The sequence below is a fragment of the Barbus barbus genome (assembly GCF_936440315.1).
Source record: "Barbus barbus genome assembly, chromosome: 29".
Classification (NCBI taxonomy): Eukaryota; Metazoa; Chordata; class Actinopteri; order Cypriniformes; family Cyprinidae; genus Barbus; species Barbus barbus.
Window position 1 is genome coordinate 5,259,557 of NC_136757.1, and position 216,485 is coordinate 5,476,041.

General features: G+C 37.7%; 8 protein-coding genes across 36 annotated transcripts; 4 read left to right on the top strand and 4 right to left on the bottom strand.

Annotated features, from left to right (window-relative positions):
- Positions 1-8,417: 8,417 nt before the first annotated feature.
- On the top strand, positions 8,418-31,161 carry LOC306848888 (ras and EF-hand domain-containing protein-like; the record flags this gene model as incomplete). Its single annotated transcript, XM_079383673.1, has 17 exons — positions 8,418-8,743; positions 10,767-10,913; positions 13,088-13,178; positions 16,201-16,296; positions 17,536-17,613; positions 17,701-17,816; positions 18,509-18,577; positions 20,824-20,905; positions 21,113-21,183; positions 22,041-22,320; positions 22,625-22,759; positions 22,877-23,024; positions 23,126-23,207; positions 25,510-25,624; positions 29,600-29,719; positions 29,984-30,060; positions 31,056-31,161. The coding sequence occupies 17 exons, from the start codon at positions 8,418-8,420 to the stop codon at positions 31,159-31,161; spliced, it is 2,139 nt and encodes a 712-aa protein (XP_079239799.1).
- A 14,115-nt stretch (positions 31,162-45,276) lies between these two features.
- On the bottom strand, positions 45,277-98,349 carry LOC306849031 (FERM domain-containing protein 3-like; the record flags this gene model as incomplete). The annotated part of the gene is made up of 14 exons (XM_079383882.1): positions 45,277-45,929; positions 54,861-54,985; positions 55,810-55,878; positions 55,964-56,038; positions 58,196-58,284; positions 67,392-67,455; positions 69,959-70,047; positions 70,260-70,347; positions 71,356-71,479; positions 71,797-71,894; positions 76,471-76,549; positions 78,613-78,655; positions 79,530-79,634; positions 98,245-98,349. The coding sequence occupies 14 exons, from the start codon at positions 98,347-98,349 to the stop codon at positions 45,277-45,279; spliced, it is 1,806 nt and encodes a 601-aa protein (XP_079240008.1).
- Positions 98,350-100,018: 1,669 nt separating this feature from the next.
- Positions 100,019-114,816, bottom strand: LOC306849271 (G kinase-anchoring protein 1-like). Of its 2 annotated transcripts, XM_079384192.1 has the most exons (12): positions 114,399-114,816; positions 113,393-113,627; positions 111,236-111,397; positions 111,064-111,141; positions 106,178-106,310; positions 106,073-106,101; positions 104,992-105,135; positions 104,761-104,847; positions 104,289-104,352; positions 104,135-104,205; positions 103,943-104,020; positions 100,019-100,344 (listed from the first exon to the last, which is right to left on the bottom strand). In XM_079384192.1, the coding sequence occupies exons 2-12, from the start codon at positions 113,618-113,620 to the stop codon at positions 100,303-100,305; spliced, it is 1,116 nt and encodes a 371-aa protein (XP_079240318.1). In that variant the 5' UTR covers positions 113,621-113,627; positions 114,399-114,816; the 3' UTR covers positions 100,019-100,302. The 2 variants fall into 2 exon arrangements, with proteins under 2 accessions (XP_079240318.1, XP_079240319.1); XM_079384193.1 differs by lacking the exon at positions 111,064-111,141 and having other exon boundaries at positions 100,025-100,344; positions 114,399-114,715.
- A 1,093-nt stretch (positions 114,817-115,909) lies between these two features.
- LOC306849599 (queuosine 5'-phosphate N-glycosylase/hydrolase-like) lies at positions 115,910-129,030 on the bottom strand. Its single transcript, XM_079384758.1, has 5 exons — positions 128,782-129,030; positions 127,689-128,031; positions 124,106-124,362; positions 119,101-119,296; positions 115,910-117,372 (listed from the first exon to the last, which is right to left on the bottom strand). Exons 2-5 carry the CDS (start codon positions 128,023-128,025, stop codon positions 117,143-117,145), a joined length of 1,020 nt encoding a protein of 339 aa, XP_079240884.1. The 5' UTR covers positions 128,026-128,031; positions 128,782-129,030; the 3' UTR covers positions 115,910-117,142.
- A 395-nt stretch (positions 129,031-129,425) lies between these two features.
- Positions 129,426-139,573, bottom strand: LOC306849468 (heterogeneous nuclear ribonucleoprotein K-like). Of its 25 annotated transcripts, none has more exons than XM_079384510.1 (17): positions 139,386-139,533; positions 138,579-138,643; positions 137,707-137,804; positions 137,582-137,638; positions 136,937-136,980; positions 136,074-136,146; positions 134,298-134,354; positions 133,184-133,297; positions 132,975-133,103; positions 132,570-132,889; positions 132,390-132,443; positions 132,211-132,253; positions 131,632-131,644; positions 131,140-131,175; positions 130,947-131,008; positions 130,702-130,871; positions 129,426-130,354 (listed from the first exon to the last, which is right to left on the bottom strand). In XM_079384510.1, exons 2-17 carry the CDS (start codon positions 138,634-138,636, stop codon positions 130,324-130,326), a joined length of 1,359 nt encoding a protein of 452 aa, XP_079240636.1. In that variant the 5' UTR covers positions 138,637-138,643; positions 139,386-139,533; the 3' UTR covers positions 129,426-130,323. The 25 variants fall into 25 exon arrangements, 3 of the variants coding, with proteins under 3 accessions (XP_079240636.1, XP_079240635.1, XP_079240637.1); XM_079384509.1 differs by having other exon boundaries at positions 138,579-138,669; positions 139,386-139,519; XR_013782318.1 differs by lacking the exon at positions 131,632-131,644 and having other exon boundaries at positions 132,200-132,253; positions 138,579-138,669; positions 139,510-139,573.
- A 132-nt stretch (positions 139,574-139,705) lies between these two features.
- Positions 139,706-142,297, top strand: LOC306849531 (recQ-mediated genome instability protein 1-like). Of its 2 annotated transcripts, none has more exons than XM_079384634.1 (2): positions 139,706-139,754; positions 140,278-142,297. In XM_079384634.1, the coding sequence occupies exon 2, from the start codon at positions 140,309-140,311 to the stop codon at positions 142,019-142,021; it is 1,713 nt and encodes a 570-aa protein (XP_079240760.1). In that variant the 5' UTR covers positions 139,706-139,754; positions 140,278-140,308; the 3' UTR covers positions 142,022-142,297. The 2 variants fall into 2 exon arrangements, with proteins under 2 accessions (XP_079240760.1, XP_079240759.1); XM_079384633.1 differs by having other exon boundaries at positions 139,716-139,893; positions 140,278-142,290.
- A 10,768-nt stretch (positions 142,298-153,065) lies between these two features.
- On the top strand, positions 153,066-180,087 carry LOC306849600 (BDNF/NT-3 growth factors receptor-like). 3 transcript variants are annotated; one of them, XM_079384760.1, is made up of 11 exons: positions 153,066-153,866; positions 154,994-155,068; positions 155,154-155,225; positions 155,346-155,414; positions 155,805-155,947; positions 162,365-162,501; positions 163,744-163,879; positions 164,352-164,651; positions 165,169-165,249; positions 166,634-166,733; positions 178,390-180,087. In XM_079384760.1, exons 1-9 carry the CDS (start codon positions 153,655-153,657, stop codon positions 165,171-165,173), a joined length of 1,149 nt encoding a protein of 382 aa, XP_079240886.1. In that variant the 5' UTR covers positions 153,066-153,654; the 3' UTR covers positions 165,174-165,249; positions 166,634-166,733; positions 178,390-180,087. The 3 variants fall into 3 exon arrangements, with proteins under 3 accessions (XP_079240886.1, XP_079240885.1, XP_079240887.1); XM_079384761.1 differs by having other exon boundaries at positions 153,502-153,866; positions 163,747-163,879; XM_079384759.1 differs by lacking the exons at positions 165,169-165,249; positions 166,634-166,733; positions 178,390-180,087 and adding an exon at positions 164,757-164,913 and having other exon boundaries at positions 153,493-153,866.
- On the top strand, positions 165,314-208,321 carry LOC306848891 (BDNF/NT-3 growth factors receptor-like; the record flags this gene model as incomplete). Its single annotated transcript, XM_079383677.1, has 10 exons — positions 165,314-165,328; positions 166,634-166,733; positions 190,596-190,781; positions 199,191-199,318; positions 199,387-199,486; positions 199,680-199,810; positions 199,902-200,074; positions 200,408-200,648; positions 203,783-203,941; positions 205,785-208,321. 10 exons carry the CDS (start codon positions 165,314-165,316, stop codon positions 205,968-205,970), a joined length of 1,419 nt encoding a protein of 472 aa, XP_079239803.1. The 3' UTR covers positions 205,971-208,321.
- Between the last annotated feature and the right edge of the window lie 8,164 nt (positions 208,322-216,485).

Genomic DNA, 216,485 nt, shown 5'->3' on the forward strand with positions numbered 1-216,485 from the left:
GAGACTAGAGCACTGTCTACGAGACATCTCTATGCACTTAAATGGTCGGTCTTTGCCACCTGGTATGCAATCCGTGGTGAAGACCCAATTTCCTGTGACATATCGGCGATATCGTCATTCCTCCAAGAGTTGTTGGATAAGGGTTGTTCCCTCTCTCCACTCAAGGTCTATGTAGCAGCTACAGCAGCTTCTCATGCTCATATAGCCAGCCAGTCGGTGGGCAGGAACAACTTGGTTGGTTCGCTTTCTAAAGGGGTCTAGGAGGCTAAATCCACCTCGCCCCCTTACTGTCCCTACGTGGAATCTGCCCACGGTCTTGAGGGCTCTAAAGAGCCCCCCTTTGAGCCGCTACAATCGACCGACCTCTTGTTGCTGAAGACTGCCCTCTTGCTAGCCTTAGCATCGGTCAAGCGAGTAGGAGACTTGCAGGTGCTCTCAGTGAACCCAACCTTCCTTGGGTTTGGGCCCAGTGACTCCCAAGGTTTTCCTCAAGCCAAGACATGGGTATATACCTAAAGTGCTCTCCACTCCGTTCAGAGCACAGGTTATAACTCTATCGGCGCTTCCTCCCTCAGAGGTAGACCAGGAGTTTAAATTTTTTGTTCCATCAGGGCTCAGAAAATTTACATTGAGCAGTCTGCCATGTTCAGGCAGTCGGAACAACTCTTTTTATGCTTCGGTGGCCGTGCCCAGTTCCCAGCTGTAGAGGCCGGGGCGAGGGCCGAGGCCATGGCCACGAAGACTACTATGCCATGGCCTCCTGGACTGCCCATTTCGCTATGGCCTCCTGAGTCCCCTGTTCCACCCCCTCCTCCCCCTCCCTGGTGGTATTGTTAAGGCACGAGGGGAGTAATGTCACGTTTATGGTCTGTTTTGGTTTTGTTTTCCCTGTGTTCCTGTTTCCTTATTTGGTTGTTCCTGTTCTTGTTTTGTTAATTGATTATTACTTGTTTAGTTTCATTGATTAATTCCCGGCACCTGTGTTTGTTAATTATCCCTGGCATTTAAGTTCCTGTTTGTTTGGTCTTCCTTTGTCAGGTCTACTCGTTACGTTCCCTGTGTTTTTTTGTTTTATTTATGTTCAAGCCTTCATGTTGGATTATCCCTGTGTTTCGTCATTAAAGACTGTTTAGTTATTTCATGCCTCCTGCGTTCTCCCTGCTTCCTACGTTACGTGACATATACGATCAGAAGCCCACACACTGCCGGTAGGAACAGATCATATTTCATCCATAAATACCCAGAGACATCCGTTTGAGTGTTTGTCAGTGGACAGTGAGCTCTCCTTGTCGCCACACACCAGTGAACCGAAACTGTCAACTGGCTGTTGGAAATCAGTTTTCAGCCTTTTCTACTGCTGTGTCTCTTTTTTTTCTTTTCTTTTCTATTTTCTTTCTTTTTAATATAATCACTAGCTTAGTTTTTATTATGATTACATATTCAACACTGATATTTAGCTGGATATTTTGGTTTCAATGCACTTTATGCATTTTCAATGAGAAATTTATGATAGAAAATACACCTTTCTATATACAAATGTCTGTTTGCATGGGATTTCAATCAGTGATTTTCAGTGAATAATTTCAGTCCACAGAAAGTGTTCATTGATCCATACTGAAGTGGAAGCTACGTACATCACATCATCTTGACACCACCTAAAGAGCTTGTCCTTCAAATAGCTCATCACAAACAAGAGGAAATCTTCTGAGAGAAACCACAGAAAGAAACCTGCCGATCACTCTTAAAAATAAAGGTCCTTTATTGAAATTAATAGTTTCATGTAGAGCCTTTAACATCCATGGAATCTTACCATTCCACAAAAGGTTCTTGATAGAAAAGGTTTTAAAATTGTTCTTAAACTATGATAAACGTTCACTGAAATGTTCTTTGAGGGTTCTTCTATGGCATCATGGAGAAACCCCCTTCTGATTTTAAGAGTGTGGAACCTTTCCATTGCACAAAAGGGTCTTTAAGGTATTCTAAAATGTTCTAGAAAAAAAGGATCTTTTAAGAACTGACAACTGATTCTTTGGGGAACCAAAACAGGTTCTTCTATGGCATCACTGTGGAAAAACCCTTTTTTGAGCCTTCATTTTTTTAGAAGTTCAGTAGCAGAGAACAGAATAAAGAGGCACCAGTTTGTGTGAATGCAGTCAGAGCAGATTGCACAATGGACATTACTCAAAAATAATCATGTGAAAATGCATCTGGAGTTCGCCATAAAGCATAACAGTGACCCATTTAGGAAAATATTTTGTGGTTAGATAAGACAAAGTGGTTTTCATCCAAAATTGAATGCAATAAGTGTGATGAAAATCGAAAAGTGCCCACTACATCTAGTTTTTATCAACTGTGGACAGTGGTCATGGCTAAATGAACCCATTTGAGAACGACTGAGAATCTTTTGCAGTTTCAACATTTTGATCACCCAGCAGCATCTAAAGGGGTGGTGTGTTGCAGTGGTTAACCCTCAAGGCTGAAGACTGGAAGATTTCTGGATCGATGCCCCCAAGAAGGGAGCTATAAGTCAACAGCACTCTGCCCTTGAGCAGGGCACTCAGCCCCGGGTTACTCTAGAGGGCTCGTCCTTGTAATAAAGCGCATGGTGTCATACTGTGATGTCACATGACACTGCAGAAACAACAGCAGCCCTAGTTGAGTGTCAATGAATTCTGTTAAAGAAGTATATTTAGATTTTATATTTACAGTAAAAACATTCATAATGTTACAAAAAAAAATTTTTTTATGCAGTTATTTTAAACTTTCTGGAAAAAAAGATAATCATTTCCACACACAAAAAAAATAAAAAATAAAAATATATATTTCTTGAGCAGCAAATCAGCCTATTAGATTGATTTCTGAAGGATCATGTGACACTGAAGACTGGATTAATGATGCTGAAAATACAGCTTTACATCACATGAATAAATTACATTGTAAAATACAGCAAACAGTTATTTTAAATTTAAATAATATTGCACAACATTACTGATTTACTGTATTTTTTATCTGTTTTATTGTATTTTTATCTGGTTTTTATGCATTTTTAATAAATGCAGCATTGGTGAAGATATGGTGAACATGTACATTCACATTTAAAGTAAAGTAATCTTGATGCTGAAAAGCATTTTTAATTAATATGATAATATTATAATGTCCATTTTACATTTTATACTAACAAAACAATCAGTAATGTATTAGATTTTTTGGTAACACTTAAGTATAGGGACTAATTCTCACTATTAACTAGTTACATATTAACACATTAACAAATCGACTGTTTATTAGTATATATAAAGCACATATTCCGCATGACCATATTCTACATCCCTAATCCTACCAATACCTAAATGTAACGACTACTTTACTAACTATAAATAAGTTGCAAATTGGGAGTTTATTGAGGCAAAATCATAGTTAATGGTTTATTAATAGCGAGAACTAGACCTTAAAATAAAGTGTAACCAATTTTTTAAATAACTGTTAAGAATATTTTGTAACAAAACATCATGTGACAGTAATTAATTTTAGGTTTCAGTGCTTTAAAAAATACAATTATATAACAGACACCAACATTTACGTTTAAAATGTTTAGTAATTCAGTAAACTTAGATTGCTTGAAATGCTATATTACTTGTAATCGAATGCTATATTACTTGTATTACTCATCCGAACACTCGCATGTTGCTTGTATTTTAAAGTAAGACTCTGTTGCAACGTTGCAAACTAGATTTAGTACTGAAAGGAGGACAGTACATTCCAGCAGAGCCAATCCAGCCAATTACTTTGAAATTAGTCTTCGGACGTTTGACAGGGGATATTTGCTTTTCCTATAAGTCATCTTCACACTCAATAATGTTTAGATCGGGATCTAAGAAGGCTTTTGTGCTCTGACCGACACTTGGTATGGTATAGGAGATGGTGACGCTTGTCAGCAGTCAGGAAGCAGTTTGCTGTCATTCTTTGTGTCACAACGTCCAGGCTAGATGCCAAAATGTCATTCAACTGAAGGAACATGTCATGCGCAAGTCATTGCAGCAAAAAAATGAACGAGACAAGCTACAACATTTATCTAGAGAATTAAGCACAACCTAAATGCTTTGCGATGCCTTGAAAGCTTGTTATAAGTAACGTCCCACACCAAAATAATTTTTTTAAGTTCTGAAACAGACAAGTATTATTTCACATACTCACTCTATATAATAAAACTGGAGTAAAGATTCTGAAAATTCAGCTTTGCATCACAGAAATAAAATACATTTTAATATATTCAAACAGAAAATAGTTATTTTAGATTGTAATAATATTTCACACTATTACTTTTTTTACAGTATTTTTTTATCAAATATATTTCATATGTAATCTCTTACATATTGGTCTATTTTTGCTTTGCACATAACACAAATGGAGCAGATAAATGGCTTCAGGGAAACTATAATATGAATTGTAATAATATTTCTGTTTTTACTGCATTTTTATCAAATATGTGCATTATTCAATGCAAGAATGCACGCTCATCTGTTTTACTTTGCACATAAAACAAACAAAGCAGATAAACTGAATCAAGGAAACTCTGGAAGGTTACATTCCAAAATTTGGAGTGGAAAAGCCTCTGATTTCAGTAAAACAAGCATAAGATAACACATTCCCTGCTGCTGTGACACTCCAGGTTGGTCTTACCTTCCAGGGAGAGGCTGGATTTCCTCAGCTGCACTCATGGAGGCCAAAGGTGTTCCAGGGCAAAAGCAGCAGCGGCCAAACTCCAGCAGGAGAGGCGAGAGGATGTGTCTGTCCTCAGACTGAGGCAGAAAGAGCGCTGGAGCTCGGAGAGATCCGGCGCGGAGCAAGCCAGCGTCTGACACACATACAGACACACGCTGATGGAGAAATGTGCGTTCACACTCACACACACATCCACACAGGAGTAAGGACAGTTCGGACAGACAATTGCAGAGGTTTGGTGTGCATTGGATTGGACTCACTCATTCAGCCTGCACACACACACACACACACACACACACTCAATTGTTTTTCCCATGCATTGTGGAGAGTGGCTCATTCCAGAACGCTGCCAGTCCAAGCATGGCAAGAGACACACTGAGGCTTGTTGTCTACCTAACAGCACACTCTCGCTCTCTATTCTCCCTCCCCCTCTGTATCTTTCATCATTTACTATATCATACACGTCTCTCCACCTTCTATTTTCTGTCGTTCTGCTTTTATATGTCTCTCCATTTCCTGATTCTCTGATTCACTCTCTTTATTTGGGATGACTGATACTTTCCTTGTACTTGTCACAATTTTCCTTTTTCTACTTTGCCTTTGTTTTCACGATTTACATCTAAAACATAAATACTGAATACCATGTTAATCATGAGTATGAGGTATAAAATCTGGAACATATTCCATATATAAAATGAAGTAAATTATTCCAAAACAAAGTCCATTACATTTCTTTCTTTCTTTCTTTAAAAGTATCTCATGCTCACCAAGGGTGCAATTATTTTAAAAACAATAATATTGTGAAATAGTAAGTGTTTTCTGTTTAAATTTATTTTGCTGTAATTCCAATTCATTTTTAACCATTTTAATAATCAATAAATCAATAAATATTCAATTTAATTAACTTAATTGGCATTTTAACATTATTGTCATTACAACTAAGTACATTTAAATCCCCAAATTCTCATTAATGACAATTATCATGTTTGGGCACAATGATTTTTGCAATTAAAATTACCATAAATACTAACAATATATACTTCAATTTCAGTATTGTTTTATTTACATTAATTCCAATGAGAATGTTTGCACTACTGCATGCTATTATTTAAATACTTATTTGTATTTATTGTCTGCAACATAATGCAGACATGTTCCTGACAGTTTTTGTGAGATTCATTCTCCTCACTGGGATGTACAGTAATAAAATAAACATGATGCCCTGGCTTCAAGTTCAGTGATGCATCCCAGAAATGCTCTTAGGTATTGATCAATTATTGTATAATGCTATGAATCTTAAAAGCACGTTACATGCATTAAAACTTGCAAAGCTGAACAGAACCAGACATGTTTCACAGTGACATGCTCTATTTTTAACCCTCACTGATGCTGTGTTCAGTATTCATTTCAGCAAGAATGATGCATGAAATAAGACCGCTGACTCTTCTTTTTTTTTTTTTTTTAACTATCCATTTTTCTACATCAAACCAGTGTCGGATCTGAGCTGTCCAATTTATGCTACAGCAGTGGGACGTCAAAGCATTCACATGAAGCACAAGGTTCTTCTTATATACAGCTAGAGAATTCCTGTATGTTTGTGCATGACCAGGAAGTTCCTTTAAAGAGGTTTATGTGCATTTTGTTTTGGTTTCAATGCAAAGATGCACAAGAAGTAACAGGTTAAGTCTTCGTTATTAAATGGTTTCTAATGAACAGTTGAGATGTTTGCAGATGCCAATCACAGATGGTGTGTTGTTTCAGTAGTTTTCTCCAGCTGTGCTTATCACTTACTTTTCTGTCTGTGCTGCATGTTTATGACATGGTGCTCACTATGAGAGTCATTGTGAGTTTGCTCAAGGGCAGTTTGTTTCAATGATCTGTGAACAGAGCACAATATTCAACTAATTTCATAGCATTTTTAATAGACTCATATTGTTATTTTGACATAGTTTTGTCAAATTATACCCACATGTGCTTGCTTAATTTTCATATGTGGCTAAGTTTGACAGGCATGGAAACTGATGAGGGTTGTTTGTCTTAAATGTTTTGTCTCCATCTAGTGTTTCAGGCATTAAAATACAGCATGGCATAATAGGTTTTTACATTATCTTGCGCCTGCATAAAGAGTCCACTGCTTTTGTTCTGTGAACATTGTGAAAATTATGGTTATTGCAACAGAATTTAAAAATCTTTCTGAGCAGCTGCACATGATGTTTCTGTGGTGTAATCATCTTGGAATCCTCGTTTTGAGGCAAAAACATCAATACAAAGATAATAATAGCAAAAACAAGAGTGAAGAATAATATCCCAGATCTTATTATGTTCTAAACACCATTGTGACTGCAGAATATACCCAGCGGTCCTCTCTTCCAGATGGTCCTCCATGGTTGAGTGTTTGTCTCGTGTTTTCCAAATCACTGAAGCGGTTTTAGACAGATAGTGTTGGAGACTCAACAGCTCATGGTGGTCTGATGGATTTGGTTGGGGACATCTGCGGGAAAACATGCTGGGTAAAAAGACATATGTAAACATAAAATGCTTTTTTTTTTTTTTTGCAAATGACATGAGAGATATATTAAACAAACCATTGTCTAACAAAGAATAAAAAATAGCTTTTAAATGCATAATGTGTCCCACAATTTGACAACTTTTTTTTCATATCATGTAAATAAATAAATGCATTTTTTATTTTAAATAAATACATTTTAAGTAAATATTTGTAAAACATTTTTCAAGCTTAAAAATTCACAGATACTGTTATAAAAAAATATCTAATATTTAATTTTTGTGTAAAATAATGTGCGCAAGTTTATTAACAACTGCAAACCACGTGGTCCCAAACTACACAGAGCTGGGTAGTAACTGATTACATGTAGGCTAATCTGGATTATGTAATCATATTCCAAAAATCATTAACTCGTAATTAGAGTATATTACATTTTCTAATGCACACAATCAGATTACAGTTACTTTTTTATTGATTACATATTCACACAATGGCAGTAAATCATAATTTATTGCATCTCCCTGATTCTTCTTTTAAATTGTCCTTTCTAAAAACCCTACTGTGTGTGTCATATCATTTAGCTTTGACTATATTCACAATATACAATGATCATATGTAAATGCATCTGGATTTGGGTGAGAAAAACACCTCTCAAGCAATCAGACCAAGTATGAACCAAATAATTATTCAAGGTACTAAACACTGGTGATGTAGCTATGTCTTCATCATATCCAGTGATCTTCAAAACGTGGTTCTTACATTAAGACCAGTTTAGGAAACCCTGATCTAATGTAATTTAGGATGTTGATATCAAAAAATGGAATACATTTTATTTTTGCTTTTTTATATCAATATGGTAAGTTTAATGGTTCATTTAAACAAGTAGGCTAATCTAAAAAGTAATTAGAATGCTTTACCTAAAATGAGTAACTACAGTTTTCTTGTACTGTACACACTATATTATATTCTCAGATATTTTTGAAGTATTTGTAAACAGCTCGTGACGCGCCGCTGCAAACTAAACGCATCAAACGAGCTTGTTTACTTTGCGCAGTTTGTGCAAGGGGCGTTTATTTCGCTCACTCAATTCTTAGAGCCAGTGAGTGCACAAGCATGATACCACAAGGTCAACACCGTTTGAAAAGTCGCTCTCTTGATGTTTGCTAAGTAATAAGTCTGTGGAGCAGTCATGGGTTCGGAGGCGCAGAAGGACAGACTCCGCGAGCTCTTCCACGCCTGTGATGTGGATCACTCCGGACGCATCGAGAAATGGGAGTTCGTCAGAATATGCTCCGAGCTGCGCGTGCGATCCTCCGAGATAGACGCGCTCTTCGCCAGACTTGACACCGACAAAGACGGCACGATCAATCTGGAGGAGTTCATGGACGGCTTTCAGGAGTCGCACTTGTTGAAGGACGAGGAGGAGATGAGCAGCGAACACGCCGGGGAAAGTTTCTCTGCCGCCTGGGAGGATTTTACATCCCGCCTGGGAGATCAGCTCAAATTCATCCCCAGGTAAAACACCTGGCTGTCGCTGCAGTGGCTCTCAACTTAAATCCTGATGGACCGCGTGAAGAAATTTGTAGTGTTCCCATTAAAAAAATCATTTAAATGTGTCTTTAACATTCCCAATGGGAATTTTTAATAGGATTCCAACACTGTTTGGATTTTTTTTTTTTTACAGGCTATGGCTTTTCATAATACTCCTGACTATTACCCCATAGGACATTTCTAGGGGGTTAAAAATCATCATTGTTTTTGAAGTTTTTAAAAAGCGGTAATTCTTAGTAATGGCATGGAATTTCTGTTGTAATTTGGAATCAATCTTAAAATGTTGAGATGGAAAATTTCTTAAAGAAAGGACATTTTCTTCTAACATGACACAAACAAACACACACACACAATTGTAATATATATAATTATTAGTAATACAATTATACTTTATATATTCGTTCCTAATGGGAATTCTTTAATAGGATTCCAATATAATTATTTATTTATTTTTTTACGATTAAATATTACATATTTTTTATGATTACATATTTTCATAACATTCCTGACTATTATCCCATTGGGACATTTAAAGGTCTTTTTTTAGGATTTAAAAACTCTCCATTGCCTTGGGCTGTTATTATGAAAGCAGTCATTTTTACTAATTACGTTTATGATCTAACAAAAGGAATGAATAATACAATTTTTTGTGGGATTTCCATTGAAATTTGGAATCAATCTTAAAATATTATAATGGAATATTTCTTAAAGCAAGTTTTAAAGCAAGCAATTTTTTCATATAACATGAAACAAACACTCAAACAAATATTTTAACACACAAAGTCCTAATTATTATATTAGGAGTATTCATTCAATTCCAGTTGACTTATTTATCTAAGCTTGATTGTGTTGAAAAATATTATTCATTAGTAATAAAATCACACACACACACACATACATGTAGTAAAATACTGTTTGTTAGTAATAAAATTATACTATATATTCAAACAATTATTTATATTTATATATTTATTATTAATATATTTTATTAGTATTTGGATTATTAAGAACAATTTCCTTAACAACCTTCTGTGTAATAAAAATAAGTTTTTTTATGGTTTATTTAAAAAGTGTATGATCAGGGAAGAATCTGTTCTGTGTTTGACAAATATTAGACTGAACTAAACTTATTGAACTATCTTCATATTGTAGGTTGAAAAGTCAGTATATCTGAGAAGTCACAATAAAAGAGTTTCACATTTCAAAACGAAAGACTGCAGTATACAGTTACAGTATACCAATAACTAAATATATCTGACCTAGTTTGTTTATCAGCCTGTGCAAATATCCTATCAGGTACACCACCACCCATTTACCATAATCTACAAGTATCCAGAAACACAGCGTTTCAGAGATACCTTAAATTGTTTCCCAAAATGCTAAATTGTTGAAAGAATCTTTGTTTCATTCTAATGAACTTTTTTGAGAATATTTATTTGTTTCATATATATATATATGATGAGCGTTGATCTTCTTGATCATCATGTAATCATTACATCTTACCAAGGGTTTTAATTTACCAACTTGTAATAGTTCAGGTCATGAGATGTTTATCTTTTGTTTGGTTGATTAACGGTCCTCATTCGAATGAAGTTTGAAGTATCTCATGACAGGTCAGTGGAGTTGATTCTAGCTAGAGGCTTGACATGAGACACATCACCGTCGCGCCACGCTAAAGTCGACAGGACATTGATTAGTCGTGGGCTATCAATACCTCTCTTATTTCCCTCATCTGCCATAGCATTTGATGACACAAGTGCTACTTCATGAAGGAGAACAGCAAAGTCATGAGGCTCAAACACATGCAGTTATTCACAACCTGGAACCATTTTTTTTCAGGTCATGTTAGTGATGTAATAAACCTCATTGGATTGAATAATGGCTGAAAAACACATGATTGTCCTTAAAATGAACCCTGTTTTATTTAACTAATCAGCATTAATGGATGTGTTTAAATGGCTCAATGCTGTTGTTTTTATGTGTGCAGGGTTGACCAGATATCAACTGTGTACCAGAACATCAGTTTGACGGAGCCCAGAATCGTCCCTCAGTATGAAAGAGTTCTTCTCAGTTTCATCAAAGAGATCCGAATACTGAACACTGAAATGGAACATCTGGCACTTGCTGTAAAGAGGTACGCAAACTCCTGTATATATACTTATACATACTCGTGTGGCCACCTAGTTTTCTTCACCGTACTTTCCATACAGGAGTTTAGAAACTGGGTGGAGTTCAAATCTTCAGAGTTTCTTCAGAAATTCCTTGCAGCATCTTTGTATCAATAACTATTTTTTGGTCCTTGAGTTGCTATATGGTAGGAACCGATTACATGTAATCTGGATTATGTGATCAGATTCCAAAAATTAAATACTTATAATTAGACTACAGCTACTTTTTTAGTGCTGTCAAACGATTAATCGCGATTAATCGCATCCGAATTAAAAAACAATTGTTCACATAATATATGTGTGTGTACTGTGTATATTTGTTATGTATATATAAATATACACACATGCATGTATATTTAAGAAAAATAAGTCATTTTTATATTTTAAATATATTTATATATAATATAAAATATATGAAGATAAACATAGACATGTACATACATGTCAATATTTTTTAAATATATACTGTATGTGTGTGTATTTATATATACACAATAAATCTCATGAGATGCTCGCATCTCAGCGTGTCTAACAGACATTTCTTGCTGGATGATGGACCATCACCTTCAACTCAACCTAGCTAAGACAGAACTGCTTGTGGTTTCAGCTAACCCATCGCTTCATCACAATCTCACCTTCCAGTTAGGCTCATCTACCATAACTCCTTCAAAAACAGCCAGAAACCTTGGAGTTGTGATTGATGATAAGCTCAATTTCTCAGACCACATTGCTAAAACTGCCCGGTCCTGCAGATTTGCATTGTACAATATTAAGAAGATCAGGCCTTTTCTCTTGGAACATGCAACACATTTCCTTGTTCTGTCCAGACTTGACTATTGCAATGCTCTCTTTGCAGGTCTTCCAGCCAATTCTATTAAACCTCTACAATTAATCCAAAATGCCGTTGCAAGATTAATCTTTAATGAGCCGAAAAGAACGCACGTCACGCCTCTGTTCATCAATTTGCACTGGCTACCAATAGCTGCTCGCATTAAATTCAAGGCATTAATGTTTGCCTACAGAACCACCACTGTCTCTGCACCCCTTTACCTAAATTCATTAATTCAGACTTATGCCCTCTAGAAGCTTGCGTTCTTCAAGTGAACGACGCATTATTGTACCATCCCAAAGACACACAAAAACACTTTCACAGACTTTTTCATTAACTGTTCCCATCTGGTGGAATGACCTGCCCAACTCAATCCGAGCAGCCGAATCCTTACCCATCTTCAAGAAACGGCTAAAAACTCATCTGTTCCATCTTTACTTGACCCTCTAACTCTAGCACTCTCTATTATAATTTTATTTTATCTATGTCTTTTTATAAAAAAATTAAAAATTAATAATAATAATAATTATCTGTACTGCGTTAGGCTAACTGAGACTTGTAATAGCACTTGCACGTTGTCGCTCTTTTGTTTGGATGTGATTAATCGCGATTAATCATTTGACAGCACTACTTATTTATTGATTACAAAAATGATCTTTTTCTTCATATTTTATATAAACATGATGCAAGATTGTCCAGTTCAAATCAATGTGATAATAGATCAAAAGTAATATAAAGTCAAAAAAAACTTTAAATCAAAAACTGATTATATTACCAAAAATTTGTGTAATGTAATAGATTATGTTACTAACTACATCATTCATTATTTAGTAATAGACTACAATTTGTAAGTAATCTACTGTATTTGGTTGTGTGAAGATTTATAGTTTCTTCAGCTTGGTGTGTTCATTTCTGGGTCTTTAAGGGTCAGTGCATAGATTGTAATCTATATATCATTATTTGACCTTCAACACACACATACACACACACACACACACACACACACACACATGCTGCCGAGTTTTGGGAGTGACTATCATGCAGGAGGGGCACCGAGAAACCACCATGATTCTCTCATTTAATCATATTGATCCAAACCTGCATGACTTTCTTTCTTCTGTGGAACTTTATTTTTTTTTTGGTCCATACAATGGAAGCCAATAGTAACCAAAACTCTTTGGTTCTTAAAAAAAAATCATAATTTGTTTTGTTCAGCAGAAGAAAGCAAGTTTGGTTGGATTCGTTCATTAAGAGAATTGTGTATTGCTGCATATGTGATGGCCAGTGTGTGTTCTGCTGGTGTTTGTTCAGAGCTCAGGATCAGACGGCGATACAGCTGAGTGAGATGGAGGAAGAGATGGATCACCGCATCCACACCGCAGAGAGAAACACACGTCTACAGGTCAAGAGAAAACATAAGCATAATATTATTTATTATTAAGCATCATTTATTTATTTGCAAATTAACTGATGAGCTAAAGAAAAAAGCATAATTCAAGATATATATATAGATTTTTATATAGATACTTGAAAACATGACCATTTCTATGTCGCAGTATCTCCACCCACAGTGAAATCTCATTTCATTTTCAGTTAGGGCAGAATATGTACCCAAATGTCCCACCCATGACCCATCATTAAGATAAACTGTAAATACTTCATACCTCTTAAACGTTTGTCTTGATATTCTGTCATGTACTGAGCATCTGGATAATCTCATAAAATACATTTAAATGCAATATGCAAAATGTTTATTTTATAGAACAGGTGCGGTATCTTTGTGCTGTTTACCATATTGAGAAATCACATTGTTCGTCACGTTTAATACTACTGTTTAATGCTACATTTATAACAAAAAATTACTTAATATTATTCTGACAATTAATTGAGTAATCCAGTTAGATGCAGTATAGTCTCGCGTAATCAGACCTCGGTCCGTGGACATGACGTCTGAGGCTGAGATGCAGTACGCTTAATCTTTAAAAACAATAAATGGCACCTTTCTTAGTATGATTTGTATTACTTGTTTATCTGGAAGAGACTGTGCTGATATGAAATACCAAACAATTCAATGTTTTTTTGTTTTTTTTACAGGCATCCCTTAATTCATATACAGTTGAAACCAGATATTTACATACACTTCAGAAAAAAACACAAAAACTTTTTTTTCTTTACTGTCAAACATTAAATCAGAGTAAACTTTTTCTGTTTTAGATCAATAAATATTAACATATTTTCTGCATTTGTTAAATGTCAGAATCGAGCGAGGGATAATTTTTATGTATTTTTTTTATCACTTTCATCAAAGTCAGAAGTATACATACACTAAGTTTATTGTGTCTTTAAACAAAAAGAAAACTCCAGATGATTCCAGTCTGAGCTTAAGAAGCTTCTGATAGGTTAATTGATTAAATTTGAGTTAATTGGTGGCACACCTGTGGATGCATATAAAGGCACACCTCAAACACAGAGCCTCTTTCTTTGACATCATGGGAAAATCAAGAGAAATCAACCAAGACATCAGGAAAAGAATTGTGGACCTCCACAAGTGTGGCTCATCCTTAGGTGCAATTTCCAGATGCCTGAAGGTCCCACGTTCATCCGTTCAGACAATAATATGCACATGGGAATGTACAACCATCATACCGCTCAGGAAGGAGATGGATTCTGAGTCTCAGAGAGGAACGTTTTTTGGTGCGAAATGTGCGAATCAGCCCCAGGACAACAGCAAAAGACCTTGTGAAGATGCTGGCTGAAACTGGTAAGACAGTGTCCTTATCCACAGTAAAACGAGTCCTGTACCACCATGAGCTGAAAGGTTACTCTGGGAGGAGAAAGCCATTACTTCAAAACCACCATAAAAAAGCTAGACTACAGTTTGCAACTGCACATGGGGACAAAAATCTTAATTTCTGGAGACATGTCCTGTGGTCTGACGAAACAAAAATTGAACTGTTCGGCCATAATGATAAACGGTATATTTGGAGGAAAAAGGGCGAAGCTTTGAAGCCTCAGAACACCATCCCAACTGTGAAGTATGGGGGTGGTAGTATAATATTGTGGGGCTGCTTTGCTGCAGAAGGGACTAGTGCACTTCACAAAATAGATGGCATCATGAGAAAAGAAAATTTTGTGGATATATTGAAGCAACATCTGAAGACATCAGCCAGGAAGTTAAAGCTTGGGCGCAAATGGGTCTTCCAAATGGACAATGACCCCAAGCATACCTCCAAATTAGTTACAAAATGGCTTAAGGACAACAAAGTCAAGGTATTGGAGTGGCCATCACAAAGCCCTGATCTCAATCCCATAGAAAATTTGTGGGCGGCACTGAAAAGGCGAGTGCGAGCAAGAAGGCCTACAAACCTAACCCAGTTACACCAGTTCTGTCAAGAGGAGTGGGCCAAAATTCCAGCAAACTATTGTAGAAAGCTTGTGGAAGGATACCCAAAACGTTTGGCCCAAGTGAAACAGTTTCGGGGCAATTCTACCAAATACTAAGGAAGTGTATGTATACTTCTGACTTTGATGAAAGTGATAAAAAAAATATATATAAAATTCTCCCTCGCTCGATTCTGACATTTAACAAATGCAAAAAATATGTTAATATTTATTGATATAAAACAGAAAAAGTTTACTCTGATTTAATGTTTGACAGTAAAGAAAAAAAAGTTTTTGTGTTTTTTTCTGAAGTGTATGTAAATATCTGGTTTCAACTGTATATATATATACTGTTTTATTTTCCATTGTCACAGTAATCAAGGATGAAAAATGTAATAGATTATATATTACTTCAGTGCTGATATTTATATTGTTTCTATGGATACAGCTCTCTGTTTATTGTGAGTTAGGAGTTGATATAGGCAGCTCTAAATGAATTAGCACAGGTGTTTTGAATAGCCAGATCATGTGAGTGTCTTGGATCACATTCAAGGCTTAACTTATCCATGACATCACAGTGCAGACAATCTTCGACAGTCCTGCATTTGTTCTTGTTTCTTATCTGAGACCTGTGTTCCGACCACGTTATGTAATGTGACATGAACTGACTGTTTGTTTAACAGCACCTGTTCAAGTCCCTGTGAAAAGTAAAAAGCATTCGTATCCATTCCTGAACCTTTTGTCACCTTAATTGTCTTGATCTAATGTTTTAGAAAGTATCTCTGTTTTAAACTTAAGTACAGAGCTTTTTAGGTGTATTATTTTAATATTTTATATATAAAAAAAGCTACATTATTTTGACTTCTTTGCAACTATGCAGTCATCATTTAAGCTTATGATAACATATTTTGGAATTTTTACATTATCTTTTTTTTTCCAGTTTTCACTCATGATGTTACAATTTTAGTCCTTTTTTTTTTTTTTTATAAAATGCAAAGATTTATCATTTTTAACTCCAGCGTATGGATTCTATTCTTTTATAGGAGTCTAAAAAAGCCGAGGCGACTCTGAGCAACATGAAACACCAGTACGAGTCTCAGATATGTGAACTACAACAGAAGATACAGACTCTACAGATGGTGACTGACTCCTACTGATCCATAATAACAATGGGCTTGTATAGATTGATTCAGTATTATTAAGCAGCTTTTTCGCTTGCCCAGGAGCAAATTACCCTCCTCCATCCCCAGCTCCTCCTTTCGCCACAGTCAGGACTTGGCTTTCTGATATTCCTTGTTGAGTCAGACTCCGTTTATCTTGAATAATGTTGTTACACTTAAGTACATTAATGATATCTGCTTTGTTCTGTTCTGTTTACCCTATAGGGGGGTTATTATCATTGCTCTCCCTGCTCATTCATGACAGGCTGCATGGAAGGGCAGGGAGTTTTTGCCCAGATCAGAACCATACCGCCAAACCAAACTGTATGCTAAGTGTCAATCATTTTGACGATAGTGATCCTGACAGAAGTGGTTTAAATAGATGGGCTTTAAAACAAACAATTAATATTCAGTAATGTTTTCGCTTTGACTGCACTCACGGTGTTGTATGAGAACAAAACTTTAACTGACTGGAGCTGAATAACAACACTATTGTCTGCTGTAGAGCTGCATTCAAAGCAATCATTTACACAGTTACTGAACTGAATTCATTCAACACTGAACTAAATGGAGCTGAATAATGACACTATTGTTGACTATAGTGCTCATTTATAGTTGAATTGAGTTTGTTTCATACTTGATGAGCTATGCAACACCGACACTGTTATTGAACTTAACTGAATCAACGCTGAGCTGACTTAAGCTAAATAATAATGCTATTATCTACTGTAAAGCTGCATTCAAAGCTGTTTCATAACTGATGAACGTTTGCATCATTGACACAGTTACTGAACTGAATTCAATCAACACTGAACTAAATCAAGCTGAATAATGATGCTATTGTGATCTGGAGAGCTGCTTAAAAACCGAATTGAATTGAAAACTGATGAGCTCTGCAACATCAACTCTGTAATTGAACTTTAAACTGACTTAAGCTAAATAATAATGCTATTGTCTTCTATAGAGCTGCTTATTTCTGAGCTGAACTTGTTTAATAATTGGTGAACACTGACACTGTTATTAACCTGAATTACCTATTATTGAATTAATATTGAACTGACTTGAACTGAAAAATTTAATTGAAAAGCTAAAATCGAATTTGTTTCATAATTGATGAATTATTTTCCTGCTTTGAAACTATTTGTATTGATTGAATAGTTATCTTTTTAAATAATATGTTGGACTTGTTTTTATTTATTTAATTTATTTTTTTTTTAGATCGAAAACCAAAATAGGAGTATCAGCCTCAAAGAGGAAACCTCAACACTAAAACGGCAGAACAACGAGCTATTACTGGTATGGATCCTATTTGAATCTGAATAGATCATTAAAAATCGTGAATGATGTTATGTAATGTGTTTTTGTCTTACGTTCTTCTTTCAGCAAAACCAGAAGTTGAAACAGGAGCTTTTGGAGTCCCAAACTAATATTGCGTTCTTGCAGAGTGAGCTGGACTCTCTCAAGAGTGATCTCACAGACCAGAGCATCAACTTTGAACGGTACGTGTGTATATGTGTCACAGTTATTGATGAATATGTGATAAACCCTTTGGATTCAGATCTTCAGACCAGGAATTTTTAAGAAGCCCATCAAGTATGTACTCTGAAGTAACTCAGACTGTCTCTTCTGACTCAGTCTGAAACTCCCAGATGGATGTGTAATGTCAATACCGTGTCAATAATGAAAGAAAGCAGACTCTCGGTCCCCTGCGTGATGGCTTTGAGCAGCTGTAAACCAGTTTTGTGAGTGTTTGCAGTACTGACATCATCAGAGCAGGATATCCTGGTGTCAGACGTCACACTGCAGAGGAATGTCTGGACCTTGTCACCTAGTAACTACAAAACAGAGCGCAGTTTACTTGTAGTATAATGAGTGTTACGATGTAAAAACGTTGTCAGGAAACCCAAATATTTAATGACTGACTACATTAGGTGAAACCAACAAAAGCTATGTTTAACAGACAGATCTGAACAGTATAAACCTGTTTAAGAAATCAGCTGAAATTGGTAGCATTTTAGTCTAAGGACAAAATCCTGACTGTTAACTTGTTGCTTATTAGCATGCATATTACTAGCAGATTGGCTGTTTATTAGCACATATTAATGCCTTATTCTACACGATCATATTTTAGATCCCTTAATCCTCTATGTTCAGGTTAATCCTAAATATGCTGATCTGTGTGTTTGTACAGAGATGAGGCTCTTATGAAGTGTTTCTCTGAGGAGAGAGGTAACCTGGAGAGACAGATCGAGGTGCTTCAGTGAGTTGAACACACACAGCAAATGAAACTACTGTTAACTTAGGAACTCTTCTTGCTAACACCAGATATGCCTTCAAAAATGTTTTTATTTAATGCTGTTTCTAAGCCATTTTGAGATAGATTCACTTGCTGGTTCTTTGAGAAATCAGAAAAATACTAATCAAAACATCAGCAACTAGATGCACTTTCATTACAAGGAATTTTGAGACTTATTGAAGTAAATTAATTCAATATTTTCACGTCATACAATCAGTTCCTATTAATTATTCATTTATTTCTTTATTTTTATTGTATCTCCATTCAAATTTATGGTAACACTTTAGTTTAAGGTGTCCTTGTTATACATGTTACGTGTACTTACTATAATAATAACAATAAATCATGCATAATTACATGCAAGTAACCCTAAGCTAAGTACATGTAGTTAATTAATATTAGCCTGTACTTAAATGTATAATTACACTGTAACAAAGACACCTTAAAATAAAGTGTAAGCAAATTTATTTACACATTCATGACTTAAAGGGATAGTTCATCCAAAAATGAAAATTACCTCATGATTTACTCACCCTCAAACCATCTGAGGTGTATACGACTCTCTTCTTTCATGAATACAATCAGTTATACTAAAAAAAAAAGTCCTGGCTCTTCCAAGCTTTATAATGGCAGTGAATGGGTGTTGAGATTTTGAAGTCCAAAAAAGTTCATCCATCCATCCATCATAAGTGCTCCACACGGGTGGTTAATAAAGATCTTCTGAAGCGTTTGTGTTAAGAAAAATATCTATATTTAAAACTTTATAAACCATAATCTCTTGCTTCTGCTAACTATCGTATGCGTGTAGACGTGAGAGTGAAGTGAAGAACGCGGAAGCACACAGGAGAGAGCAAAACAAAACACCAGTCACAAATGAGAAGTAGAAAACGAGGATTTAAAGAAAAGTGTCAGGGGATATCTATATAAGCCAAGACGAAACTGGTTTTCCTTGGCTGTAAACAAAACTTGGTTCTTGCGAGACTAGCATTTTCTTACACTACATCTTACACCAATCTCTCGTGAACGCGTAAGCTATAGATTACGGTTTATAAAGTTTTACATATGGATATTTCTCTTATGCAAATGTACTGCTTCATTTCAAAAAGCCTTTATTAACAGTGTGGAGCACTTTTTATGATGGATAGATGCACTTTTTTTGGGCTTCAAAGTCTCGACCACCATTCATTGGCATTAAAATTTCAGAAGAACAACAACATTTTGTAATATAGCTCCGATTGTATTCGTCTGAAAGAAGAAAGTCAAATACACCTAGGATGGCTTGAGGGTGAGTAAATCATGGGATAATTTTCCCCGTTGGACTATTAAGGACTCTAGATTTGCTAAATTCCTTGCTCTGTGTTCCTCGGTGAAGTGTGGCACATGAGGTGACAAGTGTGACTTTACAGGAGAGCTAAAACAAATTTGACCATATCTGACTTTGTGTACTGATTTTAATTGTTTATAATAAAAATGTGTACACTCATGGATGACAGTACTTTTGCCAGTAGAAAGAGCTCATTAAGAGCTTTCATTTCATATCTCCGTTTCACCAAAAATGTCACTTCTCACCCCTCGTTATGAAGTATAAAGGAGAGAAAGAGAGAGACAGAGAAAATAACAATTATAATTAAAAAAAATAAAGATTTTGAAGTGTTTTTAAATTATTAAATACATTGAATATTTGATCATTAATGTTTGATCATGTAGCCTATATATGCTGAACACCATTAACCTACTCATGAAACTAGTAATTTCAAAGAGTGATAATGGTATAAAATTGTGTGGTTTTCTAGAGATTAACACAAAGTTAACAGCTGCTTTGTGCTCCTCTTGTGCTAAGTGTTAATATACTGTTCTTGCACAGATGCTTATTACCTACCAGACTAATGATAGTTTCACTGCTTCTGTATCTGTAAGCTCTTTCAAATAGTAATGTAGCCAAAGCCAATGCAGCAATTAATCACAGATTCACATAAGTGTGAAAAACCTAGTTAACACAGTCCATTTTAAGAGACGCACAGAGTATCCATCCATCCATCTGTCCAGTTTGTAGGAGTCTTGACTTTTGCTGACTGTACAAGAGTAAAATGCATTCTTTGTAGATGTCCAGCATGTTTAATTTTTAATTTTATTGAATTTTTATTGAATGTTTGCTTTATAGTTGTCAGATTTTGTTGCAAAATCAAATTTCTGCTGTTCTTCTTGTCCAGGGCAGCAAACAGAAAGCTCCATGACAGTAATGACAGTCTGCGTGCGGCGCTGGAGAGCAGTCAGAGCAAGAGTAAGACTCAGGTAAGAGCCTCTTGTGTCCAGAGCCTTTCTTTACTGTAGATGCTGTTGTAAAATGCATTAAGCTGTTTGAGAGCAATGTTTGCTGATCAGGCTTATACTTTGATGGATGTGTGTATTAGGTGTAAGAGGTGTGGATTAGGGTTCTAGTTTACTGTATTTACATTTCTGCATATCCATTTGGACAGATGTGATCTTTTTGTCTTACAGCGTGTTAGTGGGGTCTCACCTGGAGTTTACATGAGCACCAGGAAGAATGTCTGTTCCTCTTATTTTGATCGGTAAGATATAGAGTTGAGTTCTAAATGTACTGATATTGATCACACTTTCTAAACTCTTAACATTAGTAATTAAACCGCTGAATTAATTCAGACCAAATATGTAGAGTTCATTTAAAATCTTTACTTGTGCTTTATTGCGGTCTGTTTTTTTACTGATGCACCAATATCAAAATGCTGGCTAATAAAACAAGCTATAAATAGTTTTAAATAAATGGCAAATATTACAATTCTGTACTATTTTGTAAAAAAAAAAGTTAAAATAAAATTAATATTCATTCTGAGATGTACATATAGAAGTATTATTAAATTATTAGTGTCTATAAATAATTTGTTATTGTTTTTGCTATTATTAATTTATTTAATTTGTTTTCAGTTAACTTTAGTCGTTTTGTTGTGTGTTTGTGTCATTACTATTGTATTTAATATGTTTAGTGTTTTTTAGTACTAAACATAGTGGAACAAGTAAACGAAAATGAGAAATCAGGGTTATAAATAAAAAATAAATCTCACACAACGTGTGATAATCAATAAGGTATAACCAATATATTGTATTTAATGCTGAAGTTTGAAATATATAAAATCAGCTGATAGAATATTTGCCATTCTAAATTGAGTGATGAGGTCATTGTAATATCTACATACTGAATTATGATTGGTTTCTTCTTTCTTACATCTAAGTAACCATATAACATCCTTTACATGGCAAAGAGAGTTGTCACATTGATTCTGACAGAAAACCGACTCTGATGCAGCTTTTCAATTACATAGAACTAAATTCTAAAATGAATGCACAACTATTTCCTTCAGGAAATGCAAATCTAGTAACTGTGATGTTGCCACACTGAATACGTCCGCAGGTGCTGTAACACGTGTGTGGACGAGGACTTTGATCAGTTTGGTCTGATGGAGGGTCTGCACAGGCCAAGCTGTGATTCTCTGGCTCTGGCCCTGTGCGACCCCATGCGCAGACGCAGCTGTGAGGAAGACAGTCTCCCCGACAGCTGCGTGGATAGCGGCATGTCTACCCTGCGCTCAAATAACGGCTACGATTACGAGCATGAGAGAACGTCCTCTCCGAGTCCTGTGCAAGCAGAGGACAGCAACACCACTGTGTCTGGAGACACTTCGGATACAGAGGTATGATACATCAGTAAATCAGACCGATCAAACACTACAGACAATCTCACTTTTCTTCAGAATGGTTTTCATTTCATTTATAACATTGCACACCCTTGTCGTAAAGATGTACATTTTAGTATACTTTAAAAAGACTTATTATTAAAATAATGTACTTTAAAAGAATATACTTTTAAAGTACAACAAATATGCAAATATGAACAGATAGTGAATAATTCAAAGGCATCTCTCCGTATGCTGTCATTTCAGTATCATTGAGAATGGCTCGGACTCCTGGTTTAAAATAAGCTGTGTGTGCTCACAGGTTTTGGAAGTGCGAGAAGAGGCTGTGATTGGGTCAGACAGCGAATCCGTTCTGAGCTGGACTCCATCACAACCTGCTCAGAAAAGCGATGTTACTGCATCAGGGAAGAAATGCCTCTCTGCCATCTTCACAGAGGTACTGGATTCACCTGCCAGAAGTATCATAAAAGCTTAAATTTAACCCACGGCATTCTAAATCCTGAACTCAAACAAATCTCAGTTCTAAAGCCCAAATGTGTGTGTATGTGTGCAGAAAGAGGAGGATGTGTTGGCAGTGACTCAGCCTCCATCGGAGAAAGCTTACAGGATTGTGCTGGCGGGAGACGCTGCAGTGGGAAAGTCTAGCTTCCTCCTTCGCCTCTGTAAGAATGAGTTCAAAGGCAACACTAGCACCACACTGGGTAAGACTTGTCTAACTCTTTACCACACTTGAATAGAATCTCTAACTCTCACAACATTTGTGAAATCGTTTGTGTCACCAATCGTTTGTGTCTCCTTGCAGGGGTGGATTTCCAGATGAAAACCTTGGTGGTGGACGGTGTTCCAACAGTGCTGCAGTTATGGGACACAGCTGGACAGGAGAGGTAAGATCCCAGCGGCCAAATTCAAGATGAAACACACAACCAAAACATATTTATACTCCATGGTATGAACTCTATAGACAAGCAGACATCAAAGAACAAGTGTCAATGAAACTGACCGTGTTGCTGCCTTGCGGTGACTGCGTCTGGGCCAAAACGCTGTGCTTGAACACAGCAAAAATTACAGCAAACGACCAACTAGCACCTAAATTCTGTGCCCGCATGAAAGGAAAAAACTATCCAGACCAGGTGGAAGAAGTCTGTATTCATTGTTCAAAAAGGGAAAGCGAAACTAACAGTTATCTCTTTTTTTGGACCATCCTCTGTAAACCCTAAATATGATTGTGTGTGAAAATCTCAGTAGATCAGCAGTTTCTGAAATACTCAGACCAGTCTGTCTGGTACCAACAGTCATTCCACGTTCAAAGCCATTTAAAGGGCACTTATTTTTACAAGATGAAATATAAGTCTCTGGTGTCCCCATCATGTATCTGTGAAGCTTCAGCTCAAAATACCTATCAGATCATTTATTATATCATTTGAAAATGCCTATTTTGAGTGGAAGCAGAAACACGCTGTTTTCTTGCATGTCTTTTTAAATGCAAATGAGCTGATGCTCCCCACCCCCTTTTCCAGAATAGGGATGTGCCTTTACAGCTTGTACCTCAGATACACTAAAAAACATAAAGCCATATTAGTCAAAGGCTATAGAACAGGGGTGGCTAACTCCAGTCCTGGAGAGCCGCAGCCCTGCAGAGTCCTGCCCTAATAAAAACTCACCTGCCTGTAGCTTCCTTGTAACCCTTCAGACCTTGATTAGCTTGTTCAGGTGTGTTTGATTAGGGTGTAAGCAAAACTCTACAGGGCTGCGGCTCTCCAGGACCGACGTTCGCCACCCCTGCTATAGAAATACCAAAGATGTGTCACTCATATAGTTTTGAATGGGGAAAAATGCAACACTCTATGACTTCTCTATGGAACGAAGCCCCGCCTTCTGAGCAAAAGAGCTAATCGCTAATCAGTAAAGTCAGCGCGTCACTGCAGCTGCCGTTAGAACTCCTGGTTGCTATAGAAACAGTCAGCGTTCTGAGACATGCGCCTAGGACTGTGCATGCACACTGGCTGGTCTAGCCTGAGAAATAAGCTTTTTAAAATGCTATTTAAGCAAAATAAACAACATTTATGATACAGTTGTTGTCAGATTTCATTCGTGATTTCAAATATGAAATGTAATCGTAAGCTTGGCGACCAGTTTTGGATGTTTCCCCATTCAAAGAGATAGGAGCTGCACTTGCATGCCCAAGAGGCGTTTCAAAGATGGCCGCCGAGTGACATGACTTGTCCTAAAGGGACTTTGTATCAGTTTAAACTTCTGATATAGGGTTTTCTGAGCACACATCTGCACAGAACAAGTGTGAGTATTAAACTAAGCTCTCATGTCTTATTGCGCTTAAACTGTCAAAAACACACAAGTTACAAAAACACAGTCGGTTATGCCTGTGAAGGTAAACAGCTGGGAAAGAAATTGCATGTTTATATTAGATCTGTGCATTAAGTGACAGCAGCATAATACACAGTACCTATGCTGCTGTCTAAGCTGTTAATATGAGCCAAACAATAATATAAAAACAGAAAATCACTCTTGAATGAATAATTTCTGTAGCTCTAATAAGAAGATATTTCTTATTTGAATGCTGCTTTTAAATGCTCTAGCATGAAGATGGTGGATTGCGTGCGGCTCACTCAGGTCGGGGTCTCTGCTAATACAGCAGTGTCCATCAACAGTCGTGGGAGGGGCTTGAAAAACGTGACTTCACATTTTACAGATTCTGCGAACGGCTCTTTCTGAGACACTCCTTATGATTTATGGGGATTAAAAGAAAGGAACGGGTGGATTTTTATAATTATAGGGTGTTTATGTTCAAACAACATGTTAAAGTGGATTTTGCATAATAGGTGCCCTTTAAATCTTCTTTTTTCCCCATTATATGATGCTCTATTTGACCGATTGTCTTGAAGCATGGCTGCATGCCAAAATCCACTGGGTTTCTGCTATGATTGGCTGATTAGATATTTGCCTTTACAAGCAGTTGAACAGGTGTATCTAATAAAGTGGTTGATGAGAGTGTGTAATGATCACAAACCCCTTGAAGTTCCATCATGAACCTCTAGGGTTGCATGTGCAAGCTGAGCGTATGATTTATTGAATTCACATCACATGTACTTTATGAATACCCTAGTGTGTGTATAAAAACAAAAGTGTACTTTGGTCTAAAGGTTGATTGCTCAGGGGTCTCTTTTATAGGTTTCGGAGCATTGCTAAGTCTTACTTCAGGAGGGCTAATGGGGTTCTCCTACTCTATGACGTCACGTGTGAGAAGAGCTTTCTAAATGTGCGAGAATGGGTCGATATCATTGAGGTATTTCCTACACAAAAACAGACATAATTCAGTTATGTAGACATGACCATTATCTAATCTCTCTAGAAATTAAATGGGCCATTTGTACCTGGTGCTACTATACCCTTAAAACCGTTGCTCAGCTGGACAGGCCTAGTTGCTGAACAGTCTTAATATAATGTGTTCAAGTGATTTCTGATTAAAGTGTTTAGTTTTTTTAGCTTTGTTTCCATAAATGATCTAGGTGAAGTGGAGAGGAATCTTGTAAACATGTCTACATAGATTTATTTTGATGTGAGAAGCAGTCTCCCACATTGCGTTTTCTTCTGAATACTGATTTGTTAATATTTGTGCAGCTGCACAAACCTATGGCAATTCAGCCTGTCAAACGGGCAGAGCCGACTGCCTGTAAAAGTCAAAGCTGAGTACCATTTCATCAGAACTCCTTCAGCAAGAAAATCCTCTCCTCGCTAGACTCTGAAGAAGAAAATAAGCCTTCCTGATTGCTGCAGAAGGGCCCCAATAGAGAAATGGGGTGACCCCGACTGTATAGCAAGCCAGCTGATGCCAGACCTGGGCTGCGTTTCCCAAAAGCCTAAGTTGATCGTAGCTCCATTGGTTTCAATGGGTCTACGATGTAATTAAGCTTATGATGCATTTGGGAAACGAAGCCCTGGTCTGAACACCAAGCTGTATGTGTCCTCACAAGTGACGATGAGGACCTTGGTGTGAAGTGGTCAGCTCCGGATGAGCCCATTGCCGACTTACCAGCTAGCTCCCGTCAGAGACCTGTCCTATTATTTCCTGGAAGTTCACAATTAACTTTATATCTCTGCTGCCCTCTCTTCCGTTATGACGCTGAACAGAAGGGGTATGAAACGCCTCTCCCCTCAAAGAGGCATCTTTGCATTCCACAGCCCCGGGATGGATGGGTGGCCTTCCTCGACTCATCAGTATTCCTCACAGGTAGCAAACCTTGCGCCACTTCCTGTCATATCAGTCTAGCTCGGCTGCTACTTCAAATCGCCAGAGGGTCTCATTAACTCAGCAACCTGCCAAGCCAACATCAGTGACTGCTCACGTTTGACCTAAAGCGGAGCCTGAGTTCAGACAGCGCTTCTGTTGCATCAATCGTTACCACTTTCCATGAGCACCAGGATCCCCATCTGAAGACCGTTTCACACTGAGCACGATGCAAAAAAGCGAACGGTGTTTTCACAATGAGCATGAACTAATTGATCGCCTTCTGCTAGTTCACGCCTGCATGCTAGGTGGCGCCGACCAACAATGCATTAGAAGGGAAGTGGTGTGTGGCCAAGTATGGTGACCCATACTCAGAATTTGTGCTCTGCATTTAACCCACCCAAGTGTACACACAGTAGTCAAGTCAAGTTACCTTTATTTATATAGCGCTTTTAACAATACAGATTGTGTCAAAGCACTTAACAGTATCAAATAGTAGTAACACACACCTGGAGCAGTGGGCAGCCAATGCTGCGGCGCCCGGGGAGCACTTGGGGTTTCGGTGCCTTGTCTCACCTCAGTCATGGTATTGACGGTGGAGAGAGTGTTGCTTATTCACTCATTGACATGCACTCTTTGTGTGTTTAATAATGCCACAATGCTTATTGTCATAAACATCCTTTATTATTCTAAAAATACCATGAGCTGCATACAAAACACAAAGAAAATATATTGTCACTCATATGTCTATTTGCTTAGATATTTAATGTGTAGAAAAATGTTTCACTAAATTTTTTTTAATACGGAAGATCTAGAAAGTGAATGCACTCTGACTCAGATAACACTCGTGCACATGGAAGAAAATGGACAATCCAGATCACATAATTCAGTGGATAATAAATAGTAATTGTATTAAGAACATAGGAGAATAAATCTGCTCTCAGATCCCAAAGATAACAAGAATTTGACATCCACTCTCTTCTCTTTTGGAATACTCTTCTTCTTTACACTGGTTTTCGAAACAGCGCCACCACTCTTGCCTTTTTGTGCAACAGCAGCTGCTCCAGGCACATTAAGCTAAAATCTAATTGGACGGCCCATTTCATCACAGAGCAACAGGGAAAAAAATCGACACACAGGACAAAAAAAAAATCCTTGCTTGGAAAAAAAATATTGTGCCTAGTGTGAATAGCCCCATAGGGATCTATTGTTTTGATTCAAGAGGGTCATCCCACAAACATTTGCGATGAATTTTCACGTTCAGTGTGAAAAGCCCTTTAGATAACGTTGGACCCTGAGTCACAGCCGAAGCACTCCTGATGCATAAGGGTTAAAGATGGGAAGGTTGTGTCCCGCAGCGGCAAGAACTCCTTCCAAGAAAGCTTGTATATGCCTCCCAACCACCTGTACAGATCTGGTGTTGGAGGTGTTGTGTTATTGCCAATGCTATAGGTTCACCACATTAGATGTGCTCACACCCACAAAATCCATTGCTGTTAAATCCATTGCTATTTCCTTGTTCCAAGCTGCTCTTCAGTAGTCAACTCGGCCCAAATGCGGGCTTTGCTCTCACCAGAACACACGCTGAGAATTCAGTGGCTAGTGGTGTCTTTCAAAGTAGAGGCTTTCCTTCCCTTCAAAGCTTTCCAGAGGATCCTAGGCCTCATGGCAGCCGCATCCTCTGTGCTATCATTGGTGGCGTGGTGCCACACGTGACCGGGCAGGCTCACGACAGGTTGTCCACGGAGGTAACCGGACTCGGTTTGGAAAGCGCCAATAACAACGGACAATGGAAAAGGACAGGTAAGAGGCGGGCAGCCTAGTAATAGTGCGAGTGTGGGCGGCTTGCAGAATAAAAACAGCTGACCTGGTAAATTGACAAGCACGCCGGAGGCTGATCCAGAGATGTGTCTTTCTGTAGACGGTTAAGTGAAGTCAAAACCAATGAGCTGCGAGTAAAATTCAGAGGTCGCGAGAAGCGAATTTAAACTGAGGAAAGGTAGCGCGTGCAGGGGCTTTATGCGCTCGGTTAAGGGGCGGCCCCTTACCTGCCATTGGGCACACGCTCCTGTCTGTCAAGCCAGACTTGGTGCAATTGGATGCTTCTGCAGAGGTCAGACGCAGATGCCCTTCCCATAGGTGGATCTCGAACACAAGATGATGACAGAGAACAAATCAGGCTTCAGTATTCGGAGGAAAACTGTTTCCCCCAAGAGTCCATGTAGTGCTCATTCCCATTATGTCAGGGAACCAAGGTTACTATAGTAACCAGAGAGTTTTACATGATATGTAAATCATATCATATTAAAGGTGCTGTATGTAATTTTTTGACTGTACAAAAGCATAAAACACCATAATATGCTCGCAGATATTTTGAACCATGCTAAGTTTACATACTTTTATTCTAACTTGAAATGTGTGTTTCGTGTCAGAATGTTTTTGTTTTGGCCGGTGTGACCTCACCCACTGCTAATTTACCCAATTGTACAACATTTTTTGTAGCCATGGAAGCAAGCAAATGAGCTGGATCAGAGATCGCTGATTCTACCTGACCTAAATGCCTTGGTGTCCATCTAAAAAAATAAACTCACCAATTTACAGTGTAATTCATTGGTCTCAAACTCACTTCCTGGAGGCCACAGCTCTGCACAGTTTAGCTCCAACCCTAATCAAACACACCTGATCCAGCTAATCAAGGTATTCAAGATTACTAGAAACTTCCAATTTGGAGCTGGTTGAAGCTAAACTCTGCAGAGCTGTGGCCCTCCAGGAATTGAGTTTGAGACCACTGTTGTAATTGTTAATGCTTGATCCTGTTGATTGTCTTCAATCTGGCAACCCGCGTGAGCGGGGAAGAGAATCAACTCCTTCTAATATTTTGAATTTGGACTGCAATACTCATTTCAACAACTAGCTCTCAATATTACATACTGCATATTTATAGAAACACTACAATGGGAAAAGATGGTGATATGTAGGATTTAGCTGTTTTAGTTTGAATTAGATACTGATTGAGATTCTTTTCTGGTGCAGGATGTGTCCCAGGATGACATTCCCATCATGCTTGTGGGGAACAAGACAGATCTGAGGAAGGAAGCACTAATGCATGGAGTCACCTGTATTCCAACCAGCTATGGAGAAAAACTGGCCATGGTTAGTGACTAAACATTATTCACTGTTGTTTATTGTTGCTTTCTGTTTGTTTGGTTGGTTTTTAGCTTCAAAAAGGCCATAGAACACCATGAACGCACCATAACAAATTTTTGCCTGTAGTATTTAATTTGAATGGATCCCTCAATTATCCAAAACATTGCCACCTGCACATGAAAGAATATGAGCTCATACAGTCTCGGTTAGTTAGAGAGTGAGTTTTTTTGTCAGTATAAGGGCTAAACTGTGGCTGCTGTCTGTGTTCAGACATACAGTGCCTTATTCTGTGAGACGAGTGCAAAGGATGGATCCAACATTATTGAGGCTGTTCTTCATTTAGCACGGTAAGCTCTGCTCCCGATTCAAAAAGAAAACACATTCTGTTTTAAATCTGGTATGCATGTTAGTCAACATCTGATTTGCAAAAATAATACCCACATATTTCACAATGTGATCAAAACACCAAGTATTAAATAAATAAATGTGATCCACTCTGTGAAATCCAGGCCAAAGTCTCAAGAATGTTCTTTACCTTATGAAGGATGATTCACAAAAAGCTGGGTTTTCACAGAGAGGGTCACAAATAAATATTTTCCCCAAAAATGTTTAAATTAAATTTAATTTTTTAAAATGTGATTTTTTCGGGTTTTTTTCATGTAAGTAATTTAATTTTACTGAATTAAAAACAATGTGTAAAGCAATTCATGCAATGTATGTAAATGCAATTCATATAATAAAATACAAGCTAAATATCAAAATATTACTTTGCACTGACTGCATACAGTATTGTTTGTAATATTATGATCAAGCACAAGAGGGCAGCAGTTTTATTGAGTTTCATAATGCCTTGATGAAGCCTTGTGACGTGAATAAAAGCATGTTCCTCTGACTTATTATGGTATGTTATGCAGCAAGTTTCAGTCTTCGGTTCACATGAGAAAACTTGGCATTTACCTTGGGCTGTTCAATTAAAATAATGATTATTTAACACAATTGCTCACAGTCTTTGGAAAAATCATGAATTTATTTAAATGTTTTAATATAAACTTTTAAATGTAAACTTTAAATATGAATTAAATATATTAAACTTAAAAAAAATAATAATGTATATAACAAAATTACAAATTAGACCAATGAGCTGAATAAATAATGTGTATATATATATATATATATATTATGGAATTGAAAATGAAATTTGATTTAATTACCCAGCCCTACTGTTACCAAATTCCCAGCATTATACTTGCATATTAGCCTAATATTACATTTGAAGGTCAATACTTTGTGAATACTGGTGAAGGTGTCACATGTTGAATGTTTTGTCTGTCCTGCACTTCAGAGAGGTGACGAAACACGCTGATGAGTACAAGGAGCCCGTATCAGTGGCCAAACTGTCTGGAAATCACAGCAAAAAGATGTCCAACCCTAACTGCTGCATGGGCTGATGCATGTTGATGTCACATGACAACGCAAGGCTTCTGCACACAGCCAATCAAATATTTACCCATTCATTTATTTAGATGGGAAATACCATTTAGCTATATGAGTTGTTCATTTGACTGTGCTAAGCATTGTCCTCAGGACTGTCTCTGATTTAGTTTTTTTAAATGATGAGTCACTTGTTGAAGCAGATCACTGTGTCATGCGTTGCCTTTATTAGCCCTCAATTTCACAGCTACTGTATTACAGCCAATTATTAGTAGCATATGGAGTGAACAGACACTCAGGCTTACAGAGTTCTGTATGCTGCATTTCGCCTTTATTTATTACATGAAATCTTCCTTTAGCTTAGTGAAAATGAATAGTAGTTCTGTAATGTGTTACAGGATCATTGAAAAGTGTGTGTGTGTGTGTGGTATGTGAAAGTTGCTTGAAAAGCTCTAAGTGGAACTTTAAGCATCTTTGAAAGAAACAAATGACGGAATTTATATATATATATAAAAAAAAAAAAAGCACCAAATATATATTTTTGCTCAGTGCTGAAAACGTGACCTCTGATATAGTACATTTTAAAACAGATTGACAAGCTTTTGTGGATATTATCATAGCCTTATGCATTTCACAAAAGCACCGTTGGCTTTTAATGCTCACCACATATGTAATGTTATATCCTGTAATAAACAGTGCACACTTTTTACAATACAAATATTTTCTTGCAGGAAAACGTGTTAAATCACAATTATATGAATGACATGTCAGTAACATTTGAAACCTAATGCCTTGTTTGGATTTCTTTTTTCATGTTTTCATTTCAAGCTCATTTCACTGTTATCTATCAGAAATGTGTTTCATTTAAGAATGTTGGTTGAAATTTCAAATCTTAAGCAAAAATAAAGATTGAAATGTTTTCACTCCAGTTTTATTGTGGCAGTACTAACATATAAAACAATTCTTCTTTTTATAACATAAACAATCAAAAATCACTTTACAAATTTAATAAGGCGATTCCCAGTGAATCTGGGAACTGATTTTTTTTTCTTCATACTCCCAGAGTTGTATTTTGAAATAAAATGACAGACTGTTTTAAACTGAAACATTTATAATGCTGTTAAACATGCAAACGAAACACAATTCACATACGCAGTGAAATCACCAAATACTCAAAAAGATCTCAAACCTCTAAAGAAAGAAACAAACAAACAAAAAACATGTACAAGCATTTTCCAGATGTTCAGTTAATTTGCATATTTTCTTTTTTTTATTATATAATTACAAGTTTTTAAAGGGCAATAGGTGGTTTTAATGTTTAACCATATTATGTAAGAAACATCTGGGGATTTTTTGACACAAAACGCTAATTAAGATAAGTAAATAACAAGAATTGGTGAATGTTGCGTTCCCTATCTGTCGGTCACTACGAGTTATGTCGTGACGACATTAGGGGATTTACTTGAGAGCCCCGACTGCCTCTGATAAGAGAAAACGCCAATGAAATTTGGCTAGTGGATTTTGCATACCTGAGCCACTCCCCGTGCATACGGGTATAAAAGGGCGACAGGTGCATCCACTCATCAGATTTTTGCTTCGGAGCCGAGTGGATGAGAAATCTTCAAAACAGATCAGATCTCCACAAAGCCGTCTGCCTCGAAGTTTGTTCCTGGGTGGCGTTACGGTGCAGACAGCGGTGTCCCTGCAGCAGCAATTCCCCTGGGCACTTCACCTGAAAGAGCAAATTTCTAAAACACTGGGCGGTTCGCGTCTTTTTAAAGATGCCGTTCCGTCCGTGTTCTCTTGGTTGCGGTCGCTTCCTGTCCTCGGATGACGGTCACGAGCGTTGTCTTCAGTGTCTGGGCATCCAGCACGCTGAAGATGCGTTTGTGGATGAGTCATGCGCCTGTTGTGGGCGTATGAACATGGCAACGCTGCGTTCTCGCCTTTCCTTTCTGAAAGGATTGGCACCCTCTGCCGCCACCCGTCCCGGTCTCTCTGGCTCGAGCAGAGGACCGCCGGCTGGCGCTCTGGGAGATCTGAGGGTGACGGTAAGAGCTTCTCTGCCGGGCACGTCCCCGCGGACCTCTTACTCCTCCCGCAGCGCTTGTTCCGTCCGGTTCCCGAGTGATTTCGCTGGTTCGCCTCACGGGGCCGCCAGCATTTCATTCGGTGCGCCGCCCGAGGATCAGATGTCGATCGCGGCATCGGGGGATGGGCTTTCGTCCTCTGAGGATGAACGATCGGCGGGGCTGCCCCCCTCGGGTGTTGTCGCCACTGCCGATCCGGACCCAGAGCTGACGGCCATGCTTGCCCGGGCAGCCGTGAGTATCGGGCTGGAGGTCAACAGACCGCCCAGTCCCGAGCCCTCGCGGCTGGATGATTGGTTCATCGGCGCAAAACGCGACCAGCGGCCGCACTTTGCCCCGGTGCCTTTCTTCCCGGAGGTGCATGAGGAGCTGACGAAGTCGTGGACGGCCCCTTTCTCGGCCAGAAGCCGCTCGTCTCCCTCCTCCGTCCTCACTACCCTCGATGGCGGGGCGGCCAGGGGGTACGTGGATATTCCCCAGGTGGAGAGAGCGGTTGCGGTGCACCTGTGCCCGCAAAACGCCGCCACCTGGAGGAATCGTCCGCGTCTCCCGTCCAAAGCCTGTAAGCTGACGGCCGCACTCGCCGCCAAGGCCTACAGCGCTGCGGGCCAGGCCGCCTCTGCCCTGCATGCCATGGCCATCCTGCAAGTTCACCAGGCCAAGGCACTAAAACAAATGCACGAGGGTAGTCCCGACCCGGGGTTGATGCAGGAGCTGCGCACGGCGACTGACTTCGCTCTCCGGGCGACGAAAGTCACGGCGCGGTCCCTCGGGAAGGCGATGTCCACGTTAGTGGTCCAAGAGCGCCATCTCTGGCTCAATCTGGCCGAGATGAAGGACGTCGACAAAGTACGCTTTCTCGACGACTCCATCTCCCAGACGGGGCTATTTGGCGACACTGTCGAGGGTTTTGCCCAGCAATTCTCGGCAGTACAAAAGCAGACGGAGGCAATTCAGCACATCCTCCCTAAACGGCGGGATGCTCCAGCTGCCACCGCTGGCCCAAGGGCCAGGCCCCAGTCTGCTGGTCGCCGTGGGCGCCCTCCTGCGTCCTCCAGAGCTGCTCCGCCCCGTGCTGAATCGTCACCTAGGCCGGTGCGTCGAGCCTCTCGCAGGAGTGCGGCGCCCCCTGCGCCTCAGCCGGCCGCCAAGTCCTCCAGGAAGACGACAAAGCGGCCCTGACGCGCACAACCCGGAGATGGAGGAATTTGCTCTTTCCCAGGAGACGACGAGGCTAGCGTCGCTCCTTCCCCCGGAGGAGGGCCGGGTGGAGAATCCTGTGTTTTCTTTTCTTTCTGTTCCGCCACTGGCTCAAGGGCCAGTGGTACCCACATTGTCAAAGAAAGAGCAATTTCCCTTCCCTCCGGGTTCCCAGGTCTGCGGGCTGACAGTGTGCGACGCAATGCCTCCTCACTCTCACCCGAGACCCATATTGCCAGTGGCCAAGAGAGTGCGGTCTGGGGACGCGATGCCTCCCCGCGCACCTCTAGCCAGTCCCCCCGGGGACTTAGGGAGTTTTGTGGGGATGAGTCAGAACGCACTGCCTTCTGTTCCATCCAACCTTACTCCCCCTCGCTGCACCACTGCGGGCACGTCGATTGGGCCTTTGGTGCCGCTTGCACGGTATCTGGGGGCGTGGCTTGCGCTACCCAGCCCGTCTCGCTGGCTCATTCGCACAGTTCGACTCGGCTATGCGATTCAGTTCGCCAGGCGGCCGCCCAGGTTCAGCGGCATCCTCGAGACTTCGGTGGCAGTCCGAGATGCACCTGTCCTGCGCGAGGAGATTGCTGTCCTTCTGGCAAAGGGTGCAATCGAGCCGGTCCCTCCAGCCGAGATGAGGCAGGGGTTTTTACAGCCCCTACTTCATCGTGCCCAAGAAAGGCGGTGGCCTTCGGCCAATCCTGGACCTGCGAGTCTTGAATCGGGCCCTACACAAGCTCCCGTTCAAGATGTTGACGCAGATGAGTTCACTCCGTGGATTGGTTTGCAGCGATCGACCTGAAGGACGCTTACTCTCATGTCTCGATTCGCCCTCGACACAGGCCGTTCCTACGGTTTGCGTTCGAGGGGCGGGCATGGCAGTACAGGGTCCTCCCCTTCGGGCTCTCCCTGTCTCCCCGTGCCTTCACGAAGGTGGCGGAGGGCGCCCTTGCCCCGTTACGGGAAGTGGGCGTCAGGATCCTCAACTATCTCGATGATTGGCTCATCCTGGCCCGATCGCGAGAACAGTTGGGTGGTCACAGGGACCTGGTGCTCCGGCACCTCAGCCAGTTGGGGCTTCGGGTCAACTGGGAAAAGAGCAAGCTCTCCCCTGTGCAGAGAATCTCTTTTCTCGGTGTGGAGTTAGACTCTGTGAGTATGATGGCACGTCTCTCGGACGAGCGTGCCCAATCAGTGCTGAACTGCCTGAGTTCCTTCAGAGGCAGGACAGTGGTTCCGCTGAAACAGTTTCAGCAGCTCCTGGGGCATATGGCATCCGTAGCCGCAGTCACGCCGCTCGGGTTGCTTCATATGAGACCACTTCAGCACTGGTTACACTCACGGGTCCCGAGATGGGCATGGCGCCGCGGGACACGTCGTGTCACCATCACGCTATCGTGTCGCCGCTCTTTCAGCCCCTGGTCGGACCTTGCCTTCCTACGGGCCGGGGTGCCCTTAGGACAAGTGTCCCGGCATGTTGTTGTCACAACAGATGCCTCCAGCATGGGCTGGGGCGCTATATGCAACGGGCAGGCAGCCTCGGGGCTCTGGATGGGGCCTCGACTGCTTTGGCACTTCAACTGCCTAGAGCTGTTGGCAGTGCATCTGGCCTTAAAGCAGTTCCGGCCACTGCTCCTAGGCCAGCACGTGTTGGTCCGCACGGACAACACTGCGGCTGTTTCGTACATCAACCGGCAGGGAGGTCTACGATCACGCCGCATGTCACAGCTCGCCCGCCATCTCCTCCTCTGGAGTCAGTCACAGCTCAAATCGCTGCGCGCCGTCCACATTCCGGGGGAGCTCAATCGTGCAGCCGACGCGCTCTCACGACAGCTCACTTCCCCGGAGAATGGCGACTCCATCCCGAGACGATCCGGCTGATTTGGAGTCGATTCGGGGAAGCTCAGGTAGACCTGTTTGCTTCCCGCAAGTCCTCCCACTGCCAGCTGTATTCCCCCTGGCCGAGGCCCCCCCCCGGCACGGACGCACTGGCACACAGCTGGCCTCGGGCTCTGCGCAAGTATGCGTTTCCCCCAGTGAGCCTGATCGCACAGACACTGTGCAAGGTCAGGGAGGACGAGGAGCAGGTCTTGTTGGTTGCGCCATATTGGCCCACCCGGACCTGATTTCCGGAACTCACCCTCCTCGCGACAGCCCCTCCCTGGCGCATCCCTCTGAGGAAGGACCTTCTTTCTCAGGGGCTCAGCACCATACGGCACCCGCGTCCGGCTCTGTGGAACCGCCATGTGCGGCTCCTGGATGGGACGCGGCAGACTTGAGTGGCCTGCCACAGGCTGAAGTGGAGTCTGTTCGCGGACTGGTGTTCTTCTCGGCGGGAGGACCCCCGAAGATGCACGATTGGAGTGGTGCTTTCTTTCCTGCAAGAGAGGTTGGAGCGCGGGCTGTCGCCCTCCACCTTGAAAGTGTACGTGGCTGCTATTGCGGCCCATCACGATGCAGTGGACGGCCGGTCCCTGGGGAAGCACGATCTCATCGTGAGGTTCCTGAGGGGTGCCAGAAGGTTAAATCCTCCTAGGCCACCCCTGATGCCCTCCTGGGATCTCTCTATTGTCCTGGCTGGACTTCAGAGAGGTCCCTTTGAGCCGCTGGACTCAGTCGAGCTGAAATTCCTGTCGGCCAAGACAGCGCTCCTGACCGCGCTCACTTCCATCAAGAGGGTCGGGGACCTTCAAGCATTTTCGGTAAGCGAAGAGTGCCTTGTGTTTGGGCCGGCCTACTCTCACGTTGTCCTGAGACCCCGGCCTGGATACGTGCCTAAGGTTCCCACCACGCCTTTCCGCGATCAGGTGGTGAACCTGCAAGCACTGCCCTCGGAGGAGGCAGACCCAGCCTTGGCGTTGCTGTGTCCCGTAAGAGCGCTGCGCATATACGTGGACCGCACCCGGAGCTTCAGAAGCTCTGAGCAGCTCTTTGTCTGCCACGGAGGTCAGCAGAAAGGGAAGGCTGTCTCCAAGCAGAGGTTGGCCCACTGGATAGTGGATGCCATCGCCTTGACGTACCAATCCCAAGGCGAGCCGTGCCCCCTCGGGGTGAGGGCTCACTCCACACGGAGTGTTGCCTCCTCCTATGCGCTGGCGCACGGCGCCTCTTTGGCAGACATCTGTAGAGCTGCGGGCTGGGCGACACCGAACACCTTCGCGAGATTTTACAGTCTCCGCGTTGAGCCAGTCTCTTCCCGTGTGTTGGGTAACAGGTAAGTGGCGGGAAGAGTTGGCCGGTGTCACGCTTGCTGCGCCATTCCCCCTTACCCGGGGATACGAGCGCCTATTCTCTCCTCCAGTTAGTTCCCCGGACGGCGAACCCTGGCGGAGTTCCTCCAGCACCCCCGGCAGTCAGGCTGGGCGGAGCAGTCTGACGCCAGGCCCAGTACCGGTGTTAGCTTGCCCGGGTCTCCGGTCAGCCCCTGTACTCGGCTAGGTGCCCGTGTGGCCTGATTCCCTTCGGGTGATCCCACATGTGTATTCATCCACGGTACGGTTTCCCTCACGGTAAACCCGTGTCTTCCCTTTGACAGAGCTCTGTCAGACCCTGCTGGCAGCCTTCCTCCCTTCTCCTAGGTAGGATCTGCCCCAGGGTCCAGGCGTATGTAGCACTGCCCCAGGCTTGGGCCAGTCCCTACCAGTGTCTCCACACGTTACCTCCCTTCGGGCAGGGTGTGGCCTCCGTAGCGCCCTTCTCCGGAAGGCTCGCTTCCCCGTCGTTACTGCCGGGCTGTAGCAACAAACAGGAAAGACTTGAAGCAGTCTTTCATAGAAGGTCGAAATCCCTTCCGATTTCTGGGGAAAGGAACAGCGGCTTGGCTATCTCCAGCAGCAATGTACTCAGTGGTCCCTGCGGGCACCAAGGTTAGCGAATTTGCGCTGGGGCGACGGGAAGGTTGCGACCTTCGCATCGCATTTGTCTGTCACGCGCTAGCTTGTCAACATCTGCATGCCACAAGGTCGTGACGGGGTTCAGGTTGTGGCGCTTTCCATAGACCCCTAATGTCGTCACGACATAACTCGTAGTGACCGACAGATAGGGAACGTCTCGGTTACGTACGTAACCCTCGTTCCCTGATGGAGGGAACGGAGACGTTATGTCCCCATGCCACAATCTTGAACCATCGCTGGTTGCCAGGGACACGTTCTCGGCTCCTCAGCGGAAAACCTGATGAGTGGATGCACCTGTCGCCCTTTTATACCCGTATGCACGGGGAGTGGCTCAGGTATGCAAAATCCACTAGCCAAATTTCATTGGCGTTTTCTCTTATCAGAGGCAGTCGGGGCTCTCAAGTAAATCCCCTAATGTCGTCACGACATAACGTCTCCGTTCCCTCCATCAGGGAACGAGGGTTACGTACGTAACCGAGACGTTTTTTTTCTTCCCTCAATAGACAATTGGTTTTAATCACAGCGTATACAATTAGGTCAACTCTAAACCGTTATCCTTTTCCAGGTCATATTTCATCATGAACACACAATATAAAAAAAACAAAAAAAGCAATATATTTTACAATAATTTATATATATTTTTTTTTTTGCATTGTGACATTATTGTCATGCTAATTCCGAAATCCTCATTACTGTAATGCATCCGGATGTCTTAATTTGCGCTTGTTTGTAATTCTCATTATTCTCAATGATGATCCTCGTTATATTGACGTTACTGTAACGAGAGCAATCAAAAACATTCTGTCCGCAAACAATGTTTTTGTTTTTGATCAGAAACACTGCATAATATTTATTTTTTTCTTTTCACAATGTTAAATTAGTCTCATTTTCTTAATACTAATAATGCAAATTAATATTTAGCAAAATATATATATTTTTTTGGGGGGTGCATTATAACCCTGATATGGCGTTCTTTAAAGGCTTTGTAAGAATTCACCAGAAACGTTAATAACTAATGAACATTTGAAAACATGACAATGTGTTGCTCAGTCAACAAATGCTGGGATAAAAACAAGACAAAACAAAAAAACACTTAAAATAAGTCTTTTGAAGTTCCATTTCTATCAGTGTTCAGTTTTGTATGTGTGCAGGCAAATAAGATCACAGTTCTACCAAACATATAACAAAGGAATCGGTTAAATTAGTCTTGGTGTCCCATCATGCAACAGAATAGCAAGGCTACAAAAACAATAAACACAAATTCCAGTGCATGACATTTCTGAAAGCTATATGAAATATGTTCACCCTCTGACCAATTAAAATGAGTTTGGACATCTATATTTTGCCACACTACGATATATGATAAGAGATGTTCAGGTTAATGGGCAAATTCAATCAACCCGAAGCTCAGGCTTCCTCTAGCAGATCGATTGAATGTGGCCACTGCTTCTCTGCTTTCATTGGTCATGATAACACACATTAAAGCACAAAGCATGACTATCTATTATTTACATTTTCCACATATGTGAGGATTTTATTATAATGAGAACCACGACATTGACAGCAGCATCAGAACAAAGCATCAATGTTGTATTTCTATTATTGGCTGCTTCATAAATTTATCAATAAATATGACTCAACCCTGAGCTGAAAGTCCAGAGAAACCTGAACGCAACACAATAGAATAAAGCCTTCATGTCCCTTTCATAGTCCTATATGATCATATACTGTACAAGTAAGACTTAGATGAGCTAGCTGAATACACGAGGTCAGACACTTGAGAGATGACGTTTCCTTTTCACAGTATTTACAGATGTTTTACATGCAGATGTGAGGAACTCAAAGAGAACTAGTCTGTGTTTTAATGTACACATCTACTTTCAGTTTATGTGGATGTTTTCACTACCGGAGAAAAGTTTGGTCACACTTTTTTAATGTTAATCATAAATTAATTAGTCATTAAAACTATGAAAGAACGCAAATGGAAGTGTAGGAATTACGTAGTGACCAAATAGCATGGCATTAAATAAAAACAAATCAAATTTAAATCAAATTTACATTTTCTGTTACTATTGGCTACGACTTGAAATTTTACAGAGCATTTATCCAATTAGACAGTAGATCAAAATTGTTTAAAATTAATCAAATATTACATCCCACTTTAAGTGTTTCTAACTATTACATGCTTCAAATAAGTAATAAATTAATTAATGAATTACAAATGTACTTATTGTGTTAATGTTGTTTAGCAAAAAAACATTGTAATTATAGATATAATTACAGAACATAATTAAATATGTAATTACATGCCGGTATTTTTTAAAATTAAAGTGCAATGTAAAAACATGTATGTATTTATGATAATTACATTTACATACAAATTAACATTAACAATTTATGACAAATCATAACATAAATTCAGTTAACTGTGTCCAAGGTTTTGACTGGTAGTGTATACAGTATAATCTTAAAAAAAAAAAAAATTTATTCATGATATATCAGAAAAAAGTTCTATTAATTTACATTGATGAATACTGATGTGAATGCAGTATGGTTCTGATTTGATGATGCACACGTTGTAATGGTGAATAAATATGAGCCTTTATGAATATCGACCACACGAGCCACAAACAACATACAATAGCAATCAAATATTTACTTTGTGGTATCGTAGCTATATAAATGCCTGTATGCTAATATGCATATTTGTTTTGTTTTATTTTTTTATCAGAAAATAAAGATCCTTCAGTATTTGACATTCGTTCCTGAGAGCGCCACCTGCAGTTAGACAGTAAATGTCAGTGATCTGGGTTTATGTTGAACTGGATTCAAACTACAACTCTGTTGAGCGTGATGCATTGACAAAAATGTGCCATTAGCCCTTTTGCTATCACCTCAGCAACAGATGTGACGTCACATCAGATTTGCATCACAAGTAGCCATGTTAATTTGATTAGTTAATGTGCAGCGTTGTGAGCCGGCCAGTCCGGAAGACATCAGTCTCATCCTGGACCTCTGAAGGAAACGCAAATGTAATCAGGTCATGTACTAGCTTTGATTTAATTAAATACATAAAAAGAGTAAATGGAGCAAGTCTTCACAGATTCTTCAGGTTTGGCATTATGCAAAATGCCAGTGTTGTAAATGCAGTATGGAAGTGCAAGGCCCTGCATGGGCATATAACTAAAAGAAAAAACAAAAAAAAACTTGATATCCAAAGAGAAGTTAAGTAGGGACAAAAACACATTTCATGTTTCAATCAAAAAATCAAACATGTTCTGCATAAATAACTGAAACCCTACACTGATTATTGAGTCAAAACTATGGAAGCTTTTTTCCTTCCACGGAATTAAAATAATAAATAAATAAAGGTATTTTTTTTCTCAGAATTTTTAATTTTCATTTTACTAATTTATTGTATCTTTTCCTCAAATTTGTGAGTTTATATCTAACCATTCAGACTCTTTTCCTCAAATTTGTCCGTTTATATCTCACCATTCAGACTCTTTTCCTCAAATTTGTCAGTTTATATCTTACCATTCAGACTCTTTTCCTCAAATTTGTCAGTTTATATCTCACCATTCAGACTCTTTTCCTCAAATTTGCAAGTTTATATCTCACCATTCAGACTCTTTTCCTCAAATTTGTGAGTTTATATCTCACCATTCAGACTCTTTTCCTCAAATTTGTCAGTTTATATCTCACCATTCAGACTCTTTTCCTCAAATTTGCGAGTTTATATCTCACCATTCAGACTCTTTTCCTCAAATTTGTCCGTTTATATCTCACCATTCAGACACTTTTCCTCAAATTTGTCAGTTTATATCTCACCATTCAGACTCTTTTCCTCAAATTTGCAAGTTTATATCTCACCATTCAGACTCTTTTCCTCAAATTTGTGAGTTTATATCTCACCATTCAGACTCTTTTCCTCAAATTTGTCAGTTTATATCTCACCATTCAGACTCTTTTCCTCAAATTTGCAAGTTTATATCTCACCATTCAGACTCTTTTCCTCAAATTTGTGAGTTTATATCTCACCATTCAGACTCTTTTCCTCAAATTTGCGAGTTTATATCTCACCATTCAGACTCTTTTCCTCAAATTTGCAAGTTCATATCTCACCATTCAGACTCTTTTCCTCAAATTTGTGATTTATATCTCACCATTCAGACTCTTTTCCTCAAATTTGCGAGTTTATATCTCACCATTCAGACTCTTTTCCTCAAATTTGTGATTTATATCTCATCATTCAGACTCTTTTCCTCAAATTTGTGATTTATATCTCACCATTCAGACTCTTTTCCTCAAATTTGCGAGTTTATATCTCACCATTCAGACTCTTTTCCTCAAATTTGCGAGTTTATATCTCACCATTCAGACTCTTTTCCTCAAATTTGCGAGTTTATATCTCACCATTCAGACTCTTTTCCTCAAATCTGCGAGTTAATATCTCACCATTCAGACTCTTTTTCTCAAATTTGTGAGTTTATATCTCAACATTCAGACTCTTTTCCTCAAATTTGTGAGTTTATATCTAACCATTCAGACTCGTTTCCTCAAATTTGCGAGTTTATATTTCACAATTTAGCCTCTTTTCCTCTAATTTGTGAGGTTATATCTAACAATTTAGCCTCTTTTCTTCAAATTTGCGAGTTTATATTTCACAATTTAGACACTTTTCCTTAAATTGGCGAGTATGTATCTTGTAATTAAGAAATTTGTTCTCAAATTTGTATCTCGCAATTCTGAAGGCAGAATTATGAGATATGAACTCAGAATTCTGAGGGAAAAAAAAGGCAGAAAAGGTAAATAGTTGCAATTACCCTTTTATTTATTTTATTCTGTGGCGGAAATAAGCTTCCATACAAAACAGCCTGCATTACCAATAAATAATAATAATAAAAAAATAATAATACAAAAATGTCAAAAATAAAAGGCAGTTGTGCAAATGAAATGTAGTTTCATTTTTTGGGGCCAGATGGACATGGTTTATAAATTAAATTTTATTAGCTGCACTTTCATTGTTTGAATACGTTCAATTGTTTGACTTCCACAAAATGATATTAACACAACATAAGTTTTTTTTTTTAATATGTGAAATATTTGGATTTGTGGCGGTTTCATGAATCTTTTTTATGTATTTTGTGTTCATGTATGTTGTGTGATTGCAGTGAACAGTTAAGAGCCTCTCAAATGTACTAGCAACCTGCTATTACATCTCATGAAATCTGAAAAAGAAAAAAAAATGTTTTATACTTTGTGCTATTCTATATAAAAACACAGCACAGCATTTTAAGGTAAATTGTTGGTGATAATAAAAAATATTTCACTTCTATACCACCTACTTTTTAGTTTAAATCAGTTTAAATAACATAACTTAAGCTTTTTTTTTGCTGAAAAATATAAGTAACTGTAAGCGTCACATAAAAATTTATAAAATTTTAAAAACAGATATTAAGTTTTAGCATGTATAGCTTGCCCTCTCTCTTATATCTGTGTGTGTTGCTCTGCAAGAGGCAGAGATTTATTCCAATACAGTGTTATGAGGTCAGAATCTGCTCGTCTTAATAGCTGTGATTTAATTTTTAAGAAAATAAGTCTTGATTTAGGGAAGCGGGTCTGAGCTCATTACCTGTCTGTGCCTCTTCTACATTTGACGTGCATAATTTGTGTTGTTATGGAGGTTGACTGAGTCAAAGAAATCAAATCATTTGAAATGAACTCTTCTTCATATGTGTTTATACAGGATTTCACACTCAAACCAGCATCAGGGTCCACAATTAACTTTGACAAGCATCAAATGTAAATGAAAATTGGCTTTGGTATATAAGTAAACTGTTTTACAGGCCAGTTAACCTAACTCGTTTAAACAGTGACCCTCACTGATTATAAGTGAATCAAATCAAAGAGATACTGTACAAATAGTCTACAAAAGAAAAATCTTCTAACAACTTTAACGTCAGTCAAAAATTTAACTATGACACATTAAGCTTGGAGGCCATGTGGCATAACATTTCTGCTGTTTAGCCAGCGAAACAAGAGAAACAAAGTCATAGAGTCCATTTAAAAGAGTATTACTGTTAGAGTAAAAGAGTTTACATTAACAGTAATACTGTTAAATGTTATTACAGTTTAAAGAAGCTATTTCCTTTGGATATGTTTTAAAATTGTATTTATTCCTGTGATCAAAGCTGAATTTTAATAATAACATTTATTATTATCATTATTATTATTGTTGTTGTTGAAAACTGTTGTGCTGCTTTTTATTTTTATTGTTTTTAAAAACCAATCTATTTTTAGGATTCTTTGATGTATAGATGTACAGTGTTTAAATCTTCTGTAATATAATAAATATCCTTACTGTTACTTTTCTTCAATTTAATGCACCCTTACTGAATAAAAGTATTGATTTCTTTCCAAAAAACATAGGACTGTTTATATAAAGAAATGGGGGCTTATTAATAGTCATAGGAACACCAAAACGAAAACAAAAAAACTTGTAAAATAAATAAAAATAAAATAATTTATGTCCAGAAAATTCACTCACTATTTAAATGTAGGACAAAAAGTTAATTTTGGACCCTGACTGACACTCTTTTTTAAGTTTATGACAACAGGCAGATGAAATGAATGAAGATATTGAAAAAGCATCCATCATCATTGTTGAAATGTATGGTATTCCAATGCATTTCTACCAAAGCTGTGCTTGTCATACAGCTTTAATGAATCATTTAAAGGCCCTTGCTGCTGTCTGCTGTCTAACGCTATGGCTAAAACAATAGACAACTACAGCGCAACCGCTAGAAAACTGCCTCCATTACTGCTACGAGAATGTATCGGCGTGATCCGCAAAAGATGTGAATGAATAAACCATGTGATGTAGGAGAGCAAACCTGTCCTGTTCATTATATTCCCGCCCCCAGTTCCCTGTATTTCCCGCCGAGCCTCAGTCTCCCCAGAGCTGCTCCGTCATGAGTTCCAGTTTGCAGAGGAACCAGCGGCGCAGGGGGCAGTAGTACTCGTAATGGAACTGCTCAAACTCGGGCGTCTGTCGGATGTCATGCAGGAACGAGATGTCCAGGTCCGACTCCAGCAGCACAAGCAGCAGGGGCAGCAGAATCATGAGGAGACCCGTGGCCATTACCACCAGACGGGCGGCACTGCGCAGACACGCCTGCACCTGCTGTCGTCCACTCGACGGGCTGCACAGCGACTGACCCAACACCTCTCTGGCCACTTCCCTCTCCCTCTCGGCCTGGAGCTCCAGCTGCATCTCTGGGTCGGCATGCAGCTCCTTCAGCAGGCGCGCGGGACTCTGGAACAGCAAGTCTAGGCCGCCCTGGCTCTCCTCCACCGGCGTGGGCACCATGCTGGCACACGGGCTGTACGCTGTGTCAGATATGGTGAGAGCCGCGCACGCTTCATCTTCATGGTCTACGTGTATCTTTCTCCTTTCCTCATCCGCTCTCGTCCTGTTGGCCGCCTCGTCTTCGCGTCTGTCTTGAACGTGGTTTTCCCTCTCATCCATCTCCGCCTCCTCAGGAGTGACCGATGGTTTCAGTGGGGACAGATGAACCGAGTCTTTCAAAGCCGAGAGCCCTGCGGAGTGAACAACTGGTTGTGTTAATCACTGAAAGTTCACCCTTAAAAGGACAGTTCACCCAAAAATGAAAATGTTGTCATCATTTTATGAAGAATGTGGGTGACCAAACAGTTGCTGGTCCACACTAACTTCCAAAGAATGGAAACAAATACTATGGAAGTCAATGGGGACCATTAAGTGTTTGGTCACCCTAATTCTTTAAAATACCTTCTGAGTAAATGATGACAGAATTTTCTTATTTTTTTGGGGGGGGGTGAACTGTCTCTTTAAAATGAATTTTTCATGGATATTTTAACATTTCCTGAAGAACATATGGGTCATTATTGGGAAACACTGTTGACTTGAATGTATACATAGTATTTGATAGATTTGTCATTATTTTATGTGTTGAAAGCAACATTTTAAAAGAGCTTTTAAAATAAAAAAAAATAAAAACAAATCCCAAATCTATATACAGTATATAAAAAACAATAGCATTGCACGTCCCCATTTATCACCATTAGAATGAATAGATTTTTAAAATGTGAATTTACATTTTATTTTTGCAGCTCCTTTTTCACACACACACACACACACACACACACACACACACACACACACAGACAGACACACACACACACAAACACAATACTATAATAATACTAATACAAATAATTCTAACTAGAACTAATTCTAAGAATACTAATAATTGGTAACACTACTGATTAGTAATATTAATACTTAGAAGGATATTAATAATAATACCAAGAATACTAATGCTTATTAATATTCATACTAATACTACTAATAATAATGATTTAGTAATACTGATACTAAGAATACTAATGATTAATAAGAATATTAATAATAATATTAATAAGGACATTTTGTGCACTAAAAACCAGTCAAATTAAATCCCAAAACATTTGGAATATAACAGGTTTGGCACAAAACATATTAGTAGTTTTTATTACTATTTTGAATTAGGTTTTACTCTTTATACTGTTTTTTTTTTTAGGTTTTAATTTTAATTTGTGTCATTTAATTGTATGCTTTTGTCATTTGTATTAATCTTTGTTTATTAAAAATTTATATATATAGTTTTGTTCAGTTTTTTTAATTTGTGTTTAATTTTTATTTGTGTTAGTAATGCAACTAGATGAAATAAAATAATTCATTTTCAGTTCATTTTAGTAACTTTTATTTCAAGTTATGAAATGTTTAGCGAGAGAGAGAGAGAGGGAGAATACAATAACACACTTTAAAGAAATGATCTAAATATTTCACATCTATTGCTCTTCTCGTGTATATGTTGTATGTGTGTTTATCCAGCAGTTGAGAGGCACGGCTGTAGCCTGTTATATGGACAAGTCCGGTGAAATTTTATACCCTGACATTTTATACTACCCGTCAGATTTTCCTACCGGGGTTCACTGCGCATGCGCACATCAATATTTCATCCTTTTTCTCACGCTGAACAACAATATTTAATGCATCTGCATTACTGTAAGGGTAGGTTTAGGGTTGTGGTAAGTGTAGACGTCAATAAAACACACAAAAAATTATTTATTGTTGTTTTCCGGTAGCTGTATCCCACTGCGAATATAACACATAATTACTGTATTTGCATTACTGTAAGGGTAGGTTTAGGGTTGTGGTAGGTGTAGACATTAATAAATCATAATTTAACAGGTAGCATTTGTCGTTGTCGAATTGTACTATCTACTGTTTTAATGGGAGGTAGGAAAATCTGTCAGGGTAGCACAAATCGACAGAACACCGGTCTAAATATAGACCCAGCTGCCTGACTAGTGTGGATTAAGACAAGTCTCCTGGCTAAGTTGTCCGTGACGTCGATGCTTCTCCATGCAACTATTCTCTAACACACACAGAGCTCTGCAATGTCCTCTGACCTAACCATCCTCTCATTTCACCATGACATTTAACATACTGTCGAAAAATAACGCACATCTCTTCAGAAAACAACTGGATTGTTAGATGAAAAGCATTCATTAATTGATCCCTCATTGACAGGATGTACCAGATTTCAAGGCATCAGCACTGACAGCCGCTTAACAGTTCCGAAATATAATATCAGTCAAATTAATTGGATAATCATGAGTTATCAATTGAACAGCTTACACAGAAACACACTCAAGTCAGTAGATGCAGGCATATGGGCAAAGAGAAAATGTCACCATAGTGACACATAAAGAGCCATTTAACCCAGGAGGAGGAAACAGTCGTCACTAGCAACAGACCATCATGGCTACCATGGCAACAGTTAGATGCAACAATAACTAAATCTGAGGGAGATTCTCTTGAAAGACATAAAAGAAAAGAGAAAAATGTCACTTGACACAAAAGTTGACATGCCCTCCCCTCCTATTGTGTTTCAAAGTATAAAGAACTAGATTTATTTATTTTATAAATTGCATTTATTTTTCTGTCCAAACTGTTGCAATAAAATTAGAACCACACAATTCCCTAGAATATGCTTATCCAATACTTTTGGCAATATAGTGTATATATATATATAAATAAATAAATAAATGAGTCATTATTTCATGTCACATTCACTCAATTTTACTAAGTTTAGTTGCTGAAAATAGCATTTTAGTTGATAAGAATGTGCAAAAAGAAACCAAATATTAAGCCATTTATAAATTACTATGTATTATCATTTAACAAAAATATAAATCTGTCCTTGTTGTGAAAACCTGAGCTCCTGAAATAATAATATAATGACTACACTATTTTACTACAATGTTGTGGTTTAGTAATTAATTGTGTTTCAGTATTATGGAAAGAACATACTGTAACTGGCTAACTGTTTCATTCTTCAAAATATATTATTTTTTGCTCAACAGAAGAGAGAAATTCATACGGGTTTGGAATGACATGAGGGTGAGTAAATGATGACAGAATTATCATTTTTGAAAATTAATTCTCTTAAGAAGTTTAGTGTTTAATTTGGTCAGTTATTTCATTGTTAACCTACCCCCATTGGAGTCAAGTGTTTTCTGCAGCCTTATAAGAATAGTTCAACCAAAAATGATCTGCCTGTCATCATTTACTCATCCTCATGTCATTCCAAAGCTGTATGATTTACTTTTTTCTGCAGAACATAAAAAAAAAAAGATATTTTGAAAAATGTTGGTACAAAAATATAAAATTTGTCCATTTTCAAAACAACAATTTTTTCCCAACTTTGGAGCCATATGAGTAAGTAAAGGATGACAAAATGTTCATTTTGGCATGAGTTTTCAGATTGAGGTCAAATTTCTATTCAATGAAGAAATGAAGTAGAAATGATCTCGCATCTAGTCCATCTGTACAATCACCGTTATCAGATGCTAGTTTTGTTAAATCATGATTTCAGCAGGATTCGGGAAGCTTCCGTACCGGTTCCTGAGATGCGGTCTCCGTGGCTGAGCAGCCGCACGTAGACGTCTCTCGCTGTGTAGTTGGCCATGCGGAGCTGCAGGTTGTGACGTGTGGTGATCTTCACCTGACAGCGCATGGCGTCTCCTCGCTCCTCCAAACATTCATCCAGAACCTCATCTACATCCTCCTCCCGCAGACCTTCCTCACAACCCACCACATGCTCTCCCTGCTCTCCGAGAACCTCCATATCAACACCTCCCCCTCAATCCACCTCAAACTCACGGCTCCTGCTGGCTTTAATGAACAGTCAAACACTGTCCCTGACTCTTCTGGATGGGTTAAGGCTCATAGGATGGGGTCCTGCCGGCCCCTTTACTTCACCAGATAGCGGATATGTGAACAAAGTCGGGGCATTAGGGGCCGGATCAGCCAAAAATGCAGGATGAGCTATTTATACAGCATCGATCATAGCACAAGGCTTTGCTAATCACAGCGGCTGATTATGGTGAAAAGATCCAGTCCGGAGTACAGTACAGCCAGCAGACATCACACGTATCTGGAACAACCTCTGACTCCTTTTATTATTTCATTAATACCTCATGACCAGATATTAAAGGGATAACAGAGCAGAATAATGTTCCCCTCCACCGAAACTCACAAATCTCATTTTGTGTTCAGTTAAAGGAATATTCTGGGTTTAGTACAAGTTAAACTCAATTGGTAGTATTTTAAGCATAATGTGGATTACCACAAACATTTTCAACTTGTCCCTTCTTTTCTTTAAAAAACAGGTAAAACTGAGTTCATAATGAGGCACTTCCATGTGAAAAAGAAGTGCAGTTTGTTACAGAAATAATGTAAGAACTCAGTTTAATGATTTTGGACACTTACTTGCACATTATTTGCAATTAAATGAAAATGTATTATAGTTTATTAAATGCTAGTAGCTGAACTCAACAGTGCTTTTTTGATACACTTAAGTCAGACTTAAGTGCATCTTTATATGTAATTTCATAATTACTTCTATAATCTTTGAAACTATTTAAAGTGTAATGCTGAATGTACTGTCAAGCCTTTATTTTAAACTAAAATATACTTTAATGTCATTGCTATTGGAACTTGTATATAATTTATTTACATATGCAATTAGATATTTGTAATGAGGTTGCAATTTAGTATATTTTAAATACAGTCATGGCCAAAAATAAATTTTTTAGTTTCATCTGACCATAGAAGCCAGTCCCATTTGAAGTTCCAGTTGTGTCTGATAACTGAATATGCTGGAGTTTGTTTTAGAATTTTTCTTGAAACCCTACCAAACAACATGTGGTGATGTAGGGGCTGTTTGACAATTATTTTTAAAGGTTTTCTGACCCCGAGACTCAACTATTTTCTGCAATTCTCCAGCTGTGGTCCTTGGAAAGTCTTTGTCCACCCAAACTCTCCTCCTCACCGTGCATTAGGACGATATAGACACACGTCCACTTCCAGGTGGTTTCATAACATTTTATGTTGATTGGAAATTCTTAATTATTGCTCTGATGGTGGAAATGGGAATTTTCACTGCTCTAGCTCTTTTCTTAAAGCCACTTCACTAATTTGTGAAGCTCAATTATCTTTTGCTGCACATCAGACATATATTCTTAGTTTTGTCTCATTGTGATGGATGATTAAGGGAATTTGGGCTTTGTTTTCCCTCCTATTTATATTTCTGTGAAAAAGGAAGCCATGGCTGGATAATTTCATGTTCATAATCACCCTGGAGTGCTCAAAATTGTGAATATGAATGGGAATATACTTCAGAGATATTTTACTCTTAAGAATTTCTAGGGGTGCCAATAATTGTGTCCAACGTGTATTTGAGAAAAACATTTATTTCATAAAGATGTTTCCCCCCATTTTAAATTCTTATTATCCAATGAAAGGTTAGTTTTTGTGATTTTTTTAAATAAAAGATCAAAAGGATTAACAATACAGATTAATTTTCACAGCCTTCTATGACTATATTAACCAAGGGTGCTGAAATTTTTGGCCATGACTGTATATTAACTTTAATTGTAATATTTCAATAACACACTACAGTTAAAGTTATAATTAAGTACTTTACATGTACTTTACTATGTCACTCAACAAATATAAAAAGTATACATAAAGTGCAACAGTAGTTTATTAAAACAACACTTTAAAATGTACTTCTAAAGAAAAAGTTTAAATTTGACTAATTCAAAGCGCATATTTTTAAGCGTACTTAATTGTGTTAAGAAACAGTCATGAAAGTGTCTCTCTTCAAATACACAAATACAACATTATATTATCTGCAAGTAAGGTTTTTATTTTTATTTTACTTGTAATATTTGAAGCACACCACAAGCGCATATTCAATCCTATTATGCACACTCCTTTTTCGCCATTGGCTCTCACAAGTAAATGGAAAGTTTGTATGGCTACAAATGAGACTTGAGAACTCATAATGTCTTAAATTTTGTCTGCTCCTCACACAAAGCTTATTGCATGGATTTATATAATTTATGCATTTATACAATTATGTTGTTTCTTTTCTGTTTGGGAGCATAAAATCACCATCCACTTTCATGGTATGGAAAACAGTAGCTTGCACATTCTGCTAAACTTCTCTTTTAGCGTTTTACAGAAGAAATAAATTAATATCAGTATGGAAACTAAATGAACTGTTGTGGTGCGAAACAACAACAACATGGTGTGAGACTCAAAGTCAAGTTAAATATTTCTCATGCAAATCAGATCAGCATTAACGCTGTCTAATCTAACAAATCAACTCCCTACAGCAGTTAAAGGCATGTCTGGAAAGATCAGAACGAGAAGAAGTGATCTAATAGACTGTGTTATTTGGAATGCCACTCTAATATCTAAGAGGTGAGCCAACAAATGGTTCATTTGAATCAAAAGCCATGTTGATGTCACATGCTAGAGTAGTAAATTACCACTCTAAAAAGCCAGAAGCTTCTTTAGCATTATGCTGAAAGATTCATTGCACCAAAGAGAAGCCAGGTTTTCAAGTATGACACTGTCTCCAGGGTGGAAACCGAAACAGAGTTTTACAAATTATACCAAAACAATGAAATAGAAAAATAAATCAAATATACAAGTAGGTATATCGATTTAAACTGCATTTCTCTCGAATTTAAGTTTAAAATTAGTCAAATAAACTAGTTGATCAATGATCAATAGTGCACTGTAAAAATGGTAACACTTTGTTTTAAGGACCAATTCTCACTATTAACTAGTTGCATATTAGCATGCCTATTAACTGTACTTATAAAGCACATAGTAATACCTTATTCTGCATGACCATATTTTACATTACTTAATCTCTACCTCATACCTAAACTTAACAACTACCTTACTAACTATTAGCAAATTAGGAGTTTGTTAATATTTATTAGTGAATATGTGTTCCCTAAACCTGATAATGGTTAACAGCAAGTTTCCTTAACATATAAGGGAAAAAAAAAAATAATAATTAATCGAATGAGACATTTAATGTAATTTAGTAAAATACACAAATTTCTAAAGTTTGGAAATGAACAATAACAAGACATCTTATAATTCCCAGAATTCCCTGTGTGACACTTAAAATGATTATTCCTTGAAATAACTGTTTCTTCTTAATATTTATTGCTTTACTGTCATTTGTGTTACCTTAATTGTTTTGTATTTGCTTGAATGACACTGTGCACATTCTATGTATTAGTATTGCGGAAAAGCTTGTGATAAACTTTTATTCTTCATGTGAGTTTATATTTACCAACTGTTTTTAAGGTGGCTGTCAGTAAAAAGTTAAAAACTGACTGTAGTACTTCAGTAGGTTGGAAGAGTACTATTAGATCAGTTAATCAAATATGCATTTTTACAGTAAATATAAGTCCAGTCTGCCAAATTGAAAATGTTGCTACTTTATTTTTATGGTAAAGGTTATTTTTTCCCAACTTTTATAGTGTAGTAGTGATGTCTGTTTTAGCAAGCACATTGTTTTCAAACAGGATGAACAGGGAACGTCTGAGAAGTGCCAGTGTGACATTCAGTCCTAAAAAGCTTGTCCTGTCCTCTGGTAACTGGATCTGTGAAGGGCTTAGCATTGATGAACCAGCCTCAGATCTCCTCACACGGACACTACGGCTTCATTACATGACTAGACCCCTTCATGAAACGCTCTAGTTCACTCCACCTGAATTATTCTGGTTTAAACAGCTAATTGATTCAGTTTACAGACTTCAATAAACCAGCATCTTCAGTCCTCATAATCATGTGTATCATGTGTCATTGCTTTAATGCACACCTCCGACAGCTCAAGCCTGGGCAGGTCTCGTATTAATCACTGCTAACATGACGTCTGCAGGGAGATTCACAAGTATTTTTAAAGCTCTGATTGGAGTCTCCACAGATACCAGCATCTCATCGGCTCAATCCTAACAGATCCCCGGAGAACTGAGGGTGTTATACCTGGTGACACTGTCTGTTTTAAAGGTGCACTAGGTCATTTTTTCATTCAAAATATACAAAGGTGATACTTACTGGGATCACATTAGAACGAATGTATTTAGTTACTGATGCCGTGGTTGAAATATACTAATCACAGGCATGTTTGTCACCCAGGATCAATTTATTCTGTGACCAAAAGTATCTGATAATAGAGGACTTATTTATTTAAAAAAGTGAGGGAAAGGAAGACTTATAAAATTATATATTTTTTAAAGTCAGTAAAAGGAGGTGCTCAGCCTTCAGATGTTGTTTTTTCCACCTCTGATTTAGCTTTTTTTTTTCTAGAAATAAATATTAAGTAAATAAATAAATAAATAACTTTCTGTGATAACTTAAATAATATACACTGCCGGATATATCAGACCAGACAACCTTTTCCAATCTTCTATTGTCCAGTTTTGATGAGCCTCTGCGAACTGTAGCCTGACTTCTAGCTTCAACAGGACATTTTTGCCCACAGAATTGCCTTCAATAAATATATTCTCTTTTTCAGACAATTCTCTGTAAACCCTAGAGACGGTTGTGCATGTAAATCCCAGTGGATCAGCAGTTTTTGAAATACTCAGACCAGCCCATCTGGCACAAACAATCATGCCACGTTCAAAGTCACATAAATCTCCTTTCTTTCCCATTCTGATGCTTGGTTTGAACTTCAGCAGATAATCCTGACCATGTCTACATGCCTAAATGCATTGAGTTGCTGCTGTGATTGAGCTGATTACACATTTGCCTTAATGAGCAGTTGAACAGGTGTACCTAATAAAGTGGCCAGGGAGTGCATAACAAAATGTATGACCCAAAAAAAATAATAAAAAAAATAAAACTAAATTTATCTGGTGAAAATGTTGGTCATGAGGCATTTCACCTTCTTGTAGAATAAAAACAGTTTGCTAGAATAATAATGTGACTAGTGTCTCATGTGAATGGATCATGATCATATTTGTTAGCATTTTTACAAGTACTTTTCATTTGTTTAGGGGTTAAAGATCTTTACAGTGGAGAAAGGTGCACTGTTCAGGTGTGTATGTATGCCGGCGTGTTACCGTTGTCTGCGGAGGAGTCTCTGTTTTCCCTGCTGGAGCTCAGTGCTGGTAGAAGAGGCTCCATGTTCATTATCAGCTGTTTATGACTGAGCGAAGTAAAGCTCCTGCTTTGACCAAACTGAGACCTGAAACAACCATAGAAAAAGACAAAAATGTTAAAACATGAACTTCTGAAGTGAAAGTGAAATCATTAAAAAAAAGAGTAGTGTTTAACAAAAAGAATTTGATTGATGTAGATTTATGATGTAGACTAATATCATGGTCACAATATAAGACTTTAAGGTCCAATTCTAAATATTAACTCAACAAACACATAATTTGCTGCTTATTAATAGTTAGCAAGGTAGTTGTTACGTTTTGGTAAGTGGTCAGATTAAGGGATCTAAAATATAGTCATGCAGAATAATTAATATATGCTTTATAAGTACTAATAAACAGCCAATATGCTAGTAATAAGCATAGTGAGAATTGGAACTTAAAACAAAGTGTTACCGCAACTTTTTATTGTCTTATGTTTATTTAAACAAGTTTTTTTTTTGCATGCAATCTTTCAGCCTTGATGAAGGCCTGTGTGCTGAAAAATGCTGGCAAAATAAAAAGTATTATTATGCTTGTCAGCTCCACTTTCTGATTATTTTGACTTCTCCATTCCGTAAGTGTTGCTGGTATCACTTTAAAATGCATTTATTATTTACCTTTGTCACTGCATACATACATAAGCATAAAAAACAGAGTCAAAAATAGCTTGTTTAATTGCAAGGGTGGGAAACAGCCACAAAAAAAATTTCCCCCGCAAGAAACGTTAACTAAGCTAATAAGTGGACAAAAAAAAAAAAGCTAAATGTATATTGTGGCCTTTTTAAACCAGCCTGATTTCCATGACCTGAAGTGAGTGAAGTGTGGACTAGACACAGTAGGATATACAATACGTATATAAATGGAGGCTGACCTGTATACAACCGGAGGTTCTCGCTGAATCTTTGAACTGGCTTCAATCACTTCTTTAGCCACCCGACCACTGAAATCAAACCAGAAGCAATAATATTAAATACCAGCATGTCTGACTTTCAGTTTACTTCCACCAGATCACTGCACAATCTCACCTGTAGCGAAATCTGCTTCCCTTGAAAAATATATTGCTGCTGGACACAGTCTTTATCTGACTGGACTTTGCACATCTAAATCAGAAAAAAAGCAGTTAACCAAACAGTAACCAACGGTTTGCATCAACTACGTTCATATTCAAACTTGTTGCAATTGCATTTTTTAATTCTGCTGCCAAAAAAAAAATGCAATGTTGTCATTTCTGTTTAATCCATTTTACTATATTTAAATCAGTTCTGCAGCTTTTCTCCTACAGTGTGGCCTGAGCAATAAAAGCAGCTTGTGATTGACTGACTGATGTGTGTGTGTTAATATGAAGAGATGTGTGTTTGACAGAGGCAGGCCTGCTGTCTGGCTGGCATTTAGGCTCTTAATTAAAGGGATTTCAACAGTAACGTGACACCACTCACACGGAGTAACTAGAGACAGAGAAAGACATCGAGGCACTTATATCAGGATCATTCTCAGCAAACCGTGCCATCTGTGTGCTGCGTTTGTCCCCATGACCTCATACTGATATAATTACCAGGATCCACAACTTAATCACATTATTAGAAAGATGTAAAGATGTAACTGTTAGTGTGGAATGCAAAATCGATTTAAAAAATATATGCTTAAAGCTTTCATTGATATAATATATATCAATGGTATAATAAGAAATTTAACTGAAATTTGACTTTAACAATACTATAAGAATACTCTGTAATACTTTACAATAAGATGTCATTTGTTAACATTAGTTAATGTATTAACTAACATTAACAAACAATGAACAATGCATTTATTACACCATTTATAAATTTGTGTTATTGTTAGTTAATGAAAATACAGTTGTTCATTGTTCATTCATGTTAGTTCACAGTGCATTAAATAATGTTAACAAACACAACTTGTGATTTTAATAATGCATTAGTAAATGCTGAAACTAACATGTACTATGATTAATAAATGCTGTAGAAGTAATGTTTACTAATGTTGTTAACTATTGTTAACTAATGTAAAGTGTTACCGAATACTCTGTTATGTTGATATCGCCAGATTTTTTGTTTTGTGTGACATCATAACACATTTAAACAAAGGTATGTTTGAATTGCATTCTATATTTTATTGTTTTAGAACTTATAATGGCCTCATTGGTGCAGTAGTCCATCAAATTACAGTTTTAATGGAAAATATGTCTGTAAATAATGTTGTTTGGTGTACTATATTTGCTGTTATTAGATATTTTTGCACTGATCGTAAACTCCAAAAACTTTTGTATTTAACAAGGATTCAAAAAAGTAATGGGTTATTAAGGGGTTATTTGAATTTATTTAGTTTTTTTATTATTATTATTAGAATTAGTCTATTCTTGTCACAAGTCAGGCCTCTGTGGCTCTCTCCGATCACCACCATAGGGCACCCTCATCCGAGTACTAACACTCCCCGTACCTAGGACTAATCACGCCAGGTGTTTCTCATCAACCCCACTATTTAAGCCACACTTTCACTCTCCTCCAACACAAAGTCTTGTTTAGCCCCGTCTGACATTTCCGAGTGTTTACCTTGTCTTTTATTCTGTGTATGACCTTGACCCTTGAGATTCTCTGCCGCCTGCCCCTTTTTCTTTGTTTGTTCTGTTTCTGACCTGATCCTAGCCTGGTAATACACTTTTGATTCTGGTTCTCTGTGATATCCTAGAGGCTGTTGATCGACCACTGCCTGCTGTTGATACTGATTTTAATAAACACTGCAAATGGATCCGACCGTTTCTGACTCCTCATTACACTTCTGTTCACAAAGGCTGTATTTCTTTGACTATAAAATCTGTGATATTTTGATATATTATTTAAAATTATTGTTTTAAATTTGAATATATATTTTAAATGTAATGTATTCCTGTGATGTAAAGCTGAATTTTCAGCATCATTACTCCAGTTTTCAGTGTCACATGATCCTTCAGAATTAATTCTAATATGCTGATTCGCTGCTCAAGAAACATTTCTAGTTAATATTATTATGAAAATATTTGTGATATTTTTGTCGAAACCATGATTTTTCGGGATTCTTTTTTGAATAGAAAGTTCAAACACACAGCATTTCATTTCTAAAAAATCATACTGACCCCAAACCTTTGAAAGGTATACTGCATAAAAAGACCAAAAAATGCTACTTAGATAGAAATATATTTACATTATGAAGGAGAGAGAGAGAGAGAGAGAGAGAGAGATGGATGAAAGGACGACTCTCACTTGTAAAAAGCCTGGTTTTCCACGGCACATTTCCACAGGTGCTTGCAGGCTGCTGGTGTGGAGGTGTGGAACGTCAGAACCAGTTTCTTCTGCAGAGAGATGAAAAGAAAGAATGAATAATTGAAGTGTGGAACAGCAAAGGTAGATACAATCAACTTAAGTGAATGGGGAGGCCAAAGCGAGTAAGGACATAAAAAATCTATAAATTACACAGAGATGGAATCTGAGCACAATGTCATAAATAATGAGAGCTGAACAAAATGCTGACCCAAATCTGTGTGCATGTTAGTGAGAGTGATGTGTGTGTGGGCAGCAGGGCGGCTTTACCTGGATCAGAGCAGGGAATATGAGAGTACGGATCAATATAATGTCATAACGGCACAGTCAACTGATATGACTAGGAACTATAGTCTCATTCCGGCGTAATAAGCTAGGTAACAGCTAGGTAACTAGTTATGATATGGGTGGTGATGGCGCAGTGGATAAGACACATGCCGTTGGTGTGAGAGACCCGGGTTCGAATCCACTGTGAGACACCAATGTGTCCCTGAGCAAGACACTTAACCCCCTAGTTGCTCCAGAGGCGTGCGACCTCTGACATATATATAGCAATTGTAAGTCGCTTTGGATAAAAGCGTCAGCTAAATGAATAAATGTAAATGTAATGATATAGCTGGGGACTACTTTCAGGCGCTGCGTCATATCATAGCGCCTGCAGCACCCATGGTACGGCAGCAAAGTTCCTAGATTATTAGGCCGGAATGAGAGTATAGTTCCTAGCCATATCAGCCTAGAAAATCGCAGCTTTTCATTTTCCATCAGTCATAATGCACAATGTGACTATAGAAGAGTCAAGCTTTAAATAGGAAAATTATCGGAACTCTTTGTTCATTTTTGTGCGCGATGCTAATGGTCTAATCCGATTCAATGATCTATGATAAGCTAAACTAAAAGTGATAATGCCAGACCCGGAGATTAGCTGAATGGATTTAAAAACGGTAAGACTGTTCTGTATAACTCTTGGGGAGTTGTAAAATGAGCCTATTTCCAAAAAAAGTGGAGTGTTCCTTTAAGTATTAAAACAAGTCCAGCGACACTAATTTAAACTTGATCTGGCAACATGGTGGAGCGGAGTGGAGGCTGCACTTGCGCCAAGCTTGTTGTCCTGTATTTCGCAGCTGCTGCGAGTCAGCCACATGAATTTATTCAGCGACGTGATTTTAAAAATTTTTTCAAATGTTTTCAAATTTTTTTTTTGAACATGAACCATTTACGGAGGTCTGGACCTGGGCCTGGGTATGGGCCTGGATGTGTAAAGTGAATGAGTGTAAACTAGCCTATATGAATGAAATGAGCGCAAATCAATAGCTGCATTGGGGTCTGCACGTCTCTCAGAAATCAGAGCTTTCTCTGGAGTTATATCAACTAACTCGACAAAAATATCCTAAAAACGGTCCTAACTTCAAACCTTTTCGAAATCCAACTGTAAAATCACACTACATTAGCTCTTTTCGTGAATGGCATTACATTTAATTATACAAGACGAAGAAAAGCGATGTTTGATTACGGCTTTTGGAGGGTCCAAATGATTTGTTGCACTCTGTTGATAAAATACTCGTAAATGATCACAGACTCATGATCTCTAAGTTACTTCAAGTTCAAGCGAGCTTTATTGTCGTTCTGCTATGAGTACTGAACACTTTCTTCCCATTTAAATTTTTTTTTCTTCAGCTGCTTTTTTTTTCTACTAGTGCTCTTATTTAAGATTGTGGATGCTTGTCTCTTGACAAATTTGTGCACAGAGTTTCACTGGAAAACAAGAAGAATAAAGTTATTTTTCTTTTTTGATCAACATTTTCTGTAGTTTTAAATAGAAGATATTTACAAAGTCATAATTATAATAAAAAAGAATACTTTGTTTAGTTATACAAGGCATATTTGTTAAATGAAAACTACGAATCAAACAGATTTGCATTTAAAATGGTATTTTTGAAGTTTACGAAGTTCCGGTTTAAGCCACGCCCACTTCCGGATGCATCCGAATACAGATACAAATGATTTTGAGATTGCCACAGATACAAGTACGGACACAAATAATGGCTCCGCTGCACACCCCTAGATGTGACTATATTCACACACTCTCTTAAAATCTGTCAGTGTGGCAGTACATTTTCAAAATGGTAATATCTACCATTTAGGTACTAATATGTACATTTAAATCGGTAATATGCAACTTTAAGGTAATAATAAGCAGCCTTTAGGGGAAAATGAGGTACAGAAGTGCACCTTTTGAAAAGTCACAGCTTTTACTTTTTTCTGAGATATAGCACAGTTTAATCTAAAATAGTTGCTGCATAATATACACATTTTTTCAAAAGGGTTTCTTCATTTGCAAGCAGTTTTATGTTCCAGGGCTGATTTTTATTCAAACACATGCATTTCAGAATTTTTAATAGGGACCTTAGAAGCTTTTTTACACTTTAAAATCCATCACAAATGAATTATTATATATTTACATTTTCCATAATCTAATCGAGTGAAATAACTGATTTAAGGTATTTAACTTCCTAAATATGCTGTTATTGATAAAATGCATTATTTTTATTTCTTAACCAGGATATAGTCCTGACCTTTGATGACATAATATAAACTAAGGTGCAGTGATATATAGTAATGCTTGGGTTGCAAAGATATTATTAGACATTATTACATTTTACCATTTTCTATTGCATTATATTATAAAATGTAATTTTTTTCTACGATGCAAAGCTGAATAACTCCAACATTACTCCAGCATGCAGTATCACATGATCCTTCAGATATCCTAACAATATGCTGATTTGCTGCTCAAGAAAGATTTATTATTATTGCTTAATGTTTTTATTGGAAACAATTATCCTCTTTTTCAGGATTCTTTGATGATCAGAAAAAAACAATGTAAAGATCTTTACTGTCACTCTTGATTAATTTAATGCATCCTTGCTGAATAAAAGTATGAATTTCTTTCTAACAATAGTGCACGCAGAATCAAATGAAGAAGTGTTTCCACATTATAAACGTTTGTATATCATGTAGTTTATCACCACTTAGGAGGACATGAACTGGTTTATAATGAGTCACATGTTGGATTAATAACCATGCACGAGAGGACAAAAGCTACGTTAGCGCTGTAATGAAAATGTATAGTGGGTATTGGTTTTCTGCTGGGTCGATATGCGTCGGATTCCCGTTGACGCGTCTGAGATTACAGTGGCATGAATGTGCTAAACTGCCAACCGAACTATGTGACAGCCTGAGCCCAGCAAATATACGTGTTGGATCAAACATCCTGGGCTGAAGTGGAGGTGAATATGTACGTGTTAGGCCGATGTGACAGAGATATATATGAGGCCTGATAAAGTGCTGTGAAAAACACAAGTGTCATGAGAATAAGTTCCATTAACCCCACGCATCATGTAATCTGAGACCAGGATGGATAGTACTAAACAGAACAGTGAATCCAGAAAGAAATCAATACAAACCACTTCCAGGCCGTTTAGCATAAAATTGCTGCCCCTGCAATATACTGCTGAATGCTCACACTGAGATTACAGTCACATCATTAAAACAACGCTAAATGTCAGAGCGCTCACCCAACCGGTCCACTAATCATCTAGGTTTAGGACGGGTATCCCGCACTAAACTAACTGGGATTACGAACTGTAGTACACAGAGTGACGTCAGGTAGTCTGTACACTATAAAAAATGCTGGTTTCAGCCTGTGGGGTCATTTTATTGGGTTGTTTTTTTCTATACCTAAACTGCTGGGTCATTTTTAATGCTGGGTAATTTTTTTCCCTACCCAACTGCTGGGTTGAGCCTTTCTCCGACGAATAACCCAGCTGTTGAGTTACAGTCAGTGCGCAGGCTTTTTGAGTAGGTCTGTATAAATTTTATTCAAATTTAAAACACGTCCCAACATGTCCCGAATTCGGGTTGTAATTTGATGTTAAAATATGTTCTTTAATCTCAGTACTGTTTGTTTATGGGCAGGTTTGGAGTCAGTATCGGCATCTTTCAGCTACGAGTGAAACGCGAGGCTGCAGTCTAAAGTTTGCAGTTCCCCCACGAACAGCAGCCCTTCACCGTCTTAGATTTCAGCGACACACCGACACGCCAATCAGCACTATTTCGGTAAAAAGTGATTACAGAGAATGCTTAAATACACTTAAATTAAAATGCTACTTTTAAATATTATTTTTTGTTTATTTCTAAAATGCTTGTTAAACGAGTTTAAATGTTTGTAATATTGTAAAATATGCTGTATTCACCCAAATAAATAAAATTTGTCTTGTATTTTGTCCATGGGTGTTCTTGCTTAATTATAAATGTTCATCTTTTGATTATTGCTGTTGTTTCTAGTATTCTGGGTGTGAATTTAATTTCCAGCCCATTTTAAGACAGCACTATAATAATATTTAAACAATAGTTCATTTAAATGAAACAACCCAGCATGGTGGGTAAAAACATTTAACCCAACCCAGCATGTGTTCTGTCCAATATTTAACCAGCGCTGGGTTGCCAAATAACACAAGTTGAGTTGTTTTTAACCCAGCATTTTTTAAGAGGTGTGTAACACAACCCTAAAAACATAACCCTGTTAACCGTTTCTTGGTAGTAACTGATTACATGTAATCTGGATTACGTAACCTCAGATTCCAAAAATGTAGAACACTAATTGGATTATATTACATTTTAAAATGCTCACATTCAAATAACGGTTACTTTTTGGGGGGGTTTCATGATTACATATTATTCACACAATGGCTCTAAATTATTCATAATTACAGTTTTTTCTTTTTTTTTCAAAATGCAAAGCCAATGACATTTCCCTAAACAATAAACACTATTCCCCTGCTTTGACACATGAGTCAGATTTGGTGAACTGTTACTGCAAATCTACACACAAATCCGTACATTTCTCAGTGCTTACACCATGTGGTCAATTAGAAAGCACTAGCATTCAATATTGTTCACTCAAGTCAGCAAAGTTTGAGCTCAATTAGCACACAAATACCCAAGTGGAAACACTAGGAGTCAAAATTTTTCACACACCAATCAGAACCTTCGATGAATAGATTAAAGTGCCAAAGTCAGTTTACAGTTCTTCTCAGCGGCTTTGGTGAATTTCTCAGATCAGAAATTAAATTCTCAAAACTACTAGTTCAACCTCCACATCATCTAGTCACTTGTGCACATCATAAAAATGTTTCTCATTATTTTACTGTAAACAACATAAACATACATTCATGCAGTTGATCATGTGCATTTGTCTGCGGTTTCCTACATCATCATCAGAAAACAAGTTGACAAAAAGATTGAATCCAATATTTGGTGATAATCTAGCATGACAGATTTATAAGCAGTTGTTTGGAGTCCAGTCATTTTTGACCGGCAACACAACGAGTGTGACCGGAGTCCGAACACAACCAGAGGGTTAAACTAATTGGCACAAGCTGATTGGTTCATGTTGCTTACGCAGTTGCTTACTACTTTACATTTAAATGGCTGGTTATTATATTCACTGAGCTTTTTTCCACCCTCCCCAGCTCCACCTGTATAGATCTGCTACGGGTTATTTTATATGCTATTTGTGTGGCAGCAGTATGTCTTAAATACTCACACCACTGTATCATTGAATGCATTGGCAGCAGCAAGTTCCTGTACTTGCTTCACAGCAGCAGCAGCAATAATCTACAACTACAGCAATAACCAACAGCAGCAGCACTGTAGCAGATCTATTCTGCCAAGACCAAATGCATTCACACGGTCACATCCATTCCATGCTAAAATCTTTTAAGAGTTGTCATGATAGAATTCTAAGTTACTTCACCAAACTCTGGAGATTTAAATTAGTATGAGAGTGCAAATTCTGCTGTTGATCTACTGGCAATGTGCAAATTAAATAACACAGACACAGCTGGATCATTTCCATAGTGACCAACACAATCTACCAAGAGCAGCACAAATTAGCGCAGAGACGATGATAATCAGGTGAGTGTAATCTACTAACACAGGTGCAAAATGGGTTAAGACATGCTTTTTGGGGGCATTAAATAATGTCACTAAATTGACTAACACAAACCTTAGTAAATCGCATTGCATGATTCATTTAAATACTCTCCTCCCAGAAAACTTGTGTGAAACTCCTACAAATGCATTTGCAAGAAGTTCAGCTGCAAAAATGAGTGTCTGTGCCTTTTAATTGCTAATGTTTGGCTGTAAATCCTGACAGTAGTTCAGTAAAAGAGGGTTTGTGTTGGCACAAGCTGTTAGTAAGTCAGGCCCTATATAGTTTAACATCACATTTTATGCAATTTTACTATATAATACTGTCAAATTGGTGTTTTCATGTAAAATGTATCAATTTCCCTGTTGATTTTCCAATGGTGTTCCATGTTCCAAGTTGGTGATACATCATATACGATAATATTTTAAATAAATAATTCGGGGTTTTTTTGTTATCAGTAATGCAATCAGACCTGTTTATTGCACTATTTTATTCTCGTGAGTATATGGCGTTTTATCTTTGTGTGCGTGAGTGACCCATCGTCTATTACATTATTAACATTAAATCACTTAATTAAATATAAAATGTTAAAAGTTGAACACTTTTATAAGAAACACTGGATTTAGTTGTGAGCATCATAGTGATAATGAAATCAGAGATAGCAGCAGAGATAGCAATTATATAATTTTTTTTAATTATTATTTTTTTTATGTAGATGTCGACATTTAAGGAATTTTGTTGATAAATGAGGTGGGACGAATTCTTTATAAAAATTAACAATAATGACTTAACTATGAAAATATTTTGCAATTATTAAATAAAATACATTTTAATAAATAAAAGAAATGCCTCATTATTGACACACTGGCATTTTTATTGTATTTAATTTTCTTAAATATATTTTATTGCTATTTGAAATGTACAAATTATGTAAATTATAAACGGTAAAACACAATGTAAATAGTGCTGGATGAGTTATGTAAGAAGTCTCAAAGGTCTATTCAAATGCCTGACTCTAAGTATATGAATAATATTTCATAAATCATTCTGAGATTCTGAGATTTGAGTAGGAGAACAGGTCAGCCGTTGCTCAACCTTCGGGGATAGTGAACAGTCTGCACTCCAACACTTCTGGGCAGAATAGTGTTTATCACAGACAGACGTGCGCACGTGTGTGTGAAACACAGTCACATGTCCGGTATAAGTAAACGCACACACATCCTTTACGAGTGTGTGTGAACATGCAGAGAAAGACAGACTTCAGTGAGAACAGCACACAATGATTCTCCCTGTTCACACATACAGTATCAAACCAGAGACTCTCAGGCTTGCATGGGTGGCAACCCAGACAGGCGATGATATAGTGGTATACAGAAATAACCAATCACACAAACAAACAAACAAACATCTAGACATCCAACAACACTTTAGTTCCATACCCATCATATAATATGCATAAATTCACAAGCAACCTAAGAAATATTTCATAGCTTTAAACAAGTGGTTCTCAACCTTTTTGACTTGATTTACTGTATAAGGATTAAGTGTACATAAAGTATAATATTTATATATATATATATATATATATATATATATATATATATATATATAGTATATAATCCAATTTAAATCAAAATGAATAATTTTTAATTAGAATATCCAGTAAAATACTGGATGTTTTTCATAATTGTGCAGTTCTAACAGACAGCGTTGCTCATGAAATTCTCATGAATACTCTATGTTGGGCACTACAACTAAAGACTGATTAAATTCAGGACAGATATGTGGGTGGGAAGTGTACTAAGGCTATAAAGTCATAATTCATGAGTTCATCAATGGCCATGATGTACATGTTTACTCACCAGCAATGGAAAAGTGCACACAGAGAAAAGAAGACAGAAGCACATGTAAAACTAGATTTAAAGCATGACACACAAACAGAATGACAGGCACAGGATGCTGAATAAAGACCTTTTCACACCATGAACCATAACTACAGCAATAACTATATTAGTGCCCACACCAATGCAGCCTTAAATGCTTGAGCTTTTCAAAGTCAGGTGGATTGTCACTGTCAGTAATTTTATCATTCAACAGTTTAGGAAAAAAAATATTCTGACAGTGATTCCAACGATATCGTTCCTTGTTATCATTACAGTTGTCATGTGGACATCTCTATTCCTACACAATTAGAACAATTATTAAAACTTTGAACTTGTAGTTATCATTACAGTTATTGTCCTTAGTGTGAACAGGACTTAAATCTGTACTGGCAAAACAAAGCCACTTTAATATCTGCATTAAAACGGTGAGGTTTAAGAGGCAGTTGATGTAGGGTGACCATATGTGGCTTTCTAAATGGCCTAAACTGTCTGGGTTTGGGCTTTGTTTTTCTGTTGTTTTTATACTTACTGAGGATAATGACTGAAAAGTAGTTTGACCAATAGTGTGCAGTAGGGCTATCACGATTCCTCGATTCAATTCAAGTACTTGATTTAAAAAAAAATCCTTGATTGCATTTTGCCCATGTTGAGTAACCGGCAAAATACGGAAGTGGTGCATTCCATGGACGAAAATCCACTAAACATATTATTAAACCGTTTTCCAAGGGTGCATGATATATTAAACCCATTTAAAAATCATAAGGCATAATATCTATGTGATTCAATTAAAAAATATATATGCGATGCAGGTTTAATATCTGAAGAGTTTATTTGCAAAAACAGATCGTTTTTTAAATTGTTCAGAAATCATGTTTTTCAAACTGTTTATCGCAACTTCAGAATAAAAGCTCAAACCCTGAGTTTACATATCCACACTAACAAAGCCAAAACCAGGACATTTAATTTTTAGAAATCCCCGCTAGGACACATGTGGAGAAAAAGAGGATGTCACCCTGTTTAGAAGAATAGGGGCATGGGAATGTTAAAAAATATATAGGACAATGCCAGTGAGTTTACCAAAGCTCTCAAATGAATGTAAGATAACATAAAATTGAGTTTATAATGTCCTCATGATGTAATGTACAGCATAATGATAATCTGAATGGTTTTAGGTCAGGTTTCATTGGTATTACATGGTGGGTAAATCCATTATGAACCATATGACTAAAATGAATGAGAGTTTTAAAAAGATAATGTATCTTACCTCTCTTTGCACTCCAATGACATAAAACGTTTTCCCTTCAAACTTAAATTTGCTGACGTCTGCCCTGCAAGAGTAAGGGATACAAATAAAACGTTACAAGTGAGGTGTTCAATGTAAAAGGTTCATGTCAACATGAACGCTATGAGAGGGAAACTCTTCAAAAGCATTCATCTTCTTGTTGACTGTGAGCTGGTGTTAACAGCCGTACAAAACCTCATATGTTATAGATCAGAAGCACCCACAGACCGCTCACCCATCCGCTGATCAACTGGCCTTACATAATGTCTGTGAGTCACGGCGCACAGGCTTTCAACTGTCTGTCGGGAAGCAGTTTTATTTACAAGCTCTCAAGCTGATTTTGAGGAAGAGTAGATCCTAGTTGCAACTCAGTTTGCAAGGTTATTGCATCAGATCTTTAAAAGATATTCAAGACTTTCATTGGAGACGCTTAATGGCAAAACAAAACTATTTTTTTTTTCAGCTTATGAACAATTAAAAACACTAGCAGCCAATCAGAATCAACCCGAATTTAAAAGAGCTCTAGCATTTAAAACAGCAGATGACAAAACTGCACAATGCACTTATTACAAATAGAACACGTGTGGACACTAATATGGACACTTTTTATAATTCTTGCTGTGAACAGGCTACTCCTACACCAAAAATGGCAACTATCAGAATAACTAAACACCAATGGAGAGATAACTTCTTTTTATTATTATTGTTGCTTATAACGCTCAAGCTAATTTAAAGTTGGGTGGATTCTGATAGGCTGTCGATATTTTTATATCATTCATCACCTGGAAATAATCATTCTGAAAGTGTCGTTTTCTGTATTTTTATAATTATTATTACTCACAAAATTTAAATTCTGTCATTAATTACTCACCCTCATGTCGTTCCAAACCCATAAGACAAGGGTCACCAGACTCGGTCCTGGAGGGCCGGTGTCCTGCAGAGTTTTGCTCCAACCCTAATTAAACACACCTGAAGCAGCTAATCAGGGTCTTACTAGGGCTGTATCTGAAATCGCCCCCTATACCCTCATTCACTATTCCCTACATTAGTCCACTCATACAGTTCACTTGAAGGAGTAAATGAAAACGAGTGAGTGAATTCGGACACTGAGTGCACCGGAAGTACTGCCGCTTTGCTTGCTGTTTAATAATCATTTGAAACGGGCAGCTCCAGTAGAAAGATTGAAGGATTTATCTTGAACTCTGTCACGGAAATTATGTATAAACCCTAGTTAAACAATTTAATAGTCAATTTACAATGAAATTGTACCTGTGTTGTATTACGCCGTGGACGAGCTCTTTTAAAATGAATGAATGGATGATTCAGCTGCGGCGAGACGCGGCAACTCATTCGGCGCGTGACTCTCACAGTGCATTCTGGGGATTCTCTAGCCGTTGAGTGTACATCGGTTGTACACTCGTTTTTGCGGTGCATTGTGGGATTGAATAAGTGCACTCGAACATTCACTTTGGTTTCGGACACCACTAAAAATGGCCGTCCCCTAAAATAGTGCCCTATTTGAGGGTATAGGGGGCGATTTCGGATACACCCTAGGTATACCTGAAATTTCCAGGCAGGTGTGTTGAGACAAGTTGGAGCTAAACTCTGCAAGACACCAAGCCCTCCAGGATCAAGTTTGGTGACACCTGACGTAAAAACAAATTAAGATATTTTTTATGATATCCAGGAGCTTTCTGATCCTGCGTAGAGACAGCAGCGCAACTGACACGTTCAAGGCCCAGAAAGGTAGTAAGGACATCACTAAAATAGTCCATGTGACATCGGTGTTTCAACCGTGATATTATGAAGTGACGAGAATACTTTTGTGCTCAAAGAAAACAAAAATGTCTTAATTCAACAATTTCTTCTCTTCCACATCAGTCTTTGACGCACATTTTCTTTTTTGTTTTCTTTGCCCAAACGTATTCTAGTAGCTTCATAAAATTACGGTTGAACCACTGATGTCACATGGACTGTTTCCCGATGTCCTTACCATGTTTCTGGGTCTGGGAACATTTCAGTTGTGTTGCTGTCTATGCAGGGTAAGGAAGCTCTCGGATTTCATCAAAAATATCTTAATTTGTGTTCTGAAGATGAATGAAGGTCTTATGTGCTTGGAACGACATGCGGTGAGTAATTAATGACAGAATTTTCATTTTTGGGTTAACTAACACTTTGTGTTTTTATTTTTCCCTAAAGTGGACACTAGACTTATGGTGAGGTCACTTTTACTGTTGCTCACCAAACTATTGCGTACAAAATCCAGTTATTTCAATAGGAATCCACAAAACCAACAAAATTTTGTACGAGGTGAAAATATTTCCCTATGGTGATTTCACAGCATGTTCAAAGATTTTATGGATTCGTTGCATTGACCAACATAAAGCTGATTGGTTTAAAAGTGACTTTTGTTTGAGCTGTGCTTGCTACACTGTTGACAACAGACCGTCAGCTTTTTTGTCTGTGAAAACTACACTGAGTAAGGTAAGGTAGTGGTGGCAAGTGAATCTGAGAAAAGTGAAAATATATAAAAGCGATAAGATGGTTACCATTTTAAAAGGTGGATCCGCTTATTTCCCTGGAAAACCACAAACCCTCTTGCAGTGAATCCCAGGAAGGCTGTGGATCCTGTGAAATCCTGAAATGAATTCGATTAAGCTTCAGATTCATGATGTTTCAGCTACAACCAAAAGTAGTTTTTGCGTTCCACTGCACTGCTTTTTATTATTTAAATTTTTTTTCATGTAAATTTGCTAGATAGACGTCTTTGATCATTGCATAGCTTCTTACTTTTTTTTCAGCAAATTAAGTTCAACTACTTTGACAGATATGTTTTGGTCGAGTCAGTACCTTGCAGGGATGTGGGTCGACTCCATATGTGTCCAGTGTGTGAGCCCTCTGAAGAAGATTTAACTCGGCGAGAGCAGGACACTGCCCCCTACAGAAACAAACAACACAATCTTACAATAAGATCTACAACTAGGTCACACAAAATCTTTCATACTATATACTCTAAATTATTAAGGTTACACATACAATACTGTTTTAAATAATAAAAACAATAATAATATTCAGCAAATATGTGTTCAACTGATCAAAAGTGACCGTTAAGACTTAAATTGTTGATTATAAGAAATGTTTCTTGAGCAGCAAATCAGCATATTAGAATGATTTCTGAAGGATCATGTAACACTGAAGCCTAAGTAATGATGCTGGAAATTCAACTTTGAGATTTTTACTGTATTTTTGATCAAATAAATGCAGCCTTGGTGAGCATAAGAGAACTCTTTCAAAAACATTAAAAAATCTTACCAATCCCAAACTTTTGAATGGTAGTCTACAATTAAATTCCAACCCAGGCTCATTGGAAATACCTGCCTCTAAATACATTTCTGGAACACCGTTATTACGTGCCTTACTACACGTTTCAAGGCAGTATCAAAGTGAAACATCCAGTGATTGGCACTAAAATGTGGGTTCAATATGTGACCCTGGCTTTTTTTTTTGTTATGTTGATATAGGCATGTATTGCTGTGCTTTTGTTACGTTGCTTCAGGTACGTATTGCGGTGGCTCATAATTCAAATCAAACCCAACCCTTAACAAATGCAAAACTGGTCAAAAAAGATTTGTTGATGCAACCGTGCCATTTGAACTTCCTTATATGCAAGTTTGAACTGTTTTGTGGAATATTCCTCAAGTAACTGTTTGAAAATTATAGGCTTTATTAATCAAAACTGTGGACCTGCCATTCATAGGCTAAATTTGTCTGAGTTTTACTGCCTCTAGTGTTTATTTTAACTGGAAACTGCAGCGATTCGAATGTACATTTTTTTTTTCAGTTTTGCAGAAATGTATTTAGAGGCACGTAATTCCATTGAGCCTATGTTGTTAAATGTAGCTCTCCAGTGGACTTGTGGCTTAAATTCTGTGTTTTTCTCTCTCACCTCAGCTCATTCTGGTGGATCTCCATGATCTTGCGCTCTAGTTTGAGGGACTGTTTGGGGAAGAGCTTGAAGTCACTGATGTAGTCTGCAGGATGTTCCTCAGGATCGTAGTCCCCAAGCTCAGCTAAAACAAGACAAACAAAAACTCATCAATGACCAGATGAAAAGTTGAAGAGACCATGTATCTGCAACAAGAGACTTTCATCTGTTCCTGATCTAAATAAGGTTCATATCCATCAGAAACTCTCTTTGCTGGTCACTTTATGGGCAGGGAAACATGTAAAGAGGATTGAAATATGACTGCTCATAAGTTAAAAAGCTTCCAGAAGAAAATGTCTCAGGAACACCATGTTACTGCCGCTGAAAGAGTCGGATGTCAAATAGTACTCAAGCTTTGGTTACATCATAAAATGTAATGAAAAGATGAGATTGTATTCTCACCCTGTACTATACAGGCTCCAAGATACGCAGCATCAGCGAAGGGACACAACAGCCTACCGTGGTACACGTCTCTCTTCAGCTGCAGGTACAGAAGATACCTGACAATAGAAACATTTCCAAAGAGTGTTAGTGTTATTTTGACATGAAACATTCACCATGGATTCTCTTTCTTTGGCTACATTCACAGTACAAGCCAAAGTGTCAAATTTCAATTTTTTTTATTTATTAATTTTTTTAATCCAATTAACCTCAGATTTTGGGTTCAGGCTGTTCACATGACCCTTTAAATATGGCCCACATCAGAGACTCTGAATAAGCTCTGAATAAGCTAAATATGCATAAAACACCCTATCCCAACGTGTTTATAATATCATTTTATCTTCAACAAATCTCATAATACATTTTAAAATAATATCACCACATTTTGATTATTCCTAAAAGTAAGCATTATTATTTTAACTTTTAACTTTTCACACACACAGTTTAGTTTACCTTTTTTTCAGTTACCCTTAATCATGCACAATTATGAATGAATTATGAATTATGAATGTTGAATTACACTTAAATTCGCTTGAATTTCAAAAATTTGAAAAAAAAAAACCTTTTAATTTGACAAAAGTGCACTTTTTAAAAGTGTACTTAAATGTGTTAAGAAACATTAAACTGTCTCTATTTAAGTACAACTACAGTAAGTGGCATTATATTTAATTTATATTATCATGTGCCCACTGGCAAACCAGACCCTGCTTGAGTACACTAACTTTACTAGGACCTGAGCACTCAGCACTACTGTTGCCTTTCAGAAATCTTACTTTTGTAAGGCCCAAAACAACATGATACATGAGACAATGACATTTCAGACAGAATACAAACATGTACTTCAAAAAAAAAAAAAAAAAATCCCTATGAGAATCTTTATTACATTTTTTACAAAGTACAGAAAAAGAGCATTCAGTTGTGTTCTAGGTATATGGAGGAGCTCAATATTATTATTTTTTAAATGATGGCCATTTTTGAAATTGTACACTGACCCTACATTATTAATAATTTTCATCCAAGCTCGTGCATAAGGACATGACTAGTTCAAATTCACAACCGATTTCTCTTCCATTGCCTCGTGAAACAGAAGTACACTTTAGTATACTTTTAAAAAGAGTAAACGATAACTGTTAATTAAAATGCATTATATTTTACATTTTATACATGTTTATATGTTATTTTATCATTGAAATATTCAAGTGCACTTACCAAACATAAGCATTCATGGCATACTAAAACATTTATATATAATTACAAATATCTATATTCTTAATTACACATTTGTTATGATGCAGTTTAATACATTTAAAATATATGAACTCTAGATGTCATATTGAATATCACACAACAGTTAGAATTATAACTGTTCTTACAAACGATTATTAAAACAGAATTTAAAAATGTACTTTTAGATGTAATGACATATTAAATGTTAAAAGTACAGTTTAAAATGTTTTAAAGTACATCTTAAGTACACCAGTGCACATTTAATACTATTAAGTACACTTCTTTTTCATAAGAGTAATGTGACATACTTCCAAGTGAAACAGGATATTCAAGGGAAATATATATTAGGATGGTGTGCGGGACATTTTAAGTCATTTCAGAGGTGAAGCAAGTTATTACATTTGATAAAAAAAATTATAAAAACGTGCAATTTGTGAGTAACGTGCACTCACAAATTGTTCACAATAAGATTAATTGAATTATTTGATTTCATGCTGACTTATGGGGTTTGCACAACAGGATTGTAATGCATTGGTCAAACACTTTTTGTGCACTTTTGCGCATTTCTGTTTTCTCCATTCTCGCTCTTTCTAACCCACTGCACTCAAATGTATTCAAATATTAAATATTAAACAGAGAAAGAGCGGTAGGGAAGAACTAGAGTTGTTTTCTATGTCAAACTGAGCTTTAACAGAAAAAACTCTTGAATGTTCACTTTAATGCATCTCTTGTCCATCTCAATCCCTTCCTTCCTGTTTCACATGATGTTCCCATTTAACTCAAATAACCTGTGCTTCCTGATACACTCTCACACACATACGCCTTTGCACTCTTTCAAGCTTCTGTCTGGCCACAGGAACATCCTGGTTTTCCAGCGCACAGAGAAAGACAAATACATTTATCTTCACAGTTCAGATGGTGCACATGCACTGAGCATCATGTTGTGAGAGCAGCACTAATGAGTTAGTCACACTAACAATCTGTGAGCGTGTGTTTGTGTGTCTATGCAGATGTCTGTGCTTGTATGTGTGTGTTTGAGATGGAATCAAAGCTAGTTTTTGGACCGTTGCTTTCTTAAAATGTTAGAGGAATATGTGACACACATTGACACTGGCAGTCTATTCAGAATATTTCACTTCCTTTTGAGAAAAAAAATAATCCTATTAACATAAAACTGAGGAGTAAACATGTTTCATATTCATTTTTGGAAAAATAAGAATGTCCAAAATGATGAAAAGACACATATTTAAAAAATCAAATTAAAAACAGAAGTCAATGACTAATTCAAAACTTCTTGAAATTTTCGTAATCATGTTGGAATGGTAGTATTTTGAAGTATTATAAAACAATATTATGAATTCAAACTAACCTTGTCATTGTCAAATTAACTGATATGTTTGTGTGGTTTACAGTTTGGCCTCTATGTTATATATTTAATGATTTTAAAACTTAAATAATACAGTATATTAAAACATAATTATAATAAGGTTTATTTTTTTGGCATTTTTGCTTTTATTAAATTAATTGAGGAGGACAGGATCCAGAAGGACCACAAGGCTACTGGCTCTAATATAATATTTTTTAAATAATTAAAAAAAAATGATGCCAAATATGTGAAACCTATATAAGATCTTTTTTTCATGGTTATCTTCGTTACAAAATGGTCATCTAGACATTTTCCCCACAAAATATTAAATAGATATCTCTCATATGTTGCACTGGAAATTTCGATTCATTCTAATAAATCGGTTCGTCCCAAATGCTGCTGTTTCTCATGTCATTTTGAAAAGTTTGAGTCATTGTAATAAATCAATTCATCCTAAACAGACCTTCTCATGTGAAGCTTTGGAAAGCCTGATTTATTTTGGCGAATTGATTTGTTCTGACAGATTCAGCAGTTCGAGTCCCTAAAACATGTCTTTTTGTTTCATCTTGAACTCAGTTACAAAAATCAGGGAGTGGTTTTTTGTTTTTTTACATAAATGTATCCTCTCAAATTGAATGCGGTATCCCTAATAGAGCCCTGCACGGGCCTCAAATTTAGGCTCTAGCCCAGCCCTGGCCAGAGACGCTTAGGCCCTAGCCCGGCTCGTGTCCGACAGCTTATCAGAATTACCAGACCGAGCCCAACCAGAGTCCGTCTTTTTATCGCCCTACTCCCAAAACAGCTTATACTACTGTTTCAGCCATTAAAATAGTTCATGGCAAAGTGATTATATTTCATTTCATTGTTTTATTAAGTTAATAAAAAAAAGTTTGGAGCCAGCGTGTTCACTTGCATTTTGTTCATTGGAAACAACTTAAAATACGCCATCATTTTTGCTCATAAAGGTAAGAGTAATACATCATTCAGAACTGTAAAGGGGCTACTATTATTTGTGTGCACTCACAATATCAACAAAACATTGTGCTTTTATAAAATACAGAAAATAAACAGGAGCGCTTCACAAAAATGAACCGAAACTCAATGAATACTTGCCCCACAGACATGACAAATAGATATATAGAAAGCTTTAAATTACTACTTAACGAAATACAACAAATCGAAAACAAAAACTCTTTCATTATAATCCTAATCTGTAAATATGCACTTCTCTCTAAAGGTGAGATTAATGAGGAGATGGCGAGTCAGGATCGTCAACTTCATCCTTGCGTCACAGACTCAGAAAACACTAGTTTAATAATAAATAATTCAAATATCTCCTTACTATTTCCCTCCGACACATTCATGGTAATTACTTTTGCTGAGGCTTTGCAGCAAGCTATAGTCTGCACGCTTGCACGCGAAACTCTTCTAGCTAAAAAAAAGTGTACAAAAGTCAGGGCCCACCAGGCCCGGGCTGAAATGCAGGGCTCTAATCCCTAACTGGGATTGTTCATTCAAAAACCCACATTGGTATATATACAGAATAATGATCCAGCTATTTCACAAAGATCCACCCACCTTCTGGCCTCGTCACTGAATAGAGTGAGACGAATACAATACGATTTTGTAAAATGTGCTTAATTATTCTGAAATAATGGCATAATGTAAAAAAGGTACAAAAAAAGTTTATCTTTTATTTTGCACAAAATATATATTTTTTTCATTCCTTTCTTCAGGGTTTTGGAGTGAAGTATGACCCGGCCATGTTCTTGACAGCTTTCATGAGATTCACTATAATGAGATCACACTGCTTTGACATGAAAGCAGCCGCAGATCAGCCGTTCTGGCTTCAGCTGCAAGGTAAACATGCTCTTTCCAAATGAAGCAGGAACAATCTGCCCAGGAGGCATTTTTAAAATCTCTTCCAGAGGATCCTCCGTCTCGTATACTTGACTTGAGAGATTCTGAGCTGTTTATGCTGTGACTGGCCCAGGTTGTTTTAATGTTATTCTAATGCTATTTGAACATTAGATCACTGTTACCTTGTCAGCTCTTCCTTGATCTTGATTGGCTCCTGAGGGTAGAACTTCACCCTGAAGCACATAGTGTACGGCTGCTGATCTGAAAACAATCAGACGAGGGCAGAGAGAGACTCACTTGAGGGTAAGCCAGTAAATGTGAGAGAGATTATGCAGAGAACTGTAACCGAGGGCATGAGGGGAGTTAAAATGATTATATTAATCCATGAGATGAGGGAAACCCCTCTGGTGAAGAATGAAATGAAGTCTTCAAAGATAAACGTAATGAGTCTGAGAAGTTTAGAGCTCGGAGGGAAAGATTGATTTCATTTACGTCACCATGTCACTTCAGAGAATGTCTGCTTAGAAGAGTCATTTCACACTTTGTCTGCGATCTTTCTCTGTCACTTTCTGATTGTGAGTGACGTTTAACCTGTGTAAGTTTGGTGACGTTAGCAATATTTCTGTGACATTTCATAGGCTATACATATATTGACTATTGTAAATAGCATTGAATGAAGCACAACTCACACATAAGTCACTTATAAATCAGGCAGCTTTATGTTGCTCAAACTGTACATATATGTCACACTAATACTCATAACACCCCGTTTTGGATAAAAATAGGAATGATAATGTTTCTCTCTAAAGTAATTTGAAGCAAACATGGGGATCCATACATTTTTCTCCAGTACAGAGAAGTGTACAGGAGTTTATTTTTCTCTCAGTGGATACATACGATTTCCTGACAAAAAAAAAAAAAGAAAAAAAAAACTGTCACAGATTTTTAATCATAATAATTTTGTTATGATTTAAATTTTCTTCTCATTGTTTTCACTATGTTCGGGCCGCAATAGAAACATTAAGGAAAAACTTAAAGCAGTAATATACCGCATATTAAGTAGGAGATTCGTCTCTGAGAGAATATGCGCCGTTAATGCGTGCATCGTCAGATGCATAAAACGTTGTCAGTTTTTACTTTCACTTTCATGGTGAAAGACATTCTTTGAGAGTGCATAAGTCTTGCACAAAGTTTGCACGTTGCTTGTATGATATCCACTGGCTCGCCTTCACAGCTTAAAACAGAAATATTTCCACTGTTGTGACATACCCCCGCTACCCCCTTTCCAACAACCCCCCACCCTCACCACCTGATCGGGAGGGGGGTCTCCGACTTGCGGTTTGTGGAGGGCCCTGCGGATTTGAGCTACACCCCTGCTTACATCCTGCCAGGTACATTAGTATGCTACAATTCACACATCGAACCTTCCTACCACACACGATTTTAGTTTTGACCTCATCACAAATCGTCCCTCCCATTTTTATCTTGATTTTATTTGTTGACAAAAACATCAATATTGTCATTATAATTTTTCTTTATTTAGCTTAGTTCTTCACCAAAATTAACTGTTGAAATTACTGAATTTTGCCCGCAAAAATTTGCCTGAACAACCCCGTATCAGATCAACAGGTGGAGCTGGGGAAGGTGAAGGGTTTCTGATGCTCCATGTAGCGTTTCATGACAGAACTTTGTATTTTTGCTTCTAGATATGACTCTCGTCTTTACCGTAAGACTATGTTATTAGCTGTGGTGTAGTGGTTAGATCATGATCTTCTAAAATTTTGAGCTGTGGTGCAACATTTCCAGTTCTAATAGCATATTCTCTACCATATCTGTGAGCTTCATAGAGGAAAAGTCAAAAAACAGCAAATTAAAACAGCGATACTATGTTCACAATGTCTACTGATACCGCTGAATCTGCCACACTGGGGGCAAAAAGTCGTGGAAGTCGTGGGGAAGTCGTGGTCTAATGGTTAGAGAATTGGACTCGTAATCGAAAGGTTGCGGGTTCGAGTCCCCGGCCGGCAGGGATTGTAGGTGGGGGGAGTGAATGTGCAGCGCTCTCTCACCCTCAATACCACGAGTCAAATACCTTGAGCAAGGCACCGAACCCCCAACTGCTCCCCGGGCGCCGCAGCATAAATGGCTGCCCACTGCTCCGGGTGTGTGTTCACGGTGTGTGTGCGTGTGTGCATTTGTTCACTACTCACTGCTGTGTGTGTGCACTTGGATGGGTTAAACGCAGAGCACCAATTTCGAGTATGGGTCACCATACTTGACAATACGTCACGACTTACGACTTAAAAACCAAATAAATAACTTACATTTCATCTGTTTCACGACTGGTTTGCTCGGATCCAACCAATGCTGTAAAACAACAACAAGAGACAGAAAAATTGACTGCTGTGCACTGACAGCAAAAGATGGTGACAAATCAACATTTTTATGGTAAGCACTTTGGACAATCATCCTGCTCAGGAAATTATCGTAAACAACATTCCCACTCACTTTTTTCTTTAACAGACATTAATATTACAACATAAATGACTAAATAATTCACTGCAGTGCTGCTGGGAGGTTTTCTGCTCGGCAGAAGAAACATTGCCATACATACAGTAGGGTAAAACCCCTTGGTCGGTTGTCATGGTAACTTTGTTCTGAATTTAAAGCCAGTATGATACGTAAGGATGAAATATCTACCCTGGTAACAGTGTAGAAACAAGTATATTTAAGATTTGTGAGATTTTGTGCTGTAGTTTACATTAAAGTTCAAAAGTTTGGGTTCTATTTCAAATAAATTTTGTACTTTGAATTTTCTATTCATCAACAAAATCCTAAAATCACAGTTTCTACAAGCAGAACAACTGTTTTTAACATTGATAATAATCAGAAATGTTTCCTAAGCAGCAAATCAGCATATTAAAATTATTTATCTCAATTGTCATGAGACCCTGAAGACTGGAGTAATGATGCTGAAAATTCAGTTTTGAATAAAGCACAGGAATAAATGACATTTCTAAAATATATTCAAACAGAAAACAGTATTTTAAATTTCAACAATATTTCACAATATTACAGTTTTTACTGTGTACCCCTCACCTTTACACAGTGTAATGCAATGCTATTCATTTTAAGTAAGGTTTAAATGATTAAACAGTGTATCTGTTGAAGTTACCTAAACTTATAGGTCAGTATTTGCTTACTGAATATTGAAGCCAAAGAGTTGTGAATGTGTAGTTACCCTTTGTTTCTCTGGGTCCACATATCTGATGCCAAAGTAATCCTTCTCCAGCAGGCTGTAGTGATTACACACATGATCCAAGAGAAACTGTCCTTTAGTGTCTCTCTGGAGAGGAAAGAAAAAACAAATGAACAGAAATCAAAGCCATAATCAAATCTGAATCTATTTCAGACAGGTCGTTACATCAGAGATTTGGGATCAAATTAAATAGTGAGCCAGTTCTTATGAACATATCATCATATTCACTGTTGTCTGTATAATTTCATCAATTTACAACAATAATAAAATACAATAACATAAGGGACAATATATGACAAAAGTCAATATCTGTTTAGTTTTTCTCGATTGCTAACACACTATAACTGATTCATTTGGCCCAATTTTCCAAACCATTCATACAGTTCTCAAAACAAAGGCACGTTTCTCAAAACTTTTAACACATTTCACCTGCTTTCACACACGTTACAATTTGATCAGTGTTTTTTGAAAAATCATTTTGCACAGGTTTAACCATGTTCTCATTCAGAAAACACAAACCCACAAACTCAAGCATCAAAAAATGCAAACAGTGCATAGCAGCAGTACTTCAGATGAGACAACTTTCATTATTCTGTATACAGTAAATAATGTAGTACATGTTGTACACCCTGCAGTTGAATTGATTTGTAGCCAAGTAGTCCTTACATTTACTGTATTTGTACATAACTGTGAGATGACTGTCTAGGTGAGGCAGATAAGTATTTTTTTCAGAAGACTAAGAAACTGCTATAATACTGTAAATAAGGATACTGCCAATACTGTAATGCAATTTGGCAGAGGGTGCTGAATGATTTTATTCATTATTTATTTATTTCTGTAAAGTAACTGACAGTATATACTCTTTACAGTAGTGTAATGAAAGTAAACTTTTATTAAAGTTTATTGTTGAATTTTACTGTATCTGCACCCCTCCATTTATGTTGTATACTGTAACAGACATTGACTATCAAAGGGATTCCTATTTCCCAAACAGTTTTGGTAACAGTGTTTTGAATTGATCTCACTGGTGTTTTCTAGGCAGTGGAGCAGTCTGTGTATTTGGCAGGTTTGTGCATCATCTGAGGCTAAAGTTTGATTTTGACTGAAGATAATATGTGACCCTGGACCACAAAACCAGTCATCGAAATTTAGATTTCTACATCATCTGAAAGCTGAATAAATAAGCTTTCCATAGATGTATGGTTTGTTAGGATAGGGCAATATATGGCCGAGATAAATCTGGAATCTGAGGGAGCAAAAAAATCTAGAAAATCACCTTTAAAATTGTCTAAATGAAGTTATTAGCTATGCCTATTACTGATCAAAAATTAAGTTTTGATATATTTACAGTAGGGAATTCACTAAATATCTTCATGGAACATGATCTTTACTTAATGTCCTAATGATTTTTGGCATAAAACAATTGATAATTTTGACTCATACAATGTATTTTTGGCTATTGCTACAAATATACCCCAGCGACTTAAGACTGGTTTTGTGGTCCAGGGTCACATATGTTTTTGATTAGAATATTTGGTTTTGAACTGGAAGTTTGAGGTTTGTGCAAGTTGGTGTATAGTTTTGATGCTGCACATTGGCATTCAGTGAGTGATGATGGCTTTATGGTCTGATACAGGACAGTGTCTCTGCTCCACTGAGCAGCTCTGATGACCATCAGTGTTTTGACCTTGCTGTTACATGTGACGCAGGGTGCTATAGCACACTCCTGATGTGTGAAACACATCTCACTGAGAGCAAGGTCTCAATACCACTACAGAGAGGCTGGGCTGGATGTCCTGCTCTTACAGTATATGAAGAAAAATATCAACATCATCTTTCTTAAAGCTGTAGTTAATGAATACAGAACAAGTTTGTATTTTCTTTCTATCTGCACATGTGGAATGAAGATCAAGCTCTACGGTGGACAGAATTAAGAAGAGATTTCTCATCTCATTGCTTATCTCTACTCTTACAATGATAGAAAAAAAACTTGATTTTTGAATAGAAATAACTACATTATACAACTGCATTAGTTATTAGTTTGTTGCTACAATTCTAGGGTGTTATGTATAACAATCTAAACACCTTAGCAATCACATAGCACCACTCAAAACACCAGAACACATAGCAGCAACCAATTACAACACCCTAGAAACCACAAACAACACCCTACAATAGTGACCTGTGATTGTTGTTGTGTTGCTATATGATTGTTGAGGTGCGATAGTTTGTTGCGCTACTATTGCAAGGTGTTGTTTGTGGTTTCTAGGGTGTTGCTTTATGATTGTTAAGGTATTCTGAGCTGTAACTATTGTTTTTTTTACAGTGTTATTAATAGTAAATAGGGTGTTCCTATGCGATTGCTAAGGTGTACTGAGTGATTGTTGATTTGTTGCTACTATTGTAGGGTGTTGTTTGAGGTTTCTAGGGTGTTGCTATGTGGCTGCTAAGGTGTCCTGAATGATTGTTGGTGTGTTGCCACTATTGTAGGGTGTTGTTTGAGGTTTCTAGGGTGTTGCTATGTGGCTGCTAAGGTGTCCTGAGTGATTGTTGGTGTGTTGCCACTATTGTAGGGTGTTGTTTGAGGTTTCTAGGGTGTTGTTATGTGGCTGCTAAGTTGTCCTGAGTGATTGTTGGTGTGTTGCCACTATTGTAGGGTGCTGTTTGTGGTTTCTAGGGTGTCGCTATGTGGCTGCTAAGGTGTCTTGAGTGATTGTTGGTGTGTTGCCACTATTGTAGGGTGCTGTTTTTGGTTTCTAGGGTGTCGCTATGTGGCTGCTAAGATGTCCTGAGTGATTGTTGGTGTGTTGCCACTATTGTAGGTTGTTGTTTGATGTTTCTAGGGTGTTGCTATGTGGCTGCTAAGGTGTCCTGAGTGATTGGTGGTGTGTTGCCACTATTTTAGGGTGTTGTTTGAGGTTTCTAGGGTGTTGCTATGTGGCTGCTAAGGTGTCCTGAGTGATTGTTGGTGTGTTGCCACTATTGTAGGGTGCTGTTTGTGGTTTCTAGGGTGTCGCTATATGGCTGCTAAGGTGTCCTGAGTGACTGTTGGTGTGTTGCCACTATTTTAGGGTGTTGTTTGAGGTTTCTAGGGTGTTTCTAAGTGGCTGCTAAGGTGTCCTGAGTGATTGTTGGTGTGTTGCCACTATTGTAGGGTGTTGTTTGAGGTTTCTAGGGTGTTGCTATGTGGCTGCTAAGGTGTCCTGAGTGATTGTTGGTGTGTTGCCACTATTGTAGGGTGTTGTTTGAGGTTTCTAGGGTGTTGCTATGTGGCTGCTAAGGTGTCCCTGAGTGATTGTTGGTGTGTTGCCACTATTGTAGGGTGTTGTTTGAGGTTTCTAGGGTGTTGCTATGTGGCTGCTAAGGTGTCCCTGAGTGATTGTTGGTGTGTTGCCACTATTGTAGGATGTTGTTTGAGATTTCTAGGGTGTTGCTATGTGGCTGCTAAGGTGTCCCTGAGTGATTGTTGGTGTGTTGCCACTATTGTAGGGTGTTGTTTGAGGTTTCTAGGGTGTTGTTATGTGGCTGCTAAGTTGTCCTGAGTGATTGTTGGTGTGTTGCCACTATTGTAGGGTGCTGTTTGTGGTTTCAAGGGTGTCGCTATGTGGCTGCTAAGGTGTCCTGAGTGATTGTTGGTGTGTTGCCACTATTGTAGGGTGCTGTTTGTGGTGTCTAGGGTGTCGCTATGTGGCTTGTAAGCTGTCCTGGGTGATTGTTGGTGTGTTGCCACTATTGTAGGGTGCTTTTTGAGGTTTCTAGGGTGTCGCTATGTGGCTGCTAAGGTGTCCTGAGTGATTGTTGGTGTGGTGCCACTATTGTAGGGTGCTGTTTGTGGTTTCTAGTGTGTCGCTATGTGGCTGCTAAGGTGTCCTGAGTGATTGTTGGTGTGTTGCCACTATTGTAGGGTGCTGTTTGTGGTTTATAGGGTGTCGCTATGTGGCTGCTAAGGTATCCTGAATGATTGTTGGTGTGTTGCCACTATTGTAGGGTGCTGTTTGTGGTTTCTAGGGTGTCGCTATGCGGCTGCTAAGGTGTCCTGAGTGATTGTTGGTGTGATGCCACTATTGTAGGGTGCTGTTTGTGGTTTCTAGGGTGTCGCTATGTGGATGCTAAGGTGTCCTGAGTGATTGTTGGTGTGTTGCCACTATTGTAGGGTGTTATTTGAGGTATCTAGGGTGTTGCTATGTGGCTGCTAATGTGTTCTGTGTGATTGTTGGTGTGTTGCCACTATTGTAGGGTGCTGTTTGTGGTTTCTAGGGTGTCGCTCTGTGGCTGCTAAGGTGTCCTGAGTGATTGTTGGTGTGTTGCCACTATTGTAGGGTGCTTTTTGTGGTTTCTAGGGTGTCGCTCTGTGGCTGCTAAGGTGTTCTTTGTGATTGTTGGTGTGTTGCCACTATTGTAGGGTGTTGTTTGTGGTTTCTAGGGTGTTGCTATGTGGGTGCTAAGGTGTCCTGAGTGATTATTGGTGTGTTGCCACTACTGTAGGGAGTTATTTGTGGTTTCTAGCATGTTGCTATATGATTGTAATGGTGTTTAGATTGATTGTTGGGGTGTTGCTACAATAGTAAGGTATTCTAAGCTGTTGATTTGTTGCTACTATTTTACGGTGTTGTTTACAGATTCTAGGGTGTTCCTACGTAATTGCTAAGGTGTACTGGGTGATTGTTGGTGTGTTGCCACTATTGTAGAGTGGTGTTTGTGGTTTCTAGGGTGTTGCTATGCGGTTGCTAAGGTTTTCTGAGTGATTGTTGGTGTGTTGCAATTAATGTAGGGTGTTGTTTCAGGTATCGAGGGTATTGCTATGCTATTGCTAAGGTGTTCTGTGTGATTGTTGGTGTGTTGCCACTATTGTAGGGTGTTGTTTGTGGTTTCTAGGGTGTTGCTATGTGGGTGCTAAGGTGTCCTGAGTGATTATTGGTGTGTTGCCACTACTGTAAGGAGTTATTTGTGGTTTCTAGGGTGTTGCTATGTGGTTACTAAGGTGTTCTGAGTGATTGTTGGTGTGTTGCCATTAATGTAGGGTGTTGTTTGAGGTATCGAGGGTTCTGTGTCATTGTTGGTGTGTTGCCACTATCGAGGGTGTATTTGTAGTTTCTAGGGTGTAGCTATGAGGTTGCTAAGGTGTTCTGAGTGATTGTTGGTGTGTTTTCACTTTTGCAATACAGAGCTGATGTTGATAGTGTCACGCATTTAGTGGAGTAATAACTTCTGCTTATAAATGTCAGGTTTTTTTGTCAGGTTTTAGTGTAATTAGTGTCAGATTATTGCTGTAAATAATGAACATTTTTAGGGAAGACTATGTCACTGTAGGTGCTCTCAAAATGTCAAACGAATATAAATTATGCTTCTTACCACAGGTTGACCAATTTTTAGTTTGAACTATGCTTTTGGGAAACACTGAATTCTTAAACTATGTTTAAAAATGTTAAATGTTATGGTGTGCTTAAATGCTAATCCTATATACCATATGAGCACTAGTAATAGTGATGCTTGCTTTAACAAACAGCTCTAATGAACGAGCATGCATGCATGATAGAGAGAGAGGCAGGATGTGGAGAGATAATTAATTATTAAGGAGTCTAACACGATGGCGTGGAAGACAAGTTGAAACACAAAGCAACCACACTGCATTGCTGCTCTTTCTTTAACTCTCCACCTTCCAAAATGCCTCTGTCAGCAGCTGAACAGTCTGAACAAACAGAGTTTAGGACCGTGAAAGCTTTGCCCTAGATAAAATGTTCAGTAATTAATACCCATGCCATATCAATTATGAGTGTGTCTCCCTTAGAACTAAACGTCTAATGTTTGCTAATCCAGAGGTCGCAAGGATCTGCTCATATCATTAAGCAGAGGACATGGAACATGAACAAAACAGGGAAGAGTGTAAATTAATAAATCAAAGTAACCAAAAGAAAATAGAAGATAATGGAAAAACCAGATGTCAGCATTTTGCAGCATGCATACTTGTCTTATTTGAGCACCTGACCGTGTGTGAAAGACAAACCCTCTGTCGATTCCCATTAACCCCTCATTTTCTCAGAATGGTTTAGTCTGTCCTTGGCCCAAATACATAGGAAGGATTAGTCAATGTTAAAGGCTTGAGGGTGTGGTGACGCATATACATATACTGTATATATAGGCAATCTTACAGGACCTGCCTAATTCAGGATTCACTAAATTTCTGCATTGCAACATGAATCTCTACAGATTTTAAATAAACATAATAAGTAAGGATGCTGTTCAAAAGTCCACACATGGAATAAAGTCTCATACTGTCACATTTTTTTTAATTAAAAGGTTTGTCTGCCAACTTATCTATTAAATTAGTGTGATTGACTTGAAAGAAGAAAAAGAAAAGAAAAAAACAAAACAATGGAAAGTAATGCAATTAAATGGATAGCTCATCCAAAAATGAAAATTCTGTCTTCGCTTAGTTTTATACTCTTATGAGTATGATCACAAAATAACACAGAAGAGTATGTTTTGAGGAATGTTCCTGTTGTTTTTATCAATGGGGTCCAAAAGATTCTAGCTCCAAAAATAAAAAGGACATAAAAAAAGCATAAAATTAATCCATGTGGTTTAATCCAAGTCTTGGGTCACACTGGCGAATCACATAGTGCATTTATTTAAGGTCCATTGTCTATTGTCAATAGTGAAGTACGAAGTACAGCTCACATAGAAGTCACTTTCAAAGCAAGCAGCTTTCTGTTGGTCAATAAAGTGAATGTCACTAGACCAATGCATTGCAAGATGTGCTCAGGAAATCTTTCACACTCAAGCCGAATTCCTGATCACATTCCTATTGAAATGTCTGGATTTCACCCAGATCTATTGCAGAAAATTTAAATTTCTAAAGCAGTTTGTATAGGATAGATTGTAAACAGTTTTGGCTTGTTGTCCACTATAGAGGGGCTCAGAAACAATATTCTGTTTGAGCTCCAATTTACCCCCTGGTCTACTACACAAGGAAGAGAAATGTCAAAAGAACTGACAATGGGAAAAGGTAGGAGGCTGCTTTTATATCCTGCATTGTAAAAAATTGAATATTACTTAATATTGTTACCATAAAAATTATGGTAACAATATTACACTTAATATTTATGAGTAGTTTTTAAGGCTTGTTTTTTTAATGGAATCTACCTGAATAAATCATGTAAAATCTCCTAAATCAATTAATAGATGACACAATAAATTTAATATATTAAGTATAATTTTTGATATCCTTTATACCTTTTGTTCTTTAATATTTTGAATTGTTTTTAGCTTTATTTTTATTTTTTTTTTCATTTAAATGTTAAGTTTTGAAATTTTGTTGTATGCATTTGTCATTTTTATTTAATTTCTTTATTTTTAAAATGTGTATAGGTAGTATTTATAAAGTTTTAGCTTTTAGTTTTGGATCTGTTTTTAGTTTTTTTAATACTACAATTGATTGCTTCTGTTGTCCTCATTTGTAAGTCGCTTTGGATAAAAGCGTCTGCTAAATGACTAAATATTAATAATATAATTAGTGAAATGTGCTCATTTATTTTAAGTTGATTCTCAAAAGTCTGTGATTTTGAGTGAGGCTTGTTTGTATTTGACTTTGAGTTATTTTGTGCATTTAAAAAACTGTATCCAGCCAAACAGCTCAAATAGGAAAATACTTGAGAAATACTGGAAAGTACTGCTCTAGCACGAGCAAAGCTGCTGTTCACTGAACAAGGCTTAATACCTTATAGGAGTAGTATCCATCACCATAAGCTCTACTCTTCTGCACAATGGTAACTATTGCACTGCTCAATGCAAACTTCAATGTAACAGAAACTCTTTCAAATGTCAAACATAAAATAGCAATTCATTTCAAAATTTACTCTCCATATCCAGCCATATGCAAAGCATGCTGGGAACTAACAATCACCTCTAAAATAAAATTTCAAAATTGAGCTAATTCTCTTCAAATAAATAGGTTGACTTCTTTTTTTACTTTAATCAGTTCCTCAATTTAAGCCTCAAAACTGCTTAAGTTTCCTTAAAAAAAAAAAAATATAGGAAAATACATATCTTGGTTTTATTAGTAAAAAGTCCTCAATATTTTCTATTCAACACTGAATCACAACTTCTTTAATGAAATATATTCACTATTTTTAATTATCACCTTAATTTTATTAATGAAAATTACAAGACCCATGATTAATTTTTTACAGTGTGGTATAAATTAGAAGATTAGATGGACATACTCCCTAAATCAAATCAAATCAATCACCAAATATGTATACAGAGGCCAAACATCAAACCTCATTGGTTTTTGCATGTCACATGACTTAACGTCATGATGTCATGGCACAAGCACCAAGTAATGCTACCATCTTGACTTTTTTAGAGCTTGAAGCTTTTGGACCCCGTTAACTTTTATGGCATGGACAGAAACGGCTGAAAAGTTTGTTAAATATATATATATATTTTAATGAACTTAATTTAATCATGCCCACTAACCTGTCAATTCTTTAATAAGGAATTTTCAAGCTTGAACTACCACCATGAACTACTTCTAAGTAGACTTATTGTCTTTTTAAATATTAGGTGCTCATTGCGCGAGATGCTGAAAAACAATATTTTTGTACTTTTGTGATGCCAATGTTACAGACATTTCACACTGCAGATTCTGAATCCATTTAACAGTCTCTTGTATTGTTGTGGATCTGACCCTGATGACCTGTGCAACATTTATGGTTATAACGGGAGCAATCTTGAAACCATAGAAGCATTTCTCTGTTCGCCCTCTAATCCCTGAGCACAGGAAAGTGGATTATGCTGACAACAGGTCTGAAGTGAAACTGACCTGGTGCGGTAAGATGATGCCTTTGTCTAAGTCTTTCTTGTGTTACTGTCTATATCTCATGCTCAGTTCACAACTAAAAATCTAAACCTATTCTAAATCTCACATCTTCATTTCATCATCAGCTGCTACACCTGTCTTGTGTTTTGATGGGCAAAGTGGACTAATGTATTTGATGAATTGTTTCTTCTATTCATGATTTATAACTAGATGTACTGTGCAACATAACACTCCATGTGCACTGATTTACATTACATTCAATTGTCATTTTTGATTATGCATGTAGACCTGCAGTCTGAATATGTCATTGGCTGTATGAATAATTTGAGAGGTGACATTTGCCCCATTTCACTTGCAATGTATAAAGCAATTCCTGCATCAGAAAAGAGCATGCAAATAAGCACAGCATGTGACTGTTTCAAAAATGTTATGATGTCACATCTTCACAGTGTCATTAAGGATGATAAAAATTAAAAACGTCAAGTTGAATACAGAAACTAATTTGTAAAAGAACATTTAGGAGGAAGTGAGTGACTCAATATTTCTAACTGATCCGCTGAGATGACGGGATCATTCAAGACAAAGTCACGTCATGCTGGAAAAATAGCCAAAGGATGTTCTATTTGAACTAACTTCAATGATTAAATTGAGAAATGTAATTGATTATTGATTAAACCTTGTATTTAAGAGTGAATGATCATTAATACTGCTTGTGAAGACAACGGGGTGCTGAAAATAGCAAATGTGGTACTTTTGTTCTCAAAATGAATGAATCTGTAGCATCATAAAACATTTAATCATTTTACACTGACAGCTTGAGTGAATTTTCACGTTGTTTTCTGGGTTCCCTCATGAAAAAGAAATACACTTTAGCATACTTTTAAAAAGAGGACTTATTATGGAAATAATATACTTTAAAAAATATATACTTTATATTTTCCAACACACAATTAAATGTTAATGTATCGTTTAAATTTATATTAAATGCAATTAGTTACACTTTTTCACCCACATCTGTATATTTAACTTCAAAAATACTTTTATTGTCTATGAAATATGGTTAAAGTACTGATCTGCACCGGAACAATCAAACAATCTTTAAAGTACTGATTTGACAATCATTTAAGGTAAACTAATATGCATACATTTAAATCTACATATAGGCTATAAATTTAAATATATTTACTTTAATTGTAATATTGAATAACACTACAAAGCGACCTACAATAATGGAGGAAATAATGAATAATATGCAGTAATGAGTGCATATTATAAGAATCAAAGTATGTGATACAACAATATAATACTATACACATTAAGGCTACGAGTGCAAGAGTACAAGAATTCAAGAGCGTTCTGTTTGAACAGAAAAATTTATATTTGATATTATGTGTTTATATGTATGTATATATATATATATATATATATATATAAACACACAATATCCATACACAATATTAAATGTATGTATATATATATATACACCAAAGCACTTGTGAAATAAACTATATTAAAGTTTGAAATGCAGAGCATCAGTTGAATGGGCTGTTCTATGGAGTGTAATATGCTTTCATTCCAGCAGAAGTGCTGTGAGTGACAGATACGAGTGTGTATCAGTGTGTGTTTGTGTGTTTAACGGGTCATATATCCCCAATGGCCAAACATGCTGTTGTCTCTTAAAATATCTATCATCACACACCACACATTGTCATGGCACTGCCTCAGGCTACTGATGTACAAACAGAGCAGGAGGACACTTCAACACACACACACACATTGATTTTTAGTTACTATAGACTAAACCTACGTCTACTCCTAAAAAAACGTTTGACAATTTTTTAGAATTAAAAAAAAAAAAAAAAAATATATATATATATATATATATATATATATATATATATATATATATATATATATACACATACATAATTAATCACTTTTTTCAATATCCACAAAATTACATATTTCCCTAAAGAAATGTGTTTGAGCAAAAGAACAAGAACAGCTTTACGGCGCACTGAAAAAATATAAAATAAAACATTGTTGCGCTCTAGACACAGACGTGCATGCCGTATCTGAAGCACAGAGCCTAGTACTTATTCACTGCATCATCACTGACACAACATTCACCACCAGAGCAATGACGTCATTCATTTACACCCCTCCTCTCTCTCTCTCTCTCCTCCTGCTTTATGATCTCTTTTTTCTTTCTTCAGTCATTCTTGCAAAAAAACTCATCAAAGGACATGGAGAAGGAGGATAAGAATAGCATGAGCACTATTTATAGTCTCCACCACAACACCACCTTCTCTCCTTCTTGCTCTCCGGACATTTATTGATGAAAAGAGGGAATGAGTGAGGATGAGAGATACATTTCTGCAGATGGGGAGATTTGCATTTGGTCTAATACAAAAATAGCAATGTTTAATCAGTGATGACACCGCAAGAACAGAATTGTCAGTGTCTAAAGCTACAACACGCATCTTAATAACCCTTAGAAAAAATTCTGCGATGTACAGGGATGGTACCAGATGGTAAAGCCATGGTACTTTGATATACAGGTGCATCTCAGAAAATTAGAATATGGTGAAAAAGTTCACCAAGTTCACCAAACTTATTTCAAAATGTGAAACTTTCATATATTTTATATTCATTACATGTAAAGTAAAACACTTCAAAAGTTTTTTGTTTTAATTTTGATGATTAGAGCTTACAGCTCATGAAAGTCAAAAATCAGTATCTCAAAATAATAGAATATTTACATTTGAATTTCAATAAATGACCATCCCTACAGTATAAATTCTGCTTATCTATTGTTCTTTGAAACCACAATAATGGGGAAGATTGCTGACTTGGCAATGGTCCAGAAGACGAACACTGACGCCCTCCATAAAGAGGGTAAGTCACAGAGGGTCATTACTGAAAGGAGTGGCTGTTCACAGAGTGCTGTATCAAAGCATATTAAATGCAAAGTTGACTGGAAGGAAGAAATTGGGTAGGAAAAGGTGCACAAGCAACAGGGATGACCGCAAGCTTGAGAATACTGTCAAGCAAAGCTGATTCAAACACTTGGGAGAGTTTCACAAGGAGTGGACTGAAGCTGGAGTCAGTGCATCAAGAGTCACCACGCTCAGACGTCTTCAGGAAAAGGGCTACCAAGCCACTTCTGAACCAGAGACAACGTCAGAAGCGTCTTACCTGGGCTGTGGAGAAAAAGAACTGGACTGTTGCTCAGTGGTCCAAAGTCCTCTTTTCAGATGAAAGTAAATTTTGCTTTTCATTTGGAAATCAATGTCTGGAGTCTGGAGGAAGAGTGGAGAGGCACAGAATCCAAGCTGCTTGAAGTCCAGTGTGAAGTTTCCACAGTCAGTGATGATTTGGGCTGCCATGTCATCTGCTGGTGTTGGTCCATTGTGTTTTATCAAGTCCAGAGTCAATGCAGCCGTCTACCAGGAGATTTTAGAGCACTTTATGCTTCCATCTGCTGACAAGCTTTATGGAGATGCTGATTTCATTTTCCAGCAGGACTTTAGCTCCTGTCCACACTGCCAAAACCACTTCCAAGTGCTTTGCTGACCATGATGTTACAGTGCTTGATTGGCCAGCCAACATGCCTGACCTGAACCCCATATGGAATCTATGAGATATTTTCAAGAGAAAGATGAGAAACAGTCGATCCAACAATCCAGACGAGCTGAAGTCTCAATAGTACCTCAGCAGAGCCACAGGCTGATCGCTTCCCACACATCACTGATGCTAGAGTTTGTGCTAAAGGAGCCCTGACCAAGTATTGAGTGCATAAATGAACATACTTTAAAGAACTTGAACTTTCTTGAACGTTTTAATTGATCTTAGGAAATATTCTAATTTTCTGAGATGCACCTATATACAATGAATACTGAATGATTACTATTTTCATACTCCAAAAATCATTCAAAGGGCACCATGATATTTACATAAGACATGGTAACACAATGGTACTTTCTTCTTAGTGAATATATTTGGTCTGCTTTTCTTTTACAGTTTTAATGTAATTAACTAAATGATTAAATATGTACATTTTAAATTTTATTTATATTTCAAGAAATCCTTTCTTTAAACTTTTCTAATGAAGGCCCAAGTACCCAAAATACGCCAGTCGAAGTAAAGTTTAAGTTCTCCAATCAACAAGTGTTTCTGGTTCATACATATATACATGTGTTATCAATAAATGATAATGATAAACTTGTTTTTACAGTACCATATACCACATTACCAACGGATTACCAAGGCATTTACATAGTATATAGTAATTTAAAGAACTGGCTATCAAATTCTGAAGTTCCAGACATTCAATGATATCAAAAATGTTGATTTTATAGTTTATGTCCCTAAAGGCACTGGAAATGTTCTGCGTGGCTTGATTTTGTCAGGTTTAGTGCGCGTGAGGATTGTAAAGGCAGAAGCAGAGCGCAGCATCAGTAGCATATGAGTGATGCAGCAGCTACACTGAAGAGCATGATCTGCCTTAATAATGCATCAGCGATCTGTCCTTCAGACACTGAGAAGACTCACTGAGCACTGACCCATACAAAACACACACACACACACATCTCATTTACTACTTAGACTCTGAAAATGCTCGTTTCGTTATCACTGACTCGTTACATTGGCTAGAACTTGACATGGTTTCATTCTGTCCAAAACAGGCAAACAGAAGCAACTGTTTTTTGATTAAGACCAGTGCATTTCTCATGACTGACAACTAAAACTCTACGGTCTAAATCTTTATAATGATTTCATGGATGTTTCAATTACAGACATATATTTTTGTAAAATAAAAAAAAAGAGTTTTGCATTTTCTAAATTACAAATATTGTAAATATTTTTGTAAATGTAAAAATGTGTGCTGTTTTCCTTTGCAAAACTCATTGTGGTTCTAGGGGGTTGTGAGTGGTTGCTAGGGTTTTCTGTGTGGTCGATAAGGTGTACATTAACATGTTTTACTAGGTGTTTTGAGTTCTGTAGTGATGTCTATATCACTATAAAAATAGTGATTTTTGGCCTAGCAAACACAAAAAAAGACATTGTAAGGGTTGCTATAATATAAGGACTTTTAATCATCAAAAATTCCTAATTTTTCAACACACAAATGTTTTTGTAGTTCTGAATGCACTGACGATGCCAAAGGCTACATACAAAAGTTATTTATGTAATCATTTTAATTATGTTCTTGTCATGCTCATTTTCAGGTTATATAATTTTTGGCTCCAAAATTATATTTTGGAATAACATGACAGTCACACAATGCTGCTAAATTGTATTTTTTCTGTTCTCTAAGGGAGATTATTAAAGAGATAATAAAGAGATAAAATAAGAAAGGGAAAATTATATATTTAAAATGTTGCTTTTGCATTCACTCTCAAACATTGCACTCCCCAGAGAAACTTTGTTTGCAAAAAGTTTATTTTTTATCTTTTTTTACCATCATTACCATATCTCTTTAGATTGTATTTCATTCGAATACACACAATCTTGTATGTTAAGTTTAAAGTCAAGCCAAGTTATTAAAGTCAAGGTATGTGGTCATGCACCATGTTTTGCTCTGTCTCTTATGACTCATTTAAGCCATATGAAAACAGAAAGAGTTCTGTTAGATAGCACACGTACGTCTGCAAGATGTCTGTTAAAGATCTCTTGATCTGGAAAGCATCTGCTGTCTACAAACGTCTGGCAGACGTCTTTCAGATGTCAGTTTTACCTACTTTCTAAATCATAAACATCTTAAAGACATCTAATAGACGTCTATTTGACATCTAAAAGGAAACGTCCTATAGACGTATTGCAGATGATCAAACACCCAAAAAAATACGTCTTGCAGATGTAAATGCAGACATCAAATAGACGTCTCGGAGATGGACGTGTGCTATCAGGGTTGTTCGCCACATGATCACAGCCCTGCTAATATTCAGACCAGCGGCATCATTACGAGTATGACATTGCTTTTATACAAATGCTTAATAAACAAGAAGTTAATATTGAGATACTTTCATTTTACTTCATCTGTTTTTGCCAACAAAAACAGTTTCATTCCTGAATGAATCAGTGTAATGAAATTATTAGTTGAGCGACTAATTCAATGACTCATTCATAAAGAGAGTGTGTTGATATTGTGTAACAAGCAGTACTGGGTAGTAACGGATTACATGTAATCTGGATTATGTAATCAGATTCCAAAAATTAAATACCTGTAATTAGATTATATTACATTTTAAAATACTCATAATCAGACTACAGCTACTTTTTTATTGATTACATGATTACATAGTATTCACACAATAGCAATAAATTACTCATAATTTATTGATTCTCCCTAATTCTTCTTTTTCATTAAACTCACAAACCCCCTGTAGTTCCTTCACAAACCTTGGCATAATGTAATGTTTCATGTACTTCATGTTGTTAATAATAATGAATGGAATATATTTTCTTTCTCTTTGTATTTTTAGATCAATATGGTACCGGATTATCGTATGTAAATCAATGTGATGAACATGTAAAGTCAAAAGTAATCTAAAAGTAATCTGATTATATTACATAAAATCTGTAATGTCATGGATTACGTTACAATTTTTGTCATGTAATTTGGAATCAGTAACGAACTACAATTAGCGCGTAATCTACCCAGAAGTGGTTAAAAGTCATTTAAACATTCCCTCTAATGCACAGACTGACACTCTTTCATAGCAACTACTTTATGCTTTGGTGAACTGATGCCTAATTTGTGCACTATTATTTTTATACATTTTCATACGATCTGCACAGGTGGAAAAAAAGCGCACTTCCATAATTTACTTAAAATGCTCTATTTTCACACACTAATTTTGTACTTGATATACAAAAAAAGTCTTTTTTATATCTTAAAACTCTGTATTAAAAATGCATTTAGTGTACTATGAAAGATGGGTTCGAGTGTACTACAAGTGGTAACTAAATAATGTTTTTTTTAATACAGAGATAGTATGTTAAAAGCACATTTTAGTTCATACTCATGGTGTCTCAAAATAGCATAGTTGAGTATACTTAGATGTTCTTAAGATTATCTTAAGAAGTACTAAAGAATAATCACATTGCATGAATTCATACAAAATGCCACCTTGTATTATAATTAAGGTTTCTGATGAGATTGGGTTGGACTGACAGTCTATCCGGAACGAGCAAACACAGTGAAAAGTCAAAGGTCTGTATATCAGCACTCTTTAGTCCAATCAAACTCAAGGACCAGAACTAACTGCTGACCTACACCACACACGACACAGCAAACACAAACTCCTCCTGTAGCTGATGAAAAAGTAAGAACTGAGTGCTTCTAACATGTAAAAGTGCACCGACGGAGGTGCAGCCTCTGTCAATGAGGATGGTCATGAAATATGCAGGAGAAAGCCATCCCAGAACAAGAAGCCATTAGAGCCTCGTGGCTTTCTGAAATATTCATAAGACCAAACAGAATGCTCCTTCTTTTAGCTCAAAAGTTTATAAACTCCACACCGGAGAAAGAGACACAATGTATAAAAAAAAACCGGGATGCACATCAATCTTCCCGTCATTGCTTCACCTCTTCCACTTTGTTCCCTAAGAAAAGATACTTCAGAAAAGTACTCAAGAGATATTTTAAAAGTTAGTAGAAAGTATTTTAGCTGCTTTTACTGATCCAAAAGTAGCTTGAACCCGAGGTAGAACCATAATAAGAGGACAATTTCCTGACTTCTCCATCATAGTGTAGTTTTCTGAAAATGAAAGGCAGGAAATTGATGTTGCTTCCATTAGACAGTACCTATATTAGTGCCAGCTAGACTACACATCCACATCATCATCAGTTATCATCAAACACTTAAGCCTGCATCAGAGCTGAATGATAGTAACTACATTACTGCTACCTCCTGGCCTTTATAGATTCAATTATATTTTTATTAGCAAAACGCAGTGGATTGGATGTTTCTATTGTTTCCAAGAATGTCCTGAAAGGAAGTGCATTGTCAAGAGTCTTTCCCAGAAATGGGTTCGCTCATTTATCTGGACTGGGAACATGGAGAGCATGATGGGAAGAAATTCATTGGCTGCGTCTCAAAAACTAGTGAGCCGCCTGCTCAGACAGGATTTTTGGAGGCCATCGGTACATTGAGACGTTATGCAGTGCTTCCATTGGTTTACCAAAGGCAGTGCCAAAAGCTTACTGACTAAATGAGTATGTGATTATAACTGCATTATATTCAAGTCTCAAGTGCTAACTAACATCATGGGTCGTTTTTTTCCATGCCATAGTTGCCTTTGTTTTGCATGTGTGCTTGTATTCAAAGTGCACTTGTAGTGTACTTCAAAATTTAAAAGTAGGCTATATTAAAAGAAGAAGCTACTTGCAGAAAATATTAATGAAACAAAAGACCACTTAAGTGCACTTAAAGAGTGTACACTTTCATGTTTCTTAACAGTGCAATACGTAATAATGTCAAATTAAGATGTTGCTTCAAAGTACATTTCAAATCATTATGTTTTAATATTTTGTGTTGCACTTTACAGAAGTACACTTATTCTGATATTGACTAACATACTAAATGTAAAGTACTTGATCCTAATTTTAACTAGTGTTATTTGATATTTTAAGTTCATATATTTAAAATGCACTAAACTGCAACTTCAGCATTACAAATATATTTAAATACATGACATACAAGTTTCAACAAAGACAACATTAAAGAATATTTTAGTTTATAAATGCAGAAGCACACTTTAGCCATATTTCAAAGACAATAAAACTAATTACTAAATTACAAATAACGATGTGCTAAAGTCCTACTTAAGTGAGTAATAAAAACTGTCTTCAACTAATTGTATTTAACATTATATTTATATAAAACATTTATATAATTTTAAATGCAACTGTCCAAAAACAGTTAAGAATATCACTTAAGTATAATTCCTTTAAATCGTACCTACACTGTAAAAAAAAAAAAAAAGGAAGTTTGAGCCAACTTAAAATTTGAAGGCAACCAGCTTCAGCAGACTTTTCTCAACTTGTTGTTTTAAGTTTATACAACAAAAAGTTGAGAATCTCCTACAAAAATAAGTTGAGAGAACTCTAAAATCTGCTGAAGCTGGTTGCCTTAAAATTTTAAGTTGGCTCAACTTTTTTTTTTTCTTTTACAGTGTATTATTCCCATAATTAGGAGTGCAATTAAGCTACTTCTTTTTCACAAGGGTTAAAACTGCTTTGAAACACTGTTGCTAAAAGTGACTTGACTTCACAAATCAAAGACTTTCTCAGCAATCTTTCATCACTTGGAAAAGAAAGATAAATCAGCGGCTTTACACTTAAAAATAAAGGTGCTTAAAAGGTTCTTCACAGAGAGGCCATAGAAGAACCATTTTCTTACATTGTTAATCTGGAGAACCTTCTTTAGCCACAAAGAAGCAGAAAGGTTCTTCAGATGTTAAAGGTTCTTTATGGAACCATTTAGACAACAAGATTCATCCATGGCATCGTGAAGCACCTTTATTTTTAAGAGTGTACTGCTTTGCATCATGCTCTCCTCTCCCAATTAAATTACACAACGTTAAAACAGCCACCAGTTCCATTTTGCGCAGTTCTGTTATTTATAAATCAAACGCATTTTGTGTATGAATCTTTCTTGTGTACAAAGAAAGTCAAGGGCGTAACTGTTTAACAGGCAATCCAGTGATCCAAACCCTGATAAAAGCGTCACCATCACTCCCTACACGTCTTGCATCTAAACAAACCTCAGAGGCCAGTCTGCCCGTTTAACACGATGCATTAATAAAAAGCGTTATGTCAATGAATCGCAATACAGAAGCGCATCGCATCACAGAGCGCGCGCTTACCTGGATGCTGCACGCGATCTCGGAGTCGTCGAGCAGGCGAACCGTGCACCGGACCTCCTGCGCGAGGGAGGAGATGCTCGGACTCCGGAACCGAAGCATTTTCATGGCTCTGGGCTCCGCATCGCAAAGCAACAAAGCGCCTTTGGTTCGGGAGAGGAGCACGGGGTGTCGGTTGCGCGTCGCGTATGTTGCCAGCGGAGAGGAGGAAAGAGAGATGTCGCGTTATATGACCGGGAGAACGATCCCCGTTTTCGCCTCCCTCCCTCCCTCGTGAGCTCCCTCCCTCCCTCCATCAGTTCAATCCCATCAGCTTCACCTGGAACGAGCGTCTACACACAATGTGTTCATCACAACGCGACTCACAGCCTTAAGTCAATACAGCAAAACCATCATACATTTTAAATGGGATCGAGCTTTTAAAGTATTTATTTGTGTTTGTTTTTCACTGTGGTTAATACAATAATGTAACTGGGAAAAGTTTTGTTGTAAAATGAGAATGGTTAGTTATGAATGTTGCTGCGTATTAAATAGACGATCAGAAAACCTGAAATTGTGTGATTTTTAGACCTAAAATAACAAGTACCAAAATTAAGAGATCTGAAAAAATGTCATGGAAATTTCTATAATAAATATTTTTCTTAAAAAAAAAAACATATTTGAAAGTTAAAAAAAAAAAAGCTTAATCCTGAACATTTCTGATTATTAGACAATGCCAGCGTCCGAATTTGTATTTGTAATGTTTTAAATGAATAATTCAATTAATCATTCATAAAGATTCATTAAGACTTGTCGCCACCTACTGGTGCAGAGATGCAACCTGCAGACAAACGCCTAACACCGATGCAGATTAACAACCTGTCTGAGAATACACTCGAGTAAATTGTGAGAAATACTAATGAACATGAACGTGATATTCTTAAGAAGTCCTTTTGTAGGCTAACGTGTGTAATGCATCCAAACGTCTTGTATATTGGACATCAAATTTTCACCCTGAAAAATAAAATAAATCTACATTTTTTAATTTATATGTTAAAATATGCATAGCATTATATGTACACATATAAATATATTTCTGATGTTGAATGAAATATATATTTTTTATATATATATAAAGTTATAAAAACAGTGCTATTATAGTAAAATGATAAAAAAAGTTACAAAAATATAAATAGGATCCCGTTCATACGGATTCTTTCAGAATCTGGCTTTGTGATTTCTCATTTTTATGGTTAACATTGTTGCAACTGCCAATTTTTCCTTTAGCAGAAGAGTTTTACTTATGCATACATGTATATTTAACCTCAATAAAGATAAGTAAAGTAAAGTCGTGACGTATTGTCAAGTATGGTGACCCATACTCGAAATTGGTGCTCTGCCTTTAACCCATCCAAGTGCACACACAGCAGTGAGTAGTGAACAAATCCACACACACACACACACCGTGAACACACACCCGGAGCAGATATTTAAAACATTAACAAATGATTTACAAAAATACATTGTACCTTCGGTGTGCCTTTAAACGACCAAAAGTGTATTTTAATCCCTATGAGACATGAAGTGTAAAATGTAATTAGATCAGATGTAAAGTGACAAAACGGCATAACCTCTAAATTTAATCAGTGCTTTTGTCCTCAATACATCCTGCTCCAAGTATTATGGATTTATTGAGCGAAGTAAATGGACTAAACACTGTCAATACATTCATTACCTAAAAACATAATACTTCGTAAAAATGAAATAACAGTTGGTTTCAAGCAAAAAACAACCAACACACTTTGAAAAAGTAGATTAGCATCTTTATTGAAAAGCATTTAGGATGGTATGCCTTTGATTCATAGTGCAGAGAACAGAAGTGGATTTATTCCACAGAGTAGAAGCAGAATTCTGTTCACTGTGATCAGGCAAACAGAACTATGCAGTAATAAGCAGGTGTGTGTGTGTGACGGTGGTAGGTTGGTTAAGAGAGTGTGTGGTGTTTCGAACAGATATTAAAGACATTAGCAGCTTGACAAAGGAACTGAAACATTCAAGCTGTCTGTCCTCTACCATGCATCTTCATACGTCCCCGTCTGATGCTTTTTTACCCTTCCGGTTCCCCTGAAAAAAAAAAAAAAAGCAAATACAAAACAATGAATTAAGATAGTGATGCCATGCTTGTTTTTCACTGCAGGATTTATTAAACTGGACCAACGTTAAGCTCTTTAAAACATATTTATCTGTAGAAACATTGCTGTATAAATCTGTTTAAAATTAGAAATGTCTACTTGCTAGATGATTACGTTAATATTTTGAAATTATTGTAATGCAAAGAAAAAAAGATTATTATTGCATTTATTTATACAACAGTTCTTTGAATATGATCGGCTGATAGGAGTCCGACATTCAAGCGATACCGTAACTAGGGGTGTGCTCAAAATATCGATTCTTAGATACATACCGATATAATAAAAAAAGATACAGTATCGATATTCTAGCCCTTAGTATCGATACTCCGCCCAGCCATTAGGGGGCGCAGCGGCGCCCGCGAGTTTCAAAAAACTCATGGAAAATGTTAAAGCAAGATGTAGCATTTAAGTGATTTCATAGTGAAATATGTTATGGCAGTACATGGTGTCACAAAAAAGAATTATAAGAAGATTTAATAAGAAGTTAAGAATAATAAGAAGAAGATTTTGTGCTTGTGTGAGCTCAGACTGTACCCTTGGAAAGTTAAATGTTGACTTGTGGTAATTTCCAGATTAATACAATTTGTGTACAATTAATCAGAGCACTTAAAGTTGCAAAATATTTAAGCAAAATGCACTTTGTTATAATGCACTTTTGTCTTCAATAAATTGAAGAAAAATGCAGAGTTCTGTTTGTTGAGTAAATGTGTTCAGCATTAACTAATTGGCTCTGGCCCATGTATTTTTATTGAATCGTATCGAATCGTGTCACATTGTATCAAATCGTATCGAGACAGCTCTGTATCGAGGTACGTATCGAATCGTGACCTGTGTATCGAGGTATGTATCGTATCGCCAGGTTCTCCAAGGTATACAGCCCTAACCGTAACTACAACGGTTTCACCGATTGTAACTGTATCACTCCGCTTGCCGTATTTCTCACAGCGAGTGTCATGGCGGACGATCAAATTCACTATAACTTTAAAAACAATACTGTTTTGTGTCACGGAATAGGTGAGAATGTACTTGGATAGACTTCAAATAGACGTTATCTTTAATAACAAACTGCTTATTTGAAAATTTGCTTTGACGTTTTTGGAGACGTGAGCTCCAGGGCATCAGCGGCTGTTCAGCGCTCATAAACCCGCGGAGAGAGCGCCTCACCTTGGCCAGATCTTCTGGAATTTACCGCAGGCTCTGATTTCTCTATAGCGGTTAAACTTGAGATACAATTCTTTTGGGGTACATCTAACAGGCAGTCTTTGGTCTCATTAATCTAGTATTTGTTCCAGAGCAAATAGTTTTGGCTGAGGGCAAAATCTCATCACGTTATATTTTATGTAACTTCAATGCTGTATATCAGAGCGCTGTCTTTGTACTTTTGACTGAACTGCCTAGTCATTTTTATGATGGCTGTTGTTTATTAAATAATATTATTCAATAAATATTATTTTACATAGTAGTATTTAATAGTATTGGGAAAGAGTGTGTGTTTGTGATGGTGATTTTAGTTACATTGTTCCGCCATTAGATGGCGACTAGAGACGAGTCAGCAGTAAAGTTTTTACGAGTCAGCAGTAAAGACTTTCATATTGAAAGAGAGTTAGGGTCGGCCAAGTACTCCAGAGTGCAATCTGGTCGATTGGGGCATGGCGACACATTGGGGCGGGGCGACACGTGTCGCTCCGCCCACCCCCAATTCCATTGGTTTATAACACTGCAAATCTTATTGGTGTAGACCTGAGCATGCGCGTTCCTTTGTGTACGATTTTGTAATTGATTTGGCCATATTACAGAAATATTATGTGCTAATTCTAGAATCCTATTTTAATTATTATAACCATGGTAATTTTAGTCAGATGAAGTCATTGTTTACAACTCTTGATGACAGCACCTCCTGGTTCTTCAGGCTGAATAGCGCTTCATTCATATTTCCTTGAGGATCGGCAGTCTGCGGATCAGCACTAAGTTGGGATTTTATATGCAAATGATGATAATTTACTGTATTTTAGAAATGGACAAACACGAACATAAGCGGCTGATTTTACATTTTAAAGCACAACTGTTTTTTGTTGTTGTTTAAAGAAATGAGTTATAGCCTACGTTGCTCAATGCGTCACAAACTTGTAGGTTATAAAGTGCTAATAAAATATTTTCATAGCAAGCTCAATGTTTCCTTGTTTATATCTTAATAAAATATTTGAGCCTATATTGATTCTCCTACCATTTTTTAAAGGTTCCTATCTTATAGTAAATAAGTGTCCATGACTTCAGATATTAAAAATCCAATTATTTCTGTATCCACACCCTCATTGTGTGCCTGTTCTAATCTGTGTACGGGATGAATTTATCTTTTATTTTCTTTCAATGTTTTATTCCCGTTATCCACACATAAAACCCCCAGTTCACGCTGATGGACTATTTGGTTTTATTGTCTTATTTGTCACCGCAGTTGTTCTTTAAAATAAAACCATTTGCGGCTTTGTCCTATGTCTTACTGAACTACAGTAAATTATCAACATAAGTTTTTGCTTATCCACCGATCCTAAAATAAAGAATATAGGCTACATATAAATATACATTATACAAAACAGCTAAATCTCAAACAGTGGATCATTTTTATCAACATCACCCAGCTAAAACTGCTCAATGTTTAAGTAGGTTATGTCTGCTTCTGTGAAAAGTGCAATAATATCTGACTTCATTTAACGTGCAACCCACCTGTTGAGATTGAGGACCGTTCATTACACAGAAACATAATTAATATTTCTCATAGGTGAGGCTATTTATAGCACAGGTAGGACTATATCATGGCCACGAATTAAGAATTTGTACCCCAGACTTAATTCGTGAGCCGCTCATATTACACAGCTCTGTTCTGCCCGAAGTACTCGGAGATGCCGCCACTAAGCGTTTGATAGAAAGTCTAACTAATTCGCCATAAGTAAAAAAACAAACAAAACAAAAAACACATTTGCTAATTGATTCTAACTAAAAAAAAAAGCAGAAAAAAGGCAGTGGAATAGGAAAAACATGCAAGAAGATGGGAATGAACTTCTTTTAACTCGAGCGCAGTGTTTTTAGACTGCCGTTTCATGCATGAGACACTGAGATGCGAGCGCAACAGTCAAACACGTCCATGTTCACATAGAAAAAACAATGGAAAAGCAGCGCAAGCGAATAAAAAAACCTGTGAAGAACTACTACTGTATGTCAGATATTTCATGTTTGCATCATAGTGACAGGCTGAAAGCTGCTGATCATTGTTTTTACAGAACATTTATAGTTAATAATAGTCTCCTGGTGTTATATCTTCAGTCATTCTGAATTCCCTTGACTGAACAAGTTACTTGAATCATGTTGTAGTTACATTTTCAAGTTGACTAGTTAAAAATCATTAAAAAAAAAACAACAGAGAATTGGACAAACAATTTAAATTTTTTGCCATATTGCCCAGCCCTAACTAACCCCCAGACAATTTAAATATAAATGTCACTGTGATAGTCCTAGCAGGTTTGGGTGTATCATACCTGATGTTTTGGTTGCTCTGACTGTAAGCCCTTCACTTTTGACCTCTCTTGCTCCAGAGCTGTGTGTAATTGAGTCACCTGGAAAGGGGAAACACATGTTGGTACAACGCACAAAATATCACAGCAGCACAACACTATGATTAAGGCCAAAGCTACTGTATTGAGCGAATGAGTGGCTGTGCAGACACACACCTGTGAGGACAGCTCTTCTTTAATGTTCTGGAGCTCGTCCACCTGCAGCAGAATTTCAGCTTTGTCCTTCACTGAATAGGAATAAAGTTGAATAAATAACAAGAATGAATGCGAGACTGCAGTATGTCAGGCTTACGTGATATTCTGCACTCACTCTCTCCTTGTTGAAGCATTTTAAGCAGCTGAGAGTTTCTGGCCTTCACTTCCTTATATCTTTGCTGAAAAAAAGACAACAATTAGTAAAAATGCTCTTAAATCACACCAAAGTCTGAACTCTTAATGCACAGCGAGTTGTTAATTAAGTCAAAAACACATTCCAGCAGAACATCAAAACCATCAGAAGTTATTTATCACCTTAATAATCCAAAATGAGTCAAAATGTATTTCCTTATGACAAACATTGACAAAATCAAAAACACAATTATTGGACACTTTTCATGAATAGTTCATCACTGCAGTCGTAAATGTAAACAGTTGTTTTTCAGTTAATTGTGCAGCACTGTGACAGTTAAAGGAAAAATATGCATTTATAAAAATTTATTAAAAGAAATCTGATTTCTATTGCATATGCAAATGTTCTTTAGAACTCTCATAAGAATCGATCTCTCCTCATCACATCATCTTACCTCCCATTGTGAAATGGTCTTATTCAACTTCAGAATTTCCTGGTCTTTCTTTTCCACTTCATATTTTAACTGCTCAGTTCTGACATCCTGGGAGTTTTAAGAAAGACAACAAGATCAACAGTTGTGAGCGGCATTCTACATTGCGGTACAACAGACTTGTACAAATTCTGCACCTTATGTATTTTTTTCTTGTATCTGGCTCAAGAAGATTGAATGAGTGAGTTTTCTGACCTGCTCCTGCTCTGAGGAGGTGTTGACCTCGTGGCCGGCGCTGTTGCTGTACTGCTCTCTGCGCTTGTCATGCTGGACGATCCGGCTCACATCGTCCTCCAGCTGGTTGAAAAACTTCTCGTCATGCAACGCTCCATTCACAGGCTTCGAAAGAAAAAAAAAAACAGGAAGATGAAACTGCAAATCGAACGGTTCACTGCACACTTTATAATTACAGTAAAAGGACAAAGAAAGAAGTTTTTTTTTGTCTGCAAGTCTGCAAGATTCTGCTAAGTGCTCATGGAAGATTAATCAAAATAGTTAAAGTTGCAATAAAAAACATTACATAAAAAAACTTGATTAGTACAATAATAACAGTAACAATAATTAGAAATGTTGCCTAAAATAAGTTTAAATTGGCAAACCTAAAACTATGAATTAAAAAAACATGACAAAAGCACAAATTAAATTTAAAATATGCAAATAAAGCCTAATTCAAAATGTTAATAAACACTAAAACAGCATATAAAGAATACTAAAATAACACATATTTATACTATGTAAGAAAAACATTTGATTTCACAAGACATGTTTCCATTTAAGATATATAAATCACAAATAAATTACTATAAATCATTAAATAATGTATTATATTATAAAAACTTTATATAACGATCATAAATCATTTATAACATCATTGTGGCAAAGATAAAGAAAGTTAATTAATAATTAAAATATTATCAGGAGAACATTTATTTTGTATTAAATTGGCAGTATCTTTTATAACATTATATATATTATAATAATAAAAGATGTATAAACTTTTAAATGTGTATTCTTTTTAATAAAGAGTTAAATAAGAGTTTTAAAAAAAGTTCACATGTAAGACTAGTTTTTAGAATATGAGACCTTCACATTTGTTCATTCTGTTAAAGCATTAAACATATTATCTTAAGCGAACACATTGACAGCCCTGAAACTACATGTTGTAAAAATTATTATTATTATTATTTATTTTTTTCTGAGGTACGCCCTTGTGGCCCTCTGGGTGTTTCAGATCCTCAAAGTAGCCTGCCCTTGTATGTTCATATTAATCCCTCACCTCTCTGTCAGGCTTCTTGTTCAGCTGATCTGTAATAGAGACGGTCAGTTAGAACGGCACAGTAACAGTGATTTGTTTCTCATGATAAGAAAGCAGCGTTCTCACCCACGCCACCCTCCTGCTGGAAGTCTTTAAGAGACACAGTCACTCGTTTGTCCTTCCCCTGCTGATTCTTCTTCCTGTCCTTCTTTCCTCCTGCTTTTGCTTTTGGTGACCCCGTCTCTGGTCTTTCAGCATCCTTGAGAGATTATAACATTAAACATTTAAGAATACTGCCTAGTTGAAAGATACGGAAAAAAATTAAAATGCAAAGCAAGCACTGAAATAGTTGATATAGTATTTACACAATCAAGTGTAATCATTGTATTGCATTATATAATACATATTACATCTTGACTTCTAACATCTCACTGTAACCACAAGCGGGAGTAGTTACATTTGTCACTACATTTTAAAGAGCTAGAAATGAACCTCCACAAGTATGAACATGAGGCACATTGATGTTTTGGCAGTGTGGAGATATGAACAGCAGGCAGAAGCTAACACCTATAATTTAAATTTCATTCTGTTCCTCAAACTATTGTATGGCCTTAAGAAGAATTTTATAGTAATATAGTAATTTATGTAATGCATTAATGTGTAATGTATTACAACGAATTTACATAATTTTAGCATGTCCACCCCAGTTGCATTTCTGAGTTACTATTACCCAGTGCATTTAAACTATGCTATGTACACTACCATTCAAAAGTTTGAGGTCAGTGAGATTTATATTTTAAAAGATGTCTTTTATGCTCCTCAAGGTTGCACTGACAAATGCAAACATACAGTAAAAACATAAGTATTGTGAAATATTCTAACAATTTAAAATATATATATATATTTTTATTTTTAATATTTAAAATGCACTTTATTCCTGTGATGCAAACCTAATTTTCTTTGTCCTCAGTGCCACACGATCCTTCAGAAATCATTCTAATATGCTGATTTGCTGCTCAAGTAACATTTTCTTCTTATCATCACAGTTGTTCTGCTTAATATTTTTGTGGAAACCTTGATACTTTTTTCTTCAGGATTCTTAGATGAACAGAAAGTAAAAAAAAAAAACGTCCTTTAAAATAATAAAGACATTCATAGTGTTACAAAAAATGTCACTTTTGTTAAATGTTATGTGTCCTGTGGAATAGACCGATATATCGGTCGATATTTGGCATTTTTCAAATATCGGCATGAGCCGATAAGTTTTTCCTTTTTGGCCGATGCGTTCCAGGCCAGACTTTTTTGACGGCACTGAGAACGGCAGCGCCTGAGCACATAGTGCTCACATTCTCCCCCTTGATCTGTCTAATACGGATAGAAGTCTGTCTAATAATCAGATAAAACAGTTAAACAAAGGAATTAAAACGTATACAAAATGGGTAGCACTTTAACTTACAGTCCTGTTCCTCATGTACATACTATGTGTTTATTGTAGTAATTACAATAACTAGGTAATAACTAGGTACTAACCCTGAACCTACCCCTAAACCTAACCCTACCCCATGTACTAACCTTATATTGTAAGTACATGTAATACACATACTGTAATACAAAGTGAAACACAAAAATGTATTATAATGATTGCTTTTATTTTGTTAGTAATAGAAAGGCAAATATTATAATACTTTCTTGTTTGCCGTCAGCATTCAGGAAATACGCATTTATATAATTTAAACAAATCTTTGAATCACTAATGAACATTTCATTTCACAAGCCTTAGTCGAATCCAGCTGTGAGATCTTATAAAGTGTGCATTTGTATTCGGTTTGATCGCGTGTTCTCTGCGTGACGGTCGGTCCGTGTGAATTGAATGCGGAAAGGAGGAGAGTTCAGCTTTACTGGAGACGCGCGGCCGATAAACTTTAAACTCGTGATTTTAAATTATGCTGCCCTTTATGCATTTGCCCACTGCCATATTCATGTCATTTTCTCTGTGTGCTGTATGTAAAATTAAATGAGTGTTATCTTGGCTTTATTTGAAAAAATATGATTCCCAAATGCACACAAACTTCCCAGAATACTGGGTGCCCTGTTGGTTACAGTGTTTACTTACTTTTAAATTATATTTTTATAAAATATTTATTTATTTGTGAAAAATACATTGTCATCTAAAGTATGAGTATTTTCTTTTACACACTAATTTTTTAATCCATTTTCAAATCATTTAAAATTTCTTAAATATTAATTAAAATAAATAAAATTATATCGGCCACCCTGCTTTCCAAGATATCGGCAGTCAAAAAAAAACCCAAGTAAAAAAAAAAAACAATATTGGTCGACCACTAAATAGATTACAAAATTTAAAAAAAACTACTTTTATAGGTAGTGTTCCATACTACATGTATAGTTTCTACCATTTTCAACTTTAAATAGCCATTGAAGTCATTTTTTCAAAGTTTATTTAAACAAAAAACCTTTCATCAACAGGTTCACATATACACACTCCACTAACATGCTTAATATTAGGAAGACCTGCACAGCCCCATGTATAATCATGTGGTAGATGGTAAACAAATCATTATATCAGGAAAATTAGGATATAATTTCAGAATGAGGTAACTAGAATCTAAACAAAGCTCTTAATAGCAACCTGTGTGTGTGCAGCATAAAGAAAGCAAATATACTAGACATTTGTGATGCACTTCATGTTATTTCTACATCTCTTCAACTAGTTTCACATTAGTGTTTTCATTCGATCTATATTACATAATTTATACTTATTACTTTATTTAAAATAGCTTTCTGTTGGAGTTTAATCTATACTGTGTTCTGTATCATTATCACAGTTTAGAGAGAAGGAGTTGGTCTCCACTTCAAGCTCAAAGGATACTGTTGTGAAGCAGGTATTTTCCACTGCCGTTCCTAGTTATAATAACACTTGGTGAATTAAGATGATATTCAATTATACCATTACTTTGTTTCTTTCTCTTCCCCTGCCTGCCTCTTCATCAGAGTTACACGACAAAGTATTGATTGCTTTGAATATCACATCAGTCATTTTTGTCATTTTATCTTGTATGGATGGAATGGAATTCATACATAATTGAATACACCTCTTCCATGATTTAATTTTCTACTGAATTGTATATTGATTTTTTTTATTTTTTGGGTGGAGATTAAATCATGAAAGTAAAAAATGTAATGGTAATATAACTGTACTGATATATGATATGAATAAAATATAAAAATAAAAAACATTAAATAATATTTTTTAAACTTCCTTTATAACTTAAACAGTGTGGTGATATTTTGTCATATTGCTTTAAATAAATAAATAAATAAATAAATAAATATATATATATATATATATATATATATATATATATATATATATATATATACACACACACACACACATACAGGCGTACCTTGGGGTTTCAGTCAGGGCCTTCAGTAAGCAACTGTAAACTACATGTACACATCTTACACATCTGTTACAGCTAACGCAGACATATGCATATAATGCACATATTATGCCGCACACACGCTCTCAACAACAATGACGGCTGATCAACGATTTCAACAGTAGGCTAGATTAGGGTGGGTTAAATACAGAGTAAATTTCCAATACACGGGTCACTGTGTACATTCACGTCATTCTAAAATGACGACGCGCCCAAAGAAGAAAACTGTACAAACGCTGTACATCCACACACCACACCACAGTATTATCAACGCACCACGTACATGAACCAAGGTCAGAGCCATTATCCACAAATGGAGAAACAGTGATGAACCTTCCCAGGATTGGCCGGCCTACCAAAATTACTCCAAGAGTGCAATGACGACTCATCCAGGAGGCCATAAAAGAACCCAGAACAACATCTAAAAGAACTGCAGGCCTCACTTTCCTCAATTAAGGTCAGTGTTCATGACTCAACGATAAGAAAGAGACTGGGCAAAAACGGCATCCATGGGAGAGTTCCAACGCAAAAGCCACTGCTGACCAAAAAGAACAAAAGCTCATCTCACATTTGCCAAAAAATATCTTGATTATCCCCAAGACTTTTGGGTAAATATTCTGTGGACTGATGAGACAAAAGTTGAATTTTTGGAAGGTGTGTTTCCCGTTACATCTGGCGTAAAACCAACACAGCATTTCGTAAAGTGAACATCATACCAACAGTCAAACATGGTGGTGGTAGTGTGATGGTCTGGGGCTGCTTTGCAGCTTCAGGACATGGATGACTTGCCATAATTGATGGAACCATGAATTCTGTACTCTATCAGAACGTCCGGCCATCAGTTTGTGACCTCAAGCTCAAGCGCACTTGGGTTATGCAGCAGGACAATGATCCCAAACACACCAGCAAGTCCACCTCTGAATGGCTCAAGAAAAACAAAATTAAGGTTTTGGAGTGGCCAAATCAAAGTCCAGACTTAAATCCGATTGAGATGATGTGGCGTGACCTTAAACAGTCCTTAAATGCTCGAAAACCCTCCAATGTGGCTCAATTAAAACAATTCTGCTAAGAAGAGTGGGCCAAAATTCATCCCCAGTGATGTGAAAGACTCATTGCCAGTTTTCGCAAACACTTGATTACAGTTGTTGCTGCCAAGGGTGGCACAACCAGTTATTAGATTTAGGGGGCAATTACTTTTTCACGTAATTTTAAAAAACAGAAAGGGAGCAAAAACCTTTTCACGGCACTGTGTACACACACACACACACACACACACATACACACATATATAGGCTCCTGGACTGGTAGAAAATTTTACCTTTTTATGAGAAGATAAGGATAGTTCACAAAAAAATAACAAACCTGATCGGTATGAATTAATAAATAATTAGTTTTTTTTCTTTTCTTTCTTTTTTAGTAAATGAAAACCTTCTACATAAAAAAAATATTTAAAACATTTGAAAATGCGATTAAGATGGGTTATTACTTTTAACTTGATGGTTAGACCTTTTTGGAGTCCTTAAATTTAATCTTCTCTTAGCATGGTACCTTTTTATGTTCCTCAAATTCCAGTTTACTGAGTATCAAGGCCTTCTCCAGATCCGCCTCATACAAGTCACTGGTCAGCTGGGACAAACACAAGCATGAAGATGTTTGCATAAAGCCAGAGAGAAATGGGCCTTGTGAAAGTCAAATTCTGAGGTTTAGCGAGAAGGTTTACCTGTTCATCTCTCTGTTTCCACTCCTGCCAGCTCTCCCGGGGCTTGGAGCCGTGCTGGACCGCTGCCGGGTTGATCAGATCATTGGCTAAATTCTGCAGCGTGAGTGTGGAGGGAGGTGCTGTTGACTTCTGAGGAATCTTCTTAAAAGCAAGACTTCTGAGCTGCAGTGTGTAACGACAAACACTCTTTGTTAGTCATTTAGCTGATGCTTTACCCAAAACAGCTTCAACCCAAAACAGAACTACTACAACACACCACCCTCTGGGCCTGTAAGGATGTTATAAACATCAACTCTGATTCATCATCATTGCTAGTTCCAGAAACAAACATTGGGCCCAACTGCTTAGAAAAACAGGTGGGTCAATATCACCATAGAGTGCCTTTCAACCCTCACAATACTCAAAAACTTTGGTTTTAATTTCCCATTTGCTTTATGTCATATCATAAATAGTAGACACTCAAGTACTATAGAAGCATATTAGCTAAGCTCCCACACATTGTTTTTAGATAATTATGGGCCATTATTCAAAGCATAAACCATAAGATTTGTCCACCCTGTCATGGACATATAAAATACGTTTTCATTGCAAATTAGGATGCAAATTATATTAATCATAAATACATAAAAGATTTTATGTAAACCATGTGTTTTTAAAGAAACATACAATTCACACATGTATGTTTTTCTTATTTCGAGAAAACTGTGATATTTGGATGCAGTTTTTTGTTTGCATGTTATTGCCCCCACACCTAGCTATTGAACACACTGGATTATATAGTTATAATTGAATTATTATTGTAAAATATCAAGATGACAGGGTGGACCAGCACATGATGGTGTGGACACATAATGCAGAACACACAATTTGGTATATTTTAACTTACATATTTTGAAAATACTGTATTCTAATCACTTCTGGCATATTTTATGCCGCCATGTTAAGCTTGGGAAAAGCAAGTAAGCAAACTCATATGAAGAAAATTTGTCAACTGAAAAGTCACTAATTTATTAACCCAAGCGGTTGAAATTCCCTCCACTGAAGAGACAAAAATCTGTTGTCCTGGTGTCACTAAATGGGATGGCCTTTTCTTAAACGGCCGGATTTCCCAACACGACAGGGTGGACAACTATTCAAGGGACATGGAAAAACTCTTCTTTTTTTATTAAATAAAAATATTGTGTTTATTACCAAATGATCAATACATTCAAATTGAATTTAACAAAAGCTGCGCAGACTCCGGCTCCAAATAACATAATTTTTGCAAGATGACAGCGGCCATACTGAGAATACTTTGGCTTCACTTTTCTATAAATGGAAGGAAGTGGAGACACGTCGTCCATCTCTTTTACGGTCTATGGTTCAAACGGCTAATTCGTTCAGAAACTAAGTGACTACCTTTATAAATGGCTCACTGAATCATTGACTCACTCAACGTGGATTCATTCAGTAAAGAAACACCGCTGTGTGTTGATCACAACAGTTCTCCTAGGGCGTAATTATTGACAATGTCTCTAAAATGTAATTATTTGCACCTTTACCTTATCTTAATTTTTAAGTAAAAATGTATGTAACTTTTTTTTCATTATTTCCACCAGCCAATGATGATTCTGAAAGAAAACAAGCTGTGTTTCTTATAGTAACACATGCAACTTTCACGCGCATCTGACAGAACCATGCGCTTGTATTTCAGCCAGCGGTGCTGTTAAAGTTATCGTTATTTTAGCAAATAGTTTGCTTCATAAATTCAGTTCAATTTAAACTTTATCACTAGACTGAATCTGCATCGGTGTTCTTGCTCTGTCCAAACAGTAAATGCAAATGTCTTTGAAAGAGCGCTGTATATGTTAATATGACCCATTTCAAGGGCTGACAAAATTACATTTTAAAATCAGTCAGAGCTATTGAAATGCATCTTAATATTTACAAGTAAATCTCCATGTTATGCGTAGGCTACTTTCTATCCGAGCCCTCCTACATCTAGTTTTGACATCCATCGGGGGGGGGATCAAGCCTTCTTTAGGGGGTCAGACCTCCGCCCCAAACCCCCTGTAATTCACACCCTGGATATAGATAGATAGATAGATAGATAGATAGATAGATAGATAGATAGATAGATAGATAGATAGATAGATAGATAGATAGATAGATTTTCACCTCATTGGCTTCACTTTGCTGCTGTTCCTTCTTTCGTCTTCTCTTCTCTTTCTTTTTGTCGTTATTTTGGTTGGTCTTCCCAATGGGAGATTTCCCCGAGCGGGGCTTCCCTGGTCCACGACCCACCTTCGATTTCCCCGCATCCGAATCGGACTCTGAATCCGAGTCGATCTGCAGCAGAGCGAAGCGGGACGCCGTGGTGGGTACTGAGATCACTACTGATGCCATCCTGAACCTGCCAACCACACGATCAACAAACACATCACACATGCAATACAGTATCAGTCATTCCCAGAGAGCACACACACGTCTGCTAAAGATCTCTTGATCTGGAAAGCATCTTTCCAGATGCTGTAAATGCAGACATCAAATAGACGTCTCTGTAATGTGCGTGTGCTATTAGGGTTCCCTGATGTCTGCATTTACATCTGCAACATGTATTTTTCAGGGTGTTTGCTCATCTGTAATGTGTCTATAGGACGTTTCCCATTCGATGTCAAATAGACGGCTATTAGATGTCAGTCAGATGTTTGTAGACAGCAGATGCTTTCCAGATCAAGCGATCTTTAACAGACATACGTGTGCTATCTGGGTTACAGTGATTCGTAGCATTCACAAATCAGTGCTAGGAAAACAAAACAGTCATATCTAATTAGCAGTATAAAGAACTGACAGAAACAAATACACCCAGCATTGAAAAATCACTAACTAATCTGTTTGCTGTAGAAGCCCTTCACAACATAAAAACGTGTAGTAATTAACCGATTGGTGGACGTATCGCTAGCTGATGTATTTGTCGTTATATATTTTAGGCTCTTTGTTTTTAACACAAACTGCAGTTTTAATTATCGCATCATTTGATACCCAAAATGTCGCTAGCTAAGACTTTTATTAGCTCGCTAGTGGTGAACACAAGTAACAAACGCATTTTTCCCGAACAGGTTTTATGCTAACATGTTAAACGTTGAGCCCAGGCACCGTTAAAACGAACTAAACAAACTTTCACCTGTTTAGCACTGTCGGTATCCTCGGCTTCGTGTGAGTATAAACTGGAAAGGCGAGAGTATGGCGGCCTGAACGGACACAAAAGCTCCGGAAGTGTTATTATTGGGGGGATGTCGTCAGATTATAATCGTCATATACAGACTCACTCCAGGTGGCGCTCTGAGGCTCAACCAAAGTATAAGACGTTTGTATCCTAAAACTTAATTCTATAATACATTTGCAGTACCTGGCGCAGAAATCTATATAGACCTATTAAAGAAATGTTTTATCCAGTAATCACAAATAACTGTGATTAGTCTAATCAACGATGAGAAAAGCAATTGATACCACGTGACAACATCAACGTATAATTCAGCAGCGGTCTGGGGAAAAAAAAATACGCCTGAATAATTGCAATTAAGAAACATTATTGTGCATCCGAATTAAATGTAAAAAAAAAATTAAAACACCAGAAGACAAATTCAACTAACCAATTAGAAACGCCGTTTAAGACCAAGCCCCGCCCACTTCGGTGGAGTTCCATGCCTTGCGTCATTCTATTATAGGCCTGTCTGTAAATGGTCAAACGCGTTTTAAAAAGACGTACGAGCTCTATTGTCTCATCAGTATATTGTTCACAATTTTCAATCACCCTAGTTTTAAAGCCCAGTTTAAACCATCAAACCTTAAATGCTGCCTTTGTAACGTTTTCAGTCTTTCTATGTCCTTAAAGAGTTTTGCACTATATTTTCTTCCATCCTCTCAGAGAAAGACACTCCCTCGTTATAATTAAATTATATATAGATAAATTGGTATTAAGATGGCTCTTAAAATATATTTTTTTCTGTTCTTTTATATATTCTTTCTGTATTTCGCAAGGTTCCTTGCAGGTTCTCATCAGGTCAGGCTGTGCAACAACCTAACCTTGAAGAAAAAAGATGAAAACTCTGCTCTAATCATCTTTTCTCTCCAGAGATGGGCATATAACTATGTTTTCATGAGAGAGGGGGCCTCAGTCAATCCACATTAAAGGTACACCTACTTATATATATATATGGGTGGCACTTTTGAATCTTATACTGTATATATAATGTGTGTGTGTGTGTGTGTGTGTGTGTATATATATATATATTGTTTCTTTCTTTCTCCATACTGTGGAAGTCCATGGCTTGTGTTCAGCAGAAGAAAGAAACTCATACAGGTTTGGAACGACATGCGGGTGAGTAAGTTATGACAGGATTGCCATTTTTTGGGTGAGCTATAAGAGAGGTTTTTACAGTCTTAGTGAAAGGTGAGGTAGTAGAAGACAGAAACAGAATGGGAGAGAGTAACTAGACATTCACTGAAGTGTGTTTAGTGGAATTTCTTACCATTATGAGTGCATAAATGAGCAAATGATACTTTTTTCGAAACATAGCACAATAATGTTCATGATGTAAGCATGTCTGCCACCCTCATGTGGTTGTGAGAGAAAACACAACCACTCACCAGCCTCCTCAGGTCAATGAAATAATCATCTTATGGCCAAAGAGCAACGCTTCATTGAACTTCATATAAAAAAGTTTATTGAAAAAGAAGAGAGAGAATAAGGAATAGGGATATCTGTAATATGATTACATGCCTCTAATGATAGTTAGATTTTGAATTATTTGGACAAACACAACAAAGCACACGTATACACTTCAATTCAGCAGGTTTTTATAGCCTTTGACAGACGTAATCAATTGAAATTTACACAGATTCACTCCATTCAGTGTAGAAACTTCTCAAAGGTGATCTGGAGAAACCTGACCTTTTAATATCTATGTTAATGTGATTATTTCAGTTTTTTTTTTCCTTCTTAATAAATTTGTTTTTAATAAAGTTATCAGAAATCAATTTAAATCAAATAAATGCATAAAAAAGTCAAATTACACAAATTTCTTGTTTTAGTAGGTTTGTAAGTTGGTATCGAAACTGTCTTAAATTCTGAGGCCAGTTGTTCAAAAAGTTTAATCTGGATCAGATTTGGAAATCTCATGTTTTGCTATGCAGGATCAGGTAACCCATCTTCCTTTTGTGCCAGTTTTTCCATTATAGAAAAATTGGATTGGATCACCCTCAGATTTCCAGATCTGGATTACTCGAAACAGACAAAACAAATTAGATGGGGAATAAACTGCCAATGTTTTGCATTCTAGTTTTGCATTGCATTTACTCAAATAACGTAATGTATGTCAATGCACATAATCAAACCAAGTGGCATATGCAAACAAATGAACAGACTCTTGCAATTACTTTAAACCAACTAGTTAATGTGTAAAGTTCTAGACATCACAATCAAATGTGGTTAAGCATTGGGCCCACTGTGTGCATGAAAATGAATGTCTTTATGATTTCTTACTGGAAAGAAAGAAATAATTTGTAATACTCATCTTGTCTGTGTTCGATACAATCGATTCTTTCAAACCACAGATTCATTCAAGGAGGCGGCATCATGACTGTGTGCTCAGAGATGCGCAACACGTGATTCTTCTGTGGCGTTGTTCGGAAATATTTTCTTTGGCAGAGAAAAAAAATAGGGAAAGTAACTAACAAAGTTGTATTTAAAATGTATGTTACTCAATACTAACGTCCTGTTTATGAAACTTGTAGTACGTGGCTGTTTCACCTCTATTTTCTCATGTTAACAAAAGAATTTATACCAGATGTACGTCACCTCATTTTCATAACTTTATTTAAAACTATAAACCGCATGATACAAAAAAACTTGGAAAGCTGATGCTGTCAATAGTAGATGCAGCGTGTGAGATGTATTGGAATATGTGCCATTTCTTTATGGTGTTTTTTAGCATATGGCCACAGGTAAAAGTCAATTAGAGCAGAGTTGATGTGGCAGCTCTTCCCGTCTCTCTCCTCCACGAGCTTCCACAGATGCTGTCGGATTCTCTCCACACACCAGATGGAGCAACCCCTGATCTCCACCTCTCTCCTCTCGCCTGAGCTCAACAGTTCACCTGTCAAACAAATAACAATCACTACAACAATACTGATGAGATTACCCGTCTATTACTTAAGGATTAATATAGCAAAACCTGTCAAGAAATGTCCATATTCCACCCAACAATCGAAAGAAAATAAATTTTACATAGTATATTATTATTACATAAGAATATTAAAGTATATTTTGTTTAAAGAACATGAAACCTATTTTATTGGTAGTATTTTTATGAGCATAAAGTACATTTTCCAAATTTTCATTACTATAATGTAATATATACACTCACTGGCCACTTTATTAGGTACACCTTGCTAGTACCGGGTTGGACCCCCTTTTGCCTTCAGAACTGCCCTAATTCTTCATGGCATAGATTCAACAAGGTGTTGGAAACATTCCTCAGAGATTTTGGTCCATATTGACATGATAGCATCACGCAGTTGCTGCAGATTTGTCGGCTGCACATCCATGATGCGAATCTCCCGTTCCACCAAATCCCAAAGGTGCTCTATTGGATTGAGATCTGGTGACTGTGGAGGCCATTTGAGTAAAGTGAACTCATTGTCATGTTCAAGAAACCAGTCTGAGATGATTTGAGCTTTGTGACATGGTGCATTATCCTGCTGGAAGTAGCCATCAGAAGATGAGTACACTGTAGTTAAAAAGGGATGGACATGGTCAGCAACAATACTCAGGGAGGTTGTGATGTTTAAACGATGCTCAATTGATACTAAGGGCCCCAAAGTGTGCCAAGAAAATATCCCCCACACCATTACACCACCACCACCAGCCTGAACCGTTGAGAGAAAGCAGGATGGATCCATGCTTTCATGAACGTCGCAGCAGAAATCGAGACTCATCAGACCAGGCAACGTTTTTCTTCAAGATCTTTTATTGTCCAATTTTGGTGAGCCTGTGCAAACTTTAGCCTCTGTTTCCTGTTCTTAGCTGACAGGAGCAGCACCCGGTGTGGTCTTCTGCTGCTGTAGCCCATCTGCTTCAGGGTTTGACGTGTTGTGCGTTCAGAGATGGTATTCTGCATACCTTGGTTGTAACAAGTAGTTATTTGAGTTACTGTTGCGTTTCAATCATCTCTAACCAGTCTGCCCATTCTCCTCTGACCTCTGACATCAACAAGGCATTTTCGTCCACATAACTGCCGCTCACTGGATATTTTCTCTTTTTCGGACCATTCTCTGTAAACCCTAGAGATGGTTGTGCGTGAAAATCCCAGTAGATCAGCAGTTTTTTAAATACTCAGACCAGCCCGTCTGGCACCAACAACCATTCCACGTTCAAAGTCACTTAAATCCCCTTTCTTCCCCATTTTGATGCTCGGTTTGAACTTCAGCAAGTCGTCGTCACCACATCTAGATGCCTAAATGCATTGAGTTGCTGCCATGTGATTGGCTGATTAGCAATTTGTGTTACCAAGCAATTTAACACGTGTACCTAATAAAGTAGCCGGTGAGTGTATATAGAGCTCAAATGCAAAAGCCTCCAAGAGCCGTTTGAAATTTTCTTCTAAAATGAGCAGTTTTATCAGGCTCCTATGTGTAGGTTCAGTAATTTCACTTTAATGGCAATAAATACGATCTTTTCATTGCCATTAAAGTGAAATAATTGAACATAAACCTAGGAGCCTGAGAAAAATGCTCATTTTAGAAGAAAATTTAAAGCGGCACTTAGAATGCTTTATTAGTGCATTTTTTTGTTACATCAATTTTATCAAAAAGGCGCAACAAACCGTTTTTCAATGTCTCCATAAGGGCATCAGAGTAGCGTAAAGCTCCAAGGTACACGAGGCCTTGTGGCACCCTGTAGTCAGCGAACATGGTCAGGTGGTCCAGGTTAGGGATGTTGCCCTCCCCTCGTGCCTCCATGATGCCCCAGAAGTCTGCCACAAGGATCTGAGCTCTCTTATAAAATGAGATCCTCTTACCCTACAACATCAACAAAATGTGAGGTTATCATGAGGTGATATCATTTTTGAAAAAGAAGTATGGTTTAGCATATGTTTGAAAAGGTGATTTGTTACATAAAGAATAAATCGCACTTGAATGAAGGAGCCAAATTAAAGTTTTTATGGTTTCTTATTGTTTATGTAAAGGTGAAGACAACTTCCTTCACTTTATATGCTATAGACATGTAAAACATCCACGTCAATTCACGAACTAGTGAACTGAACCAGTTCATTGACACAAACTGTCTGAAAGAACCAGTTCATGGCAAAGAATCAGATTTACCTGTTTGCATGAGGCTCTGGATTACAGGTAATAATGTAAATAATATTCAGTTTCTTGCACAGACTGATCGTTTCGCTTCATAAGACCTCAATATATCACCAGGAGCCATGGGTATTAGTTTTGTGTTCCTTTATATGCTTTATTTTATTCTCAAAGATGGGCAGCTGCTGACTTGCATTTTACGAACCAGCAAAAACCACGATTTCAGCTAAAAACTGTTCTACTGAAGAAAAAATTACCTGCATCTTGGATGGCCTGAGACTGCGAGTAAATAAATTAACAGAAAATTAAAAAATTGGGGTGAACTAACCCTATAAGTAGGACTTAAGCATGTAAATTGCTTACTAAAAATACATTGTAGTTTAAATTTATAATAAATATATTTAAAAGTGCTTTTTTGACTGACTTATGTACTATATCTTTATATGTCATTTCATAATTATATTGTCTTTGAAATATAGTTAAAGTTTAATGCTGGATTTACTGACAAGCATTTATAGTAATGATGTTTCAATTTAGTACATTTAGGCCACGTACAGACTGCAAGTTTCAGGAGTGAAAACCGCATAGTCCAAATCACTGAAGTCATATATATATATATATGTGTGTGTGTGTGTGTGTGCGTGTGTGTGAGTGTGTGCGTGTATGCTCAAAGTTTTATATACTGTATATATACTTATTTTAACGCCTCATGAAAAAGGTATTCAACTATGGTTAGGTCAGAAATACAGGGTTAAGTTCCGTTAACTTACTGTCTGTGTAACATTTCTGTATGGCTTTGTAATGTTTTGTCAGAATTAGATCATTTCGTTCTTTTTTTTCAAGTAAATGTCTGCGACATGCCAAATCCAACCATTTTCGTGCTCTTTTTTCCTCGGGTAACGTTAGCTGCATTAGCTATCCTTAACGGTAAACCACGATATTACTGGTATGTAATATTATTCCTAAATGGTAATTAACATCATTCTTAAATATTGTTACTTAAATGTAATGTTGTCTTAGCTACAGTATGTAAAGTTAGACTTAATCTCTCATGGTGGTCCTTTTACTCTTCCTCTATTTTAGTGAATGCTTGTGTTGCTTTAATTGAGGTTTATCCAGGTTAACCGTAAGTTAGGGAGGCCATGTAAAGTGTTCTTTAAATGTTACTGTTATAAATAATAATTTGTATTTGAGATTGATGAATAATAGGCAGATCACAGGATTTCCAGGCTGGAATACTGTATGGTCTTGCTAGCTTTTAACCCAGTTTTTCATCCTTATTTTACAGAATCTGTTTTGCCTCCCAAAAAAATAGAGAAATGGTGGATTCGCAGCAATGGGTCTACAAGCATCCCAGAAATCTTGAAGGAGTTCCCCAGGCTTCTAGAAAAACAGCAGCAGCACCTCTGCCAGAACGTCACTAACATCCTAATAAATTACATTATGTTTGTCTCAGGTCGCACTTCAGCCATGCCATTGTCACATGGTCTGCCTGTATCATTTGTTTCTGATCCAATCTATTTAAATCCAATCCAATCCGATCCAAGCTATTTAAAGGAATGAAGACATTTTCACAGGAGAAGTGTTTCAATGTGTCGTTTTGATTGTGAGATCAGCTTCACAGTTTGCACTGTATTATTCTTATGGTTTAGATGCTAAAAGGGAGAGTGCTTTCAAAGTCCTGCCCACTCTGCTTCCCCAATCAATATTCAAGAGCGGAGGAAAGGTCTTCAGACCCACAACCACAGAATCCGGGAAGTCATTCATTCACAAACAAAAATCTCATTGGATTATTACAATTAATGGCAAAATGAATGTTTGGAAATATAAACTGATATTTCCTACTGACACATTTCAGCAAAAGATCGAAATACTGACTTAAAACCATTTTTTTTAACTAGCTAAAGTACTAGTGGCCTAAAACTTTTGCACAGTACTGTATATATATATATATATATTAGGGCTGGGTATAGTGACCAATTCTGCGATTCGATTCGATTCGATTCTTATTTTTATGGTTTCGATTCGATTCGATTCGATATCGATTAGCTATCAATATTTCATTTAAAATGTTAGTTTTGCAGACATGGGATCCATATTTTGATATAAATGCTGGTAACTGAAACTCTCCTACTTAAGTTTATTACTGAAATACACATCTACATTAATAATAGGGTGCACACAGTTGTTTTTTTTAGTGGAGCAATTCGAAAGATGGTGACACCTTCAGGACGAGAGGTGAATATTCATATCCTCTTACGTGAAGCACGCGCATTAAGAATCGATTCGGGGATTTCCCGAATCGATATCGTTGCGTTAAACTGAAGATCGATTAAAATCGGAGAATCAATATTTTTTACCCAGCCCTAATATATATATGCGTGAGGTATTTGAGGGCAACAGTTTTCTCTGGCCACTTGTAACATTTTAATTTTTTGTCACATGTATTGTCTGTTGTAGGTCTCTTTGTTTGGCTTAGTTTTAACGGCACAATGTTTGGACTGATTCTCATGTGGCAATAATCAATTTCATAGTTTTATGATGCTGTAGTGTTGACAAAGAATAGGAATCTACAGTACCAAGTTTACAAAGTTTTGTGAGAAACTTATCTACAAAAATTTGTGTCTGTAGGGGTTGGATGTAATGTGTAACAGTAGCACCCATTCAAAAATAGTTTTAAAAAGAAATATGAAAACTCATTAAATTGATATTTACAGTTGCATTTTTTGTGTTGTCTAATTTTATTACAGAAAAAAAAATGTTTAAATTCCTTTGTGATTGTTATTTATTATTATTGGTAATATTGGTAAATATAAAGGTAGCAAGGCAATGAGACGGTAAATAACCCAATATTTAGGTAATGTTTAACCCAGCAACACAGTTAACCTGACCCACTTGTTGGGTCAAATATACAACCCAGCATTCTGGGTCAAATGGTTAAACCCAGCACTTGGGTCAAAACAACCCATGTCTGTCCCATAGTTACCCAGCGGCTGGGTTAAGGTTGTGTTATTTTTTAACCCAGCATTTTTAGAGTGTAAGATCCCACTTTTCCTGCAAATCACTCTCCAAAGCCATCCCTCCTTCAAAACACATGGCAAACCAGAGGCTAAGCAACTACACGAAGAGAGACGGATGGATGCCATGCTGTCAGATTACCTCACGTCATTCACCGGTGACAAAACGTTACAAAGCGAATAATATTACAATAATTACACAGCCTTCCATTCTTGCTCGTTCTGCAATAGCGTAATGAACGCTCTGATGACGTATCATGTCATATCATGTCTGGACAACCTATCGTAGCCCTCTGACAGAGCGAGGAATATGACTTGACGAGCATTTTATGGTCCTGTGCCTTCCACAGACGATATAGATACACATAAATACATGCAGACCACCTAACTTATTGATTGCTATCGAGATGTATGGACTTTAAACCAGCACAACTAAAAGTGTCTATATCAACTGCCCTCCCTTTAAAGGGGTCATATGATGCTTTTTTAAAGATCATTATTTTGTGTATTTAGTGTAACAGAATATGTTGACATGCTTTAATGTTCAAAAAACACATTATTTTTCAAATACTGAACATTATTGTAGTTCCTCTATGCCTCAAACGCTTCGTTTTCTACAAAGCCCCTCCTTCCGACAAGCGCAGTCTGCTCTGATTGGTCAGCTGGCACAGTGCATTGTGATTGGCCGAACACCACAAGCACTTGTCGGAAATATAACGTCATAATCGCGAGCTTCAGCTTTCAAAAAATAAGTAAAGACAGTTAATAATGTCCTTAGTTTTATCATCAGTTCAATCCCAAGAGGGGAACAGAGTCGCGTGACAGACACAGTAAAGAAGCTCGTATGTGTTTGCACACAAGCCACGATTAATATAGCTGACATGCTGTGATGTGACCCTGTGTCTCTCTCTCTCCCACACACACACACACTACGTGCAAAACTCCGCAGTCAATAGCAAATACTTAAACTAATAATAAAACATAATTACAGTAGCTGATTCAGAAGCGCCAGATTGTCATAGCAAAGTCAGAATTACCTCCTCTCCTAGGTTCACAAAACGGTTGTCCATAAAATGCGTTGTTGTTCTGTCGTAAGTAATCTTAATGATTCCTAAATGCATCTACTTTCGGAAGGCCAAATAAAGTGCTTTTGCTTTTGCATAGAAACACAGTTTCTCCCTGACATAGCTGCATCAACACTGCTGCGGCTACTGAAACCACAGCTTCTTTCTTTGCGTGAACATTTGGGCGGCATTATGCAAATATTTCCACATCGTGACGTAGACATGTGGGGGGCGTGTTTGAATGAGCCGTTTTAGGGGGGCGTGGCAGAGTCTTAACTTTTATAAAGAATATAGCTTTGGTTTTGAGACTTCAGTCTTTGCAACTTCAAGGATCTTATCTATGCATAAACAGCTTGTAACACTAAAAAGAGAAAGGAAAACTTGAAATCACATCATATGGCCCCTTTAAAGGCTAAACTGAAATCTTATGTGAATATTTTTACCTCGTACATGGCTTCGTCTCTGTATGATGGTATATTCTCCACAATATACTTCACCATCTTCTCTGCATCATTCTCACAGCGACTCATGAATATCCGGAAGGATCCGCCATGCTCCATGAGCACTCGGCCGGCCTCTGTCAGGGCCTGGTGACGCTCTTTCAGCATCGGCATGGGAGTATCGCTGTCTGAGCGCAGGACTTTCGCCAGCTCGGCCACACTGATCTGAGAGAAGTAAGTGGGGTTGGTAATGGGCACTCCTAAATGAAGACATCACACACATATCATAACATTAAACATAAACAAATTTCTGGCAAGAAACTAGAGATGCACCGATTGCAATTTTCTTGGCCGATTCCGATTTCCGATTTTTTTGGGAAGTGTGACCTGCCGATACCGATTTTTGTCGATTCCGATTTTCTTTCTAAGAACTATAATTGACAGCATATACAAACAAAAATCTATGCAAATTTCAATTTACATAATAAAATAAATTATTAAACATTACAATTCCCCCAATCTGGACTAAGTTGCAGATTTTCTCTCACTTAAACAACTCTCAAAATAAAGTGCTCTGTGACTGGAAAGAGGAAGAAATAGCTTAAACTTAAACTTAAAACTTAAAATGAGTTGCTGTAAGTAACAAAACAGATGTCATTTCTCACTATGTTTATAAATGGTCATTTTCCCCCCCTAACCTTATTAAATATACAGTGAGTGATATAATTTATTTATAGTTATTTTCAAAGCTTCAATGTACTGTCAAGAAACCTTTATTATTTTTTATTTAATTCTAATAAATAAGTTCTTGTTTAGGGCTGGGCGGTATATCGAGTTTGTACAATATATTGATATATTCTTTATAAGCGATACGATATAAGGCAATACCGTTTATATCGATATACAGTAGTTTGAAATGAGCGCATCTGAAAATATAGCTGAGGACACAGACTGAGCTGCTGCGGAGAAAGTGCATAATACAATTTGTTCTAAACATGTGACAAACTTTATATGAAGGGCTTTAAAAAAACTGGTAAAATATAGAAGATTATAGTTTAGTTTCAGTTTAAAACTCTGACAGAAAGGCTGCGTGTGCTGCTGACAGAGACTCGCGCTGTTTAATGTGTTTGAGATGTGCTGTTTTCCAAAATGCATAACTTACATTTCACAGGTATATTCTCCATCTGAAAATGTTAGAAAGCCATGGAAATATTTCCATTTTGCTGTCAGAAGTGCATGAGCTTTTGCTTTGCTCTTCTCCACTAAACTTCACAAACTTCATTTAGAACGAGCGCAGCATGCGCACCAAACAGACAGAGCGCAATGTAATAGGAGCGCAATAATTCTTACTAAAATATACATTTTGCTGAAATATTTGTAGTTAATAAGCAAATGTGACATATGTAGAATTTTAAACCTACAAGTAAGTGTATTGTATGATAGCACTAACTGTAAAGTGAATAATGGGGTAATCAAAACAGCCTTTTTACTCAATTAGTCTGTGCTTTTTTTATTACTTTCATTTTTAATTTAGTAATTTTAACTTCTGCTTTAAAAGCATTATTTTTGATTTTAGATTGCAATGTTGCAATGTTAGAATGTAATGTGATTTTAACCCTTTTTTAACATAACATATGCCTATGGTTACATTCACTTTATTTGTTTATTTGTTTAATCCAAATACAAAAGCGTATAAATACCGAGATATATACCGTATACCGCAAATCAGCCAAAAAATATAGAGATATGAATTTTTGCTCATATCGCCCAGCCCTAATCTTGTTAAAAACTAACCAAAATTAAAAATATTTTGATTATAATTTCTGCACAGGAGAGACTTGATGTTGTTTCCAGACAAAAGGAAATATATCGGTATCGGCCAAAATTAGTTGAAAAATATCGGCATATCGGATATCGGCAAAAAACAAATATCGTGCATCCCTAATAAAAATCATTTAGTTCAGTTAGAGAACAGACACTACAATTAAAAACTGGACGCGGCTGCTCAATACAGCATGCTGAACGACAGTCGCATCATATATTAGATTTCATTCACGTGAGGAGAGCGAGTTGAGCTGACTGACAAGAAGAGTGGGGTGAGACAGACGAGACAATAGCGGAAGATTTAGTTTCAAAACGGCAATATTTTGGATTTTGAGAAGCCTGTTGACTTTTGTTGTTTATCTAAGATGATTTTGGAAGTTTTTTTAAACATTTGTTTCTTATTTAATTGGTTCCACAGTGTTTGCTGATTTTCAGTTTTGCATACCAAGGCTATTTAAACTTGTGTAAGTTATTTGTTATTTTATATTAGGCATAGCCTATAGAATAGTGTATTTTGATTTGTCTTGTTAATAAAAGTTCTATGATTTATATATAGGCTAAGTTGAGTTTGCAGTTCTATTGAATTGATGCCGAATTGCTGCTAGTTTGAAAGTGAAAGTAAAATGCGCACAGCGCTTTTAAGCTATGTAGAAGTGAAGTAAAGTGAGGAAAAGAGGGAAAACTCAAACAAACTAACAATGAACAAGTAGTGATGTTACATTCAACTCGGAAGCTCCAAAGCTTGTATAAAAAAAACAACACTTTCACATTGAAGCACTGTATCGGAGCTTGATTCGTTTTGAGAAAAGCACGTGATCTATGACGTCCAAAGCTTCATTCGCCAGAAAATCACGTGACTGCTTCAGTATCTGGTTCAAACGGAGCGAACCTCAGTGCCGTTTCCTTTAAATTATGTTACATTTTAATGTGTTAGCATTGTTTTTTTTATCTAAATTTATATATTGAGCTCAAAAATGGACTTTGGCCATGAAATAACAGTCTAAGGACGGTTAAAATAAACAGATAATAAATTTATGAATTTATGTTTTATTTTACTTATTTAAGTGCCAGTACACACCGACACAAATGAATGACTTTGACAATGGCCATTATTTATATAAAATATAATTAAACAAAGAATCAGTTGTAGAACCAGATGTGAAACCAGCATCTGTAATGGAACATAACACTTGGGAAGTTTAGTCAATATTATGACCACTAGCTGGCCACAGCATAAACCGTTTTGAGAAGCTTCGAGTAATGAACCTTTTTCCGATACAGTTGTGTTGAAAGCTACGCTTGGTTCAGAAAGCTTCACTTCGCCATCACTACGAACAAGTACTTTATGCCGAATTGCCGCTAATTTGAAAGTGAAAGTGAAATGCGCACCGCATTTTTACAAGCTATTTAAATGCGAAGGAATAAGAGAAAAAGAAAAAAAGGTACTACCGGTGGTGTTACACGTCGATTAGCCGGTGGGGAAATTTTCTCACCATCACAACCCTATTATTCATATGTGTTATATGTGCAGCAGCAGTATTTCTTACATGCTCACAGCAGCATGGATGTATTGGCAGTAGCAAGTCTCAGTACTTGCTCTGCCACCGCAGCAGCGTAGCAGATCTATTCCACTAAGACTAAACACATTAACATTGTCATGTACATTACCATGCCAATCCCTCCGAGAGTTGGCATGACAGAAATAATGTTCTGATCAAATGAAAAGGACAGCGATGCAAGTCAGAGACAGAAATCCAATCACCTTCATCCATAGCTCTGGTCACAGCCGCACAGAGAGACATGTACCCTCGATAGGTGCTTCCTCTACACACGACCTCACACTGCTCTTCCTCCCTCTCAGGCCAGAAGGAGAAGTTCATGGTGTCGGTCACAAACACCCAGTTGATAGCTTCGTCTGAGTCTGGCGGAGGCGCCAGATGATTCATCTTCTTCCAGCCGCTGGCTGTGAACTCCTCGCTCTCACGGAGATCATAGATCATCTGCGCCACACGTTTGACTCCATCTTCATCCACGAACACATCTCGACTGCGCTCGGCCACGAACTGACCGGACTCTCGAGGGGACAGTGGCTTCTCCATCGGTTTCTGGTTGAGAAGAGATAATGTTGAGAACTGAACACTAACATACTGCACAGTAATGCATACTATTAAAACAACTAGAATGCAATGACAGTCAAAGTATGGTTTTACTAGTTCACTGGTCACAGTGGAAAAAGGTCAAGTTGAGTGCATTGCATTGTGGTGCCACGCATGCTGCATACCTACTATTTAGTATGCAAAAGCACTAGGCATACTACACCAAGTACAGTAAGTGAAAATACTAGTGTGTCCAAATTCATTATTCATTAAAAGTATACGAATGATCTAATACTTCTGGCGAAATTCTGAAGAGTGCATTTAGTGCACACTTTACTATCCCATAAGGCCATGGGAGAGCATTTGTGAATGACAACTGGTAGGTCACGTGACAATAACAACATGGCAAATTTACTGTAGTAAGGCTGGATTATAGTCATACAAAATAAAACCTAATAAAACTTTATTTTTTTACAGTCAAAAATGAAGTACTTATTCAAAAAAGTGCCATGTTGTATGTGATGCAGCCTTCAGATTAGTTCAGAAAAGTTGCATACTGTGCACAGTATACTACAAAAATGAACTAACAGTGTACTATTTCACTTTTTTATTTTAATAAGTCTTTATCGAAGAAATTATTCATTAAAAATGTTATAGATATTTTATTCATTATTTAATGACAATTTTCTAACAATTGTGATATTGTTTCTCGAAACGTGCATTTTATCATGTGAGAGGTTAAACTATAACGTTACTTACTGGAAAGTGTCCAAAAATCGCCACTCAGTTGAAAGGCCTTGTAAATGTAATCAGTCTTGCTTTAATTTAGTCAATGCTCAAATCGGCAGAAGTGAGGTCAACTGTAGATATTACAGGCTTTTCTCCTCGGACGTAAAGCACATATTAAACCTAATAACAAGTTTCCGTGTTGCGCAAGCTACTTTCTGCCGATTGTTTTGTTGCAATCTGTTAAGACTCCTCTCTAGTCGTGCGAGACATGCGCAGTCTGGCCCTTCTGGCTTCAAGCTGACTAAAGATGCGCATAAAATGCGCAAGTATTCGGTTTATAGAAAAGTTGCAAAACTTTAAACCTAATCAAATTTAAATATCATTAAAACTAATGAATGAATGAATTCAATTTGTATTTTGCATATAGAAAATCAATCCTGTTTAGGGACATAAACACATTATTTTCACAATTATTAAGCACATCCCACCATAGCCAGTAGTTTAGAGCAATGCAAAGTCTCAGACAAAAGCACAAAAACATCCTAGTTAAATACATTTGTGAAGTAGGCCTATACTGTTGCTATACGTTTGTGATTATTAATTAGTTTGTCCAGCCATGATGATTTTCATCATATAATACTAACACTATTTAAAAATCATACCACGCTGGAAAAAAATGGCAATTCTTTTATTTCAGACAAATGACAAACTCTACAAATGTGCCTGGTAGGAGAACTTGAGACAATTCGAGTAAAAAAATAAAACAAAGAATAGGAGCGTGAGAATTATTGTCCTGCTCTGACACAAATATAGTCTAAAACTTCAAATCCACTTTTTTCTTCTCTTCTTTAATAAAAAAAAAAAAACTGACTGTGGGCCTTCTTTTTGGATGTCAGACCTACAAAAAATTCCAGAGGTAGAGCAAATTTTTTAAACACCAGATTTTAAAAAACCCAGCAACGGACAGGAGAAAAGACATACAAAAAAAGTACTGCAAGCCTTCAGTACCTGGTGAAAATATTATCTGCATTTCTGAGGATAAAACATTACACGCATGGAACAGAAAGAGGAAAGGATATATTCATGTCCATAGTAATCATTTTCCATAGTATCATTGGATATTTACATTTCATTCTCTATCTAATGCCATTTTAGAACGCTCAGAAAAACAAGGTGTAAAAAAAAAAAAAAAAATTATAATTGTTGTGTAACTGTGTACATTCTGGATCAAGAGTTTGGAATAATGGAAAACTTCAGAACTCTCAAAATATTCACTCCAAAAGGGAAAACAACAACAATATCCTGTTGAACAGCAGTTATCTGCTCATCCAAGATCTCTGTGAACTGAGAGTTGGCCCATATAAAATTGATATTTATAAAAACAATGCAAAAAAAAAAAAAAAACAATCCCACCAAATCCACAATCAAGGACAACCAAAGGGCTCGGGTTCGTACGATTCTATGATTCATTCCTATGCAGGTGACAGACAGGGACACGTCATGTGTCAGGCCATCACGTGGTGACCGGACTTGAGCTGCAGCTGGATGGAGATCCTGAGAAAGGTGGGCTGGTTAGTTCTGGCGTCCCAAGAGGTGCAGAGCACTGGAGAACAAAACACGTGAGAGAAACGATCAGTCAGCAACAATACTGTAGCTCACTGGGATTACAGTACTAACATTTCAGTAGTCTCTACCAATACCAGTAAAGATCTATAGCTCAATTTCACTACCACAGCAAAAACTATTGCAATTATTTATTTAGCTGGTAACACTTCATTTTAAGGACCAATTTTTATTGTTAACTAGTTGCTTATTAGCATGCATATTACTAGCATATTGGCTGTTTATTTGTACTTATAAAGCACATACTAATTGACTTTGTACTCAAGTCCCGGTGCGTTTGACAACACTGAGCTGTGAGCTGCTGAAGTCGTTGAATGTGTCACACACCTGTTCTGTAACAGGTACTGAGCGTTCTGGATCTGGTCTTGGGTTCCGGTGATGGTGATAATGCGGTCCTCAGAACCCTGCAGGGGCTCGTCAATTTTGATTGATGCTCCGGACTCATGACGAATCTGCTTGATCCTCTGACCGCCTTTACCAATGATGGATCCCGCCAGCTGAGAATCACAGCAGAGGGAGGTAAACACGTGTTTCATGTGTAAAGCGCATCGCATGATGAGTGATTTACTCACATCTTTAGGAATCGTCACTTGTGTGGTGATCACAGGACTTTCACTGTAACTACTCCTTCCACCTGAGCATAAAGAGAGGGGGAAATCATCATAATGGGAGATTTACAAGTTACAGTAATTTACAATTACTGGAGAATTAAATAAAAATGTAAAAAGTCAGCTGGCCTTCTTTATAATAGGAGCGAATACTTACCAGACTGATAAGAGGAATCCCAAGATGAAGTGTTGTCTGATTTAAGAAAAACAAAAAGAAACTGTAAATAACCTTGTGTACAGATGAAGACGACTTGTGTAAACTGGGCCACTCTTTTCAGTTTCAAAAAGCATCAATTTAGTTTCATATTCACTAAATATTTAAATAAGAAACATCTGTAAAATCTGCAAAATACTTATTTTTGGACAAACTTTCTTTTTCATCAGTTATTTTTTTTTTTTTTTTTAAGATTAATCGCCCTTAAACAGCATGTAAAGAAAATAAATAAATTGGTTGCTTCACATGTTGTTCTAACGATCAGTCTAGGTGTGTAGTGCTCAGCCAGAGCAAGTGTGTGAGTAGCTGATAAAGTTTCTCAAAGGCCTTGATGAGGCTGAACATGGCTTAAAAGGTGAAAAAAAAACTATAAAAAAAAAAAAAAAAAAAAAAAAAAAAGTCATTTTTTTTGCATGCATTTAAAGACAAACTTACCGTATCCTTCATTCTGCAAAATAAGAGAGAAGAGAATAGAGATGTGAGAATCAAAAACCACAAATACAAATGTTTACACACAGAAACAAAAAGATGGGATAAAAATACAATTATTATTATTTTTTTCTGTGGTAGAAATGGGCTTCTGTATAAAATAGCTTGTCAAATAATAATAAAAAAAAATAAATAAAAAAAAAATAAAATATATATATATATATATAAATTTTTTTTTTTTTTTTAAGAGAGTACTTAATTTTGGCCATTGAGAATTAATTAGATCTTTGTTGTTTAACTGTTGTGATTGTTCATGTGACTGCTGGTCAGCTGTTTGCTGGAGCATTGAAACTCATCTATCCATTGGACAGCATAATTGCCCATGTACACACACCATCAAAGAGATGTAATAGCAAAATTTGGGCATGTTAATGTTTCTGAATAAATATTACAAGTTTTTTTTTGTAATGATGTGCACATAAATCATACATAATGAACATTCCAACATTAACAGATCTAGTTTTGTGAGACATGTCTTGAAACTGAACTAAACATAATAAAATCACAAAAAGACTGAATACTGACCATGCTGCTTCCATAACGATCATTGCGCCCTCGTCTTTCCCCACTGGAGAGAAAAAATGCAAAGCAACAATAAGCTAATATCACATCCTACTATAATAAATACTGTTCCACAACATAAAGCCAACATGACTGATAACAAGGGAAAATTTAAACAATGCAGATCCAGATAAAGAACTTACTGCCGTCGTTCATCCATGTGGCCACGCTGGGAGCTGTAGGAGTACTGATCATCACTGTCACAATAAAGAGACATACAGCGTCCATAAACTGTCAGTCAACACAAATCAATACTTAATGATAAACCAAAATTAAAATTCTCGGCCAAAACCAAATATAGATGACATAAGTATATGTCTCACCCTCTCCTGTGTGGGGGTCCCATGGGCACGTTTCGTGGAGGACGACTCCCTCCTCTTCCCCCTCTCTGGGAAGGAGGGGGGCCCCTGCGTGGGCTCATGTCATCATAGTCTCTCCTGTTTTGCATGTGGTGGCCGCCACGGCCTCCGCTGGGGGGCATCCGATCAAAGCCACCGCCACTACCGCTGCCACGCCCCCTTGAGGAGAAGCCGCCCATAGGCCGACGGCCCCGATCTTCATACATCATACTGAAGCCGCCGTAGTCATACGTCTCATCGTAAAAGTTAGGGTCGTACTGCTGAGCTCGACCTTTAATGGGTGCCTGGAGAGACAGAGAGAGTTCATGAGAAACATGTCTAATGACACCTGGACAAACAGCACCGTCAAACTGTCTGAATCTGACTGACATCCACAATGAGCTCCAGCATGGTCTTAATGCACTCCACCACCCGCTCCGCTTTGCCCCCCACGAGCACCACGCGGTCAGTGGACTGAGGACAGCACTCCTGAAAGAGCTTGATGGTGGTCTGGGTGCTCTGGAAGAGAGAAAAAGTTGAGATCAGCACAGGAAATTCATAATTTGTAGGAAATACAAATTCTCTTCTCAATGTCTTACTTCACGAAGTTCCTTGATCTTGGCACCCTTCACCCCAATGATGCTCCCAGCTAGACTCTGATGGATGAGCAGCCTCAGTTCACAGTCAAAGTCCACACCATTATGATGTTGATACTGTCCAATCAATCAGAGAGGAGAATCAAATATGTAATTCAAATCCCATGTAACATACACACATACAGTTTATATATATTGGGGATGCACCGATATGAGAATTTTGCCTGATACCGATAATTCTTTATATTTGGAAAGCCGATAAACGATAAGATAACTTTTTGAGAGCCTGATTACAAAAGGTCTCATCATTAAAAGCCACATCCTATCAGGGCTCTACGCTTACTTTTCTCCATCCAGCAGCATGGTCAAAAATGTAAGAGCACCTTCAAATCAATAATCAAAAATCCTGATCAAAAATTAACCTTCCCATTACGAGGTGATATTTGACTCCTTAAAAGTGATTTACAGGGAATTTAGCTTTTACCTTTGTAATGGCATTTTTCTCACTTTATTAAAAGTATGTCATCTTTTATTTAAAATTAAAAAATACACTCACCTAAAGGATTATTAGGAACACCTGTTCAATTTCTCATTAATGCAATTATCTAATCAACAAATCACATGGCAGTTGCTTCAATGCATTTAGGGGTGTGGTCCTGGTCAAGACAATCTCCTGAACTCCATACTGAATGTCAGAATGGGAAAGAAAGGTGATTTAAGCAATTTTGAGCGTGGCATGGTTGTTGGTGCCAGACGGGCCTGTCTGAGTATTTCACAATCTGCTCAGTTACTGGGATTTTCACGCACAACCATTTCTAGGGTTTACAAAGAATGGTGTGAAAAGGGAAAAACATCCAGTATGCGGCAGTCCTGTGGGCGAAAATGCCTTGTTGATGCTAGAGGTCAGAGGAGAATGGGCCGACTGATTCAAGCTGATAGAAGAGCAACTTTGACTGAAATAACCACTCGTTACAACCGAGGTATGCAGCAAAGCATTTGTGAAGCCACAACACGCACAACCTTGAGGCGGATGGGCTACAACAGCAGAAGACCCCACCGGGTACCACTCATCTCCACTACAAATAGGAAAAAGAGGCTACAATTTGCACGAGCTCACCAAAATTGGACGATTGAAGACTGGAAAAATGTTGCCTGGTCTGATGAGTCTCGATTTCTGTTGAGACATTCAGATGGTAGAGTCAGAATTTGGCGTAAACAGAATGAGAACATGGATCCATCATGCCTTGTTAACACTGTGCAGGCTGGTGGTGGTGGTGTAATGGTGTGGGGGATGCTTTCTTGGCACACTTTAGGCCCCTTAGTGCCAATTGGGCATCGTTTAAATGCCACGGCCTACCTGAGCATTGTTTCTGACCATGTCCATCCCTTTATGACCACCATGTACCCATCCTCTGATGGCTACTTCCAGCAGGATAATGCACCATGTCACAAAGCTCGAATCATTTCAAATTGGTTTCTTGAACATGACAATGAGTTCACTGTACTAAAATGGCCCCCACAGTCACCAGATCTCAACCCAATAGAGCATCTTTGGGATGTGGTGGAACGGGAGCTTCGTGCCCTGGATGTGCATCCCACAAATCTCCATCAACTGCAAGATGCTATCCTATCAATATGGGCCAACATTTCTAAAGAATGCTTTCAGCACCTTGTTGAATCAATGCCACGTAGAATTAAGGCAGTTCTGAAGGCGAAAGGGGGTCAAACACAGTATTAGTATGGTGTTCCTAATAATCCTTTAGGTGAGTGTATATTTATAAGCTTTTTATAATTTATAATTAAAACAACAGAATAAAAACAAGTAGAATAAGAAGTAGAATACGATATCAATAAAATGAAAACAGTATTTAAGGAATAAATTTGCACTACAGAGGTGGCACAGAAGAACACACAAGTGGCTTGTAGGTGTATTTGCAGATGTTTAATGAGGCTCAGAATGCAATTAAATTCATGTTGAGGTTAATGTTTTAAATATACAATTTTGAACGTAGAAATATTAAATGATTTAAATAACAGAAAAGATATGTTAATTAAACTAAAACTGCCAGTAGGTGGCGGTATGTTACTGATTTGATCACTGAATCATTCATTTAATTGATTCGTTCGAATGGCTGATTCGTTCAGGAATGAAGTACGTGACTGTCTTTATGAATGGGTAATTGAATCATTGGTAATTGAATCATTGACATTGAAATAATTTTACGCTCCCGTTACCAAATTTCGTCATAAAAAAAACTACTAATAAATAAAATAATGCATAAATAATGCAAACAAGTCATATTACATCATTAAATGTGTTCATAATTAAAATGCATGCGTCATGGATCTGATAAAATCGTTTCATTATTGTCCGTACAGAGGCTATTCCATTTTATTGATCATCAATAAAACGGAATAGCCTCTGTATGGCCAATAATGAAATTATTTTCATTACTATATTGCTGATAAATAATAAGAGAAAAATAAAAGTGGTGATTATTATTAATAATGCATCAATGATTTTGAAAAAGTAAATTAAAACCACTGTTTTAAGTAGCAGCATTGCTGTTGGAGCTGAAGAGCTGAAAGAACACCGGTAAACTGAAGCACTTGTTAGAGCGGGTTAATTAGGGTATATGACAATCAGATATTTATGTAAACAAACATAATTTTACAACTTATTTATGCACAAAAAGTTGGAAATGCACAAGTAATCTTGAACTAAGTTATGCGCTAGTGAGAGGCTCTTCCCGTAACAATGCGCTGAAACATGGCAAATAAACCCCAAAAAATTCACTTTTTATTACGGTAGTGTTCACTTTATAGGATTTTTATAAGTTACATTTTAGTTGACTCATTTGAATTGCAGGAAAAAACAAAAAAACCAACTCACCTCTTCCAGAGTAGGTATGACCTTCAGCAATATCTCAGCTATTGTGGGAATATCAGCACTGATGCTTAGAATTCTGTCAAAATAATGAGTCGCATTCCACGAGAAGAGAGAAAAGAACCGATATTAGCAATACATAGAGCCTGAAGAGTACCATCATTGCTTTTTGTTAGTGCATTTAACAATTAGGAGAGGACACAGACCCCAAAGAGTCATGGAGTCATGCACTCCTTTGTCAAAGGGGAGTGGAAAACAAAGAAAAACAAACTGAAGCTCCTTCCCGTTGCTGAAATGTCAAGATACAGGGAAGGTCAGATATGCAGTGTGACAGCGAGGAGTTTAAAAATGATAGAGGGGTGACAAAGTGCAAAGAGAGACGGAGACAATGGCAGAGATGAACATGAATGAAGCAGGAGCTCCAGGAGATCCAGCAGAGAAGAGGCAGAAAGAGCAGAGACAGATGAACAGAGTGGAGTAAAGTTCAAAAGTCAAACACAACAGTGAAATACAACGGACAAAAGGGAGAAATGTAATTTACACCGCCCCTTCACCCTCAATAAATTCAGCCTTGTATTAGCAAGAAACTTTTCAAATGAGAACTGTGGAGAAAGTACATTTCCCAAAGGTACAAAAAAAGCTACTTCAGAGAAGTTTCTGTTGTTGGAGAGGGAAACAGGGTGGGAAAGGGCTTCCTTACATGACAGAAAAGGCATTTGAACATAGCAAAACAGTTAATATTGATATCATATTCATGTTTCATGGCAGTAAGGGAGTAGTTTGTACATTAAGGATGTTAAAACAGTTCTGATATTGGCAATAACAGAGCTGATATGACTTGGAGGTTGGAGTATCTGAGTGGCACGTACCGCTCGGGCCCACTGCTGTCTGGGACTGACACAGTGGCATTGTACTGCAGGGGGCGGGGCCAAGCACCCAGAGCAATCAAGCACACAGATGTCAATCAAGTAAGCCGCCCAATAGGAAGGGCGCGATTATGGGTGTGGCCAACCAGGGAGTCAGGAGGTCAGACGGCAACACAGGTGGGCGGTACGAGTCGATCCGGAATATGGGAATTGGCCAAAAATGAACAGAAAAATAAAAACAAAAAAAACAAGGAAAAGGGGAGAGGGAGTGGAAAAGGAATACATTTTTTAATTGGAAACACTTTCAGTGTGACTTTCAATTCTCATAATGTTGGAGGAGAATGGAGAACAGGAGAGGAACAGAGATTATGAGAATATGTACTAGGCCAGTATCAAAGATTCATATACTCTTCAATTAACTAAAGAGTACAGTAGAATGTGGGGTATTTATGATACAAAGCACTGCTTTTGTAACACAAACTGCCTTGGTTCCACAAAATCTTTTTTTTTTTCTTGGACTTCCTTTAAAGTGGCTTTAATACATATTCTAAAATATAACCCAGTTCTACAGACATGCGAGCTCCACCTACCATAGTTTATGTGCATGGAAAGAGTGAGAATGTGCAAACTAAACAGAAGAGTACTCACATCTGTGCGCAGAGCTTTAATATTCTTCCCACCCTTTCCAATCACCGCTCCGGCATTCTGGAGAAAAGAGTCGATCAGAACTGAGGGACATCAAGAGAAACTAAATGGGAAAATCAGTGACTCACTTTGCTCTGTAGCAGAATTCGAAGCTCCACCATGTCGTCAGAATTTCGGAATCGCTTATGAGGCCTGTCCTCATCCATGTCATCAGCGGAACGCTTACCTGAAATCCATTTTACATGGAAAAGTTGCAATGAAATAGAAGTAGAAGATCTTTATTTTGTAGTGTGTTATATTTTGATAAAAAATGACGAGGTCAAAAAAAAAAAAAAAAAATGAAAATCTATAATTTGTATTTAGAAATCAGGGAAATTTTTCATGTCATGGCAGCTTCAACTCTATAAAGCCTGCTGTATCGTATTTAAATTATCAACACGATCAGAACTTTGCTGAAAAAACTGTTGCTCATAATCTACTCCACACCATCTTCGTCTGATTGATAGTTAACATATTTTAGGAAGTAAAAGGCCTTTTAGTATAATTGCAAAAATTTCAGGTGTGGTTTTTTTGCTGTGAAATATTTGGATGTTTTTTTTTTTTTTAAGTAAAACTAACTTTTTTATTGTTTCACAATGAACATTTACTGGTCTGAAGCAGCAAAGGTTTACTTGATTTCCCACACATAAAAAATATATATATATTTTATGAGCCATAAAAGCCTGATGTATCAAAGACGACACTCAACAAAAACAAAGTTCTCATTTTGTCTAAATGTTTAATAAACTGTCATAATTCAAAAACATTCAATTTTACAGCTGTTATTTCATACGTCAGGCCTTACAGGGTTAAACAAGATACTGCATGAGAAAAGTAGGATGGGATTTTATCCAGTGGGAAGATATGGATGATAAAATGTTTGGACGATTTTTTTTTTAACATTAGTTCCATTTTTATTTTGCCTTTTAAAAAAAAACTAAAAATAATCACTGGATCTTACCATTACTGTCTTTGTTGCTGAAAGTTTCCTCTTCCTGTGGGTCATTTTCTGGATCCATTTTCTATCTACAAGCAGAGATGAACAGCCCTCTCTGTCCAAACGGATATTATATGAAAATATTACATGACCTGATAGGATGCTAGTCCTAAGCTTGTGTATAAACATCTTAATGATCTTATCAAAATGAACAGTGCTCTTTGTCTGCTGAGCATGATTGGTGCAAAACACAGGAGGAGGAAGAATTAAACAATTATATAATGAGTTATACAAAAGCAGAACTAAAACTAAATGTCCTGGTAACTGTTCTCCAACAATGTACTGCAATGCAACTATTTACTGCCTGGTAAAGTGTTGGAAAACAAACCTACACTTGGGTTGTGTCTCAACCCCTAATAGGCTGCCTGCCTAGACAGCACTGTGTGCACCACAAGAACGTTCAAACTCGCCTGTGATGCACAAACTATTCGCCAAATGATTTCTAACGATGATGTTGTCTAGATTTGAAGCTCTCCGTTTGATTAATATAAAATGAATTAGTTAGTCGCCATCTTTGGCTAATTAACAAGTTTCAGGAAGCTAACGAGCTAGCTAACTACCATAAAAGTATCTTCTATCATCAAGAATATTTCGTATTTATTACGCCTCGTGGTAAAAATAAATATAGTAAAATAAGTAGAAAAGAAACACACACTTCTTATAGCAACTGACGTTGGATGATTACGGTTGCTAGTTTCCTTTAGCTAGAGATGAAGCTAGCTAGCGCAAGAAAGCATAATGCAAATTGCGGCCGTGTGCACGGAAACGTACCTTAATAATTAAAGATTGTGAAACAGTTTGACACAACAACGTACTGGATACTTGCGTAAAAACAATGATAAAGTGATTTTTGTATCAGGAAACGTATCTGCCGACCTGTTCCTGTCGTACTCACCCTTCGCAACAACAATGACGCACTAAATCTTTCTAACCCCGCTGTAGCGCGGACCAATGAAAGCGCCTCCCTCCACAAAAAGTCGCGCTCTGATTGGTCCAAACTGCAGCATAACCGAAACTCCAGAAGTGTCACGGACAATCATTGGTCAAAAGAAACGTCAATCTTTTAAGAACGCTTTGTATGATTGGCTAGCACGACTGCTTGGTATGTTTTCGCAAAGCGCAGTCTCTTTTTGACATGAGGTAAATGTGATGGTTTTTGGAGGTTACTCAATTAAGTATTAAAAAAAGTAAAGTAGTCGCAGTTAAGGAGTCACAAGAAGACCTGTAGTGTAGGTTATGGCGAAGTGGACACCATGCAGCCTCCATGTGTGATTTTCTAGTAAGGTGTCTGCTTTATCTGTTCATAACAAAGACTGTACATTGCAGTGTTGTGTGTAATGCATTCCTAAGTAATTAATTACTGTACTTAATGCTAAACAGTATTGTGTAATGTAATACAGTATAAGAAGTTACAAATTGAATGCTATGCTTTTTTGAAAAAGTGTAAAAAGGATCTATTTGTTATCTATATATCTATATATGACAAATTCTCTCATATATATGTGTGTGTGTGTGTGTGTAAAATTTCAAATGCATAGTTACAAACGACAAACTTAATTGGATAGCCTTAGATTTAAAATGTTTAAAAAATTGCATTAGTTTAAAAGTCTTTACTAAATTCTTAAGTCATTAATCCACATTTGCCTCTTTCTGTGTTTAACAGTTGAAGCTCTAGTGCTCGGGACAGTGAGAGGATGTCAGCGGGTGAAGTCCAGGCTACCCAGGCATGGCTGCGTTCTCAGTGGCACATCCAGGTCCCTCATGCCTGGCTGGACGCTTGTGTGAACTGGATAAAGGAGGAAGCGGAAAGCGAACCCATGCCTCAGTCGCTGCTGAATCAGCGCGTCCTGGAGCAATGGCTGCTGACTGACCTGCGAGATCTGTCCCACCCGGTGCTCCCCGAAAGACTATCCGAGGCACAGAAAACAGAACTAAACAGCTGTTACTGTCTTCAGATGGACTCCCTACTAGATGTCAGCCAACCTGCCTACACTCAACTGCAGCGTATTCGGGGCACCGACTGCTCCAATGATCAAGTCTCGGCGGTTACGCCGGAAACGCAGCGGCCGTGGGAGGCCAAGCCCACACGTATGTTGATGTTGCAGCTCACGGATGGAGTCCAGAGTCTGGAGGGTATGGAATACCGGCCCATCCCGGCCTTAAGCACCGACCTGCCACCCGGGACCAAGCTACAGCTAGTCTGTCCTATTGTCGTCCGTCTCGGGGTGTTGCTCTTGAAAGCAGAGAACGTGAAGGTGTTGGGTGGGGAAGTGGAACAGCTTTCGGAGATTTACTCTCAGCGCAGGGTGCTTTGCGGGACACTCGGTTTGCCTGAGGAGAACCATCCACAAGGTGAGGAACCAGATGACCAGGAGCTCCTGGCCAGCGTAGAGGCTCCAGTAGATCATCAGGTAGCTGACAGCGGCTACAACAGCATAGCTTCAGAAGCTTCTTTCAGACCACCTCAGTCGCAACCCCGTCCTCAAGCGGTACCCATTTCCAGAGAAGACGACTGGGATATAGATGAAATTCCAGATGATGACTTCAGAAGTATTCCAGACAATTTTGACGATGTTCCACAAAATGTGGTGGACGATGTTCCTGAGGACTTCGATGATATCCCGTTAGAAGAGCTGGACAGTGTGATGTGCCCAATAGATTCAGAATGCAAACCTGATGCAATCCAGACCAAAATTGAAGAACCAAGCCTTTTAAGTTTTCGCTCCAGAACTACTCTTAACAGCAGAAACTTAAATGAAGTTCCTGATGCATCTGTTGCCAGTTCCTCTACAAACGCAGTTGAGGAACCTGAAGCATACTTTCCCAACCAACTCAAAACTGAAGAACCAAGACAGACTTTTCGCTCTAAAACTCTGCTTGGCACCACCAACCAAAGCAGAATCTTCAATGAAGTTCCTCATACATCTATTACAAGTCCCTCTACAAACACATCTGGATCTTCTGGTTGCGAACGAGAGGCACCTACTCCACCGTACCTCTGCATGCTACAGGCTGACCACTGGCCGCCCGCCAAAGTTCAGATTTTACGACTACAAGCTTTCATTGTTACACTCAAAGGAAATTTGCGCAGCAGTAGTGGCGTGTGGGAACTCGGGGCCACCATATCAGACGGAACCGGGTACTTGGATGTGGATCTGTCCGATGCCATGCTCACCAAACTCATCGGCTACACGGCACTGGAGGCTCGAGTGCTGCGGAAAGACCTGGCAAGACGCGGTGAGGTGGACAGCGGGATTCTGCATTGTCAAAGAGAGCTGGTGGATATGTGCTGTATGATGAGCGTGCAGGTGGATCAGACGGGCAGAGGAGTTGTGTTGTGTGTCAGTCCGCTCTCTGACAATGAATGCTCTGAGATACAGAAAAGAGTGAAAGAGAGCAGGAAGTAAGCCGTATTTATTCCCTGGACTCTCTTTTAACCTAGTCTGACAGTGTTTGTGTTGATTCAGTCCGTGGTTTCTTTGATATTTTAGTAGAGTAACTCGTTTTGGTTCTCTCAGTCTGAAGAAAACGGCTTATAATGCACTTCACTCATATCCGTTATATTTCAGAATCCACTGTGTTCTATTTTGTAAATAGTTTTGTTTTGTTTGATTTTTGTTGTTTTTATATATTGAATGTCTTTGAATGTGATGTAATAAATTTAGAAAGATCATTTAAACATCATTTGATTTTTTATTTTGCCTTAGAACAAAAGTTTTAGTTACTGAAGAAAATGTGGATGACTGCTATGTGGTTTCTATGTGTTCTGAGAAGTTGTAACAATTTTTCTCAGAAAAATAATACTTTTCCCCAGTACGCCATATGATTTGAGGTAGTACTTTAGCAAGAATAGTTGTGAGATGGTTCAGTTGGAAATCTTTACAACTCGTTTAATTAGATTATTGCAAAAAAGTTTTCAAATTTTTAAATGTAAAACATCTTGTATAATTTGTATATTGGATACTTTTTTTTTTTTTAATACTGTATGTATGTGTGTATGTATATATATATATACTAAAATTGTTGGTAAAATTTGAGGGGTGTAGAGAGAGAGAGAGAGAGAGAGAGAGAGAGAGATACAGTGTCTCACAAAAGTGAGTACACCCCTCAAATTTTACCAACAATTTTAGTATATCTTCTCAAGGGACAATACTGCACAAATGAAACTTGGATATATTTTAGAGTACTCAATGTGCAGCTTGTATAGAAGTACAAATTTACTGTCCTCTAAATATTACTCAACATATAGCCATTATTGTCCAAATAACTGGCAACAAATATGAGTACACCCTAAGTGAACATGTCAAAACTGTGTCCAAAGTATCAATATTTTGTAGGAGCACCATTGTTATCTAGCACTGGGCATGAAATTCACCAGAGCTGCACAGGCTGTTGCTGACATCCTCTTCCACTCCTCCATACTGGCATCACGGAGCTGCTGGATGTTAGACACATGGTGCTTCTCCACCTTCCGCTTGAGGATGCCCCCCATGTGCTCAATAGGGTTCAGGTCTGGAGACATACTTGGCCACTCCATCACCTTCAGCTTCATCAGCAAGGCAGGTGTCATCTTGTTTGGGGTCGTTATTATGTTGGAAAAGGGTATCATGTTCTGCTTCAGAATGTCATAGTACATGTTGGAATCCACGTTTCCCTCAATGAACCGCAGCTCGCCAGTACCAGCAGCACTCATGCAGCCCCAGACCATGATGCTACCGCCACCATGCTTGAATGTAGGCAAGACACAATTTTCTTGGTACTCCTCACCAGGGCGTCACCACACATGCTGGACACCATCTGAGCCAAACAAGTTTACCTTAGTGTCATCAGACCACAGGACATGGTTCCAGCAATTCATGCTCTTGGACAGGTTGTCTCCGGCAAACTGTTTGCAGGCTTTTTTGTAAGCCAGCTTCAGAAGAGGATTCCCTCTGGGACGACAGCCATGCAAACCAACTTGTTGCAGTGTGCGGTGTATGGTCTAAGCACTGACAAGCTGACCTTCTGCTTCTGCAACCTCTAAAGCAATGCTGGCAGCACTCATGCGTCTGTTTTTTGAAGCCAGCTTCTGCACCTGACGCACAGCACGAGGACTCAACTTCTTTGTTCAACACTTGTGAGGCCTGTTCCGAGTGGAACCCATCTTGGAAAACCTCTGTATGACACTGGCCACTGTACTGTAACTCAGTTTCATGGTGTTACCGAACTAATTATAACCTAGACCATTTTTGTGGAGAGCAACAATTCTAATTCTCAAATCCTCGAAGGGCTCTTTGCCATGAGGTGCCATGTTGAACATCCAGTGGTCAGTATGAGAGAATTGTACTCAAAGCACCAAATTGTAACTGCTCTAATACAAGATACACACATTTGTATGGTCCTGTCAAGCAGACAAAAACATGAACATGATGAACAGGACATGTGGCTTTGCATGGTCAAACAATGTACAGCTGTTATCACTAAGGGTGTACTCAATTTTGTTGCCAGCTTTTTTTCACTATAATGCCTGTATGTTGAGTTATTTTCAGAGGACAGTAAATCTATACTGCTATACAAGTTGCACATTGACTACTCTACAATACATCAAAGTTTCATTTCTATAGTACTGTCCCTTGAGAAGATATACTAAAATGGTTGCTGAAATGTGAGGGGTGTACTCACTTTTGTGAGATACTATATATATATATATATATATATTCCCCGATATCTTGAATTTTAGTGTATAACTGCATTTATGGAGTTGTTGCCCTGCATCGTATTTGTCTATGGGCAACTATATGAAATGTACAGGTCTGTATATATATATATATATATATATATATATATATATACAGGTGCTGGTCATAAAATTAGAATATCATGAAAAAGTTGATTTATTTCAGTAATACCATTCAAAAAGTGAAACTTGTATATTAGATTAATTCATTACACACAGACTGATATATTTCAAATGTTTATTTCCTTTCATTTTGACGATTATAACTGACAACTAATGAAAGTCCCAAATTCAGTATCTCAGAAAATTAGAATATCAATTAAGACCAATGCAAAAAAAAATTATTTTTAGAAATGTTGGCCAACTGAAAGGTATGAACATGAAAAGTATGAGCATGTACAGCACTCAATATTTAGTTGGGGCTCCTTTGGCCTGGATTACTGCAGCAATGCGGCGTGGCATGGAGTCGATCAGTCTGTGGCACTGCTCAGGTGTTATGAGAGCCCATGTTGCTCTGATAGTGGCCTTCAGCTCTTCTGAATTGTTGGGTCTGGTGTATTGCATCTTCCTCTTCACAACACCCCATAGGTTTTCTATGGGGTTAAGGTCAGGCGAGTTTGCTGGCCAATCAAGAACAGGGAGACCATGGTCCTTAAACCAGGTACTGGTAGCTTTGGCAGTGTGTGCAGGTGCCAAGTCCTGTTGGAAAATGAAATCTGCATCTCCATAAAGTTGGTCAGCAGCAGGAAGCATGAAGTGCTCTAAAACTTCCTGGTAGACGGCTGCGTTGACCTTGGACCTCAGAAAACACAATGGACCAACACCAGCAGATGACATGGCACCCCAAACCATCAATGACTGTGGAAACCTTACGCTGGACCTCAAGCAACGTGGATTATGTGCCTCTCCTCTCTTCCTCCAGACTCTGGGACCTTGATTTCCAAAGGAAATGCAAAATTTACTTTCATCAGAGAACATAACTTTGGACCACTCAGCAGCAGTCCAGTCAAGACGCTTCTGACGCGGTCTCTTGTTCAAGAGTGGCTTGACACAAGGAATGCGACAGCTGAAACCCATGTCTTGCATACGTCTGTGCGTGGTGGTTCTTGAAGCACTGACTCCAGCTGCAGTCCACTCTTTGTGAATCTCCCCCACATTTTTGAATGGGTTTGTTTCACAATCCTCTCCAGGGTGCGGTTATCCCTATTACTTGTACACTTTTTTCAACCACATCTTGTCCTTCCCTTCGCCTCTCTATTAATGTGCTTGGACACAGAGCTCTGTGAACAGCCAGCCTCTTTAGCAATGACCTTTTGTGTCTTGCCCTCCTTGTGCAAGGAGTCAATGGTCGTCTTTTGGACAACTGTCAAGTCAGCAGTCTTCCCACGATTGTGTAACCTACAGAACTAGACTGAAAGACCATTTAAAGGCTTTTGCAGGTGTTTTGAGTTAATTAGTTGATTAGAGTGTGGCACCAGGGGTCTTCAATATTGAACATTTTCACAATATTCTAATTTTCTGAGATACTGAATTTGGGACTTTCATTAGTTGTCAGTTATAATCATCAAAATTAAAGGAAATAAACATTTGAAATATATCAGTCTGTGTGTAATGAATGAATCTAATATACAAGTTTCACTTTTTGAATGGTATTACTGAAATAAATAAACTTTTTCATGATATTCTAATTTTATGACCAGCACCTGTATATATATATATATATATATATATATATGTGTGTATATATATATATATATATATATATATACATACAGTATATACACTCACTGGCCACTTTATTAGGTACACGTGTTAAATTGCTTGGTAACACAAATTGCTAATCAGCCAATTACATGGCAGCAACTCAATGCACATCTAGATGTGGTGAAGACGACTTGCTGAAGTTCAAACCGAGCATCAGAATGGGGAAGAAAGAGGATTTAAGTGACTTTGAACGTGGAATGGTTGTTGGTGCCAGACGGGCTGGTCTGAGTATTTAAAAAAACTCCTGATCTACTGGGATTTTAACGCACAACCATCTCTAGGGTTTACAGAGAATGGTCCGAAAAAGAGAAAATATACATTGAGTGGTAGTTGTGTGGACGAAAATGCCTTGTTGATGTCAGAGGTCAGAGGAGAATGGGCAGACTGGTTAGAGATGATTGAAACGCAACAGTAACTCAAATAACTACTTGTTACAACCAAGGTATGCAGAATACCCTCTCTGAACACACAACACGTCGAACCCTGAAGCAGATGGGCTACAGCAGCAGAAGACCACACCGGGTGCCGCTCCTGTCAGCTAAGAACAGGAAACAGAGGCTACAATTCGCACAGGCTCATCAAAATTGGACAATAGAAGATTGGAAAAACGTTGCCTGGTCTGATGAGTCTCGATTTCTGCTGCGACGTTCAGATGGTAGGGTCAGAATTTGGCGTAAAGAACATGAAAGCATGGATCCATCCTGCCTTGTCTCAACTGTTCAGGCAGGTGGTGGTGGTGTAATGGTGTGGGGGATATTTTCTTGGCACACTTTGGGCCCCTTAGTACCACTTGAGCATCGTTTAAACGCCACAGGCTCCCTGAGTATTATTGCTGACCATGTCCATCCCTTTATGACTACAGTCTACCCATCTTCTGATGGCTACTTCCAGCAGGATAATGCACTGTGTCATAAAGCTCAAATCATCTCAGACTGGTTTCTTGAACATGAGAAGGAGTTCACTTTACTCAAAATGGCCTCCACAGTCACCAGATCTCAATCCAACAGAGCACCTTTGGGATTTGGTGGAACAGGAGATTCGCATCATGGATGTGCAGCCGACAAATCTGCAGCAACTGCGTGATGCTATCATGTCAATATGGACCAAAATCTCTGAGGAATGTTTCCAACACCTTGTTGAATCTATGCCACGAAGAATTAAAGCAGTTCTAGGTACCCGGTACTAGCAAGGTGAGTGTGTACAGGTACATCATAAAATTAGAATACCGTGAAAAACTGCATTTTTTTGTAACTTCTTTCAAAAAGTTAAACTTTCATATATATTTTACATTCATAACATGTAAGACATTTCAAAAGTTTTTTTTGTTTTAATTTTGATGATTAGAGCTTGACATGAAAGTCAAAATCCAGTATCTCAATATATTAGAATATTTATATTTGAGTTTCATTAAACGACCATCTCTACAGTATAAATTCAGGGTATCTCTTGTTCTTTGAAACCATAATAATGGGGAAGACTGCTGACTTGGCAATGGTCCAGAAGACAATCATTGACACCCTCCACAAAGCGGGTAAGTCACAGAAGGTCATTACTGAAAGGGGTGGCTGTCCACAGAGTGCTGAATCAAAGCATATTAAATGCTAAGTTGACTGGAAGGAAGAAATTGGGTAGGAAAAGGTGCACAAGCAACAGGGATGACCGCAAGCTTGAGAATACTGTCAAGCAAAGCTGATTCAAACACTTGGGAGAGATTCACAAGGAGTGGACTGAAGCTGGAGTCAGTGCATCAAGAGTCTCCACGCTCAGACGTCTTCAGGAAAAGGACTACCAAACCACTTCTGAAACAGAAACAACGTCAGAAGCATCTTACCTGGGCTGTGGAGAAAATAACTGGACTGTTGCTCAGTGGTCCAAAGTCCTCTTTTCAGATAAAAGTAAATTTTGCATTTTATTTGGAAATCAATGTCTGGAGTCTGGAAGAAGACTGGAGAGGCACAGAATCCAAGCTGCTTGAAGTCCAGTGTGAAGTTTCCACAGTCAGTGATGATTTGGGGTGCCGTGACGTCTGCTGGTGTTGGTCCACTGTGTTTTATCAAGTCCAGAGTCAATGCAGCCGCCTACCAGGAGTTTTTGGAGCACTTTATGCTTCCATCTGCTGACAAGCTTTATGGAGATGCTGATTTGCTTTTCCAGCGCTTTAGCTCCTGCCCACACTGCCAAAACTACTTCCAAGTGCTTTGCTGACCATGATATCACTGTGCTCGATTGACCAGCCAACATGCCTGACCTGAACCCCATATAGAATCTATGGGATATTTTTAAGAGAAATATGAGAAACAGTCGATTCAACAATACAGACGAGCTGAAGTCTCAATAGTACCTCAGCAGAGCCACAGGCTTCCATGCCACACCTCACTGATGCTGCATGGAGTTTGTGCTAAAGGAGCCCCGACAAAGTATTGAGTGCATAAATTAAAATACTTTAAAGAACTTGAACTTTTCTGCTTTGCAAATCCTTTTTTTGATTGATCTTAGGATATATTCTAATATTTTGAGATACTGGATTTTGACTTTCATGAGCTGTAAGCTCTAATCATCAAAATTAAAACAAAAAAACTTTTGAAATGTCTTACTTTACATGTAATGAATCTAAAATATATATGAAAGATAATTGTTTTGAAATGTTACAAAAAAATGCAGTTTTTCACAATATTCTACTTTTTTTTAGATATACCTGTATACATATACATATACACATACACACAGTGGTGGCCAAAATGATTAGAACACTATTATTTTCACCATTTGCAGAAAACCATTTTCCCATTTTCACCATTTGCAAAAAAAAAAAAAAAAAGGTTTTAACTGTGGCAACATCTCCAAGATACTTCAAGAAACCTACCTGCAAAGCTATAGTACTGTTAAAAGTTCTAGGCACTTTTGTAAAAATGCTGTAAAATGAGGATGCTGTCAAAAATAATGTCATAGATTGTATTTATCAATTAACTTCTATTAACTAAATTAAATCAACATTTGGTGTGACCATCCTTTGCGTTTAAAGCTTTTGCCCTCGGTGCACTTGCACGTAGTTTGCAGGTAGGTTTCTTGAAGCATCTTGGAGATGTTGGCACTGTTCTTATGAATTTAGTCTGTCTCAGTTTGTTCTGTTTCTTCATGTCAGTCCAGACAGACTGGATGATGATCAGATCAAAATCAGAATCACGTTTATTGCCAAGTACTGTATGTGTATGAGGAATTTGTCTTGGTAAAATTGGTGCTTGACAAGACAACAGAAGATCAAGAACAAATAATAAAAACAATGAGGTAACGATTTTAAAGTAAGGCAAGTAAAAGCTATGCAATAAAGAAAATATAAAGATAATTTAGGGAGATAAAATAAAATTTAAATATAAAAATACAAAATAAACATTTTAATCATTAAACATTAAAAAACATTAACTCTACATTTGTGCAGAATATGTGAAGTGGGGAAGTACATTTCTGAACATTGTGCAAGATGTGCAGTGAGGGTCCAGTGCAACTGTTTACAGTCTGAGGTGTGGTTTTTATTTTTTATTTTTAATGTATTGTGTAATGTCCATGGGCGTGAGTAAGAAACCCTGATGGGTCCTGGTTATTGTTGATAAGGGCAGTTGCGGATGGAAAGAAACCGTTTTTGTGGCGTGAGGTCCTGGTCCTGATGGACCGCAGCCTTCTGCCAGATGGGAGTACTTCAAAAAGTTTGTGTCCAGGGTGAGAAGTGTCAGCCACACTCTTAACTGCCCGCTTCAGGGTCCTGGAAGGTTGCATCTGATTACCAGCAGAGCAAATAACACGTTTCAGTCGGCCTTTGACCTTAGCAGTGGCAGCAGCATGGTAATGGAGGTAGTGAGAATTGACTCAAGGATGGAAGTGTATAAGTGAACCATCATTGTCTTTGGCAAGATAAACTTCTTCATCTGCCTCAGGAAGTACATCCTCTGCTGTGCTTTTTTAATTAGAGAGCTGATGTTGAGCTCCCACTTGAGGTCTTGGGTGATGATGATGCCCAGGAAGCGGACAGAGTCCACAGTTTCCACTGGGGAATTACATAAGATAATGGGGGCATGTGGGGCTGGGTTCTTCCTGAAGTCAATCACCATCTCCACAGTTTTTACAGCGTTGAGCTCCAGGTTGTGCTGATTGCACCAGGTCACCAGATGGTCAATCTCCCACCTATAGGCAGACTCATCCCCATCAGAGATGAGCCCAATGAGGGTGGTGTCATCTGCAGATTTCAGTTTGACAGACTGGAGGTGCAGCTGTTGGTGTATAGAGAGAAGAGAAGAGGAGAGGAGAAAGAACACAGCCTTGATGGGAGCCAGTACTGATGGTTCGGGGGTCAGAAACATGTTTTCCCATTCTCACATACTGCTTACTGTTAGACAGGAAGTCTATGATCCACCTACAGGTGGAATCAGGCACATTCAGCTGGGAGAGCTTGTCCTGTAGCAGAGCCGGTATGATTGTATTGAACGCAGAGCCGAAGTCCACAAACAGGATCCTGGCGTAGGTTCCTGAGGAGTCCAGGTGCTGGAGGATGAAGTGGAGAGCCATGTTAACTGCGCCATCTACAGACCTGTTGGCTCTGTAGGCAAACTGCAGATCAGATCTCTGTGTGGAGCACTGGCTGTTGTCAGACAAAATTATCATTGGATTATTACAATTGATGGCAAAATGAATGTTTGTAAATGTAAACTGATATTTCCTACTACAGCAAAAGAGAGTTAACTGACTTAAAACCATTTTTGTTGGTGAAAGTACTAATGGCCTAAGACTTTTGCACAGTACTGCATATGTCTGTCTGTCTGTCTGTATGTATGTATGTATGATACAATTCCTGTAACACAACTTTTGCAATAAAAGTAGAATCATCTGCTGACATGACATTGAAATTTCTACTACCTACATGGAAATCTTTCCCTGCACGTTATAATTGTCATCATCTGTGTGCACATTCACATTAGCATTTTCTCTTTGCATGGAAAATTTGACACACATGGTCCACATTTCTTCAAAGATATTCAACAAAGCCTTTTGGTGGGTAAGCATTTTCTTACTCCTTTTATTGAATAGATCATTATCTCTGTCTGCCCTGCTAAAAGAAAAAAGAAAAAAGAATGAATGTGAAAAACAGCCTAAATTGTTGACTGGTCTTAGCTGGTCTTCCATCAGCAGGTTTAGGAGGCTGGTCTTAGAGTGGTTTTGATCAGCAGGATGATCATAAAAGCAGTGCCTGTTGAAATTATTTATTTGTTTTCTTCAAATTAATGTTTCCAGGGACATGCTAGCACCAGGCGAATGATCAAGATTCCATGTTGACTGAACTGAAGGTATAATGTATGCATTAAACATATTTAAACCAATCAGGGTATAAAATGTGTCAGTTTATTACTTAAATGTAGCCCTATAATTTAGCAAATTACACATTTTTGTTACTGGGCCTGGTAGTATCTATTATTTGAATCGTTAATTGTGTAAAAGAGGACTTGTATAATTATGTAGATTGTTGACTTTTTTTCTTTTTCTTTTTTTTTTTTTAGTAGATAAAAGCATTTGATGAGAAAATATTCTGGTCAGGCTTTGTGCAGTATTACTGTCATTCATGTCTACAGCACAAATGCCATATGTGGCGAAATATAATACTAAAGGCTGTGTTTGCAAATCATCATCCTAAATATAAGAAACAATAACAGTTTTGGTTACTTAGGCATGCAGCAACACATAAACAGAAGTCTTAAAACAAATACCAACGGGCACCAATAGATGGCAGCAGTGGAATGTAATTTCTGTGTAAAATGCAAGAACATGCCAAACAGACCCTTTAATGAACTAGCTAATTCTTATATATATCTTCCTGCTGTTTGCATAAAGGTATAAAAGGGGAAAGAGTCACTTTGAGACCAGAATGCAAAATGTTGACTAGGCAGGGCTTTTATTATGAAGTCTTGTTTTTTGTAATCGCATTCAAGCATATAGTAGACTTGGCCTTAATCATATAGATTCTACAGCTTTATCTTTATGGTTTATGGTCCTGGTCTAAAAATACATGAGTGTCATTAACTGAGTGCGCAGTCAATTGCCCATTCATGAGACAATTTTTATTTTTATTTTTTCACCACTGATTTATATTTCCGCATCGTGCGTCAGTCCTGACGTCATCAGAACGATTCGTGAGCCCGGTAGCGGGTTGAGAAAGCTGCTATGTAGTGACTCGTTTATTGACTCGAATTGGTTCAATAAAAGGAGTCGCTCGCTCACTCACCCTAGGGGGCGACAAATGAGTGACCTTTTGTGTTAGAAGTGAGACTGATGATACACAGGGCAACTTTGGAAATGTTGCCGTCATCGGGCAACCAGGTGAGACACAGGGCCCACGACCAAAATAAATATGCAGATAGAAATTTGTTACCCATTCTCAATGGGAAAGTGCAAGCAATTCAAAAAAGTTGCCCGGCAAAACCTCAAAAGTTTGCCTGTGTATCATCAGGTTAAAAGTCTTCATTCGAGTTATTAGAAATGACTGACCAAAAGAAATCAACTAGCCCTGATTTTCCGCTCACTGACAGTTAAAGTGATCATAAAGTGACCCAAAAATGAAAAATGTCATGACTTAGGCTTCTAGCCATCTTGTTGCTCCAAACCCAAAAGCTTTTCTTCTGTAGAACATAAAAATACATATTTTTTCAATAAATATCAATTCTGCTTTAAAGAGCTCAATCATTTAAAATGGCAGACAACAGATCTGCAGCTTGCTCTTATAATAAACATAATTTTATTGTGCATTGGTGTGGGACGATTTATAGTTTTAGTTATCTTTTAGTTATTGTTCTTTTTGTGAAGAGGCCTTTAATGGCTGACAAAGCCCAAAATTGTGGGCAATTCATGACATGTTCACGTGACTGACGATCACTGTGTTTTTATTAAAAAAAACTGCGATCTGCAAGAGACAGAGAACTATGAGTCAGTGCACAGAAGACACGAGAACAAAAGACGATTCATCCACGAACGAAACACAGCTAGTGCTGTGAGTAAACTACATCTGTCCAGCGCTTTGCTGATTAGTGACTGGCATTACTATGATCTAGAAACACGCCTGTAAGAAGATCAAAGGACAACCATGATTCACACTGATAACGAAACCACAACATGCGAATTATCCATAATTCATAGGCTTCGCCTTAAGGTCTCAAGTCTTGATGGGTGTAAGGATGCTGCTACACGTTGTCAATAATCAATGAAGGGTTTGAATGATCTCCTGTCCTCGTCTCCTCCCCTCAGACTCGCTGCGCATCACCCTGCGATCGCGCTCCCTCACTCCAGCACTCGCGCTTCCCAAGAGCGCGTCTTATCTGAGCTCAGCCGACGCGTCATTTAACGCCAACATCTCGGTCATTCATCCTAGGCAGAGCGAGGCAAACGCAGGCGAGAGGAGGAGAGGAATACGCACACTTCACGTAGACAGAAACGCGAGACAAGGTCGACGCGGGCGCGTGTGTTTTGCGCTCTCTCCGCGCGTTGGATTGCAGGGGTCTTAAATCTGGAGGCGAGGACCCAGGGATGAGCCTGCTGTCGGGGGGCTTCGGCATGGCGGGCTGGGGCTTCGGTTGGGCTCTGCTGCTGTTTCTGCTCGCGCTCTGGAGGCCCGGTGCCGCTTGTCCGGAGCTCTGCACGTGCACCGGCGCGCGGATCTCGTGCGTGGATGCGGAGCGCAGCATTATGGCTTTTCCCATGCTACAATCCGAGGCAGAGATGGAGAACATCACAGACATGTAAGTTATGAAGAAGAGGTCACAGAACATGATGCATGTTGTGTCATTCAATTAACTGCTGTGTGCGCAATTGCTTGATTTCTATGATGTATCCGGTTATTGTACTTGAAGTTGGATATTGTTACAAAGTCATTTGTGACCCTGGAGCACAAAACCAGTCTTAAGTAGCTGGGGTATATTTGTAGCAATAGCCAACAATACACTGTATAGGTAAAATCATTAGGATATTAAATAAAGACCATGAAGATATTTTGTAAATTTCCCACCGTATATAGGCAATATCAAAATGTAATGTGTTATTAGTAATATGCATTGCTGAGAAATTCATTTGGACAACTTTAAAGGCGATTTTTTAAATATTTTGATTTGTTGCACCCTCAGATTCCAGATTTTCAAATAGTATCTCGGCCAAATATTGTTCATCCCAACAAATCATACATCAATAGAAAGCTTATTTATTCAGCTATAAATAAAAAAACTAACCATTATGACTAGTTTTGTGGTCCAGGGTCACATTATAAGTACACTTTATTGTTACTCAATTATAACTGTTGCAGTGCTGCTTCTCTTAAGTTGACTGTTTTACACAAAAGCTGTGAATCAGTCTGTCATTTTGATTTACTTTAATTAGGTATTTGAAATTAGTTTAAATCACACTAGCGCTTAAGTGCATTTGTTTAGGGGGCAGTCGTGGTCTAATGGATAGAGAGTTGGACTTGTAACCCGAACGCACGTCACACCTCTATTCATCAATTTGCACTGGCTACCAATAGCTGCTCGCATAAAATTCAAGTAATTAATGTTTGCCTACAAAACCACCTCTGGCTCTGCACCCCTTTACCTAAATGCAGTACTTCAGACCTATGTGCCCTCTAGAAGCTTGCATTCTGCAAGTGAACTACGCATTATTATGCATCCCAAAATCACTTCCCTTTCCTTAAATTAGGCCAGGAGAACATAAATATTGTTATACTTCTATCTTTAAAGAATTACTTAATTCTTCAACTGCTTATAGTTAACGAACTAAGAATGAACGATACTTACTACAGCATTTATTAATCTTAGTTGATGTTAGTTTCAGCATTTACTAATGCATTGTTAACATTAGTTCTTGTTGCTGTTGACAGATACATTGCAAATCAAAGCAGCTTCAATTCCATTAATGAAAAAGATCTCGAGTCGTATCACAACCTCCGAAACTTGTGAGTATAAAATGTGGAACAGCTTTTACGTTCTTTATGTCGTGAGATGGACATTTCTGACATCCGTGTTTGTGTTGTCCTGCAGAACTGTAACAAACACGAGGCTGGCATATATTTCAAGGCAGGCTTTTCAGAGCAACCCGAAACTACAATATCTGTGAGTGCTTTGGTTTTGGGGAAGCTGGATTAATATTAAGTGTATTATTAAAAGTTAAATCAAATTTAGTATGTTTTATTACATGCTTTAGTCAGCGCTGATCGTTGTGTTCTTTTACAGGAATCTCAAAGAGAATAATCTGTCCAATCTATCCTGGAGGACGTTTCGTCATTTAAACATTTCATACCTGTGAGTCTCTTTTATTGAAGATATATTACAGGTTATTTTTGGTCTGCTTTGTTTTTGCTAATAGAAAAACAATGAATGCAGCAAATGATGTGTTCGCACAATATATTATTAAACAGTTATTTGACATAAAAGCTATTCAAAAGTAGCATTTATTCAAAAAAATATTTGATTTTGCAAGGTTGTTGGTAAATTTGGGAATTGTTGCAATCAATAGTACTGGTTGCCAGTCATTGTCGATGTTCTCAAAAATATCGTCCGATAAACCGGAATATATTCATGTACACTGTAATGATATATACTGATGATAATGTAGTCCTATCAGATTACATGTAGTTATTTGTGTTCTTGGTGAGTGTTTTTTGCATGTTTCACTGTCTTTGTGTGTTGCAGGTTGCTGGCTGGCAATCCTTTGCAGTGCATATGTGAAAACGTGTGGCTGAAGCAATGGAGAGGAGAGGAGGCCGAGGACCTGCTGTGTGTGGAGGAGGGAGGAATGAGGATAGCGCTGTCTGCGCTCACACTGCCTAACTGTGGTAAGAATTAGAAGAAACAAATAGAGGACAGAGGCACATTACATTCTGGTGCTGCAGCCCTGCATATAGTTCTAAGGGATCCTGAAGTTTAGTTTTAACAAGACCCCTGATCATTTCAGATCATTTAATCGTGTTTACAAATTTACAGATTGTTTTGTGAACCTGTTACAAAGTAGATATTGTAACCAACATTATTGGAACCAGCATTAACCCATAGCTTGTAAACAAGTGCAGCACAGTGTTGTATCCTATTTCCCTGTGAAGTGCATTGAAATTTTTAAATGATTGCAGCAAATGCTGTGTTTAATTCGAAAAGGTGAGAAAGGGTCAAAAATAGTCAGGAAAAATTCAATTGTGTCTGTTTTGATGAAAAACAAACAAATAATCACACTTGAAATAGACCTGAAGGAAAGAGTTAAATAATAAAATAATAATAATAATACACATATTTATGCATCTTTGAGGGTTTCTTGTGTGTTTATCAGTGTTATTTTAATATTCATTTTATTGGCCACACTTTATTTTCACGCTATTGACAAACCAATAACTACAACATTTGTCTCAATAAACTCCTAATTTGCTGCTTATTAATAGTTAGTAAGGTAGTTGTTAAGTTTAGGTATTGGGTAGGGTTGGGGATGTAGAATATGGCCATGCAGAATGTGCTTTATTACTAATAAACAGCCAGTATGTTAATAATAGGCATGCTAATAAGCAACTAGTGAGAACCGGTCCCTATACTCAAGTGTTACCATTTTATTTATATAATGTTATATTATTTATTGGTAGTTATTTAGTTTTTGTATGTGCTTTGTCATTTGTTTTTTATTTTTTTAAGTTAAAATATGTATTAATTTATTGTATTTTTGATTTTAAGTTTTTTTATTTAAGAGCATTTTATTTTAGTTAGATGCCAATGCAACATTTCTAATTCTATTTATAAATTTGTCATTAATATGTAAATATTTTTTCAGCTTTATTTCAGTTAATGAAAACATTTTTAATATTAGTTTCATTTAATAAGTTTTGTTTTATTTAATAATACCAACACTGTTCTTCATTGCAAGCTATACAATGAATTTAATCTGTCTAGTTGCCAACTAGATGAAGCAACTGACTAGAAAGACTTACTAGAACAATGTACTATGGCCTGAATAACTAAGAATCAGCATATTTTAAAGGAAGCTTGTTATGATTTTACTGAGCAGTGGTTATCTAATATTTATGACTGAAGTTTAGGTTTGTTTGTTTGGTAAGATGTGATTTGTCCAGGCTGTAGTTTTATGACTGCGGCTTGAGACGCGCATAATTATTGATCCAAAGATCAGCCTCCAGCCAGGCCTATTTTAAGCAATACCACAGCAGAAGGCCCTCGAGGGAGGAAGAGAGGACAAAGAGAGCGAGGGAGGAAAAGGGAAAAATAGAGACAGACGGGGGGGATCCCCAGAATGCAAAAACACTGAGACATTTAGCACTGAGCGTCTGCTGGCCTGTGGCCAAACGCTGTCTTTCTTTGGCATTTTTTTTTTTTTTTTTTAGTGCAATGAAAGAAAATGAGCTGCTCCAGTGAATCGTTTCAATTTACCATTTTTGGAACATCTAGACAGATGAGAGATTTTTTGCCAGTGCGGTTTAAACTAGAAAAAAGATGACAGAATTTTAGTTTTTTGGTGAACTATCCCTTTAAAGACTTTATTTCCTTATTGGAACAGATTTGGAGAAATGTAGCATTACATCACTTGCTCAGCAATGGATGCTCTGCAGTGAATGGGTGCCGTCAGAATGAGAGTCCAAGCAGCTGATAAAAACATCACAAGTAATCCACACCACTCCAGTCCATCAATTAACATCTTGAGAAGCCAAAAGTTGTGTTTGTAGGGAAAAAATCCATCATTACGGGGTTTTAACTTAAAACTGTTGCCTACAGCTAATAGACAAGTCCTTAATCCATAATACTCCAGTCTCCAGTTAAAAAGTCGTCTCGTCTGAATCTAGAGAGGAAAAACAGGTTAAGCTCTGTTTTCAAGTAAAAACAACCCAAAATAGTTTTAAACAAATATGTGGGTGGATTTTGATGTGAGAGGACAACAGGAGATGGACCTTTTGACCGGAGGAAGCATTATTATGGATTTACGGATTTTGACCAGAAGCAAAAGTTAAAACATCTTAACGATGGATTGGTTTCTTTCAAACAAGCAGTTTTTCACTTCACAATGTTAACTGACGGACTTGAGTCGTGTTAATTACTTGTGGATTATTGTGATGTTTTTATCAGCTGTTTGGACTCTCAATCTGACGGCACCCATTCCTTGGTGAACAAGTGATGGAATGCTACATTTCTCCAAATCTGTTCCAATAAAGAAACAAACTCATCTACATCTTGGATGGCCTGGAAGTAAAGGTTCAAAGTTGTAAATAAAACAAGGATTATTGGAATATAGTTTACAAAAAAAAAAATTTCAGTCTTTATCACATTTAATTCAATTACTTGCAGCTTCTTTGTGAAATTTTCTTATTTCTGAGTGAAAATTGTTTCACAAATAATACTTTTTAGGGTATATTTTCAGCAGATTTTCGCTTCTGGGTGAACTATTCCTATAGGATAAAGAGTTTCTGAGTGGAAACGCTTCATCTGGTCTGAACAGGCTGAAGGTCTGTGCTGTGTGTGGTGGATGTTAAAAAATCACTATAAAGATTAAGAGCAAGAAACCATACATGATTGTTATGAAATTATCAAAATTGCGTGACCTGCAGTTTCCTGCAGAAGCAAGCGATGCCATGGGACACGGTGATAAGGATGTCAATTGCTGCAGCCTGAGAGCAGCTAGAGCTAGAGATCTGATTTGGCTGTCTGTTCATGACAGAGCCGGTCAGAGCTGTCTGCACTCTTTGGCTTTGAATTTAGCGGGAGCGCCCGCAGGCGAGAACGGCATTCCTCTGATGCAGACGGAGAAGCACAGAAGTGATCTGACTTCTGAGCTAAAATATGAAACATGTTGTACACTTCATTGTCACTCTAAATATTAAATAAAATTAGAACACAATTTAAGATCTTTTACTTCAGTAATATAATATAATATAATACAGCTTGATTGTGAATATACATCACAAAAAGGATTTTTTTAACAGTTTGTAAAATGATTTGCAAAAAATTATAAAAGGTATTCATGCTCTAATTAATTTATTTTCATTAGATTTCTTTAAAAGTGATTACATTTCTGAACTAAAAGATCAAGTGTCAGTGTCACTTTAAATGTACACTCTAAAAAAATGGTGCTATATAGCACTAAAAGTGGTTCTTTGGCTCGTAATCATAGGGGAACCACTTTTGGTGCTGTAAAGCACCTGCTACGCCCCTTTAAAGGTTCTTTACGAGCCAAAGAACCACTGTTGGTTGTCACATGTCGGTTTCCATTTAGTTCCGTTTTGTCCTTATTTGGTATTTCCTGTCCTTGTTTAGTTAATTATCATTCGTATCACCCGTGATTATTAATCATCTCGTTTGCTCCTTTGTTTCCTGTCCTTTATAAGTCTTCAGTTTTTGTATCGTCTTTGTTTTGGATTAATGTTTATTAAAGTGTGTTGATGCTACTTCGTTCTCCTGACCCTTTATTTTAGTTGACTACAACCACTGATACCGTAACATTGGTGCTGTTTAGCTCCAACAGAAATACAATGCATTATGGCACCTCTTATGGTTCTGCATAGCACCATTTGACAAAGGTGCTGCCTTTAAAGATATGGTGCTCTATAGCACCAAAAGAACCACTTTTAGTGCTATATAGCACCATTTTTTTTAGAGTGTACCCTGAAAAGAAATAAAATTAGAGATTTCTATATATAATATAATGATATATAATACAGATAGATTCTGAATGTATATAGATCACAAAAATGATGTAAAATGTGTGTGTGTGTGGGGGGGGGGAGGCAATTAAAAAATAATTAATTTACTTTTTTACATTTATTTAAAGCGATTCAGTTTCTGAGCTAAAATATCATATATTTCAGCGTCACTTTAAAATACTCTGAAAATGGCTGATAATAAGAATACTTGTCTTATGTCATTCAAAACAATATAATTGTCCGAGAGTTTCAGTCACCACAGTCACTGCAGTCATCAGCACCCACGTTTACAAGATCACAATCACCTGCGGTCTGATTCCCCGCACCTGCTGCAGCTAATCAAGCTCCACTATATCTAGCACACTCTCCACACTCCTTCCTCGTCCGTTCTACAGTTTACATACCTCTGCGTCTCCTAGCCTGTGTCGTGACAGAAGACCGGACCCAGGACCGTATGCGCGTCATGGAGCTCCGGCTGCCCGCGGCTGTTGACACGCTGGAGGAATTGGTCAATACCCTCCAAGCCTCCCTCCTGCCGGCTCCAGCTCTGGCACCTGCCTCTGTAAGTCCCATGGCCATCCCTGCTTCCTACGCAGGTGAGGCAGCTGGGTGTGAGCGCGTATAACCTCGTGCGTATCCGGGCGGGCGATGAGTAGAAGGCGGCATTCATCACACCCTCAGGCCATTACGAATACCGGGTCATGCTGTACGGCCTTTCCAACTCACCGTCCGTCTTCCAGTGCTTCATGAACGAGGTGTTCCGGGAGTTTCTCCATCAGTTCGTGATTGTCTACATTGACGACATCCCCGGAACTTGGCCGAACATCGCCACCACGTAACCAGGTCCTTCAGCAGCTCAGAGTTCACCATCTATATCTGAAGTTGAAGAAATGTGAGTTCCATCGCTCCACAGTGCAGTTCCTCAGATACAACATCAGCCCCGACGGAATCCAGATGGACCAGGGGAAGGTTAATGCCATTCAGGATTGGCCTCTTCCACAGTCAGTGAAGGAACTGCAGCGATTCCTAGGATTTGCCAACTTCTATAGACGGTTCATCCACCTGTTCAGTCGGCTCACAGCGCCCCTTACCTCCATTCTGCGTGGCAAGCCAAAGCCAAAGTCCTGGAGCCCCGAGGCCCACGAAGCCTTCCAGCATCTCAAGGAAGCTTTCAGCACGACCCCCATCCTTCGTCACCCTGATCCTCAGGTCCCCTTTGTCGTCAAGGTGGATGCCTCGACCACGGACGTCAGGGCCGTGCTGTCTCAGTACCATGGTGAGTCTCCCCGCCTCCATCCTTGCGCTTTTTTCTCCCGGAAACTGACCCCTGCGGAGCAAAACTACGACATCAGAAACCGGGAACTGTTGGCCATCAAGTTAGCTCTGGAGGAGTGGCGTCACTGGCTGGAGGGAGCTTCATCTCCATTCACCATCGACCACAAGAATCTTCAGTATCTCAGAGATGCAAAACGCCTCAACCCCCGTCAAGCCCACTGGGCTCTGTTCTTCACACGTTTCCCTTTTACCATCACCTACTGTCCCGAAAGCCAAAACCCCAAGGCCGATGCACTCTCCCAATTACATGCTCCCGATCAGCCCTCAGAATCTGAATCCATTCTCCCGATCAGCCCTCATTGTCAGCCCCATCCAATGGGAACTCACGGAACACATTCGTGACGCCACCCGCACCGAGCCAGCTCTGCAGGGAGGCCCAGAAGGGAGGACCTACGTTCCATCTTCCCAGCGAGTAACCCTTCTGGGCTCAGTTCACGAAGTACCAGGCTCTGGACAGCCAGCGAACCCTCTTGCTTCTACAAGCTCGGTACTGGTGGCCCAGTATGGCCGAGGATGTCATCAGGTACGTCCGCAGCTGCTCAGTCTGTGCCATGTCTAAGTCCCCCCGCCATCGTCCAGCTGGCAAGCTGGTTCCCCTGCCTGTTCCCCAAAGACCCTGGTCACACATCGGAGTAGACTTTGTCACCGACCTTCCAAATTCTGAGGGGCACACATGTGTGCTTGTAGTAGTGGACCGTTTCTCCAAAGCCTGCAACTAATCAAGCTCCATTATATCTGCACACTCTCCACACTCCTTCCTCGTCCGGTCTACCGTTTACATACCTCTGAGTCTCCAAGCCTGTGTCGTGACAATTTACTGCAATACAATACAGATAGATCAGATCTGTTTGTTCCGGCAGTCCGATCAATATCTGGTGTATGTATATGTATGGTGTATATTTATATGTTTGCTGTAGTAATGATGTAATCAACAGCGTGAAGTCAAGGAATACAACAACCCATCAAACACAGATGCAGATATGCATAATAATGTGCCGTTTATGTCATTCCATGCACATTATGTCCTGAATGGAAAACAAAATCTACTTCTGAAAATTCTGATTTTAATTTATTTGAATTGATTTCAAACCACATATGCATTGAGGACCTTTAGATATATTTTTTAAATAAAACCAACGAAACAATGGTACTGATTAAGAATGAGAGATTTTTTCAACAGTAATTCTTGATTGTTAATTAGTGTATGAACTGGTTTGTGGTGTGTTTTCTTTCTAGTTCTCCCCTCTGTGACTCTGAAACCCACTAAAGTGACCATGCAGAAAGGGTTGAATGTGACGCTGATGTGCAACACCTCAGGAACGCCCACACCTACTCTGAACTGGACCACCTGCACATTAAATTCAACGCACGAGGTAATTCTAACCCTCATCTCAAATTCACGAAGTTTCACATTTACGATTCAGTTGTAATTTGAAGTGGCTCTTGCAGCTTCTTTGCATTATGTTTCTCCTTTTTTCAATTCTGAGACAAAACAAAAATGAATTGGGAGATATAAAAAAAGTTGCTTTTACTTAAAAAAATAAAGATATAAAAAAAATTATAATTGCGAGACATCAATTAAAGTGACATCAAAGATATCAAAACGTCAGAATTGTGAAAAAAGGGAAGTTCTGAGTTTAAATCTATCAATTATGCCTTTTTTTAATCCAAATTGGGAGCTTATATTGCACAATTCAGAATTTTTTCTTGCGATTCTGAATTTATATCTCAAAATTCTGACTTATTTTCTCACAATTCTGAGGAATAAGGGCAGAATTGTGAGATATAAACACAAATGTTGCAACTATCTTTTTTCATTTTTTTTATTTCATGGCAGATTTAGATTTAAATGGCAAGAAATAAGAAAAAATAGAAAAAAGAAATAAGAATAAGAAAAAAGTTTGTATTGTGAGATAAAATGTCAGAAACAAGCTTCCATACAGACCGTGGGTAGCCATACAATTTATTTTCACTACAACAAATGAATATAGCAGAAATAAGTTTGCGATGTCTTGCCAGATTTTAAAAGATTTGTTTTGCGAGGTATTTTCAGAGCTTTCTGAGTGTATTATTCTGGAACTAGCTTTTTTCAGCCCTTACACATTTTGATGACATCATGAAAGTTAAGCATTATTAATGCCTTTCTAATTATTTGACATTTGCTTTAGAGTTTTACTGAGAAGATTGCTTGTAATTATTTTATCTCGTATAATATGTGAAATATGGAATTTTTGTTGATTTTAACAGATTTTAAGGCTTTGATTTATGGAACAGGGCACAAAAACCTTAAAGTTAATATAAACAGTCATTTGCAAACCATTTTCTTAATGTGGCGTAACAGGATATTCACAAAAACAACAATGCACAATGCATAGTTGTTGGTTAACATTATCCAAATGGCTGTCCGCCTAAGTGACGCCAACGGAAAAAGAAAGTCATTTCAGAGGAGTAGCAAGTGATTGCATTTTGATTAAAGACAAGTATTTTTTCTTTGGAATAACATGCAATAATGAATTGTGCACAATAAGGCTATAATAATTGTGTAAATAGGGAGGAGTTTAATTGCATGAAGCTTTAAATAGAAATGATACTGACATTGCTGTAACTCACACCAGCAGCACGAGCGCTCAGGTCAGATGTCAGAGCTCAGACTCGTGAATGTCTCTTACCTCGACAACGGATGCAAAATCACCTGCAGGTCGGAGAACATGGTGGGAGAGGCTGAGGCCTCTGTGGATCTGGATATACTGTGTAAGTTAAAAAGAGAATTATTGCATAAGACTGGCATAACTATTTATACTGGAAGTCACAGTTATGTATTTTATTTTATTTTTTTATACGCACTACCTAAGTTTTAATGTTTTTGAAAGAAGTCTCTTATGTTCACCAAGGCTGCATTTATTTGATTAAAAATACAGTAAAAACAGTAATATCATGAAATATTATTGCAATTTAAAATCTTTTTGGGGCATTTTTGCAGCTTAGTTTTTTTTTTAAAAGTTCTGAGCAGACTTTATTTTTATTTAATTTATTATTTTATTATTCATTTATTTATTGATTTACTCAATTCATTAGCAACAAGAATTTGATTCTTTAATCAGCTAATAATGCATTTCAAGTAGTTGAATACTTCTTATTGAAATGCATTATTGTTTTATTATTGTTAATGCTTGTATGTCATTTCTGCTGTGTGTTTATCTGTGCCATTTATTTGGGATGCCAGTTCCACCTGTAATCAGCAAGCTGATGGATGCAGTCTCAGACCACCACTGGTGTATTCCCTTCAGCATGTCGGGCAACCCAGAGCCTAAACTGAGCTGGTTATTAAACGACAAACCTGTGGAGGAGGGCCCCTTTATCCACACCATGATCCACGATTACTCCGAGGGCGAGTACCATGGGTGCTTACACCTGGACAGTCCCACACACATCAACAATGGAAAATACACGCTGCTGGCCAGCAATACATATGGAGAGGTCCGCAAGACAGTATTTGCGCATTTCATGCTCGAGCCTTGGAACGGTAAGCTGAAATTTGCATGCAACCAAATCAAAACAATTACAGTAAATGTGACTGTAACAGTGTCTGAAAAGTTGCTTTCTTTTCCATGTTTATCCATCAAATCAGTTACTGATCCGCTGTATTATGGTGAGTCTCTTTTAAGACTTCATAATCAAATGATAGAATAATGTCAATAATTATCATAGTCATAGTTCGCCCAAAAATTTGATTTTGACATTTATTTGTCATTTTAAACCCATAAGACCTATTTCTTGTTCCACGCAAAAAAAAAAAAAAAAAAAGTTTTATGGGTTTTGATCTAGTTACATATGTATTGTTGACAAAATGTTCATTTTTGGGTGAGCCTTCCATGGTTAGTCATTTATTAAGTAATACATGTATTATTATAATGTTATTAAGTCTTTATTACAATTAAAAGTCATTAAAAAGTTTCTTCTTCTGTTTGTCTTTTTGTGTGTGAGATCCCACTACAGGTATGAATGAAACACACATGAACATGCACATTACAGATCTGTAGTCTGAAAGCACATGTATCTTAGTGTTTCCTCTCTTTCTAACAGATGACACTCCTCTTGGACCGCCAGAGGACAAAGTCGCTGTGAGTGAAATTCAGTTATTTGTGTAGTTTCTGTTGAGTTTTTCCTGCGTCATAATCAAGAAACATGTCTGTTACTGTTGTATGTAGTATAATTTTACACACGTGGAGTGCCTAAACCCATAAACCAAGGGAAAATCATTGTTATGCACACCCTCAAGTAGCTCATTCCTCTTATAAAATATATATGCAATATGATAAATGACACTGATATTTTTAAATAGTACTTTTATTAATATGAATAATCGGATTAAAGTCCATTAGGCTTTGTGTGTTTGGCAAACAATGGAGCGTCTAGCCATATTGATATAAAATGTGTCTATAATGGTGTATGTTTATCATCATTTTTCAACAGCTTCAAATGTATTTCATCAAAATTCACAATCTAATCTTTTAATACATTTTATTACATCACACTTATAAAAATGGATCATAAAATTAAAAAACAAGGCAACGTGATGCATTTAGATTTTTAAGTCTTCTCAATACAACACAACAAATAACTAATAATAATTACAAAACAAGATATTTAAATAAAGTCAGCAAGACAGCATTTATTCGTATTATTTTACTCATGCTGCGGTGCATTCTGGGAACTCACAAACCCTTAACATTTCAGCAGTATGAAACTCTTTATTCAGAAACCGTGTTTGACTATTTGGGGGAATTCTGTTGGTCTGACATGGGTTTTTATGTAGAAAATTAAGTTACTTATAGTATTTGAGACAAAGCATTTGGTAAACTGAAACATAAGTTGCTTTTTTACAGCATAGAAAGAGATTTCTGTCATGACAACTCTATGTGAGTTTAGCATGGCAATATACATGGCAATTTTATTGTGTTTGGTCTTGGCGGAATAGATCTGCTTTGAGACTTGCTACTGCCAATACATCCATAGAAATAATGCTGCTGCACATGAAATAACTCCCATATATAACATACATGAAATAACCGCGTAGCAGATCTATACAGGTGGAGCTGGGGAGGCGGAGGATCCTGAAGCGCACTGCAACTACTACAGCAAACATTAGTCGAGTATTTGAATGCTGAGGAACTCATTGGCTGCTATAAAGAGAAAGAAACCAATCAGCTGCTCCATGTGAATAGTCATGTGATTATATCAGATTGAGTTATAATAACCTATCGGCCTGCACCATTTAGACATTCATGACAAAACTTCGTATTTATTAAGCCATATGTTTGTGACCTCTTGAAGCCCAATCAGTTTTTAGCACAGTAAACTCTGAAAACCCATAAACCAAATGACTTGTAAAAGAAAATTGTCACAAAATCCTTAAGGAAAAGGTCTTTTATTCTCAGAGTGCATGTTTTTCACCCAACTTGAAAGCTTTGAATGCTGGTTGAAGACTCTTCATTCTGCTCGTAGGTGTACGTGGTCGTGGGAATTGCGGCGGTCACATTCACAGGCTTCATCTTGCTGCTCGTCATTCTGAAGTTTGGACGCAACTCAAAGTTTGGAATCAAAGGTAAGCACCTCTCAGCTCTGCGCCGCTCTGCCAAAGCTTCATTACGGACTGTAGCTCTGGAAAGACGCATTGTTCTGGGCGGAATAAGTGGGGTTTCTTTTGTGATAAAGAGGAATGCTAAAGGAAGGCTGTGCTTCGACTCTAATGAGCTCTACTAATTACTAATGCACACCTAATCTACTAAAACATGTGTTTCTCATATAAAGAATATTAAAGTGCACCCTAATACTGAATCATCTTTATTGACTATAGATGACTACTAAAGTGTTTTCTTTCCTTCTAATTTGTCTCTGCCAATGGTTTGTGCCATGCTTCTTGACTAAATGACTTCTCATAGGGAATAAACATGTGGATTGTGTTATGGAGGGGTGACTGATTCATTGAGTATGGTTGTTTAGAAGATTTTTCTTGAGAAAATTATGAAAGTGCAGTTGTTGCTGTCGCAGTGCTAGTTGCCAAACCATTGCTGTACAGTGCTTAAGGTGCTCTGAGTAGTTTCTGTTATGTCCCTATGTGGTTGCTAGGTTGTTTTGAGTGGTTGCTAGGTGGTTGCTAGGTGGTTACTTACCATCCCATGTCAAAAATCACAAGTCTCTGTGATATTCTGGTCACTAGACATGTCACTAGACCCACACTCATTTAATAGAAACCTAAGAATTTTTTTTTTGCCCATTTCATCGTCCAGCTGGCAGAAATTGTAAGTTTAATCGCTAAAAGTAATTGCACTTGAAAAGCAATTGCACTTTGTCTTTAAAAAATTCCTCAATTATTTGTATCTGTGATGCACGAAGATTTACACACCAAAGTTTATTACTGTTAAGTGCAGTCACGTGAAATTTCATTGTCTATGGTCAATATGAAGCACAGCTCACACAAATGTCACTTTCTGTTGGTCAACTCGGCGAATCCACACAAAATTCCCAGATTCCTAATGAAATTACTGGATTTTGTCATTGGTAGAGCATTGCGTTAGAGCAGCGCAACCGTCATTGGTTCGATCTCAGGAAACACATGTGCTGATAAAATGTATCGCTTGAATGCACTATAAATCGCTTTCCAAAACATCTGCCAAATGCATGTACATGTAAATTTTGTGAATTGTAAATAGGAATAATGGTTGGAAAGGGACGATGTAAAAAGTCCCCAGATCGCATTTAAACGAATCCACAGTTTGATGACAGCAAAGATAGTCACACGTCATTTCGTGATGACACACAAAACGGCACTACCGTTATTTTTACAACAGTGTAAGTATAGGTCATAATAAGCTGTCTGCGCGTACAAGTTGTTTTTTTTGGAGGAGGGCTGTCTGGCATTTCGCCGAACATCATTAAATGTGACCACATCTTTAGAGATTTGTTCAAATCTCTATCCCTGAGCAGTATTAATAGTGCTGCTTGCTTCAGCAAATAATCTCCGCACATTCTCTGTAATTTACTAATTAACCTCTGCAGCAGATTTTCAGTTTGATGTTTGAACGTTAAGCCGGCTGGTCTTTTTCACTTGAATGAGAGTTTGCGTTTGTCTTGGCTCCTGACAGCTTGATAGTCAGTTGGTCAGTGTGAGAGTGTGTGATTGTTTTTGTGGTTTCTCTGAGAGGAAGTGTCGAGTTAGACGTGCTGAGGGGCTTATTTACGCACAGTGGTCTTAAGTGTGTTTGTGTAAGTGCCTTCTTGGTTGTCCACAAGGACAAAATATACGATTACTTACCTTATATGAAGGTTTTGTGCCAAATTTCTATATTGTTTTGGTTTTAATTGTGCTTTCAATGCTCCTATTTAGCATTTATAATTATACATTACAATTATATCATAAGAATCACAATTTGAGTGAAACCTTTCTAGATTTTTGATCCCAGATTTCTAGTATGTTTCCACTGTAGATGCACACACACACATGCAGCGTCTCACATAGTCTATAGAAAACCAGCCGTGCACCATTGAGCGAGGAGAGGAAGTGGAGTGGAAATGGAAGGAGGTGAAATTGTAGCCCTCAGGTTCAGGAAGTGAGGCTGTATGCAGAGATGCAACGCTCCATCTGCCTGACACAGAGATAGAGAGAGAGAGAGAGAGTCAGCAACCTTCTGCTTATCAATGATTCAGAGGGCAGGTATCGGGTTTCTCTGGTTTGGACGAATCAGAATAATCAATAAAGGTTGTCAAAGTCAGAAGTATCATCAGTCCTGGACTCGTGGTCTTTGGTTAACAAACTAAAGGTGCACCTCAACCACTATCCCACAATTCTCCTCTCTCCACCATCAGAAGCTTTTTATAGGATTGTTCCTTGAGCTTCCTTCAAAGTACTTTGAACGCAACTTAAACTGAACATGTTATAATATGTAATGGTATAATAATGTATTTACTGTATAATAGAAGTCCTTGGGGCAAGGCTTTGCATTGGAAAAAAAGTTCAAACTCACTGTTTTTCACAAATAGCCAGCTACATGTGGAAGTTTGAATAATTGAAATATTTCTTCTTCCAGTATTAATCTTCTGGCATGACTTTGTAAATCTGGTAAACCTGTAACTTTCAAATGGATGTTAGATAAAGTCTGTTTACATAGAGAAACTTTGTAATAGTTTTCCATTTGTTAACATTGGCTAGTATAAAAATACACACTTTATTTTAAGGTCCAATTCTCACTATTGACTATGACTTTTGCCTCAATAAATTAATTTGCTGCTTATTAATAGTTAGTAAGGTTATTGTTAAGTTTAGGGTAAGATTTAGGGATCTAAAATATAGTCATGCTTTAATATGTGCTTTATAAGTACTAATAAACAGCCAATATGCATGATAATAAGCAACTAATTAATACGGAGAATTGGTCCTTGAATATAAAATAAATAAATCAAATACAGCTGTTTATTGTTAGTTCATCAACTTTTTAACAAAAGTTAACAAAGATGAAGAAATACTGTAATAAATGTATTGCTCCTTGTTAGTTAATGTTAGTTGCCCCGTTACTGGGGTGTGAGTAGAATAAATGAAAACACAAAAATGAGATGCTAATTGTTGAAATGTAAACTAGTAATTGCCATGAGATTGTGTTGGCATGTACACCACTACAATATGAATTTACTAACACCTTTTTAAACAGAAGAAGTAATTTAAGTGCTTTAACCAAAAAAACAAGCTGCATAACTTTTAAAGCATCTGATACACTTGCCTTATAGACTTCCATTGTTAGAGCATTACTGTAAAAGCAGTTTTTTCTTGCTTTTACAAACCGAAGCATGAATCCTACACTTATTAACTATTAATAAGCAGCAAATTATGAATTGATTGAGGGAAAAGTCGTAGTTAATAGTGAATAAGCGTTCCCTATTCTAAAGTGTTACCGATAGGGCTTACCTTCTTTTGAGCGCGGAGCATTGCTTTAAGAAACACAAAATACAAGATCACTAATCTTGTAACTGTAAAACAAATATAATATTTAGGTTATAAATAAATAAGCTCACATTATCTTAAACTACCATGACTCAGTGTTTATTGAGCGCAGTAGCACAGTAAAAATCCAGCCGGCAGGTCAAGGTCACATACAGTGTTACTGATGCTTCATTATTGTGAAGAGAGCATTCAATATTCAAGCATTCAAGCGCATGGCCGTTATGGGATGTCTAGAGAGAGCAAGGTGGCAATGGCCTTTATAAAGTCATAATACATTGAATGACACAATTTAACAATGATAAATGAGATGCACACTATTGTTTAAATAAAAAAAAGGTTATATTGAGACCTTTACAATGAAAGCGATTTCTGCCTATTCATAAATGTTAAGGTTTTAGCAGTACCTTCACAACATGTAAACATTATGGAGGTTAACATGATTTTAGTGTTAAAAATGCATGTACTATATTTTATTTCTTTGTAAAGTTATATCCAATTTTATAAAATGACCATAAATATTAAAAGCAGTGTTATTTTAGTATCATAATGTTATATTATTTTAATTTTATTTATTATATAATAATTTCCTTTTGAGCTAATATTTTTAGTTTTCCTTATCATTTTAGCTTAAATATTTTTTTGTGTGCTTTTGTCATTTTCATTAGTTTGTTTTAATATTTATGTTTAGCTCATTTTTATTTCACTTGTAGTTTTTTATTATTATTTTTAGATTTTAAGTTTTTCATCTCATATTTATATTTAGTTTTTAGTTTAGATTTGTTTCAATTGCATAAATAAATAAATTTTGTCAACAACAACAACAACACTGAAGTCAAAGCTCCTGACCATAACATTTATTTTTTTTAGAAAACAAGCAGTAAGTTTTAATTATTTTTGAGTAATCAACATTACGCCAGAAATGCTGTCGATTGATTGTAACTTATATTTAGTTTGCCTGTAATTATTCTTCTACATGTTACATGATCAAACATTCCCCTAGCATTCATATTACTATGTGATTACATGGTAATTACTAAGTAATTACAACATATAACTAAAGTTACATTTGTGGATCTGCTTGTAATTATACATTTTGATATTTACTTTATTAACATGATTATGTGTAACGGACTCTGTCATATAAAGATATGCCTTTTTTCATTATTTTTCATGCATTTAATTTAAAATCAGTTTGAATGTCATTATACTGCTAGTGGTATGGAAAGGGTTAAATGGCTCATTTTGTTGAACTCTTTAAGACGAACAGAATAAGCCCTGAATGAGTTCTATAAAAGCTGTCATTACTGAATGGCAACTTCAGTCGGTCATTCAGAGTGCATCGGCTCTTCAAGTGTGAGTGTGTGTGAGTGTGTGTGTGTGAGAAGAGCTTGGGGGTGGACCTGCCTTCCCACCACATGCACTGTTGCCATAGTTACAAGCGTCATAGTTACTCTGTTCCAACGATGAATCACAGAGCATGAATCACCATTAACAGAGCACACACACACACACACATTCACTTGCGTAACATACACATCACGCATAAATGTACGTGTTACAGTTATATATTTGTACCAGTAAATGAAGGGTTGTTTGGTGAAAACGCAACACGAATATGAATATGCCAGTTTCACACTGGCAAGTTTATTCTGTAAACCCTCGCCTGCTTCAGGATTTCTTTATTACTGAGAGATCCTGTGCTGTCTTCTCTCTGGTTAGAGATCATTGGGGTACTACAACCAAAATACATCAATAAAGCATAAAATAGTTTTTTATGAAGTTGATACATAAGGTAAAATCTGAAAACTGGCTGGGAAAAAGATGTACCTTTCAGTACAGATCAGTTTGTTCAGTTTCTGCCCCCCCCTCCTAGTTTTAACTGGCTCATTTTGTTATTAATGTTGAGTGTTTGCTCCATAAAATTTTAACCATTAACTCCCTCCAGGGACAATTATGCTTCTTCAACATCGTAAGCGTATTCTAGCTAGTGGCCACTTAAATGTCATAAATGTTATGTGACATAATTAATATTTATGTGCTCTTCCCCAACACACAGTTTTAAGATTTAACCCTCATGTACTGTTCAACAGGTGACTTCCTGTATGGTCCAGGTCAAATAGACCCGTATTGGATTCAATGTAATTCCACAAAAATTACGACAGATTTAAAAAACGTAAAATCAATAAACTTTTAATATTAGTATTTTCACACATTTCAAAAAATTAATATCTGAAGTTATGATTTATAAAAATGTTTTTAACCACTATTTTTGACTGCCATTCCCCCAGACCTGTGAGATGTTTGCGATTGCACATTTTTTAACATTAATATATTGGTCTAAACCTAAAGTAATCTTGACAAATGATATATCATTTGAAAGGTTTCGGACTCTAGTTTTCATATATGGTGACTGTTTTTCAAAGAAATGACAGAGTAATAGATAAATAGCGATAGATTCTCCATTTGTGATATGGTGCCAAACACACTCTTATTCTATACATATGTTTTTATGTGTTTTAGAGATCAAATCAAATATTAAAGTTACTGCCCAAACTATTTTTGAATAGGATGTCTACTTCATAAATATTAAAAAAATTATGGAAATATATAGTTCAGAACACTCAAACAGTAAATGGAAATCAAGAGTCCCTGTATATATCATCTAGTGGAAACGTTTGGTACTGCATCCACAAAATCGTACTTAAAAGTGAATTTTTTTGAGATATCAACCTAAAATTTGGCACAAAACTTGTTCGGATGATTTGCTTTGATTTCCTTGAAGATTTGGTGGTAAACATTTTTGTAAAATTGCTATTTTATATAAAATATAAAAATGTATTGTATTTCATACATTTAAACTTCTATAACTTTTTATAAATGTAATTTTATAACTGTTTATTACTTCTACAATAACCTGTGATGTTTCACCTTTAAAAAGATACCAATATTAAGTCTGTGCTCTGTAGTATTCAAGTTTTATAACAATTTTAGCCGGAAAAGTCATTTTTATGTCTGTGCTCAGAAACTGTGACTTACAGTTAAAAGGCTAATCAATTTTGTTTTCACAAACTTTGAAAATAAAAAGTTGTTAAACTCATCAAGACACTGGCACTAGGGGGCACTTCAGGACTAGAGTTGAGGAGCTCTGAAATACAACAAATGAATTTTGTTACTTTGTGTGTATTTCAGTTGCTTTTTAATGGATGCCTATGCGGGTCAAATTGACCCACGAACATCACAAACGTATAATAATTTCTGTATGTACTGTATTTTTCAGAACACATCAGTGTGTTGAAACTGTGTATGCATGTTTCATGACCCTAAATGAGAAAAAAAATCACAAAATTTAAAGAAAAATTACATCAGTTAAATAGTATTTGAGATACATTAAAAAAATTAATGATAGCTCGTTTTTACCACATTGGCTGACAAAATATATATTTTTTGTATTGAAATGAGTGGGGAAAAGCTACTTTTTTTGCTTCATAGGATAGTAAATAACTAAAATAACAAAATATAACCGAGAAATGTTATTAATTTGGGTTTGTAGAGTTGCATTAAAATTAAGCGGGTAAAATTGACCTGGGAACAGTACGAACGTAACAACTTTTTTTAGACATGTCAAAACACATCAGCGTGTTGAAACTTTGCATGCATGTTCATGACCCTAAATGAGGAAAAGTCACAAAATTTAAAGAAAAAAAACAAGTTAACTGATATTTCTGACAACTCAAAATGGGTCAAATTGACCCGGAACAGTTCAAGTTTATTTGTATAGCGCTTTTTACGATACAAATAGTTGCAAAGCAGCTCTACAGGAAATTAAGTTTCCACAATATATTTATACATTGCAGAACCTTAATATATTTAACTTATGGCAAAATTTGGTAATTCTGTATGTTGTCTGAGCTTTGGCATCCTCTGAGGGGTTGGCATTATCTTTTCTCAGGTGTTTGGTCATCTCAGATCATTTAAGGGTTGGATCCAGACTGAAGCTTCTGTCATTCCTAGTTACCACAGGATATTAATCACATGGCAGAAACAGAGAAACAAATAGAGACATAATTAGCGTAGCTGCTGTTCCATCTAAGCAAAAATGATTTGTTCAACCCAAGCTAAAGAATAATAATAATGTACATTTGATCAGATATAACTGCAGTACAAGATTATAAGATGCATTATGTGAATGCTTGGCTAAAAAGATGTGTCTTTAATCTAGATATAAACAGAGAGAGTGTGTCTGAACCCCGAACGTTATCAGGAAGGCTATTCCAAAGTTTAGGAGCCAAATGTGAAAAAGCTCTACCTCCTTTAGTGGACTTTGCTATCCTAGGTACTACCAAAAGTCCAGAGTTTTGCGACCTTAGGGAGCGGGTTGGATTGTAGCGTGGTAGAAGACAAGTTAGGTACGCAGGTGCTAAACCATTTAGGGCCTCATAGGCAAGTAATAATATTTTGTAAATGATACGGAACTGAATAGGTAGCCAGTGCAGAGACTGTAAAATTGGGGTAATATGATCATATTTTCTTGACCTGGTAAGAAATCTAGCCGCTGCATTTTGGACTATCTGTAGCTTGTTTATTGAAGATGCAGGACAACCAGCTAACAGTGCATTACAATAGTCCGGTCTAGAGGTCATGAATGCATGAACTAGCTTTTCTGCATCAGAAACAGGTAGCATGTTTCGAAGCTTGGCCATGTTTCTAAGATGGAAGAATGCTGTTTTTGTAACATGGGAAATATGATTTTCAAAGGACAAGTTGCTGTCTAATATAACACCCAGATTTTTGACTTTAGAGGACGTAACAGTACATCCGTCTAGTTGTAAATTGTAATCCAAGAGATTCTGGGTACTGTTTTTTTTTTTTTGGTCCAATAAGTAATATCTCTGTCTTATCTGAATTTAATAGGAGGAAATTATTGGTCATCCAATCTTTTAAATTTTTTACACAATCTATTAGCTTAGATAGTTGAGAAGTTTCATCTGGTCTTGTTGAGATATATAGTTGAGTATCATCAACATAACAATGAAAACTAATCCCGTATTTTCTAATAATATTTCCAAGGGGCAACATGTATATTGAAAATGGCAGAGGACCTAGGACAGATCCTTGTGGTACTCCATACTTTACTGGTGATAACTGAGATGACTCCCCATTTAAATGAGCAAAGTGGTAGCGATCACTAAGATCAAGTAATACTAGCAATGAGATGCAGCCTTGGTCTGAAGCAAGTAGTAAGTCATTTGTAATTTTAACAAGTGCAGTTTCTGTACTATGGTGAGGCCTGAAACCTAACTGAAATTCTTCATAGAGATCATTTTTTTGCAAAAAGGAGCACAAATGAGCAGACACAGCTTTTTCTAAACTTTTAGACATAAACGCAAGATTTGAAATGGGTCTGTAATTTGCCAGTTCATTAGAATCTAGTTGTGGTTTCTTAATAAGAGGCTTAATAACCACCAGCTTGAATGGATTTGGGATGTGACCTAAAGATAACGATGAGTTAATAATATTGAGAACCGGTTCTTCTGCTACAGGTAACAACTCTTTCAGTAGTTTAGTGGGTACAGGATCTAATAAACATGTTGTTGGTTTAGATGCACTGATAAGTTTATTTAGCTCTTCCTGTCCTATAGTTGTAAAGCACTGCAGTTTTTCTTTGGGTGCGATGAATGAAGCTGAAATACTAGACGCAGTAGAATATACATTTGATATTGTATTTCTGATGTTATCTATTTTATCAGTAAAGAAATTCATAAAGTCATTGCTATTAAACTGTGAGGGAATATTTATATTGTTAGTCTAGCCACTGTGCTAAATAAAAACCTTGGTTATGGTTATTTTCTATGAGTTTGCGGATATGCTCTGCCCTGGCAGCTTTTAGAGCCTGTCTATAGCTGGACATACTGTATTTCCACGCAATTCTAAAAACGTCTAAGTTAGTTTTTCTCCATTTGCACTCAAGATTACGAGTTTCTTTCTTGAGAGAATGGGTATGACTGTTGTACCATGGCGCAGTACGTTTTTCTCTAACCTTTTTCAATTTGAGGGGGGCAACAGCTTCTAATGTATTAGAGAAGATGTTGCTAGTCATTTCGTCTAGTTCATGTGTATTTATGAGAGCAGTTGAGAGAAATCAGGCAGGTTATTTGTGAATCTGTCTTTGGTGGCTGGATCAATAGTTCTGCCCGGACGATAATGCGGAGCCATATAATTAATATCAGTAATACGTAGCATGCATGATACAAGGAAATTATCAGTAACATTTTGTAACTATCACTTTGAGGTACGATATCTATATCGGTAAGATCAATTCCATGCGATATAATTAAATCTAGCGTATGATTAAAACGATGAGTGGGCCCGGTGACGTTTTGCTTGACTCCAAAAGAGTTTATTAGGTCAGTAAACGCAAGTCCTAACGCATCATTTGTATTATCAATGTGACTGTTAAAATCTCCGACAATTAGCAGTTTATCAACATTGACCAATAGATCTGAGATCTATTAATTAATTTAGTTCTTTTAGAGATTTTTTAGAAATCTGTATATGGCCCTGGCGGTCTATACACAGTAGCCAGAGCAAGAGATAGGAGAGATTTATTTTGCATATCTAACAGTGTAACATTAAGCAGAAGTATTTCGAATGAGTTAAACCTCCTGTATCCTGTTTTCTGAGTAACATTGAGAATATCACTATATATTGTTGCCACACCGCCGCCACGGCCAGTCTGACAGGGCTCATGTTTATAACAGTAGCTTGGTGGAGTACTCATTTAGACCAAAATATTAATTTGGTTTCACCCAGGTTTCAGTCAGGCAGAGTACATCAAAATTATTATCTGTGATCATTTCATTTACAATAACTGCTTTTGGGTGCGAGTGATCTAATGTTTAGGAGCCCAAGCTTTAAAAATAGTTTTTGTTCGTTTATTTTGCGTTTTTCTGGTTTAATTACAATCAGATTTTTTCTAGATCGTGCATTAAATTTATATTTTGACCTCGCTATTCGGGGAACAGACACAGTCTGTATAGATTGGACAACGCAATTACTTCTATCTTTTAAGTGGGTAGAACAAAAGTCATCATAGCAGTTATTTGAGAATTGGCTTACTAGTCAGATGGAGCGTAGCGTCCTGGAGATGTTGTCCGACAGGAGTTCCGCTCCGACTCTGCTGGGGTGCAGGCCATCAGCACGAAAAAGCCTAGGACGCTCCCATTAAAGATTCCAATTATTAACAAAGAGCAGTTTCTGTTCTTTACACCATGACAATAACCATTCGTTTAAAGCAAAAAGTCTACTGAACCTTTCGTGTCCTCGCCGATACGTGGGAAGCAGTCCTGACACAATGTTTGTCGTCACGGGCGATGTGCTGCATACCGTCTCGATCAGGCTCCTGAAGTCCCTCTTCAGTGTCTCTGTCTGCCGCAGCTTGGTGTCGTTAACCCCCGCATGCAGCACGACAGCACCGATGCTCTCATTGCCCTTCAGGATCGCGGGTATCTGCACAGAAACATCAAGAGCACGAGCACTTTATTTTCAGGGCCAAGTTTCGCTATTAACAAACCATAACTGTGACTTTTTCCTCAAACTCCTAATTTGCTGCTTATTAATAGTTAGTAAGATAGTTGTTAAGTTTAGGCATTGAGGATATATGGTCATGCAGAATATGTGCTACATAAATAGCAAAGTGTTACCATAAAAACTAATAAAAATTACAACATCCAAAATTACTAAAATGTAAACTAAATAAATAAACGCTACATTAAAATAAGCACTATAATAATAATAATTCAAAATTATCAATACCTGTTGCATTATAGCTCTTAAGGTTGGTAGCAGTTTTGCGCTATGTTGAGAAATGTAGGCTGGAATTTGGAGTCTTGTTGGTGCTTGATGAAGTTTAATGGCCTCTGATTGTGTCTCATGACCTCATTGTTTCATACTAAAGCAGTAGGACTAACTATATCCCTCATCTGTATGTCTCTCACACCGCCTTTGCCTTTAACCTCTGGATGCTAATAACATTCTAGCAGTTTGATTATTATAATGACGCATTCCAAAAAGTTTGGAACAGTCTGAAATCTTTTAAAATGTTTTCCTTTTTCTTTTTATTAATTAATTTATTATTATACATTTCAGTTGTGAATGTTTTATATATTTGCTTGATTCTTTTCATATGTTTGTGTTGTTCTGTTGTTTCATTACGTTAATGTTGTGTTGTGTTTTTTTTATGTTCTGTTGTGTTTTGGCTTCTTTTTAGGTTTTGTTTCATTTCACAATGTTCCCGTTGAGGTTGTGGCGAGATAAGAATGACTCTGGTCACATTAGACTGAACTGGACCAAGAATTTGAGGCCAACCCACCTGCAGCTGCCAAGCCATCTAGCCAATCATACAATAGCTCGTATTAGACAGGCCGGATTCTTATTGGTTGCTGCAGGAGAATGGTTCTCTATCTAACCCAGTCTGCAGTGGGGAACGGTGTGACCTGATCTTGTGCTTTTGCTGAGTGGAATAAGTGGGTGAATCCATCAGTGGGTTTGTATGCTGCTAGAATCTGTGTCAGTGGGCAAATGAACTCGCGATGCTTTAAGACAGAAACACAGATCGCACCCAAATGGAGTCGCTCATAAATGAATTATGCCAGATGGGCCTTTTTTCACCCTGTTCACACATTTAATGACCAGATAGCAAAATGACAGCTGAACCATAAAGATTTGCACGCACTGAAAACACACACGCATATGTGCGAAACGAGACAGTGTGCTCATTTCAACAAAACACTGATATGTACGGGACACAGCGTCATCTTCTGTCTTTCATATTTGTGCATAGTAAAAATGCAGATAAAACACTTTTAATATATTTTTTGATTGTGCATATTTGTTGGCCTGTTAGTATACACACTATTACAAAAATAATATCAGACGACACTCAGGTTCATTTGAGTCAGGAAATCGGAACTACCAATTAAATAGAGGATATTCTTAAAGGGATAGTTCACCCAAAAATGAAATTTTCTCAAAATTTACATTCAAGAAGTAGATGAGTTTGTTTCTTCATTGTTCACCAATGGGTGCCGTCAGAATGAGAATCCAAACAGCTGATAAAAACATCATAATAATCCACAAGTAATCCACACCACTTCAGTCCATCAGTTAACATCTTAAGCAAAAAGCTGTTTCGACTTTCATTCTGACGGCACCCATTCACTGCAGAGCATCCATTGGTGAGCAAGTGATGTAATGCTACATTTCTCCAAATCTGTTCTGATGAAGAAACAAATTCATTTACATCTTAGAAGGCCTTAGGGTGACTACATTTTCAGCATTTCTTTTTTTATTTTTATTATTCTTTTAAATTCAGCATGAAATCACTGTTGCTTTGATTTACTTTAATAATACATTTTCATCATCTTACTGTAAACGATTTATAGGTCAAGAAAAAAGTCCATCACCAAATCCTTTTATTTTACATGGGAACTTTTTCACAGTCAAATCTCATTCAATACAGAAATGCATCACATTGTGGAAGCAAAATGGGGACGAATAATGTTTCATGTTGATTTTAAATGAAAAGAACTCTATTTGCATTTTGCATAATTGTTTTATCATTGTGTTTTGTGAAAATTGTACATATTGTTTATCAGTACAAACAAAAGTTTAGACTCACTAACTTAAGTGTAAACTGTAGTTCATTTTACCTGGACATGCACAGCTGCTTTGATGTAGTCATGATTTTTTTCCTAAAATGATTTTATGTTTGCCTTTGTTTGATTTACTGTGTTTTGTACATTGACTTGTTAGATTATAGATTATAGATATAACAACTCCAAGTTCATAAGGATTGTAAAGTACGGTATATTGTTATTTCTTCAAATTTAAAGTGTCTGATTTATCAAGATGTCATGAAAACGAACAAGAGATGGTGCTGCATTTAATAAAATGCATTACTTCACATAACACACTGCTGCTGCTGCTCTTATAATGCCTTTAGTCGGCCAGACAGAAACGCTGTTCAACACGCATAAAAAAACCCCGTCTCATGTCCCAAAGTGAGGTGGAAGAATTTCCTCATTTGCCCACTCTCCTCCTCTCTGTCTCTCTCCGTGTGTGTCTCTCACACAAACACAGATGTGATGAATGGGAGGAGTAATGCAGCATGATATCTCAGACATCTGAGCACAGAAGCAGTGATTGGCTTAAACGTAGCCTTTCTGAAAAGACCATTAGACATCTTGGAATGTTCAAGTTCCCTCAGAAAAGCCAAAAGCTCTTTTGAAATGAGGTTTTTGTCCTATTCAGTTCATTGTGAGCACTAATTTGTACAAGGCTTGACAATAACACCACCAGCCTCACCACAGTCGGCCAGTTAGTTGTTGGCTTAGAGCCGTATTTATTGGTTTTAAGGAAAAGAGATCAGTGTTATAGATCTGGGCAGTTCATCTGTGAATGTTGTAAGTGTTGAAAATCACTGTTGCTCGTGTTTAGGCTAAATGTATTACACTGTAGGTCCTGTGCTGTTGGCTCTACAGACGATCATACCTCATATGACTTGTGGAGGAAAGGTATGTTATTGATTTGTGATGGACTCTTTTGACTGGATAGTAAGCAGTGTTTGGAAAACTACTTTAAAAGTGCACTACACTGACATGACCTAAGGGGCGATATCTTTTCACATGCATAACTAGCAATGATATAGGTTATAATATATCCAGACCCGTTTTTGCTTGGATTTTGTACAGAAACAAATGAACAATCAAACTTAAAGTGATATGTTTAGACATAATACAATATAGTAATGAGCAGTCAAATGACCAACTAAACAAATGCTACACCACAGGGCTGCATGATTTGGGGAAAAAATCTAAATGTAATTTTTCGGATAAAAATTGTGATGGCAATTTAAAATGCAGTTTTTGTTTGTTTGTTTGTTTTGAAGGGTTTCAGGTTTTCTTTGCTTGTTTGTACACTGTAAAAAAAAAATACGGTAAAAAATATGATAGCAACGTTTTAGGTTATACGGATAAAGTTTAAGTTAGTTTACATGTAAATACTGTAATTTAATTAACTGATATAATGTTAATATATCAACCTATTGAAGTATTGAAATCTGTTTTGTACATTTGTAATACACTGATAACCACCAAAAGCAGGTGGTGATGAGAAAGTCACATGATGAACCAAAGCCCATCACAAGCAGCTTTTAAATATTAACATTTATAGAAGGTGCACAGTGTCATTCACATAAACACTAAACACCATCATGGTAACACACATGAAACTGAGTAATGCAATTAGCATTAATTTAACAACATTAGATGTAACATACAACCCTAATGTACACAACTGATAAGAGAAAAAATAAGAAGAAACAGTTTTTTCAAAAACAAAAAAACATCAAATTTGAAATGTAATGCAGGGAATTCTGGGAATGTCAATTTACGGTTATTCACTGTAAATTATACGTTATATTTCCCTTCAAAAACGTAATGTAATACCCAATACAGTTTTTCACCATGCATAGTAGGGGAACTTACCGTTAACCATTTAACAGGTTTTTACTGTAGCATTTTTACAGTCTTTTACTGTTAAATTCACGGTAATTTTTTTTCACAGTGTAGGGCTGCACAATCTGGTTGGATAAATGGATGGGTGGATGAATAAATATAATAATGATAAGTAAAAAGTGTGATTATATATAACAATATTATTGTTAATAACAATAAACTATAAAACAAATTATGAAAGTTACTGTTGTAATAATACTGTCATTGTAAAATAAAATAAAAAAGATAATATTCAAGGTAATAACAACAACAATTTGGTCAAATACTTGTGATAATATATAAATATGTTGATGATCATGATGATGATAGATTATTAAGAATACATAAATAAAAAATAAGAAATTGTACTGTTAAAACAATTCTGTTTCATTGTAAAATAAAAATAGTATTTAAGATAATAATAATAATATAAAACAAAAAAATAATAATATTTCATTTTAAAATAAAACAGTATTTATAGCTTCTTTAATTTTTGACTACAGGTTTCTAAGCGCTTCTCATTACAAGTTTGAGAAGGTGGTTTGTGCACATTGCAGTCCTAAATGCACATTATAAGCGACCCAAACTCAGATCAAATGGAGTTACTGAAAACAACGGACCATGAGCTGCTCTGTGTAAAAGAACACAATGCCACGCTGTGCTCTGAAACAGGCAGTGTGTATGTTTATTTGGAGCCTGATCGCATGATGAAAACGTACCTGTGGGAACTTTTTTGCAAGACGTGAAATAAGTAGCGCCATGTACGTTTCCTGATATATTCGATGTGAAATGTCCACTGAGTGGCGCTAAAAGTGTGTTTGTTTTTTCCCCGGAAACAGATGAATGTACATATGGTACATTTTATATGACATTGGTTTTCTGCGTCACCGCAGTTCTGACTTGAAATATCTGTTAAGTGGCGCTATAACTCTAATGCTCCATGATGTTTTAAAATAAAGTAGCATCTGCACTACACCTAAACCTACCCGATAGTCTGAACAAAAGCGAATTTGATGTAAAAACGCAATCGCAAGCATGCCGCTTTAGCTTGATTTTCGATCTCTCATCTTTCAGCTCTGTCATCGTCATATTTTTCACAGGATTCGTACCCAAGGATTCCGCTGAAACTGCTGCGATATGTACTTATTAGCACATGTGTCTCGCGAAAAAGTTCCCACAGTCATGAGATCAGGTTGTTTATTTCATAACCACGATTTTAGTTTTATTTCAAGCAATTGTTAAGCCTTACTGCTAATCATTGGAATATAGCTAGTTACTGCAATGTTTCCTTGCCAACTAACTGAAATAAAAATTTTATTTATTCAAGTTTTTTATATATATTTTATTTCAGTTCATATTTATTGTATTTAAAGTAACCAAATGTTTGTTTTAGTGTAGTTTTAGTTCTAACTGCTTTAGACCTGCAGCTTCACACCGAAGAGCCAGAAAAATATGGATGTTGAAATGAGTCTGAATTGTGACAGATTTTTGAAGTGTGTTTATGGGAAGTTTATCATTTAATCCAATTTCCTGTATTCTGATTTCAGTCGTATAATGTGTTGCATTATGTATAAACCTGTTAGGCAGCCCATTAGCCAATCCCTGATGTCCTGCATGACAGTTTTATTTAGGTGGTTGCTGTCCACCCTTCTGTTCGCAACATCTGTTCTCTCAATATGATTTCTCCCTCAATTCCTGAGAGCCACAGTCCCTCCAGTGTCCCTTTGAAAATGCCTGTTTTCTATTCTCTACCCTGAAAATATCCAAGGGGTCTCGTGTTGATTTAGAAGTTGAGACAAATCTCTCAACAACTCCGAAAAGAGGAGATGTGAAAGAGGCTCAGAAAAAATCCTCTAATCTAACTTTTCACCTTTGGACTATGCGGTTACCTTCGAAGCGGTGAAGACGCTGAGTGATGCGCTCCAGTTTAAACAACACTCAAGGTGACGACACATGCTTAGAAAGGAAAATCATTAGGGCTGTCACTTTAACAAGCTTGGCGTAGGGATTCTGCTGTAACATTCCTCTTAGTTTCTGTTTGGACAGAAGGATTGTTGATGATTTTAGAAAAGTTTGCTTTCAGATTTCCCTGTTGAATTTCTGACCATCTGTGTTTTCATTGGACGTGTTCGTTCAAAGCGAAATGCTCATGAGGGAATGCTGGGATATGTTTGGAAAAGCATACGTCACTTGATATTAACTCTCTACTATGTATACTGCTTATAGTTTTATAGATGAGTTTGGGGTTAGTAAGATTTTTTTATTGTTTTTAATTTTTTTTAAAGAAATAAATTAATTGATTAATTTATCTATTTACTTTTATTTGTATTTTTATTTAAGCTTTACAGTCATCAAAGAATCCTGAAAGAAATGTATCACGGTTTCCACAAAAATTAAGCCGCACAACTGTTTTTAACATTGATAATAATCATAAATGTTTCTTGAGCAGCAAATCAGCATATCAGAGTGATTTCTGAAGGATCGTGTGACACTGGACTAATGATGCTGAAAATTCAGCTTTATATCACAGCAGTAAATTACATTTTAAAATATATTGCAATGGAAAACAGCTATTTTAGATTGTAATAATATTTCACAATATTACAGATTTTACTGTATTTTTCTCAGCCTTGGTGAACATGAGACAAAAACATTTAAAAATCATACCGATCTCAAATATTTCAATGGTAGTGTACATTTTCCAACATGTGCGTCCCACAATGCAGTGCAGTGCATTGCAGACTTTCCAGTGTAACAAATTAACCAGACGTAATATCAGCAACGTATCATTTGCTGTATTAAACATGCAGTGTGACAAGGCACATATACTTCATAGTGTTTCTCATACTGTTTTTAGAACAAATGAGGTATGTACTATAACTATGCAGTATGTACTCTGCCAGTATTTAATTGTGAACACAGTCCAGGTGTTAAATCTGAGTAAAATCTAATAACAAATATATTATTAGCTTTCTTAATTTACCTGAATGGGGTTTTAGGATATTTCACCTCAGACCAGTGAAAAATGTGAATGCAGCACATGAGAAAGAAAGAGAGATTGTTTTCCATTGTCACTTGAACTTCCTGTGACCTTGGGGTCTTCAGAAGGAAGAGGGGCTGGAGCTTTACTGTCATACGAGAGGGTGAGAGCATTTTCAGTCTTTAAAAATAGCAGCAGGCATTAAAAGCGAGAAAAACAATCAATCTCTGTTATTTTTGGGAATATGATATTTTCCTCCATGTTCTGGCCTGAATGTGTCTCTGAGAGCGTTCGGTGCTGGGGTCCCAGTCAGGACTGCTGTGTAACCGAAATCCAATCCTGAAAACAATCCATCCGCTGCTGTCCTCTCTCAACGCTCTTTCCTTCCCCCCTCATCCATCATTCCATCTATCCATCCATCCGTCTATCTATCTCTTCTCATGAACTCCTCTGATCAATAGATCACTTCCTCTCTGCTAGCAAGAAGAAAATAAGAGTTTAAGAGTGTGCAGTGGCCGGGTTTCCTTACCGGATACACACACACACACACACACACACACACACACACACACACACACACACACACACAGAGAGAGCTCTCGATTCAGTCTGAGAGGATCTGTGTGTATTTTGGCCCATCCACCGAAGGTGTATCTGAAGTAATCTGAGTAAATTCATTCTGAGTAAATAAATTTTTTGTGTAAACTATCACTTTAAGGAGGAGAGATGAGCGATATGTTTTTATAAAATGATCAAACCAATTCGCATAAAAATCTTGAAGTCAATGCTAAATTTTTCTTCAATGCAGATTCCTATTGAAATGAGAGTTTGTCTCAAAAATTCATAGAGCGACAGTAAACGTGAGCGCACCTTTAAGCAAACAATAAATCTCATTTATGACTGAATCAGTCAGTGTGGACAGATTTAGCCCTTCCTTCACAAAAAAATGAATCCCCAGTCACTTAAAGAAAGTAGGTGGCTTTACTGGACCACAGCCTGTTTTTTCAACAACATAAAGGCTTTGTATCCCAAATACTTTCCTTTTGCTTATTCCACAGTGACTGACAATCTGGAGGTTTAGTCACAGTGAACAAAAGTGAAAAAAGATGTTTTGATGCCTCATGTTTTGGGAGAAAACTAAATGTATGTTGTGTGTGTTTATAAGCTTTGAGGTCATCTACAGTATATGCTACTATATGTCTTCTACATTCCTTGAGTCCAAAAGTCTTCATGACTTTTGTCCACAATAGAGCGCTGCAGGGACAAAACCCGAAAGGCTAATTCACCATGGGTTCATATTGAAATATATTGTTTCTCTATATACAATCAACAACTATAATTTGTAGGTTTTTTATTTTGGAGTGTCTATTTACAGTAAGTGCAAACAGCCTGCCTTGTTGGCAAAGGCTATTTACACTAACTCCACCCACCAACGCGTGATTGGGTTAGTCAACATTAAAAAAGACGTTCGTCTTATATCAGTTTCAGTGGCGGAGATGGTAAGGCATGTGCTTTTTGACGCGATAGACCCGAATTCGATCCTGCCTTTTGCTGAACTTTTTTTCTTCCTTTTCAAATCTTATATTGCATCGGAAAGACATTTATTTACAATAAAAATGAAGGAAATAATCAAAAAGTTGAAAATAAAAGTATCGGGTAGGGTAGGTGTAGGGAGGGCTTTATTGTCCCAAGATGGCATCCATTTAATAATTTTAATGAAAACTATAATTTACATGGCATGGATGTTTTATGTTCATAACAATGTTGTGCGATTAATGTTTTAAATATAGAATTTTGAATAGAGAACTATTGTTTGATTGAAATAATTTAAATAACTGAAATGATACTTTAAACATAAAAATAAAACTGCCAGCAGGTGGCGGCAAGTCGCTGATTTTTTCACTGAATCATTCATTCAGTTGATTCGTTTGAACGGCTGATTCATTCAGGAACGAAGCAAGTGTCTTTATGAATGGGTAATTTAATCTCTGACTCACTAGATTCATTTAAAAACGCAGATTCATTCATAAATGACACGCCGCTGTGATTGAATAGAGATGTGCAGCGGCTCAGCTGTGACTGTTTGAAACTATTTTACTTGACTAAATAGAGCAAAATCAGGCAATATTGTTAAAGTCATACAATGTACATCACTTTATATTAACTTATTGTTTATTGAACTGTTGTCACTCACTTCAGTTCATCGCAATCTCACAAAGCTCCATCAATGCAGCTCTCTACAAAGAGTACAAATCTCTTCCAGCAAAATAATATATACAAAATATTTTAAAGGTCTTGTCATTATTGTAATCCCTTGGTGCCCCCCTATTGGCTGGTGCCCCAGGGTACCCGTCTATGGATAATCCGGCCCTGTTCTTTGTCTTTTTGGTCGATTTTCAGATACTTTTTTGCTTCAAATAAAATTTTGTAGTGTTGTGATTCACCTCGTATTTGGTTGATTTGATTTATGGCTTATAATGCATTAACGAAGACTTTTTTAAAATCCCTATGGGAAAAATGAATGGGAAAAATACATCAGCGCCACTGAAAAACTGGGTGGGCACTTAAGCATACAAACTAAAGTATACTTTACTAAATTCTAAAGGCTATGTTATTTTTTAAAAAGACAACTCCTGCAATAAGACTTGTCCCAAGGTTTCAATAAAGAAAACTATTTGTCAAGCCATTTCATGGGGTATTTAATAACAAAAATGCATATTTCTTGTAAGAACTGAAGCAGTGTTACAAAGTTGATCGCTTTAACCCAGTGTAATTGTATTAGATGTATTATCATGTTTGAATAGGACAATTGTGAGTTTAGATTCAAAGACAGCATCATGTAAATCACTGAGTGTCATGTTTCTCAAGAGACCTTCAACATTCAATTATCCCTTGAGCAGCAGAGAGGATCAATAGCTCGGCCTGAGAGTCTCCGGCCTCGGGCGCTGTAATGTCAGGACTCCGGTCACTTGGTCACTCCTGATTGTTTCGTCTTTCGTCTGCTGCCTCGCTCTCATTATTTTGCCCTCTTCACCCTCACCAGACTGACCCCTGTCACTTAACTCTATCTGCAATGATTTTTGCAACGAAACAAGTACTTAAACCAAAGGTCAATCAATCACACGCATGTAATGGCTCTGTGTGTCGAAAACAAAATGCAGCATTAAAGGCATTAAAAAATCTTAGCAAACACAAACTTTTGAACAATAGAGCGTATATTTATATTATATTTATAATTGAAAAAACAAAACAAAATCATTGAAAAGCCATTGCCATTGGACTGTATAAGCCCTGTTGAAACGCTGCTCAGCCAATCAAATTCAAGAACCAGAACTGTCTTATTGGCAATGGGTGCATCATTTGCTCCATTACTACAGCTATAATGGCTGTAAAGATGGTGTTGACGTCCTCTAAAAATTAGTAATTATTTTCCCAGACACTTTTGCCAGTAACAAGACACTTGGGTTTTCTAGTAAATGCTGTAAGCTGTTGCGCGCCATCAGAGAGGTCATCGCAATATTGCCGATCTCCAATTTCCTGTTTTATTCTCTCAGAAATCACTGAGGCTAATGCACCTACTGCTGCTATATCATTCAACAAGCCGCTGGCTGTTTCATTTACTTGCTGATGAATAATGCAGTTGAAAAAGTGCAGCTGGCAATCTAAGAGTGAAGAATGAAGATGATTTCAAGGTTCATGTGATTTACTCAAGTAGGTTCGTGGATCACTTGGTCTTGGAAGAACAATCAGATTTTAGGTCTTGGGCTGGAATTAGGGGCTTCAACAATATTTTTATCAACCAGTGAGTATTTTCACTGATTTAAGTGCTTGATTATAATCAGGATTAATGATGGATATACTCGGTCATGTAGTTTTTGCTTATGAAATAGTCACCCGTTCATGCAAAGAACAAGTGTAAATGGCAACCAAGATGCATTCGGCATGAGTAGCAATCGAAGTCAGGAGGTGGTCTGAGATGCATATAAAACGTGACTCAATCTATCCAATAATTCAAGCTATTTCTTCTGCAGGCTACAAAAGAAGATATTTTGAAGAAGTATTTTTGCCCATACAATGAGAGTCCATGCATGAGGCCTGAAACAATATTGACTTACATTGTATGTACACAAAACACCAGAGACATCTTCTTTTGTGTTTTAAGTCAATCATCATGAGGGTGAATAAATGACGAAAGAATTGAATTTTTTGATGAACTATGCTTTTAGGACAGTATAATCCTTCTGTAGGTCTGTTCCTCAGCCTCATTTTCATTTGCTTCAGATTAAATATGGCATCTGACAGCTGAGGTACACAGGGTTAAGATATTATAGCTTGATCAGATTTTGTTGCAGCATGATCTCCTTCTTCTGCTCGTTCAACTCGGGTTAATGTTGTGCAACTTAACATGTACAAGTAGATCTTCCAAAATCAACATCCTGTGTTGTTCCTGGAACAGCATTCCTATAAACCAATCATGTGCACTTTATGGATGGAGTTAAGATTGGTAGATGTCCTGTTTGTGTACAAAGACGGCCAAACCACTGAACCTAAGGCAAGACACTACAGACAAAACCATTGTTTTTTTCAGGAACTGGTCAGTTTTGACATTTTCAGCTTTGCTTCCATAACTTCTCTTCTTTTCTTTTAGACTAGTGGAAAGAAAACATCCAAAATACACATTTAAGTATTTATTTTATTACACTTTGTCTATTTGCATTTGTAGAATTCAATTATAAAATATATATTTATCAGAAAAGTGCTTTGTTAATATATAATTTTCTTGATTTATATAACATTTTAAATTTAAACTGCATATACATGGTTGGAAAAAAATGAATTACAGTCTCAATAAAAAAGTCAATTTTTTATCTAAAACTTAAAAATGTATTTAACTGTATGACCAGCTAAAAATGCCTTTTTTTCCCTCAAGTATATTTTGCTGGGAATAATTCCTGATAGATGTGTTGTTAAACATTCCGTACTTCATGTAAATGGAATAACTACACCCTTGATGGCAATTCTTTTGAACATTTTTGATGTTTCTTTGGCACTTCATGATATTTATATGTGCACAACTTGTTTCTTTTAGTTGGTTCCCTGTGTTTTATTCCAATTACAACAGAAAACAGATTTAAAACTTTGATTGATTCTGGCTGGCTAAACACTTTCTGTCATTCTGAAGCTCTTGTCTGTACTATTTATTAGTTTATTAGTTATGTTCCCTTTTGCTTTAATGACAGCACCATTTGAGCTCCATGGACTTTGTGTTAATCCTGATGATCGTGTTCTCCGGCATGATTTGAGAATGAGCCAAAGAGCATCTTGTGCTTTAACGGAATCAAGAACATCTAACCATCTGTACAAAAGAGTTCACTTTACTTCAATGTCTCACATTTACTTATTTGATTAGTGACCTGGAAATAGCACAGAATGTCATATTCTTTTTATGTCATGAAGTTTAATTGTTTAAATTAGCGTTCAGAATCCTAAACCTTTCTATATATGCCCAGTCCCACATTTTCAGTGTGTTCTCAAACGTTTGGACCCCACTGTACAAATATCCTGTCAGACAGGAAGCCCCCCGCTGTTTCCCTTTATCTATGAACATTCTTCCTTTCTGATTCTGCCAAATCGTTTGACTTTAAACTAGAACTGTGTCTTTTCAAATAGGCATGATGTTCCTAAGAGACCTTGCTTTGATGTTTTTAATTAAACTTTTTTATTTTTATTGATATTTTTGTTGTTATTTAATGTTGAATAAAAATGTGGCCAAGGGATTGTTTTTTTTCCTTGCAAAACATGGGGACAGGATGGGGAAAAAATACTGATATGAATATAAATTGCATTTTAATAGCAGTATATTCTTGCCATGGAAAAAATGTTTAATAAACAGCCTTTAAATACAGTGGTTCTGAGTGCAAGTTTTTGTCTTTGACACAGGTCCTTCCTCGGTCATCAGTAATGATGATGACTCTGCCAGTCCTCTTCATCATGTGTCCAACGGCTCTAACACACCCTCATCCTCTGACATGAACGTGGACGCCGTCATCATTGGCATGACCAAGATTCCCGTCATAGAGAACCCGCAGTACTTCCGCTGCACCAGTCTGCTCAAATCTGATACATGTGAGTCTGTCTCTCTCCGTTTCTACATGTGTGTCTTATGAAACTATGTTATCCTAGTGACTACAAAAAGATTAAGAAATGTCTGTCTAGAATATGTTCCAGTAATAATACATGATATATATTATACATATATGCTATAGTCAAATCTTTGGAATAATTAGAATTTTTTAATTTGGTAAAATACAGTAAAAAAAACAGTAAAATTGTGAAATATTACTACAATTTAAAATAACTGTTTTCTATGTGAATATATGTAAAAAGTAATTTATTCCTGTGATGGAAAAGCTGAATTTTCAGCATCATTACTCCAGATTTCAGTGTCACATGATCCTTCAGACATCATACTAATATGCTGATTTGCTGCTCAAGAAACATCTCTGATAATTATGAATGTTAAAACAGTTGTTCTGCTTAATACTAATATTTTCATCACAAAAGTTTGGGGTAAGTAAATCTGCATATTAGAAAGATCACATGACACTGAAGCAATGATGGTGAAAATTCAGCTTTAACATCACAGGAATAAATTACATTTATAATAGAAAGCAGATGTAATAATATTTCACTGTATTGTAGTTTTAACTGTATATTTAATCAAATAAATGCTGCTTTGGTGAGAATAAGAGACCCAGAGTCACACGCACACGCGCACACACACACACACACACACACACACACACACGCACACGCACACGCACGCGCACACACACACACACACACACACACACACATATATCTACGTATATAAATTAAGCCTGTCTTTGGAAACATTTTTAAGAACTTTTTCTTTGTTTTTATGTCCCTTTATGCATGTAAACATAATGTAGCAGGCAATAAATAATTTACAATTTAAATAATATACATATTTTTAAATAATATACATAAATATAGTAATGAGCATGACTTTTTTCACATTCTGTAATGGGAAGTTGGGTAGAAAGTGTGCTAGGCATCGTTTTCTTCCAGTAAAATATCATTTCTAATTTATTTATTTTAAAACTGGGAGTGATATATTCTGACAATTATTTGACAGGTTTATTCATTTGTCAACACATCTGCATACACAAACACACAGCATCTGAAATATTTATTTTATAGCCCTCTTCACTTGCCTCTCATTTTTCCGTTCACTGTGTGCTTTCCTCCTCACTCTGGTTACTTTTAATATAGGGTTATGGTGTACAGTGAGTTACTGTAGATCGATGCAGCCTCATCATCTAGCTCTCGCTAATGTAATCAGCTGACTGGCTAGTTTTTCTTCAAAAGCATTTCTTAATCACATTAAGGATAAATCTCTAAGAGCGCAGTGTCTGTTCAAAATCTTCTCTCTCTCTCTCTTTATCTCTCTCTCCTCCAGCACACTAAGCGCCTGATTAATCTCGTTTTATCTCTGTACTGTCCTCACTCTCTAAAGGGACGCCTGGGATGAGAAACATCTCTTTTCCACCATATCTGAAATAATCTCTTGTACACCTTTAATTAAATTATGTCCAGTGTCCGGACTTACACGTGTCTCGTGTGTCCCATAAATGAAGCTCTCAGACACCCATTGTGTAGTAAAAACATTGGGGTGTCTATAGAACACAAAACAAGATATTTAGAAGAATGTTTCAGCTGTCCGTACAGTGAAAGTCAATGGGGTCCAAAAGTTTCAATCACAAAATAGATCCTAAAAGTAGTGTAAAAGTAACAATATCCAGCAGTTTAATCCAAGAGTTTGGAAGTGTTACGATCACTTTGTATCACCTTTGAATCAAATATGGTGACACGTCAATAAATATCAGTGTTTGATGTCATTGAAGGGTCACTATATTTGATTTGAGCTATGAGTTGATTGATTTGATTTGAGTTAAATTTCTTAAATTTCAAGTGAAATATGAGTATCTACTTAACCAGCTGATGATTTAAATCAGGTGTGTTTGATTAGGTCGACCAGTGGTTCCCAATCCTGATCCTGGAGAACCTCAAGCACTGCACATTTTAGATTTCTCCTTAAACAAACACACCTGATTCAACTCATCAGCTCATTAGTAAATTGACCCAAGACCTCCTCAAATGTGTCAAATAAGAGAGACATCAAAAATGTGTGATGTTGGGGGTTCTCCAGAACCATGATTGGGATCCACTGAGGTAGACAACTCAGTTATATCTCCCATGCTTTGAAAGAGAAACCTCAAACCAGGATCCCCAACCCTGCTCCTGAAGAGCTACAGTCCTGCAGACTTCAGCTCCAACCCTGCTTCAACACACCTGCCTGTAATTATCTTTTATCATTAGCTGCAGGATGGGAGCAAGGTTGGAGACCCATGCTCTAAACAATATCATTTTCCAATTGGGTTCTCATAAGAACAGCCTACTCAATCCCTAAATATCAGGCTTAAAACTTCTCACTCATCTGAAATTGCTCAACTTATCATGACTAAAGCACTAACATCTGTCAGAGTGTCTGTACGTACAGTTGTAATAATATTTCACTGTATTGTAGTTTTAACTGTATATTTAATCAAATAAATGCTGCTTTGGTGAGAATAAGAGATCCAAACTCACACACACACGCACACACACACACACACACACACACACACACACTCACACATACACACACACACACACACATATATATCTATGTATATAAATTAACCCTTTCTTTGGAAACATTTTTAAGATTTTTTTCTTTGTTTTTATGTGCCTTTATGCATGTAAACATAATGTAGCAGGCAATAAATAATTTACAATTTAAATAATATACATATTTTTAAATAATATACATACATTATAGTAATGAGTATGACTTTTTTCACATTCTGGTAATGGGAAGTTGGGTAGAAAGTGTGCTAGGCATCGTTTTCTTGATCAAGAAAACTGTCCAGTTGCATAGCAACTCTTATTGCTGTAATCCTGACAGTGCCAATCCTATATACTCACCCTGTCTAGATTTCAAACAAAAGAGTCAGTTTCTTCGATTAGATTAGATTAGATTAGAGTAGATTAGATTAGATTAAACTTTATTGTCATTGCACATGTAAAGTACAGGGCAACGAAATGCAGTTAGCATCTAACCAGAAGTGCAATAAGCAGAGGTACAGGATATACAGTGCCTACAATATGTTACATACGGTATGTACAGAATATACAGATAAGGCAGTAGTACTATGGACATAATTTACAAGTTTTTAAATACTATCAGTATGATATACAGATGGGTGATATGAACATACTATACAGATGGATTGTGCAGTAAATGTATGTACACTGTGAGCAAAAACTATGAACATAATTACAAATGGATATGAATAAATTATAAATTAAGATATATAAACACTAGTGCAATGAACACTGAAAGTGCATAGAAATAAAAATTTACAGTACATAGTACTCGGTGTGTAGATTGTTTTTTTTTTTTTTTTTAATCGATTTAATGATGGGGAGGGGTGAAGAGTTTGTAGTGGTGTGTGAGGGGGGTATCACTGGGCAGAGTTTAGTAGGGAAACAGCTGTAGGGAAAAAGCTGTTCCTGAGTCTGCTTGTCCTTGTTCGGAGGCTCCTGAAGCGCCTCCCAGAGGGCAGTAAGTTAAACAGTCTATGGTCAGGGTGAGAGGAGTCCTTAAGAATGCCGCGAGCTCGACGTAAACAGCGTTTTCTCTGGACGTCCTCAATGGCAGGAAGTGGTGTCCCTGTGATGCGTTGGGCGGTTTTCACCACCCTCTGTAGTGCCTTGCGGTCAGCAGCTGAGCAGTTCCCATACCAGACTGTGATGCAGTTGGTCAGGATGCTTTCAATTGCACACCGGTAGAAGTTCAGCTGGATGGTTGGAGACAGGTGGTTCTTCTTCAGTGTCCTAAGGAAGAAGAGGCGTTGGTGAGCCTTCTTGACTAGGCTGGATGTGTTGGTGGTCCAGGTCAGGTCCTCCGAGATGTGGGTTCCCAGGAACTTGAAGCTGGAGACACGTTCAACAACCATCCCGTTAATGTGGATGGGGTCATGCGTTCCACTTTTCTTCTTCCTGAAGTCCACAATAAGTTCCTTTGTCTTGCTGGTGTTGAGGAGCAGGCTATTGTCAGCACACCATGCAGCCAGGTGCTGTACCTCCTCCCTGTAGGCAGTCTCATCGTTGTCTCTGATGAGGCCAATCACTGTGGTGTCGTCAGCAAACTTGATGATGGAGTTGGATCCATGCACAGGCCTGCAGTCATGGGTGTAGAGGGAGTAGAGAAATGGGCTCAGCACACAGCCCTGTGGTACGCCGGTGTTGAGTGTGATGGTGGTGGAGCAAGTGAGGCCTGACCTAACATGCTGAGGTCTGTTGGTCAGAAAGTCCATAATCCAGCTGCAAAGGGAGGTGTTAACACCCAAGTCTCCAAGTTTAGTGGTCAGCTTGGACGGAATGACGGTGTTGAATGCTGAGCTGAAATCAACAAACAATATCCGTGCATATGTGTTGTTGTTTTCCAGGTGTGTGAGTACCGAGTGCAGTACTGTGCATACTGCATCCTCAGTGCTTCTATTGCTTCTATAGGCAAATTGGTGTGGGTCCAGTGTGGGTGGAAGGCAGTTCTTGAGGTGTGCCAGGACCAGTCGCTCAAAGCACTTCATAACAATGGGTGTGAGTGCTACGGGGCGGTAGTCATTCAGGCACGTTGGGGAGGAGTGTTTCGGCACTGGCACAATGGATGTGGACTTAAAGCATGTTGGCACCGTTGCTTGGGTGAGTGACAGGTTGAAAATGTCTGTGAAGACCCCTGCGAGCTGCTCTGCACATGTCCTGAGCACACGTCCAGGAATGCCGTCGGGGCCAGCAGCCTTGTATGCGTTGATCCGGCTCAATGCTGTGCAGACATCTGTGGAGGTGAGTTTGAGGGTCTGATGGTCTCCTGAGAGTGTGATCTTGGTGGCTGTCTCCTTGTTGTTGTTGTCAAAGCGAGCATAAAAGTCATTTAGCTCGTTAAGGAAGGAGACGTCTGTGACCGTTGGAGTGGAGTTGCATGGCTTGTAGTCACTGATGACCTGGATGCCCTGCCACATGCGCCGGGGGTCAGAGTTGGAAAAATGCTCCTCTACCTTTAGCTTGTAGCAGTGCTTGGCCTTCTTGATGCCCTTCTTCAGGTTAGCCCTGGATATGCTGTAGGCCTGAGCGTCATCTGATCTGAAAGCAGTGTTGCGGGCTTTCAGCAAGAGCCGCACTTCCTTGTTCATCCATGGCTTCTGATTAGGGTACGTTGTGATCTGTTTCTCTGTTGTGACACTGTCAATGGAGGTATTGATGTAGTCCAGTACAGAGGTGGTATAGATATCAATGTCCGTGTGAGAGCCACTGGCAGCCTGAGAAGCAAACATACTCCAGTCCGTGTGTTGAAACTTGTCCTGAAGTACAGACTCTGCTCCTATTGGCCACACTTTGATGGTCTTCACTGATGGCTTCACACGGTTGATGAGGGGTGAATACTTGGGGGTGAGAAACAAAGAAAGGTGATCAGACTGTCCGAGGTGGGGGAGGGGAGTCGCGATGTAAGCTCCAGCGATGTTTGTGTAAACATGATCCAAAGTTTTTTCTCCTCTAGTGTGGCAGGAGACATGCTGATGGAATTTGGGGAGCACTGTCTTTAAGTTGGAGTGATTAAAATCACCCACAACAATAAATGCAGCTTCCGGGTGTACAGTCTGTTGTTTACTAATGGCCGCATGCAGTTCGTTCATAGCAAGCTTGGCATTAGCATCCGGGCTGCAATATAGGCTGCAGTTATGATGGTGGAAGTGAACTCCCGCGGCAGATAGAAAGGTCTACACTTAACCATGAGAAACTCTAGGTTAGGTGAGCAGTGTTTTCCAACAATGTCAGAGTTCGTACACCAAGCTTTGTTTACATAAATGCACAATCCTCCGCCTCTGGTCTTGCCGGAGTCATCTGCCGTTCTATCTGCTCGGAGCGTGTAGCGTCCGGTTAGATCAATAGCATTATTGGGTATGTCGCTATGTAGCCATGTTTCAGTGAAAACCATGACATTGCAGTCCAAAAGTTTCTTACTATGGGTGATGCGAAGTCGTATCTCATCCATTTTGTTCACCAATGACCGCACATTAGCGAGGAAAATGCTGGGTAAAGAGAGCCGGTGCGGTGTTAGCTTTAGCTTAGCTCTTAGTCCTCCGCGCTTCCCCCGCCTTTGTTTACGATCTCGGCGCCGCCTGTGAGCACTTCCGCCCGGCCGAGCAGAGTGCGTAGCCTCGGGTGTTCTGGAGATCTCCGGGATGAGTCGATGATTGGTTATAAGATTGTTGGAAAAGTGCAGACCGATATCCAAAAGCTCCTGTCGGGTGTTCGCGCCGCCATCTTGGTTTAACATTTACTTAGTGTTGATTCATTCAGGTAAGGTACAAAATTACACACTATTGAAGGGTTCCACCTTATCAAGTCAGAGTCGAGTCCTAGTCTTTTTCTAATTGAGTTTGTGTGGCAGATGTTGTCTTTTTATCTTAATCTTAATCCACAAAAATAACCCCTTTCTCAGATCAAGCCATTCACAGATTCTGGCCTGATGTACGTCCTGATGTGCGTCACACAGGCCATGGCCCCTCCCACGACTATTGACGAAAAAAACTGATTATCGACGAACACTGGTGTTTTACCTTAGACCCACCATGAGTGAGCTGTCATCAATCCGCCATTGTTTCGATGCCGGAGCAGGGATAGACAAGAATATCTCCTATGCGATTGAGGTGTTTTGTTGTTGGATGTAATAATGAACATAGCAGTCATCATTTACTCCCGACATCTGAGCCGCTGAAGACGCAGTGGATTAAGTTTGTTTTTGAAGGGAGTGCGCCCCTGATCTACCTAAATGCATCTATGTTCGCTTGAATCATTCGTGATCCAGCCTTACCTACAGAAGGTTTTTTAAGAATCTTTGCAAATTGCCTTTCCTAATAATGAGCTAGTTAGCAAGTTCTGCGGCTAAAGTTTACATGAGAATGGCTCGTCACCCCATGAAAGAGAGGGGCGGGGTGGGCAGAGCTCATTAGCATTTAAAGGGACATGCACCGAAATGGGTCACTGTGAACAGAGCTGTTTTCGACAAGGTAAAAAGGGTGTTGAAGAGAGTGCTGGTTATTCACTCCCCCCACCTACAATCCCTGCCTGTAGGGTTACAAGTCCGACTCTCTAACCATTAGTTAGAAAAATAATTCCTCATTCTCCTGTAACTGACACCATTACTGAGTACAGGCATCTTAAGTTAAGTTCCTTATGTTTCCTCACTTCAACACCCCACTGAGTCTCCATCTTTCAAAGTCTTCAAGACTTGGTCTCCAGCCTGTGACACACAATTTCAAGCTCCACAGTCACGACCTAGATGGCTTCAATCCCATTAAACTATTTTGGGATTGAAGGTTACAGAGTTGAAGGGCAGTGCAAAATGACCTTAAAGGGATAGTTCATTCCACAGTTTTGTCATTATTTACCCAATCTCATGTTGTTCCAGATGTGTATGCTCTTATTTTAACTGTGCAACATGAAAGTAGAAATTAGAACCAAGTGCTCTCCAAACAATACTGGGTTAAAAACAATCCAATTTGGGTAATTTTGGCAACCCAACGATGAGTCATTTAATTTTTTTTAAATCAATTTTTGTTTACAATATATTACACTGCTGGGTTCAGATGAACCCAAAAAAGGTTGGAAATTAAAGTCACTTTAACACACTCTACAGTAACAGCAAAGGAATTAAAATGTATTGATAAGCAAGAGCACCCAGAAAGTAGGAGAAATATAGACAAGTAAAAACAATGTGTACAAAAGTGCAGAGATGAATAGCAAATCAACAGTTATACAGCTCATACAGTTACATGGCCTTTTAAACATTACATTGAACATTGTTGAAGAAAAATTTAACTTATGTTTAATACCAAATTTGACCAGTTATTTCTTTTTTTTCTTATGTCAAATGGAAAATCTATAAAAATAATTTTTTACCCTCTCCTTTTAAAGCATTTTTAGTCACTTTTCTCAAGTGCCATTACAGCTCACCACTCAAGTGATTCTGGTTTTAGAGAAAACACTCCAGTTTAAAAAGAACATGCTTCTCGCTGCAGGCATTTTAAAAGTTCTCTCTCCTCTCTGCCTCAATTACTTTTCTTATTTTCCACACATATTCCTGTCATGAGTGCCACGGACATGAATAGGCAAAGCAGTATCGGCACACTCACAACCCACCACTATTTGGTTGGTGATTATGAATGATAATCAACCCAAATTGAGTCAAGTCAACAGCTTCTTTACCCAAAAGTCTCAACTCTTGCTTGCTTTGTTTTTTTTAGAGTGTAGTCGATTTTTTGGTTTGAAAACTGGTCCTATTGCACTACTCTGAGCAATTCAAACCAGCATGGGAAGTCTGAGGTTCACCTGTGCGACTGTTAGCAGCTGGCCTCAGTAACTCTCACTCCCACCAGGGTCATGGCACCAATGCAGGTCACTGCACCAATGTAACTGGTCCTACTCACACTAGTCCGAGCAGGATCAAAACCAGTGTCAACCGGCATTGGAGGCAGGTTTGCTAATGAGTACTTTTAAGACCACAGCGTCTAGTGTCAGTTCCTAGTGTGCCTCTTGTGGACAGGGGAGTGAGGTTTACCCATGCAGCTCTTACTACCTGGCCTCAGTAACACTCACTCCCATCCAGGTCATGGCACCAATGCAGTTTCATGGCACTAGTCCAGGTCACGGCACCAATGCAGTTTCATGGCACTAGTCCAGGTCACGGCACCAATGTCTAACAAATGACTAATTAGAGTATCCTATTCAATATATGGCTCCAGAGAATGACCAATATGTGACAAAATATGTTCTTTCTTGTGAATCGTTTAAATAAGAAAAACAGAAATGTGTAATTGTACTGCATTCTTTCAACAGTTGTTCAGCACATTAAGAGGCACAACATTGTCCTGAAGAGGGAACTTGGAGAAGGAGCGTTTGGGAAAGTGTTTCTGGCCGAATGCTACAACCTGTCCACAGAGCAGGAGAAGATCTTAGTGGCTGTCAAGGTTGGCTGTTGAATTTAGTGTTGATGTTGGCATACTAAACGTAAGGTTGTCAGTATACTCAGTGTATTTGTACACATTTTTGTGTTTTTAGACTTTGAAAGAGGCCAGTGAGAATGCCAGGAAGGACTTCCATCGTGAGGCTGAGTTGTTGACCAATCTGCAGCATGAACACATCGTCACGTTCTACGGCGTGTGTGTGGAGAGTGATCCCCTTATTATGGTGTTTGAGTACATGAAACATGGCGACCTCAACAAGTTCCTTAGGTACCGTTGCCTGAACTTGTCTATGTGAATGTTTGTATTGGAATTCAATAGTGCTTAGTCACATATTTTCTATAATTGCTTTGTCCTTGTAAGTCAATAATTACACATAATTTTTCATGGATAAAAAATCTAATACAAAGGAAATCAGCCAGTCAAAACATAGGAATTTCATTCCTGCTAGTTTAGCGAGTTTGAACTTGTAATTGGTAAACACATTCTCTCTGAAACCCAAATGATCTACCAGGGTGCTTATGGCCAGTCTCTGACTCTAAGATGAATGTTTGTGACTTGTGGTCTGGTTGAGGTCATTACTTTTTGTCTGTCCACCCGTAGGGCTCATGGTCCAGATGCAGTCCTGATGGCTGATGCACAGGTGCAGCAGCAGGCAGAGCTCACTCAGTCTCAGATGCTGCATATTGCGCAGCAGATCGCTGCAGGCATGGTGTATCTGGCTTCCCAGCACTTTGTTCACAGAGACCTGGCCACACGAAACTGCCTAGTCGGGGAGAATCTCCTGGTGAAGATCGGAGACTTTGGGATGTCCCGAGATGTCTACAGTACAGATTACTATCGGGTAATATTTGCTTTCTAGTTTGACTGTGTTTTTGAGTCCAAAATGATAAATATAAATTCTAATTCCATTTAATTTTACATTAATAAATATGTTATTGTTTACCTATTTGTTTTAGTAGCCATTACTCATATTACTCCAGCCATCCTTCAGAAATGAATGTAAAGTATACATACATATATATGTATGCGCAAGATTATATCAGTATAATGCCCACAGATTCAGATTTATTCATCCATTCTGTTACAGTTTCATTAGTCGGAAATTAATGCTGACTTCACAAGGACACTTAAAGGCGGTATTCAAGTCCTTTTCCCAGTATATGTATAAATCAATATGCTTCTCATTTTCTTAGCTATACACTGTCTACTGATCACTAAATACCATCTATTCAAACACCTTGACCCTACCAGCTCTCTTCCTGTATGATGTCAGCAGAATTTATCTCTCTCTGTGTGTGTGTGTGTGTGTGTGTGTGTGTGTGTGTCCTGATTCACTACCGTCAGTAAGTCTCTCCCAGATTAGGAGTCAGGGAGGAAAGTGGCGTGGGAACAGGAAAGAGGGGTTACTATGGCAAAAGCAAAGAAAAAGAATAGAGCGCTTGCGCTGTCAGACAAAAACTGAAAAACTCATTAAAGATCTCTCATTAGTATTCACCCCCATATTCAGCATGAGGGCCTAGCGAGAAGCAGAGGGGCCTAAGTTAGGGATAACAAGTAAAAACAAACGGAAAGATACAGAAATATAATGGCTAGAGAGAATAAAATCAAGAAACCAAACCACACATTTTGGAATATATAGCATTTGAAGAGACACTGACAACTTAATTTATTCTTTGATAGCATGATGTTCTTTTATTGTCTTCCATTCATGCATTCTGCATGAATCATCTATCCAGTGACTGAATATGGGTTGAATGATGTTTATAAATGCAGAGATGTGCGATTAGATAGCTCTCTTCACCGAAGTTCATTTGAGTTCATTTATCTCTGAATACTGATGAATATCATGATACATCTCCATTATATGAGCCTTCATTGAGATTCAAATGCAGGTCAGCGGATATGTGTGTGTGTGTGTGTGTGCGCGCACACTATGTGTACGCCATTGATTAGGCCTATAGAACATCAGTTTCCATAGAAACAGCTGGTCAGGCAGAGGCTGATGGGTGGAGTTCTGTTGTGAAAGCATGTTGTTTATATAAAGTTTTCATAAAGTTTTTTCCCCCTATGTTGTCCTTCTTCGTCTGCATATACTGTAATATGGTCACACTTTAGTTTGGGGACCAATTCTCACTATTAACTATCTATTAACTACGACTTTTACTTTAATAATGTCCAAATTTGCTGCTTATTATAATAGTTATTATAATAGGTAGTTATTAACTTTAGAAATGGGGTAGGATTCAGGGATCTAATGTATGGTCATGCAGAATAATGCATTAATATGCAGAGCTGGCTAAATTACTTACAAATACTGATTCCAAATTACATGACAAAAATTGTAGTTAATAACGTAATCCATTACATTACACATTTCAGGTAATATAACCAGACTACTTTTTGATTAGCTTTAGATTACTTTTAAAATATGGAAAAAGAGGAATTAGGGAGAAACAAAAAATTATAAATGTTGTGTGAATAATATGCAATCGTGAACTCAATAAAAATGTAACTGTAGTCTGAGTGTTTTAAAATGTATTTTTACCTAATTTCAAATAGTTTATTTTTGGAATCTCATTATGTAATCCAGATGACATGTAATCAGTTACTACCCAGCTCTGTTAATATGTGCTTTATAAGCACTAATAAACATCCAATATGCTAGTAATATGTATGCTAATAAGCAATTAGTTAATAGTGAGATTTGGTCCTAAAGTGTTACCAGTTCTTTAATAGAGAGTCAATATTTTGATCTTTTAATTTTGACATGAAATCAGAAGTAACCCTGTTTGCTTTCTTGGTCATATTTTGCACCATTTATCACTACACCTTATTTCATTATTTAAGGAAAAACATGTCTTTCTAATCTTTCATCCAAATGTTACCTTGCTCCAATCTTCTTATAAACCAATCAGTTCAGCTTTTCATGTTGCCTTTTGCAAAGTGTTATATCATGATAATCATTCAGCTCTATTCTCCTGTACTTAATAATGTGCATGCATACTCTTTAAAAGGCTGTTAAAATCAAACCTACAGGATTGAACTGGCCTGCAACAATATCCGGCTTTGCCAGTAATTGTCCACCTAAAACCAGTTAAGAGAAATTTAAACAGGTGAAAACTGGTCTGAGCTTTTTAGCAGGATGTTGTTGTGTGGATGAGCATCTGGGTGTGTTGGTTTGTTTGTTTTGTGTGTGTGTGTGTGTGTGTGTGTGTGTGTGTGTGTGTGTGTGTGTGTGTGTGTGTGTGTGTGTGTGTGTGTTCGATTGCAGGGGAAAAAGGTTTCTAATAGCGCTTGTGTGATAGACTATTTTTTAAGAGATCCTTCCAGTCTGTAGCTCCACTATGGGACCAGTGAAAAGCCTAAAAGCTTTTGACCTTAATATTTGATGAGTCCAGTATGTTAAACCAATTAATCTGAGACTAATCCACATACTGGACCACAATCTCATAATTAATATTTCAGAGGCAGCGCATTATGGAGAAAGCTAATAAATGAAATGATTGGTTTTGGGGTTGAGCTCCAGGCCAGACCAACTCCCCAAGCTTACAGCATCCAAATCCTGAAAGGCGCAATTTATGGCACCATCTGAGGTCCCGAACTGGAAATACCGTCAGCATTTGCTTGAGAGCTTTTTGGACTGAACAATGCTCCAGTTGCAACAAACTGTTGACTGTCTACTCTTGTTCTAAATGTCTGCATGGCTCTTATCCATTAGCACCTGTCAGATGCAGGGAGTTTTGTTAGAGTAGCTTGGTTTTATGTATCTTCTGTTTTGGCAATTTGAGGACACCTGGACATCTTAATGTCAAACTGCAGTTTAACATATACAGTATTCAGTGCTGTTTGATGTTATAATTAATTACATTGTTTGGCCATTTATTGATTTGACAGATTCAAACATGTCACCTACATCAGCATCATAGCTTAATATACTGGATGACTCAATGTGCCCTGACTATTATACATGTATAGGTTGGAGGTCATACCATGCTGCCAATCCGCTGGATGCCACCAGAAAGTATCATGTACAGGAAGTTCACCACGGAGAGTGATGTCTGGAGTTTGGGAGTGGTGCTGTGGGAGATCTTTACCTACGGGAAACAACCCTGGTATCAGCTGTCAAATAATGAGGTACTGACACATAATAACATCTTCACACCAACATCATCTCCACAAAATGCCTTTTTTGTCCCCCTCTGCAACACATTTTTTTTTTTTTTTTGATCCAACTATCAAATTTGATTCATCCTGCAGAGTTCACCTCCAACACTAATCAAACTGGGGCTAGTTGCATAAACACAGCCACTTTGGTAAGACTGTGTCTTAAGACGTCATTCGACCAGCTAGCAGTTAGCCAAGGGGGAATCAGTCTTACTTCTCAGATTCAAATTAGATCAACATACCTTTTTGTAACTGAAATTAAAGTTATGACCAGTCTTGAAGAAAACAAAAATACTTACTTTTTTAGACTAGTCTAAGCACTTTATGCAACTGGCCCCTGAACCAGCTAATCAATGTCACCAGGATCACTTGAAAATCACAGGCAGGTCTGTTGGAGCAGGTTGGAACTGAAGTCTGCAGAAACGTAGATGTCCAGGAAAAAGGTTGTCTACCCCTGCCCTAGAGACCACCCAGAACACCCAAACAAACAACTTGAACACATTAGCAACCATACAGAACACCAGAGCAACCACACAGAATACATTAACAACTAACTCGGAGACCCCTGAACAAAGTTTCCCAACCCTGTTCCTAAAGTACAAAAGTACACGATTTTAAACACTTCTTAATGGCTGGGGTACACAAAATAGCATAGGATTCATAGATAATTGGCCAAGTTCTTGGGATAGATCTGACCTGCTAAAGAGAGACATCCATCCCTCCAGGAAGGGTGCTACTTCTCTTTCTAGAAATCTGGCGTATTATCGTATTATCTCCAAAAAATAGGTAAAAAAAACGGTCACTGTGTGGTATCCTTTCAAAAGGTACATATTTTTGTACCTAAAGGGTCCATATTGGTACTTTAAATCCACATACTGCACACCTAAAGTGTACATATTAGTACCTAAAGGGTACAAAACTGTACCCTTTGAAAAGATATTCCCCCAGTGACAGCTTTTGTACCTTTTTTTCTGAGAAAGTAGCAACCACATAGAACACCATTATCAACCAACTAGAAGATGCCAGAAACCACCCTGAACACCCTATGACAGGGGTGACCAGACATATTCCTGGAGGACCACTATCCTGGAGTTTAGCTCCAACTCAGTAACATAATGCAGGGGTGTCGAATCCTGATCCTGAAGGGCCAATGTCTTGCAGATTTCAGTTCCATCCAGCTCCAACTCCCTTTCCTGGAAGTTTAGTGAATCTTATGACCTTTATTAGCTGGTTCAGGTGTGCTTAATTAGGGATTAAGCTAAACTCTGCAAGACAGTGGCATTGCAGGAACAGGTTTGGACACTCCTGACAAATCTACACCATGTTACTGGGGAAGTCGTGGCCTAATGTTTAAAGAGTCGGACTTGTAATCCAAAGGTTGCGGGTTCGAGTCTCGGGCCGGCAGGGATTGTAGGTGGGGGGAGTGAATGTCCAGCGCTCTCTCCACCCTCAATACCACGACTGAGGTGCCCTTGAGCAAGGCACCGAACCCCCAACTACTCCCCGGGCGCTGCAGCATAAAATGGCTGCCCACTGCTCCGGGTGTATGTTCACGGTGTGTGTGTGTTCACTGCTGTGTGTGTGTGCACTTTGGATGGGTTAAATGCAGAGCACGAATTCCGAGTATGGGTCACCATACTTGGCCGTATGTCACTTCACTTCACTTCACTTAAAAACTTCAAACTGCTTGAACTTTGTCACACTTTGCTTGTTGGTTTATTTTTATAAACAATCCATTTCTACTTTTATAGCAGTTTGCCTCACATATTTCAGGACATTTATTTTGTTTGACATTTCACTTACTCTTTTGTAGGTGATTGAGTGTATCACCCAAGGTCGTGTCCTGCAGCGACCCTGGACCTGTCCAAAGGAGGTATATGACTTGATGCTGGGATGCTGGCAGAGAGAACCTCACACCCGACTCAACATTAAAGAGATTCATAACCTGCTCCTCAACCTGGCCAAGGCATCACCAGTGTATCTGGACATCCTGGGATAAGAGCTTGTGCCGCATGTGGGACTGCGAGTGGATTCCTGAAACTGCCGCCTCCTCTATCCCTCTATGTATTTCTTCTACAGCTTTAACATCTCCTTCCTTGTCCACCTCCTCATCAAGGAAGGGCGTCCCTCTTAACAACAAAGAGGAAACAGCAGCTGCATAAACAATGACCAAACACAAATAAACAGCTTTTCTCCCCATCAGATGGATTTGGTCCTGTCGGCTCCCACCTGTTTCATTCTAAATCCGATACAAAGCACAGAACCTGAAATTAGCATGGTGATTAACAGTGAGAAACTGCGACTATATCTATACGTATTCATGTGTGTTTATAGAACTGGACATTGCCAACGTAGTTTCACGGTTGAGCGACTCTAATTAAAAGCTTCTGGATGCTGACAGGATGTTGTTGCTGCCGAACTCATCTGAAATGAAGTAACTCGCTAAAATGTTTCTGGATCATAGGCGTTATTTATAGTGGGACACGTCCCCACCACTTTTGCCATGGCTGATTTTGTCCCTCCATTTCCACCAATTTTGTCCCACCACTTTATGAAATGGCTTGCAGCAGGGTCGTGACAAGTGCAGTGGACTCGTCTCCAATTGTCAAGCAACGATTTTAATTTTGCTAGCATTGATTGAATTAGTTATGACGTATGATTTTTGGACATTTCTACACATAATGTCACATTTGACTTTTGACTTGAGCAGACACTCTATAACTGACCCGGTTTCCATATCAGTGCTTCATATTTGTAAGATCAAGTTCAATTATTTGTGCATAACCTTATTAATATTCATAAGCTAAGCCTTTACAATTTTGTGACGTCACAACCAGCGTGTCTGTTTTCTGCACCTGTGTCCACCACAAAATCAACACCCATAGCCTCCAGATTGTAGACGCAGTTTTCTATTGAGGGCTAGATGGAATCATTTGAGACGATGCTGAGCCTCAGTACCATCAACTTGCATTTCTTACAGGAGCTTAATTACGCAGAGTGCACGATTATGATGGTGCGGGCTAAATTACGACCTTTCTTTCTTTCGTTCGCCATGTTTTACTACTGAGTGGACGCACTAATGTAGTACTCAAGCTTCGGGTTGTACAACTGCTATAGTGTAATATATATTTCATTACAGGACAAATGTCTCCTATTAGCTGCAACTCCCTCTAGACTCATATGCGCTATCAATGGGGAAAAGAGGAGAGACGGGAGGGGACAGGATGGAGAGAATGAGACGAGGGGAGGAAAATAATGTTAAACAGAGATAAACATGAGTCACCTCACTAAAGCCCACATTTCTTCTTTTATCGTACATAAATGAGTATATCTATTTATCACTATAGAGATCCCATCCCAGCATCCTTTTTGTTTGCTTTCATTATTGCACCGTCAGTCACCCATTGGAGACTTTGCACACTAGACTCAATGCCGTGAATTTGTCAACAAAAATCTTCCAATCAATTCAGTTTTTGAGCAGAAAGTCACAAAAACCATTTAAGTTTGGAGTTAATTAATTAATTTATTTATTTTTTGGAATAAGAATTGTAATCTTTAAGATATGTAACTTATAACTTAATATTTTATTTATTTTGTACTTAATGTGAAGAATTTTTGTTTTTGACTTTTGCCTGTAAATGATTTTATGTAAAAATGAATATTCATAATATTATATTTTTTTCATACTTGGTTGGGAGTGAATACAGAGGTGGTTTCTTTGTTGATGGAATGGGATGTATTAATGGGAAAAAAAGAAAGACAGAAAGATTACATATTTTGGATGAACAATGAGAAAACTCCAGGTTAGATGTTCAGGTAACATTCACAAAACAAGAAGCCTATTTCCGAATTGTGGCCATTTTTTCATGATCATTAAGAGCATTTTCTCCACAAATTTTCTTTGATTCCATTATTAATTTCCATTATTCTCAATGGCAATTCTTATTACTGTAATACAGTCATTTTTACTGTAGAACAATGTTTTTTATTTAAATTTGCATAATTTAATTTGCACAATATTTTACCATTTGAATGTCATTACTTTTTTCTCATTACAGTGATAGCTAGGATTATTATTTTTATATATGTTATATGGCAATGGGGTAAAATGTGCTTTTCAATGTTTTCATCATGAAACAGAGGGAAAATGTTGTTTTAGATACAAATATGAGTTTCAGTGTTTCCGATTAGTCTTGCCTTACACAGAAATCTCTGATTGTCCTGCGACGGAATAATAAACTGTGACTGCATATCAAACACCTTCCTCTACATGTACAGAACTTCTTCTGATGTTTCAGAATGCCTATAAGCTAAACTACCTTAAACAAGTATTAAAGTCAACGTGAAAGTAAAACTGACCCTCTTTACTTTCTTAGACTTTCCTGTTTTGTGCACATTATTAAACACATACAAGTCATTGTGTAACTCTGAAACAACTTGCCTTTTCTGTTGACACCACCAGTCACCAATTTACATTAGTAAAATGGCTTTCAAAGGCCATGTTGACTTTAAGTCCAAACTTGGGATACTTCCTCCCTTTTCTTAATACTTTTTAACATTAACCTATTGACACCTGCAAAGAAGATTTCTGCAGAGTATCAAGTAGTGTGATAATTTAATTTATGGAATTATGTTATACGTTCAGCTACAAAAGTACAATCAGATGTCCTCGTCTGTATGAGGTTTATGGACCAGTCAAGTTGTCCGCCATCATATTTAATAAAAGTGTAATGTCTTACCTCATAATGAGTGTGTGTGTGGAGTGTGTTATTGTGAAAGTGAGTAATGCATAAAGATTCATGTTTATAGGTTGGTCAATAGAGGTTCATACAGAGTGCTTTGACAACATGGGCCGAACGTATTGACCTACAGGCACTAAAATGCTTTATTGACAGCCATGTTTTTTATGTCTTATTGGCTGCCAGCCTGAACATTTACTTCATACAGTAACATGATGGAGACCAGAGCAAGTTAAAAACAATTTATGATGAAATGGCACGATCTATAAAGTTTATGTAGGATTAGTGTTTCTATAGTAGATCTGAAGCTTCAAGACAATAAAACAAGAACTTGTTCCAATTCCCGTTTCACTGACGTAGGCAGAGGGGGAAAGAAATGGAGGACTGATCAATCAGCGGATCGATGGCTTGTTTTGACATTGTACATTAAGACCTAACTAATTGCCAGAGGGCTAAATGCTTTTAAAAACACATCCATGGCGCTCAGTGCAATCACTTGGATTTTTCAAAGCGCGCAGCAGAATTCTCGAAGGACCGAGTGTGTGTGAGTGTGCAAACAACCGCAGCTCTGAACAAACAAAGATCCTCTGATCTCATCGATTAAAAACAGTTCTTGCAGTTGTACTGTATATACATAATGTTTGAAGACTTATAACTCTTATAGTATTGAACTATAGCATGTCAACTGCCATGCAATATTTGTGTTACAAAAGGAATTAGACCTCAAATAGTGTGGTTTGTTGAGGAGAGGTGTTACAAAATATTAGTTGATCAGTCTAATATGTTGGCCTATATTACAATGACGTGAAATAAAAAAACATTAAAAAAAATTAATAAATGTACTATGATGGAAGGATCCAAGTCATATCTAGAGACCACAGTTGTGAGTAAACCATTTAAAGAAATGGTCCACCCAAAAATGAAAATTCAGTCCTGATTTACTTTCCTCATGTTGTTCCAAACCTGAATGATTTTGCTTCTTCTGTGAAACTTCTGTTTTTTTTTTTTTCTCTCTCTCCCTCCATATAATGAAAGTCAGTGGGATCAATATTGTATATATCATATATAACACTGAAAATTACCCAGAACTTTTAACAATTTCCCAAGTTTTGTAAGGCTGAGGAAAAAAAAGAAGGTTTCATCAAAATTTAAAGAGAGGGCCCCCTCCTCTTCATTCTAAATGGATAGTTTCCACCTGGCATCCTCAGAGATATTCACTTTTAAATGCCACTTCAATAGATTATGTGGACAACTGTGAGGTTTTGTGGTCTGTTTAAATAGTAAACACAGATCCATCCTAATGTCAGGGCTTTTCTTCTGGGAAAGTAGGGAAGATCATTTGGGATATTAGCATGTGCTGTCTATTCATCAGATTGACCACATTAGTGGCTGCTTAGTGTCAACGTGTAGAGAGAAAACAGTTGCTGACAGCAGGCTTTGGGTACTCTGGGTCAATGTGTTTTACCACAGTAGTACGCCTGTGCTGTGGTACTGTACCATTCTGTCTTTAACTACCAAAGCCGATAGAGCATGTGTTTGATTTAAGTTTTATCCTATATACTAGGTTTTAAGTTGGTTTTCAAAATAGATCTATATAGGGGTAACAAAGAATACCATAAAACCATGTCCAAAAACCACGGTAGTATCATAGTACATCTTATTAGAGCAGGCTCCAGAGTTAATGGACATGAATGGCTCAGATGAACAGAACAATGAGGACAAAGTGCTAATGCTGATGAATGTTGTGCTAGTAAAGTCAGACATCATCCAAAACAAAACTGACAGTATAAAGTACATATTGAAAACATGTTGTGCTAAATACCAGAGGAACTGCCACTGCTGTGAATTGGGATGCTAATGGGGAAACACTTTAAAGGTATTAGACCACATTGAGTACAATGATCAGCCAGTCAGGGGCACAATTATTTATTTAACAATGTAAGATAACCATTCGGTGTAGCCTACATGAGTTTAAATTGAGATAAGTTTTATATGGAATATTATTTATGTTGTTTTATATGTGTGTTTGAATACTGCAGAATATGCTTGGCCATTCCATCACCTTCACCTTCAGCTTCATCAACAAGGCAGTTGTCATTTTAGCAGTGGGTTTGGGGTCGTTATTATGTTGGAAAACTGTTGTTCGGCCCAGTTTCTGAAGGGAGGGCATCATCTTCTGCCTCAGAATGTCTCAGAACATGTTAAAATCCATGTTTGCCTCAATGAACCACAGTATCAGCAGCAATCACGCAGCCCCAGACCATACCACCACCATGCTTGACTGTAGGCAAGACTCAATTTTCTTGGAACTCGTCACCAGGGCGTCACCATACATGCTGGACACCATCTGAGCCAAACAAGTTTATCGTAACCTCATCAGACCACAGGACATGGTTCCAGTAATTCATGCTTTTGGACAGGTTGTCTTCGGCTAACTGTTCGCAGGCTTTTTTGTGAGCCAGCTTCAAAAGAGGCTTTCTTCTGGGATGACGGCCATGCAAACCAACTTGTTGCAGTGTGCGGCGTATGGTCTCAGCACTGACAAGCTGACCTTCCAATTCTGCAACCTCTAAAGCAAGTCAGAGGAAACTGAACACACACTGAGTACTTTACCTTTCTTCAAAGTAGAGATTGGGGCCAGGGCACCAAATAGGAGAAAGACTAGAAGAGAGAAGAGACAGGAAAAGGTAAAATATGCTGCTCATACAGTGTCTGAAAATATAACCTCGAACTTACCTGTGAACTTCCAGATGCCCACCAACATCATTCAGATGCAGCAGGAAGATGATAGTCTCACGGAGTGCTTTGCTAGAGCTGCAGGGATAAGGGAGGCCTCTAAATGACAGTACAGCCAGGTTTGTGATAACGAGGGGACTACTCTATCGAGAGATCGGGGCACAGAAACAACTGATGGTTCCACAGTGTGTTCGGGAGATGGTGTTACATCTGAGTCACTCGATTCCTTGGGCTGGCCACCTAGGGAAAAATAAGACTACTGCAACAATCAAAAAGTATTTTTTCTGGCCAGATTTGAACGTAGATGTGGCCCAATTTTGTAAGAGCTGTCCTGTTTGTCAAAAGGTTTCCCTCAGACATCCGTTAAGAGCACCACTGCAACCACTTCCTATTATTGGTACTCCGTTTGAGAGACTTGGAATGGATGTCGTCGGTCCTGTGGAGAGGAGTTGCTCAGGGAATCGTTTAATGTTGGGGATAACAGACTATGTCACCAGATACCCAGAGGTATTTCCATTAAAATCTGTGAAAGCAAAACCTGTAGCTACTTCCTTGGTCCAGTTATTTTCCAGGGTCGGATTTCCCGCAGAAATTTTAACCGACCAGGGCACAAATTTCATGTCTACTTTGTTGAAACAGGTCTACCAGCTCTTGGGAATTAAGAGTCTGTGTACTACCCCTATCATCCCCAAACAGATGGCTTGACTGAGCGATTTAACCAGACTTTAAAACAGATGCTACAAAGGTTTGTCAGTGAGACCAGTAGAGACTGGGATCAGTGGTTGCCCTATCTTCTATTCGCGCATCAGGAAGTCCCTCAGGCTTCCACAGGCTTCTCTCCTTTCGAGTTGTTGTATGGCCGTGATGTCAGGGGCCCATTGGCTCTGCTCCAGGAGATGTGGGAAGGAAGTCCTGAAAGAGAAGAGCCCACCAGTGTTGTCTCCAATGTTTTGCAAATGAGGGAACAGTTGCAGAGCATGACTACTTTGGCTCAGAATCATTTGGTGGAAGCCAGGGAACAGCAGAAGACCTGGTATGACACTCTGGCTCGAGAGAGAAATCTGGAGGTTGGGAAAAAAGTACTTGTCATGTTGCCCAGTCAAGAGAGTAAACTGTTAGCCAAATGGCAGGGTCCTTATGAAATTAAGAAATGCCTGGGTCCTATGACCTATGAAATCAGTATGCCTGGTCAAGATCGTTCCAGTCGAACTTTGCACGTTAACCTGTTGAAGGAGTGGGTTCCGCGTCCTGAGACGTCACAGTCACTGATGGTTCGCTGTGTTGAGGAAGAAGAATCGGATGAGCAGTATCTGCCACAGCCATTTCCTGGGGACCTCAGGTTAGATCATCTAACGGATTCCCAGCAGTCACAGGTACAAGCTCTCTTTACTTCAAAGATATTTCCTGAATATCCTGGGTTTACCAACTTGATTGAGCATAATGTAGTGCTGAAACCTGATGCTGTCATGAAACGCCAGAGCTATATAATACCTGAGCCATTCCAGGTGACTCTGCAGGAAGAGCTAGACCTTATGCTCTGCTTGGGCATTATTGAGCCTTCAAATAGTGAGTAGTGTCATCCCATAGTCCTCGTGCCAAAGAAGGATGGGAGTATTAGGTTCTGTATTGATTTCTGAATATCTAAACTCCGTATCTCAATTTGATTCCTACCCTACCCCTCCCATAACTGACTTGATTGATCATTTGGGCCAATCCAAATATCTGACAACATTGGACCTTTCTAAAGAGTATTGGCAAATTCCACTGACTCAAACCTCTCGACCCTTGACTGCATTCAGAACACCAGGGGGCCTCTTCCACTTTAAGGTGTTACCCTTTGGCCTTCATGGGGCCGTGGCGACGTTTCAGAGGTTAATCGACCTAGTATTATGTGGTTTACCTTTTGCTGCTGCATTTCTTGATGATATTGTCGTTTACAGTAATACTTGGGAGGAATATGTGCAGCATCTCCGGGAAATTGTATGGCGCCTTCAGAGTGCCGGCCTCACTGTCAACTCCAATAAATGTGCTCTAGCTAAACAAGAGACTGAATAATTGGGCCAGGGTGTTGTGCGACCACAGGTGAAGAAAGTTCAAGTCCTGGAGAAGTGTGTGGTGCCTAAGACCCGCAATGATCTGATATCTTTTTTGGGAATGGCTGGATTTTACCATCGTTTTGTCTCTAACTTTTCCAGCAGGGCTGCTCCACTAACGGACATTGTGGGGGCACGTTGATCAAATAAACTGCAGTGGACTGAGGACAGATTGAAAGCTTTCCAGGACATCAAGGGAGCTTTGACAACGGACACAGTGCGACATAATCCTGACTTTAGTCGACACTTTGTTGTATAGACTGATGCCTCTGAGAGGGGAGTAGGAACCGTTCTATTGCAGGGACCACCAGAGAACCGACGGCCAGTGGCTTACATAAGTCGTAAATTGTTTCCAAGAGAGGTACGCTATTCGACGGTAGAAAAGGAGTGTTTAGCCATAAAGTGGGCCTTGTGATATTATCTACTAGGCCGGGAATTTACCCTGGAGACTGATCACAAAGCATTGCAGTGGCTGGAGAAAATTAAGGATTCTAATGGAAGGATTACGAGATGGTATCTCACCCTACAGCCCTTTAGATTCAAGATTCAACATGTGTCTGGTAAAGTCAACGTTACCGCTGATTTTCTCTCCCTCTGTAATGGCGAAATTTGGCCGCCCAAGAGTGGTAATGTGGATGTATCATCTCTCACACACAGCACACGTATCCACCTGCATGTATTCGTACACACATACATCGACAGTATATGAAGGGTATGTTCAGTCATTTAAGGTTAATCTTTATTTAAATTTCCCTCTTTGTCATTTGCATTCATTTTGGTTTCAGTTTAATAACCACATGAAACAAACAATATTCATTAGTTCTTTATTGTTAGGTTTCCATATGTTTACATCTACAACCCATCTTATATACATCGTTACTGATTTGGAGTGTACACAAATTAGTTGCGTTGTATCTGTTACTTACATTTGTTTCTATTTTGAGTTTAAGTTTACCGGTGATGTGTGGCGATCTTCAGACGTGGTCCGCTGCAGCCACATCCTGGCATGACGAAATTTAGAGTCCGGGTAGGAACAGAGAATTTAAGCATTAGTGGTTCTGCCAAGACATACCATTCACTGAGGTTGCCCGGGGAAGGAGGAACAGTTGAATTCTTTATCAATTTATTTATTTAGTTGTACATTTATGATATATAATTACACTTTGTTTTTCTTTATCTTTATCTATTTAATGTATTTATCTGTTTGATTTGATTTTGATTTATTTAATGTTATATGTTGAATGTAAAGTTTGTTGCTTTCCCTCTTAATTTGTAATGTGTCCATCTGTCCTTTTATAAGCTGTTGCTTTGTTCATTAGTGAGGTCAGGTTTTAGTTTTTGGTTTGTTTCTGTCTGAATGGTTTGACATCATTTTCTTTTTGTTCGTTGGCTTATTTTGTTGCATGATTTATGAGTTTGTAAAGTTATTTGGGTGTTTGGGGTTCAAATAAAGACCCATTTTCTAGTGGAAAGATTGTGTTCCTTGTTCCTGACTTCTCGGTCCCTCACGTACCATGTCAGAAGTTATTGGTTATTTGACAGTCCATTTGCCCTGCTTACAAAATGTACCGAGTGGTTAAAAGTCCCATGTTTGTGTCCCCGAGCTTTGTAATCTGGGGAAGAGTGAAGAAGGGGAATACAGTGTATGTATATATACAGAATATCAGTGTTATGGTTTTGTGTTTTCTTTAAATCCCGAGACACACAGCACGATTTTAGCAATCCTATAAGATCATTGGATGTCACACTGTGCGACATGGATCTAATAAACTTGGCTATGACGTGTGTAGACTGTACAATGATGACACTTATTGACTCACACGTTACTACAGAAGAATAAAATGTCATCAGCATACGCTGGTGATAAACAAAGGAGATCATGATAAATCACACTTAAGCAGTTGTAGTTTTTATGTGTGCTGAAAAAAGTGGAAGTGACGAAAGAGGACAGGATAAGAGCTTGAGGTAAGCAGTTTTATGTTTTAGCACCATGTCGCGCTGATTTCATGTCGCATTTTTATTGGTTGGTCAGTAAACGTGGATCGTAGCAGCAAATACATGGTGCGATGATCATGCTGTATCGTTGGCTATCTTTGATCGCAAGACCATGACAAAGGTCGTCTTTGAACCTCTCTGACTGTACGACACAGGACCACCGATTAGGAGCCACGATCACAGAAATCGCACACGATTGTTTCACAATGCCAATCTTTCATCTGGGACAGCTGGAAATCGTGCAGTGTGTTTCGGACTTAAAACAAAGTACAATTGTTAACCACAGGGGTGTCCAAACCTGTTCCTGGAGGACTCCAATCCTAATTAATCATACCCAAACCAGTGAATCAAGGCCTTCAGATTCACTAGAAACTTTCAGGCAAATGTGTTGGAGCTTATATCTCAGAATTCAAATAAGGAAAATCAACTCGTCGTTCTCTCTTTTCCCCTCGAGTTTATATCCCTGACTTTGGACTTTTTTCCTCAGAATTGACAAACTCGAATTGACAAACTCTAAAAGTTAAATCGAGTTAGAAAGCCCGAACTAGGACATATAAACTTGCATTTGCTCAAATGTTTTTTTATTATTTCATGCTGTAACTAGGGCTAATACAATACGTTCCTTATGAACTGCAGATGTGAATATTATGTGTACCTATTGTTTAAATCAAATTTAAACAATTGATATTATTTGCAATCCAATTCTGACATCCAAAGGCACAAAAATATATATATTTTTACTTATTCTATGGATTTTACCCGCTTCCCTCCACTTGTTACCAGTGTTTTTCTGCCACCACTATGCGTGCGCAGCTACAAGTGACGTAACTGTGATGTCTACTCCAAATTTATCTATAGAAACACACAATTCTCAGTCTGAGGACGTGAACAACTCCAAATAGAAAGTCATGTGTTGTCATCTTGAGCCTACGGTAATAACAGCATGAACGC

Excerpts from the sequence above, each read along its gene's own strand:
- LOC306849599 (XM_079384758.1), bottom strand. The coding sequence starts at position 128,025 with ATGGAGAAGCCACTGTCCCCTCGAGAGTCCGGTCAGTTCGTGGCCGAG. Across the intron at positions 119,297-124,105 it reads GAGACGAAGCCATGTACGAG|GGTAAGAGGATCTCATTTTA; the intron begins GTAAAAATATTC and ends TTGATGTTGTAG. Across the intron at positions 117,373-119,100 it reads TATGGAGACATTGAAAAACG|GTGAACTGTTGAGCTCAGGC; the intron begins GTTTGTTGCGCC and ends TTTGTTTGACAG.
- LOC306849600 (XM_079384759.1), top strand. The coding sequence starts at position 153,655 with ATGAGCCTGCTGTCGGGGGGCTTCGGCATGGCGGGCTGGGGCTTCGGT. Across the intron at positions 155,415-155,804 it reads CATTTAAACATTTCATACCT|GTTGCTGGCTGGCAATCCTT; the intron begins GTGAGTCTCTTT and ends TGTGTGTTGCAG. Across the intron at positions 155,948-162,364 it reads GCTCACACTGCCTAACTGTG|TTCTCCCCTCTGTGACTCTG; the intron begins GTAAGAATTAGA and ends TTTTCTTTCTAG.
- LOC306849271 (XM_079384192.1), bottom strand. The coding sequence starts at position 113,620 with ATGGCATCAGTAGTGATCTCAGTACCCACCACGGCGTCCCGCTTCGCT. Across the intron at positions 111,398-113,392 it reads AGCAAAGTGAAGCCAATGAG|CTCAGAAGTCTTGCTTTTAA; the intron begins GTGAAAATCTAT and ends TACACACTGCAG. Across the intron at positions 104,206-104,288 it reads AATGCTTCAACAAGGAGAGA|TGAAGGACAAAGCTGAAATT; the intron begins GTGAGTGCAGAA and ends ATTCCTATTCAG.
- LOC306849531 (XM_079384634.1), top strand. The coding sequence starts at position 140,309 with ATGTCAGCGGGTGAAGTCCAGGCTACCCAGGCATGGCTGCGTTCTCAG.
- LOC306849468 (XM_079384510.1), bottom strand. The coding sequence starts at position 138,636 with ATGGATCCAGAAAATGACCCACAGGAAGAGGAAACTTTCAGCAACAAA. Across the intron at positions 137,639-137,706 it reads GAATTCTGCTACAGAGCAAA|AATGCCGGAGCGGTGATTGG; the intron begins GTGAGTCACTGA and ends TCTTTTCTCCAG. Across the intron at positions 134,355-136,073 it reads TCATACCTACTCTGGAAGAG|AAATCGAGACTCATCAGACC; the intron begins GTGAGTTGGTTT and ends ATGTCTCAACAG.